This window comes from Vicugna pacos, chromosome 11, assembly GCF_048564905.1.
Source record: "Vicugna pacos chromosome 11, VicPac4, whole genome shotgun sequence".
NCBI classification, from domain to species: Eukaryota; Metazoa; Chordata; class Mammalia; order Artiodactyla; family Camelidae; genus Vicugna; species Vicugna pacos.
In genome coordinates, this window is record NC_132997.1 from 44,182,966 (window position 1) to 44,391,523 (window position 208,558).

The window sequence follows — 208,558 nt, forward strand, 5'->3', positions numbered from 1 at the left end:
AACATTGAGCACTTCTTAATGCCAAAGGCTCTACTGGGGGTTTCCAGGAGTGTTGATAGGAGCCTGTGTTTGAATGTGTAGAGAAATGAAGTTTCAGAAGGTTACTGTTCAGAGCTGTTCTCTCATGTGTTGGAGCCGGCCTTCCTGCCCAGTTCTGTTTGACATATTTTAACTTCTGAGTGTATTTGGGTCTGCTGAGAGCATTAAAAAAATCTGAAACAGAGGTTGACTTTGTTTTCCTAGAAGCTCTCTCCCCTCCTCACCTCTTCAGTGTCTACGTGGCTGCATTACTTAAGTCCAGTGCCCAGTTTATAACGTGAGAGGCATCCTTGACCCTTTTGTGGTTATTACACTTCTAGTCCCATCCAGTGGGCAGGATACTCACTCCTCTTTCTCTCATGTCCTGAAGCCACCAGTGATAGGTTTCTTAGATTGTCACTTTCCTGGTGTCATGCCCCCAGTCCCTCATCAGAATATAAAAAAGATTTGCTTGTTTAACACATTATTCAGAATCATGTACCAGCTACCTCCAGATTAAGGATTACAAAGGCTTATCCCAGTTATAATCAACGGCCTCTCGCCCTTTACCTGATTTCCTTACTTCAGCAAAGTCTCCCTTAGTGGGCTCCCTTCTGAGGACGTAGCTAGTCTCCGACTGCACAGACTGGTGTGAGCGGTGCTCAGTGCCACTGAGGAGCAAGGGCATAGGCAGGTAGGTAAATAGTGATGCAAGCTCCAAATGACCTGCTGGGTAGCTGGTGCAGTGAACTTTTTACATGGAGAGAAGTCACTTAGAGCTTCATGGCAATGAGAAATCAAAACAAAACATGCAAAAACCAAAGAGCAAAGGTACAGAATTGATTGTGGGTGGGCAGGAGGAGAAGTGAAGGTGGGAATGCCCGCAGGATGCCTGAGGAACAGCAGAGCCGTGCAGGGTTACAGTAGGAGGAAAGTTCAGGAAAGTTGATCTGCACCAGATTGTGAAGCACATTAAAGTCCAGGCTAAGAAGTAGAGGCAGTATCTACTGGTGGTGGGAATGGAAATGAGAAGTGTGCATTGACAAACTCTGCTGGGAACGGGGGATGGGAAAGTGGTGTTATGTTGCAAAGAGATGCTTTAAGATGTTTAATGGGTGGTATTTAGGATGGTTTTGGCTGAGGACGCTATTGTCATAGTCTAGGCTTCAGGTAATGAAGGTGGGAGCCTGGGCTGTGGTAGTGGAAGTTCATTCAGTGAATATTGATTTTGTACCCACTCTGTGCCAGAAACTGTTCCAGGTTCTCATGGGGAACATATGTGCTGGGCATGTTTCCTTCTCTCAAGTCATTCACAGTTTAGTAGGGGATGCAAAGAAAACACGTGATGGGTGTGGCACATTTTATAAGTGAAATTGGAAGCTGACTGTATGGATGTGAAGGCCACAGCAAGAGCCTGGGACCTAGAGCAGTGGTGGTGCCGCTGAAGGCTTAGAGATACGGAGGTCCGGGGAGGGAGGGAGGGACCCCTGGCAGCTGGGTGTGTAGCAGAGTGTAAGGGAGAGGCTGAGCCTCTGCCGGCTGCTCTCACTGCCCCAGAGAGTGGGCTGGCGGGGATACCATTGTTTGGGGGACGCTAGAGTTGACATGATTGATACATTTTTCAGGATACCAGTGGCTGAGCCATGTAGTTAATGTATATGAGGTAGTAACTTCATTCCACAGTGTCATCTCAGTTTAAAATATGCACGTATAGGCCACTGAAAACACAAATAAAAACAAAAGCTCAAGCTTTAGAAATTTTGTGAAATTTAATTAAACCAAGAAATCAGATACTAATAATACGTTGAGTCAAGTTTGTTTCTAATTGTTTTAAATTGTAATTATTTCTGCTACCACTAGATGTCACAAAGATTCAGTTTTTGAAAGCCCTAGCTCTTGAAGCTGTGGGATTGAAAGATTTTTTTTTGTACAGAAATAAGGTTTTCTTGTATTCACAAATGTGATGAAATACTATTTAAAATTTTTAAATTATTATTGTGAAATACTCCAAATATGTACAAGAGTACACATAATATTATAAGTGATATCTTTTACCCCAACCTAGATTTAACAGATACTAGCTTTTTAATCGTATATTTGACAGTTCAAAAAAGACGAAAATCTTACAGCTGACGTTCTCTTGTCCTCCTCCATCTCATGCCTCTCGTTTCTTACCCACAGATAACCATATCTGGAGATCAGTAGATACACTCCCCCGGTATACATCCCTCATGGTTTCACACACATGCTTGCTTACTTACTCAAAAATAGCATTGATTTTGGGGGGTGAGGTTTTAACTTAGTGTGAAATGGTATCATACTGTAGTTGTCATTCTGCAATTTGCTTTTTTTCATTCAGCATTATATTTTTAAGGTTTATCTCTGCTGATTCATGTATATCTACTTCATTTGTCTCCACTGTATAATGCATCACTGTACCCATTCTTCTATTGGCAGCTGTTTAGACTGCTTTAAATGCTTTATTTGTATACATACATCTCTGTATGTATCTCTTTGTGCAGGTGTGTACCTTTGAGGAAATCTGATTGTCTATACACTCTCCCTTGATGCTCAGTGGTACTCTGTCCTGTAAACCAAGGTCTGTCCCTGGTATTCTGGCAATGTCCTCTTGAAACAGGTGAGAACTAGTATGTGAGAGCAGCTCTGGCACAGTGGTTCTGATCTTGAGCGTGTGTCAGAATCTGCTGGGAGCCGCTTAGAGTGAGTGCACCAGGTAAGGCAGTACGTCCTGGCTGGGGCTGGAAAATTTGCACTTGTAACAAGCTCCCAGGTGGTGGCGCTGCAGCTGCTCAGGCATCACATGTTGGAAAAGGGGAGTTGAGGCCCCCTGTGTGCTTCCTAGTGCCCCTTCTCAAGCTTCTGGACGTTGCTAAATTCCTTTCCACAGTGGCCATGTGAGTTTACTAGACAGTCCTACCGGCAGGATGTGGACTTCCTGTTGTGCCGTTTCCTTTCCCATAGTTGGCAATGTCACACCTCAACATTTTTGCCCATCACAGGAGTGTAATGGGGTAGCTCCTTTGTTGTTTAATATACATTTTCTCTGATTATTAGTCTGGTTACAGATCTTTTCATGTTTATTGGACTGTGGATTTGCTTTTCTGGGAACTGCCTGTTTGTAATGTTTGCTTATATTTGTTACTGATTTGTTTGTCTTTTTCTTATTGACTTTCTTTGTTGATTGTATGTGTTGGGAAATCTCTCAGATGGTGGGTTGCCTCTTAACTTGGTTTATGGTTTTACTGTTTGGCAAAAATGTTTTATTTTAGTTACATGTGCCCTTTTTTCATTCATGTTTTGTGCTTTTTTTTTGTCTTTTGTTTAACAAATTACTGCTTTCTGAGAAGATACTCAGTCTGATTTAAGGATTATCTTTAAAAATTATACTCTCATTTATTTTCGATTTTTCAAATTAATTTCCTTCAGGTATAGTCAATAATCAAACCGACAATTTAAAAATCAGATTATAGACCTGCAGATCATCATACTAAGTGAAGAAAGCCAGAAAGAGAAAGAAAAATACCATATGATGTCATTTATATGTGGAAGCTAAAAAAAAAGCGACACAAATGAACTTATTTGCAAAATAGGAACAGACTCACAGACATAGAAAGCAAACTTATGGTTACTAGTGGGGAAAGAGGGTGAAAAGGGATAAATTGAGAATTCAAGACTTGCAGATACTACTATGTATAAAATAGGTAAACAACAAGTTTCTACTGTATAACACAGGGAACTATATTCAATGTCTTGTAATAACATATAATGAAAAAATATGAAAAGGAATATATATATGTATATGTATGACTGAAACATTATGCTGTACACCAGAAATTGATACAGCGTTGTAAACTGACTCTACTTCAATAAAAAAAAATTCAGGTTAAAGCATAATTTTATCAGTTGTATTGAATAACAAAAACAATTCTAGTTCATAATATGTTCATTGATGATATTGCTGAAATGATATTTTAAGTGCCAAAAATGAACCTGTTGCAGTTTAAACATCTCAGCCTGCTATAATTTTCTTTCTTCTTCTTTTTTTAATAGAGGTTCTGGGGATCAAACCCAGGACCTTGTGCATGCTAAGCATGCGCCCTATCCCTGAGATATACCCTCCCCCCTATGATTGTAACTTTCTTCCTCTACAATTTTTCTTTATTGAAGAAGATATTGAATATGATTCCCTGTGCTATATAGAAGAAACTTATTGCTTATTTTATATATAGTAGTTAGTATCTGCAAATCTTGAACTCTCAATTTATCTTTTCTCACTCCCTTCCCCCTCCCAGTAACTGTAAGTTTGTTTTCTATGTCTGTGAGCCTGTTTCTGTTTTGTAAATAAGTTTATTTGTGTCTTTTTTTTTCAGATTCCACATACAAGTGATATCATATGGTATTTGTCTTTGTCTGACTTACTTCACTTACTATGATGTTCTCTAGGTCCATCCATGTTGCTGCAAATTTCATTACTTCTTTCTTTTTTTATGGCTGAGTAGTAGTCCAGTGTGTATGTGTGTGTGTGTGTATACATGCACACATCTTCTTTATCCATTCATCTATTGATGAACACTTAGGTTGCTTCTGTGTCTTGGCTATTGTATATAGTGCTGCTATGAACGTTGAGGTGCATGTTTCTTTTCAAATTTTTCTCTGTAATTTTTGACTCTAAAATGTTGTAACTCCCTATTTAGTTGTTTGGGATGGTGATCTATTTAGTGGAGAAACTGTATTCTGGGAAAAAGGTGACTTGACTTCTGTCTCTGCCATACCCTTTAGCTGTATTGTGAAACCGTAGGTCAGCGATTTAACACCATTAAGTGAGTGCGGACTGAGGTCAGATGGTTCTCTGTCAATCCATACACATCCCAGATTACCTACCAGTGTTGTTGAGTTCATGATGAATTGACTAAGAGGGAAAGAAGTACATGATATTTTAAATTCCTATAAATTCAGTAAGGCCAGTAGAGACCACCTTCAGTTTTTAAAATAAAACTGGTTTATAATAACTGGCTATGGCCATCATGATTTTATTTCAAAATGGAAGTTATGTGCGTGCAAACCATCTTTAGGGGTATGCTGACAGAGATCTAGATACATCCTGGCTGTCTTCTTAGTTTAGAGTTGAGAGATGATGGCAGATTTCTTGAAGCCATGTATACTATATTTAACATTCATACTGATTGCTATGAATTGATTCACAGATTTGACTCAGTTTTTTTTTTTTTAACTTTAAAAGTACTAAGTCGTTCTACAGCAAACTTATTATTGGCTGAGTAGAGGATTCCATGAAAGCACTCGCAATTTGGAATAGATTCCCCGGCTGACGGTAATAACAATTGGACTTTTGTAATCCACCCCTTCCTTCCTTCCACCAAGGTTACGCTGGCCAATCATATGCTGCGCTTCCATCCCACCCAACTTCCTACTTTTTCCTCTGAAATGATTGGCTAATTTTAAGCACACCCGCATTGGCTCCATCTTTACTTCAGTTGCATATTTACCTTAGTGAGTGCGTTTGCTTATGTAAAATGAGTAGTGTTTATTTAGTGATAACAACCTTCAGAATATTGCTTTTTTATATACAGAATCACATATTTATTGAAATCCTTGTTGAAATTGCTTTATCAGGTTACGGGATTATTTTCACATTCTCTAACTGCAAAGAATGTTTACTTTAAATTTTCTGGAGGCTCATTTAATGCATCCTGACCTGTTGAGTAAGACCTGAGGAATGCATATAAAAGGCAACACTAATATTTGCAGGATGCGAGACTGGACCAGGTCACTGAGAGTGCCCAGTCCTCCCCAGGGTACCAGCGCTCAGTCACCTCCTGGCGGTGTCTAACTCATCCTGGGAACACACAGTGTTTGTGTTTATTGTCATTGTTTCTCTACGTTGGCATCCCGTGTATTCACCCGGGTCAGTCACTTGGAAGTCATCCTTGAAACTCCCACTCTTCTGCTTCCTACATCCAGTGAGGTATCAAATCCCACTTCTGCTTTCTGATTATGCCATGTAATCTCTCTACCTCTGGGGTAGTGTCCCTCTCTAGTCCAGTCCCCACAGTGGACAGTAGCAGCAGCTGGCAAAATGGTTTCTGTGAGAGTCTACATCTGATCACATGCCCCACCACACATATCTTTTGCTTAAAACCCTTCATTGACTTCCCTTTGTCATCAAGAAAGAGTCTAAATTCCCTGTAGGACCCACAGAGCCCTTCATAATCTGGCCTCTGCCACCACCTCTAGTCTTCTCTTTGGTAGGTCCCCAGCCCACACTCCACATCTCAGCCTCACTGAACCACTGGAAATATTATGAAGATTTCATTCAGTAAATGCTCTTCCCATGACCTTGAACATTTTCTCCTAGTGTCACCAGGAATATCTGTCTGTCCTTACGATGGAGGGCTGACCCTATTCCTGGCATACAGTAGGTGTTTAGTTCATATTCAGAGAATGAATGTGTGGCATGTGAGTGTGGGAGGGTGACGGATGCATGGATCCCTGTGCTGCCGTGGTGGAGCCTGTCCTGGTCATGCTGCCCCACGACCTTCCTGCTTGCACAGCCTCTGCTGAGACAGCTCCCGAGTAGGGCATGCTGCCTCCTGTCTTGCCCCCATCACCATCTGGCTTGCAGAGAGCCAACAGCTCACCTGGCCCTCTTGGGTACGCCCAGATTTAGGGTGATTGTTCCTGCTGAGGCCAGGGGCTGGGCTCCTGCTAGGGACCGGCCTTATTAGGCTCCCGAGCTGCCTTTTACTCCTCTTTGGAAATCTTGCTCCTTGGTTGTCAGTTGCAGATTGTGTGGTCTTCAGCCTGGGACTTCAACTTCTCAAAGATTTTCTTCTCTAATGAAGACTCAAAAAGATAATTTTTAATGTTAAAGGTGGTGACTTTTTTTTCTGTGGCTTAACAACCCCTGAGTGGTGGTGGTGGTGGTGGTGGTTTCATTTTCTGCTGTATTGTCAGCTTCTTGATGGCAAGAATCACGCTGGATTTGTTTGCTGTTTGTATCTCCACATACTAATGCAGTGTCTGGGACATACTAGTTGCTCAGTAAATAATTCAATAAACAACATAAATGAAGACAGAAGTGAATGAGCCAAGATAAATATTTAGGTTTTTAAAAAAAATTTTTAGAACACTTTTAGATTTATAGAATTATTACAGAGATAGCACAGAGTTTCTGCCTCCCCTGTTATTAACAACTTACAAGGTTATTGGATCTCTTTCTTGAGCTCTTCCCTCTGTGATCTTTCTCTGGGCCTCCCCTTTTCGGTCCTTTGTCCAGAAAGCTGGGTTTCAGTTGCTGCCTGCCCGCCACACGCTTTGTATAGCTATGCCTGCATCTGAGGCCAAGTGGCAGAAGGTATATGGAGGAAAAAACCAATAGGGATTGGTCCCACTTTCTTGGAATCACAGCTTCTCCAGTCAGAGAGAGAGTTTCCACTCCCTAAGAATTTCGGATGCCTGCAGACCCTCACTGCCAATTTCATCACCACAGAATTGTCTGGGGGCTGAGGCTGAAGAGAATGAGGGAAAGAAAAAGAAGTAATAGGGATTTCCCTTCACACTCTCAAACTTAAGAATTCCCTTTCCTGCTCTTGAGTCAAGAAGTGGGCCTCTCCTGGAGCTTTCTCTGTGTGCGTCCCCGTACCCACTTCTGAGTTTTGTGCTGCCTTGGGTCTGGAGTACAGGGGGCGGGGGTAGCTTTACTCCCTTTTCAGTGGTACTTTGAATTTTGGTCTTCTTCCCCTATTTTCCGACTACTGTTTACTTTTCAGAGTCCCCAAATAGCTACTCCATGCATTCTGTCTAGATTTTGTAGCTGCATTCAGTGGGGGAGACAGTGTAGATTTTGCTTATGGTATTTATTCCATCTCATCTGGAACTAGAATTTCACATGTTTGACTCTTAAATTTTTATATAAGTAATACATGCAGGGGACTATAACTATATAGACATACAGATATATTTCCTTCAAGAGAAAATAAACCAACATATTAATTATGCTCATCAATCTGTGAATGAATTGATACAGTATATTTCTTTTCTGTATTTTCTTTTTCTTTAAAATGGTGCCATTTTAATTTTCTTGTATCTATACTTCTTTTTTGGGGCAGAAACGGTTTTATTTATTTACTTAATTTTTTAATTGCAGTACAGTCAGTTACTGTACATGAGTTTCTGGTGTACAGCACAATGTTCCAGTCATGCATATAAATACACATATTCATTTTCATATTCTTTTTCATTAAAGGTTATTACAAGATATTGAATATAGTTCACTGTGCTATACAGAAGAAATTTTTTAAATCTATTTTTATATACAGTGGCTAACATTTATAAATCTCAAACTCCCAAATTTATTCCTTCCCACCCCCTTTTCCTGGTAAACGTAAGATTGTTTTCTATGTCTGTGAGTCTGTTTCTGTTTTGGAGATGAGTTCATAGTATCCTTTTTTCCCTGTATTTTTTTAGATTCCACATATGAGTGATATCATATGGTATTTTTCTTTCTCTTTGCTTACTTCACTTAGAATGACGATCTCCAGATCCATTCGTGTTGCTGCAGATGGCATTTTATTATTTTTAATGGCTGAATAGTATTCCATTGTATAAATACAACTTCTTTATACAGTCATCTGTCAGTGGACATTTAGGTTGTTTCCATCATTTTAATTAGTGGATTGAAAAAAAAGTGGATTGAACCCAGGACCTTGTGCATACTAAGCATACACTCTACCACTGAGCTACACCCTCCCTCTCTTTTCTGTATTTTTAACATTTTCCCCACAGTTACTATAAATTACCCCAGAATAAAACCCAATGTTTTTCTTTTTTTTTTTAAAGAAGCCTAATATAATTGAACATTGTAATTAGGAGCTCCCACTGCCATTTAATATGAAACATTTTACTTTTATTTCTATATGAGAAACCAGCCTAAGAAAGCCCAGAAATTTGGGGGTGTTAGCCTTGCTTTCCAGTTTTGAGAACATCTTGCTCATGCCAGTATCATACACTATTTTGATCACTGTAGCTTTGTAGTAAGTTTTGAAATTGTGAAGCATATCCTCCAACTTCATTTTTCTTTTCGAAGATTGTTTTGGCTATTTGAGATCCTTTTCAATTCCGTATTAATTTTAAGATAAGCTTTTATATTTCTGCAGAAGAGGCCTCTGGGATTTAAACAGAGATTGCACTGAATCTGTAGATTACTTTGAGTAGTACTGCCATCCTAACAGTATTGTCTTCCAGTCCATGAATATGGGATGTCTTTCCATTTACTTAGGATTTCTTTATTTCACCAATTTTTGGTAGTTTCCAGTGTATAAATCTTGAACAACCTTAATTTTTTTCTAAGTATTTTATTCTTTCTGATGCTATTGTAAATGGAACTATTCTCTTAATCTTCTTTTCACATTGTTCATTGGTAGTATAGAGAAATACAACTGATTTTTGTGTGTTGATTATGTACCGCCAAACTTTGCTGAATTAATTTATAAACTCTATTAGTGTAATTTTGTGTGAATTCCTTAGGATTTTCTATATACAAAATTATATTATCTGCAAAATAGAGATTGTTTTACTTCTTCCGCTCCAATTTTGGTGCCTTTTATTTCTTTTTCTTGCCCATTTGCTCTGGCTAGAACTTCCAGTACAGTGTTGAATAGCAGTCGTGAAAATGGGTATCCTTGTCTTGTTCCTGAACTTAGGGGGAAAGCTTTCAGTTATTCACCACTGAGTATGATGTGAGCTGCAGCTTTTCCATAAATGCCCTTTATTTTGTTGAGGAAGTTCTCTTCCAGTCTAAGTTTGTTTAGTATTTTTATCATGCAAGAGATTTTGATTTCTCAAATGCTTTTTCTACATCAGATGAGATGATTGTGGTGTTTTTTTTCTCCTCTGTTCTATCACTGTAGTGTGTTACATTGACTTCCTATTTTTAACCATCTTTGCATTGCTGGGATAAATCCCCTTTGGTCATGATGTATAATTCTCTTAATATATTGCTGGAATTTGTTTGCTACTATTTTGTTGAGTGCTCTTTCATCTATATTCATAAGGGATATTTGTCTGTAGTTTTCTCCTCTGATGGCTTTGTCTAGCTTTGGTATCAGTGTATTGATAACCAGATAGTATGAGTTAGAAAGTGTTGTCTCCTCTTTTATTTTTTGGAAGAGTTTGAGAAGAATTGGTGTTAATTATTTTTTAATTAAGTATTTTGAGGGAATTCACCAGTGAAATCATCTGGTTCTGGGCTTTTCTTTGTTGGAAGGTTTTTGACTGGTGATTCAATCTCTTGATTTGTTGTTTTCAGATTTTTCATTTCTTTTTTGAGTCAGTTTTTGTAGTTTGTATGTTTCTAGAAATTTGTTCATTTTATCTAGGTTGTCTAGTTGGCTTACACTTGTTCATGGTATACTCTTATAATCATTATTTCTGTAGGTCTGCACTAATGTCACTAACTTTATTTCTGCTTTGAATAATTTAAGTCTTCTCTCTTTGGTATCTTTTAGTCCGTTGAGCTAAATGTTGATCAATTTTGTTGATTTTTCAAAGAATCAACTTTTCCTTTTGTTGATTCTATTTTGTTTACCTGTTATTTCCTTTATCTCTGTTCTAATCTCTATTATGTTTTTCCTCTGCTAGCTTTAGGTTTAATATGTTCTTTTTTCCCTAGGTTTTTAAGATGTATAATTACATTATTGGTTTGGGATATTTAAAAAAATATAAACATTTGTGGCTATAAATTATACTCTGAGCACTGGTTTTGTTGCAGAACATAAATTTTGTAATGTTAATTTTCCTTCATATTGATGTATTTTCTAATTTCATTTGTAATTTCTTTTTGATTCATCTTTATCCAAGATTATGCAGGTTAATTTTCATGGTTTTGTGAATTTTCTAGTTTTCCTTCTATTACTGATTTCTGTCTTCATTCCATTGTGGTCAAAGAAGGTACTTTGTATGATTTAAATCTTTTCAAATTTAATTGAGAGTTTTGTCACCTAATATATGGTCTATCTGAGAGAATGTTCCCTGTGTACTTGAGAATAATCTACATTCTGTTTTGGGGTGGAACTTTCTATATACATCAGTTAGGTCTAGTTGGTCCATAGTGTTGTTCAAGTCCTCTGTTTCCTTATTGAGCTTCTGTATAGTTATTTTATTCATTGTTGAAAATAGAATATGGAAGTCTCCACTATTTCTGACATCAATTCTGTCAGTTTTTGCTTTATGTGTTATGGTGGTCTGTTGTTAGGTGTGTATATGTTTACACTGGTAATGTCTTCTCAATGGATTTATCTTTTTATCAACATATAAAGTCCTTGGTATTTTATAACAATTTTTGACTTAAATTCTATTGTGTGATACTAGGTTAGCCATCCTAGCTCTCTTCTGGTTATTATTTGTATAGAATATCTTTTTGCATCCTTTCACTTTCAATCTATTTGTATATTTGAATCTAAAATGAGTCTCTTGTAATCAGTATATAGTTGAATCATGTTTTATTTTTAATACATTCTGCCTTTTTTAATTGGAGAGTTTAACTCATTTACATTAAAAATAATTATGAACTTCTTGCATTTTGCTATTTGTTTTCTATATATCTTTTTTGTTCCTCTGCTTCTTCATTTTTGCCCTTTTTGTGATTGATTCTTTTTTCTTGTTGTACATTTTGATTCTTGTTTTTTTCTGTGTATGTTTTATGGGTTTTTTCCCTTAATGCTTACCTTAGTGGATTACAGTTAACATCTTAAGTTCATAGCAATCAAGTTTGAATTAAAACCAACATAGTTTCAATAGTATATGTACAAAGACAGTGTTCCTTTATAACTCTGTCTTCCCTATCATATAATTATTGTCACCAATTGCAACTTTATTCATACTTTTTCCATTAACAAAGATTTATATAATTGTTTTATACATTTATCTTTTAGATAAAAAAGAGGAGTTATGAAATAAAAAAAAATACTGCCTTTTATATTTACCTATGTACTCATGTGTGTACCATTGTTTCTTTCTTCATGCAGCTTTGAGTTACTGTCTAGTGTGCTTTCATTTCAGCCTGAAGGCTTCCCTTTAGCATTCCTTAGAGGGCATGTCTACTGGGATAAAATCCTCCAGTTTTTATTTATCTGTAAATGTCTTAATTTTCCCTTCACTTTTCAAGGGTAATTTTGCTGGATATAGAATTCTTGGTTGGCAGGGGTTTTTTTCTTTCAATACTTTAAATATGTTACCTCATTGCTTTCTGGCTTCCACAGTTTCTGAAAAGAAATTGGCTGTTAATATCATAGTCAATTTCTTATGTGTCAAGAGATGCTTCTCTCGCTGCTTTCAAGAATATCTCTCTTTTTCGGAAGTTTGACTATATGTGTCGGATGGATCTCTTTAGTTTTATCTTGCTTGGAGTTTGTTGAGCATCTTGAATTTGTAAATTTATGTCTTTCATCAAATTTGTGAAGTTTTTAGGCATTATTTCTTCAAGTGTTTTTTTCTGCCCTTTTCTCTCTTTCCTATGCCTGTGAGATTCCCTTATGCACATTTTGTTAAACTTCATGGTATCCCACATGCTTCTTTGGCTCTGTTCATTTTTCTCTTATTCTTTCCTATTTCTGTTCCTCAAACTGAATAATCTCAGTTGGCCTGTCTTCATATTTACTGATTCTTTTGTCTGCCTGAATCTGCTATTGAACCCCCCCTAATGAAATTTTCATTTCTGTTGTTACACTTTTCAGCTCCAGAATTCCTAGTTGGTTCACTTTTATAATGTGTATCACTTTATTGATATTCTCTATTTGGTGAGACACCATTCTGGCTTCCTTTAATTTTTTGTCCATGGTATCGTTTGTATCTTCAAGAATATATTAAAAAGTTGATTTTAAATCTTTGTCTAGTAAGTGCAATGCATGGGGTTCCTCAGGGACAGTTTCTATTAGTTTCTTTTTTCCCCTTTGCATATGGGTTATGTATTTTTTGTTTGTTTGTTTCTTTGCATGCCTGGTAACTTTTTGTATAAAAATGGACATTTTGAATATTATAATGTGGCAACTCTGGAAATAAGATATTCCCCTCTCCCTGACATTTGCTGTTGCCATTTGTTGTGGGCCATTGTTCGTTTGTTTAATACTTTTCTGAACTATTTTTGTGTTCTGTACTTTTGTTGTGTATGCCAGTGAAGTCTGTGTTCTGTTAGCTTTGTGGTTATCTAGTGTTTTGACAAAGCTTCCTTAAATACCTGGAGCCAAGAAAAGAAAAAAATACTCTCCCAGTCTTTGCAGATTGCATCTGTGTTTGGGCACTCTTCAGTGCTTAGCTAGGCCTTCTGCAACTCTGCCTTACCTTTGACTTCCTGTTTTCAGGAGCCTGAAGTTCAGCCACAGATGAGAACTCAGGCTCTCCTCAGGCCTGTTCTGAGGATCTGTCTGGCTCTGGTCATGTGCTTGACCTTGTTGATTTCCTGGTATACATGGTAGCTTTAAAAATCCATTATTCCCCCAATGTCTCTTTCCCCAACCTCTCCCTTTCCAGGCTTTTGGTCTACTCTTGCTTGTCCCAAGTGTCACCCTTTGCTTCAGTTTGCTGTGGCCAACATTTTGCCTTGAAATACTTTCTGCAAATGCCATCTGTGAAGCTGCCTTTTCTTGTCAGGTGGAACCTCCCATTTATTGCCTCTCTGCAGGGCTACTTACTGCTCTGAATCCCAGCTCCTGACTTGCCTAGCTTCCCAGCCCTCTACTTCCCTGCGCAGGTTTCCCCACCCCTCAGGCAGAGTCTGGGCAGTGTACCAACTCTAACAAATGCTGTGGCTTCTTGGCTGCTGAAATCCTCCCACCCCCACCCCAGAGCCTCCCTATTTCCCTGCTGCCCTTTAAAATCTTGTAATTCCTTTGGGGTCTAGCTCAGGTTCTGCTTTTTCCATGAATTCTTTCCATATTTCTTTCTTGCTGTGCAGAATAGCTGTTGTTTATGGGGTGCTTATTTGGACGTTTTACTGAATGAAGCTCACATAATGCTGAAATTACCTAAAAGTCAAAAAATGTACAATCTGAATCAATTTTTTGAATTGAAGTATAGCTGATTGGCAGTGTTATATTGGTTTCAGGAGTACAACATAATGATTTAGTATTTTTATAGATTATATTCCATCTAAAATTATTATAAAATATTGGCTATATTCCCTGTGCTGTACATTACATCCTTATGTCTTATTTATTTTATTCCTAGTAGTTGGTGCCTCTTAATCCCCTTCTCCTTTCTTGCCTCTCCTCCCATTCCTTCCTCTTCCCAGTGGTAACCACTACCACTACATAGATACAAACTTTGTATCTATGACTCTGTTTCTGTTTTGTTATATTTATTCATTTGTTTTATTTTTTAGATTCCCCGTATAAATGAAAACATAGAGTCTCTGTCTTTCTTTCTCTGACTTCCTTCACTAAGCATGACACTCTCCAGGTCCAATGTCCTATGTTGTTGCAAATGGCAAAATTTTTATTCTTTTTTATAGCTGAGTAATATTCCAATATATATATATATATATATGCACTACATCTTCTTTATCCCTTTACCTGTTGATGAACAGTTAGGTTGTGTCCATATCTTGGCTATTGTAAATAATGCTGCTGTGATCATTGCGGGTGCATATATCTTTTCAAATTAGTGTTTTCATATTCTTGGATATATACCCAGGAGTGGAATTGCTGGATCATATGGTAGTTCTATTTTTAGTTTTTTGAGGAACTTCCATACTGTTATTCATAGTGGCTGTACCAATTTACATTCCCATTGGCAGTGTACTAGAGTTCCCTTTCTCCACATCCTTGCCAACATTTATTATTTGTTGTCTTTTTGAGGATAGCCATTCTGACACGTGTGAAGTGATATTGTGATTTTGATTTGCATTTCCCTGATGGTTAATAATTTTGAGCATCTTTTCATATCCCTGTTGGCCATCTATATGTCTTCTTTAGAGAAATGTCTGTTTAGGTCTGCTCAATTTTTAATCAGATTGTTTGTTGTAAGAGCTCTTTATATATTTTGGGTATTAATCTTTTATTGGACATACCATTTGCAGATGTTTTCTCCCATTCAATATGTCTTTTCATTTTGTAAATGGTTTCCTTTACTGTGCCAAAGCTTTTAAGTTTAATTAGGTCTTATTTGTTTATTTTTGGTTTTGTTTCCCTCCCCTGAGGAGACAGATCCAAAACACAGCTAAGACGTATGTCAAAGAGTGTACTGCCTGTGATTTCTTCTAGGAGTTTTATAGTTTCTAGTCTTACATTCAGGTCTTTAATGCGTTTTGAGTTAATTTTTGTATATGGTGTGAGAAACTGTTCTAATTTCATTCTTTTACATGTAGCTGTGTTAATACGATCCCTTTCAGAATACCTATGACATTCTTCACAGAACTAGAAGAAACAATCCTAAAATTTGTATGGGACCACAAAAGACCCCGAAAGCCAATGCACTCTTGAGAAAAAAGTACAGAGCTAGAAGTATCATGCAACCTGATTTCAGACTATACTACAAAGCTATAGTAATCAAAACAGTATGGTACTGGCACAAAAAATCAGACATATAGATCAGTGGAACAGAAGGGAGAGCCCAGAAGTAAACCCACACACATATGATCAATTAATCTATGACGAAGGAGGCAAAACTATACAATGAAGAAGACACAGCCTCTTCAGTACGTGGTGTTAAATTAATTTTGTCTTTCTTTCATGTATAAGTTGTTCGTATTCCAGGATGACATATGTGGGAAAGTTTATGCTTAATTTCAATTAATGAGGGCAGAAGAAGCAAATCTTCCATATGGTTATTATTATGCCATTTAAGTTAGAGGTGTTTTTCACTGAAGTTTATAAATGTTTGCACTTAAACAGCGTTTAAGAGGTAGATGCACACTTTACTTCTGCATCCAGAGTTTTAGGTCATCAAACTGCCCTCTCCTGCCTGTGACATAGCCCACAGACAAGGCAGTGCAGGGGTGGGCAAAGGGCCCCCTCGGCCAGCTGCTCTCCACCAGTTCTGCTGCCTCCAGGTATGTGTTATGTGAGATAAGGTGCCCCCACGCTCCTTCCTGAAACTAATCAGTGTGGCTGACATACGCTGTTCACTGGAGGCATGGTCTTCCCCTGGGTAGTTTACGTGAGAGATTCATCAGGGGGAAGTCTAACTGAAAGTGATATTTTCAAAGCCCCATTTCTTCAGAGGCTTGTCAGCAGAGCTTCAGAATTAAAGGTTGCTGCATGGAAGTGAGACCAACTGTAGGCCTTTGATGCTTTGGATTGGACTTAGGTAATCAGTGGGTCTGGGTGGAGGGACATTAGGACAATTCGTGCGTAAGGGAGAATGGGACAGCCTGTGTGTAGGGGAGTTTATGCTGGCAAATTAGGGCCGCGTAGTCCTTGTAGGTTCAGCTCTCCAAATAGTTGCATTTGTTGCCAAGATCGGCTGTTTCTCTCTGAAGCAGGCAGATTGATGCCCCTGTTTTAACTCTTGGCTGAAGTGCTGTGTTTTTATCTACCCTGGGTAAAATTTATTACGAAAGGAAAATCTTTGGTCTGGTTCAGCATTACCAGGACTTTGCATTTGTCTTCTTACAAAAGCATACCCGTGATTAGTATCTTCTCTGCAGCACAGTGGTGATGTGAAATAATGAAAGAAGTTGAAAATATCCAGCCATTGGGGAGTGAATGATGAAATAATTGATAGTAGATCCTTATTGTGGAGGTACTATGCAAATTCTAAATATGAGGTCTGCCTATATGTTGAGGTGTAAAAAGAGGACATAGTATATTGTGGGGGGGAAAAGCAAAATGCAAATAACATATATGGTGATCTGTTTGTTTCGGAAGCAAATCATGTATATGTACATAGAAGGTGCTTAGGTGATATTGTATTAAACTCTTACTGTGATCTGACTTAGTCCTCACAACCATGCTGTGAGGTAGCCGATTATTTAACCCACTTTAAAGGTGAGGAAACAAAGAGGTTAAGAGGGTGCATAGTAGGTTGGAGGGAAAACAGGACTGCAGCCCTGAAGCCTGCGCTGCCATCCACCATGTTCTGTGCGCTTCTTGTTAACATTTATCTGCCGAAAGATTATACGGTGGCCTGGTATTTAGCAGAGATGTCATATGAGACTCATATAAGATGGGTAATCAACTAGATGCCTTCCAGACCCTTCCCTGGGTCTGAATCTGTGTTCAGGCTGCAGAAGCCTATTGCATATCTTTCTGAAAGTGTCTCTTCTCTGTCCAAGACTCCCACCACCACCCCCACCCTCTCCTCATGCCTCTTCACCCCGTGATGCTGTTACTCATTTTGAAATTCAGAGGGCAGTTAGGCTGCTTTGTTTTCTGACTTCTTGCTCACTCTCGGAGCCTTGATGAGTACTTGCTACTTCATCTTGCTCTTAAAGCCAAGTTAAAACAGAATGGCTTAGTTGTAACTGCTAGGGTAACCAAGGTCTACAGTTCACATTAAACATTAGCTCACATTGCCTCCAGGTTTGAAACTGTTGTATCCAGAAGAAATTGACAAAGGCACTGTGGTGTTGAAATATTTTAAGTGTAAACAGGAGGATTCCTGTGTGTTGACAGGGACAGGGCTGTGTTGTCTAAAGTCCCTATTTGATTCCTCATCTTGCCATCCCTTCCCAGTGGCCTTTTCCTCTTTGAATTTTCAGCACTCTTGTGCCTGAGCATTCCAGTTCACTCTGTGAAATGCCTCTGGTTTAATATGTATATGTGTAATCTCTTACTTGATCCCAGAAGAGGTCACTTTAATACAGTTTTAAGTCCTTGGAGGAATAGTGCTGCCACTCTTAACTGGTTGGAAAACTCAAGATTTTGAGCACCAGAAAAAAAAATTTTAAGTGTTCATCTTATTAGTACAGAAGACATTTGGTTGCCAGAATTGTTACTTGGAGTTACTGCATCCTCCCTTTTGCTTCCCACAGTCCAACTTTTGATGCATGAGGTTTTAGTTGAGTACTTTTTACTGTGTTCTAATGGAAACCAGTTTCTCCACCCATTCTCATTCTCTGTGATCTCAATTCCCTATTGTTCCTTGGACCTGAGGATGCAGCTAGATTTTAGAGTGGGAGAGGGTGAAGTGAGCAATGCTGTAGTTTAGTGCCAGAATCGGTTCAAGATACAATCCTGTCTGCTTCTTTTCTCAGTCAAAGCAAAAATAATGCTGGAGTCACATGAGCAGGGTGTTTATCAAGTGTATAGGGCTGAATGTGTAGGTGTTTGACTTATCATATGGAAGCTTTGGGAAACTGGACTCTGAGCATTTCCCTATCATGAATCTGCCTCTCAAGAGTCCTTTTCCAAAAATCATTGTTCTCTGTAATCCATCCAGATACTTTTTTAACATCTTGCTTGTTAACATGACTGCCAGCATCTTAGAGAAGTTGACAGTTTACATGATTTCTATGAGCAAAAAAATGTGGGCTCAAAAGCTTTTCCTCTAAATGAATCTGTTGTGTAACATCCAAGCTGACTCAGAGTACAGGTGCATTCTCTTGCTCTGAGGAAGTAGGAGGAGGGAAGAGCCCAACTGAAACGAGGTGTAGGGGAGGAGGCAGGGCAGCCACGAGCAAAGGCCACCCTGTGTTGCAAGCTTAGCCTAAACCATATCTCCGGGAAGGAGTTTCCTGCTTCCTCTTTGGTTCCCTGAGCAAGCATGGACCCTCACCCTCCAGCGTGGGGTGTTGGCCTTGGAGCGCTGTGGAGATGAGCTGCAGAGCTAAAGCAGAGTCCCAGGGGGGCTTCAGTCCTGCGGACTCCACACAGCCTTCTGTACCACACACTGGCCACACGCTCAGGGCCTGGGGATCGGAGCTAAGGACTGAAGTTCCTCAAGGTAAGAAGACCCCCCCGCCACTCCCAGGAAATGGACTCCTCCAATTTTCTCACATGATTATCCAGGCACTTTCACTTTTCCATATATAGGACTCACTCAAGAGCAAGCTCTGACCAGTCGGAGGGAGTGACCCATCCGTCTCCAGTCCCTCCCTTCCCACCCATCCTCACCTTCCTCTCACGTGCTCGCGGGCTCTTAGGCAGAAGTGAGCCCTGTGGTTCTGCCAAAGACCAGCCCCTTGGGTTTAAAGGAGAAGGGAAAAAAAACCAAACTCAGGCAAAGTCCCAGCATTAAAATTGTTACCTCGAAGAGGCCGAGTGGAGCTGTGTGAAGAGATGAACGGACCGGTGGATGGCCTGTACGGCCATTCTCTCGCTGCAGAAGGAGCCTTCATGTTCACATCGGAATCTGTAGGAGAGGGACACCCGGGTGAGTAGGTTGTCCTGGACCCATGGCGACCTGTACCGGGGGTGTCCCCACTCCTCATGGCCTGAAAAACAGTTTTGTGTCAGTTACTGTTACAAGGGATCTCGGGAGGAACAATATGAAGTATTTTTAAAATTCTATTAATTTGTAATTTTGTAAAACAGTCACTCACTAAGCAAATAATAAGTTGTATGTTAATGAAGCCAGGGGTCTTTGTGGCAGCCCCCGCCCCACTTTGCGGCAGGGCTGCGACAAGGAACACACAGTTCGTCGGACAGACATACTGTGCATAGAAAATGGCTCATCAGATATAAACTTTATATAGAAAGTTGTTTTTCTTTTTTTGAGTAAAGCTCTAATCTATTATCAATGAGCAGCTTAAGTCAACGGAATTTTCCCTCAAACAAGACCACGGGTCACTAAGTTTTGCAGGAAAAGCATGTGCAGTTTAGAAGTGAACGGCAGTGCATTCTAACAGGTGATGAGAGAGAGAGCTCTCTAGGTCCTGGAAGAAAATCCAGCCATTTCTTTGGTCCCTGAAAGGTAGGTGGGAAACGAGAGGCAGCTGTGAAGACCACAGTTGGAGCCTCCAGTTTCTAGGAGAGTGGTTCTCAGACGTCAGGGTGCATCAGCGTCACCAGCGGGCTTGTTAAAACACAGAGTGCCGGGCCCCACCCCCAGAGACTCTGACCTAGTGGGTCTTGGGTGAGGCTCAAGAACTTGCGTCTTAGTAAGTTCCCAGGAGATGCAGATACCGCCAGTGTTGGAGCCGCACTTTGAGAACTGCTAGTCTAGGAGAACCCTAGCGGCCAGGCACACGGATTTATGTGTGTAAGCAGTTCTATAAAATTCTTTGGATTATGTGAAGTTTCTGGTAGCTCATCACCAAGGCTAACCTTCTTTTCAATCTTCCTCATCCTTGTTCTTTCCCAAAGAGATTTAACTTCCATGCCATGTAACGCAGCTTTAGACATCTCAATACACTGCTCCTTCCACATGCCTCAGCCCCTGGTCCTCAGCTGGGGGTAGGTTTTGCCCCTTTCCCCACCAAGGGCATTTTATACTGTCTGGAAACACTTTTGGTTGTCACGGCTATGCAAGGGGTGGGGGAGTAGGGTGATACTGGCATTTAGTGGGTAGAAGCCAGGCGTGCTTCTAAAACATCCTGAATGCACAAGACCATCCCCCACAACAAAGAATTTTCTGGCCCCAAGTGTCAATATTGCTGTTGAGAAACCTTGGCTTAAATTGAGCTTTGTATGTGACTTAGCTCAATTCAATGCAAGCAGCATCTTTCACCTTGCATAACTTGTGATGTTTCTAGGTTTACTGTACTCATCATCTCAGACCCATTGCTACATTTGACATGTTCTGGACAGCTCTATGGCTTGTGAAGGCCACACATAGATTAGGAGACGGCTGTATATAGGATCTCTGCCTGAGGAAGTGGGTGCTTTGTCCCGCAGTGTCCCGCGGCCCAGTCATACACACAGCAGTGTGCTTGGTGGACAGAGAACCAAAGTTCCAGTCCATCAGTTGGCTGTTTTGTCTACTTAATGACAGCCCTTCAGTTTGTCTGATTCTCCTTTCAGTTGCCACTGTAAATTAACTGTCTATGTAAGACCATTTCCTTGGTGACTTTCTGCTTCTCATTTTCCAGGGCTGAATTCTTCTCCATCAGAAAGAAAAAATTAATACTTCTTTTTCAACTTCCAAGAAAAACAGCTCTTGGCTATCTTAAGGCTACTAAGTGATATTGATAGAAATTTTAAAAGCCTGGAGAAACAGTTCAGGAAGGACCCTCTGAGGCATTGTCTTAGTCTGTGGAACTATCTTGATACCCTTGCTCAGCTCTGGCTTTATCCCTAATATCCCTTATCCAGTTTCCCTGTGTGCCTTGGGAACATGTGGCCTGTATCCTTTAAACAAGCAGAGTCATCCATGGTCAGCATGTGGGTAGCTTCTAGGAGTCCTGGTGGCCAGGTATAAAGTGGGTATTTGAGCAGCAGGAGGCCTTCATTGGTAGAGGGTGCAGAGGCATGGATGGGCTCAGACAAACCTCGGTTTATAACCAGGATCTGCCACTGGCAGGAGATAGAAGTCATCTTTAGATTAACTAATATTGTAATTACAGGACTTAATATGCACTTTCAAGCACACAAGCACTTGATTATGGATCTGCGTTCTTAATTTAAAAGCTTAAAAAAAAAATCTAGAGGAACACAGGGAAACTTTTGGAGGTGATGGATGTTTATTACCTTGGTGGTGGTAATGGTAACACAAGTATGTACAGATATCCAAACTCACCAAATTGTGTGTATTAATTATATGCAGATTTTTATGTATCTATACCTCAGTAAAACCGGAAAAAACTTATTAATCTATTAAAAGCAGAGTCTGTTGGTATTTTGAACACTGAATGAGATGTATTATGTGTAAATAAATGTCTCTTTTATTCTGGATTTGTGAACATTGGCAGTTCACACAACCCCAAAGCAGGAGTGCGTTTTTCCAGGGTCTACGTGCTCGTCCAGCCTAAGAGGAGTCTTTCAGGCTAAGTGTAGAAGAATGAGATCAGATGCCACCTTGATTGAGGAGGTCAAACCCAGCTGTTAGAACGTCTGGCCTTCAGGAGGCTGAGTGACCGCGGGGAGGATGTGAGAGCTGCTTGTGAAAGTGTTCTGCGCAGCAGCAGTGACGCACAGAGGCGCTCTCACGGAATTCTTAGGGGTGGCACCACGGAACTGGGTGTGGTGTTTTCTGCATGGTGTCTTGTGGAACCTGCAGTACCGTGCATCTGTCTGTCCCATCCTGTTTTACCTCTTGGCATCTAATCTTACCGACATCATTAGTAGTTTAACTTTGGTTTCTCAGTCATTTCTCCATGTTAGAATTAAAGGGAATATGCTGAGTAATGATATACGTTTTTTAAAAAAACTTTTAAAAAACGTTTTTGGGGGGTGTGTTTTGTTTTTTGTGGGGGTAATTAGGTTTGTTTTATTTGTTTGTTTTAATGGAGGTACTGAGGATTGAACCTAGGACCTTGTGCATGTTAAGCACATACTCTACCACTGAGCTATACCCTCCCCCAGAAATGCTTTTTTAGTTAGAAGGATTTGTGCGGGTGTGCATATGCGTGTGTGTGTGTGAATTGCTTCAGACTCTTATAACTGGTTTTGGAATATATTTCTTTTCTTAGGGAATTCTATGACTATATAATATATATCGTCCAAAATTAAGGCAGAAGTGGGAAGAAATAAAAATGTCGATTATTTTATGCTTTCTTATATTTAAAAAGTGTCCTTGTAGGTAGATTAGATACATAAACTGACAAAATATCTCATGATTTTAACATTTCAGTTTGTTAGGCTTAATATTCCCGTGACTCTTCCACTCTTACATTCTTGTCTAGATAAGATCTGTGACCAGATCAGTGACGCGGTGCTGGATGCCCACCTCAAGCAGGACCCCAATGCCAAGGTGGCCTGCGGTAAGACACGCCTGATCCCCCCTGCTGGAGACCTCAGTGGGCTGAGCTTGAAACCTCTGCCTGCGTTGAATCCCTCGGCACAGCAGAGTGCTGGGGACTCCAGAGCCAGGAGGGCCCCACAGGTGATAGGTCTAGCCCCTCACTTGGCTGAGGGACTGTCTTGAGTGACACCGAATCAGAGCCTTGGCTAAGATCATGGGTTAAGGGACCCAGCATGGATACCAGAGCCTCACTCCCCTCACTGTCAGCCCCCTGTCCTCCCCTCTGCACAGACCCACCCTTCCCTCACCAGTGCCAGCCTAGCTCCTGTACTGAGCAGTGTAGGGATGCGTGTCCCTGAGGGTGGGCTTCGCCCTCACCTCTTTGTAAATAGCCTGCCTTGATTCTTTGTTTGGGACCTCATTCCCTGAAGCCTGCAGTGGAGGTTTAGCAGGGGGGCGGGCGAGGTCTTGCGTGTGTAGGCTGCATTCTCTATAACTCTGTACAACTGCTGCCTCACTTTAATCCGCACGGCCGCCCTAGGATTATCTCCCTCTAACCGCTGAGGCTGAATAAGTAGTTCACCATCACATACGTAGTAAGCGCCCCAGATGAAAACGCGGGCGTGACCAGTTCTTTGCAAGGCGCAGCTCTCCAGGCAGCATTTGAAGATAGCAGTTGTGCTGAGATGTACTCTTTATTAGCATCATTCTCTTCTCTCTGGAGTCCTTTCCTTGCATGGCTCCTCATGAGCCTCCCTGTTGGCACCTTGAGAGGTCGAGGCGTGGCGCTTCCCTCTGCCAGCCCGCGGCCCTTTGCTGACCGGTCCCCTTCCCCCGCAGAGACGGTGTGCAAGACGGGCATGGTGCTGCTGTGCGGGGAGATCGCGTCCGCGGCTGTGGTGGACTACCAGCGGGTGGTGAGAGACACTGTCAGGCACATCGGCTATGACGATTCGGCCAAGGGTGAGGGCAGGCCCGCTGGTCCCTGCTGAGAGTGCCGGGGCTGAGTCCCACCTGCAGCTCTCCGTCCTCGGGAGGAGCAGATACCACCAGGCGGGAAACCACTCCCAGGCCCACCTGCCAGGGTCCGGGGCTCGTGGCCTCTGCCAGCTCTCTGGCAGCCCAGGCGGACCAGCCCCTGCCCATCTGTTGCTGACTCTGGTCTCGTTCAAGGTCCTGCCTTCTCGGAGCTTTGGAAGAGGAAGAAGCTCTGAGTGAAAGGAGCTGCCCCCTGGCAGGGCTGGGGGGATATGTCGTCTGCCAGGCGCTGGGGCTGGTCTCTGTGTGTGTCTTCCTACCTGACTGTCAGAGAAACTCTGCTCTAGTTCTCACGCAGTTGAAGCAGTTGAGGCTCAGAGATGTGCATGATTTGTAGAAGGTGACACCGTCAGTGTGTGGCTGTCTGGGTTGGGACTCCTGTGCTTTATACCAAACTATACTGCTTCCCATTCTAGACAGAGAAGAAGATGACTCAATCCAGGACTGGTACTGATAGCAGGTGGAGGGGACAGCCTGGCCCAGGATAGCTCCAGTGCCAGGCAGTGTAGGGGCCTAAAACCCAGGGAAGGGGCACAGGCAGGATTTGAGGAGGAGTCCTGAGATCAGGTCAGGGTGAGAGCTGGAGAGAACAGGGGGCCCTGGAGCAGAGTCCGACATCTAAGACCAGGCAGGCAAGAAGGGGCCGAGCGTGGAGGGGCATCAGAGGGTGCGGTACAAGGGCCAGATGCTGGGGCCGGTATATGCTGACAGTCCAGTCGCTGGTTGGTTGGGATGACGTGTGGCATCTCTGTGGATCAGGGCGGGCTGGGAGAGGGCCCCTCTCTGCGTGAGGGCAGGGATGCACTGAAGCTTGGTGCAGCCACCTTCTGGCTTGCCCAGAGGACTCACTGGAGCACAGGACAGTTTTGAAGGTTTATCAGGAATCACTGGGAAGAGAACCAATGAGGACAGGCTGATTTTCCCGGTCAGCACACGGGGGTATTCACAGAGGAAGCACATTGACCCGGAGCAGCAACTTCCTGATATGTTACTGTGTGGAGCCTTCACCCTGTTCTACCGGGAAAAGCCAACTTGTTTAGACCTTATTCAGGAGCCAATCTTGTTCTGTGTTACTTAGCAGGGAAATTTCCCTGGAGTATAATGTGCCCTAGAAGGGGAGAAGCGAGAATGAGCCCAGCTCTGCTGTTGGCTGCGTCTCGTGGGCCGAGTGCATCAGTGTGGATGCACCGAGTGGACCAGCAGGTGGACTGAGTAACAGGGCCCCGAGCTAACCACTCCCTGCTGCTCTTTGCCGGAGTGGTTGCACTCACTGCCCTTTCCTAGTCCTGTTCGTCTCTCCTTAGTCCCCTGAACTCTATTTTCCCAAGTCACTTGGAGCCTTTAATTAATTTTCAGCACTGAGAAGATTTATTATTTAGATGGGGTGATTAGTTAAAACGAGAGTTTGGTGAGTCCTTGCAGCTAGCTCCCTAGAGAAACCTCCCTGGGAACAGGAGGCTGCAAAGGACACTGCCTAGCAGGGGCGCTGCCTAGCAGGGGCACGGCCTGGCGCTAATAACTGATGCAGTTACATGGGGTGCCCTGGGGCAAGTCGGTGGCAGAGTGTGTGGTGAGGATCTAGGGGTGGGGGGTCCCAGGACATTTACTGAGAGCTGATCAGATTTGTGGAGGAGGAATGCGAGTCAGATTGGGAGTATTCTGGGCAGAGACCTGTGGAGGTGGGCAAAGAGGTTGTGTTTAAGGCTCACTGAAAGCTGAGGTGCTCGGCTGGGATGGCCCAGCTGGGGCCAAGCGATTTCCAGTTTACTTCATTTGGCAGTAAGTCCCCACTTGAAGCATGTACATAAACGATAGATTGGATCTGGGATTTTTTTGTGGTTTTGTTTGTTTGTTTTAGTAAGCCCATTTGGGCAGTATGGGTAGGAAAACAAGACTGGAGAGAGGGTAACAGCTTGTCGTTGATACTTGACCTTGTGGTGGGGCCCCTGTGCTGTTTAGCAATTCCTTCACACCTGTCGTGTAGCTGAGCCCAGCGAGGACAAGTGGAGCTCCCTCCCGGGGCTCCTTGGCCTGAGCTGCTGCTGGCCAAGACTGCTGCATCCCAGTCCCAGTCCCCAGCCCGCTGCCCCCCGCCTGGGGGGCCGGCCTCCATCTCTGTGTCTGAGCTTGGGGGGTGGGCCAGCAGGGCCTTGGCCTCAAAGGGTGTGGCATTTCCATTCTGCTCCAGGCCCCCGTGCACATCTCAGGGTCGGGGACTCCAGCTGTGAGTGTGTCTCTGGACAGTTCACGTGCACCATATTGTTGGGTATATTTAATGCTTGGATTCAGCAAACACCAGGGCTTCCGAGTGACAGTGTTGGAAGGGCCCTGGTGTTTACTCAGTGCAGCGATTTTCAGCCTGGGTCCTGGGAGGTGCCTCTGGGACAGGCTAAGGGGGTATGACCCGAGTCACCCGCCTGCTTTTCAGCCAGAGCAGCTGGAGCTGTTACCTGGTTTTAATATAGCAGTTCTGCATCAGGTATAGAGTGAAACACACAGTGAAGGGCTTTTTTGACTAAAGAGTTCCCTGTGATGGAGCAGGAAGGGTACTGGCCTTCCCCGTCCTGGGCCTCAATTCTGGGCCCCGACAGATGGCAGCTGATTGGAGACCACCCACTGTGACACTAAATGCCCTGTCAGGAGCCACGCAGTCTCCCGGGAAGTTCGCAGCCTCCCCCCGCCTGCTGGGGCGAGACCCCACTCAGGCCCGCTCTCCTTCTTCCCAGGCTTTGACTTCAAGACCTGCAACGTGCTGGTGGCTCTGGAGCAGCAGTCCCCGGATATCGCCCAGTGTGTCCATCTGGACAGAAACGAGGAGAATGTTGGTGCTGGAGATCAGGTCACTAACCACTGAGCATGGGCGCTGCGTCAGGAGGGCTGTGCGGCGTGCTCTGTGTTGAGGGGCTGGCTGGGGAGGTTCACGTGTAATGGATTATCTGCACTGCAGGGTAGACCCCCCCCCCCACGTGCCTGCATGAGTCAGACACCCCTGCTTCAGGGCAGTGACTTAAGGGCACGGCAGGTGAGGGACACCCGACGTGGCCCTGCCTCCCCTCCTGGGACCACGTCTTCCCCTCCACGAGTGCCCAGGACACAGGCTGTGTGGGCCAGTGGAGTTTCAGGTTTGAGGGAGACTGTCGCCTGTCGTCTGAGGCGGGTCGTTGCTGCAGGGGCTGATGTTCGGTTACGCCACAGACGAGACAGAGGAGTGCATGCCGCTCACCATCATCCTGGCGCACAGACTCAACGCCCGCATGGCTGAGCTGCGGCGCTCAGGGGTGCTGCCCTGGCTGCGGCCCGACTCCAAGACACAGGTGAGCCCCTCCCCGCCGCACCCCCCCACGGGGCTCCGGATGCACACTGCAAACACCCCCTTCCTCTTGGTTCTTCCACACTGTTCAGCCTGAGCACTCAAAAAAAAAAAAAAGGGTTGATTCTGAAAAGAACTTTTTATTTGAAAACCCTTTGGCTGCAGATGTTTTCTTCCCTGCTCCTCAACAGCTTATTATGAAAAACTTCAAAAATACAAAAAAATGTGAAGAACAACTCTAGATTTTTTTTTTTAACCTTCTTAGCGTATGTTGACTCTGGTAATAGGATTCCCCAGTTCCTGCCACAGGCCTCCTCCTTAACTGGTGTCAGACTTTCAGCCACTGCCCCCACGTCTTTGAGCAAAGCCTGAGCGCCCCATAAGTGAGTACTGTCTGCAGCTCACGCTGGTCCTTTAGCTTTGTTTCTCATAAAAAGGCTCTGCCTTTGCTGATTCCGTCTCTCTGTCCCCAGAGGCCCTGACCTCTGTGCCCCCTGCAGTGTTGAAATCCTCACTGAAGTCAGTATTTGAAGGCCAGTGGTGATGCAAGTGTTAGCACATGTGGAGGCCCCGCGTCCGGCTTCACTCTCCACATCGTGTTTAACTCCGATGGCCCCTTTCTTCGGGGCTTCCTCCCCTGGCTGCTTGTCTACACCCAGCAGGCCCTTGGCACTTGCTCTTCTGCACCCTCTGTCCCTCTCCCTCTGCACACTCAGCTCCCAAATCTAACACCTGCAGATCTGGCTGAATCAGCAGCCCCATTCCTCATTCACCTTGTGAATACATGGCCCTGACAGCTCTACCCGACTGAAGGCACTGCGATGGGGCCACCAGTCCCCGGCCTGCTCAGCACCCTGTCTCCGCTCTGCCTGAGCCTTGTATTTTCCATCCAGAGCATCCCTTCTGCTCCAGCCTGTTTCCCAGGCCAGGGCCAGGACCAGTGCTATGTCCTCCCACAGGTTCTCCCTGCCTGAAAACTTCTGTTAATTCCCTTTGGGCTTCACTTTTAATGTCATAATATCTGCTCAGCATCTTCTACACCTTTCTGCTTCCTCCTGAGTTTGGGGGTAGCCCCTACTTGTTATTCTGGTATTTAAAGCCTTTTACGGTCTTCCAGCTTTACCTCTTTCTGCTCCCACCCCCAGCCTTTGCTTGATCAATATCTTTTCACCCATGTTCCCCTCGTTTCTCAGTGCTTTGCCCCTGTGCTCCCACCCTTTGCCTTCCTCAGAACATTTCTCTGGTCCCCACATGTCCATCAGTGGCCAGCGTAGTTCCCACCTCCTCGTGGTCTTCCCTGACCACCCCCAGATGGGGCCTCCTCTTGCCCCTGCACTTAGAACTTGGCACATGTGGTTTTACGCTCAGCGCAGTGCATGGGACTCTGTCCCATTTCTCCAGCTGCACAGAGGTGCGTCCTTCTCACCCCACGTGTAGGCCACACAAGGCAGAGGTTGCATATTGACTATACCTGGGGTACAGCAGTGCCTTTACGGCCCACAGGAAACCCTTCCTTGGGACTTCGGGTGTTATCCACGTGATCCCCGAGCTGGGAAGTGGGATCATGGGCATCCCTCAGGTGTTCTCTGAGGTTGTGGGCAGGAGAGCTAAAATGTGCAGATCATGATGCCCCCGAAAGAGGAGCCTGCCCTCCCGGCCCTGTCCCAGAGCTGTGTTCTGATGAGAAGCGGGGTGGAGAGAGAAATGAGAAAATGAGGCCCTTGATCAGGGACAGGAGCTAGTAAATGGGGTGATTCAACTTTCTTTTCCCTGCCTGAGACTAGAACAGGAGGCTCCACCTAATCCACCTGTCGGACCAGCTGAAAGAGAAAAGGCCTCCTGTGTTTGCTTAGTAACAGAAGGTTTCTGAGGGCAGCAAAGGGAGTGAAGAGGGGGTGGGCTCTTCCAGGCTTTCCCTTCCTGCAAGGAGATGCTGAATTCTCTTACCAGTGCTGCTTTGGACACCAAAGAGTCTGCCTGACTCCTCTGCCACGGGCAGGCCCTGAGCCAGCAGCATCGGAGAAGGTGTGGGTGCGGGTCTGGGTCTGCTGGTGGAGTCTCCCAGGGCCCCTCGGCCAGCCTTCAGGCAGCCAGCCCACTCCATGAGGCTGCCGCGCTGGGAGGGGCGCCCGGCCAGGAGCAACTGCTGGACCTCCTCCTCTGCACCTTACTGGTAAAGGGTTTCCGTCATCCAACCAGAGTGTTGATTGCGAACCGGATGAGTCTCTCCACCTGAACAAATTTCTGCTGCTGATACTGAGAGCTGAGTGGCAGTACGGGTGGCTATTTTTGTATGTGGTCAGAGTTGAGTTCTCCATGGCGTACTTTTCCCCACATCTTGCTGATGTGACAAGAGCCATGCTTGGAGCCCTTTGCTCTGCCGCAGTTCTGCCTGGGGCCTACGGCAGAGCAGGGGAGCCGGGAGCCCTGGAGCAGTGGAGAGATGGGCCCCAGCATCTCCTTGGGATGTGAGCCTTCTCCTGAGGCCAGAGGCAGCAGGCCTGGTTCTAGAGCCGGCCACAGGGCTTCCCCACTGGGACCCCCCACCCCCCCAGCTCCAGCTCCGTCTCTTCAGGCCCACTGTGTGCGCTGCCCGGCATTCGAGGGCTGCTCTCAGCGCACAAATGTTGGTGTGCGTCTGCCCATCCTGCTAGGGTCAGGCATCATGTGGTCAGGGCTGTCTCTCTTCCTTCTTCCGGATCCCATCCTGTTGCTCTTTGGACCAGGCAGGGCGTAGAGAAGGAGTTTGTTACAAGTCCAGTGTTTGATGGATATCTGAGGTGCCTTTGGGCAGGCAGAGACCTTGCTGCAAGCATAGCCCCAGGGAGGCACTGTTTGCTGCCCTGTGGTCCCATCAAGGCCCTTGGGGGTAGGGAGCAGTCTTGTGCCTACCAACCAGTGTGCCCCCCAGGGCCATCTGGCATAGCTGTATTCCTGCAGGCCCCACACACCCATAGCCCCCTCTGGGCACTGCTCTTGTGGGTTCACGCTGCTTTGGCAGCAAGGGGCCTGGGGCTCCAGCACTGAGGGTCTTGAGTAACAGCTTTCTGCTGGACAGGGCACCAGCTACCAGGCCACGCAGCTCCAGGTCAGAGCCTGCTGGGTGATCTTGACCAAAGTATTTATGTTCTGGAACCTCAGCTTTCTTGTCTTTAAAATGGGGCTAGTAACAGTTTCTCAAGCTTTTGGCGTGGCTTCTAGCCTGCAGTGCAAGCTCAGGCAATGCTAGCTTCCTTTTCTCTTTTCCCAACCTCATCAGCCATCCTCACCGTCTCCTTCCCTCACTCTGTGAGCCCCGGGAGCCCAGGCTGCTCTCCTCAGTTAACAACCAGATCAGGCGCTCCCTGCTGTGTCAGTGAAGGACAGGGTGCAGAAGTGTTTTGTCTGTGCTGCTGGGGGAGCAACACCAGCTTTTGGAGCAGACGGAGCAGCGTTTGGTTCTTGGGCTTTTCACTGACTCATCTATGACTTCGGACAAGTTGTTGCACTTCTCAGAGCCTGTTTTTTCTCAGTTGTAAAGTGGAGACAAGAATGCCCATCTTGCTGGGATGGCTAAAATCTTCATTGGTAATGCCTAGAACAGGCACGGAACTGACCCGTGCTGGTGGGAGTGAGTCTCGGCTCTGTCCCTGTGGTGGCCTGCCTTGCGAGGCTGCTGCAGGAAGGCAGGATCCTTCCCTCCACGTGCCCTCTGCTTTTCCTTTCTCTTGCCCAAACTCCCAAAGGCTGGCACCCCAGAGCTTGCTGCTTCCTCTAGCTCAGTCATCCAGGCTGAGTCCCTCTCACCCCGTCCCTGTAGCTGGCTGACAAGTCCCCCGCTTCCTGAGCTCCTCCACTGAGGGGCCTGGGTGGCGGGCGTGTGGCCTGTGGACACCTGTGTTCCTTAGCAGGAACCGGGATGTCGCGACCCTGGGCCATGGGGCTTCAGAGCAGGGCTGTGGCCACGGGGACATTTGCTGGCACGTAGCCCTCTGAGACAGAAGAAGTGGAGTCTAGTAGGTCACAAACAGAGAGGAAGGTCTGTCACATCTGAGTCTCCAGGCGGCACAGATCATGGTCACAGGTGGGAATAACTTATGGCACGTGCCCGGTCATCTCATAGCACCAGGCAGTTACTCAAATATAAGAATGTGTCAAATTAAGTTTCCTGAAGGCCCTTTCAGGACAAGAGCCCCGCTTTGGCTCCTGGGAGCCCTGCCTGCCTCCTGGGTATCTGTGCCAGCAGCGATGTGTCCTCAGCTCAGGGCGGGGCCTCACGATGTCTCCTCCTGCCCTTCCGACCACCAGGTGACAGTGCAGTACACTCAGGACCACGGTGCGGTCATTCCCCTGCGCATCCACACCATCGTCATCTCTGTGCAGCACGACGAAGATATAACGCTGCAGGACATGCGCAGGGCCCTGAAGGAGCAGGTGATCAAGGCCGTGGTGCCGGCCCAGTACCTGGACGAGGACACCATCTACCACCTGCAGCCCAGTGGGCGGTTTGTCATCGGCGGCCCCCAGGTGTGTCCTTGTCTCTGAAAGAGGCTCTGACTCATCTCCCCTCGACCCCCACCCAGGGTTACTTAGCTCCCCGAGCACAAAGGCCACAGGAGGTGATAGCTTTATGTGGCTCAGCCAGGTCTGGCCCGGGATAAAATGTGAAGTCAGCTCACCCTTCCACAGGCTTTGAAATTGTTGTTTTCTTATTTCTGGTATCTGCCCCCTGCTGGATGAGGCTGGACTAGAGGCTCGTGCAGGTTTCCTGGCAGGAGGAGTCAGTGGCTGCCCGCTGCTGGGGGGAGCTTGGTCCGGGCCCTCTGTGCAGCCTGCTGTGCATCCTTCAGGAGGAACGGGGCCCATGCCCTCAGCAGGCCCCCACTTGGTGCTGCCTGGCCCTCGCACGCCAGATGTCTCATACTTGCCGCCCGACATGTCCAGGCTGCCAGCGCCCTGCTGAGTGCTCACCACCACAGGCACCCACCTTGCCTGGGTGGCCCTGCCAGGTCTTTGCCACCTGTTACCTCCAGCTCTTGTGGGCACCAAGGTGGGGCTGTGTTTTAGATGGGGACACGGGCTGCCCCTTCCTCCTGTGCTGCAGGAGTGAGCAAACGGAGAGTGCCATAGCCCTTCCGAGAGGCTGCTGACCGCTGCCAGGGGGCCTCTGCTCCAGACGTGTTGTCACAGAGCAGAGCCCCTGTAATGGGTCCTGTGACCAAAGGTAGCGCAGAAACAGGGTGAAAAGAAGGTAAAGCCTGTGGTATTTCCTTGCAGGACTTCTCAGAGCCTAGGCATGCTGGGGTGAACTGCTGTGGGTGTCTAAGTGGGGGCGGGGTATAGTACGCAGACTTTCCTCACATCATTTAACATAGACACCCCCCCACACACACACACACACACTTTGTTGACTGGTGTTGCACAGAGCAGACCCTCGAGGAAACGGGCAACTTGAAGTTTGCCGGGTGTCACCAGCTGGCACCACAGCCCAGGTGTGTTTGTCACAGTGCAATTTCCTCCTGCACTTGGATTTTTCCATTATGATTGACTTCTAAAAACCGAGGAGTGGAATGTGACCCTAGGGGCCCATCTTTTGCACTCTCTGCTGAAGCTCTGACAGGAGGCTGACTTCTGTGACTGGTCAGCCACTGAAGTGGGATTAGAGCCCAGGGCTTCTGGCTGAGTTCAGGCCAAGGGGTCTTTGGAGAATGCCCCCTCGCAGCTTCAGGAACCCTTTCTAAGTTGCGGTGCGGCGACTACTGCAGTGCTTCGGCCACCCCTCCCATCTCCTCCCTCCACGTCTTCCCTGCCCTCTGCAGGGGGATGCGGGCGTCACTGGTCGCAAGATCATCGTGGACACCTACGGCGGCTGGGGGGCGCACGGCGGGGGTGCCTTCTCTGGGAAGGACTACACCAAGGTGGACCGCTCGGCAGCGTACGCTGCCCGCTGGGTGGCCAAGTCCCTGGTGAAAGCGGGGCTCTGCCGGAGGGTGCTTGTGCAGGTGGGTCACACCCCACCCCATTGGAACCCCCACCTCTGCCCTGAGTACTGACACACTGGCCTGAGGGTAAGGCCACACACTTTGCCAGAGGACATGCCTCTGTGTGTGTGTCATGTTGGGCGCTGTGGCCAGTACCCTGCAAACCTGGGAGAGGGAAAAACATAAAACAGTTACCTTCAGGGAGAGGGGCACGTGCCAAAACTGCCCACCGAGAAGATGGTGGGGTTTCTAGGTGGACAGGGTGGAGGGAGCGTGTTGGGCAGGACATGCGTGGTCTCAGCAGCCCCTCCCTGAGGACGAGAGGGTCTCTGCAAGGGGCCCGTCCCTGACCCTGGGCTCTTCTGGAAGGTTTCCTATGCCATTGGTGTAGCCGAGCCACTGTCCATCTCCGTCTTCACCTATGGAACCTCTCAGAAGACAGAGCGAGAGCTGCTGGACGTGGTGAACAGGAACTTTGACCTTCGGCCTGGCGTCATCGTCAGGTAACCCCCACCCCCCGCCACTGTTAGGACCCTCCTCCCTCACCCAGTGCTCAGCTCAGTGGAGAGAGAAACAGAAAGGAGGGTGTTCAGCCTCCCCAAAGCAGGAGGGGCCTCAAGCTCTTGGCCCAGTACAGCGCACACCCCAGATGCAGGATGTGTGGTTTTCAGGACGAAGGAGGCTGCATCAGGTCCCTGCTGGCTCGGCAGACACTGACTCCAGGGGGGCCATCTGTGAGCAGGTTGGGGATCTTAGGAAAATAATGACAAGGCCAGATGGTGGGGAACTGAATCAGCAAGTCTAGTTCCAACTGCTCTTGTTTCTAATGTCACCCCTGCTCCCTGGATCTTGGCAGAGCTGATACTGATCTGGGCCAGGTCAGCGGGGTGGAGAGTAGCCCAGAGTTCAGATACTGGTTCCCAGGTACATCTGCTTGGCCAGGCTGCCCCTGAACCTCTGAGCCTGTTTCCTTAGGGCCAGTGGCAGTCACCTCATATTATGTAGTGTGGCGTAGACAGGACCTTACAGGGATTGCTCTGAGTGGTTGACGCTCCACACACAGACTGTCACAGTCTGTTAGTTACTCCTGTGCTCAAAATTTGGAGAAACCCTGCTCCCTTTCCACTTAAAATGACCCTTTCTTCTGCTGAACATGCAGGGATTTGGATTTGAAGAAGCCCATCTACCAGAAGACCGCATGCTATGGCCATTTCGGGAGAAGCGAGTTCCCGTGGGAAGTTCCCAAAAAGCTTGTGTTTTAGTGCTGGTGGGAGCCGGGCCTGGCCTCACCCTGGAGACACCTGGGGGGAGACAGAGCCACATGCCTCTACCCCAGGTGCTGACCACCCTCCCAGGGGTTACCTTCCCCACCCCCTGCTCCCTCCAGGACAAAGCCAGACCCTTGTGACAGCAGGAGAAGGGGACCTCCTGGTGCTGGGGCTCAGATCTCATGAGGACAGTCACGATATCCCCTTCTTCTCCCTAAGACCGAGGAGACGTGAATTTAGTGAAAAACCACCCCTGTCAGGAGGAAATCTCCTCACTCACCTCCCCCACAGCCTGGACTCTGGCCGGCTCCTCCCTCCGTGGCGTGTTCCAAGGGCAGCACATCTCACTGGCCTCAGGGCTCCATGCGCACCTGGGCGTGCAGCCCAGCAGTCAGCGTCCTAAGCCCAGGCCTTCCCAGCGGGCCTCACAAACCAGCCTTCTGGCAGGGATGAGAGCGGAGGCTGACACTGAGCATCGACAGTGTGCAAGGGACTGAACTAATCAGTGTTCTCATTTCTTCACTGCAACACGATGAGATGACACCTTGTGTCCTCCACGTTTATAGATGGGGAAACCGAGGCACAGACCATCTTGGTCACTTTCCCGGGGTCCCAGAGCCGCGTGGGTCAGGGCCTCGATGTAAACCTGGAGCTTCGGCTCTGGAGCCTGTCTGCCATGTCCCCCATCCCCATCCTTCCCAACCTCATGCCAGAAGCAGGTCTGAACAAGAACAGCAGGTGGAGAGTAGGCTGTGACCTCTGTCCTGAAGACCTGAGGGTGCTGGGAGCTAGGGGATTAGCCCTTCGACTCTTGGTGAGCCCTGGGCAGGGATCTGCAGTCAGGGCAGAGCCAAAGGGGTGTTTCGTTTGCCTCATTTGTTTTTTAGAAGATAGTTCAGGCTGAGCTAGGGTTTGGAATTGAGAGGCAAGCATGTAATCCCAGCCCCTGTCTGCTAGGGGACATGCGGGGCTGGGCTTGTGGACCCCCGCGGTGAGGGTCCAAGTCCAGTCCTGTGCCGTCGGGCTTCCTAGAGCCCGAGAAGCAGCTTGTCCCTTAAACAGGGGGTGGAACCCTGTGTCCTTCATGTCTTTCCCTCTCTCTGGCCCGTTTGAAATCCCTGCTGTCTGAGTGCTGTTGGAATAAGTGAGTGAGCCCCTCCGATCCCCTTTCCAGAGAGGACAGTCCTACATGTGAATATGGAATGTGAAGTGGTGGCTTAAGTGGCAGGGCTTGACTCTCGGTGATGGACGAATGAGCTGAGATGTCATGAGGAGATTTCTGCCTTTGCCAGGCGGCTTCTGGAGGGCAGGTCTACCCCTGCGGTCCTGGGTGGTCCTCGGCACACCAGGATCTTGGAAGCTGTACAGTCCCCTGCCTTCCCATCCGTGGCCAGCACCACTTACCCGCTCCCCCACGATGGGCCCCAGCCTCAGCCTGGGCTCTGATAGCTGCATCGGTACCTTCTCCCCAGCTCCCTGGACGCAGGCTCAGGTAGGAGCCTCCATAGGCCCCAGCAGAACGCTGCGGGGACAGGGCTTCTTCCCAGGACACGTGGTGCTAGATCTGCCAGGACACGCAGCCCGGGAAGCCTCGTCTGGGCAGCAGACAGCCTACAGGGGGACTCTAGGCTTTCTCTTCCCATCCAGGGAAATGCATCTGTTCATGGCAGAAAAAGAGGCCCCAGTTACCATAAAAACCTAGAGTTGGTGTGTGATATGGAAGCTCTGATCTCTCTGGATGGGCTCAGAATTCTAGGCTTGGACAGGACCTGTGAGACAATTTCCTAGAAGCCTCGCAGCGCTCCCGGTGCCCAGGAAGTCTCAAGTTCCCTTTGGGAGAGGGAGGCTCAAGTTTGCGGGTGGCTGAGCTCCTCTTACTTGGGCCACGTTCAAAGTGAAAATTCAGAATTTTATACTTTCCCCACCCCCTAGAAAAATAAGCTTTTGTGGGGACAACACCGCTTTTGTGAAACTAGAGTATTTGTTAATAATTCCTGCTAAACCAATGAATAAAACTCCAGGAGCAAATACTCTGTGCTTAGTTTTTGTCCGCAGTGCCCTAGAAACCGCCCCTCCAAATCGCATTACCCGATCCCCCGCCCCCAGCGAGTGGGTGTCCTGCCCTCTGGGTTTCCCAGCCTGGGGCCCTCCTTTGCTGTCCTCGTGGGGCTTGGCCAGCTCTGCTGAAGGTGTCTCATTAGCCAGCTCCTGTATCATCCTTGTATTGCTGTGTTCATTCTGCGCCACACCGCACAGGATGGGGAAACCCACGTTACACACGGCGAGCGGCTCCTGGGCCTTCAGGGGTGCCCCCGCGATCGCCAGACATTTATGCCCCCCATCCTCACCTGCTCTGTGTTGGGGTGAAAGGCTTGAAATGGGAAACTTAGAAGAAATTTTTGCCTGGGACAAATTCCCCAGAGTAGATGTGACCTGGGCACAGTGTAAGAAGCAGTGACACAGCAGCCAGGATAAGGAAACAACCTAAGTGCCCACCAGTAAGTAGATAAAGAAGATGAGTTGTGTATACACAGGCGAAACATCATTCATGAGCAAGAAGGGCGTCCTGCCGTTTGCAACAGTGTGGATGAGGACGTTATGCTAAGTGAGGTAAGTCAGAGAGAGACAGACACTGTGTGATGTCACCTACATGTGGACTCTACAAAAGCCTACCTGGTAAGAGTAGAGTGGTAGTTTTCAGGGGGTTAGTGGGGGTGGGGTGGGGAGAGTGAGTGGATAGGGGAACGTGGAGATGTTAAAGGATACAACAGAGAAAAATCAGTTCTGAGGATCTGTTGTACAGCATGGTGATGATAGTGATTATAGGTACTGTATTATGTACTTGAAGGTTGCTAGGAGAGCAGGTTTTTTTTTTACTGACTTAACAGTTGATTTACAATGTTGTGTTTCTGGTATATGGCATAGTGATTCAGTTATATATATTCTTTTTCATATTTTTCATTACAGATTATTATAAAATATTGTATATTGTTCCCTGTGCTATACAGTAGGAACTTGTTTATTCCATGTGTAGTAGTTTGTATCTGCTATTCCCAAACTCCTAATTTATCCCTCTTCCCACCTTTCCCCTTTGGTAACTGTAAGTTTGTTTTCTATGTCTGTGAGTCTGTTTCTGTTTTGTAAGTTAGTTCGTTTGTATCATTTTTTTTAGATTCCACGTATAACTGATATATGATATTTGTCTTTCCTTGTCTGACTTTATGTAGAAGGACTATCTTCAGGTCCATCCACGTTGCTGCAAATGGCACTATTTTATTCCTTTTTTATGGCTGAGTAGTATTCCATTGTGTGTATATACCACATCTTCTTTACCCAGTCATCTGTCAGTGGACATTTACGTTGTTTCCATGTCTTGGCTATTGTATATAGTGCTGCTATGAACATTGGGGTGCATATATCTTTTCGAATAAGAGTTTTCTCTGGATATATGCCTCAGAGTGGGATTGCTGGATCATATGGTAACTCTACTTTTTTTTTTTTCCGTTGAATTAAGAGAGCAGATCTTAAATGTTCTCAACACCAAGAAGAAATGGCAATTAGGTGATGCGATGGTGGTAATCATTTTGCTGTGTATTAGGTGTGTTAAATTGGCACTTTATATACCTTAAACTTACACAATATGTCAGTTATATCTCAGTAAAGCTGTGGGAGGAAAAGCAGTGAGTCAGGCACCTGGTTCCTGGGCTCTGAGGTCTGCTGCCTTCTTACCGTGACATCTTCGCAAAAGAGGTTTTGGAGAAATAAGGAAAAGGTGCTGTGTTCTGAGTTTGGTTTGTATCGGCCCTCCATGCAGAAAAATGTGGGTAGGAAAATAATTCCGCGGAAGAGGAAACCAATCAGAGGGAAGAGGAGAGTTTACAGCCTCAGAAATCTGCATCAGAGGTGGCGCTGGATGTCCCGTACCGTATGGGGGGTCATCACAGACCCATTTGATGTGACTGTCATAGGACAGTGTGCAACTCAGTAAGCAGAAGGGAAATAACCCACAAAACCTGATTCATAAAAAAAAAATCATTGTGCATTACAGGAAAAAACACAAAGGTGAAAGATAAATGACAGAATGGAAAATGTTTGCATTGTCAAATTTAATGAACTACAGATCAGTAAAAAAGCAGCCAGAACCCCAGGGGGTAAAGGGACAGAGTTACAAGGACAGAAATAAACAGAGGTAATTAAACACATGAAAGAAACCGCGAGAAATGAAAGTTGCTCACCTGCACACATTTCAAGAAATCAAAAGTCTAAAGAATGCAAAATTGTAATTTGGCAAACAGATGGCTGGGGGGAAGGAGAGAATGTTCTTAAAATCCAGGGCTGGCAAAGACGTAAGGAAGCGGGGATTCCCAAATACGGCTGGTGTGACTTGGTACAAGCTTTCTGGGGGGAACGTTGGTTATTTTTTCTTGAAATTTAAATGTCATGTTTGTCTGGTCTGACCCTTGGGTCAGAAGTGCCATCAGATAGGAAGGGGGTGCTTGGCTCCCAGACCTTTGAGTCAGGTGGCCACGCCCTGGCCTGAGGAGGGCAGGACAAGGTCCGAGTGGGCGGGACGGATCCGGGCTGGAGGTGGGGGGCGGGCCTCTGGAAGCCCATGTCGGTTCTTGGCCACCTAAGAGCAGGGCTCCCCTCTTGTTGCCCAGGTGGAGGGGCCGCTTCTGGGGTGCTTGGGGAGCTCACACAGGATAATCCTGGGACACGGGCTGGCAGGAGCCGCATCCCGCACAAGTCAGGGCTGCAACTGCTGAGGCAATCCTGGGTGCCTGAGAGAACTTCTCAGATCCCCAGGTTACAGAGGGGGGAACTGAGGAGCCCCAGGCAGTGAAGGGCAGACCCTGTCCGGGACAGGATGGGAACCACGTGTGCACTGGCACGATTCCCCTTCACTTCACTGGGGAAACGGCTGGGGCATGCACCCACCCAGCACTGGGCCTGGTCCTGCTGCTCCCGTGTGGTGTGAGGGTGGCTGGAGGGGTGCGAGAACCAGGGTCTGGTCTGTGCTTTGCTCTGACGGCTGTGTGTTCTCCAGCAGGAGGGGCGGCCCTGGGCCCATCGAGGAGGAGTAGGGGACCCCCCACCACAACCACTGTGCCCACCTGCCTCCTCTTGACAGGAGGTTGGATTGGGTGACGTAAAGGCCTCTTGGTATTTGTAGGTGACCCAAGGCTGGATGAGCTGCTTTATTCTCATCCTTGGGCTGAGGGGTCCCCTAAGACTGTCTTAGGGGGCAGACCCCAGCCAGGCCGACCCCTTCCCTTCCCCTCCAGGGCTGCTCCACCCTCCCGAGAGGCACTGCGGGCCCCTCCACCTCCCTGCGGGAAACTCGGAAAGGCTGCTCTAGACATTCTCCCTTGGAAAGAAAAGGAAAGGAAAGGAGAGGAGAGGAGGGGAGGAGAGGGGAGGAGACACAAGGGAGGAAAGAAAGGAATATCACCTTGTAATTAGCTCTCGGATTTTGGCATCAAAACGTTCCAAGTGTCTGAGCCTTAAGATATTTTCATTTGTTTCAGTCTCATTTCTGTTTCTCTGTTCTCATGTTTCATTTTTCCATTTCTAACTTTCTGAGCTGCATGTGGGTTCCAGGGCCTTCTAGATCCAAAATTTCCTCCTGAAAAGAGTTCTAAAATTTCAACATGGTTGTTTTTGCTTCGTTTTTTTCACCTGTTTCTAGTTTCACTGACAGGCAATTACAGCAAATAATCTCTGTTGTTTGTAGTTTTCAAAAATTGCTGAGGTTTTTTACAGTAGTCCAAAATGGCGAATTTTAATGTCATGTGGTCACCTGATGTTATCAGCATGTAGCTTTGCATTTATTTCAATTTGTTGAATATTTTAAATGATATAACATACATTTATGTTTTAAATTCTATAGTTGTTATTACTGTGGACAGTAATTTTAAGCTTTCCTTAGGGAAGCTGCAGACAAGAGAGGATAATAATGTGTGGATGCTGAAGAATGGCAAACGGTGGCTTCCTCTCTCCCTCCCTCCCATCCTTCTTCCCTGCCTTCTTAACAAAGAACCAGAAAATATGAAAAAGAACTAGTCAGAGAAGAACACAGTAACTGAAATGAAACACACTAGAAGGGCTTAATAACAGACTAGGTGATACAGAAGAACACACACGCAATCTGCAAGATAGAATAATGGAAGTCACCCAGTCAGAACAGGAAAAAGAAAAATGTTAAGAAATGAGGATAGTTTAAGGGGCCTCCGGGACAACATCGAGTGCACCAGCATTTGCAATTAGGAGTCCCGGAAGGAGAAGATTGAAAGGGGTGGAAGATGTATTTGATGGAATTATGTCTGAAAATTTCCCGAAGCTGAAAAGGGAATAGATTTCCAGGAACAGAAAGCACAGAGGGTCCCAAACCTGATAAACCAAAACAGACCCACACTGAGATATATCAAGGTAATTAAAAAGTTTAAGAGAATTTTAAAGGCAGCAAGAGAAAAACAGAGTCACATACAAAGAACCCCCATAAGGCTATCAGCTGATTTTTCAGTGGAAACTTTGCGGGCCAAAAGGGAGCTCTTACAATTCAATATCAAAAAACCACAAACAACCTGATTAAAAAATAGGCAAAAGACCTAAACAGACATTTTACCAAAGACAGGAAGATGGCCAACAGTCACATGAAAAGCTGCTCAACCTCGCTAAGCATTAGGGGAAACGCAAATCAAAACTAGAGTGGGTTGTCACCTTGTACCTGTCATAACGGCTGTGATCAAAAAGAGAATGTTGGCGAGGATGTGGAGAAAAGGGAACCCTAGCACACTGCTGGTGGGAATGTAAATTGGTGCAGTCACTGTGGAAACAGTAGGGAGGTTCCTCAAAAAATTAAAAACAGAATTACTGTATGATCCAGCAGTTCCATTCCTGCATGTTTATCTGAAGAAAGCAAAACCACTACTTGAAAAGATATATCCACCCTAATGTTCATAGCTGCATTATTTATAGTAGCCAAGATATGGGAGCAACTTAAATGTCCATCAACAGATGGATAGATAAAGATCTGGTATATATATTCAGTGGAATACTGCTCAGCCATAAGAAAGAATGGAATTTTGCCATTTGCAACAACATGAATGGACCTGGAGAGTAATATGCTAAGTGAAGTCAGAGAAGCACAAATACTGTATGTTACCACTTGTATTTGGAATCTTAAAAAAAAAACAGAACAAAAAGGAAAGAGTCTTACAGATACAGAGAACAAACTAGTGGTTACCATAGGAGAGAGAGAAGGGGGAGGGCCAAGATATGTGTAGGGGACTAAGAGGTAAAAACTAATATGTTTAAAATAAACAGGTGACAAGGGAATATTGTACAGCAGAGGGAATATTTTCCCAATATTTTGTAATAATTTTAAGTGAAGTACAGTCTGTAAAAATACTGAATCACTATGTTGTACACCCAAAACTAATACAATATTGTAAATCAACTATAATTTTCAAGAAACAGCTTCTAGTCATGGGTCACACATCTGACGATCCAGACAGAGGCTTTGTCAAGGACCACCTGCTCCCTGAACCCTGGGCACCTGTTTTTCTCCCCCAGTTCTCACCTCCTTGACTGCCAGGCTTTCCCCACCCCTCCCTTTCCTCCATACCACCCTGAATCCACACAGGGAGTCCATGGTGGGAGGATGTTCTCTCCTGCCCCTTCCTCCAGGAAGCCCATGTGGATCCCGGGCTGGCTTCTCACGAAGGGGTCGTCCTCCCTCTCCTCCCTGCACACCCTCTTCCAGAAAATGGAAATCGCCACCTCCTGGCTTCATGACCCTCCATGTGACACCGCTAGCCCAAATCCCGAGTCACCTAAGTTAGCCAATGTAAGAACTCACCTTTGTTCAGATGTATTTTTGAATTATCTGTATTTTTTAGTCTAAAGAACCCTTTTTTACATAAGTGTTTTTTTCTCAGATTGCATTTCAGTAGTATTATGAACAGATGTCTGGATAGTATTTAGTAAACAGTCGTTTTAAAAATTAGCCCCACATTTTAATTTCTAGAAAATATAACGAGTTAAATTTAAGCTGGTGACACAATTCAGTATTTCTTAACTATTCTCTGGGAGGAGTTCAACCACCAGAGACATTAGAAGTATCAGAACACTTTCTGCCGATGCTTCTGTGTTACTCAGCAGGCAGAGAGCAGTGGAAGTGATGTCATGGTCTCCATAAATGGTAGTTGATTCAAGAATGGCTGGGCCGTGCTGATTGCATGGAGGACAGGTGTGTGGAATGCGGGGACCAGGGGGACTCCTACCCTCTGGTCATCAGGGCCCTGGCCAGAGCTGGACTGATCTCATTTACTCAGGGCCACAGAAGGCGGGCCCAGGCTGGGATTCTCAGCTGTTCCACCTCCCCAGGCATCTGGGGGCCCATGGGCACCTTCAGTCTTTTCATCTAGAATGAAGAGCCTGCCCCAGTGGCACCACCCGCTGTATGCTGCACCTGCTGGGGTCTTGGGCAGCCCGTGCCACCTCTCAAGAGGCTGCAGCCTTGGGACTGGAGGTTGGGATGTGAGTTACTGTGCCCAGCCCTCCTGGCTGAGCCAGGATTGAGCATGTCCAGAGCTGGATGTGGATTATGGTCCAAGAGCAGGGCTGGAGCTTCTGGGTGATATGGTGAACAGTCCTGGGACCTGAGGCTTGGATAGGGTCCACCTTGCAGAGTGACAGTTCAGGAGGAGCCTGTCCAGGGCCTGAGCCATGGCCGTGGGCATTGTGGCCAAAGAATGTGCTGAATCTTTGGGGAAACTGTGCCTAAGATGCTCTGGGATCAGATGGGAAAATGTTTGAATCAGGGTCTAGAACCTGCAGGCTGTGCCACCTCTGGTAAGTTATGGAGCCTCACTGAGCCTCAGTTTCCTTGTCTGTTATCAGGGAGTAAATATGGACTCTGTCTTTCAGGGAGCCTGGGAGGGATTGATATGGTTGTAAAGGTACCCAACAGGTGCTCAGGAAGGCACCGTGGTTCATGTCAGCCTTCTCTGGGGCACTGTGCCAGCCTCTGCGGACAAATACGGTTGGGACAATTAGCAGGAAGAGCCCTGATGAAGGGGCACACAGGTGAAGACTGTATCAGACTAGATCGGGGGAAGCAGGGGACAGTCGTAATAGATACAGCCAGGGGAGTCAGAGGATTAAGTCCGTCCTATCATGGCACCTCATACAAAGTACTCCTCCATGAAGGTGGAATGAATCAACAGAGAAGGTGATATGTGACATCCTCCGCTCAGCCCCTCATTTGACTGCAGTTCTTCATGCAGCCACCAGAGGGCAGAGCTGACCCATACATTCTCTGTGAGACAGCGCGAGTTCCACTGGGGATAGCGAGTGTCAGGGTCCAGGGATGGCCATCCCTCTCCACAGGTACAGAAGCTGCTCACAGTCCATGAGAGGTCAGGACCCCTTTCTCAACATTCCGTCTCTCTGCAACAGGACAGTCTGAGGCAAATGTTTCTGCATCAGTCTGAGCAGATTTCTCACGGCTTTGGTGTGCCTGTGCGCCGCCTCATCCCAGGGAGTGCCCCCCTCTCTCCTTAACACAGTACTGTTCTCAGAGGGGAAGGATTATGCACGTGAATGCTGTCTCACTCTGCTTGTAACCCGTGTCAGGTAGGAGCTGTCTTTATGCCCATTTTACAGGTGTAAAAGCCGAGCCCTACTGAAGGGCCACGATTATCAATGAGGAGCAGAGAGCCCCACCGAGCGTGGAGTGGAATTCTGTTTGTTGGTGCAGCCTCTGTGCACCTGGGATGATAATGGTTGGTGTCTTGATGAGGTTGGGGGAGGCAGGCCGGGCACCTCTAGGGCAGGGAGAAGTCTAGCTGGTATCAGGCTCGCTGGGCTGGGAACAGTTGTCTTTGACACTAAAAATACTCCTCTCGTTGGGGGAGGGTTGCAGGCTTGGAAACCAGTCACTGGGTGGGAACTCGCAGGAGCCTTCTGCTTGCAGACACCAACCCATGGCCCTGCTCTGGCACAGCCTCTCACTTCCTGGGGCTCTGTAATCCCTTGTTCGGAACTGACCTGCCCACCTTGACCGCAGTGGGCCTGGGCCCCGGGACACCTGCACCGAGGCCCCCAGCGCACTCTGTGGCTCCTGGGCATGGGGGAGCTCAGAGGTAGCCTCGGGGGCCGCAGCCTGGCCAGGTGGCAACCCCCTTTGCAGCACTGGTGACCCCTCCCTAGGGAATTGACCACTACACACACACAAACACACACACACACGACATACTTCATACATTCAGACAGTTCTGCATTAACACAGAGACACACTGGATGGAGACACACCTGGACAAGCACAGCCCAGGACGGTGCTGCTGAGCTGCCTGGACAAGGCTCTCTGGTGGAAGCAGACATGGCTAGTGGCCAGTGTCGCTGCAGTGATCACCTGCCATAGTTGCACTCTTGAAGGCCCTGACCTCTCTGAAAGTCCCTGCAGGCCTGGCTCCTGGCCTTGGATAGTAGGGGTTCCATGGCCAAGTGTGTGCCCTCTGGTCCTGGGTTGCCGTGTGGCCATGTCACTTAGAAGAGTCCCAGCTCTAGCAGAGGTGAGGCTGTGTGGGGTTTGCAGAGGGCTGAGTTCCTCCGGCTCAGGCCATATACAAAGCACCAATTCAGTTTTTAATATTTGTACTCATAGTCCTAATTTTTGTATTAACACCATCTCCCAGAAAACCAAGATGCATTTGGCCAAAGTTGTTTTAGATCTGTGTTGATTTGAGGCTGGAGTCTTTATTTGTTCACAGTCCATTTCTCCTAGATCAGTGAATAACTCCAGCACCCATCCCATCAATCCTCTGCGTGAGGGGACTGAAGGCAGAAATAACATCAGGGGGTAGTTTCAAAAGAAGATCCTAGAGTTTGGAATGATACAGATGCCAGGGGAGCCCTCCTGGCCCCCCCGCAGATGGCGTGCATTGGGCTGGCATGTGGGGAGCTGGTGCCTGCCACCCTGTAGATGTGGGACACTCTCAGCAAGGATCAAAGTCACCCTGCCAAGAACTCCACCTGAATTTCATCCTCTCTTTGATCCAGTGAGGGGGAAGAGCCCATAGCCCACCACCCATCCCTGGGAGGGAGCAGAGTGGACGCTGCCCAGACCTCCTCCTCTGCCCCATTCTGGGGCCACGTTAAGCTGAAAACTCCAGAGAACATCTCCTTTTCTTGGACAGTCAAATCTCTTAGAAAATGAAACCCAAACCACAGCCAATTCTTAGGCCTGCATCCTGGCTTGAGGGAACATTCTTCCAACATCCCAGGACGCTGGGGACCAGCATCACAAGCCTTTAGTGGGAGAGCCTTTGGGCCCTTCCAAAGTGTTTGCAAGAGTCTAGGAAGAATGTATTGTACTCCTGCTATAATCTGAGGTTAATTAAATACAGGAGGACTTCCAGAAGGGCATTGCTCACAAGGGAACAGCACGCATCCAGGCCGTAGGACCCGGAAGATCAAGCCTCTTTAGAGAGCTCTGTAGAAACCCGAGAAGCTGACTCACAGTGTTCCGGAACCAGGCTCCCTGGTGAGGTGGGAGGAAGCCGAGGCTGACCGGTTCACGAGTATGCGAGGCTGTAGGCTTGGATGTTTCCGAGGATGGTGGGGGCCCCAGAAGAATGTAGTGGGGGGCGGTGTGGGGAGATTCATGATGGGAAATTCCAGTATGGACACGAGGCTGGATTCAGCCAGATCAGAGGTGGCTGGTGGTTCCATGAAGCGGGGAGAAAAGAGAGTCCTATGCCATCCTGAGCCTGGAATTCCTCCAGGGACACAGCTATGACTGTTAAGGGCATGTGCTAATGTGCGTGTCTGATTCTGAAGGCCAAGGCCTCCTTGGTCCTGGGATGCCCTGGGGTGAAGCTAAGGGGCTGTCCACAAAGAAGCTGCCAGCCCATTGAAAGTTCTCTTCCGTCACAGTGGAGGTGGCAGACAGTTTCTCTCACTCCCTCAGGCTGGGATCCCGGTGCAGCCCTGCCTGCTTCTCTGCCAGGGGTGAATAGAGGCAGAACCCCTACCTGCTTGCTGTTAACCCCTCCCTGCCCCTGCCGCCTGCCTATTCTGCCCTGTGGACTGAGCTCGGCTCTGCTCCACTAGAGCCCGAGCCCTGGCTGGTGCCTCCTCTCTGGGCTTTGCACGTGTGGTTTCCACAGTGTCTGGAGCCCACTGTCCCAGAGAAAGGGGCAGTTAGACTCTGTGAGAACCTCTGCCCGTGGTCCACGTCCCTGCTTTGATGGACTCTCATCCCCACTCTGGCCACACTTGGTCACTTCCTTTGCTCTGTCCTGCTGTGTCTTACCTGGCTGCCCCCTCCACCACTTCCCTGGCTCCTGGATGTTCCCTGTTGGCTTTGGGGAGAGCTGGGGTTTGTTTTCAATACCAGCCTCATTTGTGCCCATACACCCCATGCTTCACCCCTGCTCAGCGGTCACACAGATGTCAAGAAGGCTTTCCGTCTGTATCTGAGCCCCAGATCATCAAGGCTGACAGTGTGGTCCCAAACTAAACCCATAAGTTGACAGCAAGCCAAAGGAGGTCTCTCCTGCCTCACCCAAAGCCTCCGCCTGACCAGGTCCCCACAGGGAGGATTGCCAGATAAAGTATGAGATGCCCACTTACATCTGAACTTCAGATAAACAGTAATTTTTTAGTATAAATTATGTCCCAAATACTGCATACTTACATGATAAAATTATTTTGTTTCCTTGTGCACTGTTGGTGGGATTGTAAAGTGGTAAACTGGTGTAGCCACTGTGGGAAACAGTATGGCGTTTCCTCGGACATTTAAATCTAGAACTACCCTACAACTCAGCCATCCCATACAGCCAAAGGAAACGAAAACAGGTTATCAAAGAGATATCTGCACTCCCATGTTTGTTGCAGCTTTATTCACAGTAGTCAAGTATGGAAGTAACCTAGGTGTCCATGGATACGTGAATGGTTAAAGAAGATGTGGTGTACACACACTATGAGAAGAAAGATCCTGACATTTGCTACCACATGGGTGGACCTTGGGGACATGCTAAGTGAGATAAGTCAGACAGAGAAAGCCAAATATTGTATAATATCCACCCCCCTTTTTTGTGTGGCAGAAAAGGCAATCAGAACACTCCAGACAGGAGAAAAATGATCAAAGCAGACACGGAAAGCACCCATCAGTTCTGTGAACTCGGAGCATCCTCTTGGAACTTGCAGGAGAGCGTGGGGGAACACGGAATGAAGGAGGAGGTAAGGCCGGGTAACTAGACATTTCATTAGAATTTTTATGGCACACTTTTATATATTGGCATTAAGCTCTTGTGAATGACTTAAATAAGTTAAACGGGTGGCTTAAATGATGAAATAAAATATCCCATGATAGTCTTACTTTTTAATAAAAATAATATCTGAACCAGTGCTAAATTTTTTATTGCTTGTGACTTTCATTTTTTAAAATTTTTTAATTTTTTAATGTATTTTTATTGAAGTATAGTCAGTTTACAATGTTGTGTCCATTTCTGGTGTACAGCATAATCCTTCAGTCATATTGAACATACATATATTCGTTTTCATATTCTTTTCTTTTTTAACATTTTTTATTGATTTATAATCATTTTACAATGTTGTGTCAAATTCCAGTGCAGAGCACGGTTTTTCAGTTATACACATATATTCGTTTTCATATTCTTTTCCACCATAAGTTACTGCAAGATACTAAATATAGTCCCCTGTGCTTATGTGGTTATATTGAGGTTATATTGGAAATCACCTTTGCAGGAAATATAAATTAAAAGTATTAGGGTGATGGAGTGTCATGTTGGCAACCTACTCTCACAGGTTCAGGAAAAAATTTGTACTGTACCTGCATGTTTCCTGTAAGTTTGATATTGCTTCAAAATAATAATGTTTAAAAAGGAAACCATGGCTCAGAAAGTTGTATAACCTGACCAAGGCCACATGGAGAGTGAGTGGCAGCGGCAGATTGCAAGCCAGATGTGTCCGACTCCGAGGTCCACACCCTCCCCCCACCAACCACGTGGCCCTGGACATCCAGACTGCCTCCCCTCAGACCCTTCAAAATCTGCTGAAGACCTCTGTTCCTGTTCCTCTGCCCACAGAACCGTGTTCCCTCCAAGCCGTGTTGAGGTCCTAATGCTGGACGGGCTTCCCACTTGCCCCAGCCCCATGCTGGCCCTGGCTCCCCTCTCCCGTGCCTGGCAGAGTTGCAGGGCATGTGACAGTGGGCATCAGGGCAGCTGAAAGCACTCAGGGCTCCAGACAGGCTCTGACGGACGCCCTGCTCCTGGGAGAGGGCTTCCGCTAGCTGAGCCCCACTCTCCCTGAGCATCTCAGGATGTTTCAAATCACTCAAAAGTAAGCATGGCGATTTTTCTCCTGTCTCGGTTCCCCACTGTTAGCATCCCTCTGTTGGAGATTCCGACCTCAGCAATTGGCTTGGGTAGATCTCATCAATTAAGACTTCACACATTATTCCGCTGCTTAAGAAATCATACCTGCAGGTTATCAGACGTTGCCATGGCCAAAGACAGAAACTGCTGGCCTCCTGTGATCTTCCAGCCCTGCCCTTTCTCCCCACCACTGAGCCCGCCACGGCAGAGGAATGGGGAACCTGCAAAGGGTTGACTCATGTCTGTGAACCACGTGCCCATCAACTCAGCCGCAGTCTCCAGAAGCAGGAGCTGGGAGGCTCAGTGGTGAGCCACTCCTCATGACAGATAGTTTGTTCCAGCTCATCATGTCCACCCCTTGGCTTGAGACAAGACCTCTGCACCATCTGGAGCCACAGGGACCCTTCCAGGAGCCAGAGAGGCTCTGGAGCTGGAATGGCCCCAGGAGACGCCCCTGTATGTCACTGATCTGCCTCTTTGCTCCCCTGAGGAGAGAGTCCAGCCCTAGTGTATTCTCTCCTGCTGGTGGGAATTTGTGGGATGGTGATTCTGGGGCTGGGAACATGTCAGCAGCCGGGACCGTGGCGGGCCGGGGCCCAGGAGGGAGGGGGCTCCCTTTGCCTGGTGCCTCCATCGGTTCCTGATTAAGGGCTCTCATCCTTCACTGTTGGGGGAACTGGATCCTGAGCTCCACCAAGGAAATGTCCCTTCTTACCAACCTGGGGTTTCTCTCTAGTGGGTTTCCTAAGTGCCCCTCTAGCCTGAGTGCCCCGTAAGGACATGTGCTCAGTAAACAAGACGGCAGCTTCCTGCCTGGCCCTCCCGGAGTAGAGGCCCTTGTGACAGGAGCCTCTCTGGGCGGAGAGAAATCTGGGGAGCCTGCATCAGTATAAATGCTGTCTCTCTCCACCCGGATCTGGAGGCAGAGATCCACACAGGCTCTGTTTGTCTGGGTGAGTTGAGCCCCGTCCCCTGGGTCTTCCCCAGGGCTTCAGGCTGTGTGAACCAGCCCAGCAGTTACAGGCTTAACTAAGGGTCAGGCTGGAAAGGAGGGGGCCTCCCAGGGGACCACTGGGAGTTGTTCCACAGAATCTGAACTACAGGTGCAGAAAAGATGCGCTTGCAAATGTCCTCGTCCTTTACTGTGCTCTTGGGCCAGGTCCGTTCCCCCCAGGGACTCGGCAGGGCCTGCCTGCAGGGTGGGGGGCAAGGGGAGACAGGGATGCCCCAGCAGGGAGGAGAGCACTCCCCATCACTGACCAATGTGGGATGGCCAAGCCGTGGGCCCTGGTCATCTCTGCTCAGCCTCGGGATCATCGTCCCTCAGAACTCAAAAGGAGGGTCGCTGAGAGTATGAGGGAGGGAGGGACCACATGCTTCCTCCCAACAGACCGGGAGGGACAGGGCAGGATTGCCTCCAGGGCAGAAGTTTCAGCTGAGGCCAAGAGAGGTGAAGTGAGTTCCCTGTGGTCACACAGCGAGGAACAGAGACTCCCTTAGAACCCAGGTTCTCTGACTCTGCAGAGCTCTTTTCAACTCCCCACCTGCCCGGGTACCACAGCACCTCCAGCCCAAGGGATGGGGCAGGAGACCATGTGAGGTACCAGATGATGCTGACAGTTTCCAAGGATAGTTTGGGTCTTTCCAGAGCTCCTGTCTGTCCCTGCCCTGGCCCGCAGGCTTTGTCATATGCCTGAATCATGACAAAGCACATCGAGGGGAGACCTTCGCAAATGCTTCAGGTGGTCGACGGCCCTTCCTTCCCGCAGGACGAGCACCTGGAGCAGGAGCCATGCTGCTGTGCTCTTTGGCCTTTGCCCTCATCTTGGTGATGGCTTCTGGCCTCGAGTGCGAGGTGAAGGAGGTCTGTAGCGGGAGCCCGGGCATCCCCGGCACTCCTGGATCCCACGGCCTGCCAGGAAGGGACGGGAGAGACGGTATCAAAGGAGACCCCGGACCTCCAGGTGCTGAGTGGGTGCTGAGGGGCTGTGACCTGTTGTCAGGAGGACCTTCTGTCCGGGGTGCTGGGCTGGGTCCGAGGGTCAGCTGGATGGCGGGTGTTCCCTGGGGAGTTTCCTTAGACTGAGCAGCCCTGGAGGGTCTATCCTCAAGGTGCCCAGGGAGTGACAGGTGAGTCAGCCTGGCTGTTAATGGAGATCCAGTCACGTCAGCCCTATCCCAGTTGTGGGCGACAGATACCATACATCCACATCCCCTTCTCTCTGCAGGCCCCACGGGCCCCCCTGGAGGAACACCAGGCCTCCCCGGGCGTGATGGGATGATTGGAGCCCCTGGCCCTGCTGGAGAGCGTGGAGAGAAGGGAGCGCCTGGTGAGAGGGGCCCCCCAGGTGAGCAGGATGGAGCAAATGGACAGAGGTGACGTGGACACCGTGTTCAGGTGGTCAGCCACATGAGGGGTGATGGGGATCAGACAGAACCATGCAGGTCCCCCAAAGGGCATGTTGCTTGACCAAAATAAGAGAAGATGAAGCTGAGAAGAGAAATCAGAGGTGCCTGGGTAGTGGACCACACACAGCACAGGGACTGACTGGTGGGTATCAGAAGCACTCCATGCACCACGACGGCTGACAGGGACACGCAGGGCGTCGGGTGGGGGACACGGGGCAGCACTTCCTAGGGCTGCACCACTAGGGGAGTTCTGAAGGACGGAGGACCCAAACAGATGATGTAATTGGGAACCCCGCATGCAGAGGGGGGCTCTGAAGCTCTGAGTAGTAATTAAGGCGCATCAGGAGAGCGCAGAGGGAACCACATTTGCCCTTGGTGGAGGGTGGGGTAGGGAGCCTTGTCCAGAAACCAGAAAGCCCCGCAGAAGCTGGCAGCCAGAGCCATGAAGGGACATGGGCAGAAAGAAGAATAGGGAGGGGGCTGAGCAAGTCCAAGGCTGTGTCCAAGGACAAGTGTGTAGGGAGCGTGGAAACATACTCCAGCCATCTGGACTCTGATGCCCTGGGGCCTGGGTGGGTGTGGACAATGGGGGCCAAAAGCCATGCCTGCACCTGGCCTCACACCTGCTGGGCAGCAGGCGGGGGTGTTGCTGGCCTGGCCCTCATCTCAGGTGGGCATCTCTCTACAGGGTTTCCAGCTTATCTAGATGAGGAATTCCAAAGCACTCTCCATGACTTCAGACATCAAATCCTGCAGGCAATGGGCGGTAAGGGGACCCCTTGGGGCCTTATGGGGTTGGGGAGTCTCCCATAAGTTCCCTCACCCTCGGCACCAGGGCTCCGAATCTAGACACTTGACAAACAGGTGGGGGCATGGAGGTCCTTCCTCAGACGTTCTTGAATAGTTCAGAGGAGGCAGGAGACATGGGTCATCTCCCTGTGTCCTGGGGAAGCAAGGTCCCTGCTGTCGCCACCTATCCTGCTTCCTATTGAATCCCAGGAAATTGCACAGATTCTGGCACACGTAGACATTCAATAAGTAATTGTTAAATGGATGCGTGAACTATGAGAACACAGAGGGGAATCCAGAAGGGCTAGGATTGGAAGAGGGAGAGAAAACAGAGAGAGGCAGAGATGGAGAGGTTGGAGAAAGCCCGAGGGCAGAGAGCATAACGGGAAGGAAAAGTACCTGGAGAAAGAGGTCTGTGAGCTGACCTGGATTCCCCTGCTCTCAGTCCTCAGTTTGCAGGGGTCCATGCTGGCAGTGGGAGAGAAAGTCTTTTCCACCAATGGGCAGTCGGTCAACTTTGATGACATTAGAGAGCTGTGTGCCAGAGTAGGTGGGCACATTGCTGTCCCGAGGAGTCCAGAGGAGAATGAGGCCATCGCAAGCATCGTGAAGAAGCACAACACTTATGCTTACCTGGGCCTGGCTGAGGGCCCCACCCCAGGAGACTTCCACTACCTGGATGGAGCCCCCGTGAATTACACTAAATGGTACCCAGGGGAGCCCAGGGGGCGGGGCAAAGAGAAGTGTGTGGAGATGTACACAGATGGACAGTGGAATGACAAGAACTGCCAGCAGTACCGACTGGCCATCTGCGAGTTTTGAGCAGGTGACAAGGCCACAGGGTAGAGGGTCCTGCCTGGCCTGTCAGCCTTCCTCCTGAGGATCCATCTGATCTTTGAGTTGCTGTAACTCCTTTGTGGCTCTCCGAGTTGGAGGCATTCTTGGCCACTCCACTTCCCTGTGGGCTCTGGGTCCTCCCCTACGATCATTAATCAGCCCAACACTCTGACTCTCCCCCAAGCCCCTTCTTGGCACTGCGCTCGAGTCAGCTGCTCTAACTCAGCCCTTTGGCAAGAGGTGGAGGCTTCTTTGTCTTTTTGTCTAATTCCTTCATTTCTAGATGGCAGCAGTGAGGTCCTGGAATGGAAGTGTCTTCCTAAATCACACAGAGGGTTCCTGCTTGCAGGCCCCCTCTACTCTTTCTCTGCAGCCCACTGCCTGCCCAGCCTGATCAAGAGTTCAAAGTTCTGATCAAGCATGTTGAGAGACGGGTGGACTTCTGGGAAATTCCACATGTGTGGCGCTAAGGATACATTTGGAATTATCTGGCAGCATGGGGGCACATCTGGTCAGGCTCTCCATGAGGTCTGAGGGTCAGATGGTGCCCCAGCCTGGTGGAGGCCAGCCCACCCCTAGTGATTGGCATGTATTTTCCACTTCCTTGAGTGTTGCGGTGCCAGCTCAACTCCCCAAACATAAAGCAGCCAGCCTACACATCTAGGGAAGATCGCATCCCCCACCTCAGATGTTACCCATGAGCGTCTCCCCGCCACTTCAGACCCCAGTGAGGTGTTCACACCACTCACCACTCCACTATTTATTGAACATACTATATAACCAAACACCTTGATAAGCAATTCTAATGTATCTTATAAAATATTACTTAATCTTCACACAGTACCGTGGGATGAGCATTATTTCCTCCAATTTTTATATGAGGACACTGAACTCAGAGAATTTAAATGTTCTGAGTTTTATGACATGGAGCAAGGAGCAGAGGCTGGTTTCAAACCCATCTACCTGGACCTGAAGCTTGTGCTCATAACCACCCCACCCTCTCACTGCACAGAGATGATTTAAGTGTAATAAATGAGTGTGTTAACATGAGTTTCCGTTGCTTTGTTTCCAAGAAACAGCACATTTCTGTTTTTTTATAAATCAAGTTAACTCTGGCTCTAAGCCCCCATTTACCTGAAAAATGGAAAGTTCAATCTCAAGTTAAGCTTGCTTTGTTGAGTGGAAGGGGCAGCTTGCTCCCATCTCAGGTGGTACTTTATCAGATGATTTTTTTGGCATTTCCTTTAGGCTGTTAACATCAAAAAGGTGTCAAGTGTGGCTTGAGTCATTTCCTATTCCTCAGTATTGGCATCTATTTAAAGCCCACAAGTGAGAATAAGAGACTCCAAGTGCCTCATCTTTTAATGATTCCAGGGGGTCCCAGGGACCTCACCGTGGAACTTCTAAGGACAGAGCTGTTCAACGTGAGTGGTTTAGTAATTCCCATTCTGTTGGTCAGTATAAGGAAGACTAAAGAGTGGAAAGCGAGCTCACCTACCTTGGGTGACATCTGTACTCTCACAGTGGAGTTTATCCCTTCCTCTCCTCTCCCTGTGGGATGGGGGAGGGGACTGTCCTACCCCCTCCTAATCTTTGCAAGTAGGGATGCCCAGATTACTTTGCCTTCCCCGATTAAGTGACCTAAGGCATGAGTGGGGGAATCTCCTGTTCTAAAATTGCCGAAGTACTGAACCAGCAGAGGGCCTGATCCTGCTGAGGTGTGGGGAGTTGGGGAGAATAGACCTGTGAGCAGGGTGTTCTGGGGCAATGGAGTGGATGGAGTTCCCAGGGGCTGTCAATGTCAATGTCAATGTTATGGAAGGTAGCCAGGGTTTAAACCCTACTCATGAGCAGTTTGCTCCTTGGAGCATAGGGGCTTAAAGAGCCAGAGACTATGAATTGAAATGTTCATTGATATCATATTGAGGGCAGAGAACATGCAGCTTGAGGTTCATATAGAGTCACTTGTCTGAAGGACAAGCTCATGAGAGGAGCTGTCATTTGTAATCAGTCATACAGAGGAGTCCAACAACCAGTTAGGATGGGTTCAGAGGCAGCAGTGTCTCAACTGACATATGGAGCCTTCTGTGAACAGATATTTCCACCCTGGGCACCATCATTCTACCTCCCACACATGCAAAGGAATAAGAGAGAAGGCTACTGCCCACACTTCACTTCAAGAAACCATCACCCTTTGGCCATGGTGGTGATGAATAAGAGGTGAAACAGATTTTAACAACAAAACGGGGACAATAATCATTTGCTCGAACTATATTTTAAGTCAATCGTAGAAAGTTTGCATTGCAAGGGTCTAGGAAGAGTATGTAAGAAGAATTTTGAGACCATATATTAGTTTTGAGAAAAGGATGAGCTTCAAGCTTCAAGATTGTACATATCTGCATTAAGACTCTTAAACTTGTTATATATTTAGTTAATGAGTTACATGGATTCAGTTTTTGATGTTGAACCATCCTTGCATTCCTGCGATATACCCCACTTGGTCTAATGGCTGATACTCTCATCACACTTACTATGTGTCAGGTACGATTCTTGGATTAACTATTGTAATCCTCATTAACCTTGTTATGTAGATGCCATTATTATGCCAAATTTACAAATAAGAATATTGAGGCACAGAAGTTAAAGTGATTTTCCAAATTTCATACAGCCAGTTCATGGCAGAAGTGGGCTATGAATAGGAAGTCAGATTCCAGGGACTGTGCTATTAACTATTGATGCATGGCTGGACCTTAGTAGCTATTTTTCACTTCAAGCTTTCCAGGGGTTTCACATTTGCTCCACATCATTTAATTATTCAAATATTAGCAGCTACCAGGGACACAGCCTTCCCACATTTAAAGCTGCTGCTCCCTTAGTGTCTACTCATGGTCACACAGCCAAGTCAAATATTGAAGGGATAGTGTGAGGTGCTGCAAAGTACCATGGCATAAGGTGTGGATAGATATGTCTATGATAAGGAGAGGTAAAAAATTGGGCACAATAATTCAAAGTACCATGGTCATATTTGCCAATATTTTTTTTTTGCAAAAAACCAGTTTTTTTAAATTTTACTAATAGCTCTAGAGTTATTTCCTTATTCTGGTTCATTAATTTCACTGTTCAATTTTTAATTTTTTTATTTGTTCTTAATTATAATGTTTTTTAAAAATAATATCTGTGGTTGTAGAGTCAACAGTCTTCAGAGGCCGGTTTTTAAGACTTCCATCACTCAGCTTTCACTCTGTATATTTCTTCCTGTGTTTGGTGGTTTTTACAAGGTGAACTCAAATTTACCTGGTCTCCCTCTGAGAAATCCTGAGGTGCCTGGGTTAAGGGTAAGGCCCTCCACTGATTTTATGTCCCCATGGAACACTAGGCTGTGATGAGCTGGGACACTTGAAAGACAATTTTCCATCTTGGCATCAATGGCAAAATTCAGTAATAATAGTCATAACAAAATAATACTAAGAAGCATAAACTCAAACCCCAGACCTGTGAGGGGACAGACTTGTGGATATGCATCCTCACGGGAGGATTTTTTTCCCACCAGAGTCAAGTATCTCTTATTGTCCCTTTGCTGACAGTGCACATCCCTCCCTCCTCCTGCCCTCCCCTCCCGCTTCCTTCCACAGCTACCCTTCCTCTAAGTCTGTAGCAAATATAGGGTCCTGGTTTTATGTAAATCTCTCAATGTCAAATTTCCACCTTTCTGGGAAGTCTGCTCGTTTGCTCTGTGGTTTGAGTGTTCTTTGTCCTGGGAGACTACGGGCCCTTCAAGGTTGTGACAGCAGTATCAGGAAACACAGCCTCGAGAGGGTCTTCTTCACAACGGGCCCCTCTCAGTGCCTGGCAGTCTCCTTTAAAACAGGAATCTGGGAGGGTTGCTGAACAGGGCACGGTGACCTGAGTGCACAAGGGCCGATGACCCTTGAGGAACTGAAGGACCGATCACAAGGCAGAGTCGAAGGGAAGTGGCCCGGTCCCCGCTCCCCACCAGGGAAAAAGCAAACCTCTAGAGTTTGTTTGGTGAGACTAAGTGTTTCAAAGAGTAGGGGGAAGTCTGGGGGAAGGCAGGAATCAAATGTTACGTCAGGGACCCGAAAAAGCCACTTGATCAGGCTCTGGAGATAAGAAGTGGACACTCCAGGAAACCCCGGTGGGGAGGAGCCGTGGACTGATCCAGCATCTGCCCCGCTCAGGGTCTGCTTCCCTCCTTGCTCTCTCAATGGATCCTCCCTGTGTGCCAGCCCTGGGCTGCACCCTGGAGACGAGGAGGTGAATCAAATGTAGCTCCTGCCCTGGAAAAGTAAAAGCGCGGGAGGGTGGGCACAGATGTGAGCTCCAGCTGGAGGGGAGTCAGGAGGGCCGCTCTGAGGACGTGATGCTGGAGGCGTCCTTTGTTCCATAAATGTTTATTGAACATTGAGTCCCTTCCAGGCCCTCTTCTAGGTGGGGACACTACAGCTGGGGAATAAGACCTCTGTTCTGATGAAGTTCCTCTTCTAATGGAGTGGCATGGTCAACAAATATGCAACCAGAGAAATAAAACAACTTTACCCAGAGATGCGTTATAGACAGATAATTAAAACAGCGAACTACAACTCTGATACAGTGGTCAGGGAAAGCCCTTTCTCCAGAGATCATATTTAGGCTGAAATGTGAATGACAATTCTGCAAAGATGGAGGGAAGTGTCACAGGCTGGAACAGCTAGTGCAAACGCCCACATTCAACTTTGAATTTAAATTATCTACAAATTCTTCCCCATGTGCCTAGCCCTGTAACACACCCAGAGGGGACATTTGACAAATGTTCTGAGTGAGAAGAGAGGAATGAGGCAACTCAGGTCTTTAACCCCTACCACCCCCTCCAATAAACTAAATACAAATGGAGGGGTGAACTAGGCAGAGCAACTAATACAGAGGTGTGTGCCGGTGGGGGGGGGCATGCACATGAGCATGTGTTTGAATGTCTATTCATGTCTCTTCTAAAAGTAAGTATGTAGAGGGAACTAGCCTCTGAGATTCTGATCTGTGATCTGAGGCTCTGATTCTGGAAGGTCAGAGTTGCTAAGCTGTTGAGACGGATGCCCGGGGAGCAGTAGGAGGAAGAGTTTGGGGTGTTGCAGGAGAAAACGGCCCCGCGCTCCGCTGGAGACCCCACCAGCAGCCCTGGAGAACTGCCCAGGATATGGCAGTTCTAAGGATGGTTGTTGATTAAGCTAGGGTTGAAGGCCAGTCCAGCACTGTTCCTGGTCACCAGACTAATTGGGGCAAATGACACTGGGGCACCTGCCGGAGGCCTAGGCTGGAGCACCAGCTTCCCTGTGGCAGCCTCCGTGCTCTGAGGAGGTCACTTCTGGAGGGCAGAGGTGGAGGCCTGTGCTGAGCGTCTGGCCCCTTGACCTGATCCCGGTGAGTTGCAGGCAGGGGCTTTGGTGGGGTGGTCAGGCCTGCTGAGGGCCTCTGTCTCTCTCGGACCTGGGGCCTTGGGCCCTTCCTGGATTGCCTTGAGCACCTGCAAGCTGAAGGGTGGTCTTTTCGGCCAAAGGGAAGAAACAAAGTGGGGTGTGAATGCCAGCAGCATGCTTAGCCCTGGCTTTGGCCTCAGGCATGATCAGGGGAGGTAAAAAAGTTAGAAAGAGGAAAGGTGGAGAAGACTATGATGGAGAAAATCGCCTTCCAATTACCACGTCTCACTGAGTCCTGGAGGAAGGGAAGGGTTAAGCAGGCTGACAGGCCAGGGTAGGCAAGGGAAGATGCAGTAGTTATACTGCAAGGGCCGGAGACGTTGGAATTAGAGGCTAGAGAGAAGCAGAGGGAGACGTCCATGGGGACTGAAAGGGGCCCGCCTGAATGAAGGCTGGATGGGAATCTGATGGCTGAACGGAGGTGCAGAGCTGGAGAGGCATCTGGGAAGCAGGCAGAGCATCCTGCCAGGAGAAGAAGCCTGAGTGGACCCCGCCGGGCCCAGGGTGAACAGAAACTTTAGGAGCCTGGGTTGTGGCTGGAAAAATGGCCTCTCCATGGAAAACCTCAAACCAAGGGAAAGAGGCAAATCTCAGTCTCAGCTGGCTGGGATCAGTGACCAAAGAAGGTTCCATTCTCAGGGTCAGAACCATACATCAGGGCACTCTGGGTCCTGAGTCCCAGCAAGTGCCTGTCACAAAGTAGAGTCTTTATTATACAGGGTGATTGACAGGCTGTTGGGGAAACAGCTGTGGTTCTGAGGGCAGCTGGGACCCTGGAGTGTAAAACAGAGATGTTTATGTGAAATGAGACAATGGATGTAGTGAAACAGGGCCCACGGAGAAATGGACCTTGTGGGACCTTGGGTCACCGGCTAGAGTTTGAGTCTAGCTTTAGGGACCGTAGGAAGGGGAAGAAGAGGGAAACTGAGGCTCCCTTGACCCTCAAGAAAGAAAGTTGGGAAACAGAGCAGCCAAAGCTCACACAAGCACTCTGCTCTCTTTGCCTTTGTGCCAGACCATCAGGAACAGGGCTTGTGCGTCACCTCCAGACCCTGTGGCCCCTCGTACATGGGCCTGCCTTGCCCACGAAGCCTTCCATCCGCAGGGCAGGAGAGCCCCAGGGAGAACGGGCCCTTATTACTATTACACTCGCGTCTACCTTCGCTTTAGCACTAAGGGTCATGCTTTTTCCTTGTCTGTTTCCCTAGTAGCCTGGCAGCAGTCAGAGCCAGGGGTCGCGGTATTCCCCCCTGTGTCTGTGGCCCCACACACCAGGTCCAGCACATCAGAGGTGGTAGCAAATGCTGACTACACGAAATGAGATGGATTTATTTTCCTTGACTTTCTCCACTCTAGAGGAAGGACCATGTTCCTGTTTTCGTCACTTCCTGTCCTTCTTCTGTGTGTGGTGACAGCATCCAGCTCAGAAACAAAAACCTGTGAGGATGCCCAGAAGACCTGTTCAGTGGTTGCTTGTGGCATCCCGGTCACCAACGGCACGCCTGGCAGAGATGGGCGAGATGGACCCAAGGGAGAAAAGGGAGAGCCAGGTACAGGACAGGCTGCTCTGACCTCCTAACTCTCTTACCCTAACAGGAGACTGCTCTGTCTACGGGAGCTAGCAGAGACATGAGAAGGCTCACCTTTCATTATGGTGGTTGATGCTTCACTCAGAATAGTCCCCGTGACAGGTCATCCCCTCCAAGACAAAGGCACTTCTCTGGCTCCCCAGCATCCCTTATTTCCACACAGGAATGAGTGACATGTGATTGTCCCTAGAGAAGGAGTGTCTTGCATGCTCAGGGAGCTGGCCCTCAGGGCAGGGCATCCCCTGGGCATGCAAGAGGCCCTTTCTGCTTTGGACCACTGCTAGTTCACGAGCGGTTTCTTGGGGTCAGTGTGCATCGAGTATGAGCTGCTGAAGAAAGAGAATGAGAGACAGTCAGTGGGTCACATTTCCTTCCTCTTCCAACAGGGCAAGGGCTCAGAGGCTTGCAGGGTCCTCCAGGGAAAATGGGGCCTCCAGGAAATGTAGGGAGTCCTGGGCCTCTGGGACCAAAGGGCTCCAAAGGAGATCGTGGAGACAGTTCGGGTAAGGAGCTGACCCCAGCGTGTGGTGTGGGCTGAGGGGACCCAGGGCCCTGGGAACTCCAGGGCCAGGAGGGAGGGGCCTCTTCTCTGCTGTCACACTGAAAGATGCTTGGCTCTGCTTCCTGACCCAGCACCTTCATTCCTCTCAGTTCCCTGGGGCCTGGGGGGATTCCCACCGGTGCTTGGGTACGAACCTCCAAACCCTGCCTGCCACCCCCTCAGCAGGCCCCTGTAGGAGATGCGCCCTGGCCCTTCTTCAGCTGAAACAGTCCAGCGTGTGGTTCCAGGCTGCAAGGGAGGAAGCAGATCCTCTCTGCTGTTGGTTTATGTCTGTTGTCACAAGCATAGCATGAAAAGGGTTGGCCGCATAGGGCCCCTGGGTAACCCGGGACATCAAAGCAACTTAGTTCAGAGTGAAATAAACTCAATCCCAACAAACCAAAAATGAGGACTTCTTACTAATATCTGTCCACTGACCCATCAAAATAATAGAAGTATTGAAGAGTTTGCCTGGAATAAGAAAGTATGATATGTAGCTGAATCGCTATGCTACACACCAAAGACTGACATAACGTTGTACATCAACTACAATTCAAAAAAAGAAAGTTTTCTAAAAGGAGAATAATTTGTTGGGCCTTTTCTTATAAGCAATTATAGTATTGCAATATTTAAGCAGCATGTGAAGAACACAGAGCTATGGTTTATAAGTTGTTATTATTATTAATTATTATTATTATTTCCAGAGTTATAGCTTACAATAGTTACTAAGTATATCTGGGAAGGCAGGAATACAGTTTTTTTTTCTTTTGCTTCTTTTTGTTTTCATATTTTTCTGGAATAAGCATGCTTTTTAGTAAGCAAATCTTTTTTTTTTTTTTCAAAATACTCTGCTCTCCAATTGAGGGTCTTCTTCTCAATAAATACCCATCTCCCTTTTGCTTTGTAGTTGCTGAGGCTAAGCTGGCTAACTTAGAGGGACAGCTAAGGAGCCTGAGATCAGAACTGGATCACGTGAAAAAGTGTAAGCCTTTCTTCTGCTCCAGCCCAACGTATTCTGGGCTCTTACCTTTTTCTCCAGAGTGCTCTAGGTTTTGGGGAGGGTGGCATGAACTAACATTTATGACCATTTATTGTATCCCAGGGCTAGGTTGGCTTTTTCTCGTAATAGGGTTTCATTCCATCCTCTTGTCTATTTGGGGGTATCACACCTATTTTATTTACAGTTAAGAAAAAAAAATAGGTCCGGGAATCTAGATAATTCATTCAATAGCATACAGCTAGGAAGGGGCTGAGGGAGGGTTGCGTGGAGGTCTGCTGCCTCTGGAATCTTTGTGCCTTCCTCAGCACCCTCTGTTCTCAGAGGGCCGTCCGTGCCTCTTTCTTACCCTGGTGCCCAAGCCTGGCAGCAGGGCCCAAGCACGTTTCCCTACATCCTCTGTATTGGGACAGTTTTTAACAGGTATTTGTCATAAGGATGGGCTATCCCGGGACAGCCCCGGCTTGCTGCCAGGGACTTGCTCTACACTAGAGGAAGGCTTTCTTCCTAGGATCTGGCCAGAGGTGGTGGAGCACAGGGCCCCACCTCAGACTCATGAGTTCCCAGAGAAGGGCATCTTCATCTGCTATCCTGGGCTGGTCTCCAAGCCAAGTCAACCTCCCCTACCCTTTGTGATTTCAGTGCAAGTCTTTTCCTTGGGCCAGAAGCCTGGGAAGAAGCTCTATGTGACCAATGGCAAAAAGATGACTTTTTCCCAAGTGAAGGCTCTATGCGCCGGGTTTCAGGCCACTGTGGCCACCCCCAGGAATGCTGAGGAGAACAAAGCCATCCAGGACGTGGCCCAGGACAATGCCTTTCTGGGCATCACAGATGAGGTGACAGAAGGCCATTTTGCGTACGTAACAGGAGGGCGGATAACCTACAGCAACTGGAAGAGTAATGAGCCGAATGACCATGGCTCGGGGGAGGACTGCGTGGTCCTCCTCAGTGACGGGCTCTGGAATGACATCTCCTGCTCTGCCTCCTTCTTGGCTGTCTGTGAATTCCCAGCCTGAAGAGGCAGTTTCCTCCGCCCCCGTGGTTCCCTGCTGAGCTCTCTGCTGCTCTGAAAGAGAATTCAGTGCCTGTTTTCCCTTGCCCGATGTTGACTCATTCCTTCATGGGGATTGGAAAAAAAATGAAGGGGATGTATTTGATTGTGGGATGAGGAAGTGAAAAGAGGCTGACTGTGGGACATGAGGATTTCTGGTCCAGTCCGTGGGAAAGGACACCTTCTGTCCTGTCCGAGGGCACAGCACTGGGTCAGAGTCAACCGTAGAAAGAGCAGATTTTAGTGAGGGCACCGCAGCCCACCAGATGGACCCATGGAGGACCACATCTGTGTCAGCAGACAGTAGACCTCAGCCTCCAAGAGATCCAGTTCCGATTTCTCTGAGTTGCCACTACTTGATGCCGAAGTCTCCTTCCCATGGCTAGCCCAGCCGTGTCTACGAGATGAGTGTTGTTTTCAGCTGTCCATGAGCTACACCAGAAAACCTTTCACCACCAGACTGTGACACCGGGCAATATCCTACGTGGGTAATAGTTAATAGTCCTAGGAAACCCTCCCCAGCCTGCCCAAGTGGCTGTGGCCTGCCTGTGGCCAGTAGAACAATCTTGAGGACAAAGGGCAGACTTCCTGCATCCTTTTAGGAGACTGATTTGATATTGTGGCACATGCCAGCATCACGGGAGGAGGCAAATGGTCAGGCAGGTTGTGTCCTTCTCCACAGGGCAACTTTGGTCTTAGATCCTCCATGTTCAGCATCCACCTCCTTCTGTGACGTCCTCATCCCACTACAGGCCAGTGGGTCTATTATTAGTAGACACAAGAGGGAAAACCTCCCTAAGGTGAGTTTCACTCTGTGGGTCAAATTATGCAGCACCATCCAGTCAGCAAATAAAACCTCCCTTCTGAGCAGAGTTCTGATGCTGTCTTGGCCCACGATCAAGCTCATGACCATGGAGGCTCTTCCACAATCTCAGGGTGGGTGGATTTGAGATTATGTACAGCCCGTGCAGCAAACTGGGGGCAGAGAATGAGTTCCAGCTCCAACTGTATGCCAATCACAGAAGGAGACTGAAAATATTTCATGAATGGGCTAAGGGCCACTTTAACTTGATGAAATATTTTTGTTAAATTCATTTTCCATTTTATTTTTCTTTGCATCTGAACTACCAGAGAGAGCACCTCATACTCGGTAAGTGCTTGATGCGTATTTGGTGAATGGGCACACTGTAGCATCACCAAATGGATGAGCAGGTCAGATACTGAGAGGTGACTACAGGGTAGCATTCCCTCTGAGGTGCGCTGCTTCGGCAAGGCCATCAGGGAAGGGGTGAGTGTTGGGCTGGATGTCCTGAAGACATTGGGGCTGGCAGGATGAGGGGCCAGTACCCAGGTCCTTGGCCTCCAGCCCACCCGGACTGTCACATCACTCCGTTTTCAATCTCTTCAATCTGAAGTTCTTCAGGCACTACCCTGGGGGTGACGTAGAGCAGAACACTTCACTATTTTCACTCCAAATCCAGACTGCTGGCCAAAGGAGTGGGAAACTGCCTAAGATTTAGAGGCGCAGAAGAAACCTAGGTAATGGAGGTTATGGCAAATAGAAAAAAGGAAAAGCAGAAAGTTTTAGAAGGAAAGAAGATTCACACAAGACAACCCAGAGCAAGAGAATCATCGTCATCAGGCGTGAAGGTTACACCTGAGTTTTCCCATTGGCAAGACAACAGTGAGTAAGTGGACAGGTCATTCTTTCTCAGTCGATGTAAGGGGGCGGTGGGGACCATGTCTACCCTGAGATGAATGTCTCTTTTGCTTATACTGTGCCTAAGGGATAGTGTCTTTAGCTATTAGACTGTAGATGATTCGGTCACGTACTTCACATGGTTTGTCTCCCAGTGAGTGCTGGCTGCCCCCTCAGTCAGGGAAGTGCAGTAAACATCTGCGGACGAGCTCACATTCTTCCATTTCCCTTTCAGACTTCTTCTTTGAGTTCCTTCCATGGTGCTCCCTCCCTACATCCCTCAGTCCCCAGAGCCTCACATTCCTGCTCTGAGAACTTTCTGTGCCACCCCAGACCCCATGAGCCATCCCCGCTGAAGATCATTGCTGATCCTGCCTCCTCCTTGCCCACCTCCCCTGACGCGCAGATTTCCCCACAGGCTCTTGGGCGGGCGGGGCTGGTTCTGCCCCCTCAGTCTAGCACCCGATCATCTTTTCAGAGCTCCTCTCTCTGCGTGTGTCCCCCGGCCGGCCGGCATTCTTCTCTCAGCTACAATGGAGACAACCACCTCCCTGTGTTCCCTTCCTAGTTCTCATCAGCAAGCAGCGGGGCCCCATGCGAGTTAGCTCAAGAGAAGGTGGGGTTCATCTAAAGATGCTGGAGTCTCAGGAGAGTCCAAAGATAGAAACTGTCGTTCCCCCAGGCGCCCCAGGACCTGGAACAGGAGGGAAATTCTGGATTCAAGATGACTGTTCAGATCATCCCTCTCGCTCTCAAGGGCTGAAGGCAGGCAGTTTCCTTTACTAAGGGACGTATGATGATTGACATCTCTTGCATAGGGGATCGAATGAAGCCAGGTGGCCCAAGGACAGACCGTAGGGACCTCAGGCAGCACACTCCCGTTGTTCAGGACTCTGAGCGACCTGTTGAGCCCCATTGTTTGTTCTGATGGAATAGAAGTCTGTGTCATATTTCCTGGGCTGCTTTTTGGCCCAGGGAGCTGGCAGACGGAACTGAGCTGCCATCTTCCTTTGCTGCCTCTTGCCAAGGGTAAGAACCTGATGGCTCTACCTCAGAGCATTCCTGGGGAAGGAAGCTGGTGTTCGGACCTCTCTGGAGGCTGGGCCCTGACTCCGGAGTCATGCCTGGGGGAGAACAAGGCCTGGGTCTCTGTGTGCCACGTAACGCTAAAGGAGAGGTGGCTTGGTGGGTGGGAGGTTCAGGATTTGAGCTGCGGTGTGAGGTCAGCTCCCTGCCTCATGCGCTGAGGGGTGTGCTGGCTCCTTCGGCCTGTCTCCCTCTCTGTAAATTGGTCTGGGACGGCTTCTCCCTTTTAAAGCTAGATGAATCAGCGATCACATACAGATTCACAGCTGCAGGGCCTACTTCCGGAGCAAAGCTGCAGGATCTGGGAATTGTCTTTCATTTTGGTTACCTGTCAATTTTGTCCAAACTCATTGTGGTCTGAACACTTGTCACCAGTTCCTCAGGTCCATACAAAGCCAGTCTGAGTGAGTTGGAATCTGCTCTGGAGATGAGGACTTGGAGTTTAAATTATGTCTGTAAGTCATCTACCTCCTGTGAGAGTCTAGATACCGCCCATGGTATTGCAATACACTTCCTGTGCCGGAGCGGGTCCAGAAATCAACTACCAAAGCTTGCGACACGCAAGGCCCCGGCTCCGGCCTGGGTGCTGGATTCTCGAATGGTGGGCCTTGTTCCCGCAGGACAGTCTTCCTTCAGAATCTTACAGCTCTGCTGTTCTCACTTTTAGCTGCGCCTGAGCCAGAGGACAGGGCCTTGGGGACCAGCCGAAGGTCTAGCATTCACGCTCCTCACATCCCCCTCCTGCACCAGCACCAGGGTCACCGTCTGCTCATTATTGTCAAGGTTGTTTGCTCATTATTGTGTAATGGAGCTGTGCTTTAGAACCTGCCAGGAATCAGGGATTTTTTTTTTTCTCATTAACCAGGAAAGGATCAAATATTATCAGGCCTGGGCTGGTGATGTCAGGAAGCGGACTTTGAAAAGCAGTGTTGTCCTAGTAACCCTGCGTGGTTGTTGGGGTGCTGGGAAGAGAGGAGGCAGTCAGGGCAGGGGTGCACCTGGGAAGGGGTGCTCCCAACCTGGTGGCAACCTGTATGGGGAGGAGACAGTGTCTCCAACTCTGGACTCATGGTTTGTCCAGGCAAATACAAGTGCCATGCTCAAAAGAGCTGAAATGCAGGTAACCACTGGTTAGCGAAACAAACGCCTCGGGCTAGGCTAGCCACCAGCAGCCCCCCGCCTAGCCTGCCCTGTGCTGCATTTCACAGCAGTGACCAGCACAGTGGCCTGGAATGGCTGGCAGAGTCAGAGGCGCTAAGCTTCTCTCTGGACCCAGTGAATCAAGATCTCAGAAATCTGTTAACTTCATGAGGCCCTGAGGGAACACAGGTGTTTGGCCAGTTTTGGAAACCACTGCCCCCCAAATTACAGTCACCATAGCTGCTTTCTGCCTGCCTCTCACGTTTGCAGGAGGGCCTCGAACCAGGAAGCCTGGCTTCTTCATTCCCTGTAGGTCCTACTTAAGTCTGTATTGTCAGACCCGAAATAACTCCTTCAGCTCATCAGTGCCCCAGGGGTAAAAAACGACTGCTGCCCAGAATCTTTCCCTACCCATTTCCAGGGTCTTCCTGTGACTCCAGGGGTGTGTCTGGGCCTCAACAGCTGTAGGGGCTGTCAGAGACAGTGAGACCCCGGGCAGGTGAGACTGAGTGGGGCATCACGTGTAAATGGGCTTGGGGACATCTGCACGCATTTTTGTGTACACGCGAGCATGTGGGTGTCTACAAAATCCCAGCAGACCCAGTGCTTGAAATTCCCAACATCCTGTTGTTAGAGGCTCAGCCTCCCCGCTCCCCCCAGCCTGTGTCCAGCCCCTCTCTGCACACCCCTCACTGAGAAGCATTGGTTCTGGGTGGTTCCAGGGGCTCTGAGAGAGGTGGGTGGGTGCTTGGTTATGGACAAAAGGGTCCACAAGTGGTTGTGAGCTGTGTCCTGGGACTTGAGGCCTCAACAGAGATTTTCTGGGTGCTGATATGATCCTCCACCCCTGCCAGTTCTTGGATTGTAAGTCACCCTTATCCTCCCACCCCAAAGTCTTTATCTGACCACAGAACCAAGGTTGGCCCAAACCCAGTCACCATTACAAGGTCCTATGTTACTTTCTCATTAGCAGTTATCGTCACCAGTTATAGTCATCTTGACCATTTACCTCTTTACGTTATGTCAGGGTAGAAAGGCAATTAAGGAGCAAACTGCCTGGATTCAAACCCTGGCTCTACCGCTTTGCAGCTGTGTGACCCTGGGCAAGTCACATACACTCTCTGTGCTTTAGTTCCCGTCTTGGTAAAATTGGGGTAATAGTGGCCACCTCAGGGTTGTCAGGAGGGATAAATGAACTGATACAAATGAGGCACTAGGGCTAGCCCTGGCCTCCTGGAAATGCCGTGCAAGCGTAAATTCCCACTGCTGTTGTGATCATTACAAAACGCTGTCATTCACCTCTGCAGTCCCAGGGCCTAGAAAAGGACTGGGAATACACACTCACTCAATAATGCACATTCAATAATTGTTGAAGAAATAGATGAATGAATGGATGAATGACTGAATCTAAGTCCTCCCCCAAAATGTGTGACCCGACTCCCTTCTCTGGAGCTTGACTCAGCTCCAAGCCAGATCCAAGACCAAAGCAGCCAAAGTTATCTCGGAACACGGCTCTGGGCACCGCCTCCTTTCGTGGGTAACTGGGTTTAGGGGCTTTGTTCCCCAGGAGCTGCGGCCTCATGCTGCCCTCTGCTGGTTGTCTCTGAGACAGGGCCCGCAAACTCAGAGATCACCTGGGGAGCCAGGTGAGAGATGGGGCCCCATGAACCCCTTGTCTGTGACTGCAGATGATCCTCTTTCCTCCCCTCCTTCTTTTCCCTGGTTGACCCACTCACTTGGAATGCCTGTCCCTAAAAGCCTCTACTCTACAGGGCCAGATCCAGTTACCCTCTCCCAGTGGGTGACCACACCCAGGATCCAGGCAGCCCTCACTGTCCAGCAAGCCTGCAGTAGTGGTGGAATTCTCTGCTCCCTGTCTGTGTGTCTGTCTCATTTCCAAGCCTAGACTGTGATCACTTCAGGGCAGGACCTGGGTGCCCCCACCCCCTCCGTTGTACCCCTCCCCCTTCAGATCTCTGTGTCCAGGGCAGTTTCAGAATCCTCCTGGGGACAGGACTACACTGCTGTCCCTGCCTGGGCCCCAGTGGCTGCTGGAAATGTGGCCTTCTCCCTGGGTTCCCTCTGTGGACTTTCTGGGTGTCTCTCTGAAGTCCAATCAGGATGAAGCCCCAGGCTTTTTTTGTTGTTGTTGTTCCTCTCTCAGCATCACGAGGAAGAGATTCTGGACTTTTCTGTGAATTGAGCTCCTTTGGAGAACACTGTGGAAGTGTTTACTTGTGATTATTGTGATGACCCCACATCCTCTCAAAAGCACGGAGGAGTTCAGACTGTAACATAGGAGACCTGCTCTGGGACCCACTAGGGCACCAGCAGGGCACCAGCACACAGGGATGTTGGGGATCTCCTGCAGGTCTCAAGTGGAGATGGCATAGCTGTCCCACCAGCTGGCGGTCTATGCTGCAACTCTGTCCTTGAGCCTCCTGGAGTCCTCGCCAGTGGAAGCACCAGGATTCTTGCAGAGGACCCAGAAGGTGCCTTCACTTGGTTCACTGATGAAGCTCAGGGCCTCCCCCTTGTTGGGGTCCCTCAGGTCCTGCAGAGCTGTGCCCTCCTGAGCCAAGAATGGCAAACACTAGCACATATGCTGCCCTTCTTCTGCCCCAGTTCAGTGGTGTGTCTATAGCTAATTAACTGCCTCCTAATCTGGAAGCCTTTTAACCCTGCAGTTATTACCAAGGGATCTGAGCTGGTGTGTTGGAAAGAACTCGTTGAGCAACACTGCCTGCTGCTCCCGACAAGTCCAGCTTCCTGCTCACATAAGAACCTGTGGCCTGGGCGATCCCAGAAGTAGAATCAGATGCCCTGTGCACCTGTGACCCAGCTCGCCCTGCCTGGATGCGCTGGCCCTTCCCCGTGCTCTGGGAGCAGCTCCCAGGGGATCACCTCCCCTTGCAGTGATGAGGTCTGGCTCCCAGGCACACCAAGAGCAGGAATCAGAAAAGGAGGTGTGCATTTTGGATTCACTACATGACAGGGGTCTGGGGAGTCCAGAGGTGGAAGCACCCACTGGGCCTGAGGGAGGCCGGATGGATGCGCCAGAGATGGCTTAACACCACGCTCACTGTTATGTGGTCATTCGCGACTAAAGCACTAAGGTTACGGATTAAATTCCAGATCAGAGAAAAAGCAGTACCACTGTCCTCCTCGCTGGCCAGGGAGCCGTAAACCACCGGAGCCCCCAGGCAAGAGGTGTCAGATCTGACCCCAGGCCGGGAAGTGACAGTGAGGGAGGGCTGAGGAGAGATGCCAAGTTCCCTTCGTCCTCGCCTTGTTTCATTATGACCAGTGCCTAAAAGGAGATGAATGTGTCGCCTTAAAGTTCTTTTCGTCTTTTGCACGTCTGTGGCTACAGCTCCTTTCTTATCGCTACTGCTCTGTTGGTGTTTTTTCTTTTTCTTTTTCTTATATATTCTTATCAGGATACATGTTTCTAATTTGCCTTTTAGAAAGTCTGCTTTCTAAGTTAATTTATCATTTCTCTGATTTTGTTTTTTATATTTCATTAATTTCATGTTTCTATTTGTTTTGTCCTTTATTTTTTATTGTTTTAAAAATTTGTTTTAAAAAGAGGAACACTCACTTCAATCATTTTCAGTTCATGCTTTTATGGTTTTTTTTAATAACAAAAGGCAAGTATAGGGTGGGGTGGTATAGCTCAGTGGTAGAGTGTGTTCATGCTTAACATGCACAAGGTCCTGGGTTCAATCCCCAGTTATCTCCATTAAAATATATAAACCTAATTATGTCCCCCCGCCTCCCACAAAATAAATAAAGATAGTAATAAAAATACTTTTTTTTAAAAAAGGAAAGTATATTTTCCCCTGAGTAGAGCTTTAACTCCGGTCTGTAGAGTTCTGGATACTTATCACTGTTTAAGTTTCTTTAATTACTACTAAGATTGTGCATTTTTTTTTCCTGTTTCAATACTATTGGCCATCAGTATTTTTCCTTTTATGAATTTTCTCTTCTCATTCTTACTTATCCCATTTTTTTCTACTTAGATATTAATTTTCTTATTGATTTATCTGTTACATACTTTGCAAGTAAATCAGATATTTTAATTTTATATTGTCTTTTACTTTTTGGCAGAGACGATTTATATATTTTTACGTAGACACATCTATATTACTGTTTGGGTTCTCTTCTCTGATACCATTCTTAGCTCTTTTCCCTTATAAGACTACATAAATCATTACTGACATTTTCTTCTAATTTTGATTTTTATATATAACTAAAAGAATCTGATTTTAGTTTTCTTTTATATGCTTAACCGTTTAGTTATTAATTGAACAATTCATTATTTTCCTACAGTTTTGGCATTCTGTCTTTATCTTTTACCATGTATATACATTTTTTGTATATTTTATACGTGAACACTTGGCCCGTTTTTGGACTTTGTGGCTTTTTTTACATTGTTTTTTCTATTCCTGTGTCTGTAATACACTATTGTAATTAAGTTAGCCTTCTAAAATCCTTTAAAGTAAAATGACCAAGTCCATTCACTTTATGTTTTTAAATTAATTTTTATGTGTGTTCTAGGATGTTTCTTCTTTCATAAGAGCTTTGGAATCATTTCATGAAGTTCTTACAGCCTCAATCACTCTTTTGGGGGATTGAGTCTTTGGAGAATTCACATCTCTCTCATCCTCTTTCTACTCTTTGATTCTCTGTAGCCAGGGGACCAGGCGTCCCAGGCTTGGTTTTCCACCCATTCCTGCCCTGGTCCAACCCTCTGCTCACAGAGAACATTTGCTCACCCTGAAGTTGTCATCTGACCTTTCAGCCCTGGTCTGGCCCCAGCCAGTTACACCTGAAACACAGTTTTCAGGGAATTAATAAATATGCAGAAAGGCTGGCAGTGGGTCACAGTGCTATTTCCTCAGATCAAGGAGCCTGGAAACATCTCGAAACCACTTCATTCAGGCCTACAAACAGACTTACAAGTAGGAATTAAGGATTTTATTCACTCAATTCTGACACTTACTTACGTCATTAAATATGTCTCCTTACTAAATAAATATGAAAAGTACCATTTTGCTCAGGCCGGGCCCTCTTGAGTCCCCACGTGCCTCAAACTTGTTTCTGCCGGGCAGTGTCAGAGAGACTGCACTGCTTATGTAAATGAAGGTCAAATATGCTAATGTTCAAAACGCATCCAGTAAGGATGGGCTACACTTGCTGCGGTAACCCTCAAATCTTACTCAAAATCCAAGTGGATCCAGGTGATCCCCAAGGGCAGCTCTTTTCTAGGCATTTGCTCGGGTTTCCAGAACCCTGGACTGTGCAACCTTCTCACCGCCAATGCTCCTGTGCTCACCAGGGCAGCAGAGAAGAAGGCATGAAATGTCCACTGGCCCCTACCCGCTTCCACCCAGAAGCAACGTGTCACAGGGTGATGCCCGCCTTCATGAGGCCTCTCTTATTGAAATATTAGTGGAAAACAATACAATCCACCAAAAGACACCGGCTATTAGCTAGACAGAGGCCTAACAGTCAGAGACAATTAGGTTGAACAAAAATGAGTGTCCTGGTCCCTGAGCACCTTGGTACTTGCACAAGAAGATGGCACACCTCTAGTCTCCTGGTTCAAAGGTTTTATAATCCATCCACTCTTTCCGAATCTTCCCATCGAGCCCACTGCTGGGACACAGTTCTACAGCTTATCTCTAATGGGAGGAAGTGTGGGGCTGTAGCATGTGGGCGGGCATGACCAGCTGTTTCCATCTGTGTGTCCAATGCTTGAACGACTATTTGGCATATAAATTACTGTTTTATTTTTCCTGATAGATACCTGGTTTCTTTGCTCTACTATATAAAACATAAGTAACCCCAAAAGATCCAACACAGCATTAAACTTCAATTAAGGACATCTGAATGGTAAGTATGATTGAGAATCCTCTGAACTGAAGTGACTCAGATGTCAGTGTTTTATATCAAGGGAATTCAGAACAAAGACAGGATCCTAGAAAAGTAAATATCAGAGGGCTTCCCACAGGCTGCTCAGTGTTTGGTGACAGAAGGGTTGAGAACCAGGAGGCAACCTGAGAATACACTATAAAGCAGAGGCTTCCCTCTGAAACTGCTGTGGTTGTTCCCCCTCTGGACATAGAAGGATCCCAGTGTGCTCCCATGATGTCACCTGGGACTCTGACAGTCATAACATCTCTTAAGAATGTAAGAGTCACACAGATCTGGCTTCATTGGGCACCTTGGCTACTAAACGAGGGACCATGGCTACTATGGTTGGGGTGGGGTTAATGTTGCTTAAGATCTGTGTGGACTTTTGCCCATGAGTGATGGTGTAGGAGAGATCTCTGTGCTCAAGAACGGGGAAGGATCTGCATTTTCTAAAACACTTGCCTCAATTCTTGCTTTACTTGGGCTCTGTCTGCAGATCCCAAATGATCCTCCTTGCTTGTTCCCTGTGCTGGAAAGCAAGCCAGACCCCCGTGGCTAATGGTGCAGGCTGTTCTGAAGCTTCTTCCTAGGCTCTGGGGACTCTGCATTCCTGGCCTTGAACATCACAAGAGAGTTTTTTTCCTTCTTACAGAGACACATGGTTCTGCCACTCTGTCCTTCATTCTCATCAAGAAATAGGCTTGGCTTACATATTGGGATGAGTAGTGATCACTTTTAGAGCACCTGCCCAGACCACTATGACCTCGAATGGATCCCAGCAGCCGTATTGTACTGCATGGTCCCACCTGCCCCCACGTTTAGTTGATTGGACCAGGGGTGGGCATCTGAGGCAGGGAGATGCATCTCCACATAGTTTTGCATTGGTATTAAGCAAGTGTTTCTGATCTTTGTGACACACGATTCCCTGTGCTTGTCGAGAGACCTGGCAGCAGAGGAAGTTGGTGAGCAAAGGAGGAAGAGAGAGGGAGGATGGGCAGAGAGGGGCAGAAGTTAGGGAGGTGGCACAGCGTTGCCTGTGGGCCCCCCCACCCCCAGCCCAGTCCTTCTTGTGTCAATTCAGATTCTCTGTCCTTAGGAAATGTTTCCCTTTGGCTTAACTAAATCCAGTTGTTTTTCTTACTTGCAATGAAAACATGCCTTTCTAAGCTCCCTTGATAAGGGTGCCCACGCATGGTCTTTGTACCGGGAAACTGTTTGCTCTTTATTGTGTAACTACTTATATTTCAGGAGCTGTCAGGAACTGGGTTTTTTTCCAGTAACAGGAGAAAGGTCTTAGCCAGGGGCTGCTGTTGAGAGGTGTGGCTTTTGTTTTCAGATGTGCTGTTGTATATACGAAATGTCCTGCAAGAGTGCTGGGAGGAGAGGTAGGGCTTGGGGGCCCCGTTTGGAAAGGGCCGGAGAGGTCAGTCCTCCTGGTCCCTGGGGACAGAGGAAAGCGTGGTTGGTTTCCTGCCTCGGGGAGGGGTATTCGTTGCCCCCTCCCATGAGCCTGTGGTTCATCCAGGCATCATTGCAATTTCTTTTCTTTCTTTTTTTTTTTTTTTTTGTATTTTGAAGTCGGGTTTTCACCATTTTATTTTCTGTGAGCCAGCTGGCCTCCAGTAGTTGTAATAAGGAAACAAATCCACAGCTCTGGATGTTTGAGGGGCCGATCCCCGAGTCAGCACCTCGGGGACTGGAGCCCCGGTGCCATGGCCTAAAGGTAGCCCCTCTGTGAAGCCTTTCTCCCAGCTCCTCCCGACTTTTGGAGCCTGAGCCCCCCTCGAACACCTCCCACGACCCCCTAGCAGGAAACCCGGCCTCCAGCCGCCACCCGCAAACCCATTCCAACTTCTTAAGGCACAAGTGCCATTTAAAGCATTTGTGCAGTAGTGTGTCAATAGAATCAACTATACAGAGGCCTTTGGCCTGAAAATTTACGGGCCAAAAGTATAAGCTTTGGAGTCAGATGACCTTTTTTCATGAGTGAGCAGTAACACCGACACTACCTTTGCAAGTTCCCCTCCTCTCTGCATCTTGGTTTCCATGTCTGTAAAATGAGGAGGATTCGACAAGATTATCTCTGAGGCAGAGTAAGGGGAGACTATCCCTGGAACTGCCAAGCAGGAGGAGGTTTGGGGCTGAATCTGGACATGGCTGGACACTGCTGTGCCTGAGATTTCAGAAGGGATTAGAATTACGCAGGTGGCACTCCCTCCCACGAGCCAAGGGCAGTCACACCGACATGGACAGAGAGCGATGCTGGGCAGTCAAAGGTGAGGGGGAGTCTCCTGGGTGTCAGGCCACTCAATCTGGCCAGAGGGGCAGGTTGTCCCTCTCTACTGTGCAGCTTCCTAGGCTCAGGGCTGGAAGCCAGAGGCAGCCACTGAGACCTCCGAGCCCCGGGGCTACAGTTTGCATTGGCCAGAGGAGTCTGGGGTTCAGGGAGAGGTACTGAACGGGGATCTACACAGGGGACCAGCAGTAGAAGGAATGTGAAGCCGTAGGACAGAATGACCTCATGCGTGGAGTGAGTGTAAGGAGAGAAGGGATAGGAGAGTTGAGTCTGCAGTGCTCCACTGTAGAGTGGTCCAGAAAAGGAAGGATGCACAGAAGAGACTGACACCGGGCAGCCAGAAGGATCAGAAAATAGCCAGCGAGAGTGGCTGTCCTGGAAACCAAGGAGAGGAAAAGTGGAAGAGGAGACGATGATCAGCTGGATCGAATGGTGCTGATAGTCGGAGGAGGATGGGGCGGAGGAGGCGACACTGGACTTTGTGACGGGGAGGTCGTGGAGGCCCGGTTTAATCCCTCGCACCTAGGAAAGCGTGCTGGCCCCTCCTTCCTCTGCTAGAGCTTCCTGGTGTGAAGCCAGTTTCGTATTTTATTCTGAGGGACGTGCTCCCAGAAGCGCTACCTTCTGGCCTCCTCCCGTGGCTGAGTGCAGAAGCCCTGGCCAGCAGAGGGTCACCTTTTTATTGGGACGTCGGCAGCACACAGCGCTGGGCCCTGCCCGGCCCTCCCGGGCTCAGAACTCGCAGACCACCAGGCGCCGCTCCCCGCACGCCTTGTCGTTCCACTTGCCATTGGGAAAGATCTCCACGCAGCTCTCGGCGCCGCCATTGTTGTTGGGCTCCCCCGGGGCCCAGTTGGAATAGACCAGGGGCTCCCCCGAGGGGTAGGTGAACTTGCCCTCCGTCTTGCTGTCGGTCATGCTCAGGAAAGCGGCCTTGTTCTGAGTGGTGACCAGCTGCCTCAAGGCCTCGTTCTCGGCCGCAGAGCGTGGGGATGCCATCTGTCCCCCGGCCTGTGTGCACGCCTGCTGTGCATCCTGAAACGTTCTTTCAAAGCCTCCCGTCTTGAAGATCTTCTCCCCGACACTCTGGCCATTGGGGAAGAGCTCCGCTAGAAGAGGAGATTCAGGTTGGGGTTGCGGCAGCAGCTAGACCTCCGGGCTCTGGCGGGAGCCCCCCATCCTGCGATGCCCCGCCCCCGCCAGCCTCCCACCCGGGTATTGGGGCACCAGACAGGACGAAAGCGAGGCACTTGGTTGAGGAGCAGCCCCAGCTCCACGATACACCTTGTGAGCTGTGCTGTGGTCTCGAGATACAGATGAGGACACCGGAACTCAGGGAGGTTATGTAAGAGGCCCAAAGTCCCGCAACTGTCAAAAGTCGAGTTAAGATCAAACCTTGTTTGATGTGACACCAGTGCTTAGATGGGAACTTTCTAGTTCACCCCATGTTGTATGCCAGAATCAGTTTTTCAGTGACTGTGTAGAACTGGAATGACTCTGAGCAGGGAAATGACACCGTGCAGCTGGGGCAATGCCAGAGAGTATGGAAAACACCATGCAGGGGGCTCGCTCCCACCCCTGCATGATGGCTGGGCACCTGGGGTTGTCAGAGAGGGCTCTGTGCTGCGTGAAGGGGTGAGGGAAGAGGAGAGGAGCGGGTGGGACATCTGAGCACAGCGGTGTGCTGGTCTCCACACCGGGAGCAGCTCAGTGTTGGCCTCTTGATGTGCTTGTGGGTGACGTCCCGGCCAGCCAGCCTCCTGGACTGTGGGGCAGGGGATGAAGGCATCTGAGAGGTGTGAGTGGGAGTAGGGGCAGGGGTGGAATTGGCACTGGAGAGAGCCCTGTATGGGAGTCAGAAGGCCACATGTTCAGCCCCACCCTGGCAAGGACAGTCCCGGTGGGCAAGGGAAAGTCACTTCCCTTTTCAGGGTTTCCCATTCCTCATTTCTAAAGTAGGGATACACTTTAGTAAAGCACCATCTGTGTGGCATGTCAAGTATCCCTTTTTGTCCCATCCAATCCCCATCCCTCTGCCTCCAGGCTCATGACCAGGGCTCCCAAAAGGACTCAGTGGACTGATTAGGAGCCCAGGGTGCACCCTGACCCACTGCCCTTCTCCTCTGAGTAACTTCAACAAGGACTTGGAGGCCAGATTCTCATGGGGTCAGGATGGCACCCAGAGCAGCCCTGGACAAGGTCAGTGCAAGTTCACATGCCACAGTTGGGTTTATGTCCCGTGCAGCTGGGAGGGTATGCATGTGCATGTATGAATATGTCCGTGTACCCATCTGAAGGTACACGGGTGGACTTATGGTCTGTCTGGATGGGTGTGTGTATTTCTGTGTACATACATGTGCTCATGTATGCAGATGGTGTGGAGTGAGCGATGGTATTTAAGTACACACACGTGTGGCAGGTGCATATGCCCAGGTTCTCCTTTGTTTGCATCAGTGTGTATATGAGCAAGTGCCTACGTATGCAACTATGTTTATGGAAGGAGGAAGACATAGCAGATGCTTGAGACTCTCATCCTTCCTACTTAGGTACTCAGTCGGCTTGAGCACTTAGGAGCCAACGCTACGTCTCACCCCATCAGGCCCCTTTATTCTCTGTTCCTTCAGAAAACTCCTTTTTTTAGGTCAATGAGGTTTGATGAATGATGTGGACTCAAAGCTGGTGTCAGGGAGAGCAGAGAAAGAGGAGGGACAGTTGAGGACCGAGGTGGAGTCCCAGAGGCCCAGGGCACTCAGACATGTGCTCCTGGAAACCTCTGACTCCTTAGGACTCCAGGTCTAGGGAAGAATCTCTGTGTTAAACACGCAGTGGAGTGCAGGAAGAGCCCAGGGCTGGCTGGAAACCGGAGGCAGCCTACCCTGCCAGACCCAGGGGCATCTTTACGGGGAGATACTTGGTGTCTACACCAAGATCAGGCACCCACTAGTCTTGAACCCCAAGAGTGGAATGCCAGTCCCTGCTCTCAGGACAGTGTCAGGAATCTCCGCTGCCTTGGGCTGTACACCTGGTCCCACAGAGGGAAGAAACGCATCCTGGTTTGGGTGTCCCTTTGTCTATCAAAGGGACCTGCCCAGGGTAGGAGGAGTGAAGGTCTGCTGAGCTGGTGACCTGGATCGCATCCTCCTCCTTCTCCCTCGCATCTGCTTGCAGCCCCTGGAGCATGTGGCTGCCCTGCTCTGTCCCAGCCCTGTCCTAGCCCCACTCCCTGCCCCAGTTCCAGGTCCAGTCCTAAACGTGGTCCCAGCTAAGTCCAGTTCTATACCCAAGCCCAGCCAGCTCCATGCCAAGGCCCAGATCCAGTGTGAGGCCTAGTGAGGCCTACCCTTGGTGCCTGGCTCAGGTTCGGCTCTAGGAACTCACCTTTCTTATACTGAGAGAGGGCGTTCTGGAGGTATGTGACCTGTCCCTGTAAGGTCTCCACCTGCTGCCTCAGAGCAGTGATGCCTGCAGGAGAGAGAGACCGAGTGAAGACTGGTCCAGCACAGCCTGGGATCAGCTCAGAGCCCGGGCCCCAAGGGAAGGATTCTCAGGTGCAGGCAAGTATTGGGGGTGGGGGTCAGGAGCTGAGATGGACCTCTAGGAAGCCCACATCTGCTGACACAGCTGGCCCCTGCTGCCCACGGGCTTTCCTGTGGTTCCACTGTGAACAGACTGTCCGCTGAGCAGGTCCCTACACCTCACTGACCCTGAACCAGAGGACATTTTAACACCCAATTCAAGGGCTCTGACAGCACTTCCTTCTTGAGGGGAGAAGAATACATGTCAAGTGCTTCCCATCCACTGGGTTATTTGAAGCTCAAGGTTATCCAGTGAACTGGGAAGAGTGGCGCGCTTGTCCCACAGATCAGGTGGAAAAATTGCTCAGGTTGCCTACCAGCGAGTAACAAAGGCTCAGATTAGAGCCCACTTCGCCTTCCGGTTTGTCAGCCTTTTTTTCTGTCCACCCCTCACCTGGAATGAATGGGGACATCCGAGAGGAGGGGCTGTCCCACGTTGAAGAGGGCCCCCCCCACCCACTGTACCCTAAGTGGGGCTCCCAGAGCAAGGGGAGGCATTCTCACCTGGGAGCCCACTCTCTCCCTTTGCACCAGGAGCACCTCTGTCCCCCTTCAGTCCTGGGGGGCCTCTGGCACCTGCAGGTCCCTGTGGACCCGTGGCTCCAGCAGGCCCTGGGATCAGAGAAAAAGAGTTGGGTGAGTTCTATGCACACTTTCCAGCATTTTCACCCTCCCAGTTCATGGACTGTCTTATCGCCCAGTAATACACCCTCCCCATACACATATGTCCCTCTGTTCCCACAACCCAGCCAGGCATCCTCTCTAGACATTGTCCCCATCCCCCAACAACCCACCTTCCCTGTGTGGAGACTATCCCTGCTGCTCACACCACCCGCTCCCTAGATACAGACAGTTCCTGGTGCCCAGCACTGGACATCACCCAGTAACACTAGCTCTGACTTGGTGGTGGTGGTGGTGGCGGTGGACACAGAAGAACTGACGCCCAGCCCCACTTCCATCACTCACCTGCTGCCCCAGCATTTCCAGGGGCTCCATGCTCTCCAGGGGCACCTCTCTCTCCTTTAAGACCTGCAGGGCCTCTTGTCCCCGTGGAGCCCTGCATGCCCGGGGCACCCACCTCTCCTGAGGAAGGAACAAATTGGGATGAACATGCCTGAGAGTGCATTCAGCCTGTATCGTTTCCTCAGTAGTGGAGCTTTTCACCCACAGCTCCAGGTCAGACAGCAAATGGAGAGACAGTCCTTACTGCCTGGCTTCTTCCCAGGAGGGTGACGGGAAATACGGCCAGTGTGGAAATGTGGGCCGAGGGGCCCTGGCCAGGCCTGCCCAGTGCCGACAGTCTGGCCTTTTCCTCTGCACTCATTTTTGGCCCCTCCGCAGATGTCACTGTCATCACCGCCTTCTCCCTCCCAGACCCGCCACATACCAACCGCCTACCTTTGGGACCAGTCTCTCCTTTGAGGCCTGGTGTGCCTGGAGGTCCGGTGTTCCCCTGCCTCCCTGAGGGACCCTCTCTTCCAGCTGGACCAGGCAGGCCTGGAGGTCCTGGAGGCCCTGGGGAAAAGGACCAGTCCAATCAGTGACACTAAATCTCCTTGAAGGTGGGAGTGCATAAAAGATGAGGACAAGAACAGAAGTCAGACAGGCAGCAACATCCTAAAGATGATGCCCAATGGTAGTTCCAGTCTTCCCTGAAACAACCCTGTGCCGCCTCCAGATCGGCCTTCTTCCTTCTTCCTGCAGTGGAATCTGCACATGCCTACTGGCATGTCCTGGCGGCGGCAGCACCACTGCCTGCAGACATCTGCATTCCACACCCAGTGGCTCACCACATAGTCCAGTGTCTCCCTTTGGTCCAGGTTCTCCAGCAGAGCCATTGTCCCCTTTGGGCCCAACTGGGCCGGCTGGTCCAGGCATCCCCACTCGCCCTACAGCTCCTGGTAAACCTGTAGCAGCAGGAGAAATGAGCGTAAACCTGGCCCCAGGCCCAGGAGAAGCCAGCTGCCTGCAGGGTCAGGCCCCTGGCATTCATTCCTTCAAGGGTACATAGGGTGTAGACATGCCACCTCCAGAGTGCTGGTCCAGGACATGGGCATCCGCATCCTCACTTTAAAGGTGAAGAAACAGGCTTGCCAGAGATGGAGGCAGATCCAAACCATGTCTGTCTTTTCATGTTGTGCGCCTTCCCCTGCCCCAAGATCATAGTATCTACAGGGGGCAGTCTGTCAACATTTACCCTTGACCGTGGACTCCTTGCCTTACCCTTTCCAGAATGAAAGTTTATATCAGAAATGATGCCGGCGCATGTAATACAGACTGGAAAAACCACAAGAACGGCATACACAGAAATGTTAACTGTTCTTTCTAAATGGCACAGTTAAGGTAATTTTAATTTTCTTTTTGTCTTTAGTGACCACCTATTATTTCTGTATTGGAAAAATGATCAAACATTTTTAAAAAGATATGTTACCTCAAGACAGGCTGCCTAAGCCTGAACTTATCCAAGATTTGCTCCCAAAAGACTAAAAGGAGACATAGCTATCAATTTAAGAAATTTACCCTCAATTCTGTGAGCTTAGTTATTCTTTTTTTTTAATTGAGATAAAATTCATAAAATACAAAATTAACCTTTTAAAAGTATACAATTCAGTAGGCATTTAGCACAATCACAACATTGTGCAACTACCACCTCTATTTAGTTCAAAAATATTCCATAGAAAACCCCATATGCCCGTGAATCACCTGCTCCCTGCCTCCTCCCAGGCCCTGGCTAAGGTGATGCTGCCTTCTGTTTCTATTAATACATACAATATACGACCTTCCGTGTCTGACTTTTTCTAACTTGGAGTGATGTTCTTGAAGTTTCATCCAGTTTGCAATGTGTCCCAGTGCTTTATTCCTTTGTCTGGCTGAGTAACGTTCTACTGTACGAACACAGCACGTTTCATTTAGCTGTGCATCAGTGGATGGACCCTTGGGTTGTTTCCATCTTTTGGCTGTTGTGAATAAAGCATTCATGTGCAAAAAGGAAGAAAATGCCACCCGTCAGGTGCTGCGAACTTGTTCATTCACTTATTTGTTCATTTCCTCGTTATTTCATTTACATGTTCCCTGAGAAGCTATCTGTGGGGCATCACTGTGTGCTGAGCCCTGGGCAGGATGTAAATGCTCGCAGCAGGTCTTGGTCTGCAAGGGATTTGTAACGGTTTAAATTATGAGGCCTGGGTAACAAGTGGGGAAGACAATTCATGAGATATCTCTCATCCTATCACAGTACTCTCACCACTGGTACACATACACTGCATGCGCGCGCGCGCGCGCACACACACACACACACACACACACACACTGAGGAAATGGAATTTCAAGGCTGAAGAGAATTTAGAGAGGATTGGAGAGGAGGGGTGACATTTCACCTTTGAAAACCGTTCTCCCAGGCAAGAGGGGTCAGGGATAAGAATTTGCTAGTGGCAGGAGACTGGTGCATTTGATGGGTAACTGACAGGCTCTGTGCTGGGCACTGTGTCCTGCTTTTAGTTACAAGCCTCACTGTGAATGAAATGGGAACACAGTGGATGGGCCCTGCATCCCAGATCCACAGTGCACTGTGCTCAGGTAGAGACGCCCTGACCCCAGGCTGAGCCTCTCTTAGGCTCCACCCTGGTAGATGGGCCAAGGGGAAAAAGTCACTCCTTAGAAGGGAGCATTAGAGGTTGCCCATCCTTGGTGCACAAACCACAGGGGCCATGAGAGCACTGGGGTGAGGGAAGGGACACCCCTTTCAGCAGCAAGCACTATGCCTCCCAAAGCCCTCATTTTGCATCCTAGCATCCCCCAAAGAACTAGTTCTTTACTGCCACCTGAAACGAAGCTTTATGGCCCAGCAACGTGGCCGGTCTTAAATGGACTAAAATCCCTCCTCTCCTGGCGTCATTCATTCATTCTGCAAGTCTTCCCTGAGCTTCTATTGGGCATCAGGCCCTGTCCTAAATGCTGGGATGTGGTCATGAAAGAAACAGACAGAAAGTCAAACCCCTTCCTCATGGAGCTTAAACTCAACTTCATAAAACAGATAAGTATTAAAATGCGTGACATTTATTTACTAGACTATAACTTCAGAATAAGTGCTGCCGAGGGAAAATAAAGCATAAAGAGTATTGGCGGGGGGAGGGTGTCTTCTAAATAGGATGATCGGAAAAGGACTCACTGAGAAGGCGGGCTGTGAGGAGGGCACAGAGGACTGAATGCCTGGGGGAAAGCCATCCCCCTGGGAAGGTGACGACCATCCCCGAGTCTTCCACAGCAGAACAGCCAGCATTTCTGGGTTGGTTACAATTCCAATGCCCACCCCTTCCCACCAGGATGAGCCCACGGTCCCAGCTCTACCTGGATCCCCCTTCTCGCCCCGGGGGCCCTCTCTCCCATCCCGTCCATCACGACCAGGCAGGCCATTCTCCATGGGGCTACACATGACCAGGGTGCAGGCGTTGGCCGCTGCTCTCTGGGAATAGGTCTTCATTTCTGCTCCCAGGGACCCTGGGGGCTGTGTGAGCAGGATCAGCGCGGAGAGAGGGAGGAGAAGCATGTCCTAGGCAGGTGAACAGAAAGAAAGAGGACATGCTCTTGGTCCTAGGACAGGGATTGGGGCTTGGTCCAGCTCCCGGAGGTCAGGAGATGCACTGCCCCTTCCTCCTCTCCCCTCCTCTGGGGCCAACATCAGCAGGGCTCTGAAAGCAGTTTAGGGACAAAGGTGGGCATAGCTCTGGCCTAGGAGTGTATGTGTTAACCAGTGGGAACACTGACATGGGTTGACAGCAGCATCCAGCTATTCTCAGATGCTCTGTGACATCCCTTCTTGTCCCTTCCCTTGGGCACTGCCATGGGCACTGTGGCTAGAATGTAGAATTCCTCACTGAGGCCATCTGCCACATCAGGAAGGATTCACTGAGTGCCCTTGGGCAGGGCACCTTCTCTGGACCTCTTTCTCTCTATATGTACCATTCAGGTGGTCGGCTTAGGTCCAACAAGACAAACTTGTTTCTTCTCACTGCCTTGGATGGACAAATACCGGTGGCCTGCAGTGCTGGTCTGAAAAGGAGCCAGAATCCTGACTGCTTGATGACGTCTGTCCTGAGCACCAGATGGGTGCATGGCTGCACTTTGGCCAGGTGACTTGCCATTCCTGGGCTAGACACTGTCTCCAGGAGGAAAGTCCCGGAGAGAACACAGGTGAAAATTCTCAGAGATACTAAGTTGGCGGCTGGAGCGACCCTGGGATGCCTAGAGTCCTGCCCAGACCTCCTGAAAGGACTGGGAACAGGGGCCTCATGGGGGAAGGGGGACATGTGAGACGGGAGCTGGCAGGGGAAGGCTGGTTTGGGGGTGAGACAGAGCAGATGTCCAATGGAGCATCCAGTGCCCATCTGAAAGGAACTTAGGAACCAAGTGAGATCAGGGTGGGTCAGGGGCTGGGTCACCCCCAGTGCTGGGCTTCTTTTCTGTCTCAGAAAGAAACTGTAAAGCAATGAGCATGGAAAGAGCTCGTGGGAGTGGCAGAGGCTGAGAGGAGAGCCTGGGGGACCTGTGCAAAGGAGAGGGGGTCACCAGGCAGGCCAAGGGACTGGTAGGGGAGGGGCTTGCCGGCCAGAGAAGTGCCTCCTTCTCCAGCTGCCGGCGATTCCGGGCTGTGGCCCACCCCTGTTTTGCACTAGCCGCTTTCACTTTTGAATCCCCTGCTTCCTCGGGCATCCTGGGGTCTCTAGAAACACCCAGGCGAGCTGGCCGGCCAGCAGCAGCTGTGCTTGTTGGAGCAGAAGCTCAGCCATGAGTACTGAGGGACCCAGGCCAGGCCGGGACATTGTCCCCCGGTCTGCAGCTGCCTCAGTGCTGCGGCCCTGAGCCCAAATCTGGGGAAGAGTGAAAAGCAACAGGCATTCTGCCCAACAGCCCAAGATGGTGCGGAAGGCGCCACCACCCATGGGAGCAGGAAGGGGACTTGGTGAGCGCTAACTCACACGTTTTCAGACCAAGGATTCAGACAAGGCATCTTAACTGGGGCATCAGAGGGAATGGGCAGAGTCCCAGTCCCCTCACACAATGTTCAGTTTATAACAAGCTTTCAGACTAAGATTTTACTGGGAAAGAAAGACTCCTCTGAAAATTGGTTGGAAAATCAGTGACCTAGTCCAGAAGGTATTCTCTTTTAAGTACGATTTGAGGCTAAGAAAGAAGCATGTTTATCCATGTCCCACAGGCAGTTGGTACCAGGATGGGCTTAGAACCCAGACCTGTGAGTGAATACCTGGTCTGTTTCTCCTCTACTTCCCTTCTTTCTGAAGAAATCAGGGATGGAGAGGAACCAAGAGGAAGATGAACTGCATTTTCCACTGGGGCTTCCAGACAGTGGCATCCGAGGTCTGGCTGGGTGTCATATCCAACTCACCCACCCTCTTCCAGCCCAGAAAACAAATCTCCCACTGAGCAGAAGGAGCAGAAGAGTGCTCCTTATGACTCCACGATGCCCCTCACCTCCCACCCCAACAGCTCCTAGACCAGAACAGCTACATGGATCCCACCTTCCCCAACACCAAGAGGCTAAATCAGCCATGTAGGCAGGGAGATAGTCACCAGACACTGGGAAAACAAAATGAGAGGCAAGGACAGAGACACTCACAGTTGCTTCCTCTGGGGCTCCAGAAACTCCAGGCAAATTAGAGTTTCCCGGGCAGGGACTGCTGGCTATTTATGCCTGCCCTGCAACCCGAGCCTCTCCCAGAAAGAGAGTTCTGATTTCCTGAGAGCACTCTTCAAGAAGTAGGGCAGTTTCTTCCTTGTTGACTCACGCAGTCCCACCCCTACCTGGCAGTTCTGGACACCTGCCACCGATGTTCGTAACACTGTCCACACATCACTTTAGAGTCTGTCAGGCACCCTATGTCCATGATCTCATCTGCACCTCCCTGCAGCCCTGTGAATTAAGTAGTAAGATCACTGTCTGTATTTTACAGATGTCCAGGAATCCAAGGTCCAGAGAAGACCAGCAAGTTGCACAAGGACTTTCAGTTATTGCAAAAGCAACCTGCATCTGCAGATTCCACGAGCCGGCACTTGCTTTGCCCACTTCTCTTCCCCCTTCACCTCAACATCACTGCCCAGATATGAAGAAAGAGCTCCTTGGCACATCTGAGCAGGGGCAGGGCAGCTGAGAGAGCTGCCACCTGGCAGGGTCACTCTTTTGCTTTCTGCTCTAAATCTAGGAGCACCCCCCACCTGCCTTTGCGGGATGGCCTTCCCTAACTTCCTTGCCCAAATCTCTTCACCTTTTTAGCTGGTGTTTGCCTGTTACATGGCTCTCGTGACCAGTTTGGACCCCTGATACACTGTTGTCGCCATCCCCGAGGAAATGCTAACTTCCAGTGACTGTGAAGTAGTGGCCCACCCTACTGCTGTTGCTGTCACCGCTGCTTGCTTCTGGATCCCTGTGACTTTATCTCTTCCATCAACACTTAACCTAGGTCTCTACACCTGCAGCCCCATGTCTCCAATCCTCTCCTTTGGCCACCCCAGTGGAGGTCCTGGCTTGCTCCTGGCTTTTGAGTCTCCTTGTGGCATCTCCTTGTATGTTGTAGAATCTCTAATGCCAGGTTTCCTCATTTGGTAGGGAAAGATCTTTCTTTTCACATATTACAATTTTCTGAAGTGGGATCCCATAGTAGAGCACCTGGGCTCCTAATAATTGAGCTCTTTCGAGGTTAACCTGCAGCCCTCTCTGTTCTAGGCTGTTCAAGTGCCCCCTGGACACCCGGGCCAGCATGGAGGCTGAACTGAACCCTTGCTCTCCTCTCCCCACAAAGCCTGATTGTCAAGGCTTAGCCTGCTGCCTAAACAAACTTTCCTTATTTATGGCGACTTTTATGAAAGGAGCCCTATGTTTCGTCTCTTCCTGCAAGCTGGCTTCTATTAACTGCCACCTCCTAGACTGTCAAATGCATCCCTCACAAGGCCCTTGGACCCCATTATAACCCAGAGTAAGGTGTTTCCTTTGTCTGATTCCACATTCCAACAGAGTCTAGGTCGATTTATGATCCAGCCCAGGCATTCATGTTACAGTGATAACCTTTGCTTTGCTGTTACACCAACACAGGTGAGAAGAATCAGATTTTAAATGGTGATCACAATGGCTTTCATGCAGACCATCCCTGGACCACTGTCTCTTCCCAAGACAGGGTCTAGGATGACTACACAGTTTCTTTGAGAGCCAGTCACTGGCGCTGTACTGCAGGCTCGGCACACCCTGCAGCCCCCGGTGGACTTCATTAGCTGCACATTTGTCAGAGCTGAGCTGTAGCCTCTGCGATGTTACCAGCTCACGAGGCTGCTGAATTTGCTGAGATTGTGCGCACGTTACCGCTGACACTCCCAGCTCCGTGAGCCCATGTATGGTCAGGCCATTCCGGATGGCTGTTCTCTTGCTCCCTGCACATCCCCTGCTCAACCAGTCCCTGCTTCACTCACATGACTATCCAATCCCCTTAATTATACGGCTTAATTAGTAACTGACTAGCCCCGGCCCCAGCCACTGGTTTCCCTGGTAACTGATGAGCCAACCTGATGTCAAGCCTCCCACCCCCCACCTATAAATGGTAGCCTCCTTCTCCCTCAAGTAGGGGGATTGCAGCCATGTTCTGCCTGCTGCCCCAGGACCTCTTGCTTTGAATGTGTCGGATTCCTTGTTCAGCAGATCACTGATTGCTATGGTTGCTGCCTTCAGGCTCTTTCTTCAGTCTTGAGGCTGGGCAACTGCAAGGCTTGCAGGCCTGCGGGGTGCAGCCCAACAGCTGGTGAGCCAGCCAAGAGGCCGAGGAGACCCCGGTGAGTGCCGAGGTGTGGGGAAATAGCCATGGGGTGCGGGAGGTCACGGGGGTCACCCCAGGGTGGCTGTCCACTAGCAGGTGGGGCCCTGTCTACCACGAGAGATGTCTTTCTTTTCCCTTATGTTAATGATACCCTGTAAATCTCAGCGTCTCTTTCCAGTTTAAAAGTAGTGGCCCCGTGCTCATGGCTCATCTGGCTGCATGGGGATGGCTGGGGAACACAGACAAAACGCGAGGATGTGGATAACCTACAAAGTACAAGCACATCCCCGGCCCACCCTCCCTAAACTACTGTAGACCCAGGCTTTAGGGGCTTTAACTCGGGGACAGGCTGGTGAAGTGGACGTGGCCAGTTACCCAGAAGGGTTTGGTTGGGGCCTGTGGCAATGGCAGAATAATTAGAGTGCCCTTGGGCTTCAGGTCCCAGTTATGGAAGGGGGCAGAGCAACGATACAGTGTGATGTGTGACAACAGGTGGAAGACAACACAAAAGGCCTACACGAGTGATTGAACGACACAAAAAAAATCCACTTAACCGGCTGTGAAGTTTAAGAACGAGCTGATAAAAATGCTATCCACCAGCATTTCCACCTGCCTTAACGACCCCACTGCTGTCAGGCTAGTTGAAAGTATGAATGGACTATTTAAACAATTGAGACAGGAAACCCACTCTCTCAACAGGTGGACCAGGAGGCTCACTCAAGCCCTGCGAACTACAGTGAAGCATCTCAGGAGCAATTGTCCCAGTGCCTACGCCATGTTAACCCAGAGGCAATTAGTCAGCACTATCCAGCTTCAACTGTTGACCATCAAAGGACCGTTGCCAATGACAAGTCAGGACAGTAGCTCACTTTGGCCCTTGCCACAGGCTCTACCTTCAAGGGAACATATTATAAATAGCCCTGGGACTGGCAAGTAAGTACTGGATGGTTTGGGTTTGCTGCCCCCCCCCGGGAGTTGGAAATGGACTTATATATTTCACCTGTCTCCTACCCAGCCCCACCTAAGACGATATAGGTAATTAAGTCGGACCTCTTACTGGAGAAAGGCACCATTATACTAATCCTGGGGTCTGCTGTTACCGTCCCTGGCCGGTACTGGACACTGGCTGTGGGGATTAAAGGTGGACAGGTGGGATGGGGCTGCAGGCCAGGACAAACGCCAGGCAGGGGTGGTGTTACCTCAGAACGCTATCACTGCTTATATTTTGCTTAACGGTCATGATCTCCTCTGTCTTGTGCCTGTTATTAAACATCTTGCTCTTCATCGCTAGTCTGAGCAGCGGGAATCTGTTCATGGGCTGGGTGACAATGGTGGCCTCACTGTGAAACGAGTTTGACTGCTGGGTCTGCGGCGTGCTGCCCTTGTCATCCTCCTCTTCCGGACTTCCATGAAACATTGACATGATAAGCACCTGGCTTCAAAGTTTGCCCACCTCTTGGACTCTTGATACTCTTCAGCGGCTGCTGTTCGCATGACCTTTTGGGTATTTGGTTGCAAGGCGCCTCTACACACCAGACCCTAGGGATATCTCAGAAGAGGGGTGGACCAAGATTGTATGGGTCGTTCAGGGTATGTAGGGGTGGAGTGTATGGTCCGGCCCTTCAAGATGGCTCTTACATCCCCTGCTCAACCATTCTTTGCTTCACTCACATGATTCTCCAACCCTTCTAATTATAGGGCTTCATTAGTTAACTGCCTGCATGCTTGCCCCCTGCCCCAGCCGCTGGTTTCCCTGGTAACTGAGGCGCCAACCTGACTTCAATCCCGCCTATAAAGGTAGCCTCCGTCTCCCTCGAGTAGCGAAGACTGCTGCCCTGTCCTGCCTGCCGTACATGGTGGGGTGTCCCTCCAGGACCTTTCTGCTTTGGACGTGTAAGACCCCTTATCCAATAAACCTCTGATGTCTCTGTCACTGTCTCCGGGCTCTGTGGTCTCAAGGCTGGGCAACTCCATGCCTTGTAGTCCCAGGGGTGTAGTCCAACAGCCCAGTACATGTCAGATCACTGCCAGACCATGAGGGGTGCTTCAGACAACAGTGGGTTCTCCTGACACTCGTTCTAGATGCCCCACTTCAGCCTGATTGACTTGTTTGCTCTTGTTTCCTGGCCCCAAGCCCTTGGCCCGTGACCCTGACTTCAATTCTTGCCACAATTTTGTTGTTCTCACTTACTCTCTCTGGTATTTGGATCTTGATTCTTCTATATTTCTGGCTTGATACTTTCCTCTAACTTCTAAGATTTACTGGAGAATTTCTGGTCTCTAGTCGTGGCCTAGACAATAAAATTACAACCCACTTCAGACTCTGGCCTGAGTTTTGACTGAGCCAGCACACTGTAGCTGTGTGTTGAATGACTGGGAAGAGAAGTGGGAATGGATGGGATTCTGACCAGCCTGACTCCTCGAGGAATCTCAGTCTGCTAATTCTAAAACCAACAACTGCTTTGACATTGATCCATTCTCTCTTTCCTTGAAGTAAATTTCACTGAACTGCATACTTTATGTATCCATTCCTTATCCCATTCTGTGAGAGTCCCCAGCAATTCCAGCCCAGGGTGGCCATGCGCCCACATTTTCAGTCACTCTGTTCTGTTTTCTTTTGTGCTTTTGTGACTTGTGTTCTCATGGTCTTTCCCATTCTCCTCAGTGAGACTAAGAGATCTTTTTCTTAAAGCTTTTTTTTTTATTGAAGTATGACTAACATACCAAAAGCTGTACATATTTAATATAAACAACTGAGTTTGGAGATAAGTATACACTTGTAAAACCATCACCACGGTCAAGACCATAAACTTGACCATTCATCTCCAAAGTTTCCTTCTGCTTTATCTTTTTATGACAGTTTTACAATAAAAGTATGTAACGTAAGATCTACCTTCTTAACAATATTCTATTGTATTAAAATTTGCTAACTATAGGGCATGGGCTATACAGTAGATCTCCAGAACTTACTGACTTGCGCAACTGAGACTCCGTACCCTTTGACGGACACCTCCGTTTTCCCTCTGATTCCAGGAGTTTGTTACAGATGCCTTATAAAAAATGAGATTATGAAGTATTAAGTATGTGTCTGGTTTATTTCACTTAGCTTAATGTCCTACAGTTTCATCCATATTGTTGTAAATGGAAGGGTTGCCTTTTTTTAAAGCTGAATAATCTTACATTGTATGTATATACCACATTTTCTTTTTTTAATCCAGCTTTATTGAGGTGTAATTGACAAATACAGTTGGAATATATTTAAAATGCACAATGTGATGGTTTGCTATACATATGCACTGTGACAGGATTCTCACAATCAGGTTAATTAACAGCCACCCCCACACATAGTTACCTGTTTTGGTTTTGGTGATAATGCTTAATATCTATTCTCTTAGCAAACTTCAATTATACAACAATGTTATAAATTAGTCACCATGCTGTATGTTAGATCAGCAGAATTTACTCATCTTATTACTAAAAGTTTGTAGACTTTCACCAGTCTCTCCCCATTTCTCCCTCCTCCCCAGCTCCCGGTCCCTGGCAACAACTACTCTACTCTGAGTTATGAGTTCAACTTTTTTTCTTTTTTGGTTCTACATATATGATACCATGTAGTATATGTGTTTCTCTGGTTTCTTTCACTCAGACTAATACCCTCCAGGTTCATCCATGTTGCTGTAAATAGCAGGACTTCCTTTTTACTTCTGATTAATATTCCATGTTGTATGTTTATGTAATCGTTTTATTTATCCAGTCATCTGCTGAAAGACATTTAGATTCATTTAGATTGTTCCTATATCTTGGCTATTGTGAATAATGCTGCAGTGAACATGGGAGTGCAGATATCTTTTCCAGATACACACAGAAGCAGGATTGCTGGGTCATATGGTAGCATCTCTAATTTTTGAAAGAAGCTCTGTATTGGTTTCCCTATGTCTGTACCAATTTACGTTTCCACCAACAGTATACAGGTTCCCTCTTCGTGTCCTTGCCAATATTTGTTATCTCTTATCTTTTTAAAAAAGTATTTTCCAAATTTACTGAGCAATAAATAGCAAAGATAGTTGTATTATTTAAAGTATAAAATGTGGTGATTTGATATACATATTTGTGAGTGGTTACCAAGATCAAGATAATTAATGCATCCATCAGCTCACATAACTAACTTTGTGTGTGTGTGTGTGTGTGTCTAGGGAGAATACTTAAGATTTACTCTCAGAAAATTCAAATATACAATACCATAATATTAACCATAGTCACCATGGTATACATTACAGTCTCAAAATATATTCATCTTTTTTTCCTTTTAGCACTTCAACTATATCACCCCACTCTCTCCTGGCCTGCAAGGTTTCTTCTGAGAAATCCACTGACAGTCTATGGTGAGTCTCCTATATGTTACAAGTCATTTTTCTCTTGTTGCTTTCAAAGTTTTCTATTTGTCTTTGACTTTTGACTATTTAATTCTAATGTGTGTTGGTATGGACCGTTTTGGATTTAACCTATTTGAAACTTTTGGACATCATGAATCCAGATGTCCATTTTCCTTCTTAGATTTGTGAAGTTTTCATTTGTTATTATTACTCTTTAAATAGGTTTTCTGCTCCTTTCCCTCTCACTTTTCCATCAAGGGCTTCCATAAATAAATGTTGATTCTGTTTACGCAGTTCATAAGTTCTATAAGCTTTCCTCACTCTTTTCATTCTTTTTACTTTTTGTTCCTGGTTGGATAATTTCAAATGACCTCTCCTCCAGTTTGCCGATTTTTACAATGTTGTACAGCGTTGTAAAATCTCTGTATTGAATATTTAAGTTCAGTCATTATGTTCTTCAGCTCCGAAGGTTGTTTCTCTTCCAGTATTTTTATTTCTTTGGGGTTATTTTGTTCATGTATTGTTTTCCTGATTTTGATTATTTGATCATATTTCTTTGATGCTTAATAAGCACCTTAAAGGTTATTATTTTGTCTCCAAAGATGAATTCTTCATCAAGCAGTTTGTGGGTCTCTGTTATTTGGTTGGTTACTGGCTGGAGCTTTATTCATTTGCTGGCATCACATTTTCCTGATTTGTTGTGACCTTTGTGCTGGTATCTGTTCATCTGAAGAAGCAGTCATGTCTTCCATTTTTTAACCTACTGGTTTCTAGAGGGAGTAATTTTCACCAGTTATTGCAGTCAGATTCTCGGATGTTCATTTGGTGGGATCCATGGATAAAGTGTAGTGACTTCTGGCAAGCGTCCTACCAGACACGGTCCATGGGCAAGTCTGTTGTCATAGTTTGTGGGTAGACGTACTGCAGCTGCCCCTGGGCACGTGGGCCTCTGCCAGGGTCTGTGGTCAGTGGGGCTGCTGCCTGTGTCTTCAGGGGGGCAGCCCATCACCAAGTCTGTGGGTGCGAAGGCCTGTGGGCAAGGCTGCTGTCTTTGTCAGCGGGAAGACGGGACTGTATTTGAGGTCCATAGGTGAATGGGGTTGCTACTGGGTTAGTGGCAGGCAGGCCTCTTCCAGGAGCATAGGTCTGTCTTCTAAAAGCAACTTTTCTTGGCTCCAAAAGGTATAATAAGGAATTTTTGTCCAGGAATGGCTGTTAAATCAATGTTTCTGTGTGTGAAGGGTGAGGGCTGGGGACCTTCTTTTCTGCCCTCTTGCTGACATCTCAAAACTGTAAGGTCTTAAAGAATAGGGTTATATCTTAAAATCCCAACCACACCTTGCAATTAGATTGCAAGGAGAGAAAGAACATAGGAATCCTGAAATGAAAAACCTATAGCATTAGGTGAAGAACTATTCTATTCTTTACATTCTACAGGCTTGATAATATAAACTCATAATATCCCATCTTTCCCACTAGCATCACAACACACTGTGATACAATTGTGTTTTATTACTAGAGCTTTGTAGTACAGAACAGAGGCTGCTATAATTATGTCAGACATACATACAGTTTTTATACAGATTTATATAATTGTATCAGTTTGGTGGACCCAGTGAAATTGCAGAGCCTCGTGAATAGATCTGATGGCATCAGTGGACAGCAACTGAGAGAAGGCAAGCCTATATTGTATCACAATAGTATAGTAATAAAAACACTATGACACTGACATAAAAATAGACACATAGACCAATGGAACAGAATAGAAAGCCCAGAATTAAAGCCCCACATATTTGGTCAATGAATATTTGATAAGAGAGCCTAGAATACCCATTGGGAAAATAATAGTCTCTTCAACAAATGGTGTTGAAAAAACTGGATAAACACAAGCAGAACAATGAAATTGAACCACTATCTTACAACACTCACAAAAAAACTAACTTGAAATGAATCAAAGACTTAAACCTAAGACTTGATATCATAAAACTCCTAGAAGAAAACATAGGGAAGAAGCTCCTTGACATTGGTCTTGGCACCAATTTTTTTTTTTTTGGATATGACACCAAAAGAACAAACAACAAAAGCAAAATCAACAAATGGGACTACATCAGACTTAAAAGCTTGTCCCTAGCAAAAGGAACAAGTAGCCAGATAAAAAAAGCAACCCACAGTATGTGAATTTTTTTTGCAAACCCTATATTGGATAAGGGGTTAATATCCAAAAATATAAAGAACTCATACAACTCAAGAAAAAGCAAACAATCCGATTTAAAAAATGACAGAGGGACTAAACAGACATTTTCCCAAAGAAAACATCCAAATGGCCAACAGGCACATGAGACGATGTTTAACATCACTAATCATCAGTGAAATGCAAATCAAAACCACAGTGAGATACCCCCCTCACACCCATCAGAATGACTATCTCCAAGAAGACAAGAGAGAACGAATGTTGGTGAGGATGAGGAGAAAAGGGAACACCTGTACACTGTCAGTGGACATGTCAGTCAGTCCGGCCACTGTAGAAATCAATATGGAAGCTCCTCAAAAAATTAAAAATAGATCTACTATGTGATCTAGCCATTCCACTTCTGGGCATATACCAAAAGAAGTGAAAACGGGACTGTGAACAGTTACGCGCACGTCTGTGCTTATTGTAGCATTATTCACAGTAACCAACAGACAGAAACAATCTAAGTGTCTATATGGGAATGGATAAACAAGATGTGAGATGTGTACACACACACACACACACACACACACAGTGGAATATTAGCAGCCATGAGAAAGTAGGAAAACCTGCCATTTGCTACAACATAGATGGACCTTGAGCACATTATGCTGAGCCAGATAAGTCAGACAGAGACAAATAAGCACTGTATGATATCTTTCATATGTAGAATCTAAAAAAGCCAAACTCATAAACACAGAGTAAAATGGTAATTACCAGGGGATGTGGGACAGGAGGTAAACCAGATGTTGTTTAATGATACAAACATGAGGTGGGGTGCAAGCAAGCCCTACAGATGTAATGTGCAGTGACTGCTGACAATAGTTTTGTACTATAAAATTTGCTAAGAGACTGGAACTTAATTCCTCCAATCATGTTATGTGTCAAATATATGTTAATAAAAAAGGGAATATACATACACTCCAGTTATTAGTGACCAACGAAAATGTGTAAAATTTTATTGTGGGTGATCAATGAATTTCTTCATTTAAAAATTTTTTGAATGATGCTATATCTTTAATCAATAATAATTCAAGGAAGTAACCTATGATGAAAAAGAATATGAAAACAGATATATGTAGGTATATGTATGACTGAACCATTTTGATGTACACCAGAAATTGACACATTGTAAACTGACTATATGTCAATAAAAATTTTTTTTAAATTGTATGAAATAATATTCTTGCTAAAATGCTGCTGCTGCCAGGAAAAATATTATGTTCCTCTGTGATAAGCGATGCTTTTTAAATTACAAGATTAGAAATGCCTTAGATTAAGTACCATGAAATCAATAAGGAAGTTAAAGTTGGAAATGAATGTTATCTTTTAAAAGTAGGTCACAAAAATATCTTCAACCATGAGATTACTAAGTTTGCTGATATCACACTGCCTTCCAAAACAAAAGCAGAAACCATTTGTAAATAATTCACATCCCTGACCAGAGGAAGCACACTCATTCATCTAGAAACCCAACATTTACCAGGACTTAATTCTACAAGGGACTATTATGCGCGAATTTGCACAGGGGATATGAAAATGAATTCAACTATGCCTACTCCAGTGGCTTTCAGGTGAATGATTTTTGGGTGAATGTCAGCAGATCACCTAATATCTTTGCTTCATTTTGTACAGGGTGGCAGTGCATGAGTTACAATTCAAAGGCCAGGATTTGTTCATCTCCATTTATGGAATATAATATTTACCTGCCATGTATTTATATCTGGTGGTGTCCTGGTAAACTAGTTCTTTGAATAAAAAATTCCTGAATTCTAATGTTTGCTGATTTCTGTGATGGAACTATTCCCACTATTTTAAGCTACCAACAGTTTAACAATTGGCTTGCAAAACATCTGAATATGCTCTCAACAGTTAATATGAGCCAAATCCCCAGGGCACCCCTGCTTTGGAAAACAAAGGGGCTCATAAACTTCTACCTTTTTTTCCCCCTTCTGAGTTTACAGAAAATTATTTGTGGCTGAGCTGATGTTAGACTATCCACTTTGATGTCAAAAAAAAAATCCAAAAAAGAGGTTACATGATTACTGAGTATGTGAGTCAGCACACCTGAGAAAAATCTTCAGCTGGCCAAGGAGCATTTTTAGGGATCTTAATCGATGAAGGCAAAACTTATTTCCAAACTAGATCTACGTTACTCATATGCAGGACTTCTCTAAAAATTTGAACTAACTTGTTTACTAACCTAAGAAAAATAATGTATCCTGTGCTGGGGACTTCCTCTTACTACTGTGAGTTATGTGACCTCATGAAAACTATTAAGCCAACATTTCTTCCAGTGAAATGAAAGTAACTTCATAGGTTGTTGAGAGAATTTTCCACAATGGGTAAAGACCCCATTGTTCTTTGAAACAATATTGAGGTCTAAAACCTAATTCCACTTGTGGCTTTTAAAACTTCTCTCCTTTCACATAATACACTCCTAGTTCTTGCCAGTCTTTGAGATGGAGAAGACAGAGCAAGGTTCTTGATATTTTTGATCCCCCCCCCACCACCCTGTGGCATAAGTGTCTGACCTTAACCTTTTGATTGCTGAGGTGCTAAGCTGTAAGTACAGTTTACCCCTATATATAAGAGGCAGGATATATACCTGGTGTAATTATACCTTGGGGGTGTTTTTCAGGGCACGTGAAACTAATGCCAATCGTGCAGTTTAACATAGTGTGCTCCACACCTCGGGTCCAGGTGTATGGGGGAGTCAGGTTAAAGCATTGAAATAGCCCCCTGGAAGGCACAGAGTGTGACTAGCAGTCAAGGGGTGGCACCTGTTCCCCATCGATTTAGATCGTTAATCACCATTGGAACCGGCAGATTCAAGGGAACTGCAAGAGGAAGGCCTGTAGCCAGCTGGGGGTGCTCATGGCATATTCAGCATTCTCTTAAATGCTCCCCTTTGGATATGATTCTGGAAATGTTGATGAGTGAGTTTTCTTGCCACTGTCCCCTGGTTATAGGGACTAGTGAGGCAGATCAATAGGGGCATTTTTGTGGTGGAGGGTTTTCCCTTAAACCCAGCACGGACAAACGAGTTGCTTCCCTGGCGGGGGTGGCTGAGAAAACCGGTAAAATGCAAGCAAAGGTACAACAGCAAAAATGGCAAGTAGGAGTCCACCCCCCACATCATTTCTGCTTATCTGTCGATGGTGCCTGACTTTTGAGTAGATATCTCAGAGTTTCCACTAGCTCACAGGTGTATCATTCTTTTGTTGTGACCTACAGGGTTTTTGGAGGTAAATTTTTCGTCTGGACAAATGTACCCAATTACACATCCCTTGCCATCTGACAGCAGGTGGGAGTGGCTAAAATTACTGTGCAGGGGCCCTTCCATTTTGGCATTAGTTGGTCCCCAGGGGACCCCTCTTTCCAGGTTTTAAGAAGAACTTGGCACCCAGGGTTTATTTGTGAAGGAACAGCTCCTCCCACTGTGTTTTTAGTGGGAGCTGGCGGTTTCTTGGTGGCATAGTCCTGGATTGTCCTAGATAAATAATATATCACAGGGTCCAGCTCACTTCCTCATCTGGCAGAACGTCACTAGTAAGGAACGTTCTCCTGTAGATCATTTTGAATGAGCTAAGTCTCAGGCTACTCCCTGGGGGCCACGTGGACCCTGAGCTGTGCAATAGGAAGCAAGTTGGTCCAGGGTTCATGAGTCTCTGGGCAGAGATTTGCTAAGATTTTCTTTAAAGGGTGGTTCATTTTCTCTGCCTTCCCTGAAGATTAGGGGTGCAAGGGGTGTGCAGTTTGTAGTCTACCCCAGGGTGGGTGTGAGCCCCTGACTTTGGCTATAAAAGAAGGCCTATTATCTCTCTGGATGGACTTTGGAAGTCCAAACCAAGAAGTTATTTCTTTTAAAAGGGACTTACAGGTTTCAGTAGCCTCTTCAGATCGGGTGGGGAAGGCTTCAACCCAGCCCGTGAAGGTATCGACAAATACAAGAAGATACTTAGATCCTGCCCGCGGGGGCACGTGGGTGAAGTCTAACTGCCAGCCTTCCCCTGGGCCTGTCCCTCAACATTGAACTGGCCTGAGTAACAAGGTGGAAATTGGATGGGCCTGCGGGTTACTACAGGCACACAAATTACAGGCGAAGTTTTCTTGTTCAACTGTTCTTTTGAGCCCCTTCCCTGAAAAGGCTTTGCTATAAGTCCCATTGTGCATCCCCCCACAGTGGGTGGCATCATGCAAGCTCTTAGTGAGTTTCCATCGTTGGACCACAGGGATTAGCACCTTATCATCCTCATCTGCCAGCCTGTGCTTCCTTTCTCACAGCCCCGTTTCTTGATGTTCTCTTGTTCCTGTGGGGAATCCCGGGGAAGGCTCGGTGGTTCAGGGCGGCCACCCACTAGGGCCGGAACTTGCTCAGGCTCTTGTGACGGGGCTGCCTGTTCTGCAGCTTGCTCAGCTTTGCTGTTCCCTTGGCTCACAAAAGCTCCATCCCTCTGGTGGCCCCCACAGTGGATTACTGCTACCTGGGTGGGGAGCGGCACTGCGTCTAAAACAGCCAGAATTAAATCTTTGTGTTTCATGGGAGGATTTCTAGTGGTTAACATTCCGCTTTCTTTTCAAAAGGCAGCATGAGCGTGTAGCATGTGGAACCCACATCCAGAGTCAGTAAAAATATTTAATTTCTTATCCTTCCCTGGTTGCAAAGTTCTCAATTTCATGCAATTAGCTGGGCTTTCTGGACTGATGTCTGGAGTGGCAGGACCTTGGTTTCTAGGACTTCATCCGGACTAACTATGACATACCCCAGCTTTGGTTCTCATTTCTATAAAGCCGCGCCCATCAGTAAACCATTCGACCTCAGGGCTGTCAGGAGGTTCATCTAGAAGAGCTGCTGGAGTAAGTTTGTTCTATGGTCTCTGTACACTGATGCAGTAAGTCTCTACTCTCGACAGATGGAAGCAGAGTTGCCAGCTTTAGGGCTGGGCATAACTTTAAGGTAATATCAGGGGTATCTTTTAGGAGGCCTGATACCCAGTTAACCTTCCCCCAGTCAACCAGTGATGTCCTTTGACTTCCAGCACAGATCGTCCCTGATGAGGGGTTAATACGTCTGTTGTCCCAGGGTGAGCCTGGAAGCCTCATTAACCAACGGGGCTGTGGTGGCTGCTGCTCGCAGGCAGCTTGGCCATCCCAGAGCTACTGAGTCCAGTGATTTGGAAAAGTAAATCATTGGTCTTTGATCTAGTCCCAGCTTTTGTGTCAGGACTCCAAGTGCTATCCCAGACCTCTTGTAAACATACAGGGTGAAAGGCTTGTCTACATTTGGAGGCCCTAGTGTTGGTGCTCTGCTCAGCTCAGTCTTTATAGAGTCTCAAAGGCCCACTGGTGGTCCCTATTCCAGCAAAGGGGTTCTCCTTCTCCTCCCTTTAGAGCCTTATATAGGAATCCAGATAGGCCAGAATCCAGCCATCCTGAGAAAGCCTCAGATTCGCCTCTGTGTAGCTGGAGATGGTGATGCACTTATGCTTTTTTTAGATCTGTGGCCCGGGCTCATGCCCCTGAGGTCAAAACAAGCCCTGAAGAGTGAACTCATTGCTGTGAGATCTGAGCCTTGCTTAGGGAGACTTTATATCCCCTTCCTGCCAGAAAATTTAGGACCTTAACAGTGTTTTGATCTGAATCTTGCTTTGTCTCACTACTTATCGATAAGTCATCAACATATTGCAGCAGAGTTCCCTTTCTAAGTCTCAGTTCCCTCAGCTCTCTTGCTAACGCGTTTCTAAAAAGATAGGGGCTGTCCCGGAAACCTTTAAAAGCACTGTCTGAGTGTATGGGGTAGCCTCCAGGGTGTCAGGGTCCCCCCATTCATAGACAAAAAGGTATTGAGAGTCTGGATTTATCGGAATACAGGAAAGTGCATCTTTGAGGTCCAAAACAGAGAAACAGTGAGTGTTCGTTCCCCTGTACCCGGGGGAGGAGGGTGTATGGGTTTGGCACCGGTGGGTGACGAGGGATGACCGCCTCATTTACTGCTCACAAGTCTTGTACAAGCTGACCTTCCCCGTCAATCTTCTGAACAGGGAGGATTGAGGTGTTGCCAAGGGGAATGGCAGGGCCTGAGTGTCTGTTTTAGGAATTTGGTGAGCAGTGGTGGATCCCTCTCAGGGCTGCAGGCTTTCGAGGACATTGTTTCTTCCAGGGAGGCCTTACTCTTATTTTTGTTATGGGAACACTGCCCTTCCTGGCACCTAGGTATCCCAAACTACAGGATCCCCCCACTGTCTAGTTTCCTGGGGGGTGTCTTGAGGAATATTTTGATCACCAGCAGGTGGTCATCTGGAGCTATTTACTAACAGATGCATTCTCTGTTTGAAATCTCTACCTCCTTTGATTTCACCCTGTCCTACGAATACAGTAGCTCCTAATTTATTTAGCATATCTCCTCCCAGGAGGGGGACAGGGCATTCTGGCATTTACAAGAAGGAGTGAATAATAATAATGGACCCGACTCCGCAGGCAAGGGGAGCTGTAAATCGCCTTACCTATGGCGGTCCACCAACTCCCGTCACAGTACAGTCACAGCTGGAGAGGGGGTCAGCCGGCCAAGTCAGAACAGAGCAGGCGGCTCCAGTCTCTACAAGAAATTCAGTTCTCCTACCTGCCACGTCGAGGGGGGCCCAAGGCTCTGCTGGAGTGATGAGGATGGATTGAGTAGGATCTGGAGCTGGGCAGACACTCGGCCCCATCAGTCAGTGTGCGGGAACCTCTCATCAGAGAGATTCGCAAGGAACTGGGGCTGGTCGGGGTTGTCCCTTGGGTGTCCCACCGGAGAGCATTCCCCTGCCAGTGCCCCTCCTTCACTGGTTCCGGCCCAGACAGCTTCTTGGCTGTCTGTCCTGTCTTCTTGGCCATCTGGGGCCCCTGTCAGGTGGTGGTGAATCAGAGCTGCCAAAAGCTGCATTTTCTGTTAGCCTCCTGTCCCTGTTGGCCTCCTCTGTTAAGTCTCGGTTATTATGGACCTTGACGGCCTCCTCTACCAAAGTTGACAACGGGGTTTGGGGTCGAGCCTCAAGCTTTTGCAACTTCCTCCTGATATCAGGAGTGGCCTGGGTGATAAAATGTGTGGCCAATAGCGACCTCCCCTCTGCAGACTCCGGGTCTGTACTGGTGTACTTCCTGACTGCCTCTGCCACCACCTCCGGAATACTGCCGGGTTTTCATCTCTTCCCTCTGTAACCCCTCGGACCTTATAATAATTCACAGGCTTCACCGTATCCCTTTTCACTCCTTCTAATAGGCAAGCAATATGATGTCTCATCCTAGCCTGGCCTCCGTGTGCTTCACAGTCCCAGTGTGGGTCGTGTTCTGGGATCACTTCCCCACCCACTTGATAAATTTGGTGGTGCGGATTGGTGGCCAGGAGGCCATTGCATGTTCGCTGGCCTTTCTCGGTACACGCTCCTTTACATTCCTCCAGGGTGCAACAGGAAGGCAGAATAACTATGATGTCCTGCCAGGTCAGGGAGAACATGAACCCCAGCCTGATAAATTCATCCCTGAACTTGGCAGGGTTCTCTGAGAACCTGCCAGACCTCCCCTAATAGATCCCTAAGTCCCCCATCAAGAAGGGAACACGCATGCTAGTAATCCCTGCGTTCCCATCAACCACCTCCCGGAGCGGGTAAAGGCTTTTATGGGCAAAAGTGGGAGCTAACTTTGAACCTGATTGGAGCTCCACTGGGAAAAGCACTGGGGGCTCCGATCTTGGGGTTTCTGATTTGACAGTGTGAGGTGGGGGTCCGGGGGCTGAAAAAGATGGTGACAGAGAAGAAATGGGGGCCAGAGAAGGAGGCTTGGAGTGCCAACGGCTAGTCGGCAGCTGAATGAGGGGGTGCTGTGAGATTGTCTGGCTTTAGGGGGTGACCCAGGAATAGAGGCCACACACACACATACACATACAACACACACACACACACACACACACAGGAACCCCTCAGGCCAGAGTCTTGATAAAGTTTCAGGAAGGCCTGCACATCCAGGACTTCTCCCCATTTTGGGCCTTGCTTACAAGATAGGCCCAGTTGTAAAACGGGGTTAAAGTTAAGGGAATCCATTCAGCGGCCACTTCTGGTCACCCAAGGCATATTGGGGCCAAGCTGTGTTGTGAAAGAAAATCAGCTTATTCTTTTTTAAACTGTCCCATTTAAGCTGTCCCCAGTTGCTAAGAATGCAACCCAGAGGGGAGTCTTTGGGGACTCCCTGGGCATGTCCCATGTTTACATATAAACCTAGGGGCTGACAGCTAGCGATCCCGGGGGCCGGATGGAGTCGGAGCCTGGCATGACGACAACCAACTTCTGGGAAACACTGATCTTTTTAGTGTCTCATTACTTGTTCCTTTCCCAGAATGCTGGAGTCGGAATCATTCGGTAGTACACAGCCTTTCCAGAGTAGCTTTCTACTTCAAAATACGCATTTAAGTTTCCCCCATGTCTTTTCATAGTTACAGCTTTTTAGTGCTGAATAATATTCCACTGTCTGGATGTATCATAGTTTATCTGCTCTCCTTCTGCAGGGCACCTAGGTTGCTTCCACGTTTGAGCAGTTATGAATATAGCTGTTATACACACACATCCATGGGAAGCTTTTAGTGCAGACATAAATTTTCAACTCATTTGGGTAAATACCAAGGAGTTTGATCAGAAATATTAAATTATTTAATAGAGGCCACCAATTTCACTTAACATATGCTAACTAGATTCTACAGATCAGGAAACATCTCTGTATTTGAAAATAAATTTATTTGAGATTAAATGTAATGTTTTAAACTCCTGACAGAGCTAAATTGAAAATAATTCACTTAGGCAAATAAATCTTAGCTAAAACTGTACATAGTTTTTAAAAACAGAATTAACTTCCGTGAAGTTTTAAATTCACAAAAAATTTAAGAGTTTAAGAGTGCTCCCATGTAAACTTGCCCCTACACAAGCCTCCACACTGTCAATAGCCCACATTTGTGGGACATTTTTAACCGATGACACTATATTGATGTCCGTGTCACCCAATGTATATAATTTGCATAAGGATTCAATTTTTGGGTTGTGCAGTCCATTTGTTTCGACTAATACATAATGTCATGTCTCCACCACTATAGTGTCATACAAAATAGTTTCCCTTCCCCCAGAGTCCCCAGTGCTTTACCTATGTATCCATCCCCAAAGCCTCCATCCATCCCCTGACACAACTTATTGCTGAAAAGCAGCCCCCAAACTATTTGTACTTGCAATCATAGTTGTAGTATAAAGTTTCAGGAACCCTGGAAAATTAATAAGGGATTTGGATTACTAAAGAACACAGCACAGGTGCTGAGGGAAACTTACCTCTTGGTAAGTGCTGGTTAAATCCATACTGGGAAGAGTCATCAGGATAATATGGAGGATGGTTGCCAACTGGGCAGCTCCTGGAAGCACAGGACTGAAAAGACCCAGGATGGTCTGCCCTTTTCTTAAGTATCTTCCCCTTTTTTTTTTTTTTTTGTAGAACCATGGTTTTAAGTTTATTTATTTATTTTGTTGGGGGAGGTAATTAGGTCTATTTATTTATTTTTAGAGGCGGTACCGGGGATTAAACCCAGGACCTCATGCATGCTAAGCATGTGCTCTACCACTTGAGCTATACCTTCCCTTTCTTCCTATTTTAGACCTTCATTAAATATTTAAGATATTGAGGATGTCAGATGAAGCAAGTAGAACTTAATTTTAGCTGAAAGTACAGATGCTACCAGTTGTACATCAATCACAATATTTTTCAAATCATTGATTCTGGGATTCCTAGTTTTTACATACTGATTTTACATTTTGGTCCTCTGTTATGTTCAGTTACTCTTGTTTCTTCATTAGACTAGAAGGTAATATTTCCAATACAGAGATATTCACTTAGATTGTGTACATTGCATCTTATCCTTCCATCTCCTGGAGCACTTCAACCCATCATCAATCGTAATATTGATTTTCAGATAATGATCTGATGGGAAATATTATATAGGTGATTGTTCTTGGGAGCCATCACGTGGGTGGTGCTCAGCTGCACTGGACAAAGAAAAACCCATCTTATGCAAATACAAAGTATGTCACAGCTTGTTAGCTAAACAAAACCTGAATAAGCAAAAATGTGACATACTACTCTGTTTTGAAGAAAGGGAAACAGACTCTGTAGATCGCACACCTATTCTTTTAAAAAAATTTTTTTATTGAAGTGTAGTTGATTTACAATGTGTTACTTTCCAGTGTACAGCAAACTGATTCAGTTTATTTATATATATATGTATATATATATATATATTCCTTTTCATATTCTTTTTCATTATAAGCTATTATAAGGTACTGAATATAGTTTCCTATGCTCTATAGTAGGATCTTGCTATTTATCTATTTTATATATAGTAGTTAGTATCTGTAAATCCCAAACTTCCAATTTATCCCTCCACTTTGCCCCTGGTAACCACAATTTTGTTTTCTATATCTGTGAGTCTGTTTCTGTTTTGTAAATAAGTTCATCTGTGTCATTTTTTCAGATTCCACATATAAGTGATATCATATGTTATTTTTCTTTCTCTTTCTGGCTTACTTCACTTAGAATGACATTCTCTAGGAGCATCCATGTTGCTGCAAATGGCGTTATGTTGTCGGTTTTTATGGCTGAGTAGTATTCCATTGTATAAATATACCACAACTTCTTTATCCAGTCATCTCTGTCAATGGACATTTAGGTTGCTTCCATGTCTTGGGTGTTGTACATAGTGCTGCTATGAACACGGGGGTGCATATATATCTTTTCAAATTAGAGTTTCCTCTGAATATATGCCCAGGAGTGGGATTGCTGAATCATATGGTAATTCTATTTTTAGTTTTTTAAAGAATCTCCATACTGGTTGCACCAAATTGCATTCCCACCAGCAGTGTAGGAGGGTTCCCTTTTCTCCACACCCTCTCCAGCATTTATTGTTTGTGGCACACCCGTTCTTGGTGGCTATTGTCAGAGTAAGTAAAGAGATACACGAGCTTAGAAGAGGACTGCACTGTTTAAAAAGACCAAGTGGGCAAGAGAGCAATTGAAATAATGTGGGAAGTACAACGGATGTGTCACATCATTGAAAGGTAGCTATTTCTTTCATATAAAATGAAAACAAAATAGAAACCTGAAGTGCTACTTGTATTAAAAAAAACAAACCCACTTTGACGGTGGATGTCACAGCTTAAAGCAATGTCATAGTTTAAAGCAATGATTGGATGAAAAATGCTACCAATCATTTCTGTTGAGCTTAAGTTCCAGAAAATTATAAAAAACCAAACCACAAGCCACAACCACCAGCACCACCACCACAACAAAACCCCAGTGAATACTTTTGCTACTCAGGGCTGTGAAACTCAAGTTACGTGTGCTAAAATAATGACAGTTTAACTCAAACAGAATCAATTAGAGATGAGACTAATTATACCAGGAAATAAATGTAATCAATCAGATTACAATAGAGCTGGGGTGTGTGTGTGTGTGTGTGTTCCAATAAGAGAAAGGCGCTCTGCTTTTCCTAAAGGAAACGTTATTTAAATAAAGGTAGTGTCTTCTAGATCCACAGAATCCTACCCAGACAGTAGGTGGCATTCAGACCTGGGTTTTCAACTGGGTTATATTTGAAAGCTGCCTTATGCACAAGGAGTCACATGGGCAGGGTTCTTCTTTAAGATCACAAGGACAATTTTGGGAGAGGGGCATTAATTGGGGAGAATTCCACTGAAGTATAAATTTTCCATCTGAATACAGTGGCTACATCCTGATTTTGGCTCCAGAGGCTGAATAGCCATTTGGCTGCTGGCTTGCGTTTCTCAACGCTACCACTTGAAAAGAAGAAGGGAGGAAACCTGGGTGAAGGAAGACCACCAAGAGATAACTTACACCTTCATCATAAAACATGAGGAAAAATTATGGGTAGCTGTACATGCCCATACAAATGAAAATGCTAAAATTATGGGAAGAGCAAGACTCACACGCTTTCCTGAGTGACTGCCTGGAACTGCTGTTGTACCATTCCCTCCCATTTTCTGTACGCTTAAAGTGCTTCAAGGGAAAATCATATGCAAGGACTTCACAGTATTTTGGACTTAAATGTGAATCAATCATTGATAGATGGAGACTGAAGTCGTTTCCAGTTGCCAGTTCCAATATTCTCAGCTAAGATAAAAACTCATGTTCCTGAACGCACATGTTCAAGAGATACAACATCCCTTCTTTCCTACACATCAGCCTAACTTCAGGCTTGACTTTGATCTTGCCAGGAGGGAAACGTGTGTGGATGAGTCCTTCTTAGACCTTTGTTTTGGTCCCAGTTCCAGTATTGTGCAGACAACCGAGGAGGTGGTGATGGCAGGGAGTGTTACGGACCTGGGTCCTTGGACTCTTTAATCAATAGAAATTGATAAGAAGCCAGACAAGAAGTTCAGGCAAGGCTTTATTGGGACTCAGATTCCAACATGAGGGAGCGAAAACAAGAAACAGGTGCCCTTGCTTGCTCTCCAAGGAGGGTGGGTTGATTCCCTAAATGGGGTGAGGGTAAGAGATGATAGTTCGGGCCAGAGGCTGGCTTAGGTGGTCAGCCCACCCCCTTGGTGGTGCTGTGTGCAGGGATCCCGCGCATACCCTGCTTTTGCTCTTGGCACCCCAGAAATGGCAGTTGATTTGTGGCCTTTTTGTATCTTATTGTTTATAATTTCTCCAACTGCGCATGCCTGCAGTTAGTTTTAGTCTCATAGTTTCTTTGTGTTCTGTTGTTGGAGGAGACATTTGTTCAGGTGGAAGCACTGCAGCAAAGGGTCCCAGGTCCGAGCCTGTCTCAGGAGGAGGTCACGTTTGCCATGACCAGGCTTTTGTTCATTCAGGTATTGGGAAGGGCGTCCGCTGCCTGGTGCCCACAGTGCCTCCAGAAGCCGTGTGGAGCTGGCAACAATCACTGAGGCAATGAAGCACTGCCTGCAGGACAGAGATGAACCACGCTCGCTTTGGGTTTCCAAGTGATGGATGCTTCTTCTTGTCCATGGCCTTGCTGCTGAACACGATGAGCGTTCCTTGCTCCTCCTCCTTTCCATCACGCTAGCTCTGCATCTCAGGAAAGAGGCTTGAATGGGGGATGCAGAGAATGATTCCTGCCTCCTCCTAAAGGTGAGGCCCTGGTGAGCTTTGCAGCGTGTTGAGCAGAGCCTGAATCTCTTCCTCCTAGAGGGGTGCTTCTGGTTGTCTGGAGGCTTTTCTTCCTGCGGATCCCCCTTCAGAAAAGCTCGCATCTTCTCCTGAATCTCTGTGACTGAGACGAGTTCATCTAAGAGTCTTGAGGATTCTGCACAGGGAGGGTGCAGTGGAGATGACCCTTCTGTTGATAGTGTCTGCTGCCACTACACAAGCGTCTCATCATGTCCAGGCTGCAGGATTGCCCCTTCCTGCGGCTCCCCTCAGGCCATGACAACCTGGGGTCCCTCACCCCACCACTGTAAAGCATGGGGTATGCCTGGCTGACACAGATCCTGCAACTGTTGCCAAGGACTGTGAGTGTTGGGCTGAGGGGAGTCCTGGAAGGGCAGAGCTGCCGTGCCAGTGTGCTCACCGTGCTCCAGGAATGTTCCTTGGTGTGAGGGTGAGAACAGGAGCGTGAGGTGGTGAGGGACCCCCTCCCACAGTGTCCTGTTGATGAGTGGCTCGTAAGTGTCCAAGGAGGGTAAGTTTTCTCTCTTCCCTGCACAGCCTGAGTGGGCTGGACCACTGTGGTCCCTGGTGACTGGCCCACACAGCCCCCAGAGGGAACCCAAGGGAAAAAGAACATGGGGGAGAAAGGAGGAGCTGCAGCAGCAAATGATTGGATGCTCTTGAGAAGACTGGAGGGAGGAAAATGATGGGAGCTGTTGAGGGCGGCTGTATGGTCAGGCCATTCAAGATGGCTGTTATCTTGCTCCCTGCACATCCCCTGCTCAACCAGGCTGTGCTTCACTCACAGGACTATCCAATCCTCTTAATGATTAGGCTTAATTAGTAACTGCCTGCGTGCTTTCCCCCTGCCCCAGCCGCTGGTTTCCCTGGGAACTGACAAGCCAACCTGACGTCAGTTCCCCCTATAAATGGTAGCCACCGCCTCCTTCTCTGAGTAGTGAAGTTTGCTGCCACATCCCCTTTGCTGTACGTGGTGGGATGCTGCTCCAGGACCCCTTTGCTTTGGCTAGGTAAGATTCCCCTGTCCAAAAAGCCACTGGTGTCTCTGCCTTCAAGCTCTTTCTTTGTCTCAGGGCTGGGCAACTACAAGGCTCACAGGCCTGCAGGATACAGCCAACAATAGTAGATTGCTTCGGCCCTACGAAACAGTCAGGGCAAGTCTAGCACTAGGACCTTCTGCCAGGGCATCCAGTGACCCACTGCTGCTCTGCTCTGGGTGCTGAGCTCTTGGTTCTAAAACCAGCTCTGTTTCCCCCAATCTGTCAGGCAGAGGACAAAGTCTGTTCAGCCTAACCTCAGGGAGGTTATCTCTACCTTTCACCTGGTCCTTGCAAACTAGGTGTAAATTCAGGGTAACTGTCCACACCTGGCTAGGACTGGCTCCTACGTTGGTTGGTCAGAATGGTGGGCTCTCACACACTGTCCATTACCTCTTTTGCCTTTTTGTTTCCTGGGAGTTGATGTCTTAATATTACCCACCTTGTGAATCCTAGGGTAATCCTTAGTGATCTGCCTCCCCTTCCCTACCTGTACACCCCAAATCCGTGGGAATACAGGCATTCCTTACAACCTTCCCCTTGTCTGCTAATAGCTGTGATCCAAATGAAAAATCACCTTCTCTGGGTCAGATCCCTTTTCTGGTTTAGACATGGGTTGAAATTCATGCCTTCAGCGCATGTGTCTGTCTGCTTGGTATGTCTACAAGCCCATCTCTTATGGACAGAGTTTCAGATATAGGCAGCCAACAAGACCAGATGAAAAACACCTGGGTCTAGAGTCAACATTTTACTTTCAGTACAGTATCAGGAAAGGAGTTCTCCTGATCAAGCTGAGTTTCCTCTCTATCCATGGAGAACAGAGGTTAAGAACACAGGGCCTGGCAAGCCAGTTGAAGCAAGGTCATAGGTTCTTGGGTACAAATGAGTCTTTCAGAGACTCTGTTGTGATTATACCTATGAATGCATTTCATAATTTACATACCCCCAAACCACTGTCTTCATAGCTTATGGAGAGCAACAGTTCTCAACCAGGGGCAATTGTGTCCCCACCCCCAACCGGGGACAAGCCCAACGACCCTAGATGATTATGTCATCCCAAGGGGTTGGGGAGGGGGGATTTGGGGCGGGTCTGTGTGGGCCCCTAGGGTCTCAGGCCCAAGATGCTGATGAACAAATGTAACTTCCATTTCCTTAGTGACTTACTTCAAACCTTGCCAGGGAGGCAGTCTTCAGCACAGGGTGGTACTTCAGAGGTGAAGGAATAAAGGAATAAACAACATGCCCAACCAGCCTAATCCTTCATTGTTTCATGGACTTTCCTTCCTGACCATTGATGCAAATGGGTCTACAGCCACGTGGCCACCTAACACCGAGTGTTCCCAATTCATTACTAGGATTTGAGTATGTGCTGCCTTGGATACCCAGAAGGGGAGGGTCAAGAGAAAGAAGTATTTCTCCCCAGCATGCCCTCGAATTGAAGTCCCTGTAACCTATGATTTATTGGGAATGATAACATTTGAAAAAAACCCTAACCTCAAGACCTTCCTCTAGTAAGTTGCTTTATGTGTTGGTGGTACAAATACAGTTTCTCCTAGAATAATTATTTTCTTTCCAGCTGTCTTTGATCACCAGATACATTAAATTTTCTTTTTAACATTGATTATTCCATTCATAATGATTGGCCTGTTAACTTCGCTGTGTCAAAGCTATTTGAAAAACTTAGTAGCACAATAAAAGATAAAAAAAAAAAAGGAATTCTGGCCTGAAAACTAGGAATATGGGTACTATTTTAATGCAGAGTCCTCCATACTATATATGGTTCATTATTCTGTAGTAGTGATTACAGTGATGACAGCATACCATGGTCACGTTGACCCTATTGCTTACATTCTGTTGTGCCCATGTGTCATTTAATTTTCTGCTATGAGGTGAAGATCCAGTCCAAGTCCCTTCCCCCATCAATGAATGTCCCAAAACAAGTTTTCCCCCGTTGGTAGAAGACATAGACAAATTTATCATTTTTTATTTAATTCTTCACATTGTATGATGTAACATGCAAAAACTTCTTAGCAAAATACATGAAATAAGATATTGAGTCAAAATTGCTAGCCCACATTGTGTCGTTAGTGACCCTGAGAGACAATGAAAGAGAAATTCAAGCGTACCTGGATTCTAGTTTCTGGAATGACAATTTCTTTTAATTGAAATATACTTAGCATAAAATATTGTGTAAATTTAAGGGGTACGACATGTTAATTTGATACATTTATATATTGTCATATGATTGCTGTTGTAGCAATAATAGTACTTCTATCCTGATACATAATTCCCTTTTAGAGGATGCAATATTAAGTTCTCTTCGCTTAGCATGTTTGATTATAATAGAATATTGTTGTCTGTATTCACTATACTATGTGTTTGACCTCTAGAACTTATTTACTACTTATTGCAAGTTTGAACACTTAAAACACGTATTCTAACCCCCCATCCATCTCCTCTAGTAATCATTTTACTCAGTTTTTATGAGTTAGGCTTTTTTTAGATTCCATGTGTAAGTGATTTCACACAGTATTTGTCTTTGAGTTATCTCACTTAGTCTAATGTCCTTAAGACCCATCCATACTATTGCAAATGACAGGATATACTTCTTTCTCCTGGCTGAATAATATCCCATTGTACTTGTACGTGTAACTCATCTCTTTATCCATTCATTTGCTGATGGGCACTCAGGTTGTTTCTACATCTGAGCTAATGAGAATAATGCTCCAATGAACACAGGAGTGCATATAACTCTTCAAAATCCTGTTTTCATTTCCTTTTGGTATGTACCCAGAAGGGGGATCGCTAGAGCATATACAAGATGTGCTTTTCATTTTTTGAGGAACCTGCATATTAATTTCCGTAGTCACTGAGCCGACTTGCAATCCCAGAAACAGTGTACACAGGTTCCCTTTCCACCCTTGCAACACTTGTTATCCCTTATCATCTTAATGATACCCATTCTAAAAGGTGTGAGGTGGTAGCTTATCGTGGTTTTGATGTATATTTCCCTGATGATTAATCACGCTGAACATCTTTTCGCGTGCCTGTTAACCATTTGGATGTTTTCTTTGGGAAAATGTCTCTTTAGTCCCTCTGCCTACGTTTAAATCAGGTTGGTTTTTTGTTTATTGTACGAGTTCTTTATATATTTTGGATATTAACTCCTTATATGAGTTATATGGTTTGCAAAAAACTTTTCTCCCATTCTCTAGGTTACCATTCATTTTGTTAATCGTTTCCTTCGCTGTGCAGACGTTAGGTTTGACATAGTCCCACCGGTTGTATATTGCTGCTGCTGTTTGTGCTTCTGGGTGTCATATTAAAAAACAACCACTGCCAAGACCAGTGTTGAATAACATCCACCCTGTTTTCTTCTTGGAGTTTTATGTATCAGGTATGTTTAAATCTTATGATTTCTAGTTAATTTTTGTGAGTGTTGTAAGATAGGGGTCCAGTTTAGTTGTTCTGCATGTGTTTATCCAGTTTTCCCAACACCATTGATTGAAAAGACCATCCTTTCTCCATTAGGTGTTCTTGGCTCCCTTGTCAAATATTATTGACCGTGTATGGAGGGTTTCATTCTGGGCTCTCTATTCTGTTCCACTGGTCCATGTGTCTGTTTATTCTAGTACCATTTTGTCTTTACTACTATAGCTTTGTGTAGTTTGAAACCTCCAACTTTGTTCTTCTTTCTCAGGATTGCTTTGGCTAATCAGGGTCTTTTGTGGGTCTATACAAATTCTGGGGTTGTTTTTTCTACTTTTGTGAAGAATGCCTTTGGAATTTTGATAGAGATTACACTGAATCTATAGATGGTATAATGAATATTTTTAATATTTTTGTATTTTAATTAATTTAAATTTTAATAGTTAATATTTTTAATATTTCAATCCATGAACATCAACTGTCTTTCCATTTGTTTCTATCTCTTTGAGTTAACGGTCTTGTATTTTCATTGTACAGATCTTTCACTTCGGTGGCTAAAATTTTTCCTTAGGCATTTTATTGATTTTAATGCTACTGAAATAGTGTAGTTTCCTTTTATTTATTTTTCAGATAATTTCATTATCAGTGTACAGAAATGCAAGTGATTTGTATATGTTGACTTTTTTAATCCTTGAACATTACTGATTTTATTATTTCCAAGTTTTTGGTTGAGTCTTTGGGATTCTCTATGTAGAAAATTGTATCATCTGCAAATAGTGACAATTTATTATTTTTTAATTTGGGTATGTTTTATTTTTTTGTCCTGCCTAATTGCTCTAGCTAGGACTTCCAGTACTATATTGAGTAAGAATGGTGAGAGTGGGCAACCTAGTCTTAACAAGAATCTTAGAGAAAAATCATTTAATTTTTCACCATTAAGGTCTTAGCTAAGGGTTTATGTATGGCTGTTATTATGTTGAGGTGTGTTTCTTCTATATGCAATCTGTTCAGGGGTTTTTGATTATTTTTAGTTGAAGTATAGTTGATTTACAATATTGTGTTTCAGGTGTACAGCAAAGTGATTTAGTTATACATACATATTTTTCAGATTATTTTCCATTGTAGGTTATTACAATATATTCAATATAGTTCCCTAATACAGTAAATACTGTTGCTTATCTATTTTATGTATAGTAGTTTGTGTCTGTTAATCCTATACTCCTAATTTATCTTCACCCTCCCTCCCTTTCCTCTTTGCTAACCACAAGTTTGTTTTCTATGGCTCTAAGTCTGTTTCTGTTTCATATATGGATTCATTTATATTTTTTAGATTCCACATATAAGTGGTATCATATTTGTCTTTCTCTGACTTACTTCACTTAGTATAGTATTGCCTAGGTCTATCCATGTTGCTGCAAATGGCAATATTTTATTCTTGTTTATGGCTGAGTAATAGTCAACTGTGTGTGTGTGTCTGTGTGTATATGCCACCTCTTAAATCATCTATTGATGGGCACTTGGGTCATTTCCATGTCTTGGCTATTGTAAATAGTGCTGCCCTGAACTTTCAGGTGCATGTATATTTTCAAATTGGTGTTTTCAACTTTTTTCTGGATATACACCCAGGAGTGGAATTGCTGGATCATATGGTAGTTCTATTTTTAGTTTTTAAAGGAACCTCTCTACTGTTTTCTGTGGTAGCTGCACTCATTTACATTCCTACCAATAGTGTAAGAGGGTTCCCTTTTCTCCACACCCTCTCCAGCATTCATTCTTTGTAGACTTTTTGATGTTAGCCATTCTAACCAGTATGAGGTGATATCTCGTTCTGGTTTTTGATTTGCATTTCTCTAATAATTAGCAATATTGAGCGTCTCTGCATGTGCCTGTATGTCTTTAGAGAAATGTCTATTTTGGTTTTCTGCTCATTTTTGATTGAGTCATTTTTTATATTGATTTGTATGAAGAATTGTCTATTTGGAATATTAACGCCTTGTCAGTCACATCATTTGCAAATATCTTCTCCCATTACTGTTGCTTGTATTTTCATTTTGTTGATGGTTTCCTTTTCTGTGCAAAAGCTTTTAAGTCCCATTTGTTTATTTTTGCTTTTATTTATTTTACCTTGGGAGACCTAAGAAAATACTGGTACAATTTACATCAGAGAATGTTTTGCCTGTGTTCTCTTCTAGAAATTGTATGGTGTCATGTTTTACATTTAGGTCTTAAAATGATTTTGAGATTATTCTTTTATATGCTGTAAGGGAGTGTTCTAATTTCACTGGTTTACATGCAGCTGTCCAGCTTTCCCACCACCACTTGAAGAGACTGTTTCTTCTCTATTTATATTCTTGACTTCTTTGTCCTAGATTAATTGACCATAGGTGTATGGGTTTATTTCTAAGCTCTCTATTCTGTCCCATTGATCTATGTCTGTTTTTCTGCCAATACTACACTGTTTTGATTACTCTAGTTGTAGTATTGTCTGAAGTGTGGCTGGGTTATGCCTCTGGCTTTGTTCTTTTTCCTGAAGATTGCTTTGGCGATTCTGGGTCTGTTGTAGTTCTATATAAATTTTTGGATTATTTGTTCCAGTGCTATGAAAACTGTCATGGGTATTTTGAGAAGGATTGCATTAAATTTATTGCTTTGGTTACGTATGGCCATTTTGAAAATATTAATTCTTCCAATCCAAGAGCATGGGGTATCTTTCCTTTTCTATGAATCATCAATTTCCTTTATCAATGTTTTATAGTTGTCAGTGTATATGTCTCTTCACCTCTTTGGTTAAGTTTATTCCTAGGTATTTTTTCTTTTTTGGATGTGATTTTAAAAGGGATTTTTTTTCTTACTTTCTTTTTCTGATATTTCATTGTTACTGTAAAGAAATGCAACAGATTTCTGTATATTAGTCTCGTATCCCACTACCTTGCTTAATTTATTTATTCTAATAGTTTTTGTGTGGAGTCAAGGGTTCTCTATACACTACCACGTCATCTGAAAATAGTGACAGTTTTAGCTCTTCCCTTCCAATTTGGGTATCTTTTGTTTCTTGTCTGATTGCTGTGGCTAGGACTTGCAATACTATGTTGAATAGAAGTGGTGAGAATTGGCATCCTTGTCTTCCTGAATTTAGAGAAAAGGCTTCCAGCTTTTTACTGTTGAGTATTTTGTTGGTTGTGGGTTTGTTGTAAGTTGCTTTTATCATGTTGAGATATGTTCCCTCTATACCCACTTTCGAGAGCATTTTTATCATGAATGGATGTTGCATTTTATCAAAAGCATTTTCTGTATCTATTGAGATGATCATATGGTTTTTGTCTTTTGTTGATGTGGTGTAGCACATTGGTATTTTTTCAATGCTCTTTTTTTAATTGAAGTATAGTCAGTTATAATGTGTCAGTTTCTGGTGTACAGGACAATGTCCTAGTCATGCATATCCATACATACATTCATTTTCATATTCTTTTTCATTAACGGTTATTATAAGATATTGAATATAATTCTCTGTAATACATAGAAGAAATCTTGGTTTTTAAAATCTGTTTTTATATATAGTGGCTAACACTTGCAAATCTCAGACTTCCAGACTTATCCCTTCCCATCCCCTCACATTGATTTTTCTGTATGTTAAACCATCCTTGTGACTCTGGAATAAATCCAGTTTGATCATGGTGTATAATCCTTTTTATGTATTGTTGCATTCTGTTTGCTAATAATTTTGTTGAGGGTTTTTGCATCTATATATTCATCAAAGATACTGGCCTTTAATTTTCTTGTTTTTTTTTGTAGTTTGTCTGGTTTTAGTATCGGGGTGATAGTGGCTTCATAGAAGACTTTGGGAGTGTTCCCTCTTCTTCAATCTTTTGGCATAGTCTGAGGAAGACAGGTATAAGCTCTTTGTATATTTGGTAAAATTCCCCAGTGAAGCCATTCCGTCCTGCACTTTTGTTTCCATGGAGTTTTGTTTTGTTTTAATTACAGATTCTATTTCACTTATAGTGATTGGTCTGTTCAAATTCTGTTTCTTCTTGACTCACTTTTGGCAGGCTGTATGTTTCTAGAAACTTATCTACGTTTTCTAGGTTGTCCAATTTGTTGGTATATAACTGTTTATAGTATGATGATTTTTAATATTTCTGTTGTATTGGTTGTTCTTTCTCCTCTTCCATTTATTATCTTGTTTATTTGGGTTCTCTCTTCTTGGTGAGCCTGGTTAGAAATTTGTCAATTTTACTTATCTTAACAAAAAAAAAAAAACCAGCTTTTGGTTTTATTGATATTTTCTATTGTTTTTTGTCCTCTATTTATTTCCCCCGATCTTTTCTTTCCTTCTGCTGACTTTGTTCTTTTTTTTTCTAATTCTTGTAGGTGGTAGGTTAGGCCGAATTTATTTGAGATCTTTCTTGTTTCTTGAGAAGGGCCTGTATCGCTATGAACTTCCCTCTTAGAACTGTTTTGCTGCATCCCACAGACCTTGTAAAGGTTTTTATCATGAAAGGATGTTGTATTCTGTCAAATGCTTTTTCTTCATCTATTGTGACAATCATGTAATTTTTACCTTTCGTTCTACCAATGTGATGTATTATATTTACTGATCTGCATATGTTAAACCAGCCTTGCATCCCAGGGATAAATCCCACTTAGTCAGGTGTATAATCCTTTTAATGTGCTCTTAAATTTGGTTTACTAACTTTTTTTTGCATCTATATTCATCAGGCATATTGGTCTGTATTTTCTTTTCCTGTATTGTTTTTATCTGGCTTTGGTATCAGGATAATGCTGGCCTGGTAGAATGTGTTTGGAATTACTTCCTTCTCTTCAATTATTTGGCAGAGTTTGAGAAGAACTGGTATGAATTCTTCGTTAAATGTTCAGTAGAATTAATCAGTGAAGCCATTCTTCCGGGGTTTTCTGTGTTGGGGGTTTGTAATCACTCTTTCAATCTCTGTACTTGTTATTGGTCTGTTAAAATTGTGTGTTTCTTCCTGATTCAGTCTTGGTAGGTTTTGTGTTTCTAGGAATTTATCCATTTCTTTGAGGTTATCTAATTTGTTGCCATGTAATCATTCAGTCTCTTATGCTATATGTCACAGTCTCTTATCCTATGTGTTGTTACAGTATCAGTCGTAATGTCTTCTCTTTCATTTCTAATTCAATGTACTTGAGTCTTCTGTTTTTCTTATTTAGTCTAGCTAAATGTTTGTCAATTTTGTTTTCTGAAAAACCAGCTCTTAGTTTTGTTGATCCTTTCTATTGTACTTCTGGTCTTTATTTACTTTTGCTCTGGTCTTTATTATTTCCTTCTATCTGTTAACTTTGAGCTTACTTTGTTCTTTTTCTAATTCCTTGAGGTATAAAATTAGGTTGCTTATTTTAATCTTTCTAATTGCTTAATATTTGTTAACTATCTCTATAAACCTTCAGAGCTGATTTTGCAGCATCCTCTATGATTCAGTGTGTGTTTCCATTGTCATTTGTTTGGAGACAGTTTATTTCCCTTTTGATTTCTTCTTTGATTTGTTTGTTCAGAAAGGTGTTGTTTACTTTCCACATATTTTGCAGATTTTCCAGCTTTCCTCTTGTTGATTTATAGCTTCAAACCATTGTGGTCAGAAAAGATAGTTGGTGTAATTTAAATCTTAAATTTACTAAGATTTGTTTTATATCCTGTCCTATCATGATCAACTCGGAGAATGTTCCATGCACAATTGAAAATGATGTATTTTGATGCTGTTGATGGAATATTCTGTATACATCTGCTATGTCTAAAGTGTGGTTCAATTCCAATGTTTTGTTAATTTTCTGTCTGGATGATCTACCCATTGCTGACAGTGGAGTACAGAAGTCCCCTACTAGTATTGTATTATTGTCTGTTTCTCCCTTCTTTCTCATCCGTCTAGTAAGTCTGTGCCTTTTGGTTGAATTCAGTCCATTTACATTTAGAGTGATTTTAATATGTAAGGACTTAACTACTGCCACCTTATTTATCTTCTGGTTGTTTCATATCTCTCTTGCTTCTTTTCCCATCTGCTTCTGCCTACACTTGTACATTGGTGGTTTTCTACGGTGGTATGCTCTGCCCTCCCTTGTTTTCTGTGTTTTGTGAATCTGTTCTTTAATTTTTGCTTTTGGTTACCAAGAGGATTATATAAAACATAGATAACAGCCCATTTTATGCTGATAGCAACTTATCTTCATTTGTCTATAAAGTCTCCACCCTTTTACTCCTCCCCATTTATACTTTTGAGGTCAAAATTTACCTCTTTTTATGCTGTATATTTGTTAACAATTATAGTAGCTGTAGTTATTAACACTTTTTTCTTTAACCTTTATACTATAGTTAACTTAAGACACCATTTTCAGATAGAATAAGTTTTCTTAATTCTATCTATAGTTCACCTTTACCAGAGTGTTGTGTACTTTCATATGTTTCCATGTCATTAATTAGTATCTTTTTTTCAGCTTCCAGAACTTCTTTCAGAATTTCTTGCAAGGCAGGTCTAGTGCTGGTGAACTCCCTCAGCTTTTGCCTGGGAAAGCCTTTATTCTTCCTTCATAGCTGAAGGATAACTTTACCAGATAAAGTATTCTTGGCTAGAAATGTTCATTTTCAATACGTCACCGCACTCTCCCCTGACCTAGAATTTCTGCTAAGAAATCCACCGATAGCCTAAAGGGGATTCCTTTGTAGGTTACATTCTTTTTTCCCCAACTGCCTGATGAGCAGGAGTAGGGCAGATCTGACAGCTTCTTTGGATCTGCAGCCCTTTCTGAGGTTTTGTTTATTTTTGGATGCACAGGTGCACTGGAAACCTCCAGGATCCCTTGGTGCAATGTGCAGAGGCAGTTTGGTTTGGCTATGGATGTCTAATTAGTTGTTTTAAAAAAGGAGAGGAAAAGGAAATGATTTATGCCACCAGGATGCTGATGTCACTCTTTTCGAAAGCTGAGTCCTCTGGTCGGTCACCCTCTGCTAGTTCGCCCAGAGTAGGAGTCTGTGAATAACGCCCGGAGACTGCCCTTCCGCCTCAGCTTCAAAACAGTCCTAAATCAGGATCTTCTTGGCAATGAGCCTGTTTTAGAGAAGAAGGTAAAAGTATTAGGAAGGCTTCACTTGATACGTATTCAAATCTGTGCTGTGAGCCTATGCTTTTCTTTTTAATTGAAGTACCGTCAACTACAATTTCTGGTGTACAGCGTTATGTCCCAGTCGTGTATATACATACATTTGTTTTCATATTTTTTTCCATTAAAGGTTACTGTAAGATATTTTGCATAGTTCCCTGTGCTATACAGCAGAAACTTTCTTTTTTTTAATTTATTTTTATATATAGTGGCTAACATTTGTAAATCTCAAACTCCCAAATGTATCCCTTCCCACTCCTTTTCCCCGGTAACCATAAGATTATTTACTATGTCTGCGAGTTTGTATGGTTGTTTTTAACAACCAACCAAACTTTATTTAAGTATTGAAGTTTCCTGTACAGAGGTCTTACTTTTCTTAGTTAATTCCTAGATATTTTATATGTTTCATCAAGAGGTACTTATTTTATCATGTTTCTTTATTATTGGTTTTGAGAAATGCTGTTAGTTTTATAGGCTAATCATGTAGCTGGCAAATGTGCTTATCTTTGTGATTCTAGAAGTTTGACTGTTGGTTTTCCTTGATGAGCATCTCATCTTCAAAAATCTGTTTTACCTTTCCCTTTGCCAGTTGTTACATTTCTCACTACATATACACTTAAACTATATTAAAACTAATAGTGATGGTGATTTCCCCTTAAATTTTGGCTGAAAATACCTTTTAGAAAATCCTGGACTTAAAGGTTGAAAATAAAATATGAGTTTATAACCTGCTCCTGTTAAAAGTGAATAAACCTGAGAGGCTGCTAGCCTTCTTTTAAAAAGTCAAGGATAGTTTTGGGAAGAGGGAATCTTGGTGCCTCATTGGCTGTCTAAGGGACCAGAAAGACCTTTTCCAGGGAGAGTTGTGAGGCTGATTGGGGAATACTGAGCTATACTTGGAGAAAACTCTAGTTTTTATAACATTTCCGTGGAAATCAAAGCAACACTGAGCCAAATAAAGGGAAGAGGTATGTACAAGGTGCAAGATCCTTTTTCTATACTGTCTGATGTTGATTAGTGCTTTGATCAGAGAAATCCAAAGTCCATACTACTGGAGGGGTTCTGGAATTCTAGGCTCTCTTAGGCTGTAGGCTGCAAAGGCTGCAGCTTGTCATACTGAACCAGGTTTGCCAAGGAGATAAACCTACAGCTGGACCAGAAGAAATGCTAAGAGAGGAACTCTATTCTAACTTGGCCTTGTTGGTGAGAGAGACTGATACAGAGAGTGGAAGGAAGAGCTGGCTATCTCATTTTCATCAGGAAAACTGTACACTTCCATGATTTGGGTTATGTCATAGGCATCAGAGTACAAACCAGGAACTGAGGCCACTAGCTTCTCCAATTGGGGATCTTGGATTTGGACATCACTTGTAGGACTCTCAGTGAGGACAGAGTCCCCTGCCCAATTGAAAGGGCCTAAAGGCTGAGGTAAAAGGGAACTACAGAAATCTGAAACTGGGGAGGGGAAAAAATGAGGACTCGATGCTGTTGGCACTTTCTTGGCTAAAAGGATCTGGTTTGGTGGCTTCAGTGATTGTTGCTGCTGCTGCTGCTTCCTCATTTTGAACAGCAGGTTTCTGTGAATCATCCTGGGAATTCATGCTGGAATCATCCACATAGATAAAAGGATCTGCCTGGAGGTTCTCTTGGGCCATTTTGTTCATCAAGGGTGCTGACATCTGTCATAAGTTCCCTTGGAGGGCCTGTTTGATGAGTTTCTCTGGAAATGCAATTCCTCTAGTGTCTTTTGTAGATGAGTTCATAGTGTCCTTTTTTTTCTTTTAGATTCCACATATGAGTGACATCATATGGTATTTTTCTTTCTCTTTCTGGCTTACTTCACTTAGGATGACATTCTCCAGGTCCATCCATGTTGCTGCAAATGGCATTATTTTATTCTTTTTTATGGCTGAGTAGTATTCCATTATATAAATATACCACCTTTTCTTTATCCAGTCATCTGTCGATAGACATTTAGGTTGCTTCCATGTCTTGGCTATTGTAAATAGTGCAGCTATGAACACTGGGGTGCATGTATCTTGTCGAATTAGAGTTCCCTCCTTTTTATGCCATGTGGAAACCTTCAATCTATTCTAATCTAAAGTGAATCTGTTTTCACTTTATGGATATACCTAATGCCATGCTGAACTGCACACAGGGTGTGATATATGTATATTAGGAAGGGTAACTATCAATGAACTAGGTATTCACACCAACCACTAACAGTCCATAAAGGTACATGGAAAGGAAAAGGGAAGCAAAAAGAGAGGCCATCAATGAAAGGAAAATGTTAACAAAGTTTAAATTAAGAAAATACCTCAACAACTCATGAAATGAACAAATGCCTTTTGAAACATAACTTGTCAAAAGTGATGCAGGAAGAAAAAATCTAATATATCCATATTTATTAAAATATAGAGTTTGTAATTACATATCTTTCCCAAAAGAAACTTTAAGCCTTGATTACTTCACTGCTGAATTCTAACAAATATTTAAATCAGAAATATTAAGGTCTACACAAATTCTTTCAAGAAATGGAGACCTTTCCAACTTGTTTTAATGAGGCCAGCATAAAGCCAGTTAAAAATCTGACAAATACGAGAAAAGAAAGATTAATAAATATTCCTCATGAATATAAATAATACTTAATAAAATAGCAGGAAATAGAACTTAGAATGAAAAAAAAAATGGTACCATGACTAAGTGGAGTTTATTCCAGCAGTATTTCACCACAATAACAAAGGAGGAAAAAAATCTCACAAAATTGAACACTTAATAAAAACTCACAGCAAACCAGCAACAGAAGAGAATTCCACCACTTGATAAAAGACATCTCTGAAAATCTAACAGCTAATATACTTAATGATTTACTATTAAATCCTTTTCACTTAGGATTGGAAGAAGGGAAATATATCTATTCTTGCCCCTTTTATTCAACATTGCAACAGCAGTCCTCGTCAATACAATAAGGCAAGTAAAAGAAAAACAAAGATTTAGAAAAAAAGGAAAAATTGTTGTATATTTATAAAAATCCTATGTAATTTCCAAAACTACTAATTTTGGACTAATAAGTGAATTTAGGAAGAAAAAGAAAATACCAAAAAAAGGCTTATTGAAATTAAGCTTATATTTTTATAAATTTGAGAATAAAATGTTGATAATCACGTACTATGCTCTATACCTAGAATACCAACTTCAAGATTTTGCTTTCCCATTGATGGGAATCTTGACTGTCAATTTTTCATCCAAGGGTCCAATGTCAAAGGCTCCCTCAATTTTGTGACCAATCTTATCACTGAAAAATAAGCTCTTTGGTAACAATCTGTCCTTGCAATCACAGTTGTAATTTAAACTTTCATAAACCCAGGAAAAGAAATATGACATCTGGATTCTGGAAGAACAGAGCACAGAATCTGATAGGACATTACCACTACAAGTGCTGATCAAATCCATATTGGGAGAGTCACCTGGGTTCCACAGAGACTGCTGGCCAACTGGGCAACTCCCGGAAGAACAGGGCTTATTAAGGCCCAAGATGGCCCACCCATTTCTTAAATACCTTCCTATTTCAGCTCTTTATTGAATATTTAAGACCCTGAAAAAATGATACCAGTAGCAGTTGAATTTCAAGGGGTAGTAGAGGTGTTAACAGGTACCTTTGCAACTGTCATAATTCTTTTCCCAGTATGACTTTGATTCAGGCCTCCCTAGATTTCTCATTCAGAAACAGTGTGTTCTCTGTTATGTTCCATTACTCTGGTTTCTTCCTTATTGTGGATGGACATGTTATATATTATTTCAAGTACAGAAAGCCTCAATTTGCCTGTTTACTTTGCACATGTATACAAACTCTTCTCAGCAATTCCTGAAGCACATTTCATTCCATCTGCAAATCAGATTGTTTATAATTAGGATGATGACATGATATGAACATCCCTGTAGGTGAACTGTTACTGGAGGTCAATCCAGGGGTTATGACAAACTACATGCAATCCTGGTCAGGGAGCAACCTCTCTTATGCGGATAAAAAGTATGGTGCAGTTTTGTCAGCTGACAAACCCTAAGGAAAAAACCATACATATTCCTTTTGAAGGAAGAGAAACAATCTCTGGAGCTGGGCTCTACTTTCTTAACTCTATTTTCAGGATAAGTGAAGAGACACCTGGGCTCAGAAAAGGTCTGAGCTGATTAACAAGATTGTGGAAGGGGAAGATGATTAATTGTACGAAGTATGAGTTGCATATCATTGAAAGATATATTTCTTTCATACACAGTGAAAACAAAACAGAAGCCTGAAATGTGACTTTGTATTTTTTTTAAGTTTAAAAAACATCCTGCTTAGATGGTAGATGCTACCAGTAAATCATTTCAATTGAGAATAGGCTCCAGAAAATTAAAAAAATTACGTAGTGTGTACTTTTGCCCCAGAGAGCAGAAAAACTTAAGTTATGTGTATTAAGATGAGCACAAGAAAACATATTCAGAATCAATTAGGGGTGGGACTAGTTACACCAGGGACTAAATGTAATCCATTCGATTAAAATTATGCTAGGTGCAAGTGTGTGTGTGTGTTCAAGTACTCAAATAGCCCCTGCTTTAACTGAAGGAAACATTAATTAGTTTAAATAAAAATACTGTGCTGTGGAACCAGCAGGTGCCTCTCCAAACTTCGTTTTCAGTTGGGGCTTGTTAAATGCTGCTTTACAGCAAGTCCTGTGGGTGGGAGGCCTCTGAGTAGGTTGTAATAAACATATTTTAATGGAAAATTTGACGCCCTTCTATTAAGAGATGTCTAAGTTGGAGTGTGTTGAGGAGCTGCATGAGAAATCTTGTCATTGTTCACTTTTTGCAAACATTTAAAAAATGTAAAGCATTTAACTTAGGTAGCTTTGACATGTAAAAACAATATATGCATACAATGCAGTGAGGTTGGAGATAAGTATACATCCATGAAACTATCACCACCATCAGGTATATAAACATCCATCACCTCCCAAAGTTTCCTCTACTGCACTTTTTTTTTTAAGGATAGGAATACTTATCATAAGATCTACTTCTTAGCAAATCTGAAGTGTACAATAGTTTTCTTAGCTTAAACACTGTTGTATAATCTCTAGAACTCACATACATAAAACTAGGTACCTTAACCATCATCTCAACCTCCTCATTTCTCACTACCCTTATTCCCTGGCAACTACCATTCAACTCTGTTTTTTAAGGGTTTGACTATTTTAGATTATTTTAGACTATTTTAAGATCGTGCAGTCTTTGTCTTTCTGTGTCTGGCTTATTTCACTTGGCATCATGCCCTCCGGATCCATTCATTCAAGTTGCTGCAAATGGCGGGATTCCCTTGTGTTTTAAGGCTTCACAACATTCCACTATGTGTATGCTACATTTCTTTATCTACTCATCAGTGAGAATTTAAGATAGTTTCTGTCTTGGCTATTGTGAGTAATGCTGCAGTGAATATGGGAATGCAGATACCTCTTCAAGATCTTGACTTCAGCTTTTAGATAAATACCCTGAAGTGACAGTGACAGATCACATAGTAGTCTTTTTAAAAAAAAAATTTTGAAGAAACTATAGTGGTTTCCTAATTTTCCTAAATTTTCATTTCCACCAACAGTATACAAAGTTCTCCTTTTCTCCTCCACATCTTTTCTCCACCATTATCATTATCTTTTGTCTTTGATAAAAGTCATTCTAACAGGTTATGAGCTGATGTCTCCTGGTTTTGTGTGTGTGTTTTCCTATTGCTGAGTGATGTTGAGCATCTTTTCACAAATCTGTTGTCCATTTGTATGTTTCCTTGAGAAATGTCTATTCAGGTCTTTTGCCTGGATTAAGTGTTTTGTTTTTGTTTTCCTGTTGAGTTGAGTTCATAATATTTTGGATGTTAACCCTTTGTCAGATACATTGTTTGCAAATACTCTCCCATTCCACAGACTGCCTTTTCCTTTTTCAATTATGTCTTTTGTTGTACAGAATATTTCTAGTTTAATGTAGTCCCACTTCTTCACTTCTGATTTCTTTGTCTGAGAGTTTAGTATCATAACCAAAAAAATCATAGCCAAAACCAATATCAAAGAAATTTTCCCATTTTCTCCTAGGGGTTTTATAGTTCAGGTCTTACATTTAAGTCTTTAATCCATTTTCAGTTGATTTTTTTTTTGAAAGGTATAAAACATGATAGATGGAACAGTGGACATACAACTTGAAGAGTAACAAGTCACAGTGCATTGTGCCACTTGCCCAACCCACCCCACCTCACATCCTTCAGTCTCTGAAAGGGTCCTGGAGAGGCACCTGGAGTCCTTGAAGTTGTGGAATCCATGGGAATTGCACACTGTGCCGCTAGCCACGCAGACAGTTAGGCTCAGTTTCCACAAACAAGCTGTATGAAGGATGCTGAGTGCAGCAGCAATGTTTGGCGCCGTATTACAGGGGAAAGGTTCACACAGAGGACCCGTTGAGCCTGCTGCGGCACCTCATCGTCTAAGGAATGCCTGTCCACCTTGATGGCCTGGAGTTTCAGTAGCTTTGCTGTTCCAGGTCTTCGCCACACCTTAGGGGATCGGGGCCCAAGCCATCTTCTCTTCTGGGGAGGAAGATCCTTTGCCTCCTCAGCCCTTGTCCTCTTCTGCCCCACAGTCTCAGGGCAGCTCTTCTGGCCCCTTCTTGCAGTCCTGGCCTGAACAGACACTTGGCCTGCCTCTGCCCCTGTGCTGGGTGCAAGCCCCCTTGGCCCTGGCCCGCACTGCCTTGGCTTTGGCTTTGGCCTTGGCCTGGATCCGTGCTGCCTTGGCCTTTCCCTGGGCCCTGTTTTTCTGCATATAAGACCATGTTATCTGCAAATAGACAATTTTTCTTCTTCCTTTCTGATTTGAATGCCTTTTATTCCTTTTTCTTGCCTGACTTCTCTAGCTAGGACTTCCAGTGCTGTATTGAACAAGGTGGCAAGCACGAACATCTTATCTTGTTCATCATCTTGGAGTAAAAGCTTTCAGCTTTTCAAGTTAGGTATATTTGCTGAAGGCTTGTTACGTATAACCTTTATGGAGGTACACTCTTTATATGCCTAATCTGCATCTGTTAATATAATAAATTTATTCTTAATTCTGTTAATATGGTATATAACATTATTTACAAATATCAATCCATCATTGCAAGCATGAATCCCACTTGATCATGGTATGATCCTTCTAGTGCTGCTGAATCTGCTCTGCTAGTATTTTATTGAAGATTTTTGCATCTTTGTTCATTGGGGATATTGGCCTATAAATTTCTTTTCTTGTAGTGTCCTTATATGGCTTTGGTATCAGGGTAATGCAGGGCTCATAACATGATGTTGGAAGTGTTTCTTCTCGTCAGTTTTTTGGGAGACTTTGAAAAGAATTGGTGATAATTCCTTACACGTTTGATGGAACTCAACACTTTAGCCATCTGGTCCTGGGCTTTTACCAATTCAATTTCCTTATTTATTGGGCCTATTAGGACTATTTTTTCATGTTCCATCTTAGCAGCTTGTATGTTTTCTAGGAATTTATCCTTTTTGTCATCATCCATTTCAACAAAATATTACAATTTTTTGGAATGTATATATTTGTTTATTGTCATCCCTTATGACCTGTATTTCTATAGTATCTAATTTCTTTTGTTTATAATTTATTTGACTATTCTTTTTTTAGTTAGTCCAGTTAAATGTTTATTTTTATCTTTTTTAAAAAAATCAACTTTTAATTTTGTTCTTTTCTATTTTCTAATCTTGTTCTTTTCTATTTTTAATCTATTTCATTTCTCTATCTTTATTATAAATTTCCTCTTCTGCTAACTTTGGACTTAAGTTTGTATTTTTCTAGTCCCTTGAGGTATAAAGTTGTGTTTTTAGTAGTTTTTTTTTTTTTCTTAATATGTGTCTATCATTGTAGACCTTCCTCTTAGAACTGCTTTTGTTGCATCCTATTGAGTTTTGGTATGTTGTATTCCATTCTCATTCAATACAAGTTCCTTTAAAATTTACCTTTTGATTTCTTTAATCCAATGGTTGTTTGAGTGTGCTGTTCAAATTGAATCTATTGTGAATTTTTCAATAACCCCTTGTTATCCATTTCTAGTTCTGTATCATTGATATCAATCCTTTGAAATTTATTAACATCTACTTTGTGGCCTAACATATGATCTATCCTGGAGCATGCTCCATGTGTGCTTGAGAAGAGTGTATATTCTGATGTTGTTGCATGGATGCTCTGTATATGTTAGGTCCATTTTGTCTATAGTGTTGCTCAAGTCCATTTTTTTCCTTCATTCTGTCTGAATGACCTATGCATTGTTGAAAGTGACATATTTGAAGTCCTCTGCTATTACTGTATTGCTACCTATTTCTCCTTCCAGTTCTGTTAATATTTGCTTTATATTTAGATAAAATTTATATTCAGATATTTGGTGCTTATGTATTTGACATTTTTTATACCTTCATGATGAATTGGCCCCTTTACAGTATGATGACCATCTGTCTCTTGTGACAGTTTTTGACTCATACTCTATTTTATCCAATACAATTATGGCTACACCGCTCCCTTTTATTAACATTTACACGGAACAACTATATTCTTTCACTTTCACCCTATGTGTGTCCTGTAAGCAAAAGTGAGTTTCGTAAAGGAAGCATATAGTTTTTTTGTTGTTTATCCATTCAGTCATTCTCTGTATTTAGGTTGGAGAATGTAACCCATTTACATTAAATAATTGATAGAGATGGACTTACTTCCATTTTGTTCACTGTTTTCTGATTGTTTTGTTGTTCCTTTCTTGCAAGCAGGGCTAGTGGGGTCTGGGCACGGGCATGCACCGACCTAGGCAGCATAAGGACTGGCATGGATGGGTGTGGTGGCCCAGGCCCTAGGTGTGTGTAGTAGTAGCTCCAGCTCTCAGGAGAGTGTCCCAGTGAGGTCTAATATCTGCAAATCTAATAAGTATGAAGTGTTATCTCTTTGTATTTTTTTAAATGAATATTTTCCTTTGTTTCTTGCTTTTGCCTTTTTCAAAATTAAGGTATAATTTACATGCAATTAAATGAACATATTTAACTATATACAGTTAGAGTTTTGATCTAAGAAGCATCAGGCTCAATAATTAGATGTTTTTACCACCTCAGAAAGTTCCCTTGCTAGCTTTTCCAGTTAATCTCCCACCCAGGGCAACCACTGTTACGATTTTTATTACCAGATTATTTAGCCTGTACTTTTAGCTTTATGCAAACAGAATGTTGTAGCTTGTATGTTTTTGTGTAAGGCTTCTTTGCTTAATATAGTTTCTGAGGTTCATCTAAATTGGTATATTATCTGGGTTCACTGCTTTTGGTTTTGTAGTATTCTGCACAATTTGTTTATCTATCCATCAGTTGATCTATTCTTCTGTTGATGGACATTTAGGCTTTTTCCAGTGTGAGGCTGTTATGAAGCTGTTATGAATGATGCATGGTCTCTACATGGTTTCATTTTTTGTAGGCAGCTTCACTAGGTTCAATGTGAAAGTGTACATTTAACTAAATAAACTGTCCAAAAGTTTGAGTGGTAGTAACACTTCATATTCTCAAAAGAACGTATGAGAGCCCCAGATGCTCTACATGTTCATCAACACTTGGTATTGTCAGTCTTTTACGTTTTAGACACTCTATAAGCAGGAAACAATTTCAGCAGGGTTGTATTTTTTCCCTGTTGCCTAATAACACTGAGAACCTTTCCAGATGTATATTAGCAGTTGGTATCTTATTTCATGAAATATTTATCTATTTCACTGGCTTACTGATTTCAAAGAGTGCATTATCATTCTGAATGCATGTCCTTATAAAGACATGTACTGCAAATAGTTTCTCTAAGGCAGTGGCTTGCCTTTTCATTTTATTAACAGCGTATTTCCATGATCAGAAGTTTTAAATCTTGGTAAAATTTACCCAGCTTTTCTTTATTGTTAGTGCATTTGTTTTCTGTTAAAAAAATTCTTTGAGTACTCCAACGTCACAAAAAAATCCTTTTTTGTTTAATTATACATTGTATGTTGGTTTAGCTTTTACATTTTAAATGTAAAATGTATCACAAATTAATTTTGGTTTATAAGTTTGAAGTATGGTCAAAGCTATTTTTTTCCCAAATGGATAACCAGTTGACTCAGATTATTGAAAAGACTTTTCTTTTCCTGAATTGCATTGGTGACACCGTCAAAATCAATTAGCCATGTATGAGTGTATTTCTGGGCTTTGTATTACATTACATTAATCCATACGTCTATGCTTACAAGAAAACCACACTGACTTAATTACAACAAACTTCAAATTAAAACTTGAGAGAGGTGGTATAAGCCCTCACCTTTTTTTTTTTTTTAAAGATTCTCTTGACAATGCTGAGTTTTTGAAGTTTCCATATAATTTTGAGTTGACTTGCCAATTCCCCACCACCACCACCACAAGAAGCCTGTTCAGATTTTATTCAGTCAAGACACCAATTTGGAGAGTATTGACATCTTCACTGTATTGAGCTTTTCAATCCATAACTCTGGTATGTATTTCTCCACTTATTTAGGTTGTCTTTAATTTCACTTAACAACGCATGGTAAGTCCTGGCGTCCAACTTTGGTTTTAAAGTGACACTGGCCTCAAAGTGATTTAGAGAACATTCCCTTATCTGTTTCATGAAAAGAGTTTGTGTAAGGTTGTTGTTTATTTCTTAAAGGTTTTAGCAGGTTTCACTGGTAAAAGGATCTGATCCTAGAATGTTATTTGTGGGAAGATTTTGTATTAAAAACAACTTGACTGGTATAGTCCAATTCAAATGTTTTTTTTTCATCTTCTCTCGGTTTTGATAAGTTGGCTTTTTCACAGAATTCATTTCACTTAAGTTGTTGAATTTAAGAACATGGCATTGTTCAGACTAAGTTTCTGTAGTAATTTATTATCTTAATTGATTTTGGTAGTTTTAAAGGTTTTATTAAACTTTTAAAGAGCTTTCTTTGTTAATTTTTTCTGTTTATTTTGTATTTCATTGATCTCTGGTTTATCTCTATTTCCATTGGTTTTATTTCATATACTTGAAGCTTTTTTCTGTTTATCCTCTTTGTACTTATTCCTTTATTCCTCTTTTTCTTATTTTGTATTGAATGAGCTTTTAAATTTACTTTTTATCTCTTCCATGCACTTTGTTGTCATTGTGAAAAGGTCATTTTTGAACATTATAAAATATACAAAGTTGCAGGAATTTATAATGAATGTGTATATTTCCAAATTCTAACATGACATTTATGTGACAAATACCTCCCTTTCTATTTATCTGCCCAACCATCAACCTATTTTATTTTTTGGTGCACTGCAAAATAAATTCTAGACAATAAATTTCAGAAGACTTTCCCTTAAGTACATCACTGTGCATACCATTAGCCAGACTTGAAGACAGTGCATAATCTTAATCTTAAAAGTTCGTTCTTAAGTTTTGACAAATGCCTGTATCTGTGTAAAACAAGTCACTTTTCAAAATAACATTACCATTTCCCCCCAGAGAATTTCTACTTGGTCCCTCCCAGTCTGTCACTATTTTTATTGATGATTATTCCACTCTGAGGATAGAACACTGCTGGCTTATTAATCATTCTATTGATGGACACCTGATTTATACAATATCCAGCTTTGGGCCACCATGGACAAAGCTGCTAGGGACATTCTTGTACAAGTCTTTCTGTGAACATGTTTTCATTTTTCTTGGTAAATGCCTAAAGAGTAAAAATGATAGATCACATGATGTATTTTAACTTTTATAAGAACCTGCCAGACCATTTTCCAAAATGATTGAACTAGTTCATATTTCCACCAAAATACATGAGAATCCTGATCATCTTAATAGACACAGAAAAGGTATTTGACAAAAACCAACATCCTTTCATAATTAAAAAAAAAATTAATCTTGGAATTGAAAGAAACTTCCTCAATCTGATAAAGGATCACAAACTTCACAATTAATGGTGAAAGATGGAAAGCTTTCCTCCTAACAAACATTAGAAACAAGAGGAACCAAGGAGGTGAAAGATTTATACATGGAGAACTACAAAGCATTGATTAAAGAAATTAAAGATGACCTAAAGAAATGAAAAGGGAGATTTCTGGTCAAGATGGCAGAGTGGTAGGACCACGAGCTCGTCTCTCCTCCCGAATACAACAAAACCACACTGACTGCTAAATAACCATTGAAAAAAAAGACTGAAACCTAGCAAAAAAGATCTTCAACTGAAAACAAAGAGGGAACCACAGCAGGACGGTAAGATGGGCGTGCTCATGATATAATCAAGCCCCATACCCACCCACCCCAGGGGGGCAACCCACAAGCTGAAGAATAAGTCACAGAGGCCCTCCCATAGGACTGAGAATTCTATGCCCCATGTCAGGCTCCCCAGCCTGGGATGCTGGCAGTGGGAGGAGATGGAGACCCCAGGACATCTGTTTTTGAAGGCCAGTGGGGCTTAGATCCACAGGACTCGGGGAAACAGACTTCACTCTCTTGGGAAGTGTACACCGAATCTTGTATGTGCCAGGTTCAGGGGCAGAGGCAGTGATTTCATAGGAACGTGGGCCAGAGCTGCCTGCTGGATTTGGAAGGTCTCCTGGGGACATAGGGGTTTGGCTGCGGCTCACTCAGGGGGCACGAAAGCTGGTAGCTGACAATCCCGGATTGTGAATCTATATGAGCTTCCCTGGAGGCTGACATCTTGATTGGCTCATTAGCACAAAGACCTAGCCCCACCTAACAACCTGTAGGGAAGCCTCAGGGCAAACAACGTACTTGGTGGGAACATAGCCCACCAAGGTTCAGCAGACTTCCTGAGCCACAAAGGCCTCTAGACACAGCCCTACCCACCAGAGGTCCAGGACCAAGCTTCACCCAGCAGTGGGCAGGCACCAGGGGCTCCTGCCAGGAAACCTGCATAAGCCTCTAATCCAGCCTCATCCACCAGGGGGCAGATACCAGAAATGAGAAAACAACAATCACAAGGCCTGTGGAAGGAATCCACAAACACAAGCCAGACTCGGTACTGGGACCAGCTGGACTCTGGCCCTTGGATGACAAAAGAGTGTACTGCTGGGACGCATAGGACATCTCCCACAGAGGGCCAGCTTTCCAAGGTTGAGAAATGTAACTAACCTACCTAAAAAATACAAATAGAAAGACAGACAATATGAAGCAGCAAAAAAATATCTCCCAGGCCAAGGCACAAGATAAAATCCTAGAAGAAGAAATAAGTGATGAGGAGATAGGCAATTTATCTGAGAAAGAGTTTAAAGTAACGATGGCCAAGATGTTCAGAGAACCCAAGAGGAGAATAGATGCACAGAGTGAAGCTTTTAAGCAAGGAGTTGGAAAATATAAAGAACACCCAAACAGAGTTGAAAAATAAAATCACTGAAATGATTACCACTAGAAGGAACCAAGAATAGACTGAATGAGGCAGAAGAATGGATCAGTGACCTAGGAGATAGATTAGTGGAAATCACTACTGCAGAACAGAAAAAAAAAAAAAAAAGAATAAAAAGAAATGAGGATAGTTTAAGAGGACTTTGGGACAATATAAAGTGCACTAATATTTGCATTACAGGGGACCCCGAAAGGGAAAAGAGAGAAAGGACCTGAGAAAATTTTTGGAGAGAGATGACTGTTTCCTTTCCCAAACTGGGGAAGTTTTTGGTTATTCTAAGTCCAGGAAGCACAGAGAATTCCACACAGGATCAGCCTAAAAAGGAACACACCAAGGAACATGGTAATCAAATTGACCAAAATTAAGGATAAGGAGAAAATATTAAAATTAGCAAGAGAAAAGCAACAAATAACATACAAGGGAACTCCCATAAGGTTATCAGCTGACTCTTCAGCAGAAGCTCTCCGGGCCAGAAGGCAGCGGCACGATATATTTAAAGTGATGAAAGGGAAAAACCTACAACCAAGAAAGAATACTCATGCAGCAAGGCTCTCACTCAGATTCGATGGAGAAATCAAAAGCTTCACAGATTAACAAAAGCTAAAAAAAAATTCAGCATACCAAACCAGCTTTGCAACAAATGTTAAAGGAACTTCTCTAGTCATCAAACTGCAAGCAAAGAGAACAAAAAGAAGAGACATAAAAAAGACCTACAAAAGATTGCTTTGGCAGTTTAGGGTCTCTTATGGTTCCATGTAAATTTTGGTATTCTTCGTTCTACTTCTGTGAAAAATGTCATGAGTATCTCGACAAGGGTTGCATTGGATCTGTGGATTGCTGTGGGTAGGAAGGCCATTTTGATAATGTTGATTCTTCCAATCCAAGAGCATAAGACATCTTTCCATTTTTTTCATCTTCAATGTCCTTCAATGTTTTATAGTTTTCAGAGTATAGGTAACCTCCTTGGTTAAGTTCATTTCTAGGTATTTTGTTGTTTCTGATGCAATGGAAATGTTTATGCCTGTTATGAAACTCTGGGTTTTGAAGTGAAAAAAAAAAAACAGTGAATGAAGGGCCGCAAGTGGCAAAATACCCTTCTCACAGGTGAGTTGTATTCCATTACATATATATATTTATGCTGCATCTTCTTTATCCTTTCATCTGTTGATGTGCACTTAACGATGCTTCCATATCTTGGCAAGTATAAATAATGTTGCTGTTAAGAGCAGGGTGTATTTATCTATTTGAATTAATTCTTATTTTGTGGTTGGCTTTATTCCTTTGATAACTATGTAAGTTTAAAAAGCTAAAGCTCTAAACATTCTTAGAAACAACGAACAGTGCATATATGTAAATTAGAAATGTACAGTATTTGGTGTGTATGTATTTACATGCAATATATTGTATATGTGCAGTCAAACTGTAGCAATTCTACCTCATAAAAATAAAAAATGAAAAAAGAAAACCACAAATCAGACAATAAATGGTTTTTTTTTTTTTTAAAGGACTACTGATAAGGATAAGCATTAAATCTGTATATTGCTTTGGGACCATTTAACAATATTAGTTCTTCCAATCTATGAGCATGGAGTATCTTTCCATTTATTTGTGTCTTCTTTAATTTCTTTCATTAATGTCCAGTAGTTTTCATCATACAGGTATTTCACCTGCTACATTAAATTTATTCCTAGGTATTTTATTCTTTTTGATGCAATTATAAATAGGATGGTTTTCTTAAATTCTCTTTCTGTTAGTTAGTTATTAGTATATAGAAATGCAACTGATTTTTGTGTATTGGTTTTGTATCCTGCAACTTTACTGGATTTGTTTTAGTTCTAACAGTTTTTTTTTTTTTTTATGAAGTCTTTAGGGTTTTCTAGATATGTCATCTGTAAATAGTGACAGCTTTGCTTCTTCCTTTCAAATTTGGGTGCCTTTTATTTCTTCTTGTCTGATTGTTCTGGCTAGAACTTCCAATATTATGTTGAATGAAAGTGGCAAGAGTGGGCCAAAAAACAAATAAAAACGAAGATATCCCATGCTCTTGGACTGAAGGAATCAATATTATGAAAATGTAGATTGCCTTGGGCAGAATGGCCAGATTTAATGTGATGCCTATCAAATTACCTATGACATTTTTCACAGAAAATAATCCTAAAACTTATACGGAATCACAAAAGACCCAGAATTGCCAAAGCAATACTGAAGAAAAAGAATGACACTGGAGGAATAACCTTCCCAGACTTCAGACAATACTACAGAGCTACAGTAATCAAAAACAGCATGGTATTGGTACAAAAACAGACATACGGATCAATGGTACAGAATAGAGCCCAGAAATAAACCCACAGACTTTTGGTCAATTAATCTTTGACAAAGGAGGCAAGAACATACAATGGAGTAAAAAGACAGTCTCTTCAGCAAGTGGTGCTGGGAAAACTGGACAGCAGCATGTAAATCAAAGAAGTTAGAACAGTAACTCAAACCATACACAAAAAAAAAAAAAAATGGCTGGAGAGGGGAGCCTTCCTACACTGCTGGTGGAAATGTAGTTCGGTGCAGCCACTATGGAAAACAGTACAGAGATTCCTCAAAAAAAATCATTCATATGTAGAATCTTAAAAAGACAAGAAAGGACACTAATGAACTCATCTACAAAACAGAAACAGACTCACAGACATAGTAAACAACTTTATGGTTACCAGGGGAAAAGGGGATGGGAAGGGATAAATTTGGGAGTTTATGATTTGCAAAAGTTAACTACTATATACAAAAATAGATAAAAGATAAATTTATACTATATAACACAGGGAACTATATTCAGTATCTTAAAATAACCTTTAATGAAAAAGAATATGAAAATGAATATATGTATATATATGCATGACTGGGACATTGTGCTGTACACCAGAGACTGACACATTGTAACTGATTATACTTCAATATAAAAAGAACTAAAATAGTCAGTAAGGATACTAATAAATATATACACACAATCAGAAGAGTGATGGAATAAATGTTTTAAAATGTTAACAGAAAATCTGGGTAAAGTGACAAAATGTATACTTTAAAATTACTTTGAAAAAAGATGCTAATTACAATGACAAAACTAAACAAATATCTAGGTATAAATCTAGAACTGATGTTGTCCCCTACACTGAACACTCCACAACATCATTTAGAGAGATTAAGGAAGACTTAAGGAAGAGATACAGCATGGATTCATGGATGGGAAAACTCAGTATTTAAAACAGGCTGTTCTATATAGCTTTACTATTTACTGAAGAGTTTTATGCAAATAAAAAAAGATTTTAATAATCTAAAAAGAAAAGACTAAGTATGAAACTTGAGATGTTATTTTTTAAAGTAACAATGTAATTGTAACAAAAATATAAATGATAATATAGAAATACAATAAAGTATGGTAAAATAGCAAAAATAAAATAAATCCTACAACTGTCTGTAAAAAGACTAAAATTTCTTTAAGAGGTCACAAACCTAAAATATAAAAATAACTAGTAAAAACTAAACTTCCAAAGGATAGCAGATTTTGTTGTAAAAATTGACAAATTGATTTTTAAAGTTATTTGGAATGATGAGGGGCTACGAATAAGCAAAACAACTTTGAAACAGTAAAAAACTGAAGGATAATTAAGCCAGTGCTGTAGAAATTAGGCCAGGGTAGAAAAACAGATCAAAGTAAGACTAGAGACAGTAGTTCAAGGATACATGATCAAGCTGTCTAGTACAAAAATGTCACTGCAGTAAAGTGGAAAATAACAGTCTTCAATAAATAGTGTAGACAGACTGATAATTGTAACCGATGTCTCACATCTTTTGTCTGGGGGCTTGAAGGGCCTGACTCTACTTCTGACATCCATGGGCAATCATCCAGAGACAGGTTGATTGTTCACGGAACAATTTTATAGTCACAGCCTTTCTACTACTTGAAACCTAAAATTATACCAACTGTAATACCTCCTCAGAATTCAGATATCGTTTAGTTTTTCCAATTATTGTATAGATACAAAATATGTAGGAAGTGTGTAAGAAGCAGGTCTATACATGTGGTAGTTTTATATTTAACCAAGCTCTTTTTATAGATCAATGGGAAATTGTTGACTTTTCAATACATCGTGCTTGGAGAATTGACTACGTGGAAAAAATAAAAGTGAACCCCTGCCTTACACAAAACATGAAAAGAAATTACGTTTAGACTAACCGTTTAAGTATTAAAGGTGATGTATAAAATATTTAGACTATCATTATGACTTTAAATAAGGGTATAAAGACTAACAATACTGTGAATACATATGAACTTACCACCCAGCTTCAGGAATATTTCCATTACCTTGATACTACCTGTGGTTACCCTGCCAGACCCATTCCTTTTTCTCTCCTCTCATAGGTAACATCTGTCCTAATTTTTATCATTTGCTTGGTTTTTCATTAATTTGTCTAAAGGCTTGTATGCTTAACTATATCGCTTAAATTTCTGTTTTTAAACTTCAGAATCATACTCTATCTTTGATATGTGTGTAATATTCTGGAGATGCATTCACATTGTTCAAAGGGGCTGTGACATATTTCCACCTATATAAGATATACTATTACTAGAATGTAAACTTTGGGTTTTTTTTTTTAGAACAACTTTGGATTTGGAGAAAATTTGCAAAGTCAGCACAGAGTTCTCACATACTCCTCAGCCAGTATTATTAACATTTTGCATTACTGTGGCACATTTGCTACTATTATTGTACTATCATTGAGCCGATTTGATACATTAGTAATAAGGCTCATACTATAAAACGCTTCCCTAGTTTTTAGCTAATGTCATTTTGGGTCCCTGGATCCCACCACTAACACTTCATTAACTTTCACAGTCATGTCTAGGTTCCCAAGGCTCCTTTTTGGTTGTGAGTTCCTTGGATTTTCCTTGTTTTCAGTGAGTTTGACAGTTCTGAGGATTCCTGGCCAGGTACATTGTAGAATGTCCCTTTATTGGGGTTGGTCTGCTATTTTTCTCACGATTAGACCGGTGTTAATGACTTTGGGGGAGAAATACCATAGAAGTAAACTGACTTGTTCATTGTATTTCCAAGGTACATATTATACTCATGGCTTTTCACTATTGTTGGTGATCCTGATCACCAGGCTAATGGGTTTATCAGGTTTCTTAAATGAAAAGTAACTGTTTTCTCCATTTTTTTATTATATTTTTTGAAAGAAACTCACTATACGCAGTCGACACTTACGAAGTAGAGAATTATGATGCAGCACCTTGAGGGTGGAGCATCTATGTAAATTGTTTATATTTTTTCTGCATGGAAGATGTGTCTGTTCCATTTATATGATCATTACATCAGCATGGAGTCATGGATTTTTTTTTTATACTAGGTTGTCATCCTATATTACTTTACTCTGTTGCTCAAATTATTCTAGCTTTGGCCATTGGGAGTTCTTTTCTTGATTCCTGTATCTCACAGAGAGAGAGAGAGAGACAGACAGACAGACAGACAGACAGACATTACTTTACTGACACTACAAGATGTTGCACATTTCCTGTCCTAGTCCTAGAATTAGCCATTTTCTAAGAAAAAAACCCTGGCTCCTTTTATTAGAAAAAGATAAAAACCAAAATCAGAGTGCTAGGTGTGCTTTGCTTCTGGGATGCCATTTCTCTAAAATATATTTTTTATTCTTCTATGAATATGTTTGCTTTGTTGGCTTATTTTTTCAATTGAAGTCTGCATTTTTGCAAGGAAGCACATGCAAAGGCTATTTATAGAAACAAAGTATTTCATTCTAAATCTGTGGCTTGCTTTTGTTAATTCTGAAAAATTGTGTCTATCTCAATTTGTTCTCTCCTCTGTAATGACATGTAGGATTGACATTCTCATCTTGTCTGATACAGCTTACACCTCTATTTTTCATTTTCTCGATTAAATTATCATTAGCTGTTATTAAGTCACTTATAATATACTCTGGTAAGATTAGAAAACATGGCATTTGTCCTTTAACACCAAAACCAAAAATTGATTCAACAATTTATCTAAGGTGATCTTTCACTGACATAAAATAGCACCTTTAAATGTTTCATTCTATTGCTTCAAAGAGACTAGCCAGATAATATTGCTTGTATTGTTACAAAATTTTACTTTCAATTCTGTTGGTGAGTGAAAAAATATAATATGAAAATACCTCTACTGGAATTAAATAGACACATTACAGGAAAGGTGTATCAAGTAAAGTCCTGTGTGCTGAACTTATCCTTACCATGGTAAAGAGCTTTGTTCCTCATGGACCCCTTAGATGCAAAGATTTTGAATATCATCCATCAATTATCTACTTTTGAGACCATTTTCTTCTCTTTGGAAGAGCACAGAGCACTTTGGAAATCCTCCTGTCACTACTGATCAGCACCAAAGGGCAAAGCATTGAGGATGAGAAAAAGACACTGATGCCCTGTTGATTGAAATATTTGTGATGTGAAAAGGAAAGATGCACACCAAAGAAGGAATTGCTTAAATGAAAAACAAAACATGTCACCAGGCAAAGGATTAAGTGGCTTTCTTCTCTGGGAAGATTTTCTGGGTTTTCTAGCTCTTGTGCCAACCCTAAACTTTCTTTTGATGTCTCTGCAGGAGAGTCACCAGGTAAATACTGGTGTCATTGGTAAGAATGACACTTATAAGCATATAAGCAACACAAAGCCCATATATTGTACAGTATTATACAGAGGAAATCTATGCCCAAGAAAAGCGATATTTTTTGATGCTGCACCACCTCTTATGATCTTGATGTTGAATAAGATGTTGAAGGTCCAAAAGAGGAGGAAAGAAGATGAAACTAAATTGGATGTTTTGGGTTTGAGCCATAGCAAGATGCAGTTGCTGAGAATGACTGATGGTAATGGCCTGGAATATGCTCAGGAAACACATGGAACAGAGAGAAAGTCCATGTGCAACTCTAAAAGTGAGTGTCACTGCCTTACATTCATCATCTAGAACATGTTTAATTCCAAAAGAAAGCATCATTTCTAGGATGCCTCTACAAATTACGATAAACATATTACAAAAAGTCAGATGGATGGAAGTATTACCTGTGGCCTTCTTCTGACATCTGTGTTGATTAAGGAAATGTAAGCATATGCCGTGAGCAACAGTGAGTTCCCTGAAACCCCAGTGCAGGTTTGGGAGAGAACAGAATTCCAACGATCACATTGCTTGAAAACATATTGTGTCTCTGTTAAAATTAAGAACGATGCCCAAGAAAGCCCCCAAATATCTAGAAGGAGAATTAGCCTGCAGCTGATAAAATCAAGTGATACACAGAAAAGTGAAAAACAGTGGAAAATTCTACCAAGAGCAAAGAAAAGCTATCCCAGATCTTGAAACACTATATGGTACGTAAGGGAACATTCTCTTTGGCATTTAAGAGGATCACTACAGGGACAGTTTATAAGATAATCAGAAACAATTAGATCTGTAAATATCAATTTCACTGGCTTCTTCAAGAAAGCAGCCTACAGAGAAAAGGAAAAACTCATGATCACTGCATGGATAAAAATAGTGTTAAGTATGTTAAGCTTAAAAGAATTAAGGTTAATAATTGAAATTTGGGGAAATTATAATGCAATAGTTTAAAATATACATAATCCTACCTATACAGAGGTAAACACATTTAACATTTTGATATAATGTAAAAAGTTGCAGTGAAGTGTAATTTTTAAAGAACTGATAATGTATATAGAATTTGGTATCACATTTGCAACTGATAATAGAAGCATTTTCCATGTAAACAGAAGGGCTTTTTAAACATAATTTTAAATATAATTAAATATTTAGTAATTCACAATTTCTGAAAGTATTTTCATATTTAAGTTATTTCTAAATTTTCCTTACTGGAAATACTACTGTGTTCTTTTGGTACAAAGCTTTATGTACAATTGGCAATAATCACCAAATTATTTCCAGAAAAGTTATTTAAAAAACACTCATTGTCAACAAATTGTAGTATGTAACTCTAACCAAACCAGCATAGGATATAATTTTAATAACCTTACCAACTTTGGAGAAAGAAATACGGCTTTGCTGTTTTAATTTAAATTTGATTAATTTTGATTAGGTTGAACTTTTAAAATAAGTTGATCATTTGCCTTGCATCTTTTGTTAAATGTCAATTCAAAGTGATGATCTAATGATTTGCATATGCTTTGTATGGCTGATATTATGTTTTGCGTATTTAATAAGTGTTTCTCAATATGTATGTTGCTATTAAATTTTGATCATATGTTTTCTAGTTTAGTGTACACCAAATTATTGTCCTTTGGCACTTTTCAGTTTTGTTTAAGAAAATTGTCAAAAACGTTGTCTGTCAATTTTTGAAATTTACTTCCAAGATTTTTATTATTTAGTAACAATTAACTTGATTTTATCTGGAATTTGTTAGTATATACTATATGTACATATACATAAATAATAGATATATGTATATATGCATATACTATATCCTCCACCAAGGCCAATAAAGTTACACAACACAAAACCAAAAAGTAGGAGACATAGTGAGATAATATTTGCAATGTTCCCAGCTGAAAATATATTATTTATATCTCCTATATATGCCACTTTCTCCTTAAAAACTAAGATAGGACCCGAAAGACAACTGGACAATTTATGGAACAATAATTTACAAAAGAGGATACCCATTGGTCAGACAGCCTTTGAAAATGTACTCAACTTGAGTAGCAATTACAAAAATGCCTATCAGAAGAACAGGAAGATACTGTACTTCATCATGCTGACAAAAGTAAAACATAATTTCAAAGGCTAGTGAAGATCAGTTTTATGTCTGAATATATATATACACTCAGTATAGACAGCTTTACAGGGAGACAATGAAACTATTCAATTCAGATACAGATGAATATAAATGTGAATGATGCAAATGAAAAAATATGCAGAAGTTATTAAAAATGATTTAGATTTAAATCATTAATATATGAAGATCTTGGCTGGGAGGGTATAGCTCAAGTGCTGAAGCACATGCTTAGCATGCAGGAGGCCCTGGGTTCAATCCCCAGTACCTCCTCTAAAAATAAACAAACCTAATTACCTCCTCACCCCCACAAAAAACCTAAAATATATATATGTGTGCATATATATATGAAGATCTGAAAAAAATAGCACTGAATGAAAGACAAAATCAGAACCAGGAATATCACACAAAAACAGTTCATGTACATTAAATACAAATCTGAATGACTATGTAAGAGAGAAAAGGGGATGGGTTTAAGGAACTGAAAATGTATTAATGCGTAGCTATCTGCACACACTCCTGGACTGATGAAAGCAGTGTGCTTGATGCGGGGCATGTGACGGTGAACCCAACACAAAGGAGGCAGAGAAGACAGAGACCCTCAACAGCTTCCCTGCAACTATCCAGCACTGCACTGTTCAATAAGCTGTTATATGGTCATTTTAAATTTTATACTAGCTACATTTAAAAAATAAATGGAAATAAGTGAAATAATTTAAATGTATTTTATTTGACTCAATATATCCAAATATTCTTTCAACATACAATCAATATAAAGATATTGGTATGTTTTACATCCTTTAATACTAAGTCTTCAAAATTTAGTGTGTATTTTATACCTAAAGCATATCTGGGTTTGGATTAGTCTCATTTCAAGTACTAGCGGTTACCATACTGGACAGCATGCATACAGATGATATCCTTCCCATTTTTTCCTAATTCTTAATGCTAAATTACTGTATAGAAGCCGCTTGTATTTCCTCAAATCTTCTAATGATCTACTTCTTTCCACTGAATAGTTGAATTGCTAATCAATCATTATACATATTTATTCATTGCTACCTAAATGTAATCAAATATCCAGTAGGGTAAGTTATCAGATTTTTAATTTCCTTTTAATTTTTTAAAATAGTAATTCTCTGGGGAATTATATTCAATATCTTGTAATATATAATAAAAAAGAGTATGAAAAAAAAAGGAACATGCATCCAGCTATGAATTTAATCGTTAATTCCTCCAAAAAAGTCATTTAAAGCTCCCACTGAAGATGTAATGAAGACACATATTAATAAAAATAATGGATAATTGAAAAATTAGTAGTTCTCACATTTTCATTTTACTTTCAAAAGCTTTAACAATATTAAGAATTTCATCTCAAAAAGTAATTTCAATTGTAACAGTAAGTCACAAAACCCCTATGCAGTCTATAGAATATCTTTATTTAAAACTTAGAATGTTAATATAAGTTTCCATAGCACTACATGTATTCTATGTTTAGAAACATTTTCTGTTAGGGTAATGGAATACTTAATAGGAAAAAGTAAGTATAAGAAATCAAAATAAAAGATACATATCTTTTAATATTATTTCACCTACTCTATTTATCTTAATATAACATTAAAAAAGACAGTTTTCCATGTAAGACTTTTCTAGTCTTCTTGAGGACTTCTCACCTATCTTTCCCATAGCATTTATCATACTAAAATTATCTGGGTTAAGTTTTTGTTTTTGCTGCTTCTACTAGAAACTGAGCCCCGCACAGGAAAGGTCTGTTTCTGAGCTAACAAAGCTATGATTATCTCATAGAAGATTTTTTTTTAAACTGCCTATCAACATAGTAAGAAAAAATTTAGGTGATAGTTTAAAACAATATTTAAGAGCAAATATTGAGAGCAACTGATAAGTCAAATTATAATGGAGAAAAAAGAATAAAGATGTGAAAAATATAGGGGGAATATGGGTGAAGAATTTAAGGTGAAGGGGGTTTGTGAAATAAAAGACTCTCTAGAGAAACAAATTTATTGAAGAAAATAAGATAAATGATAAGGTGATCAAGAGAGAAGTTTAGGGGAAAATAGCAAATAAGTGAGAAAACTTTATATTGAATAAAGAAATTAAGAGGATAAAAGTGCTCAGACAGAAATCTCTCAAATAAGAGGAAGAAGAGAAAAAATATAGAAAACACTAAAACTACACATATGAACATCAGTAAAAACAAAATAGACAATATGTTTAACATTATAAAACTATAAATAGGGAATGGGAGAAGATATGGGGAGCAGAAATGAGATGTCAAACACCAAAGAGAATACGTGGAAAAAATGTCAGCTCTAAGGATGACTAAGCCAAATTACTAAATGAGGAAAGAGATAAGCAAAAATAAAAGATGTTAAGGGAAACAGAATAAATGTAAAACCTGGAGAAAACTATGTTCCTATGATGAATAAATTGGACTTCAGGACATTAAAGAGAGGTAAAGAATTGAGAGAATACCAAGGAAATTCTCACTGTAAAGCTTTCTGGGCACAGGAAAAGATAGCAATGAATCAGAAGAGCAAGATCTGTAAGAGAACACACGCAAAAGCAAAGCAACTGAAAAAATAAACCCATGTTAGCTATCAGCAGAGGAAGGAGTAGTGGCTCAAGAACATGACAGAGGTGCCAAAGAGACTTAAAGGGAGCTACAAATAAAGGGTCTCAAGCAATGAGAATGTTAGTGATAGACCCTTATGGGCCAGGCACGCTTCTAAACAATTTACCTGTAATAGTTTGTTTAATCTTCACAACAACTTATGGGAGAGTTGTTTTTATTCCCATTTTACAGATGAGGATGTTGAAGCACAGAGAGTACAAATATCTTGCCCAAGGTCAGATATCTAGTAAGTGACGGGGCTGAGATTTATCCCCAAAGGCCTGACTCTAGATATAGCCCTCATAACATTGTGCTATGACACCTCCTAAAGAGGGGATGGGATAAAAATCAGAAAAATTAAACTTAAAAAAAAAAAACAGAAAATGATGGAGAGATGTGGGTGAGGAAAGGAAGCATGAAAGAGAATAAGAAAAGACATGCAATGTGGAAGGAAAAGAAAGAAAAGAATAAAAAAATGAAAAAAGAGAAAAGGAAACAGAAGACTGATCGATGATAAATGATAAAAAAGAAGACATATATAAAAAAAAAAGAAGGAAAAATGAGAGAAACATGACTGAGCATCAAAGGAGAATTCTTTAAGAAAAATTTCAGAAGAGTCTGTCCCTGTCATTCCCTGTAGAAGCTAAGGCAGAAGTGACTCCCCTAATGGGGCCCCTCTCCCCAGGCGGGTGGGAAGCGAATGACAGGCTGATGCAGGTGAGGAACTATCAGCCCCCTGGTTAGAAGGGGTAGGTGGTGGTCTCACTTCCCATGGAACGTGGTTATCATGTTACCCACACGCCATGACAGGCTCTAGGGTGAGCCTCCGCGATGGTGTTATAGACAAATTATACTTGCTGCAGCAAGTTATTCCACTAATGACTGATTTTAAGAATTAAAGTACAGAGGTAAAATCATCCTCTAGGGACACAAACTTTTCCCAAAATAAACTTGGCATCAACAGAAAAATCATAGATATGTAATAGGAATAGAAATCAAGTACTGAGAATTTAAATTCTTCTCTGGTGAAACCATAAGTTAATTAGTAGGTTTTGGCATATCAACCTGATTGAATATAATGCAATACTTTATGATTTAAGAAGACATACTTATTTATTAAAAATAAATGACATACTAGTGTCAAAAGCAAAACAAAATAGGTTCTAGTCTTTTTCTCTAAAGTCTTGCTTAAGTGTTATTACAATCATTTAAGAAAATATATATCCAAGTCATTGGAGACCAAGGAAAATGTGTAGTATTTGATTGTAGGTGATCCATGAATTTGTTCATTTAAAAATTTCTTTAAATGATATTATCCTTAGATGAAAAATAGAAAGAAGAAATAATATTCTTGCCAAAATGCTTCTGCCAAGGAAAATATTTTCTTCTGTGATTGGTGGTACTTTCTAAATTACATAAGTAGAAGTTCCTTATATTACATACCACAAAATCCGTAAGGAAGTTAAAATGAGATTTAAATGGTATCTTTAAAAAGTAATAAAAATACTTTCAAGTCCAATCATAAAACCACTGAGCTTACTGGCATTACATTTCCTTTCAAAACAAAAGCAGAAACCACAAGTAAATAATTCACCATCTCTGATAGAAGGAAACATACTAATTCACTTAAAAGCCCAACATTTTACTTACATTCTATTCTGAAAATAATTATTATGTGAGAATTTGCACAAGAGATATGAAAATATTTTGAATATGCCTACTTCAGTGGCTTTATGGTGAATAGTTTTAGATGACAGTCAGCAGACCACCTCTAAGCTGAATTTCTGCTAGTGTGACAGCCTGTAAGTTACAATTCAAAGGCCAGAATGTGTTCATCTTGTATTTATGGACTATATTTGCCTGCCATGTACTTATATCTAGTAGTGTGCTGGTAAACTAGCTCATTGAAGTAAAAAATGCCCTTCTGTAGAGTTTGCTGATTTTCATGAGATTAAACTACAAATAGTTTAACTACCAGCTTTCAAAATTTCTGACTATGTTCCTAAGAGCTACTATTAGCCAACTCCTCAAAACACTACTGCCTTAAAAAAAAAAAAGTATCATGAATTTTCAGTTCTTTTCTCCTTTCTGAGTTCATGGGAAAGTATTTGTGGCAGAGATGATGTTACACTGGCCACTTTAATATCAAAATATCCAAGGGTGACATGATTATTAAATATTTGAGCATTTAAAAAAAATCTTCAACTCACACACCTATGGTCAATTAATCTTTGACAAAGGAGGCAAGAATACACAATGGAGAAAAGACAGTCTCCTCAGCAAGCAGTGTTGGGAAAACTGGACAGCCGCATGGAAGTCAAAATAAACGCAAAATGACTTAAAGACCTAACTATAAGACAGGACACCATAAAACTCCTAGAAGAGAACATAGGCAAAACATTCTCTGACACAAATCATAGCAGTGTTTTCTTAGTCTCCCAGGGCAACAGAAATAAAAGCAAATAAACAAATAGGACATAATCAAACTTTTGCACAGCAAAGGAAACCACTGACAAAATGAAATGACAACCTACAGAGAAAATATCTGCAAACGATGAGACCAACAAGGGCTTAATTTCCAAAATATACAAAGAGCTCATGCAACTCAGTGACAAAAAAAAAAAACAACAAAAACCCACCTCAATCCAATCCAAAAATGGGCAGAAGACCTAAACAAACATTTTCTCCAATGAAGATATGAAAATGGCTAATAGGCACATGGGAAAAATGCTCAATATTGCTAATTAGCAGAGAAATGTAAATTAAAACTTCAGTGAGGTTATCACCTCACACCAGTCAGAATGGCCATCATTCAAAAGTGCACAAACGAAAAATGCTGGAGAAGGTGTGGAGAAAAGGGAATCCTCCTACACTGCTGGTGGGAATGCAGTTCGGTGCAGCCATTATGGAAAATAGTATGGAGATTCCTTAAAAAACTGAAAATAGTATGGAGATTCCTTAAAAAACTGAAAATAGACTTACCCCATGACCCAGCAATCCCACTCCTGGGCCTATATCCAGAGGGAACCTTAATTCAAAAAGCTACATGCACCCCAATGTTCACAGCAGCACTATTTACAATAGCCAAGACATGGAAACAACCTAAATGTCCATCAACAGATGACTGGATAAAGAAGTCATAGTATATATACACACAATGGAATACTACTCGGCCATAAAAAAGAATAAAATAATGCAGTTTGCAGCAACATAGATAGATCTGGAGATTATCATGCTAAGTGAAGTAAGTCAGAAAGAGAAAGAAAAATACCGTATGATATCACATATGTATGAAATCTAAAAAAAGATGACACAAACGAACTTATTTACAAAACACACAGACTCAGACATAGAAAACAAACTTATGGGTACTAGGGGGAAAATGGGGTAAAGGGATAACTTGGGAGTTCAGGATTTCCAGATACTAACTACCATACCTAAAATAGATAAAGTCCTACTGTATAGCACAGGGAACTATATTCAATACTCTGTAATAGCCTATAATGAAAAGAATATGAAAAGGAACATATGTGTGTATAACTGACTCACTATGCTGTACACTAGAAATTAAAAACATTGTCAATTGACATTTCAATTAAAAAAAAAAAAAAGCCCAAGTGGCCTTGGACAAGAACTCATGCAGTTCCCTAGCAGCAAACATTCTCTCTCTCTAGGTGTTCACTGGGCTCTTTTGTTCTGGAACCAGTTCTAAAGACAACAATGTTTTATGGAATTTACTTATCTTGTTATATCCCACAATGCACTTCCATATGTAGGAGAGGATTCTGTACTTAAGCCTGGCTCAGCATTATCACTGACTTCCCTCCTGACCTTGAGTAAGACATGAAAAACAAAGGCAGCCTTTCCTGGGGCTACACATGTGAGTATGGCGGTCATGCAGTACCCACTTCCAAAATCCCAGTCACCCCCAGTCTGCAGTGGCCCTTCTGTACATGCAAACCTAGGCCTTTCAAAATCTCCCTCAACCTGTTTACAACCCTCTGCATTTAGACAGAACTGGCTCCCAGCTGTTCGCTAAACATGCTAAATTCTCCCCACAACTTCTCTATTTTATTCAAGCTGTCACACTAGAATGACTTCATGGCTCAATGTATTCTAAATTATGTTCTAAGACTCATTTTTTCCAAAGGCTACATATAAACAACCAAGAGACTGAGTCATAACTTGACTGTATTTTATATGTGACCCTAAGTGTTTAACACCGTAAGTCTCCATTTTTTTTATCTTCCCTAAAATGAGGATGATTATACATGCGGACCACAGTCACTAGGGCTTTGTGGGAGGTGGAAATGATAAAATGCTTTTCTGGACAATCCACCTTAAGAAGCCATGGTTGCTGTAGGGCAGCTGGAGTCATGCAGTACAGGCAACAACGTCTGGGAGCCTTTTGTCATCTGCTCACTCCTGAAACTGCACCCCGCTCCCACCATCTCCAAGTTCAGGACTGCCTTAGGCCTTTAGTAGTACTGGAGCTAGAAGGATTTCTGATCCACTCGTGATGACTGTTTAAAGCAAAACTCTGTGCACAGTGAACTTGACACCTCCAAACATGCTCTCATTTTCTCACAACTCCAGAGATAGTTACAAAAGGCTGAGTTGCAAGAGTCAATTTATCAAAGGTTATAGGGCCAATTAGAAGGTTGATCTCGTGAGAACCCAACTGAAAACCAAGTGCTCACTTCCTCTAGTCTAGCAGAGTCCTATGGTCCTCCCCCAAGTCGCTTGCTTCCTGATCACATCATGAGCACTTCCTCTAAGCACATGAAGCCCAATTCAATTCAGCGTAGTTTGAACAGCCATATCGGTTATAACTTCCTGTTATAAATCTATCCCTCTGAGAAGTATGGAAGACTAAAAAAATAATTAAAAAGCAGTTTGACCTTGAGAAATCAAAGTAGTCATAAATCTAGAAATGTAAAGAAAATATAAGAATGTTTTGGAAAACATAGGCAAAACATTATCTGACATACATTTCAAAAATTTTCTCCTAGAAGAAATAAAAGCAAGAATAAACAAATGGGACCTAATGAAACTTACAAGCTTCTGCAGAGCAAAGGAAACCAGAAATAAAACAAGAAGAAAACCTACGGAATGGGAGAAAATTTTTGCAAGTGAAACCGACAAAGGCTTGATCTCCAAAATATATAAGCAGCTCATACGACTCAATAAGAAAAAAATAAACAATCCAATCCAAAAATGGGCAGAAGACCTAAACAAGCAATTCTCCAAGGAAGACATACAAATGATCAAAAAGCACATGAAAAAATGTTCAATATCACTAATTATCAGAGAAATGCAAATCAAAACTACGATGAGGTATCACCTCACACCAGTCAGGATGGCCGTCATTCAAAAATCCAAAAATGACAAATGCTGGAGAGGCTGTGGAGAAAGGGGAACCCTCCTACACTGCTGGTGGGAATGCAGTTTGGTGCAGCCACTATGGAAAACAGTGTGGAGATTCCTCAAAAGACTAGGAATAGACTTACCATATGACCCAGGAATCCCACTCCTGGGCTTGTATCCAGAAGGAAATCTACTTCAGGATGACACCTGCACTCCAATGTTCATAGCAGCACTATTTACAATAGCCAAAACATGGAAACAGCCTAAATGTCCATCAACAGGTGACTGGATAAAGAAGATGTGGTATATTTATACAATGGAATACTACTCAGCCATAAAAATCAACAACATAACGACATTTGCAGCAACATGGGTGCTCCTAGAGAATGTCATTCTAAGTGAAGTAAGCCAGAAAGAGAAAGAAAAATACCATATGAGATCGCTCATATGTGGAATCTAAAGACTCATGGACAGAGAATACAGACTTGTGGTTACCAGGGGGGTAGAGGGTGGGAAGGGATAGACTGGGATTTCAAAATTGTAGAATAGATAAACAAGATTACACTGTATAGCACAGGGAAATATACACAAAATTTTATGATAAATCAGAGAAAAAAATATGACAATGAGTGTGTATATGTCCATGAATGACTGAAAAATTGTGCTGAACACTGGAATTTGACACGACATTGTAAAATGATTATAAATCAATAAAAAATGTTAAAAAAAAAAAGAATGTTTAAGTACTGGACCACTTTCAATCCTTTCCTGATCATCACCTTATTCAGATTTTCTACTTATTTGTATAAAAATTATAGAAGATAACTTGAGACAAATGAAAGTGAAAAACACAAAACACCAAAACTTATTTTCCTTGAAATGTTGTCATACAGAAAATTTTTATAACATGGTAACAACATTACTTACATACTACTTGCCTATACTTTTATCCTCCAAAACTACTCTTGCATTTCCTTATTTTCACTAAGATCATTTCTTCCTATTGTCAAGAACCCAATAAATTTAATGATCGACAAATAATTATAGAACAAAGAGAAATATGGAAATTCTTAATTGTGTCTCTATTAAAAGTAAAACTCTAAATTTCCATGCAGCTATTACCAGTCATTTCCAAAAACAATCATATCAGAGTTCCCCAGACAAATGGTTAGGAAGCACCTACTACATCTGTGAGGTGTTGTGCCAAGTGGTGGGACACTATCAACGCCAAGTGCTTCGCCCTGCACTTCAGACTTGTGTATCCGACTCTTTACTTTCTAGTTCTTCTGGGAGATCTAACTGGTATACTAAACTTAGCGTGTTCAGAGTGAAACTCCTAATGCCTCTGGATAAAATGACTCCATCTCCAGGCCTCCTCATCTTAAACGTAAGTCCAGTCTTCCATTTGCTTAAGACAAAATTTTGGAGCCCTCTTTATTGGATATGCAGGGAGAGATCAGCAAAATATCAGCTCCACCTTCAGAATAATGAAGGTCTTCCCAGTTCCCTGTACTTCCACAGCCAGCACCCTAGTCCAAAACATGACTTTCCCTAACACAGTTAGTTATAACAGATTCTTAACTGGTTTCTGCTTCCAGATTTGCCTCACATGGTCTATTTTAATAAAACCCATACATAACATATTTATACCCACATTGAGATGAACAAGAAAAGTGACTGGATGTCAACACTTCATTCTATATGATAAAAATGCTATTAAACTTTCCTAATTCTTTACATTTTCCCTATTGTCTATAAAAAGACATACGAATGCAAAATTTTCACTCTTTCACTTACATCAACTACACACACTTCACAATGTACTTGTTCAGCCAGTTCTTTCTGAGCAGTAAGACCAGAGCAGAGATTCTCTTCAAATGTCTGATTGGGGATGCAATTCTTGGTAAACATATGCCTTTCTCCCTTTCATCTTCATTTTGTTCCTTTTATTATCACTACCTTCAATTTGGGATCGTGAAAAATATACAAATGGAAAGAGAAAAGCATTGGGGAATACTGGCAGTATCTAAAAAAGATAAGACTTCACTGGCTGACAATTTGTAAGAGACGTTTTTAAAGTGGGATCCTACCTAATACCTATTTATAATAGGACTAATAATGAGTTAAAGACTTATCTTTAAAATTATGATGAGAAAATGAGGTTTCTGACATCCAGGATAGTGAAGGATTTCTTTAGTCTAACATAAAGTCACACATTATAAAGGAAAAGAGTGATAAAAAAATGCTCCGCCTCCCTTGTAATTGAAGAAATAAAAATAAACCAGCTCACATCTGTTTGGTAACCAAAAATGTAAATGTCTGAGGGTGAAGTGGGAGGAAAAATGATAAAGATTAAAGAAAATAGGAAACCAGCATCAGGGCTAGAACAAGCATCAATTGTTAAAACCACTTTGGAATAATTTTATTATATATAAAGTGTAGCATACCTTTCAACACAGCAATCAAATAAATGGCACTGAAAACAGGAAAGTTTGGTAGTTGAGTTTACATGCATGCATGGTTGAAAAAAAATAACAAAAAACAGGATTCAACTATATGCTGTCTACAAGAGACTCACTTTATATCTAAGGACAGTCATAGGCTGAAAGTAAAAAGATGGAAAAAGAAGATCCATGTAAATGGTAACCAAAAGAGAGCAAAGGTGGCTCTACTACAACAAAATATACTTTAAGTCAAAAACTGTTACAATAGACAGTCAAAAACTATTATAATAGACAAAGAAGGACATGATATAATGATAGAAGGTTGAATTCACCAAGAGGATACAACAATTTTAAATACTTACTCACCAAATCTTAGAGCTTCCAAATATATGAAGCAAATACTGACAAGAACTGAAGGGAGAAATTGAGGTGGGAAGCCCCATTAAAAAAAAAGACCTGCAGGACCCCCAGGCAGGGCCACTACTATCCTGCTGGCACCATCCGGTTCCCTGGCCTAGAGGCTCTAGCTCACTTTTTGCCTCTGGAAAGGCTTACTTCTAGGAAAGTGGAATTTACCCCTAAAATTCTATTGGTTCCCTGAGCTCACTCCTGATTGGTTATTTCCTTCACTCCTGATTGGTCCATTTCCCTAACTTCTGATTGGTCCATCTGTAGTACTTTATTTGCATGGAGTTCACTCCTAATTGGTTCTTTCTCTCTCTCCTGATTAGGAACAAGGTTTGTAGAAATGGACCAATTAGTCAACTTTTGTTATACCTTATTTGCATATGATCTTGCAAAGTGTAAACTGGCAACCTGTAAAAGCCTGTGTAAACCTACAGACAGGGTCCAGAGATTGGAGTGTTAACTCCTCTGGGCCCACTGGCGTAATAAACCTGAGTTCTCCAACTCTCCGAGTGCTGCTTGGATCCAGGTTGCTGTCACAACTGAGCTGTAACACGTTTTTCTACAACAAAATAAGCAACAATACTAGGAGACAAGCCCCACTTTCAATCATGTATTAAACACATACACACAGAAGATCAATAAGGAAATACAAGACTTGAATACCACTATAGACTAATTGAACATGAGACATATACAAAACACTCCATCTAACAGAAGAATAAACATTCTTCTCAAGTGCATATCAGCAGATCACATGTTAGGCCACAAAACAAATCTTAAATTCAAGACTACCAAAATTAAGCAAAGTATATTTTCCAGTCACAATGGAATGAAACTAGCAATCAGTAACAGAAGGAAAATTAGAAAATCCACAAATCTATGGAAATGAACACACTTTTAAGGAAGTCAAATGGGTCAAAGAAGTTATAAGGGAAATTAGAAAATACCTTGAGTTAAATGGAAATGAGTAAGAATTATGAGATACAGTGAGAACAATACTAAGAGAAAGGTTTGTTAGTTGTAAATAAGTACATTTAAAAAAATCTTTCAATCCCCAGTAACTTCATTACAAAATACATTGAATAAACAAAGCGAATTACCTACCCTGGTCAAAATCTTAAGACAAGAAACTTTATAGCCCAAGAGATTAGAAAAAGGACAAACTAAACCTTAACTTAGAAGATAAATGGATATAAAGATTAGAGCAGAGAGAGATAAGCAAAATAGAGAATTGAAAATAACTAAAAAGATCAACAAAACTAATATAGTCTTCCCTCAGTATACACAGGGGTTTGGTTCCAGGAGCCCATGCATTTACCCAAATCTGAGGATGTTCAAGTCCCTAATATAAAATAGTGTAGAAAAGTCAGCACTATATATCCATGGGTTTCACATGATGCAAAGCCCACAAATACGGAGGACTGTATATTTACTGAAAAAAAATCCACACATAAGTGGACCTACACAGTTCAAACTTGTGTTGTTCAAATGTTAAATGTAGTTATTCTTTCTAAGGTAAAAATGGACAAATCCTTGACTAGATTAACTAAAAAAAGATTCAAACAAAAATCAGAAATGAAAGCATTACAGTTAATGTCATAGAAATAAATGATTACAAGTGAATGCTATGAACAACTGCACACCAACCAATTGGATAACCTACAAGAATGGAAAAATTTTTCTGGAAACATAAACCTACCAAGACTGAATCATGAAGAGAAGAAAATCTGAACAGATTAACAACAAGTAAGGAGACTGAGTCAGTAATCAAAAACTTCCCACTATAGAGATACAGTCATCAAAACAGCACGGTATTGGTACAAAAACAGACATACGGATCAATGGTACAGAATAGAGCCCAGAAATAAACCCACAGACTTTTGGTCAATTAATCTTTGACAAAGGAGGCAAGAACATACAATGGAGTAAAGATAGTCTCTTCAGCAAATGGTGTTAGGAAAACTGGACAGCAGCATATAAATCAATGAAGCTAGAACACTCACACCATATACAAAAATAAACTCAAAATGGCTTAAAGATTTAAATATGTAAGCATATAAAACTCTTAGAAGAAAACATAGGCAAAACAATCTGACATAAATCTCAGCAATGTTCTCCTAGGGCAATCTACCCAGGCAATAGAAACAAAAGCAAAAATTAACAAATGGGACCTAATTAAACTTAAGCTTTTGCACAGCAAAGGAAACCAGTAACAGAACGAAAAGACAGCCTATGGAATGGGAGAAAATATTTGCAAAAGATGAAACTGATAAGGGCTTAATTTCCAGAATATATAAACAGCTCATACAACTTAATAACAAAAAACCAAAACAACCCAGTCCAAAAATGGGCAGAAGACCCAAACAAACATTTCTCCAATGAAGACATATGAATGGCCAATAGGCACATGAAAAAAATGCTCAATATAGCTAATAGCAGAGAAATGCAAATCAAAACTACAATGAAGTATTACATCACACCAGTCAGAATGGCCATCATTCAAAAGTACACAAACAGGGGGGATGGTATAGCTCAGTGGTAGAGTGCATGCTTAGCATGCATGAGGACCTGAGTTCAATCCCCAGGACCTCCATTAAAGATAAATAAATAAACCTAATTACCTCCCCCCTAAACAAGTTTAAAAAATTTTTTCTTTTAAAGCACGCAAACAATAAATGCTGGAGAGGGTGTGCAGAAAAGGGAACCCTCCTACACTGCTGATGGGAATGTAGTTTGGTGCAGCCATTGTGGAAAACAGTATGGAGATTCCTCAAAAAAACTAAAAATAGACTTACCATGTGATCCAGCATTCCTACTCCTGGGCATGTATCTAGAGGGAACCTTAATTCAAAAAGCTACATGCATCCCAATGTTCATAGCAGCACTATTTACAATAGCCAAGACACTGAAACAACCTAAATATCCATTGACAGATGACTGGATAAAGAAGTTGTGGTATATTTATACAATGGAATAATACTCAGCCATAAAAAATGAAATGCTATTTGCAGCAACATGGATATATCTGGAGATTATCATTCTAAGTGAAGTAAGCCAGAAAAAGAAAGAAAAATACCATGATATCACTTAAATGTGGAATCTTAAAAAAAGGAAAGACAAATCTATTTATAAAATAGAAACAGACCCTCAGACATAGAAAACACTTATGTTTACCGGGAGGGTAAGAAGATGGGAAAGGATAAATTGGGAGTTTCGAGATTTGCAGATACTAACTACTATATATAAAATTGATAAACAACAAATTTATATTGTATGGCACTATATTCAATATCTATATTCATATCAGTATCTTGTAGAACTATATTCAGTATCTTGTAGTAACTTATGGTAAAAAATATGAAAATGAATATATGCATGTTCATGTGTGACTGAAGCATTCTGCTCTACACCAGAAATTGACACAACATTGTAAACAGACTATACTTCAATTAAAATATATATATATATATTTTATATATATATGAATATATATATATATATATATATTCACAAAGAAAAAACCTCCCAATAAAGAAAATCCCAGTACCTGATGGCTTCACTGGTGGAGATTTCTACCAAACATTTTAAGAATTAATACCCATTCTTCTCAACCTCTAAGCAGAGAACACTTCCAAACTCATTTTATGAAGCCAACATTACTCTGATACCAAAGCCAGACAAAATAATAATAATTTATAGATATACTTATATTCTATATACACATATACAAGAAAACTACAGAACAATACCCCTGATGAAAGGCAATGCAAAATCCTTAATACTACAAGGATTAATAGAAACCAAATTCAACAACACTTTCAAGGGTTTTTACAACATGACCAACCTGGAATGCAAGGACAGTTTCATATACCGCCCCCCTAAAAGTGTAATATACCACATTAACAGAATGAACAAAAATGGTATCATCATCTCCACTGATGCAGAAAAATCAACTGACAAATGTCAACACTCAATTTATGATTAAAAAAAACACTCAACAAACTAGGGACAGAAGGAAACTTCCTCCCACATAATAAAAGCAATATATGAAAAACCCACAACAAAGATAATAGTTAACAGTGAAAGACTGAAAGCTTTTCCTCTAAGACCAGGAACAAGGCAAGGATGCCTGCTTTCACCACTTTTATACACACACACACACACACACACACATACACACAGTATAGAACTAATTAACAAATTCAGCAAAATGGCAAAGTTACAGGATACAAAATCAACACACACAAAAATTAGTTGTATTTTTATATACTAACAATGAACAATTCAAAAAGGGAAATTTTTTAAAAATCCCATTTATAATAGCATCAAAAGAATACAATTGTTATGAATAAACCTAACCAAGGAGGTAAAAGACCTATGCTTGAAAATTACACAACACTGCTGAATGAAATCAAAAAAGACAGAAATAAATATAGATATCCATGTTCATGGACTGGAAGACTAAATACTATTAGGATGTCCATACTACCAAAGTGACCTACAGAGTTAATGCACTCCCTACCAAAACCCCAGTGGCAGTTTTGACAGAAATAGAAAAATTCCTCCTAAAATTCATTTGGAATCTCAAGGACCCTGAGTAACCAAAAAAACATTGAAAAAGAAGAATTTGGAGATCTTGTACTTTAGATTTCAAAATATTACAGAGCTATAGAGAACAGAACAGGTTGGTGCTGGCATAAAGACAGGCGTATAGACCAGTGGAACAGAATAGGTCCTATACAGGTAATTGTGACACTCAGAGCAAACAATTTATGGGAGAGCACTCTGTCTCCAAGGGGTGAGATGACGTGCTCACAGTCACAAGAAGACAGAAAAAGTTTGCCAGAGAGAGACGGATTTTTACAAAACTGGGGATTCCTCCCCGAATTAACTTCTGACCCTTTCTGTTGATTGTGGGATTGGGCTCAGCACAGACCAGATTAACAACATCCCCTGAAGGTCCATTAGCCTCCAGTTTGTGCAGAGATCACTCCTTACTGTCCTCGATTCCTAATCTTCATTGAGGAAACATTCAAGGGGAATGGAAGGAAATTACGATCATTTGTGTTTGAGACATGCCTTGACCACTGTCTAGATTTTTTTTCCCCATATAGTAACTAATCTGATCTTCACACACCAGCAGGTTGAAGTATCTGAATATTACTATAGCTTGTCAGCTGTTCTCACTGGGCAGTTCCCTCACTGCAGACTGTGAGACCCCACATCCGAAACTCTGCTTGCAAGGTGAAGAGGAGCCCTTCATGAAGTGGTTTGAATTTGGAAATTCCAGGGAAATTTTTCTCCTTAATCTCTGCCTTGGGATTATTTCAGATCAGGTTTGGGAAGCCTGGCTCTTTTTCTGCCTTACTGAGCTGATATGAATAGAGACTCAGGCTTGAAAAGCTCTAGATTATCTCTGAACTTCACAGAATATAAAATCATTTGTGAACCAGAGGAAAAAAAAAATCCCAGGGCCACTTCAATTCTGTGATAGCTCTCTTGGTTTGGGGAATTTTTTTTAACTTTTTAATCCTGTTAACCTTTAAACGAACATGAAATTAAGAGACAAGATCAAGATAATGAACTTGATGATCCTATCACTCAACTCTGATAAATGGCAACACATGGCTGATTTCACATCATCCACCCACTCATTCCAATCATCTCGTTGAAAACCACGCCCCCCCTAATTCTGAAGTGAACCCTAGACATATCATTTCACTCAAAAATACTTCCACAGAGAAAGACAAATATCATATATCACTTACACGTGGAATCGAAAAAACAGGATACAAACGAACTCTTTTACAAAACACAAAGTCACAGCCAGAAAACAAACTTACGGTTACCATAGAGGAAAGGCAAGATGGGGAATAAATTGTTGAGGCTTTGCAGATGTAAACTACTATATATATAATAGGTAAACAACAAAATCCTGCTGTATAACACAGGGAACTATATTCAATATATTATAGATCAACAACAAGGTCCTGCTGTATAGCACAGGGAACCATATACTGTAATAACCTATAATGGAAAAGAATCTGAAAAAGTATATATATATATACACACACACATATGACTGAATCACTTTATTGTACATCAGAAACACGACATCGTAAATCAACTATACTTCAACTAAAAAAATTACATCTCTAAAAATATAGAAATCTTTCTTAACCAGCTCCATACTATTGAATATTTATTTAGGTTGGTTCTACTTTGTCTTTTTTCCCCCAGTTTTATTGAGCTATGATTGACAAGAAATCCTTTTTAATATAACTAAAAGTTCAGTTTTAAATACCTCAGCCTCTTAGAATGTGCTGTAACCCAACTTCACTGTATAAAAAGCACAGATGATTGCATTAGTAACACGAGCCTATACCCCTGCACTTAAAAAAAAAAAAAACCCAGAAAATTTATTTTCTCACAGTTCTGGAGGTTAAAAGTACAAAGTCAAGGTATCAGCAGGGCTGGCGTTTTCTGAGGCTGCTGCTGGGTTTGCAGATAGCTGCCTTGTCCCTGCACGTTTAAAAGATGGAAGCTCAGACCCCTGCAAAACACTAGTACCTCAGGTAGGTTACCTCCCACCAAAGACACTCACCATTGGAAGCCACGCTGAAATCTCTGGTCCAGGGTCCTTCGGAGTGATGGAGTGATAAAGTGATGAGCGGCGAGCCCTGGAGCAGCACTGATATACCCCTGGAGGTGCCCGCCCTAGACATGGCTCCGCCCTAGACACGCCTCTTAATCACTTCACCTTATCCACCTTTTCAAAACCCAGCTTCTGTTCATGGAGGACCAACTGAATCTAATTTTCTTATTTAACCCCCAAAATACCCTTATAAAGTAGCTACTATTTTATCCGCACTTAGACTTGAGAACACTGGGGGTCAGAGAGGTTTAGACCGGAGTTAGCCTGTGACCAAGACAATGTTACCTCAGACCTTATGCTTGTCACTATCACCCTAATATGTTACAGACTACAGACTGTGTGAAGACAGCCTTGGTAGGCTCACAGATGATCCACATTTCCTGATACATCATTGACTAAGGGATACTGAGATTGGAAGCAGAGAGGCCAGAGACTAGTATCGAGTAAGGATTAATGGACACTAGATCATTTGCTAATTCATCTTATCCTTAAAACAGTCTTTGAGATAATCCAACCCTCCATTTTACAGCTGAAGAAACTGCAAGCCAATGGGGTTTTCTTCCCAAATGTGCAGAAGGTTATTTTATACACTAGGCATGGAAAACACAACATATGCTTGACAGCTGTTTCAGATTTATTCATCTGAATTCAGAAGGATCCACAGGATCCCCCTTTCTATTTCAACAAATTGCTATACATTTAGGCAGCAAGCCCAAAGAATAGATCTTTCCTACATTACGTTACTTAAATGTCGTAGCAGCCCTGTGTGGATATACAGTACTTGTACCCATTATACATAGGAGGACACCAAAGCACAGAGATACTCATTAATTTGGCTAAAGTGAAACTCTAAGAGGAAGAGTCCTAGAGGAACAAAAAACAGGTGAAAGTAAGGCTTTTAAATTATTAGCAAGTCAGTAGCTGAGATGGAGGCGGAGGGAGAGCCCATGCTCTGACTTGATTCCAGCAGTTGATGCCTCACCAAAGTGAAGAAAAAGCACAGGGAACAGACTTGACGGGCAGATGAAATCATGGGAGGTCACGTCAGTGTGCTATGACTATAGCTGGGTCCTCTGCTGCAAGTGTTGGAGGAGTCTGGAGACCAAGACAGCAGAGCAAACCAAAACAAGGTTGGACCTAACTTGATTTCTCTGGCTTTGTTTTTTTTTTTCCCCCCAATAACTCAAAGTTCAGATCAGCTGTTTTTGGTTTTATTTTTTTCTCAGTATTTTGGATTCACACTCGGCGGCGACCTTTCATGTGCCTCCTCCGTGAAGCTGCTTCTAGAAAACATCTTTACCAGACGCCTTCGCTTCCTTGCTTTACACTTTTTTCTCAACTCCATTCAGTCCTGCCTCTGCTCCCCTTCTATCATTTAGGTGTCACTGGCAAAAGCCAACAAATCAGCCCCCTCAAATCCCCAACCTTGTGGTTACTCCTCCGCCCTGAGTCATCCAACATTGCTGGCCAAACTTTTTTTTTTAATTCCTAAACTCTTTTACTTTGTTTCTTTATATTAACCTTCGCTTCAAGGGATATCTACTGGGACCTTTATACTTTTTAAAAATATCTCATGATAGGAAGATCCCAAAGTATACCAGGTCCTGTGTATTGAGCCCTATGTTACAGCTGCGAACAGCACGAATGCAGTCTCTGTTACGGAAACGACAGGCCAGCCAAGAAACAAGCACCACTCGGAGGGTTGGAGTACCCAGATTTATTACGCCGGCGGGCTCAGAGGGGCTTCCGCTCTGAAGCTCTGAGCACCTCCAAGACAAGTGCATGAGGTTTTATAGGGTTAATTACAAGCTTGGGGTATTCGGCCAATAGGCATGGAACAGCTTTAGCAGCATCATTATCACAAAAGTAGAGGCAGGGAGGAAGCAAACCAACATTTCAAGGCCAGATATGTCTCTCTCTGAAAATCCAGCTGGCTAGCAAAAAAAAAAAAAAAAACATGAGCAGGGAATCAGCAAACTGACACTTATTAACTTAAGATTTATAAGTTAGCCCAGCCGGCCTTTCCTTCACATTTCTACTCTCGGAAAATCAACATTCAGGTGAAATTTTAAAAGTACTTAACTACCAATTATCACCTGCAAGGAAAAGTCAGAACTTTCTAGAATGCTTAACAGGGAGTGACCCTGACACTGCTTCTATCTCAGCCTCACCTTTGAGACTCCGTGGCCTCCTGCAAACTCTTAGCTCCAACCAGGCTAGACCACGTCCAGGTACTGAGATACCCTCTACCCTCCTGGTCTATACATCTGCTACAAAGAAGAGTGCCGGGTGACTTTAGAAGAAAGTAATCACAAGCAAGTTGATCGACATGGCAACCTGACTAAAGCGATCATCTTGTGACCCTAGGGGGCCTTCCTGGGGCAGGCCCTTCCCCCATATCTTCTGCTGTAGCTCCTCTCTGAAGCACCTAATAGTATCTTACGAACATTTCCTGAGTTGTTTCACAGATGTGAAAACCCCCACCACCACCAAATGGAAGATGTTAACTACTTGATGACCATGAGCAGGTAGCCCCCAGGCCTCCTGGAGCCTAAGGACTGATAATGTTAACCCCTGTGACACCACCCTGTGACTTCACCACCAGAGAACTGTGCACCAGCTGGTCACAGACCCTGCGACCTCCCCTCCCTCACCTGGCCTTGAAAAATGCCTTGCTGAAACCCTTCCAGGAATTTGGGGCTTTAGAGCAGGAGCCACCCGCCCTCCTAGTATTGGTGCCTTCACAATAAACGTTGCATTTTCCTTCACCACAACTCCATGTCAGTTGATTGGCTTTACCCTTCTTTCAATTTCACATTGTTCCCTCTTGCAACAACAAATTGCTCCTAATTCCCTGGACACAGAATGCTATTCAAATTTCCATACATTTGTTTATACTGCTCCCCTCCGCACACACCCCGCCCCCCGCCACGATCCTGGGAAAGTGTAGGAGGGTTGCTGTATCAGCATAGCTCATCCCACTCCACAGCCATCTGAGCAGAGCTTGCCTGGGGGACTATTACCTCTGTACCACATGATACTGCATTATTTGTGTATTTGTATTGGGGGGAGGGGAGAGTTTAAAACATTTTTTTCCAAATAGACAACCAATCATCCTAAAATAATAAATGGTTCTTTCACTCCTCCTTACTTTGAAATGTCACATAAGGCGAGCAGAATTTGTCACCCTAAAATACGCCACCTTGGAATGAGGACTATTTTGTGCTAAAGGCAACAGAAACTCAGAAGATTCAGAAAAAGCTCTTTTCCTCCCCCTCAACTGCCTGAATCCACATTGGCACGGGGACCTGTACCAGAAGAGAGCTATTACTGGAGATACCTTTTTACCTAAGAAACCTATTTGTATAACAGGGCAATCTTTGTTTTCCAAACATCCCCTCTGCCTTCCACTGAATGGCTTTCCTCCCCTTTGTATTCCCAAACCCCCATCCCTTTCCTCAGCTCCAGATGTTATGTAAGCTTCAATTACCTGGCTGCCCTTTGAGTCCTCATATCTTTATGGGGCTTCTATATATTTGTAATTTTCTTTGCTTTCTCATCCTGTTAATCTTGTTACCAATCCCCAAGGGGGTCTGCGACACTTCATTGGGTCCCTTCTTTGCCCAGAGTCGCAAATGCCAATCAAACCAGGTTTGGATTAGCAGAGCAAAAACATTCCTTGATGGAAGAATGGAGAAGGGAGGGCTCATGCTCTAAAAACACCTTCTCCCTGAAGGGAGGGGAGTAAGGGAATTTTCAGGAGTAGGAGGCAACATGTCAGCAAGGCTCTATGAAAGGGGCAGAGATTTCTAGTGGCAGCCCAGCGTGGCTGGAGCATGCACAGTCTTCCACGCTTCTTTGCACATGGCATGAACTGTGCCTGGCAGAGTACAAATCCCCCCTTAAGGCAGAGATCCCAGCATGATAATGAAGCAAATGTAACTTTCAGGCACTCTGAGTCTCATCTGTGCAGGCACGATCTTGTGATCAAGTCAGAGCTAGTTCAGAATAGTTGACCACTGCATAATCTCTCAAAGCACAGCTGTAAACATCTCTATCAAATACCAGGTGCTTTACAAACAAACACAGAGATAAATCAAGGCAAGGACCCTTTAGCTCTCAGGAGCTGGTGTGAGTGACAATCTGTTTTACATCAATTTAATTATTAGACCAGACAAAGAACCTAGTAGGAAAGAGAACAGAATATTTTTCTGCCTGCAGATGATCTTTATCATAAAATAAATGCTTGGGTGTGTGTCAGATCTATCTCTGGAGTATCATTTTCCATTGATTTATTTGATTTGCATGTCAAATATCAAATTTTTAAAATTATTATCGTTCTTTAAAGTTCTTGATACCTGGTAGACTAGACTAACTGGAAAAAAAGATAGTATCTTATTTTTGCTTTATTTTGCACATCCCAAACTGTCATTATGGTTGATTTTTTTTTTCATGTTTCTTGCCCATTCAAGTTTTCTTTTTAAAGGATTTTCAATTCATGTCCTTTACTCATTTGCCTACTATATATATATTGAAGAATTCCTTCTTCCATGTATTTCAGCTTTATTTATTGTGCCTTTCATAAGAATTAAGTCTTTAATTGAGATGCTCTTAAAGTTCTGATCTTTCCCTCTGTCTCTCTGACTTACAATTTTAATATTGCGTTAAGAAGTTTCTTTCCCCATTCTCTAAAATTGTACAACTCTTCTCCAGTATTTTCTTCACTGTTTTTAATGTTTAGGTCATTAATCCACCCAAAAGGGAGAGAGAGATAAAGTGTAAAGGGATGAGAGATTTGTCTGTCAACGCAGAGGGGATAGCAAGATGGGATACCTACAAGATAAAGAAATGAGCCCCTCCCATCACACGGGGAGAGGGTGAGTCAGATAGAAGAGAGAAAGCCCTTCTGAATCTCCAGCTGACATCTCCAGTTGACTGTGGATTGACATAAACTACTCACAACTGAGTGACGATCTCCTGATACCGTCTTCTGGACTCCTTCTGTGTGCATGAGGGGTTAACGGTAAGACCCATTGGTCTCTACTGTTCTTCCCTTCCATAATGAGGGAGGCACAGGAGACTTAAGTAACTTGCTGGGCTCAGAGAATGATGGTGGAAGATATGAAACTAAAACCTACCTTCCTCATAGCAACACTATTTACAATATCCAAGACAGAGAAGCAACCTAAATGTCAATTGACAGATAAATGGATAAAGAAGATGTGGCATACACACACACACACACACACACACATAGAAACACAACGGAATACTACTCAACCATTAAAAAAAGAATAAAATAATGCCATTTGCAGCAACATGGATGGATCTGGAGATGGTCATACTAAATGAAGTAAGCCAGAAAGAGAAAGAAAAATACCGTATGATATCACTTACATGTAGAATCTAAAAAAATGAGACAAATGTACTGATCTGAAGCAGAAGCAGACTCACAGACATAGAAAACAAACTGGTGGTTACCAGAGGTGGAAGGGAGGGGAGGAGGGATAAATTGGGAGTTCAGGATTTGCAAATACTAACTATTATATATAAAATAAATAAACAGCAAGGTTCTACTGAATAGTACAAGGAATTATATTGAATGCTTTGCAATAGCCCATAATGAAAAAGAATATGAAAATGAATATATAAGTATGTATAACTGAGTCACCGTGCTGTACACCAGAAATTAACACAATACTGTAAACTGACCATACTTCAAAAAAAAGTTTAAAGTACAAAATAAATAAAACTTACCTTCCAATAGTCCTTTGACCCAAGCCATTCTGCCTTTTCAACAACTTTTTTTCTAACATGAGTTACTTTTCCAGTAACTTCCTCACTGCAGATTTAACACCTGAAAAGAAATATAGAAACACATAGCTTAAAATTAGGGGATTTCTTGAACAGTTTGGTAAGGTAAAGGCTTGATCAGAACTGTACTTGAGGAAGATTACCCTGTTATTTGTAGGACAAATGTGATAAAGGAATTACTGAAGTGGTAAAACACACTTCATCTGGGAATGGCCCAGGGAGGCAGCACAAATTAAACTGTGATGTTATAACCGAGCAAGGGCTGTTGTATCTGCAGCAAATAAAGCCAAACTCTGGCAGCAAGTGTTTGCAGCAAAGTAAGGGTTTACTGCAGGGCACCAAGCAAGGGAGTGGGAGACAAGGCTCAGATCCACTCCAACTTGGTTTTTCGGTGAGGGGCTTTTTTGTTTGTTTTTTTAAGGGGAAGAACAAAAATGTTGGGGTTAATCATTACCTTGTGATATTTCTTAATCATACTTTCAGGGTATACTGCAGGTCAGCAACTGCACTGGCTAATGACTTGATCCTTGTGCGACTGAATGGTAGGCAACATTCTTGGTTTTACAGTCCGTTTCCTGTAAGTACCAACTCATTTCACCTACCCAAAATCTCTGAGGTAGGAACCAATATATCTCCACATCACAGAGAAATTAAGGCACAGATGGGTTAGGTAACTAAGCTTACAGAAGAAGTTAGTGGCAGAGCCAGGACTTAAGTCCAGATCATCAGTTCCACAGCCCCTGCTCATAACTGCTGTGTCATATGGTTTATTACATCTTTACTAATGAGGAGGAAGAGCATTATTTCTGTTGACCTGAAACAAAAGACTGCCAGATATTTCTCCAGGAAAAATGGTTATTCCAGGATCAGCAAAGAAATTGCAATTCTGGATCTGCAACCATGGTGAGTCACATGCAAGTCCCTCTGCCCCGCCTACACCCCCCCACCCCAATTCCCCACCCCCTCCACCCCCCATCTGCCAAGAGAACACTCTTAAGGAGAAGAAAAGTAAGTTAGGAGGGCTAAAGTAAACAAAAAGTACATGGGTTCCCTTTGACTGAGTCTTTGCCAAGAAAGAAGGCAAGTCTTCTCCCTATTGGCCTCTGCTACCCTCACAGGGTGTGGGAGTTCCCCCTTCCAGTCTCCCAAGTCTATTTAATTGAGGTTTCTTATTAATTTTTCACATTTCCCACGGAGCATAGCAAAGCTAAAGGAAGACTCACAGTTGTTAGAGGTGTGAATGAAAATACTGCAACCATATCAGTAAACAAAGAATGCTGAAACCAAGTCAGCAGCAGCTGCCGCCACCCCCCAGTGAGGACAGGCCTGCAGCCCAGCCTCTGCAGCTACTCACAATGGTGCACTCCGAGCAGACTCAGAATAATAAAGGACAAACTAATGGCCCTAGATAGCTAGATGCTTGTCAAAGGAATAAATTCAATGAGCCCAAATGTTTGCTTCCTCCCATACATAGAAAAGCACTAAATTCTTTAACTTGAGATGCCTGGTTTTCTCTAGATAATAAGTAATCTTTCTCACAGAGAAAAAAAAATGTGACAATGAATATATACATGTTCATGTACAACTGAAAAATTGTGCTCTACACTGGAATTTGACACATTGTAAAATCATTATAAATCAATAAAAAAAAGTAAAAAAAAAATCTTTTATTGTTCCAACTACCTGGTCTTTGTTGTAAAGCTCCTATATATCCCAGCTCCTCCCCTACCTCTTCGGAGCAGTCCCTCAGAGCGATCTGAGGGGCTGTCATCCCAGCTTGAGTCCTCCGGCCAAATAAAACATAACTCAACTTTTAGGCTGCGCATTTATTTCAGTCCACAGAGGCATAAGGCATCACCTATTACACCACCATTATCTTAATGCCCGGAAAGTGACACTCAGAGAGGGGGCTCCTGTGCAAGGTGATGACCAGTCCACCAGGCGAGAGCCCAAGACATTTCATTTTCCAGTTTGTCCCACAGACTCCTCTCCCTCCCTTAATTACGCGAGAGAAGGGAGGAGCGTTTGCCCCGGCCCCGCCCCCGGCCTTACCTTCCTCCAGCTCCCAGCGCGGGCCTGCCTGGCACTACCCAGGAAGTGCTGCAGCGATGGGGAAAGCAGCAGGAGATGCGATGTACTTCCAGAGGGCCAGTCTGTTCTGGGTCACCGTCATCACCGTTTCCCTTGTCTATTACACGGTAAGGGCAGTGCCCCAGGTCTACAGCCAGCCGAGGGGATGGAGCGCTCCTTTCAGCCGCAAGGTCCACACCTGCAGGCGAGGAGAGGTCGCGCAGGCGTAGTCGTGGCTCCCAGGCCTCTGGAGCCCGGGAACTAGACCGGGAAGGAGACGCAGGCGCACTCGTCTGGCCATGCCTTTGCGGGTGTGGAGATCCTGAGAAACCGGCTACCCACGCTTTCCCTGTGTGGAAGCAGGAACAGCTCCCCACCCCAGGACTAGGTGTCTACATCTTTCAAAATGGTGGCTGCGAAGTCGGAGACAGGCCGGGCTGCTACCTCTTACTTTCGTGCAGCCAGATCGTTGCCCTCGCTGGTCACGGTCCTGGCGCTGGGATATTTCGGGGTAAGGTGTAGTGCTAAGCGGCGCGTGTTTGGGCCACCAGGTCCCCATAGCGCGAGGGGCGCGGCGGGAACCTTGCGCATGCGCGCCGGGCGGTTGCCTAGGTTACTGGTGTAAGCGGACGTTTGGTGGGCTCATAAGGTTTCTGTCTGAGAATGTTCCTGCCTTTGTGCCCCAACAGTTACTAGGACTTAGCAGCTGAGCCTGAGTAGAGCTCGCGGAGAGGGTGTCCAATTTGACAGATTGTCCTAGGCCTGGCAAGTCAGGATAGGGCTTCGCAAGCAGAATATTTGAGGCAGTTGGAATTGCTTGGAAAGTGGGGATAAACCTAAGGGATGGGTAGGATTTAAGTGGTAAGAAGGAATAGAGAGCTTATACATGTTATGGCATAGATATGGAATCCAGAAGCCAGAGAATCTCTACAATAGATTGTTTATTGTTTCTGCCAACCATCGCTGTAATTTTGAAGGAAAGCAAAGCTATTTGGATATTACCCAGGAGATTCTGGAGACAGGGGATTAGAAACGTGTTTGTCGTGTCCACAGTGTTGTCTGCTGTCAAATCTGACCAACTTTGTCCTCATTTCCCCATATTTAAACCGGTGGTGTTGAACTGAACATGTTCAAAGGTGCATCTCTGTTCTATAATTCTTTGTCTCTGACTAGTCAGAATATAGATGTAGGAAAACTTAGGGGCCTTCAGTTTGGGATATTGTGGACCTGGCAGATGCTGCCCCTTCTATTCCCCTTTGTTTTGGAGGATGCAGTGATATTTTATGCTTTGTTTAAATTTTAGATGTGTAACAACATTAGTGGGAAAGGTAGTACTGCCCTTGGCTGAGTTGTGAATGGGACAATAAATGGACACATTGGCACTTGATTCTCTGCAAAGCTTAAGCTGGCAGAGGTTACAACACAGAGACTGAGGGAAAGTTGATAAGATTACAAAAACCTTATAGAATTAAGTAGGTCCTCTTGGCACTTCACAAACCTCATCTCACTTGTTTTCCCACTGTGCAGTGGATCATTCCCAGTTTTAGAGGTCAAAAACAAGAAAGAAGAGAAAGGGATTCTAAATTACATAGGGGTTTGGCTCAAGCCATAGTTTCTGCAGGAAAGAAGCTAGCCAGGGCACATAAACCCTCAAAATGTATTAATAACTCGCATAAAATAATGTTTGGGGTGGAATTCACTAAGCACAGCAAGTCAGCCAACCTGGTCACTAAGTCTGATAACCACATAGTTTTCCCAGCATAAAGCTCCCACTAGAACAGCCTGTTTTCTTTGGTCTGTTTCACTTGTTCTTGTAGAATCAGAATGATTTCATAGCCTCTTCTCAAACATAGACATGGGCTGATTTAAATGACCTAACAGGCCTTCTGTGTTTGTGGTTCTCTTTCAGGGTGCTGTCTTCTGGCCTGAGAGCATTCCTTACCAGAGCCTGGGGCCCCTGGGTTCCTTCACTCAGTACTTGGTGGACCATCATCACACGCTGCTGCACAAAGGGTAAGGAGAAGTGGGATATGGACCCTGCAGCCCCAGTCTCACTGCAGACCAGGAAGGCCTGCGGTTGCCTTCTCAGAGTGGTGCTGGGTCACAGGAAATCGCCTTTCTCTTGAAGGTTTCTGTATTAGATTTCATCAGTAGATAACCATCACCCTAAACCAGGCTGACTCTTGTTTCAGGTATTGGCTTGCCTGGCTGATTCACTTGGGAGAGTCCTTGTATGCCATTGTGTTGTGCAAGTAAGTGTTTTTAATACATCTTTGTCGCTTTTCTCTTGGTATCTAAGTTGAGCCACATTTAAACAATCCATGCGCTTGTAGGCTGAGAACACTGTCAGGGTAGAGGTAAATCCCCACACCTAATGCGTAGCCTCGCTCAGTACTCAGAGGGAATAATCAGTAAATCATTAATGAGTGGATTCATCTCATTGTGTTAACCAGTCATTTTTTTTTTAGTCATTTCATTTAGATGATTTTTCTTCTTTTCAAAATTCTCTGTTAGTCCCAACTAGAAGAAAAGGTTAGGAGGCGGCCTTATAGTTTGAAGAAAGAGCCATTATTAACCTACTTTCACAACCAAGTCACCTGAGGAGCTTTTTCAACGTTGACACGTCTGGTTTCCAGAACCAGAGATCCTAATCTGGTGGGCTTTGCTTCAGACATAGGAATATGTTATTTTTTCAAGTTCTACAGATAATTCTGGGATGTAAGGCGAGCTAAAAGCCTCTCAACTAGACCCTACTCAGCAGATTCCAGTGTAGGGTAATACAATGCGAGAGGACTGAAAAACTTCTCTTTACATTTATACTTTTTGTCAGCATGCACAGGAAGTATGGGGTAAAGAAAGAGATGGTTATAGTAATGCCAGATTGCTTTGCAGTTGATTTTTTTTTTTTCTGGTCAAGATGAATTATCACCTCTGCTTTTGTTGTATTACTTCTAAAAGTGGAAAAAAAACTACTTAAATATGCTTTAATAATAAAAGTAATTAATATTTATTGGGTGCACACTATGCCAGACAACTGCTAACTGATTTAAATAGACTATGTTGCTCTGTCTTCTGGTTTATTAAACAAGCTGGACTTTCTAGAAGAAAATCAGAAGGCAAATTTATTCTTTATCACTCCTCTCCAAGTAATCTCACCCTGTGGATTACTGCCTCCCACCCCAGCCCTGGATGAAATCTGAAGCAGTTCCATAGATTTTCCAGTCACTATCTGATGTTATCCAGTCAAGCCCAGCCTGTTTTTTTAAAAAACATGAACATTTATCTAATTCAGAATGTCCGTTTTCCGTCGGCCGGGGCTCAGCAGCCTGCTGTGGGGAAGAGAATGTCGCAGATGTCTTCGCTCTCATTCCAACTTTTTTCCTGTTCACTAGTGGCAGCTGCTTGTGGCCTTGGGGTGGTGGGAGTCGTTCGAGGAAGCAGGGCACGGTGTGCCGTGTGATCAGGCAGCTGGGTGCTGTGGAAGCTGCATACCCAGTGTTGACTTTTCTCTCCAAAGGGGGGGGCCCTGGTGGATTTCTGAGAAACCACTCATCACTAAGGAGTCTCCCTCTGCAGGTCTCTTGATGGCTCCTTCAGACGCCTCCATCAGCATGCTGCTTGCTGTCTCCTCTTAGGATCTATGATGGTTGTGGGGGTGGGGGGTCCCCTTTTATGGAGCTCTCTTCTACTCTTCAGTTAGGCCTCTGGGGTGGGGTCCTTTTTAAGCCCACCCAAGCCAACAGCCTTTCACAAGACCTTGTATGGCTCATGATAACCTCTTCCTTATCCCTCCAAGGGGATAGATCTGCAACTGCATGCAGTTCCCAGTCCAGCCACGTATCTCATCAGGCAAGCTCTACCAGCTTTGAATCAGATATTAACCCTCACCCAAATTCCAGGGACTCTTGTCAAGCTCTGCAAGTGGTTCCCTTGAAGCTGTCCTTTGGGCCTGACTTGTGACAGGGAAGACAGGAGCACTAGTACCTCTTTCTCACGGCCTCTTCAGCCTCTCAGCGAGAGCTTAGCTTGGAGGTGTGTGGTCCAGCCCTTCCACTTACAGGGTTGGGAGTACTTCACGCCTATTTTGTTATTGGCATTTGGAGCCTCTAAAGAAAACAAAGGCTCAAATTGAACATCCTGCTATCCATTTCTTTGAAGGGCAGAGGGAGAATAGGCACAGAGAAGTTTGGTCACTATTGTGTTCTTGAAAGCATTTCTTTACAGTCTAACAGGTTGCAATGTATCATTGGTGACTGTAAATCAGAATGAATATTCCTTTTAACTTATGAATGAATGAATACATTTTCGTGAACGAATCAGTACTTGAAGACACGTAGAACATTCATTGCTTCCCCAAATCTCACTATCCAGCAATGAAAAGGAATTTGATGAATTCCGCTTAACCAGAGACAAGACTGGACTATATGTCAACTTTATAGCCATCATATATATACACATATACATATAGATATAAACACTTCCAAAACTTTTTTCTATTGTCATATATGCCTGTTTCTCCATGGCTATACCTATAAATTCACCCCATTCATTTTATTAGTGCATAGTATTCTATTACATGGCTGTATCTTAATACATTTAACATCCTCCTTCTGACGGACTTTTAAGTCTTCAGGGTTTTTTTTATAAGTAATACTGCATGAACGTAAATTTCTCATGCATCCTGGCCGACTGATACATATTTCTTTTTTTTATTGTTTAGTGGTAGAATGTATGAATATAGTCGGTTTTTGTCTATTGCCCTCATATCCAGTGACCTTGATAAATTCACTTTTTAGTTCCAACAGTTCATCTAATAGTTTACCATTAATAATTTAAAAGATTCTTTTTCATTTTCTAGGTACACAGTTGTCTCTAGAAATAGAGTTTTACTTCCTCCTTTCAATTCGGTATACCTTTTATTTATGTTTCTTCTCTTATTGCACTGGCTAGTACCGCTACTACAGTGTCCACTGAAGTGTTGACTGGCCTTGTTCCTGATCAAAGGGAAAGCTTTCAGCATTCTGCATCACATTTTTTCTAGAGCTGTAGAGACCTTCTCTACCAGAGTAAGGGAGTTCCATTCTCTTAATAAGCTGACTGAGAACTTACGTTAAGAATGGATGTTAAAATTTATCAAATGCTTCTGCATTTATTGAGATGATCGTACCATTTTTCTCCTTTATCCTGTCATTGTAGAAAGTTGGATCGTTTTTACATAAATTATTTTTAAATTTTGTTTTAAATTAAAAATCATCCACGTGAGACTTATTTATATACAGGTGAAACTGTAGCAAGCCATTCACTTCAATTTGACCATTTCCTTCGGAGCTTGGTTCTAAGCAGTTTAGCGTGAATTGGTTGCTCAGACAGGTATTTATTGTCACCGTGTGCCAGGCCCTTTACTAACCACTTTGTGCAACTTATCTCAAAAGTCATCTTGAAACTTGGTGACATAAATACTATCCTTCCTGGAAACAGAATCTGAGAGGGAGTGAGTGGCCTGCCCAAGGTCACAGCTGGTAGTTGGCCAGTCTTTCAACACACTTGCTCTGAAGCCCTCCCAGTGCTTTCTAACCCTATCTGCTCATCAGAATCACATGAGAAACAGTTTCATAATGCCATGCCCTAGGCAGTTAGCAGACTGCTTCTCACGGAAGAGTGTACCATCCTAAATGCACAAGAAAAATGAAAATCAATGCACGAACCATTCAAGTTAAGAAACTGGAGGAAAAGGGCAAAATAAACCCAATGAAAGTAGACAGGAGGAATACATATTTTAAAAAAACTAGAAGACAATAACTCCTATGAAACCATAACATTAAAATTCTGGTGGATACATTTTTCCTTTTTTAGGTCTAAAGGCATCACGAACAGCTGGACTCAACTACTCTGGTTCCTACAGACGTTCCTCTTTGGGATAGCATCTCTCAGCTACTTGATTGCTTATAGACCAAGACACCAAAAGCAAACTTAAAGAAGATATTGTCGGCTGAAATAAATGAGAGTTGAGAGTTATATTTCATTTGGCAGGAGGACTCGAGCTGGGATGACAGCCTCTCAGATGGCTCTGAGGGACTGCTCCGAAGAGGCAGGGGAGGAGCTAGGATATACAGGAGCTTTACAACAAAGACCAGGTAGTTGGAACAATAAATGATTACTTATTAGCTAAAGAAAACCAGGCATCTCAAATTAAAGAATTTAGTGCTTTTCTACGTATGGGAGGAAACAAACATTGGGCTCATTGAATTCATTCCTTTGCCAAGCATCTATCTATCTAGGGCCATTATTTTGTCCTTTTATCATTCTGAGTCTGCTCGAGTGCACCATATTGAGTGGCTGCAGAGGCTGGGCTGCAGGCTTGTCTTCCCTGGGGGGTGGTGGATGACTTGCTGGTTTCAGCATTCTTTGTTCACTGATAACGGTTTGCAATATTTTTCAGTCACAGTACCCCCTGAAACTAATACAATGTTGTAAATCAACTGTGCTTCAGTTAAAAAGTAAATACATAGCATATAAAGTTTCTAGGGAAAAAGAAAAAGATACTCAAAAGCTTTCTCTACACGTTGACATTCATCCTCACCTTTTTTGGGTGGTGCTGTGTTTACTTGATCTTTCCACTTTCTAGAAAGTTAAGACCCTCTAGTGATTCATTATTCTTTCATCTGCTCTGGTTAAGCCTGAGCAGATAAGGACAAGGTTTGAGTTTTCCAGTTCTGCAGACTAACTTACTTGGCAGGGGCTTTCCAGCTACCTCCTGAGGTCCCTGGCTTTGTTGGTTTTCTCCCTGTCACCTGGTTTAAACCACATACAAAGTTTACTATTAGGACACCTTTGCTCTCACCTTCTGAGTAAGACCCCTTACCCTCACTACCGCCATCCTATTAGCTCTTCCTTCCCAAAATGTGTATCCACCCACCTGGACCAAGATAAAGTGACACTTTCATAACACGTCGATTCCACCCACATCCGTTAGACACCTGTGGAGCAGGGTCTTCCCCTCTCAGGCTTCCATCTCTCCCACTACAGAGAAAGATAAGAAAGACGAGCATGGGGCAGGCTGAGCAGGGACACAGGCACAGAGGATGCACTGGGAACCAAGAGGCGAGGACTGGGGAGTGCCTTCTCTGCTTCTCAGCCAGGAGTGACCCTTCCCTCCACTTGGCCCCTCCGACCCAGGGGTCTGTAGTGTGAACAGGCTGACGGCCACCTTCAAGCCAGGACCACATCATAGACAGCTTCCTTTTTCCTCTAGCCCCTGCCCACTGCCTCGCACACAGGTGTTCTATCAGTGTTTACTGAACGAAGGAGGGAAATTCTGATTTCACTGCGCTTGTTCAACATCATTCCAATTTTTATGTGAAAACTGCAGAACTCATTCCGTGCACCCTTGTCTCAGAGAAAAGCGCAGGCCCGCCCTTGACTGCCACTACCATCTTTCTGTGGTCCCTGATGGGAAACCTGTATCTTTTTCACACTCTCCTATTCTTGGTCACTTTCTCCAGTCTCTGTAGATGCTCCTTCCAGCTCTGACTCGTTCAGCCATGCCTGTTCTAGAGATCCTAGCCCATGAGTTCTCCAGCTGGTTACTACATCTCCCACTCACCTGGTTGTCACTCCTTACTACTGACTGGTTGAGGCAGAAGGGTCCCTGACCATCACCTCTAGGAGCCTTTAGGGCTCCTGTCCTGGAGGACCAGCTGCTTGTTCACTAGGGACTAGCGCTTATTTCCCCCCAGTGATACAGGAGGTCAGGTGATTTGTTTTAGGTGAATATGTGCGCAAAAGCACAACCATGAAAGATAATGGACTACTGATTGTTTTTGGTGGAGATCAACTTCTACAAATAAATCTCACTCTTTCCCTCTGTTTCTCTTGTGACAAAGGGGTTATTAATGGTGACAAGGATAATAGGGCAGATTACTGAACGGAATGGATTAACTTGAATAAAATGCTATGAACTGTGTCCCCAATCAAATGCTTTTTTTTTTTTTTGGTGTGTCAGTTTTGATATATTGTCACACATATGATTCTACTCTTTCTCGAATAGACTATTATGGAACTCTTTGTACAGGGGTTATCTACCAGGGTTTTTTTTTTTTCCACTGGTAAAAAAATGCCGAATGCCCTATCTTTGGGACATTCACTCCTCATTATGTTTATAGAGCTGCCCACAACTTAACTCCTCCGCATGCACCAACCGAGTTGTGGGTGGATACGAGGGTCTCCTTTCATTGTAGGACTGGCCTCCTTTTATTTCTATTACATTTTATTCAGCCTTTGATACAGCCTCTGCAGCAAGTGAAGGAGTCCTCTGACTTTTTTTAAATGCCAAAAGTAATAAAATCCTGTAATCTTATTTGGGGTATTATCATGGCTTAAGAGCAAAAAAGGGTCTCAGCAAATGATGCGGGTCATTCATTTTCTAGATCCATGAGCTGCAGGTGGTGAAGTAACACACAGAGGCCAGACTAACTGGATCTCCCCTCCCCCACAGCCCAGGAACTAGGAGTCAGCCTAGGAAGCAAACATAGAGACATCTTGGCCTTGCTTTGCAGTCATAGTGGGTGACGTGGGCGAAACCTCTTTATGGTGTGTTTGGATGAGAAAAGGCTAGAGGCATCTTGTTGTTATAGTTTGGAAGAACAAAAAAGAAAGGGCCAACTGGGGAGTGGGGGTAGGCGGGGAACAAAACGAATGACCTCACAACTCAGATTTATTTATCAACAAGCCAGATTTATAAACTAAAACTATTTCCTACATTCAACACGGTTATGACTCCATGCGCTTCAAATCCAAACATGTTTTCTAAGCCATGATTTTAAAACAAGTCTTTGAGTTTAAGAGGTTATATTCCAGATGTGTAAAGAGGTTCTTTAGCAAAAACAGCTTGCCATCTGGAAGCTATGTGTTTACATGCAAGGTCTGAAAACACAAAAGAGACACTGGAGAACCTGCCTTTGAGGTTAGAGCACAGAATGCAATCACGTTGCCTGGGGTCCTTGCTGGAACCTTGTTAACTAAAGCTCCTACTTGAGCAACTTCAGATGAAATATCATTTTCCCCTCCCTCTCTTATTAGCATAGACAAAAAAAAAAAAAAACTAGGGCAGCTGAGTAACATATTTGTAAGTCTGAGACTTGTCTCTGCAATGCTCCCTGTCCACATCAGATTGGAAATTACAGTTCCCTTTTTCTCAGGGTTGGACAATGAGAGTGTGTGATTATTATTTCATATATCTCTTTATGAAGATCTACAGTCTGATTCCACAGTGGACACTTGAAAATCGTATCCAAAATAGCGTTCTTGCTGTCTACGGCCATACCACCCTGTCGTGCCTGATCTCGTCTGATCTCGGAAGCTAAGCCAGGTCGGGCCTCGTTAGTACTTGGATGGGAGGCCAAAATACTGTTCTTGCAATTTCTATCAACAAACATTTTAATATGGCTCTCAACTTTCTCAGTAGGATTGCGTATCCCATTTGCCTCATTTCTGTCTGTACTAAGTCATAAAGATGAATTAGAGGAAATGCCTCTGACATACTCATGCTCTTCAGGGAAATATCCATGAAAGAACTTTTACTTTTTCCTTGTCCCAACATTGAACTGGATGCTCTTGGTAAGTAAAAATTAACTCAGTAAAAACTGTCACTAAAATTGAAACCTTGACACTGCTGTAAATGAAAGAAAGGAGTGGCATCTATGTATAAAGTAGGGAAGTGTTCCCCAAACCTTGGGCCAGTAGAGACCACCCTCACAACTTCAGTCCTGTCTACACTACACCTGAACTCACTTTCTGAAAAATCTTCCTAAGCAAGAATAACTATGAAATGCCAGGCTTAGTTGGTTTGCTGATTATGTTTTCCTCTGATACGTATGAGAATAATGTCATCTGCACCATATTCAGGTGGGGACTGTATTTTCATTTATACGTGGAATCCAAAAAAATGAAACAAAATGAACAAATATAACACAGAAATAGACCCACAGACACAGAGAACAAACTAGGGGTTACCAGAGGGGAGAGGGTTGGGGGGAGGGGCAAAATGGGTAAAGAGGATTAAGCACAAACTTCTAGGTATACAATAAGTGTGACTAGGATGCACAGCCCAGGAAATATAATCAATATTTCATAATAACTTTGTATGGAATATAACCTCTAAAAATATTAAATGACTATGTTGTACATTTGAAGCTAATAAAATATTGTAAGTCAACCATCCTTTAAAAAAACAGAACCAAATTTTGAAGAACGTTCCACGTTCCAGCCCTCTAGAGGCCCCTAATATCTCAGTGAACTGGAATTACTCACCCTGACACAACCTCAAAAAACCCCAAGTTGAATTAATGTACCTTACCTTTCCTGCTGCTAAGAGATGAAATCACCTCAAAAAGGTAAGAGCTCTGATACAGCAAGTACGCTGTTTTCCGAGGGAAAGGTAGTAACTTAGCAACCTTCGGAGAGAATTGATGAATAACAAGCCGCATGACAATCTCGTACTGTTATGGCTGGTGCCACCGAAGAGGGAAAGGCAGCAGGGTGTAGTTCAAGAGCACCCGGGCCTTTGAGGGACAGCTCTGTTCGACTTGTTACCCACCACTTGCTAGCTGTATTAGCTTGGGTAAATCTCATGTCTTGGAGTTCCACCATCTACTCCCTTCTTGTTTTGTTTATTTCCTTTTATCCCCATTCCTGTGCTGCCCCTAGTTTAAGGCAACAATTCCAATGTATTTGCTGTACATGTATTCCTGTAAAATGTACACTGTTGTTTTGTGAGCATGTATTTCTGATTTACATGAATAGTTTTGTGATACACACACACACACACACACACACACACACACACACACTTCACTATCTTGGGAAGGACTTCCAGGACAGTGGGAGTTTTGTAACTTAATCTGATTTTCATTTAATTCTTCACAGTTTGCCAGCAAGAGCTGAGTTGTCCACATTCCCTGCTGCTCCCTTGGAGGGGGGAAAAAATCCTCTCCCAGATAGTGTGAGCCAACTGGAACCTACAAGGTTTGTGAACAAGACAGGAAACAATAGAAAAAGAAAACCCAAGCTGGCCAACTAGGATAACTCATCTTGGATGCCTCCAAAAATCTATCTTAACTTTGCTCAATTCAGCCAGAATTGCACTTAACTCCACAGGATATGAGATCAAATCATATTTGTGGTCTACTCGTAATCAGAATGCTGGAAGGGACTGCAGAAATCTTCAGATTGACCCCCCCCCCATTTTACACTGGGAGGAACTGAGTGCCTCCCACCAATGTCACACAGCCGATTTGGTGGCAGACCTAGGTCTCTGACTCCTTGGTATATCACCAAGCTGCCTGTCAACAGCATGGGAGGAAACAGCCAAAGTAATGTTCTCCACAGTATGCATGCCTCATCTCCAAAATATTTTACATACAAATAATATCCAAGAAAGATGCATTAAGGATGGAAATAGTTTCCATCCTTGTTAGCTGCCCTAAATCCCTACATCCTGTTCATGTTACTGGCGCCTGCCTTTGATACTGTATCCATAGCAATATCCAAATACTGTAAACATTCTGCAGACCTAGGGGTGTTCTTGCCATTGGCTAAAAGTGCAGCAATAATATGTTGCACATGCACACATAAGAGGGGCATTTATAGAATTTATGAAGCCTTAACATCTGCACAGCTAAAGAATTTGTTGGTCTTCTGTTCTGGGTATTACAGAATATTTCCTAGGAAACCGAAAATAAATATATTACGAAATTTCAATTTTGAAATATATTTCATATTGCCCTGGCCTCCTGTCGCGCCTGTTGCAAAACACACTACAGGCCAGAGACAGGCATTCCTTGTGTGATCCCATTACATCTCTTCAATTTGCAGGAATCCCACAGAATGGCTTCTGTGTTAATAATAATAAGAGCCAACATTAATTGAACAGTCACTGGTGGCCAGGCATTTTGCTTAGAGCCTTGTGTGCATTCTTTCATTTAATCCTCACTTTAACCCCTAGGAGGTAAGCCCTACCATCCCATTTTCACAGTTAGAAAACTGAGGCCTAATGACATTAAGTAACTTGTTCATGACCAGAGCTAGTGAGTAGCAGAACCAGGAATCAAACCAAGATCCCTGTGACTCCAAAACCTATGTTTGTAACTTGTGGTTTGCAGCCTATTGGTTGTAAATTATAGACGTACCATAGTGTAAAATCACTCCCGGGCACCCATCCGTATGTTCAGTGAAATGTATTGCTCTGTGAAATAGGTATTTAAAATGGACTCCACCATCCGATTCCTTGTGTAGAAATTATTTGGTTTCTAATTTAAGCAAGTGATCCATTCAAAATGTCTCTTTGAAATGGCATCTAGAAGGAAAAGATGTTTCCATCTGAACAGGAGTCTAAGCAGGGACTGGCTAGAGCAGGCTGCTCTGAAACCACTGGGAGATTGAACAGTAGAAGTTCAGGCCTTGTAAAGACCACAGTGATGCTTTCAGATTTCTCACCATAAGGAGTTAATTCAAGAGGGGCAGGGAGCGAGGCCAGCTCAGGAGCACAGAGCCAGCAAGCTGGGTGGGAGGTTGATGTGGCAATGAGGCAACATCCAAAGTCAAGTCAGTGGCACTGCCAGCTTCTGGGGGTGGGGGTGGCCAGGCCCCTCCCTTGAGCAGGCATACAGGCTATTTTTCTGTGATCACTGTGGGGAAGATAGCTCCAAACGGGCCAGCTGTAACTGCCCTTGGGGTACCACTTCTGATGTGAAAAGACACCCAGACCAGGTGGACCAGGTAGGGAAATGGACATTGGTCTTCAGGGCCTGTGAGACCAGGCATCTTCACGCAGCATCAGGATGGAGGTTAAGAGGCCAGTGGGTCTACGGAAGGCTTGGCGGCCAAAGGGCTGTGCCTAGGAATGGGGCGGAGCTGAACCATCCCTGCGACACTGGGGTGGGGGGAGGGGACTGTCTTGCAGAATGTAGCAAGGAGAACTCAGCCTTCATCATTCAGAAGTTCCAAAATAGAGGTTCTCATTGTGGGGCCCATGGGTGGGTCAGTGAACCTTTAATATTGTCTAGGACCCAAAGAGACCCAGCAAACAGACAGCCTAGGGCCTCTAGGAACTGTTCTTTGGAGGGGAGAGGGGGAGAATTGGTGGATGCAGTGCCAAAGCTCTCAGATGCACTAAGGAAGACAGACTTAGTGAATCAGATTGGAAGGCAGACCAAGGTAGCAGCTGCCATGTAACTAGCCATGCAGCCCTGAGCAAATCTTCTATCTCTTGTTCTTGGATTTCCTCATTAGGCAGTTTAACTTGATGATTTATAAATTTACCTTAGATATAAGGTACCAGCTTCAAAATTTTATAAAATTCCAGAAGAACTATCTACTAGTAAAACAATTTACTGGGAGAAGTAGTGAGTTTCCTGTCACTGGAAGTATTCAAGAAGACTGAGAGTAGCCACTTGTCTAGTACTCCACAGAAATAATTCCTACATTAGGGAGGAAGTTAAGATCCGATTTGCCCAGCACTGTTTTAGGCATTTATACACATCTTATCTGATTCTCTCAACCACCTCAAGGGGCCAAAGGTACTATCAACATCCCCATTTTACAGAGGACCCTCAGATTAGAGACAGCAAGTTACCAGAGGTCGCACATCCAGAAAGAAGCAGAGCTGAGACTGGAAACCATGTTTCTCTGACTCCCCCAGGTCTTAGCCATCACCCAATTCTGCCCTCTGCCTCTGCCACAGCAGGGATAGGCATGCCTTCTGCTGGCCTGGGCTCTGAGTACAAGGTGACGTGACTGCCTCCCATTTCATCTTCCTCCGCCGTGGGTAGCTGAGCACAGGACGCAGACAGCCAGCTTGCCAGCAAGGCTGCTTTCCTAAGGTTTATGATGCGGGTGGAAGGAGCTGCCATCGCTGCCGAGAACCTCAGCTGCTCTGGGCTCCTTTCTCCCACTACTTCATTTTGCAGAAGGGGAATCCAGTGCCCATGAGGCGTGCACTAACTACACACACACACACACACGCACACACACACACACATACATACACATATATGAGATTTGACACACACACACACACACACACATATGAGATTTGAGTTGAGGTTCAGTGTCTTCCTGAGACTACAGCCTGGGAGACAGCCCCTCGGATTCCTCTGAGGAGCTGCTCTGCAGAGGTACGTGATTTTGGAGAAGGGGTACATGCAATCAAGCACGCATCTCTGTAGAAGGTTGCTACTAGTCACAAGGATCTCTGTGAATGTTTTTAGTGCTTTTCTAAGCATGGGATGATGCAAGAATTTGTGTTCATAAAACAATCTCCTGAAAATATCTATCTGAGGGCCTGCTCTGCCAGTTTTCTCAGGGCACAGAGTGCCTCGTTCTTGACCTTCACTCTGAATTCTTTCCAGAGTGTGCTATTTGTCAGTAACCACATGGCTAATGAATGGATTCTCGCAGAAGTGGGTGACAAGCGACATTCCTTAGATGGCAAGTTAATCTATAGGGCTGTGGTTGCACACATACGTCCGTCGGTTTTGAGATTCCATGTATACACTTATTTTTTTTTTTCTGATGAAGGCCTACAGATCAACCACAACAAATTGGAGATTCACAAGAGCAGCAATTATTTAAAATTAAATTCCCTACCTCTTCTAAAACTTCTAATCTAACCTTACCCCGCACAACCAAATTTACTCTTAACAATCGTGAACTGGCATTTCTACCTCTTTTAGGCACATTTCCTTGCTGACATTGACCCAAAAGTACACGTTCCCGCCTACTAACATTTGTCCAAGCGATCACCCCACCAGAATTCCCTCCCCCATCCTCTCTTCCTATCTGGAAATTCATGCGCAAGTGGCAACCCTGAGGAGATGGAGATCATTTGAACATTTACTTTACAAATTAAATTTATATGTCAGTCAGAAACATGCAACTCACTTCCCTGTTTAAGCTTTACAATAACATACAAATTTTTCAATATATTTTAGATTTACAAAGGAATAAAATCTGACGACTGGTACGAACAGTTCAGAATTCTCCACTCATCTACCCTTTGATTCCAGGGAATGGAGTTAAAAGCAGAATCGTTCCAGAGCTAAGGTACTTGCATATACCTTCTTCCCTATTTCTTTCTCTTTTTTTCTGTTTTCTTTTTTTTTTTTTGTACCTTCTTAGTTGAGTTCAGTGGCTTTCAAATTTTGTGTGCAACATTCTCAATTTAAGTGTGATGTTTTTAAAGGATATTCAAGGACTAGGTTAAGTTTAGGTCGCATGCTGGTTTGGGGATCAGCCCCTTAGGAAAATGCACTTCCACAGCCTGGAGCACATCCACAGTTAAGAGCAGGCTTTGGAGTGCAGCATGACCTTCGACAGGTTTCTTGTTTGTTCTCCATCCCATTTGTAAAATGAAGGCATGGATGGTGGGATTACTGGGTCCCGGGTGGCTTCGTCCCGATCTCTGGCACCTACTCCCTGTCTCACTTCACCCTCAGCTGCAGACAGAGAGTGTCCTCAGTGTCATTCCCTCAACTGGCAGCATGGTCACTGCCTCCGGGCCCTTCACACTCAGGGATGGTGCCCTGTGCCCGGGCCCAAAGTCTGTCCTCCACTTTCTCACGGGACCAGGGAACTCTCAGAGTTACCTCTTCTCCCTGTAACACACAGGATGTTTTCTACGCGGTCTCCCCAGCTGGGCCTCCTCTGCTCACCTCTGGTCCCTCCTGGTCTTGCTTCCTTGTCTGCTCCCTGTGCCCTTTCATTGCTGCTAATGTCCTGGCTGGACTTGAGCAAGGCTCCTTCTCCAGGCCTCAGTTTCCCTTTCTGGGCAAAGATGAGTGTGGCTGTAACAGGAGCTGCTGTTACTGCTGTTACAAAGGTATCCCATGTTTGCTGGGAAACATCAAATAGTTCAACAATGAGAAATGTCTAACGTAAAGTTCCCAGTTATTCCCAGTCCTAGTGTAGAACAGTGATGTCACGGTTAGCAGCTGAATGTGCATTTTTCTAGATGTCAGCTACACATATATACATAGACGTGTATCAAATACACGCACACAGACTCTCAGATGCACTTTTGTTCATGATGGGATTGTATTGTGCACACTTCTGCAACAGTAAATCTTGGAACTAATTCTATGCTGGCATATGTAGATTGAGTTCATTTATTTTACTGATTTTCTTCCAGTTTTATTGAGATGTAATAGACATATGGCACCATATAAGTTTAAGGTGCACAGCATGATTTGACTTACGTACATCATGAAGCAAATATCACAAGTTTAGTGAACATCCATTAACTCAGATCGTTACAATATTAAAGAAATAGAAATTTTTTTTTCCTTGTGATGAGGACTTTTAGGATTCACTCTCAACAACTTCCATATATAACACAGAGCAGTGTTAATTATATTGATCATGTTGCACATTACATCCCTAGTACTTATTTATCTGTTAACTGGAAGTTCGTACCTTTTCACTGCCTTCATCCAATTCACCCTCCCCCTACCCCTCACCTCTGGTGACCACAAATCTGATCTTTTTTCCTATGAGTTTGTGTGATTGGTTTTTGGGGAGAAGTATAATTGACCTACAACACAGTGTTAGTTCCTGGTATTCAACATAGTGATTTGACATTTCTATACGTTTCAAAATGATCACCGTGATGTCTAGTCATCTGTCACCAACCAAAGACACTATACAGTTATTGACTATATTCTCTTCACTGTACTTTTCAAATCCATCACTCATTTATTTTGCAGCTGGAAATCTGTACCTTTTAATTTCTCTTACCTGTTCCTTTCTTCCCCTGATCCCATCCCCTCTGGCAACCACCTGTTTGTTCTCTGCATCTATAATTCTGCTTCTGTTTTGCTATGTTCATTTGTTTTGTTTTCTTAGAGATTTCACATATAAGTGAAATCATACGGTATTTGTCTTTGTCTGACTTCTTTCATTTAGCATAATACCCTCTCGGTGGATCCATGTTGTTGCAAATGGCAAAAAATCATTTTTTTCGTGATTAATATTCCATTGTGTATATATATACCACAACTTCTTTATCCATTCACATATTGATGGACACTTTGGTTGCTTCAATATCTTGGCTATTGTCAATAATGCTGTAATGAAGATGGGGTGCATATATTTTTTCTATTTAGTGTTTTTGTTTACTTTGGATAACTACCCAGGAGTGGAATTGCTAGATCATATGGTAATTCTGCTTTTACTTTTTTGAGGAATCTCTATACTGTTTTCCATAGTGATTATAGATTCAGTGGGATCCTTATCAAAATATCAAGAGTATTTTTCACAGAACTAGAACAAATAATTCTAAAATTTGTATGGAACAACAAAAGACCCCGAATACCCAAAATAATCTTGAGAAAGGAGAAAAAAGCTGTAGGTGTTATCCTCCCTGATTTCAAACTATACTACAAAGCTACAGTGATCAAAACACTATGGCACTGGCACAAAAACAGACAAATAGACCAAGGGAACTGACCAGAGAGCCCAGAAATGAGCGCACACAATTAATTTATGCCAAAGGAGGCAAGAATATACAATGGAGAAGAGACAGCCTCTTCAATAAATGGTGCTGGGAAAACTGGACAGCTACATACAAAAGAATCAAACTGGACTACTCTCACATACCATGCACAAAAATAAATTCAAAGTGGATTAAAGACTTAAATGTAAGACCTGAGCCCATAAAATTTCTAGAAGAAAATGTAGGCAATAAGTTTTTTGACATCAGTATAAGTAATATGTTTTTGGATATATCTCCTCAGACAAGGGAAACAAAAACAAAAATAAACAAATGGGACTACATCAAACTGAAAAGCTTTTGCACAGCGAAGGAAACTAGCAACAAAATGAAAAGGCCGCCTACTGAATGGGAAAAGATATTTGCAAATGATATATCTGGTAAGAGGTTCATACCCAAAATATATAAAGAACGCAGGTAACCCACTAGCAGAGAAACAACCTGATTTTAAAATGGGTAGATCTGGATAGACATGTCTCCAAGAAGACATACAGATGAACAACAGACACATGAAAAGATGCTTAACATCACTGATCATTAGGGAAATGCAAATCAAACCACACTGAGCTATCACCTCACACCTGTCAGAAGGGCTATTATCAAAAAGGCAACAAATAACAAATACTGGCGAGAATGTCGAGAAAAGGGAAATTCATTTTTAACATCTCCTTGTACACCATATGCCACCTTTGTTTCATTACCTAAGTGAAATTGCAAAGTCAAAGGGTATACGCACTTAAAATTGTTGTAGATACTGGCAAATGGCCCTCCACAAAGGCTGTACAAAGTCACATACCCATTAAGAGTTTATGAGGCTTACATCATGGCAAGGGAGAGCCGTTGGGAGAACCAAATTTGAGCAATAGGCCCATCGGAGCCCAGAGGACTGGGAGAAGGGCTACCTCCACCAGGCTGAAGATGGGTGTAATAGTGACCTCTGCAGAAGATACTTATGAACTACAAAAGGAAGAGCAGTAATTTTGCAGTGGAGTAACCTGGCAGACATCACCTTTACCACATCGTCTTCCGAAGTTAACATCACCAGTAATGAGACAGAGATAGGCGGGCATGCTCACCGTTGTGCTAACAGGGAAGGACCCTAAGATAGAGAGATGCCATAATGCCTTCTGATCGGATGCACGGGAGGCATCACTTCTATGAGATTCTCACAAATAGCCTGACCTCAAACTCATCGTGAAAAATCATCGGTCAAACTCAAATTGAGGAGCATTCTACAAAATAACTGGCCAATGTTCTTCAAAAGTGTCAAGGTTATGAAAGACAAAAATAACGGGCTTGGGTTCTTAAAAACTGTCAAAGTTATGAGAGACAAAAATAAAAAAAAATGAAAGAGTGAGGAGCTGTTCTAGATTAAAGGAGCCTAAAGAGACATGACAGCTGAATCAATGTGGGATCCTGGATTACATCCTGGACCAGAAAAAGAACATTAGTGAGACAATTGGCAACATCTGAGTGAAGTCTGTAGCTTTGCATTAACGTTAATTGCCTTACTGATCATTCTACCCCAGCTTGTCAGAGGTTAATATTTGGGAAAGTTGGTGAAGAATACAAAAATAATACAGCGAAACCTTGAACAAGTCTAAATTTACTTCAAAAGGAAAAGATTTTTTAAAAAAGAAGTTTGAGCATGATTGAATCATCCTTCAGCCAAAAACCTTGCCAGCACTTCTGCCTACAGCATAAAGGCTGACACTCCCCAGAATGGCGTTCAAGGCCCTCAATAGCTTGGCCAAACATCCCCCTAGATTTATGGCTCCCCACTCTCCGATCAGCCAGCCACAGCCCACCAATCTCCATGGCACGCAGTACGTACTGCTTAGGAAAGCCCTACTCATGTTCAAAGGCCCCCTTCATGGGACTTAACTCTCTCTGCACCTACTTCAGGAAGCAGAGTCAGCTGCTGGCACTCACTTGGTCAGCAGTTGACTTTCCTGACTCCCTGTGTCATTGAGAAGAACAAATCTGACTCCACATTGTATCTGTTTCCTTTACTTTAACCTTTGTATTCTATTGCTTTTGTTATAAGTTAATCACTGAAGGGATTCTGCCTAATAGCTTAAAGTATACATAATGGTCCTTCTCCAGGAACCCTGCCTCCCGTGCCTAAGCGTTAAGCTAAAATGCCTTTGTTTAGCGCACAGGAAACATCCTGACCAGGCCCATCTGTGAATGGCTGCAGGAAAGAAAAAGTTAACACATCCCCTCCAGAGTCCGGCTGGAACCTTGCAACAACTGACTGCTTTTTTTTAACTTTTCCTCCTCACCTCCCCCTCTTTGTTCCATGAAAGAAACTAGCATCCAAACCTGGGCAAGACGTTTCTTTGAGACATTAGCCCACCATCTTCTCAGCCTACTAGTTTTCTGAATCAAGTCGCTGTTCCTCCCCCAGCGACTCGTCTCTCCATTTATTGGCCTGATGTGTGGCAAGCAGTATGAGCTTGGACTTGGTAACACATGGAAACCCTGCACTCCCCCAGGGGCCTCTGCAGGCCTGTCAGGCCCAGTTCACACCCTTTCCACCCTCAGGGAACTCCCATCCTGCAGGTAAATGAGGTGAGGACACAACAGTTACAGGCTCAGCAGAGCTCCTCTGAGGCAGGCAAAGGAATCCACATTTTCTGTGGTGAGGTAGATATTATTATTACCCACGCTTTACTGGTGAGGTAACTGAAGCTCAGAGAGGGGAGGTGACCTGCCTAAGGCTACACAGCCAGTAAGAATAGAGTCAGGGTTTGAATTCAATTCCCTGCCTCCCCTAATGAGGCATTCTAACTCCAAAATTCTTTGAATACTCAGCCAAGCGAGTCTGAGACCGTTTACCACAGTGCTTGCACCTGGACAGTCTTCTCTAGCAACAGATTATAAAGAAACTGTAAGACAACTACGTGCATGCACAGTTGGGGCAAATTATGAACAACAAGATACAAAAAGGCCAAAACACAACTGCCACTTTTGAAGTACCAGGAGCCAAAGCAGGGTATGCGCAGGATCCTTGCACACAGCATCACCAAGGGGGTGGGCCGACCACCTAAGCCAGCCCCCTGGCCCGACCCACCCACAGATCTGCCCCCGCCCTCCCCCCATTTAAGGACCAGCCCCCTGTTGAGAGTGAGCAAGGACACCTGTTTCTTGTTCTCACTCCCTAGTGCTGCAGCCACATAAAGCCTTGCTTGAATTTTTTGTCCGGCCTCTTACCAATTTCTGTTGATTAAAGATTCACAGGACCCAGATTGGTAACAAACGGCATGTCCTCAGTGTTACCAAGGGTTGGAGGATATTTTGCCCCAACTCCAATCTCAAGGAGTACAATGAGATCATCTCCCTCGAGAACGCTGCAGACAAGATTCTCAAAGAGCTGGGGGAAATGCCAGCTGACTCCCGACCCCACAAGCTCACAAGGATCCCAGAGTCATGGATTAACGCAATCTCGGGAAATGTCTATGGCTTCAATGATGAACTGAACTGACACTGAGCAACCTGAATCTGTGCAAAAATACCTCAAAACCAAGCAGGTGGCATACCTTGCTGGCTAGACCCCTTTAGGCTGGGTTTCTCATCTTCAAATGTGGATTCATCCCTTCAAAAAAACACTGAGTGGCAAACTACTCTTGCCAACCTCCAGGGTAACTACAGAACCCAGCTCATACTATACCAGCTGAGATTAACTGAGAAACAAGCATGTGGTGCTTGGAACAGAGCTTGACACAAAGTCAGAATCAATCAATGTCGGCATTTAGGACTGTAATTATTGATATTAGAGTTGTCAACATTAAGCCTCTACCCACCCCCCCCCCACACACACACTTCACATCTCCCTGCACCCAGCAGATTTCCCCATCTTCCTGCATCTTTCCCTACCTGGGAAAATGTGGGATTGCTTGCCAGAAAGGAGGTAGGTTTTTTTAAAAAACAAAAACTTAAATTTCACCTTGTTAGGTGCCCCCCGCCCCATTCCATTCCCCAACAGAGACATCTATATATACCCACACTCCACTGGTTTGCTTTTCTCTGGCTGTAACTTGTGTGGCCCTGGGCTAGCAGTCCCCCTCCATCTGTGTGGAGAGGAGGTGGCCTAGCCCACGCGGGGCTGAGGGATTCCTGGACGGGTCTTGCGTGTGTGGAGACCAGACAAGGAGGCTTTGTGTGGCTCACACCCTCCCGCGATGGAGGCCCTTTCAGTTGGGCTGTCCCCCTCCCCCACCTCCACCCCCAGAGAGATGGCCAGCCCCTACTTCCTATTTGCCTTGGCCCCTTGCCTCTGGGTGAGAGCAACCCCTGCCAGACCCCCTTGTCCCCATTTGTCCCCCCAGCAAGCCAGGCTGGGAGGCCATGTGCATCGTGAAGCATCGCCCGTGTAGGCACAGGCACCCTGGGAGCAAATCCCCACATTTCTCTATGGTATCATCTGTGACCTTAGGCCACCATCTAACTTTTCCGAGCCTCACACTGTGTGTGTTCACTGTGGATGCCAGTGCTACCTGCCAGGGTGATGGGAGCATTAAAGGAAAGAGAAGCTTTGTACATTACGATACCTCACCTATGCAGGCGGATAAGGGTAGTCTCCCCCTAACTGCTTAAGGACTCTCCACTTTCAGCCCCCAAATACTCCATTTGCCCTCTTCCACCTCCACCTCCCTCCAGATTTCCTCACTACCTAGCTACTCACTTGGGGCCTGAGAATCAGGAAGTCTGATAATGCTTAAGAGCATGAATTTTAGAAGCAGACCTACCTACCTTCCCACCTGGGACCGGCAGCCCTCTTGTTATCGGCCAGCGTTCTTGGGCTCCTTAATCGACTGAAACTGGCAAGAGGCCAGACGAGAAGTTCAGGCAAGGGGGGATCAAAAACAGGTAACAGGTTCCCTCGCCCGCTCTCTGACGTAGCGTGTAAGGGGCGGGGCGGACCTGTGGGTTGGGCCCGGGAGTGGTTTAAGGGGTCGGCCCACCCCCTCGGTGGTGCCGTGTGCAGGGATCATGCGCAGTACGCTGTTTTTCCTCCTGACACCTCCGAGGTGGCAGTGGTGTTTTGGCCTTTTTGTATCTTATTCATAATTTGCCCCGACTGCACAGATACACAATTATTTTTAGTTCCTTATGGTTTCTTTGTATTCTGTTGCTTGAGGAGACTTTTTTCAGGAGCAAGCACTGCAGCAAAAAGTTTCAGGTCCCAGGTCTCAGCCTGTCTCACTCTAACCTAATGAAATATACCTCATCTGAAAACTGAGATAAGGACACCTTCCTTATAGGTTTATTGGAGCAAGGATTAAATGAGATAACACTTGGAGAGCCTTAGCATAATACCAGTTTCAAAGAAGTACAGCAAACAGCAGAGTAATAATAAATAATGATACTTAATTGCCATTCGTCCCAGCTGGCTTTGAGATCTGGTGTATGGTTGGCATGTTTCCCTAGTTCCTGGTACTGATACCAGTTTCCCCTGTTTTTAATTTCATCGGTCATTTTTACAGAATGTTGGAAGGAGGACATTAGCAGACTGGGTTCTTATTCTCACTGTGCCCAGTTTTCCCTCGTATGCTCAGGCTGCCTGCTGCTGGCATCAGAAAATAAGTTGATTTCCACTTATTTTAAATCCATCCAATTTGTGGAGTAATTGAAGGAGTTCTTCTAGCTCTACTGGATTTTCCGAGAAAGCAGTTGAATCTTCTACTAATAGCAATGTTTTGTCTCCTTTACAATACCTCTTCTTTTCATTAGTACTTTATTGCATTGATCAGACGATAGATAATCAGTAGTGATGCGTGGTGTCTTTACCTCATTCCTGGCTTCATAAAGAATGCCTATCTCCTTTCTCCTGTGTGTGTGTGTGTGTGTAAACTATTTGTGTAAGGTAAAAGTAGTTATTAAAGAAATGTCCTTTTATTTCCTTTCTACCTCTTAGAATCTATTATTATTTTTAAGCTTGAGATGGTCCTCTAATTTCATCAAATAATAGTTTCAAGATTTATTGAAATAAGACTATTTAATTTTTGTTTCTTTGACCTTATAACAGGCATGACGGCTAGAGATTTTTTTGAACCTCCACTTGGGAATGAATAGCTAAACCAACAATTTGTTTTATGTTCTGATTAGTGGCTAAAGGCTGGACCATGCAATAAACAGCAGGATATTTAGATGTCCATGTGGGAAAATAATTTAAGCTTGAATCTTTCCTTGCAACCACATAAAAATTCTAGAAGTATTAGAGATTACACCTTTAAAAAAAGCTTTGAGCTGTCTGAAGAAAATGTTGGAAGATATTTTTATAATCCTGACGTGAGCAAGTTGTAAAACCTAGAAGCCATAAAAGAAAATATTGAGAAATTTGGCTATCTAAATATTTAAAACCTCTATGATGAGACACCACAAAGAAAGTTAAAGACAATGGAAGAAAGCATGAACAACATATACATCAAGCATTGGATTACTAATCAGAATATGTAAAGAAAAGAGAGAAAATAGAAAAAAGTATTTGAATAGGCAAATAAAACTCAGCTTCACTCATAATAAATAGCATGTAGTTAAAAAAAACAAGGTAACAGTTTTCATCATCACACTGTCAAAAATTTTAAAGATAGCCAGTGTTCGAGTACATGTCTGCCAGATCTGTAACTTCAGGTTGCTCCACTCCAGAAATATTTTACATAGATGGCGCCCCCTGCAGCACAACTCCAACACAGACTACAATGTAACTGGGTGCACCTTGGAGAGGTGCTCTCAGTGCCCTGTTCCTCCTTTGGGTTTAGCAAGAGTCGTGGGCAAATCTAGCAAACTGTAAAAGGCCCTCTGAATCAATGATTCCTTTTCCAGAAATCAAGCTTTTCAGAAATACAGGATTATGTAATTTATGCATCAAGATATATGCAAAAGGATGTTCACTGAAACATGTTTTACACTAGGGGGAAAAAAAGGAAACCAACTCTGTCCATCAATAGGTGACTATCTGGACAAACAATAGCACAGCCAATCATGAGATATCTTGCAATTCTTCAAAGGAATGAAGTGGATTTAGATGCAGTAACACAGAATGATCTTTAAGATTTCCTGTTATGACTGAGATGAACATGAACATGAAAGCAAATCCCAAAATATCCATTATTCAATTCCATGTATATACATGTATGTCTGAATTTATATTGGATGGATACGAATACATAGACACGGAGTTGGAAGAGTCCACCAAGCTAGGGGACTGGACTGGAAACACCAGGCAGGGGGAGTTAGTGATAGGGACAAGTGCTGTGTTTTACCCTGAATGTATATATATGTTTTTTATTGCAAATTCAAAATATGACGCAGCCCACTCATTCTGAGCTGCAAGAATCCCTGTGGGTTTGACTGTCTTCTGACAATTTCCCACCTAGGTAAACTATCAAGAAAGTCCTACTACCAAGTGTAAGAAATTCTTGGTTTTCCTGAAAGAAGTCCTTCTTCTGAGCCAGTTCATGTGGGCATCCCAATTCCCAAAAGAGCTTTTTACAAATTTAGATCCTAGTCTCTGTCCAAGATCTGCTGACTCAAAGCCTGGATCTGTGTGCCTGAGGCCATTATTACCTGGAGGAGGAGGAGAGAAGGAAGGATTACAGGTTTGTGTGGTGACTGTATTGGACAACTGTACAGCCACAGTCAGGAACAGAGAAGGCAGGGATGCAGCCTTGATCTGCAAGGGCTCCATTTAACCCTAATAGGGCCCCCTGATCGATAAAGATGTTCTCCTGGGCTTGGTGACGAAGGGGCTCCACTGGCAGCTAGGAGGGGCACTCAAGGCTCTGCAGCACAGGTGTTAGGGCTGAGGCTTTTGCTTTTTGTTTTCCCAAATCTTCCCTTCCCCCACCTCCCACACTAGTTGAGTGTGTGAGGGTTTGACTGTTGTGTTCTAAACCAGAGGGAGCTGGGGATGCTTTGAAGTTAACTGAAAACCCTACTCAGCTCTTATTCTGAGCTTGCTTAGAATGGAGTAATTCCCTGTCCCTGGCTCTTGGGGACACCCTGTATTTTATTATCTATAGATAATCTGCAGAGGCGGCAGAACTGGATTTAAATCCTGACTCCACTGTGTGACTATCAGCAAGGCTCTTAACATCTCTAAGCCTCAGTATCTTGATCTGCAGAATGGACATAATAATGCACCCCTCATGGGGTGCAGTGAAGATCAGAGAGATGGTGTATGTAGAATAAATCAATCAAAGCTTAGCTATTGTTCATTAATATCGTGGTGGTTATTAGACCATGAACGCGAGGGCAGACGTGAATACCAGAATTATTACGTTTCCCACCCCATTCAGAGTTTACCTAACACTAACTAGTTCAGAGCTTAAGTATTCTGATTCTGTTAGGGCTCTGGGCCTTTCATCGCTTTTAAGCCATTTTACAAGCCTGGAAATTGTAGATAGCTATGCAAAAGAGTTCTTGTCTAGATACACAAATTAGTCCTGCGAAAGTTTCAATTAATTCTCCTTCTCTACAGTGTGGAAGCAGCCAGTTTTACCTCTATTTGCACATTCACGTTAATAGTCCAGATCTGTGTCTTCTTCCCACCATCTGTCACCTCTTACTGGTTCCCTCGTTCATCAGTTAAATGAAATCTTCAGCACATGCCCATTTTATGCCTGGATTAAAATTATGATTTTACCTTCTTTTGAAAAGTTTCTTTCAAAATACTGTGAAACAAAAAGTTTCTTTTAACAAACAATCCTTTAGCGAAGTTTCTATAGGAGGCAGGCACCGCTTCTGAATCTCCCTCTCAGGGCGACACTGTCCAATGTAATGGGAGTTGATTATTTATTCCTGGTGGGCAGAGAAAAGTTTCCACATTCCGTGCAGTCAAGGGTTCAGAACCTGCGCCACAGGTGTGGGTGGAACTTCTCTCGAGGCTTCAGTCGGCCTGTCTGTGAAATGGGCTCATAACGAACCCCGGGCTCCGGGGAGCTGCGGGGGGGCTCCGAGCGCGGCCCCTTCCTGGGGAGGCGCCCAGCCGGGCACGTCGGGCCCCTCCGCCCGCGGGGTCTCTGGAGGGGGCGGGCTCGCTCGAGCCAAAAAGCCCGGAGCCGCCCAGGAATCTTGGCTGGGACTGCGAGCATTTCCTCCCAGGCCTGGGCCGGCGCGATCCCGGGGAGGGCGGGGAGGGCGGCCGCGGGCAGACGCTGCGCTGCGCTCCGCCGGCCGGCACCATGCGGCCCCTGCTCTGCGCGCTGGCCGGGCTCGCCCTGCTCCGCGCCGCGGGCGCCTTCGCCGGTGAGTGGGGCCCGGGCGCGGGGCGGGGGCCGGGGCCGGGGAGACCGCGGAACGCGAGGATGGAGCAGGAGAGAGGGAGGGAGATGCAAACGGAGCCAGATGGAAAAAGACAGGGAGGGAGAGAGGAGGATGGTGAGAGAAAACAGAGAGAAAGACGGAGACAGAAAAAGGGACAGAGAGAAAGGCAGAGGGACAGAGAATTAGAAAGGAGAGACGGAGAAATTGAGAAAGGGAGAGGCTGGGACCGAAAGAGACTTCGGAGGTAAACAGGCGGGTATGAACCATGAATGACGCTAGAGAGAAAAAGGAGTTTGAGAGGCAAACGGAACAAGAGGGAAAGAAATAGAGGAACTAAGATGGCAAGAGAAAGGGGTTGGAGGAGAGGGGGAGAGAGAGAGGACATTGAGGAAAAGAGAAGGATTTGAGAGAGACCAAAAGGAAGAGCGAGAGCGGAGAGACTCAGCGCCCCGGGTCGGGAGGAGAGAGAGACCTGGCTCACAAGGTGGAAGGTCAGTCTGCGGGATGCGGCCGCCCCGCCCAGAGGGCCTGCAGGGCCGCCCAGGCCTGGTTTTACCGGAAATTTCCTTGGGAAGCTGAGCTCCTGCGCGGCGGATGACCCAGGCCTGCGCCCAGCACAGCCAGGCAGGGGCCAGGCACGCGGCCCCTGGAGGCCACTGCTTTACCTGCCAGGTGGCCTTGGGGGTTCTGCGGTCTAGGTGAGGAGGCCACTCATCAGCCTTCTGGAGAGCTTCCCCCAGGGCCTCAGCTGCCTGGGGGAGGGGTGCTGCGGGAGGGAGAGGCCCTCTGGGTGCCCCGCTGGCTGGGTTCCTTCGTGCCCTGCCCCTCTCCCCTCCCTGACAGCTGTCTTAGGGCTGGCCCTTCCCAGGTGAGGCTCGGACGGGGTGGCCACAGAGGCACTTATTGTACACACAGATGTTCATTCTGCCACCCCAAGACTCTGCGGTTTGTATATCACTTTACAGTTTACAAGCCGCGTTCCCATTTACGCCAAGTCTCCTGTGGGCCTCAATCAGAGGTAGCTGGTGCTCATCCCAGCTGTGCAGGTGAGAGGCAGGCTCAGGTCTCTAGGCATCCAGGGCTCCTGCCCCTCAGCCCACCAGCTCCTCCATCAACCTGGAGCCAGTGGATGTGAGTCACCCAGGTGAAGCGCCCTGTATTAAGATGGAAGGTCCCCTTACCCCTCGCCCAGACCGGCTCAGGGCACAGAAAACTGTGGGAGTGAGCACCCAGGGAAAGAGTTGAGGCCAGTCCTGGTCCTGGTGACCTTGGGTGAGTCACTTCACCTCCCTGAGACTGGTTCCTCTTCTGTAAGTTGGGGAGAATGGCACCCACCAAGCAGAGCTGGATGGAAGGAAAGCACCCAGCACGGAACAACGGAACACGTGTCAACACACGTCGGCTCCTCCCCTCATCCCCTCAGACAGCTCCGCTGATCTAAGCCCTGGTTTCTCCACTGAGGTGGGTTAAGGAGGACCAGGACCAGCCACCGCTTCTTCACAGGCTGCGTGAGGAGTGGCTGGGACCAGCCCTGCATGAAGCCCGGCCCACAGTGCCCGTCTTTTCCCCTTCCTTCCCTGCTCCTCCCCCCGGAGCCCCCACCTCCAGGACCAAGGGGACAAAGCCGAGTCTGTGCTCCCCCAGAGGGTGGGGTTGGCCACTGTCCACAAGTCGCTGACTTTTTATGGCCCCTTTAGCCATGACTGGTATATATGCTTTAGTTTAAAGCTGTTTTTAAACATTATTTTCTCTCTAATAACATAGGTTCATTGCTGTAGATTTTTTTTAAAGAGGAAAGTATAAACATATTAATGTAATTTCACATAGAGTTTACACATTTTTGTGTATTAACCTTTCAGACTTCAGACAATATACCGTTGTTTTTCTTAACTGCTGATCATGAAATCTTTTGGATATCAACACGGAATAGTATAATGAACCCCCATGTGCCCATCACTGTGCTTCAAAAAGGATGCATTCCTGACCAATCCTGATTTACCTTTTGTCCCCACCTTCTCTCCCCTCCCTCAGATTATTTTCGAGGAAATTCCAGGCATTATATAATTTTATCTATAAATACTGCTTTGTGTATCTCTAAAAGATAAGTAATCTTTTGATAAACATAACACTCTAAAAATTATTACAATAATTCCTTAATATCAGCAAATATCCAATCAGTGTTCAGCTGCCCTGATTGCATCTTGTTTTTACATTTGGTTTGTTTGATCCACTTATAAGGTGCATACATTGCTTTTGATCGATGTGTCTGTTAAGTTTCTTTTAGTAAATTTTTAAATTTCTTTAGTAATTTCTTTTTCCTCCTTTTTTTCTTAAAATGTGTTTGTTGAAGAAGCTGAGTTGTTAAGCCTGGCTTTCCACATTTAGATTTTAGCTGCCTGCACCCCCCAGATGTCATTTGAATGTTCTTCTCTCCCCTGTATTGTCTATAAACTGGTAGTTAGATCTAGAAGCTTCTTCACATTCCAGTTAGGTTTGGGTTTTTTTTGCGAGAATACTTTAAGGTGGCTTATTGCTTTAATTTGCATTTCTTTGATTATACCTAGGTTAGACTTTCTTCAAGTGCATGTTGGTTATTTCTACTAATTCTTGTGAATTGTCTTAGACTTTTCAATTGTGGTATTGTGATTTTTCACAGTCATCAGTAAAAGTTCTTTATGTGTTGAGTGAAGCGGACTGTTTTGTGTTACTAGTAGAGAATTTTTTTTTTTAAGTTAAGGGTTCAGCTGGGCTCCTTTCTTATTTTGCCATCAGTGGGATCTAAAGGCCTAGAGCCTAGTCCTGTTAGCCATTCTCACCCATGCCCTGGGGCCCACGGGGGAGGCTCTCCACTGTCCACCACCACTCCACGTCCCCATGGACGTCTGTCTTCGGTTGCGATTCTGCTTTTTGCTTTGGGTAAAAGAAGAAGATGCTGAAGGGTTGTGGTGAGGATCATGGCATTTCTTCTAACAAAAGTGAGCGCTGTGGGGAGTGAACCTCTCAAAGACAATTCAATCCAGTGTACACAGTTGGGCTCTTGTGGGGCCTCAAGACAGGTGCAAAGGTGTCATATATACAGGTCCCCTTTGCCCCAAAGCTGTCAGCCCCTCATTTTACAGAGAAGGCAGCTGAGACCCTAAGATGGGAGGCACTTAATTCATCACCCAACAGTCAGTACACAGCACAGACAGATAGGATTCAAATCCTGTCCCCGCCACCTGGCAGCTGTGTAGTCTACTTGGGTGTGTTACTCAGTCTCTTTGATCTTTGGTTTCCCAAGGATACTAAACTCACAGGTAGAATTCAATGAGTTAATGCAGACAAGCACTCAACACAAAGCTTGGCACATAAGTGATCACCAATTGACTGTAGCTTCAAATAGAGTATGATTGTACCTATTCTAACGGTGAAGAAACCAAGGATCCAGCAAGTGGGACTGGCTTGTACTAGAGCCTCTGAGCCTGGTCAGCACTGCGCCCTCTGTGTGCTTGTTGGAGAACCCCCCCCCCCCCGTTGGCCCCTCCATGGGTTTAGTCTTAGAGCAGACACTGCCCCACCTTGAGGAGACCTGGTCAGCGTGATCTAGCAAAGAGCACTGGCTCCATGTGGAGTGGCAGGGCCACTGAGGCATTCACTGACTTGCCTGGTCTCCAGCTCACCTGGTAAGTGCTCCAAATGGCATTTGCACATCACTTAGCAGTTCCAAGGCACCTTCAAGTGCAGGATCCCCTCGGTTCAACACAGCCATCCCACCAAGTAGACAGAGCAGGGCAGATCCCTTACAGACGAGGAAGCTGAGTGAGAGGCAAAGAGCACAGTCAGCACACATTGGAGGTGGGGCTGCATCTCTGACTCCCAACCTCATGTTCTGTTCACAGCGTGTGGAAAGAGGTGTATCCTGGGTGGCCTCCTAGACCTCAGTGTGGTAGGGGTTTGGGAGTGTTCTAGTACTTCATAACCCAGTGGATTAAAAAAAAAAACAGTATTCCAAGGTAGAAGGAATCCTGGTTCCTGTATGGCCTTGGGGAGCAGAGCAGCTTGCCAGTCCCGCCCACCAGCCCCTCTGCCTCTGAACTGACATGTGTGTGGTTGAGGGGGGCTCTTTGTTACAGCAGCTCAGCTTGTATCCTCACCTAACCAGATACTGAATGTACTGAAATGACATTGGTAAGCTCTCCAGGTGATCACCAAGGCTCAAAGCCACATCTGGAAAATGACCAGAGAACAAGGGACACAGAATGTATCACTCCACAAACAGAACAAAATAAAAATGTTCCTCAGAATCTGAGCTCCCTTTTAGGGGGGTTTGAGGGTCCCTCTCCTGTTTCAGCTAGAGCAGGTCCACAGATTAGAGTTCTTCATACAATTGAAGAGTGTTCTGCTTAAAAAAAAAAATCAAAAACCACTGATGGTTTGGCAGGAATCACAAATTTTAATACAAATATTGAATGTGGTAAAATTTATTACGCTATTATATTGAATGTGGTCAAATAGAATTAACCCCCAAGTGACAAGTGGGACCGGTCAAAGCAAAGGCTGTCTTTGATGTTCAGAGGCACGGCAGCACCTTTCAGGGTCAGGAGTCATTTGAGTTATGTGCGCCTTCTCAGTGTTTGGATGCAGAGACAAAGGTCTCCTCTGCCTGTCAGTAGAGAGGGCTGTGCTGCCCACTCAGAGAATGGGGGCCCAGAGGATGTCCCTTTAACTGGAGAAGTTAGCCCAGTGCCTCCCTGGGCCTCTGGCCTCCACCGGCAGCCCGCTCTCACCATGTTCCACCCTTGGCCACCATCCAGGGCACACATAGGCCCTGAGCAGGAGCCAGGCCAGGGAAAACAACCCGGCATCCAAGAAGGTCCATTTCCCAACTGGCCGGGGCCGGGAGGGCGGGAGCGAAGGCAGGAAGGGAACACTGGGAACCACAGCCTTGGCTGCCCACGGCCGAGCGTGATAATCCTTCAGCCTCCTTGCCTCCTGCCCTGTTTTGAGCTTCCCCAAAGCCCCGTGAAGCTGGCATGACCGGGAGCCCCTTCCCACTAGTGAGGAAGCAAGAAGTAAAGGAAGTTCCTGCCTAGTTCTTGGCAGCTTGTCCTTGACTCATCCTGGTTCTGTCCTCGCAGCTAAGTTCTGAGGCTTGAAAGACAGAGCCGGATCACGGAGGAACTACATTTGGGCCGGCAGCACCTCTGCCCTCCCCACCCTGGGGTCCAGAGTGGGCAGCAGGGGCTCAGGGAGAGGAAGGCTCCCAGGGGCTCACACCCATCTGTGGCTGAGCCTGGTGGAGAGTGGGGGGTCACCGGTGTGTTTCCTGCTGTCGTGCGTTGAGATCTGTTGAGATGGACACTGAGGCCCCGCCGGGGTGGGGACACAGCGGTGCAGGCCGTGGTGCGGGCCCGGTCCCGGCTCTGGCTCTGCCCCAGCTCTCTCTCCCGGAGCCCGCTGGGAGGCTGGATGAGCTCACAGACAGTTGTGCGGTGCGGCCCAGGGTGCAGTTCTGTCCAGATGTGAGAGATTATTGCTGTGTGATGTGGAGAACAGCCCTCGGCCCAGCCTCTTCCCTGGAGGGGTTTGGGAGCCAAGTTAGACCTCATCGCAGACACGTAGGGAACAGGATGTTTTAGGCTAAGGGAGGGAAGCAGATTCATGTTGTCTGTGACTTACAGAGCTGGCGGGGCCGCGCTTGGCTGGCCGGGTTATGTTGCCTCCTCTTGGCCGAGGCTGGGAGGAGGGGAAGAGTAGTGTAGGGTCTGGGAGGGGGCAGGTGGGGCTCAGAGGAAACGCTTGGCCACAGGGCAGAGCCTACAGAGGGTGAGTGTGGACAAAGAACCCCTCTCCCCAGATAGCCCTCTGTGCGTGAGAACAGCTCTTCCTGCCCCCTCGAAGTCTTTCCTCTCTAGCTGAGACCAGTGAGTCAGAATCTGGAGTCCCTTCACCGTGGCCCCCTCTAGACCTGCCTCTGCCTGTTTAAGGCCTCGCACAACGTGTGGGCCAGAATGGAGCACAGCCCTCCAGGTGGGGTTTCTCAGACCACCCCTCCCTCGTCCTGAACATTTTATGTCAATGCACAAAGCCCACAATGGCTTCTGCTTTTTGCTAACAACCCCACCAGTCAACTGGCTTTTCTTATGGAAAATTTCAAACCGTATATCCAAAAGTATGGAGAAGAGCAGAATGAACCCCGTGTCCCCGTCGCTCAGTCTTAACAGTTCTCAATCTCAGCCAGTCTTGTTTGCTCAGCACCCCCAGCCATGCCTCCTCCCACAGCCAGGCCTGGGTTGTTCTGAAGTAAATCCAAGACATCATAGCATTTCATCTATAAATATTTCAGTCTAGATCTCTAAAAGACTCCCTTAAAAAAAAAATACAGCCAAAGTGTCATTGTAACACCCCCTCCCTCCCCAGAGTCAACAACTACACCACTGTCTTTTGAGGAGGCTTTTCAAAATTCAGTGGAGGGCTGTGATGAAAAGGAGAATGTAAAAACACGAACTGTTCACCACAGAAGATGCTCAGAGTGGAAGGAGGTTTTGCGCCCGCTCTTGATTCTCGCTCCTGAGTGGGAGGGCTGGGATCCAGATCCAGTTACGACCAGAGACTGTCAGGGTGTGGGGACTCTGGCAGAGCTCCAGGAGGCTGGCTTGCTGAGGTGGGGCCGGGAGAAGGCCAGGGTGCTTGAGGTCCAGTCATTTGTCCACTGTGTGACCTTGGGCAAGTCACTCAACCTCTCAGAGTTACACGTTCACCACCAGCCAAATGACTCACCATCCCCATCCTTACAGCAAGAACTGCCAACCTTCTGGTCAACTTTATATGGCTCCTTGGGCAACCCAGCCAACTCCGAGGTCTTAGAAGAGTTTTGCATCTACAAAGATTAAGTCCAATAACTCTTACCTTCACTCTGCTTCAGATGCCCACATCCGTGGCCACAGCCTTGCTCTTGTCACTCTGAAGCTGCTCCACCTCTAAAAGCTAAAACTGCAACATCCCTTATCACTTGTTCTCTCGGTTACTCCTGTTATCTCATCAAGACCTCCCATCCCTTCAGCCCCTCCAGTTCTCCCAAGTTTTGTTCCTCTTGTTGGCCTTTTTCCCTTTCCTATCCAGGCTAGACTCCAGAGCTCATCCCCTTAAGTCCTTGCTGGTCAGATCCTCTGTTCCTTTGCTCTCTTGTTGTCCACTGCGCTCATCCTGCAGGCTCCCAGGTGTCAGCCCCGTCCAGCCCCCTGTCTTTGCTGCCCTGCACTCACCTGCTGAGCTGCTGGGGAAGGGGCTTCCTTGGTGATTCTGGGTCCTTCTGCATAGGGTCCTCCTAACTGCCTCCTTCATTGTCCTCACCCCCTTTTGGAGCTCTCTCTTTATTCAAACCCCTCATCCAGGGGTGTGGTTCTCGGGAAACAAACAAAAAAGCCTGTGTCAGTTTCTGTGGTGTAACTACTCTTGCCAGGGCCTCCATTTTAGTGGCTGCATCTGATAACTCACTCCGAGAATTCCTGAAAACGTCGCAACTGGCTCTCCTTTCCTAACCCCGCGTGCATTTTCAGCAGATGGTTCCCTTCTTTACTGAGTGAATAGAGGCCATCAGGTGGGACTCACTCAACTTCTTGGCCCTTTAACTAGAACTTTTTAACCCATTTTTGCCACATTTCCTCTCTCTTCCTTCCACAGGTGGCCCCTAGCCCCTGCCACCATTGCTGGATTCCATGGCCTCACATCTTATTGGGAAATGCATTCCTTCAGCTCTCCCGTCTTCTCCCGGTCCTCAGGCTCTAAGCATGGTTGTGTTCAGTGCTTAAAAAACCAGAAGTGACAACAGTAAACACTCCGCTAGACCTTGTGATCAGATCTCCCTTCCTTTAAAGCCAAGCTTCATGGAAATATTTTCCAGGATCTAAGTTGCTGCCTCCTGACCTTTCCTCCCCTTCTCATTCCCACCCTGATCTAAAGTTTGCTTTCCTCCACCTCTCCGCTAAAAGTGTTGGGGTGGAATTCAGCATCAACTTTTCTGTTGCTCAGTGTTTTAGTCTTTATCTTGCTAGACCTCCCTGCTGCTTTAGGCCAGGCTGACCGTTTCATCCTCTTAAAGCTCTTTCTTCTCTTTGTTTCTGGGACAGTATCCTCCAACCTGTTCTCCAAGGTTCCAGCCAACTTGGGTGCCCTACAGGCACTGAAACTGGAGCTCTGAGACTTCTGGTGTGAGGGCTGGTGATGCCAGGAAGAACCAAGGGAGAACCAATATTGGGGAGGAAAATGATGAGTTAAGAGTTGAACAGGTTGAACCTCAGATCTTCAGCTTCCAAGCTGTGTGATGCTGGACGTATCATTTCACCCCTTTGTGCGTCAGTTTCATTACATGTAAACTGGGGATAATGGTTGGTGGTTGTAGAGGTTGACTGAGTTAACACACTTCTTTAGCACACCATGCAGTACATAGCGAGCACTCATCAAATGTCAGATGATAGTAACTGGTCACCAAGGTCAATGCTGTCACTAACACATCTCCACATATTGTTTTCCTCTCTTCCTGTGGCTACTGTCTCCTTTCATTACTTCTTATGCCGATTACTGCAATAACATCTTGCTTTCAAAGACAGATCCCTCCAATCCATTCTTTGTGTTTTAGAAGTTCATATATGGCTACATGACTCTTGTTAAACCCCCGAAACAAGCATTGTGATTGGTTTATTAGGGCCCCTGACTTCGTTTCTATGATTCACTCTCATCTCCCACCCACCCTGTACTTTCCAGCCACTCCAGACTCCCTGAAGGTTTGTGCACTGAGCTATGCTATTTCATGCCTCTCTATCTTTGCACATGCCGTTCCTCCCTGGCTGAAACCTTTCCTCCCTTCCTTATCGTACCCAGTTCAGGCAGCACCTCCTTGAGGAAGCCCACCTGGGTCTGTAGGTAACCATGGCCTGAGAGACAGTGAGTGAGTGGGGCAGCCCCACACTCACACCCTGACCCACACTGAGCCTTCGTCTGCTTCTCTTTGGACTGTTTTCAGGACCCACCTCACTTGAGCCCAGGGCTTTGCAGGAGTCTCTAGTGTTACAGAGAAGCTGAGGGCCCCACTGTGACAAGACTTGTTTTCCCACAGCTGCCGAACCCTTCATCCCCTCCCATGGAGACCCAGCTCGGGCCACAGGGTGTGACAGGCACATGGCCATCCACAGCCGGTTAGACGTCCTGGAGGAGGTAATGAGGGTGACCTGGGAGGACATCCAGCTTCAGGACCACCTGCCAGGCGGGTGGCTTTGCAGGGTTCAGGTCAATCTTGCTATGGAAAATTGAGGAAATCCAGGCCAGTCCTGCTCCCTGGCCACCATGTTCAGCATCTCCCTGCCTGACCTGGGCTGTGAGGCCAACCAGCCGCCAACAGACTCTACCTCCCCTTAGTCCCAGCCGGAGATCTCTGTGTAATCACTCACAATAGGGGGAAATTCAGTCACTGTGTTTTTTATACAACCATGGTTTGTAACCTGGCGTCCATAAACTTGTGTGTGTGTGGGGGAAACTGCACTTTATTTTCACAAGACTTTAACTGCAATTTAGCATTCTCATTCATTATAAATATAGTCAACAAACTATAGTAGTATTAACCTATGACTTTGTCATCAGTACAAATCAGATAATTTCACCCTATTATAGTTGTTGGGAATATCTCAACATATGATTTTATTCCAATCAGTATGTCAAAATTTCAGTAGTTGTCAGACCTGGTGTTACTTATGTAAGTTAATAAATATACATTTTTATATCAAAATTTAATTTTAATATGTTGATATCTTAATACAGTTGATGTCCTTGGAAATCCTATGTTTTATTTTTTTTCAATGAAAGCTTTTTTCTGATAGGAGGTCTGTAGGTTTCACCAGAGTGCTAACAGGGTTCATTCATGAAAACAGTTAAGAACTCTAAATAATAAATTTTGAAATCCCCAAACTGTCATTTGGCAGAATGGCCACCAGAGGGCAGGGCAACAAAAAGAATGTGAACTCCCAGTGGTGAAGTCCTGAAACGCTGGGCTGAAAAATGAATCCCAGGGTCCCTCCATTTCACGCAAACCAGTTACTAAGTGGTGAAGCTGCTCAGTGTCAGAGCGAGGGGTGGCCTTAAAGAGTGAGCCTTTAGGATTTTGTCATCTGGGAAATAGAGGCAGGCGGGGCAGGTGGGGCAGCCTGAGCAGGGAGGACCCAGCTCCCCTGGCACCCAGTTCTCTCCCCACTGCACCCCACTGGGCTGGACTACCAGGTGCTCCCCAGGATGTGGCTGACTAAGCAGGACCTGGCACTTTGTCTTCTACTCACCTCTCCCCTGCCCCCATCTCTTCTTGCTCTAGACAGTGGAGAAGACGGTGGAGCACCTGGAGGCAGAAGTAAAAGGCCTGCTGGGTCAGCTGGAGGAACTGGCCTGGAACTTGCCCCCAGGGCCCTTCAGCCCGATCCCCGACCTCCTAGGAGACGGAGACGGTGAGCAGCTCGGGTGCAGAGAAGGCAGCCTCGGGGGCTGGGCAGCAGGGTGGGGACGGCTGCCCCACCCCATGGTGTAGCCTGGACAAGCCGAGGAGGCTCCTCCTCGGACAGATGTGGGAGGCATCACCCCCACTCACCCCAGGCGTTCTCTGCCCCCACCCCCAGGGTTGCTGCAGCTCAGCATCCGGTCAGGGGACCTTGTCGGATCAGTTCCCCTCTCAGCAACGCCCTGACTCAGAGCAGCTGCCTCCTTCCCTGGCCATTTACACACCTTTCCTCCCCTTTCCCTCTCCTCTGCCACCACCAGACCCTCTAGGGGAAGACCGGCATCCCTCTGATTGGCAGTGTCTCCTGGCACAGGAGTCCCCAGGGGACTGGGCTGGAAGGGCAGGAGCCTTCAGCACCCATGTTTGCTGACTCCGAGGCCGCCCCCTTTCTTTCAGATCACTTTTGAGCACCAGCCACTGGCAGTGATACAGCAACTCTCCTCTGAGAACAGAGCCTTGTGTTCTGGCCTGCCTTCCTCAGCTTTGTGCAAAATAAAAACTACTCCTTTGGTCCCCTCTGTGTCTGCTGACCGTGACCCTTGCAGCCACACCCACTTCTCCATCTGCTGTCATGCCCTGAGACTCACACCCCCTGCAGGCTCAGACTTCGGAGCCCCAGTGGGTCTGGGCTTCTGCCCTCCTTATTTATAGGGACGGACAGGGCAGGAGTAGGTTCACAGAGGAGAGGCACCTGATGCCCAGAATCATAAGGCGACACAGTGGAAGGGCCCTTGACTAGCCTTGTTACTCAATATGTGGCCCTGAGTGGAGAGAAGGGGCGTCACCTGGGAGCTTACCGACAATGCACAATTGGGGGCCCTACCTGCTGAATCAGAATCTACATTTTAATGAGATCCCCAGGGGATTTGTGTACGCATTAAAGTTTTAAAAAATATTTCTACAGAGGTAAAATTCACCTGACATGAAAGTCAAAATGTTAACCATTTAAAATGGTGCAAATTCAGTGGCTTTACAATGTTGTGCAGTCATCACCATTTGCTAAAACCAGGTATTTTCATCACCCCAGAAAGAAACCCTGTACCTACTGAGCAGTCCCTTCCCATTCCTGCTCCCAACATCCCTTAGAACCTCTACACCAATATTTCTGTCTCTGTGAACTTGCCTGTTCTGCCGTTACATATAAATGGAATCATACCTGACTTTTTTATGTCTGATTTTTTTTTCCACTTGGCATAATGTTTTCAAGGTTCATCTCTGTTGTAGCATGTATCAGAACTCCATTCCTGCTTATGGCCGAATAATATTCCATTGTACGGATGTACCACATTTTATTCATCCATTCATCAAATCAATGGATGGCTGGGTTGTTGGCACTTTTTGGCTATTATGAGTAACGCTATGAACATTGTTGGGTAAGTTTATGTGGATGTGTTTTCACTTCTCTTGGGTCTATAACGAAGGATGGAATTGCTGCGTCAAACAGTAACTCTATGTTAAGTTTTTGAAGAACCACCAAACTTCTTTGGCACAGCAGCTGTCCCAAGTTACATTCCTACCAGCAAGTACATATAAGGTTTTCAATTTTTCCTTATCCTCTCCAACATGTCTTACTGATTATAGCTATCATGCTAGATGTGAAGTGGTATCTCGTGGTTTTCAGTTGCATTTGCCTAAACTGACTAGGGATGCTGAGCATCTCTTCATGTGTTTATCAGCCTCCTGTATGTCTTTTGTGGAGAAAGTCTACTGAAATCCTTTGCCCATTTCAAAAATTAGGTTGTCTTTTTGTTCAGCTGTAAGAGTTTTTTATGTATTATGGATCCTAGGCCTTTATCAGATACATGATTTACAAATGTTTTATCCCATTCTGTGGGTTGTCTTTTTACTTGATAGCATCCTTTGAAACAGAAGTTCTAGTTTTGATGAAATCAGGTTTATCTATTTTTTGTTGTTGTTGCTTGTTCTTTCGGTGTCATATGTAAAAATCCACCGCCACATCCAAGGTTATGATTTATTCCTGTTTTCTCCTAAGATTTTTATTTTAGTTCTTACCTTTAGTTTTTAAAATCTATTTTAATTTCTTTATGTGGTGTAAGGTGGAGATCTCACTTCATTACTTGGCTTGGGGATAGTTGTCTTTGCATTATTTGTTGAAGAGAACGTTCTTTCCACATTGAATGGTCCTGGCACCCTTGTCAATAATCATTTGAGCATAGACGTTTAGGCTGACTTCTCAGTTCTATCCCATGGTTCTATATGTCTGCCTTTATGCCAATATCACACTGTTTGAATTACTGTAGCTTTGTAGTCAGTTTTGAAATTAAGAAGTGTAAGTTCCCTGATTTTGTTGTTCTTTTCCAAGACTGTTTTGGCTGTTTGAGGACCAGTTCCTTGCAATTCCATGTGAATTTTAGGATCAGCCTGTCCACATTTGCAGAAGTCAGTTGGAATTTTCACAGGGATTGGATTGAATCTGTAGATCAATTTTTAGACTATTTCTATCTCCACAATACTAAGTCTTCCAATCCATGAGCAAAGGATGTTTTAACACCTTCATTTATAAGAGTTAAGTTTGAATTAATACCAAGCTTCAATAGGAGACAAAAACTTTGCTCCTATATATAGCTCCATCCCCTGCCTTTCATGTTACTGCCACAAGTTACATCCTTATATATTTTGTGCCCAACAATGTTATAATCATTGTTAAGTGTAATTATCTTTTAAATCATACAGGAAAAAAAGTGCTACAAACCAAAAAAATATATATTAATACTGATGTTCATATTTACCTATGTTTACCTTTACTAATTTATTTTTATATCTTCATGCAGATTTCAACTACATGCAATAATCTTTCATTTCAGTTTAAAGGACTACCTTTCGCATTTCTTGTAGGCAAGGTCTACTAGCAACAAACTCAGCTTTTGCTCATCCAGGAATGTGTTAACATCTCCTTCATTTCTGAAGAATATTTTGCCTGATACAGGATTCTTGGTTGCTTTTTTTTTTTTTTTTTAACAGCATACCAAATATGTCATCCCACTGCCTTCTGGCCTCCATGGTTTCTGACAAGAAATCAGACATTCATCTTATTGAAGATCCTTCTTTGTGACAAGTCAGTTCTCTATGGCTGCTTTCAGGATTCCTTCTTTGTCTTTCAACAGTTTGGTTATAACGTGTCTCAAAGTGGATCTTTTAAAAAAAATCTACTCATAGTTCACTGAGCTTCTGGGATGTCTGGATTAATGTTTTTCATCAGATTTGGTAAGCTTTCAGCCATCGATCCTTCAATGGAACGATGCTTTCTCTCTTCTATTCTGTGACTCCCATTATGTCTGTATACTTGATGTCCCACAGGTCTTAGGCTCTGTTAATTTTCCTTTATTCTTTTTTTTCTTTTTGCTCCTCAGATTGGGAAATGTCAATTGACCTATCTTGAAGTTTGCCAACTTCTGTCTTGTCAAATCTCCTGTTAAAACCCTCTAGTGATTTTGTAAAATTTGTTATTGTACTTTTTGACTCCAGAATTTCTACTTGGTTCCTTTTTTTAGCTTCCCTTTACTGATATTCTCTATTTGGTAAGACACAGTTCTCTTAATTTCCTGTAGTTCTTTATACATAGTTTCCTTGAGCTGAGCCTTTTTCAAGACAGTTGATTGAAAGTATTTGCTTGGTAAGTCCAACATCTAGGCTTTCCTCAATTTCTATTAACAGATTTCTGGCTTTCCTGTGTATGGGTCCTACTTTCTTGTTTCTTTGCATGCCTCATAATTTTTGTTTAAAACTAGGCATTCTGAACATTGTGAAGTGAAAATCCTGGAGATCAGATTCTTCCCCCTTCCCAAGAGTTTGTTGCTGCTGCTTGTTGAATTTGTTGTAGTTTGTTTAGTGACTCTTCTGAACTAATCTTTTAAAGTTTGTATTCTTTGTCAGGTGTGACTGTTGAAGTCTCTGTTTAGTGGTCACTAGTGATTCAGTGTACCTCCTTAAACTCCTAGAACAACAACAAAACCCCCCATCTCCCAGTCTTTACAAATGTGTGCTGGGGCAAAACTTTTGACGCAGCCAGGCAGTCTACGATTCTGCCTTAGCCCTCACTTCCTGCTTGTGCAGAGCCTGAAGGTCAGCCAGAGGTTAAGGCGCTTAGGGCCATCTCAAGTCTTTTCTAAGCATATGCCCAACGCTGGGCATGTGTGTGGCCTTCCAGTCCCAGGAGTTCATGGGAGCACTCCAAAACCATTATACCCCAAAGCATCTCATCCCCAGCCTTCCCTCCCCAAACTTTTCAGCTTGCCTCCTGTTTGCCCCGTTATCCCCTTCTCCAGGCATCAGTGGCTAATGAATTTGCCTTCAGATGTCCTCCAGGGTTGCCACCTCCACCCTGGGAGAGTTCCAATTAGGTAAATAAAAGCAAGTCATTTGAGCCAGTCTTTTAAGGGAGCAGGCAGATGGACCAAAATAAACCACCGTAATTCCTGAGAACTAGGTCCATCCTGTTCCCTCCGTTGCTAGGAACCTTCAGTGGACTGTGGATATTGTTTTCAATGCTGTTATCAAGCTGGGATGAGGAGGATAAGGCTGGGGTACGTGAAAATGCAAGAAGACTGTCTTACTAAGACTCGGCTTTTTTTCCTTTTCCTTAAGCTTTTGACTGGGTGCTGCAAACTTCCCATTAGTTTTCAGAGTTCTGATAAAGTTGACTCTGACCATCTTTGCCATCTTATTTGTCGCTTTCAAGGAGGAACAACGGACTTTTGGAGTTCCCTATTCTACCATTTTTGCTGACTACAATGAGGTTTAAGATGCTCTGATCTAGTCTACCCTCATCTTACAAAGGGGCAACAGAGGCCCAAAGAGGGGAAGTGACTTATCCAAGGTCACAGCAAATCAGTGGCTGAGCTGAGACCAGAATAGGGATGCTTGACTCCGGGACCAGTGTGCTTCCTGCTTCAGGGCTGCATCAGCTCTTACCGTTGAGAAGGAACCAGGTTCAGAGTGGACACCAGTATTAGGCCAAAGGGAGCTTTCCAAGGAGTGGGGTTTGAAGGTTAAGAGCCCATGAAGAGTTGGAGGCTTCGTGGGTTGAATCATTTGCTGAGCGAGAACCCTGTAAAGGGCCAGGTGGAGGACTGAGTAAAGATGTCCCTGTCCTCAGAGGAACACAGG

General features: G+C 44.1%; 5 protein-coding genes and 1 pseudogene across 10 annotated transcripts; 4 read left to right on the forward strand and 2 right to left on the reverse strand.

The window, feature by feature from the left end:
* Positions 1 to 18,853: 18,853 nt before the first annotated feature.
* Positions 18,854 to 36,437, forward strand: MAT1A (methionine adenosyltransferase 1A). The gene is made up of 10 exons (XM_006211620.4): positions 18,854 to 18,933; positions 19,023 to 19,362; positions 22,772 to 22,849; positions 23,671 to 23,793; positions 26,595 to 26,707; positions 27,039 to 27,182; positions 31,466 to 31,684; positions 32,977 to 33,159; positions 33,508 to 33,641; positions 34,298 to 36,437. The coding sequence occupies exons 2-10, from the start codon at positions 19,269 to 19,271 to the stop codon at positions 34,398 to 34,400; spliced, it is 1,191 nt and encodes a 396-aa protein (XP_006211682.1). The 5' UTR covers positions 18,854 to 18,933; positions 19,023 to 19,268; the 3' UTR covers positions 34,401 to 36,437.
* A 7,666-nt stretch (positions 36,438 to 44,103) lies between these two features.
* LOC102543819 (pulmonary surfactant-associated protein A) lies at positions 44,104 to 63,367 on the forward strand. Of its 2 annotated transcripts, none has more exons than XM_072972328.1 (6): positions 44,104 to 44,194; positions 47,519 to 47,654; positions 50,584 to 50,778; positions 51,043 to 51,162; positions 51,912 to 51,989; positions 52,458 to 53,894. In XM_072972328.1, exons 3-6 carry the CDS (start codon positions 50,607 to 50,609, stop codon positions 52,832 to 52,834), a joined length of 747 nt encoding a protein of 248 aa, XP_072828429.1. In that variant the 5' UTR covers positions 44,104 to 44,194; positions 47,519 to 47,654; positions 50,584 to 50,606; the 3' UTR covers positions 52,835 to 53,894. The 2 variants fall into 2 exon arrangements, with proteins under 2 accessions (XP_072828429.1, XP_072828428.1); XM_072972327.1 differs by lacking the exons at positions 44,104 to 44,194; positions 47,519 to 47,654; positions 50,584 to 50,778; positions 52,458 to 53,894 and adding exons at positions 59,674 to 59,867; positions 60,293 to 60,409; positions 61,355 to 61,429; positions 62,087 to 63,367 and having other exon boundaries at positions 51,127 to 51,162.
* An 11,836-nt stretch (positions 63,368 to 75,203) lies between these two features.
* On the reverse strand, positions 75,204 to 166,223 carry SFTPD (surfactant protein D). 3 transcript variants are annotated; one of them, XM_072971222.1, is made up of 8 exons: positions 166,086 to 166,223; positions 163,977 to 164,076; positions 80,001 to 80,117; positions 79,609 to 79,725; positions 79,177 to 79,293; positions 78,715 to 78,822; positions 78,014 to 78,097; positions 75,204 to 75,744 (listed from the first exon to the last, which is right to left on the reverse strand). In XM_072971222.1, the coding sequence occupies exons 2-8, from the start codon at positions 164,002 to 164,004 to the stop codon at positions 75,368 to 75,370; spliced, it is 948 nt and encodes a 315-aa protein (XP_072827323.1). In that variant the 5' UTR covers positions 164,005 to 164,076; positions 166,086 to 166,223; the 3' UTR covers positions 75,204 to 75,367. The 3 variants fall into 3 exon arrangements, 2 of the variants coding, with proteins under 2 accessions (XP_072827323.1, XP_006211677.1); XM_006211615.4 differs by lacking the exons at positions 163,977 to 164,076; positions 166,086 to 166,223 and adding exons at positions 82,558 to 82,759; positions 84,845 to 84,944; XR_004191892.2 differs by lacking the exons at positions 75,204 to 75,744; positions 78,014 to 78,097; positions 78,715 to 78,822; ... (1 more) ...; positions 79,609 to 79,725; positions 80,001 to 80,117 and adding an exon at positions 109,850 to 118,386 and having other exon boundaries at positions 166,086 to 166,120.
* Positions 119,465 to 120,026, reverse strand: LOC102525638 (arginine-fifty homeobox-like; annotated as a pseudogene).
* On the forward strand, positions 166,101 to 174,066 carry TMEM254 (transmembrane protein 254). Of its 2 annotated transcripts, none has more exons than XM_006211614.4 (4): positions 166,101 to 166,231; positions 168,013 to 168,116; positions 168,296 to 168,355; positions 171,957 to 174,066. In XM_006211614.4, exons 1-4 carry the CDS (start codon positions 166,142 to 166,144, stop codon positions 172,075 to 172,077), a joined length of 375 nt encoding a protein of 124 aa, XP_006211676.1. In that variant the 5' UTR covers positions 166,101 to 166,141; the 3' UTR covers positions 172,078 to 174,066. The 2 variants fall into 2 exon arrangements, with proteins under 2 accessions (XP_006211676.1, XP_031538183.1); XM_031682323.2 differs by lacking the exon at positions 166,101 to 166,231 and adding an exon at positions 166,476 to 166,614.
* An 18,649-nt stretch (positions 174,067 to 192,715) lies between these two features.
* On the forward strand, positions 192,716 to 204,591 carry PLAC9 (placenta associated 9). Of its 2 annotated transcripts, none has more exons than XM_072971224.1 (4): positions 192,716 to 192,897; positions 202,010 to 202,107; positions 203,252 to 203,381; positions 203,550 to 203,748. In XM_072971224.1, exons 1-4 carry the CDS (start codon positions 192,834 to 192,836, stop codon positions 203,615 to 203,617), a joined length of 360 nt encoding a protein of 119 aa, XP_072827325.1. In that variant the 5' UTR covers positions 192,716 to 192,833; the 3' UTR covers positions 203,618 to 203,748. The 2 variants fall into 2 exon arrangements, with proteins under 2 accessions (XP_072827325.1, XP_015101027.3); XM_015245541.3 differs by lacking the exon at positions 203,550 to 203,748 and adding an exon at positions 203,828 to 204,591 and having other exon boundaries at positions 192,739 to 192,897.
* The last annotated feature ends 3,967 nt before the right edge of the window (positions 204,592 to 208,558 follow it).

What these genes read in the sequence shown, in the direction of transcription:
- MAT1A (XM_006211620.4), top strand. Translation starts at nt 19,269, where the DNA reads ATGAACGGACCGGTGGATGGCCTGTACGGCCATTCTCTCGCTGCAGAA. An exon ending in CAATGCCAAGGTGGCCTGCG is followed by an intron (nt 22,850 to 23,670) that starts GTAAGACACGCC and finishes CTTCCCCCGCAG; the next exon opens with AGACGGTGTGCAAGACGGGC. An exon ending in GGCCCGACTCCAAGACACAG is followed by an intron (nt 27,183 to 31,465) that starts GTGAGCCCCTCC and finishes TCCGACCACCAG; the next exon opens with GTGACAGTGCAGTACACTCA.
- PLAC9 (XM_072971224.1), top strand. Translation starts at nt 192,834, where the DNA reads ATGCGGCCCCTGCTCTGCGCGCTGGCCGGGCTCGCCCTGCTCCGCGCC. An exon ending in GGTTAGACGTCCTGGAGGAG is followed by an intron (nt 202,108 to 203,251) that starts GTAATGAGGGTG and finishes TTCTTGCTCTAG; the next exon opens with ACAGTGGAGAAGACGGTGGA. An exon ending in CCTCCTAGGAGACGGAGACG is followed by an intron (nt 203,382 to 203,549) that starts GTGAGCAGCTCG and finishes CCCCACCCCCAG; the next exon opens with GGTTGCTGCAGCTCAGCATC.
- TMEM254 (XM_031682323.2), top strand. Translation starts at nt 166,510, where the DNA reads ATGGTGGCTGCGAAGTCGGAGACAGGCCGGGCTGCTACCTCTTACTTT. An exon ending in TGGCGCTGGGATATTTCGGG is followed by an intron (nt 166,615 to 168,012) that starts GTAAGGTGTAGT and finishes GTTCTCTTTCAG; the next exon opens with GGTGCTGTCTTCTGGCCTGA. An exon ending in CACACGCTGCTGCACAAAGG is followed by an intron (nt 168,117 to 168,295) that starts GTAAGGAGAAGT and finishes CTCTTGTTTCAG; the next exon opens with GTATTGGCTTGCCTGGCTGA.
- SFTPD (XM_006211615.4), bottom strand. Translation starts at nt 82,756, where the DNA reads ATGCTTCTCCTCCCTCTCTCCGCGCTGATCCTGCTCACACAGCCCCCA. An exon ending in TGGAAATGCTGGGGCAGCAG is followed by an intron (nt 78,823 to 79,176) that starts GTGAGTGATGGA and finishes CTCTGATCCCAG; the next exon opens with GGCCTGCTGGAGCCACGGGT. An exon ending in GGGAGAGAGTGGGCTCCCAG is followed by an intron (nt 78,098 to 78,714) that starts GTGAGAATGCCT and finishes TCTCTCCTGCAG; the next exon opens with GCATCACTGCTCTGAGGCAG.
- LOC102543819 (XM_072972327.1), top strand. Translation starts at nt 59,684, where the DNA reads ATGTTCCTGTTTTCGTCACTTCCTGTCCTTCTTCTGTGTGTGGTGACA. An exon ending in GGGAGAAAAGGGAGAGCCAG is followed by an intron (nt 59,868 to 60,292) that starts GTACAGGACAGG and finishes CTCTTCCAACAG; the next exon opens with GGCAAGGGCTCAGAGGCTTG. An exon ending in ACTGGATCACGTGAAAAAGT is followed by an intron (nt 61,430 to 62,086) that starts GTAAGCCTTTCT and finishes TTGTGATTTCAG; the next exon opens with TGCAAGTCTTTTCCTTGGGC.